General features: G+C 40.1%; 3 protein-coding genes across 8 annotated transcripts; 1 reads left to right on the plus strand and 2 right to left on the minus strand.

Moving 5' to 3' along the window:
* Positions 1-25,531: 25,531 nt before the first annotated feature.
* Positions 25,532-174,458, minus strand: TG (thyroglobulin). The gene is made up of 48 exons (XM_054273266.1): positions 174,395-174,458; positions 172,710-172,818; positions 171,732-171,829; positions 171,070-171,273; positions 170,687-170,846; positions 166,180-166,286; positions 164,928-165,071; positions 161,961-162,146; positions 155,938-157,002; positions 153,796-154,383; positions 152,336-152,578; positions 151,864-152,001; positions 151,214-151,291; positions 150,769-150,881; positions 149,792-149,903; positions 148,901-149,101; positions 144,979-145,188; positions 142,579-142,733; positions 141,928-142,084; positions 139,509-139,733; positions 134,574-134,723; positions 132,859-133,029; positions 129,774-129,896; positions 127,982-128,097; positions 127,237-127,345; positions 125,908-126,105; positions 123,851-124,018; positions 123,257-123,322; positions 122,475-122,555; positions 120,161-120,298; positions 118,856-119,032; positions 117,790-117,901; positions 117,231-117,310; positions 115,562-115,705; positions 112,782-112,847; positions 104,277-104,411; positions 103,247-103,411; positions 101,867-102,089; positions 98,668-98,761; positions 94,710-94,869; positions 89,897-90,096; positions 56,269-56,433; positions 55,319-55,486; positions 46,551-46,732; positions 42,345-42,452; positions 31,538-31,678; positions 30,554-30,744; positions 25,532-25,800 (listed from the first exon to the last, which is right to left on the minus strand). The coding sequence occupies exons 1-48, from the start codon at positions 174,456-174,458 to the stop codon at positions 25,688-25,690; spliced, it is 8,301 nt and encodes a 2,766-aa protein (XP_054129241.1). The 3' UTR covers positions 25,532-25,687.
* Positions 64,106-85,227, plus strand: SLA (Src like adaptor). Its single transcript, XM_054273396.1, has 8 exons — positions 64,106-64,264; positions 69,444-69,537; positions 75,466-75,565; positions 78,824-78,910; positions 80,264-80,367; positions 81,853-81,984; positions 83,903-84,035; positions 84,951-85,227. Exons 2-8 carry the CDS (start codon positions 69,477-69,479, stop codon positions 85,168-85,170), a joined length of 837 nt encoding a protein of 278 aa, XP_054129371.1. The 5' UTR covers positions 64,106-64,264; positions 69,444-69,476; the 3' UTR covers positions 85,171-85,227.
* A 4,785-nt stretch (positions 174,459-179,243) lies between the features above and the next one.
* PHF20L1 (PHD finger protein 20 like 1) lies at positions 179,244-236,001 on the minus strand. Of its 6 annotated transcripts, XM_054270009.1 has the most exons (23): positions 235,922-236,001; positions 234,810-234,915; positions 227,498-227,669; positions 227,266-227,350; positions 226,391-226,479; positions 223,831-223,893; positions 220,003-220,210; positions 219,222-219,353; positions 214,441-214,523; positions 210,440-210,692; positions 208,235-208,420; positions 207,822-208,028; positions 201,077-201,295; positions 200,824-200,880; positions 199,479-199,583; positions 195,233-195,397; positions 194,664-194,845; positions 192,653-192,752; positions 191,426-191,512; positions 190,253-190,448; positions 189,489-189,858; positions 185,779-185,941; positions 179,244-184,666 (listed from the first exon to the last, which is right to left on the minus strand). In XM_054270009.1, exons 2-23 carry the CDS (start codon positions 234,890-234,892, stop codon positions 184,524-184,526), a joined length of 3,348 nt encoding a protein of 1,115 aa, XP_054125984.1. In that variant the 5' UTR covers positions 234,893-234,915; positions 235,922-236,001; the 3' UTR covers positions 179,244-184,523. The 6 variants fall into 6 exon arrangements, with proteins under 6 accessions (XP_054125984.1, XP_054125992.1, XP_054126007.1 ...); XM_054270017.1 differs by lacking the exons at positions 201,077-201,295; positions 235,922-236,001 and adding an exon at positions 235,313-235,474; XM_054270032.1 differs by lacking the exons at positions 201,077-201,295; positions 207,822-208,028; positions 235,922-236,001 and adding an exon at positions 235,313-235,474.
* Positions 236,002-241,255: the final 5,254 nt, after the last annotated feature.

Consider the following 241,255-nt stretch of genomic DNA (forward strand, 5'->3'; position numbering starts at 1 on the left):
TTGAGTACATGTAGCAGAGCTGAATATCCCTGACATACTGCACATGCTGATCTGAGGTCAACTCTACATTATGTGACTGCCACATTCTCTTATTGTAAACAGGGGGGAAAAAAAGGACTTTTTGTATAAATGACTCTCATCTTTAGCAATTCCTTGCAGTATTTCCTTGCACTCACCCTACTAATCATGAGGTTAGGGAAATACTGCATGAAAGATGTGGTAATGACTTGAAACCCAGCACAAGCAGTAAAAAATTGCACTGCTTTAGGAAATATTGTCATTATCTTATAAATACAGCATATCTGCATAGTCTCTGTCTTAGCACATATGGACCGCGGAGAAGAAATTATATTACATCATCACATTACCATGTGCAGTTGGCCAGAATTCTGGGAGCTATTCCTTAACTTCAATGTCAGATAAGAGCAAAAAGGGGAAAAAAGCAAGTGACAGGTAGAGCTGCATCAAAATAGAATGTTCAATTTTTTAGAATAATTTTTCATCTGAGACAGTTTTACATTGGTAGAGATATAAACCCATCTTCCCCCGGTTTGGACAAAGTTTCTATGGAATGAAGTTCTTTGCGTGCAGTTTATTCATGTGTTGAAGTAATTTGCTTGGCTGTATCCTAAAATAGCAGACACATCAATTTTCCTTTACCATATGAAATAAGAGTAATTGCCAGACAGGCCAGAGCAATGCATTCAGTTTGGCCCTTTATGGTACTCATTTCAAACCCTCAGCAACAGGGAGGATCTGTAGGACAAATAAAAGTGTGTTCATGGCATCTGCCATGGTAGGAGGCTCACCTGAGCTGTCTGCTCTGCACTCACAGCCCCTTGAGCCAGGGGAGCTCATGGGCTAGGTTATCCACCCACACACGGGTGTGTACTGCTGAAAGTGTGTCACATTCATATTTTCTGAAAAATCCCTTCACCCAGGATTCTTCTCCTGGGAAGCTGAGAAGCCTCAGAGAAAGAGGAAAACAAATTCTTATCTCATTTGCTTCTTCTGTGTTTTGCTCACATGTGGAATGTGTTTGGAGATTGTTTACCAACAGGTGGTTGTTTTGTTGGTTTCATGTGAATTGTTTTGACTCATTGGCCAATCAGTGCCAAGCTGTGTCAGATTCTGGAAGGAGTCACGAGTTTTTTATTATTATCTTATTAGCCTTCTGTAAGTATCCCTTCTGTATTCTTTAGTATAGTTTAGTATAGCATTCTTTAATATAATATATTATCATAAAATAATAAATTAGCTTTCTGAGAACATGGAGTCAGATTCATCCTTCCTTTCTGCTATGGGGCACCCCACAAATACAATAAACATGAACCATTCCCTCAACCTCACATTACTGCTTGGCTGTTCATGGAACCACAGTCACAGAATCACAGAATAGTTTGGGTTGGAAGGCACCTCAGAGATCATCAATTCCAACCCCTCTGCTGTGGGCAGGGACATCTTCCACTGGACCACGTGGCTCAAAGTTTGACCACACGGGGAGCCTGGATTGGTTTGGGCACTTGGAGAGAAGTGCACTGTTTGATCTCAGAACCACTCACTGACTTCTGTAGGAATCTGCAGAAGTCATCCTTCCACCATGGAACTGAATGGTTTGGGGATTTGAATTTTTTTGTTTGTTTGATTTTTGTTTCCATGAGGAAATTTGCTGGGTGGTGGAAATGACTCATTGATGGATATGCAATGCCAGATACGTACATGGGAATCTGAGCTACCAGCCGGGTTGGACATGCTTTGATTTCTATCAATAAATGAAGAAAAACAGGTCAAAAAGAACAGAGAAAATTTGGAGAACTCATATATCTTGCTTCATAATCCTTTGTTAAAAACCAAGACATGCCTGTGGTACATATGAATGTGTTAAAAACCAAGATATGCCTATGATACACATATGAATGAAGTGGGCTCTGAAATCTCTGTACAGTAATATATAGATATGCATTATGCACTACCTGCTCAGAGCAGAGACATTTTTACAGGATTTAAGACCACCTTTCTGTGAATTGTAAGTCACAGAATATCACCCACTTGCCTGCAATCAGATCATGCTAGAAGATTACCTTGAAAAGCCTCCAGCCATGGCTGGAAACAGCGGGAGACTGAGCAGCCACTATTCCCCTTGCTGATGTGTTTCAGCAATCCAATCAGTCTGCCTTTGCAGGGACTGGATGATCTTACCTCAGCCCTAGGCTTGTCTCATGTTAACTGATAGTTTTGTATTCTGCACTGATAATTTTTGTATTCTCTTGGAATTTTCTCCATGCCTCCGAGAAGTATCTCACTCTTCTCACCTAGTAACTTACAGAAGACAATTTTTTAATAACTTACTTATTTCATTGTAAGATATTTTCTTGCTGTCTGATTGTTTTTTGGTTTTTTTTAATGGTGTTTCTCTGCTTCTGTGCAATTTTTCAGCATCCTTCTAAAAACAGAGTTATCAGGCCAAGATGTCGTACTCCGGTACACACTGCTGCTACAAAACCAGGTAGAAATCACATCCCTTCTCTTACTAACTTTCCTCCCCTGTGTAAGCCTGATGATGACATCAATGAAGTAATTTCCCCCATCATCACTCTTAAGGTTCAAATTTATCAGTGTATCCAATACCATCTTTAGGTCTGCTTTGGTTTGTGCTTCTAGGACTCAGCTGCCATCTTTATTCACTTGCATTTACTTTGAATGGCCCTAATTTACAAAATGTTTCATCACCTCTTTCTTACTGCATAAGCACAAGAAAAAATTAGGAGTCTGACAAGATTCATGCCTTTGGGAAGGTCAGGTTTCAACCCCAAAGCTGCTGATAAAAATTTGGGTTTGGACCAATCTCTGTGACATCCACTAAGAGATCAATTGCTTGATAAAATCTACTCACTAAAAAAAAGTAAATAAATTGATAACTGATCGCTAAGTGGTTCTTTAATCTATTAATACTTGTGCCTCAGTGTTGTACAGACCATATTTTATCATAGTTTATTTAGAAAATTATGTGCTACTAAAATCCTAAAATATCTAGAGCGTATTCAAGTTATGCAGTCTCCTTATTCAGTTTACTGCCATATACAAAGTATCAGTTTTGTTAAATAAGAGCCATTTTCATATTAAGATGTCATTAACAGTCATTAATTGCAGCCTTGAGCCTTATTGTTGATTTATGAACATGTCTCTTTTTAATACAAACAACATGTTGGCTCCAAGCCTATCTTTGCATTGTCTTGCTTGTCTCCAACAAACATTGGCAGAGAATGAACATTTTTCCAGCCATTTGTAGTTTCCCCGGCCTTGTGAGATTAAAAGGAAACATCAGGGAGCCAGACACGACACCAGCTTCACTTTAAGGTGCCCGAGTCCAAGTTATCCAGACCTGCTGTTGTTCCTTGCTCTCTGAGCCACTGCAGGCGCAGGAGGGGGTTTGTCATCCTCGTGTGATCTCAGTGTGTCTGTGTCACCCTTCAGCTCCAAATCAGACTGGAAGCATGCCACCTTCACTGTTACTGGCATTTGAGCTGTTCCTGATACACTCAGAAAACCCCTCCTTCCTCTTGCCTTTGGCCCTTCAAACCCTGATTAGTGTCCAACTTCTCTTATCAACCACTTAATCAGAGAGGAATCCCAAAACATATTCCCAACCTTTCCATTTGCAATATTGTTTTATTTTTTAATTGTTTTCACTTATTGCTTTTACTTGCCAATTGCATTTCTAGCTAACTAGCGTAGGTTTTTTTTTCTTTTCTGATGTTTCAACACCATTTCTATCAATAAAATCCAGCTGCTATCCCTGATGACTCTTGCTTTCCTTTCTTTTAGTGCATTTTTAATTGTGATACTTGAGTTTATGGGCAAACATCACTGTTTCCATTTCTGCTATGAGAAATGCTGAACAAGTGACAAAGAGAGTTTGAAACTTCAGGAGGAAACTCCCAGTATACAGACACATGGAGCATCCAAAAATAATAACTAAAAAATACAAATCAATACAAGCAATCTATTGGTGATTTTGTTAAAACATTTGCCAGAAGGCACCAGAGCAGTGCACAGGGTACTGGTTTGATTATTGGGATAATCAGGGACTGGCTGACCCTGACAACACCTGGTTGTGTGACCACTTTCAACTTTTTCTCTGCATTTGTCCTTTGGCAATGAACAGATAACATTAAATAAACTGTATAAATAATATCTGTGTTTATGAAGAGTTCAGTGAAGACTGCAGATGCAATCACAAATCTGATGTTCTTATCTGCTGAAGGCTTAACTAGCAATGAAAAGGTTTTTATCTGCATATTTCCCCTTGTTTGTTTGCTTTTTTAATATGCAGTTTCCCAGGAATTTGGGTCTTTTTACTGAAGGAAGAAAGCAGCTTTCTTTTCATACACTGCTGTTTGTTTACTTGGTTTTCTAATATGCTGCTCCCATGGATTTCTCCTTTTTTTGTGGCAAGGGAAGAATCCCACAATGTTTTTGCATCATTCTCCTCACTCAGCAGCAGCAGAGGCAGAGCTGCTCTGAAGCCTTGCAGGAAACCTCTGAGCCACAGCCTGCAGGTGTTGAGCAGTGCCGAGCCTGATGTGGTGGGCACAGGTGAGTCTACACAGAGATCTTGTCTTTTTTTTGCCTCCTGTTTTTATGTCTCTGTGCTCCTGTCAGTGGGGGTTTACTGACACAGAATATGTTGTGTAAAACATGAATATATGTGGCCACACATTCATTGTTAACAGGCTCACAGAATTTTCTTAAGAATCACCAGTGACAGAAAAATGCTGGCTTCATTACTAAAGTTTAGCTAAGGCAAATACATCTGGAATTCCACATAATAAATGAAAAAGGCAAATCTCTTAACCCTGGCCTTCCTTGCAGTGAAACTTTTAAGGCCAGCAGACAGAAAGGCTCTTCTTGCATTTCTCAGAAAGATTAGAACAGTACAGGAAGTCTGACAAATGTCTCTATAACTCTCCCTGCGCTATGACAAGGTTAAGTTAAATATTTGTGTTGCTCAAATTTGATGCTACATTGCCACTGAGGCTGCTGCTGAGCACGTTGTGATCCACCAGCTGTGAAGGCACTGCAGGAGTCACAGGGAGCAGAGGAGGCCACTGAAATCTGTGGAGGATTTCTTTGCAGATGATGGGATTGCTCCTGGCAGAGGATGCTCCTCTCCATAAAGCTATCACTGGCTGATCTTTCAAGGGCTGAGTGCCACCAGCTGTGATCTTCTACTCTGGAACACTTCATAGGAAACTACTAGAAAATGTGATTTCTTTAGTCATTCAAATTAATTACAGATTGAACATTTGTATAGGAGGTTTAAACTCATGGCTGTATTTCCTTACTGTCCTCAGAATGTTTTTTAATGGGTCTTGTTCTGAAGATGCTGGAAAATATGTCTTTATTGGAAATTATCTTGAGGAGTTGCAAACAACATGTTATCAACCTAAAATTCTGTGTTTGCCTCTCTGTTTTTGTTTTTTTGGTTTTTTTTGCTGAGGCCACTTACTAGTCCCACACTTAAGTTCTTGTTCTGATGATTTCAGCTTGAACAACGCAAAATATGAATGACACCAGCAAGAGCCACATCACCTATTGGCTGACCCCAATCCTGAGTGAGGTACTTGTCTGTTCCCACTCTCCCTTAGTGAATATTGGGGGATACCTTCCCTCTGTTAGACAACACCACCCAAAATATCCCTTCAAATCCAGTCCCCTGTTCATTCACTTTGACTTAACACTGATTGTAACTTGAACTTTCTTTTGGAGTGAATTGTCTCTCTCGAGAAACAAAACCTGTCATGGGGCACAATTCAGCAAAAAGGTCCTTCCCACAAAACAGGAACAGTAAATCTGCAATGTGCACAGCTCCAACCCTCACACCAGCCCTGCAGCATCCTCCCACAGGCATTCCTGTAAGGCAGGTCAGGATGGCCCATTCCATCAAACACCCCTGGTCCACACAGTGATCCACAAACAGCTTCAAGCAGCTGAAGCCGAACCAAAGCCCAGGAGCTGGCATTGATATCTCAGGGGCACAGAGCAGCTGATGCCAGGAAAACACCAGTGCCACTGCTGAGCACTGTGACAGCCAGAGAGTGCCAGCACTGAATGATGTGGGCACAAGGTTTCTGCACCATTTGTCTCTGGCTGGGCCCATATTCACCCTTGAATGTCTATAATAGAAATATTTAATACACCTGCAGCCTGAAATGTCCTTGCCCATGCAACTTATGAAGTCTTCCCATCTGAGCCTTCTGTGTCTACTTCTATAGGCCTAAGAGAGATGTAATCTTTTAATTCTTCATAGATTATTCATAGTAAACATTTTAAAAGTTGAAATAACCAAATAACATATTTTAATCCATGTCTAACACACTTGAATAACCCACTTGATCTTTCACTAAGCAGCCACCTCCAGTAGTAAAAAATATACCAGTGTCCATAAATGGTGAAAGAACCCTGGAACCCCCAACAGCCATCCAAACAACAAAAAAACTCTGGTTTTTTTACAATGTGTAATGGGAATGCTATTTGAGATGCATCATACTTTTTACACACTACAAGAAGCATCCTCTGTTACTTGAATCCCATCATTTCCCTTGGAAAAAGGTCATGGAAAAGAAACCCACAAACCTTATGTTTAAATAACATTGTAGGCCTGGCTGCAGCCCATGACTGTATTGAAAATGCCTAATTAAGGTTTCCAGTTTACCCCTAATTCCCTCCACAGTGCTCAAGTATTACAGGATGTGCCTCATGTTGTGCTCACAGTGAGATCCCTTAGGGACTGAAGAATCCCCCCACACCCAGGCAGTTTGGGTCAATCAGAAAGTATTTTATTAGCTCTGAGTGATCTTTAATGTTATTTGACTACTGCAGTCTGGGCAGTAGACTCCAGCTTTTACAACAACATTCAAATAATTCAAGGGCAGCCTAAATATGGCAATGTTATTAGCAGAGCTGTTAAAGATTACTGCTTGATTTTTTCCCTCTACCACTACAACATACAAAGATAAAGGACTAAACAAAGGTCTTATGAGACAGGACTTTCTTACAAGGTTTCTAGGGGACTTTGAAATATCACTTTGGTCCACATTTAGCCCAACTAACTTTGATTTGAGGCTACCTACATTGTCAGAGGATGAGAAAGACAGAGAAAGTAAAAAAGGAGTGAGAAGCTCATTATGCATTAATCAGGATTGCCCAGGTGTCCAGCCTTCTTTGAAAGTTGCAGGAACCTTGGCCAGCTGTTTTCCTGCTTGAGGATGTTCAGTCCAGGCAGTAAACTAAATAAAATATATTTGGGCATATGTGTCTAGGCAGCAGATCTGTAACTGGTAAACATTTCTCTTTGTGTAATGGGGAGCATTGCAAAAAATATTCCCTAGAGATCAAGAGACACTGTATCCAGAGTATCCCGGCTGCTCCAGTGCAGTCCTGTGAGCAGGACATGATGTGCATTTGATACTGGAACTCACACAGAGGGTACCCTTCTCCCTGGCCTGTGTGCATTACTTTCATAGGGTGTGAGCTCAGACCAGTTTAAATTGAAAGAAGGCAAACTTTCATTAGAAATTACAAAGAAACTCTTTCCTGTGAGGGTGGTGAGGCATGGCACAGGTTGTCCAGAGAAGCTGTGAATGCCCCAGGCCTGGAGGTGTTCAACACCAGGTTGGGCAGGGATTGAGCAACCTGGGCTAGTGAGACATGTCCTGCCCAAGGCAGGAGGGGTTGGAACAAGGAGATTTTTCTGTTGCCTTCCACCTCACACTGCTCTGGGACTCCAGGATGTCCAGCCTGACTCTGGCATTGCCCTGGTGAGCAGCACATCCCAGAAAAGCGCAGCAGAACAGCTGAAATTTTGCCCTTGCTGTTGTTGTTAGTGCCTGGTTCATCTGGCCTCATCCAAGATTATAATTCATCTACTGACATCCTGCTGCTCATTGTAAATTGGTATTTGCCACACACACACTTCTTTAAGAGCAACCCAAGTTTATAGCAAATTAAATACCATCTAAATGTAAAATGTTTGGATTTGTAAATTTGCTTTGCTGCTATTTTAGTTTTTATTGACAATTGTATTTGTTTTTACAGAGACAGTGTTTTTCTTTTCCCACGTCCTACAACATGACTAAGAGAGACACAGAGGATTAACCCTTCCACATCCATACCACTGAAACCCAAAGCACACCCAGCCAAGATGCTGAGCTGTAGACAGACTGCTCATGGGAAAACCACTGTACCTGTGAGGGCTCCCAAAACCAAGGGCATCTTTTTACAGAGTACACATTTTGCTAGAAATTTGTGCCTCTAGTGAACCCAGTGTAATAAACAATTATTATAACTGAGTTACAATTTCTTGGTTCTGGCAGCTTCCTCAGTGAGAGACTTTTCCTGCCACAGACCTACTGAGTCTAGAAACTAATTTCAATTTTGAAGCTAATTTCCATTTTGCAGGGGTCTGTAAGCTGTGTCTACATCAAGTGACAACCACATAGCCTGAGATATGCTTTGAACTGACTAGGACAAGGAGCAACACCCCAGAGCTTTAGTGTGAATTTGTTTTTGAGGCAGATAAGCCAGCCTACCCCTGGGCCATCAACAGGGTGCTACTCACACCTGGAGGGGAGAGCTGGGTGGCACGGGACAAAACTGGAACAGCTTTGGTGCTGGCAATTAACCTTTAGCTATGACCATGGCACAGTTTGGTCTATTCCCCTATTTTACCACTCCAGCTGCAGCCACACGAACAAGTCTGAATCCAGCCTGATGCTCCTAATCCTGATGAATGCCTGCAGGTTAGAATAAAAAACTCCAGAGGGTCATACTTTATTAAGGCCTCCTGTTATTCCATGGGGCAGTGTTATTTCATGGCAGTTGAGGCTCACATTTTTACAGGACATAAGACAAAGAGAGGTGGGTGTGCCAGGAATGGATGTGCTCATTCCCCCTCCGTATTTGCATCACAGATGTCTCTCTCACAAGACAAAAAGCTAAGACTGCAGCAGCACAGATAATTTATGTTCCCCTTCCACAGTTAACTTTCCTTCCATAATTACAAAATATTTCCTTCTCTTTCCTCCTTAAAAAAAATATAAATTAAAAAAATGAATGAAGTTGGTTGGGATGCTTGGTGGGATGATGGAATGTCTGTTACACTGAAATAGGGGACTGTGCTGGCTAAATGTTGATGTGTGGAGTGCAACTTTCATGTAAGTTGTCACCTTTAAATGTTCAGCATCTGCTCCTCACACAAGATGCCCTCTGTCCCTGCAGAGTGAATGCACAACAAAGATTGTGATGAAATATTTTGTGTTATGGGGTTTAGAATGTCTCTTCTCTTAGGGCAGGATGTAATAAAAAATTAACCTGTGGATGATTGGGAAGTGTTTAACAAGGGTGGGAAGGCAGGCAATGTTTTTTTACTCAGCTGAAGCCCCATGATGGCTAAAATAAGCTTGAAATGAAATACAGACTTGAAGTTCAAAAGTAGAACCTCTGTTGCCAGCTTGCAATTCTGACAAAGCTATGGGGGTTTACTGGAACCAAAGCAGCTCATGGCTTCCAAAATAAAGCACAAGCCCAGTCATGGGATGAGAGGTCCATCACAGACTGAAACCATGAAAGATCTAATCATCAGATGTGATGACAAGGGGAAACACCCAAGGGTCAATCTCTTTTTTTCTCATTATAAGACTAGCTAAGGGCAAACATTTTTTGTGCTCTTTTTATTTTTGTTTCTGGATCATTGCTTATAGGGAATAGGATGGAGAGTTTTTACATATGATTCTATGATTTATTGTTCTTGGAATTTGTACTTATTTAGACAAATGATTCATCTGTGATTAATTATATTTGCTTTAATGCCATAAACATGTTTTTCCAGAAGAGATTTTCTGTATTTCCTTTGTCTTCTTTACTGTGTAGTGAATATAATTTTTTCCTTAAAAAAACCTCTCCAGAATATCACAGCTCTATTGTAACATAACTATTGTTACTGAATATTTATTAATCACAAAAATTTGCTCAAGAACTAGGATTAAATCACCCTTAGCTAAATATCACATATAGGCAGGAAATAAAAGAAGATATGACTGCAATTGGTGTTGTTGTCCATGCTCCAAGTGCTGTTCTTTAATATCACAGTGTCTTTAATAACACAGTATCTCAGTCATGGCCTGGAGGATGAGCATCTTACTGTGAACAGATTCTTTTTCTGCTAGTTCTTCCCTAGTAATCCCAGTTCCATCACTGATTCAGAAACTACAGGACAAGGCATTAATATTGCTCCACACTCAGAATTTGCAGCTGTTTTCATTTACTTGCCACATTTCTACACCAGCAAATTTGCCTTTTCAACCAAACCATAAAGGTTAGAAATGTATTTTTGATTTAAAAAACCAGGCAAAGCCTTGCAAAATCACATGACCTTAAAGCTGTTTTTTGAAGGAAAACAAAAATTATGGGTGTTTGAATGATATCATTGTTCTTTCAGGTCTATTCTTACCAGTTTGACAATCTGGTCCTGCCACTCTTGATAAATATGGCATAGGATGGAGATCAAGGCAGAGTTCATCAATCTGGCTATATAAAAGTTAAGATGTTTGAGCTAGATAATTATCCTGTGTTGACATTCCAGAGTCACCAGAAGAAGACAGGGATTGGGAATTGAGCCAATTTATTTTAAACACTTATTTTAGTATGAGAAAATTTTCCCCTGGGATTGACTGAAGTGGGCATGTAGCTCACCATTTGGAAAACAGGCATAACAGATGCATAATCTAATTATTGTAGGTGACCCTAATTATATTTTATATGCCCTCAACAGAGCCCTCACAAGTTGTGGAATGCCTTTCAGCATAAAAATGTTCTGAGAAAATACCAACCTTTGCTAGAGGCCAGAGCAGACACCATACATGAAAGAGTGCTCCAAAATAGCATTGGAGTGGATATAAACAATGTGTGTCCTCTGTGCAAGGACAAATTCCACCATTTCATTCCTGTCTTTTTCCTGAATTTGGATGTCAAGGAACTCTGGGATCTAATAATGTTATTAAAATATTTCACTTATGAAATTAGCTCTTATAACACACATGGGTATCTTAAAAGAGTCCAGTGCTGGAGCAGTACTAGAAGGGCACTATATCCACCATGGAAACACCTCCTAAAATTGAGGATTGATTTTTTGCCTCATGCAGTACACATGCATGCCAACCTCTTTGTGTCGCAGACATCTTTTATGAAAAATCCTTTCCTTAGGATTTTTCCTCCTGAGAAGCTGAGAGGCCTCAGGAACAAAATGTAAACATTGATTATCTGCTGCTGTGGAATGCAACAGGTGCATCTGTGATTGGCCCATGTTGGTTGTTTCTAATTAATGGCCAATCACAGTCAGCTGGCTTGGACAGAGAGCCGAGCCACAAACCTCTGTTATCATTCTTTCCTGTTCTATTCTTAGCTAGCCTTCTGATGAAACCTTTTCTTCTATTCTTTTAGTATAGTTTTATTGTAATAAATATCATAAAATAATAAATCAAGCCTTCTGAAGCATGCAGTCAGATCCTCGTCTCTTCCCCAATCCGAAAACCCCTGTGAACACGGTCACATTTCTGGAAAACAGAAACCCACTGCAATCTTCACCACAATCTCCCCTGGTCTGATGCTGAGCTATAAATAGAATGTGTGCTTTCTTTCCTCATGCCAAGCCACAACAATACACAGTAATGGGTGCTTCCCATGTTATTCTTGGTGTGGGACAGACAGAGCCAGCTCAGAAGCACCATGGTGAAAAAGCACAGCCCTAATTGCCTTGAAATTGGGTCTAGAGGGAGCAGTTTCCTGTCTGAACCTGTTGTGCTAATTATAGTCCTGCAAAATGAGCATGAACTCTGACCCATGTTTGCAGGCAGAGCTCAAAGAGAGCCCTTGGCCAGCAGCAGTGTCCAGGCAGTGGATCCCAGAGCCCATGGATCTCCAGGAAAGCAGATCCTCCACTGACAGAGGAGAAAAAATGGATGGCTGGACAAAGAGATTATAAACTAAATCTGTAACATAAACAAAGTGGGTGGAAATTCAAGAGGAGTCAAGATGGCAAATGAGCCTTGTGAAAGTACATTTGTGTAACCACAACCTGGAAAATAAAGATTGTTTTATAATTGAGATGTGAAATTGAAGGGAGTCCAAGTTCAGGCTCTGGCTCTTGTAGGCACTTGTTTCATATTTTTCATCATGTCAGTGATTCTATGCTTCAGAGCTCAGAAAAAGCTTTGAAGAAGAAGTGCCAGGTGTCCTTCTCTTGCAAATGGGGAATTTGTAATTCCTCTCTACGTGTCTCATTTTTTTGCAGGAGCCCTTCCCCCTCCCCCTCACAAAGGATAGTTCAAAGATGCAGACATAGCTACAGACTTCACATTCATAACTTGTAAATAGAGATTGCCATAAAACTCTAGCTTCTGAAGGAAAGAAAATGTATGAAAAATAACTTTTAAAAGTCATTTAAATGTGTCCCAAGTTTAATTTCCTGGGGGTTTTTCAGCAATGGCAAAATGAGTTGAGCCTTCTTGGATCCTTGGTAATTATCAGGCATCCTGAAACCATAGTTTGCTTGATTATTTAGATCCCATAACTGAGATAACTGAGATTGTATATATGACATATGAATGGAAAGAATATTTTTTTTTAAATTTGAATGCAAAAAATAATATCTTATAGGGGCATGAATGAATGGAGTGTCTGTCAATCCATAAGAAATGTGTCTTTCCACATGGATCAGCAGTGGCATGTAAACCATCCTCAGCAAATTTTCCTGGAAAGGTGCAGCAGAGAAATAAATCATTGGACCTGTTCACTGGGACCTTGGGGAGTGGAAGCGCTTCTCATAGAGCCACAGAATCATATCTTGAGTTGGAAGGGACTCACAAGGGCCAATAAAGTCCTGGCCCTGCACAGAATATCCTGACAATCCCATCATGGGCCTGAGAACATTGTCCAAACATTTCCTGAACTCTGTCAGGTGTGGGGCTGTGAACACTTCCCTGGGGAGCCCATTCCAGGGCCCAACCACCCTCTGGGTAAAAACTCTTCCTGATATCCAACCTAAACTTCCCCTGGCTTTTCTTCAGGCCAGTCCCTCTGTCACTGCTCACCAGAGAGAAGAGATCAGAGTCTGCTCCTCTGCCTCCCCTCCTGAGGAAGGTGCAGGCTGCAATAAGGTCTCCCCTCAGACTCATTCAGGCTGAACAAACCAAGACCTCAGCTGCTCCTCCTGTGGCTTCCCCTCCAGATCCTTCACCATCCTCACAGCCCTTTGGATACTCTCTGAGCCCTATATCTTTCCTACACTGCAGCACCACAGGTCAATTAATCCACTGCAGTCAGTCACAAATCCCATTTAATTTTACTTCTACGCCTGGAAGAAGGCATTATAGACAAGGGTGCATGATTAGACATTAAGTGTTTAAGGACAGTAGGCTTTTCATTAAGAGCATTCAATTTCAAAAGTGTTGATGAGCCTCCTATACAAAATGCCTAAAACATCTATAGGATCATGCTTTAGTGATTAATTTTTTCAGACAGAAGTAGTGAATGGAACCTGTTAAATCAAAACAAGAGCCTGGCCTAAAGTTCTTTACTCTTTAGTAAGGAGGGCTGATGATTTTCTCTTCAGCCTCAAAAGGGTAATTGCTATTCAGTTCCAAAATTCTGTGCCCTGACAAATCTGAGCACAGTTTATCAATTCACCCAGCTAAATCCACCTGACAGCAGCAGGAGGCTCTGAAAGGTTTTGCAGCCAGGCTGGGATTATTGGTGTCTCGCCTGTTACCAGAGGTAACTGGGCACAGCCATCAGCACTGCTGACGTGATGACAAGGGGAAACATCCAACTGCTTTTTTTGCTAAAAGTTCCTCTGAACTTGGCTGTGTGAAAAACTGGAGTAAATGGAATGTTCAGCTTCCAGGTTTCCAGGTGATGTTAGTCACACTGGAATTAATAACACTTAGAAACAAAATGCCTTCTTGCAAAAATACAAAGTTAGCTCTGGAAGAAATTAAAATCTTTTCATTAATGCAGGCACTGAACATAATTGAGAATACATCTGTTTTTATCACATGAGAAGCCCACAAAGCATCCAGCACTTTCAGGATTAGGGAACAAAAGGAATATATGGCCACTGGCACGATGGAATTTCCATCACAGTAGACAAGAAACCCATGTTTTCACATCTCAACATGGAAGAAAAAATGAACACATGCCTTGGAATTATGACACTGTGGTTGAATTTCCAAGAAATCTTAGCAGCTGTGACTGAGCCAAATGCCTCAGGCCAGGAATCCTGATGTGAGCACATTAGATGAGGAGAGAGTGTTTGGGATGCTTGTGGCGAGGAACCTCCTCAGGCTGAGAGGTCAGAGGGGCTGCCCAGAGAGCAGGTCAGGCTGAGAGCAGGGTGCAACCAGGGCTCCTCTCCAAGGGACTGACACAGAAAACAGAGATTAACTACAGAAAACAACAACTCCTTGATGCATTCATAACTGGCTGATGTTTCTGAGCTCTAGGGTAGTCAGGTAATAGAGAATCTTCATTGGGAAGAAGAGACTCCAAAACTGATCTTCAAGAGAAAGCGTGAGCAGGAAATTTATCTTTCAGCTGTGTTTTCTGCAATTCCTTGCCCCTTTCTTAGCTCCTTGCATGTCTCAGACACTCAGATACCGCTCAAATGAAAAATGAATTTTCATATTAAAAAAAATACTAAGGTGAAAGAATCAAATCCTGATAAACATGTTACTTCATATTTTTATTCAATATGTATTCAAATCTCTGTCTTCAGGAGAGAGAAGAAAGGGGGAATTGAAGATAGGTAACATTTTGACTGGCATGTGCACAGTCCATACAGCAGATGGGACTGTTAGAATTTCATTTTGATAATTCATCCCAAAAGAGAGACAAACTGAAATGGGAAGTCTCCAGCCCACAGGAACATTTTAAAATCATGTGAGACTCCTAAAGCCAGATTGGGGTGTCTCACAAGAGTCCCTTAGTAGCTGCTAATGGATTATCAGATTTTTAGGCCATGAAAGAGCTGATCCATGAGGTGCATCAGCCCTGGAAGAAGCCCTCAGCCTGTGCCCTTGGCTGCTCTGTCTCCTGCAGGGGAACCTGCTGAGCTGGGGCACATCCTCAGCCAGCACCTGTGGGTGATCATCCCCTTCAAAAGGCTCCAGAACAACTTACTCCTGACATTTTGTAAATTATAGGGGAAAAAAGCAGGTGTTATTAGTAAATATTAGAAAATGTAGTTTTCTGTAGTTACTTCTTTCCATTATCTACAGTGGCTACAGCTCTATTGGTGAATTAAATAAAGGGGAACTTATCTCTGACCTCCTACCCTGAGAATCCTCTGTGCAAGACATGCAAATTCTCGTGTGTTTCCTGGCCCTGGATTGTCACCATCACTACACATCATCCCTCTTTTCAGAATGATCAGTTCTGAGAGACAATAAATAATATCAAGGAACACAGGAAGAGACAAGTTAAATGTCTTTTGGTCAGGACAAAACATCTCAAATTACTCTATGGATGAAGATCAGAAAGGATTGAAGTCACCCAGACATTTGGAGACGCCTGGCCCCAGACTGATGTTGATTTCTTGAGGGATGATGAAATGAGGGCCTTTGAGTAGTTTGCAAAAGCAAGTGATACAGGGACTCCTGTTTGCTGGACAGACATTTTTCCTCAGTCAAAAAGAAAAAAAAAAGAGAAACTCACATTTTCTATTGTGCTTTTTGGTCTTTGGAACTGAATACATAAAATACTCTGCTATTTCAAATTAATAGCCTGAAGACTGAAAATTTCTGCCTTGGTCTTTGTGGTGGAAGAGTGACTGTATCCTCCACAACAAAATCTCCCCAAACAGCCAAGGCCTTATGGAAGAATGAATATACTGCCATATCCTTCCTCTTTTTTCTCTTTTTGCATGTTTTTGCAGCAGTTGGTTCTATCAACACTTTATTTTTCTTCATTGAGGATCAACCTTTTATCCCAAAGGAACTCTGAATGGTAGCCTGAGCCTTTTCAGAGTTTTGAATGTTTGGATTCCTTCAGCAGAGAAGAAAAAATGAAAGAAAACTTCAGCTCTTCATCTGAAGGCTGTGTCTGACTCACCAGCTACTGGATGACAATTTGGAAAGTTTTAAATTCTCCTGACAGTTCTGGCCATTAATAACTGAGATGATACATGCTTTTTTGAGACTGCCAACAACCTTGTCTGTCCAGGCTTTTGTCACAACTCTGTTGATTGTTTTTATGTAACTTAACACATTCCTTTAATAAAGTTGTTCACAAGAAAACTCTGGAAGGTAATAAGAAAACCCACCAGGTCTCTGTGGAAGTATATTTGGCTCCAAAGCCCTTTTCAGCTCACCCCAGTACTGGTGCAGAACCTCCCAGTTCCTTCACTGGGGTTTTGCTGTGGATTTATGAATTTCTGTGATATCTGCAATTTCCACAGGCATAAACAAGTAGAGTGGTATTGTCTAGAGGAATGACAGAGAAACCTGGCACTGCTAAATGCTTTTAAAGTTCCCCTTCAGCTATGAATGGTACTCTGTACTTTGGGGATTTAAGGTAAGAGTCTTGATGCAGCTCTCAACATCACCAACTCATTTCTGAATTCATCATATTTGCTGCCTGTCTGCAGGGATTGACCCAGAGCTGTAATAAGAATTGATGTCCTTCGCATGCCACTGACTCCCCAGGTTCAGACCACAGCAGAAAGAGCAGTGCCCAGTGGTGGCTGCAGCCACTGGCAAAACAAATACGTGAGAGTAAATTAGATGGGCTGGCATTGTGAGAGATGAGGAGGTGATGATGCACAAGAGGAAGCTTTCAGAAAATCCTGTTTCTGGACTGTTAGCTGAGCATTTAAAAAGGTGTAAAGACTTCACAGTCATGGGGACCAATTAGCAATGTATTTTAGGAGGGTGACAACATATTGTGGGTATGTTGTATATAGTAGACGTACTGTGTCCTAACAGAGACTGACACACCATTCCTGCCTAAGAATTGCTGAAAATGGTCTGCACTGGGCTTTTGTTTAAGTTACTAGCAAGTAGCATGGAACATGCCTGTTGCACATTGCACAGCAAATATCTCATTATTCATATCTCCCTGTGTATTACACATAGCAATATTTCAGTTGCATTGGGTCTCTGGTTTGTCTCATGATGCACACCTCTGGAAGGAGACTTGCACAGACAAAGGGAACATTTTGTGTTCCACTGTTCACCCTGCTTAACCCTGGCCCTCCTTCTCCCCAGCAGCACCAGCTGATGCTCTGACACGTGCTCTGAGTGGGGACATCTGTGCCCCTCTCATTGTCCCTGCTCATCTCTGCTCCTTCTTGCAAAAAGTCAACACCCAGGTTAGTAACAAATATCATGATCTGATATTTGATGTTTTTAGCTCTTGTCCTGGTTCTGTCTGCACTGCAGCCCACAGGGTGTTGGGGGAAGATGGAATTTTACCCCAGCAGTTTCTAAATTAGCCATGGACCAGGCTCTGCCCTGCAGCACTCCCCTTTCTAAGGCTGGGCCTTGGTGGTCTTGCAGTGTCAGCAAGTTTTTGCTGTTCTCTGACCATTGCTATCATCAGGGAAGACAGATTTGAAGCCAGAGGGATTTTAGCTGTGGGTTTCAGTGGGAGAAGACCTCAGCTCTATTTGGCTTTCTGGCTTTTTTCAAAGTACTGAGAACTTGAGGCTGCTTCCAGGGCCAGACACTTTCTTGGCCAGTTGCAGGAAGTGTTCCTGATCTGGCTGCAGTACAAGTGGCCAGAATTTCACTTGGATAAATTGTTCTTGTTGGAAACAATGTCCCCAATGTATTAGGCAAAAAAAGGCTTTTCTTTTGATGTCAGCTGTTATGCAGGTTCTTTTATCTCAGCAGACTTTCATTCACAGACCTATTTACTGTGGTGGTTGAGTGAAAATGCTGAGTGGGAATTAAAGAAGTTGTGTCTCAGGCAGCACTGCACTGCAGTTTGAATTTATTATTTTTTCCTTTATGCTATTACCATTAGATTTTATCTACTACCCCTAAATGTTGCTCTTAGGGGCTGTGAATCATCTGCTTTCTGCAGAGTTCCACTCCTTTAATCAGCACTAAACTAAGTCCCCAAGCACCTTTTAACATTAAAACACCATATTATTTTAAATATTCTTCCTTCCTCTATTTTATTTTTTATTCACAGTCATCATGAAATGTTAGGCAAATCTCAGGAAAAGTGGAAGTAGAATAGATCTGAGCTCCCCACAGCAGAAGTACAACAAGCTCTGGTTGAAGGTGGGGGAGAAGCGTTGTCTGAAACCAATATAGACAGTGAGAAGAAATGGGATAGAGTGGAAATACATAATTAGGGATTAAAGAGAAAAGCAAAAGCAGCTGCAGAGGGCAAGAGTGGGCAGGAAGGAGGCTGAGTGCTGGCAAGCTGAGGCTCAGCAGCCCAGGGAGGGCTGTGGATATGGAGCAGGACTCTTCCAGGACAGCATTTCCTGTTGGCTCAGGAGCTGTGAGGAAACCAAAATCAGTTGGGGAGTGTGGATTTCTTGATATGCTTCTGTGCTGGCTAAAGCATCACCATTATAGATGAAAAGTGCCCCTTTTTTGGAGTTTCACAAGCAATAGGACTGCTTCTCCACTAGTGTAAACTGATTTGTGCAGAAGGACCTGTCTGGAATAACCACCCCAGTTCCAGTGTCCTCACAAACAAGACATTTTTCTCACACAAACCTGACCTATGGCAGCATCATGAGCAGGGTAGGAATGTGGTCTCCTCTAATTTACCTTTTTTGAGGGTAATTTCTTACACTGCTGAACCTTAAAATTTACCTGCCCTTCCACTCCAGCCCCATCCTGCAGCCCTCATGAGGTGACAGAAAAAGAGGATTCAAGCAAACAATAAAAGAAACACATGAAGATGTGTTTGGGGGCTTACATTGGAACAGCCAGCCTTTCATTGGTGCTGAAATGAAGCTAAAGCACTGTCACCAGCTTTGGGTCACTGACAGCTACACACAAAGGGGAGCAATGGGTCCTCCACCAGGACAGCCTGGTCAGCTGTAGAGAACTGCATGCAATGGAAAAGCATGAGAATAATAAAAGGAAAGGCAAATTTCACCCAAAATAAAAGGTGGTGGATTAAAGTAGCATGTTAGGTTTGTCTGGTCAGATCCCAAGCACCTGATCCCTGGGAATTACACTCAAAATTTATCTTTCTATTCTTCCATCAAGCTTCACTGATCTCCAGTCTGTGAGACAATGGCCTGACTGAGAGCTAAGCACAGCCCAAGGGATCTATTTTTAGCATGCTAAAATGTTCCAAAGAAGGTGATAAAAAAGGTGTAAATCTGCAACTGGACTCCAGGATGGAAGGCTGTGGGGAGGGGCTTGATGAAAAATGGCTTCTCAGAGAAAGTGCTCCTTTTGGAGCACTTGTGGCATCTTGGCAAAGGAATAATCCATTGCCTCATAAACACAGTCACCACTCTGAGTGCCACTGCTCTGAATCAGTGCAGCTTGCAGCCTCTGGCTCTGATGACATTTTTGACTTCAGCTGAAAGGCAGGCCCATGGCTTTGCTGCCAAATTCAAGAGCCTCAGCCCTTGGTGAGGCGTTTATTACCAGGCATGAAAGGAGCAAACTGCCATGGAAGTGATGTGAAGCAAACACCCTGTCAGAGTTTGTCTTCTCTCCTGCCAGCCAGCTGCTCTCTCTGAAAGCAGTCAGGCTTGTGATGGGGTTTTTGGCTGTGTTGGCTCTGCCAGAAACTGCTTTTCAGGATGTTTTAATAGACATGGGAGCCTGTCTCCTGAGAGTGCTGTCCCTGAGGAGTCCCTTGGGTGGGCATGCAGCCTTTGCATCATCGTGTCCAAGTGATTCAATCTTCATCTCAGCCACAAGTTCTGACAGCCCAGGAGGCTGCAGCAGAAGCTGTGAGAAAACAAAGCTTTGGAGCCGCAGAAACCAGGCTGTCAGGCACAACTCTGTCAGTTCTTGAAAGCTTCATTCCATACTCACATCTTGTAGGCGTTAGGGACAGTAATGAAGGGTGGGACTGCAGGTGTTTGGCTTAGCTAGCTCCCAGGGTGCTAAGTTAGGTGCCTAAACAGCTTTGTGAACTTGGAGAGAATGGGGAGATGAGACAGGGATCTCTTCAGAACATGGTGGGAAGGGACTGCTTCCTTTTGGGATGAAAGGAAGAGTCAGGTTGAAGTCCATCCTTCCCCTGTGGTGAACATTGCTGGAAACATCTCTACTACATCTGCCCAAGGGCTGTTGGTCACCACCCCAGGCTGATCTACACCCTGTGAAACAGGATCTGCCTTGTCTAACTGCCCTACACCTTACTCTCCTATAAGGTGGTATCTTGAATGAACAGCCATCAGGATTTTTTTCACTTTAGGCTGATTTGAGATGCTGAATTTAAATGGTGCTGCTTTGGCCTTTTCCTACAATAAACCAAGTAGTTGTTAATTATTTGAGTGATCTTTGACCTTAACATGGCCTTTACTTTAGAGCTGAATCTCCCAGGTAGCCAGCATGCAGCTATTGACTTTTGAATTGCCACTCCAAAGAGCAGCTATCAATTCATGGTTGTATTCCCTGTGTTTTAGGATGCAAGTACTGAGTAAACTCTTCAGAGCCAGAATAAATCCTTGCCTTACCTAGGTATCCTGTTTTTGAGGTATCCAATCAAAATCTTTTAAACAAGAGATTTTTCAGTGAAAAATCATTCTTCTATTATTTAAAATTGACATATCTCAGCAATTGTGATTGCATAATGTAGAAGAACATGAAGTCTCTTTGCTCTTGAACTTGGGCTCTCATTTCCCTTAAGCTGACACATGCAGAGCAGATCACTGCTATCAGTGGTATGTATAAAAAGATGCAGTAAACTGATTGTGACTCCTCTGAATTCTTTCCTGAATTTAAAACAGGGATATGTGAGGCCCTTTGGAGGTGTGCATTACTTTTCTGTGTGAGACAGTACCTGTGTGCTAATAATGGTCATGAAAATGCTGGCTGCCCCTGAAAACTGTCCACTGTCTTGTTTGGATGAAACAAAAATAAGCCAGCTTTTTGGTCTGTCTTGCTAAAGATCTCAGTCTGGACCAGGGAAGCTAAACAACAAGCTAAATTCTCCCCTTGTGGGTCAACGAACTGTTGCCAATTGCAACGGTGCTTTTGTCTGTGGCCATCCACTCTTCATGAAAGGGAAAAGGTTCCTCAATGAGCACTGACCATTGCACAGATGTTGGGTGGGGTTTCCAAAGCCATAATGGGAACCGGGCATCCAAATTCCCTACAGGTTAGTGGGATCTGACTTACAGAGTTCCTTAGTCAGCTTTGAAAAACAGCTGTAATGTTCAAAAATATCCACTCCCATCTGACTCCGACCAGAGGCCTAGAAAATACTGAAAGTTAGATTGACTTGTGCTCACCAGACTGCCTGTAGAGTGATTGTGTAAGAAGCAGGAAAGATAAACTCCTGAGGCATTGCCTCTCGTGCTGTGATAGCAGAATATATGAGGAATAACAACAGGAAGGAAAAGGAGGTCTCCTTAAAACAAGAAAATAATAACTTCTGTAATGATACAAAATCTATGCTGTGGAACACAGCATTCTCCACACCCAGTCATACACCAGCCTCTCAAAGAGTGAGTAGATTTGTCAGGAATCCTGATGCAAAACTGTGTTAATTGTCCTTGAGGGCACATGAGCTCTCAGCAGAAGGTCACTGAGTTTTAGCCAGTGCTGAATTCAAAGGGTCTTCCCTGTGCAGCTGGAAAACCAGGGGAAGGAGAAAACATCATCATGACCAAAGGCCATACTAGAGGATTCACATCTGCAGGAGTGGGAAGTAGCAACCCTCAGCTTTGGGCCAGATCAGCCTCATATAAAAACAGAAAAAAAATAGAAAAAGTTGAAAGCCCTGGCTATCACAATTCTGATTAAGCAAACTCTCTCACACCTGAAACTTAAATAAAATCCTAGCCAGGCCAGTGTCTGTGTTTCAAAGACCAAATGAGAACCATGTGGAGGATCTTCTGCTTTGTTTATTTTTTTTAAGCCTCACATAGGGAGAAGCAATGGTCCATAAATATCTAATTACTACTACATAAGCCACTGCTCCAGAGCAGTGCATTTGGAGCAAGTTAGAGAGAATGTGAGTCTTTATGTGATACATAACATTGACTATGATGCTGCTGTGGTGAAAGACTGAGTCCCTAATTTTAGCCAAGGGAATTATATGACGTGGGTAATAGCAGGATCACAACTGTGATGTTCCAGCTCTATGTGTCAAGTACGTATGCAAACAATCAACATTCCAGCATTGCCATTAAGTCAGCTGTTTTCTTTCCAACTCTGCATGGTAAAATATTTCTAATACTTCACATTTTTTCTCTGTTGCTTAATACCTCTTGTGTGAAAAAATCACACAAAATGCTGTAGGCTAGTTATTCAAGTATTAAAAGAAACATATACAAAAGGTTCTGATGACTTGTCTTTCAAAAAGTTCAGATTAAATAACTTAAATGGCATTAACTTGAGCTGTGTGTGTGCTCGTAGGAAGTTTTAAGAATGCTGCCCTTTTAAAATATTATAGCCATTTCCAGTAGGAAGGAGGAAAGCATGGCTCTAGTTGTGCTTCTGTGCATTGCTTCAGCACCAGATCACTGCAGTCTTTGGTATTTCAGTTTAGAGCTCAATGACCTAAATAGTCTGGGAATGTATTTTTCTTACTAGGAATTATATGTGGGAGCAGACTGGGCCTCTCAGTATCACCAAGGCTAAAGTTTCCTGACCTCTGTCAGTCAGTCCACATGTGTGCTTTTCTAATTAAACCTCCTGTTGGATTAGACCAGGATATTTCTAACAGTGTGGTTCCCCATAAGAAAGAGGAGTGAAGTCAGGAAGGTGATGAGACTCACAGCCAAAAAGACTGAATCACTCGTGCTGATGCAAAAGTTGACTTGGAATTCAAAGATGTTTGAGCTTAAGGATATGGGATGGAAGATGAGGAAATGTGGAATTACAGGAACACAAGGGATCATGGGACTGCATTTGTCAGCATCAAAATGTGCCTTGACAGAAGCAAGTTTAATGGAGCATGGAGAGTGAGCAGGACTAGTATAAGAGAAGAACACACTGCAGAGAACTGGGGAAGAATATATTCGTGTTTTTTTTAAAGGAGGAAACCAACACTGAGCTATAGAAAAGACACTTCTAGGAAACCTGGAGAGAGACAGAACAGTTGAAAGTGCTGCATCATTGTAACAGGGTGTGTGTGGGGCAGTCAGTCATGAAATAAAGTTGTTTTCCAAAAATCCACACTAAAGAGTCTCTTTTACCAAATTGGCAGTTGAGCTGGATATCTCAGGAGGGGTGACCAAAAAACCCAGTCAGACCTGTCCATCTACCAGTCCTACCAGATGGCCAAGCCTGTAATTAGGAGCCTACAAGGCTAAGTTGCTGCATTCCTACCTCAAAATGAAAACCTGTGGAAACCCATGGCACCAGGAATATTTCTCTGTCTGCTTTGGGGTGCCCTGGCCCCCAGGGGAGCCCTGACTTTGACCCTCATTGATGGAGAAAGTTTCCTAGACTTCAAGGTAGACTGGAATCCACAAAAATGTGAAATAGATTATAGAGAGCAGTGTAGGTGTATCACTTGATGAGAAATTGAGGTTTTGGGATTCTTAGTGTGTTGTGGATGGAAGCAAGATGGAGGGCACAGGGTGTTGTGCTGGGTTTCTTCTTCATGCTTCTTTTTCCTTCTTCTTCATAGGTTTGGGTAGCATTTTGTAATTGGACAGAAAACTCCCCATTGCAGCTCTTTGGGATCAGTTATTGGGTTAAAAGGGAAAATAATCTAGGTGTCCGTTCTTACTTGGATAGTTTAGTCTTAAAAGACCTTGTAACAAGAGATTGTTGGCCATTTTGTGCCTTCTACTGAAAAGCTGCTGAACTCACAGTAGGGAGACTGTTTTACTGATAAGAAATAATAAACACCTGAGTCCAAACACAAATTACTGTCTCAAGTACCTTCAATCCAGACCCAGAGAAACCAATGACTGGCACCCCCACAAAAATCTTTTCTCAAATTCCTGAGACATCTCTGGACTCAACGTGGAGCTGAATAGTGAGTGGGGAAAGATTATATATTTGTCTTTCATTAACATATGTCAATACTGAATCCTTTTAAATCTGTTCTCTGTTTACCAGTTCTAAGGGCAGCAGAATAATACTGGAGTTGCTGTGACCAACAATTAGTTCTCAAATAGGGCAAAAATAAACCCAGTCTTGCCCAAGGAATCAGAGCTGCTGTACCTATGGTTACTGCAAAGAAAGCATCCTCTGTTGAGATAGATGTTTAATATCTGGGCTTTTTAAAAAGCTCTTAAATAATTTTGGGTCTTTTGCGGGTTTTTTTTTTGTTTTTTATCCTTTAGAGTTAGCTTGTTTAGGTATAGCTAATTATGGAAAACAGAGTTTGATATTTGCTTTTTTATATTTAACCAGTTGCAAAGCTTCTTGATTATTCCAATGTTTTTACTGTTTATTGAACAGGATGCAGGTATAAGAACTAGGGATTTTACACAGTTTTTCTTCTATCTTGGTAAGACCTTAGGAACCTGGATACATGGCAGACAGCAGTAACAGCTCATGTGCTGTCAAAGGGCTCAAGCAGCAAACAAAACCTTTTGAGTTGAGTTGTTTTGCTAAATCATTTCAGCAGTGCACAAAAAATTTGTGTCCTACTGGGTAAACCTTGATTTTATTTTTTGTGAGGTCTCATGGACATGTGTGTGATATACTGTCAACTGAAGGCTGTCTGTTGCCAAATGATCCCAGCAATAAATTAACAGCCTAATCCAAAATACCTTCAGAGCCATTAGAGGTATCCAATGATTTTCCTTATGCTTCCAAAACTATTGGGTATCTCACCTTCTTCTTTAAAAAGATAGATGTCCCAGGGATGGCATGATCTAAGCTTTAATGAACATATTCTTTGCATTATCTCTTCTGTGTACTCTGCCTTATCCAAATAGTCTTCAAATAATTTCACAGGGGATCATGAATATAGCATGTGCATGACTTCATGTGAACACACTCAATGCATATATTTGATTCCCTTAATTGCTCTTCCTTCCTATTTTAGACTTCTTTAGTTTTCTACACATGCCAAACCAGGCTCTCTCTCCTATCAGCAGCTTGTGATGGGATGAGTAATAAAAAGGACAATACAGATGTGACATTTAACAAATCTGAGCCTCATCATTGAGGGGCTTCTAAGTATTTTAATATCTGTCCTTTTCTAGCTGGTGGCACCTAGAATATGCTGGCATTTGTGTAGTTGCAAGAAGTAAAGACCAAATGTATTTGTTTTGGTTTTGCAGTTTTTATTAGTACCTAATTTTTTTTTCAAATTACAGTCACTTTCCAGTTAAAACATTAGCTGTAGTGCTCATTTTGTGCCATATTAATAAATTTTCTTGAAAACTACTTTATTGAAAGGTCTAATGGACTTGTTGAGAAAGTTAACTAAAATAAGAGTTCATCTGGTATGAGATGGTTGTGTGGATGCACAAGTGTGTGACAAAGCCACCCCACAGCCCTATGATTCCCTATCTGCTGTAAGCCACCTCATCCCCCAGGGGCTGGCTCTCCAGGGAGGGAACTTCACTTGGAGCTTCACCAGAGCTGTTTCCTGCAGAGGGCTCTCCACCACTTGCACTTCCTGAAAGGACAATACAATTAAGATTAAAATAGGTGTCGTATCATTGAGGCAGCAAGCTGCAGGGTACACATTTTGTCGGTCACACCTAAAAACCTTTCATGCAGCTATAAATGTTCAGGAAACTGGTTTTTTTCAGTTGGCAATCCATTGCAAAATGCTTTAGAGTAATGGTAGATCACTTCATGGTAATTAAGTATTGTCCTTTAAATAACTGCAATTGGAATACATAATAGTTTTTTCTCCACTTATGAAAGGTTTTATTTTTCTATTATCTCCTGAAAATTCCTTGCCAGGTAGGAAGTGCGGGCAACATTAATTTTTTGTCTGTCTGTAATAAAAAAAGCCCCAAACACTCACCTGCAACAAATCTTTTCTTTGTTATCTTTTACCTCCTATGATTTCAGTTTTCAACCCTATTTCAATGATGCAGTTGCCTCAACACCACCAAGTTATGTCAAGAAAGTGCACTGAGGGTGTTATTTAATGCCTCATAGCCAAAGTGCTCTCATTGCTGCACAGATGTCCCTCATACTAAAGGAATGTTTTCTATTTGAGATTTCCAAAAATGAAGGTGTGACTAGAAAGGATAAAAGATGAATGCTAACAACAACATTCCTGATTCAGTTTTGATTCAAGTTTGAATTCTGAACACTCTTACTTTGTTTGGACTCTTGTTTGGCCTCCATGGCATCCCAGAGCTCATGGAGAAGGCTCCATCTTTGCTACCTATTGAATTTTCTACAGATAAAGTCCAATCTGGCCAACTCAGGCATGGAAAATATACCTAAAAGTCAAAATTTAGGCACATGAGTTAGGCAGACAAGGATTCACTGTGAGACACTAATGGCATCTCTTTCTCCCCAGCTGCAAGACTGTTGCAGAGGCACTTGCTTTAGGAGGATTGGTTCTGTTTAGATACCAGCTAGAGGAGCAAGAGATGCAGACTGGATCCAACTCCACCTGTTTGGGATGCAGTGAGAGGCCCCTCACAAAGGGACTCACTGTTAGGCACACACAGTCCACCACAATATGTAACAGGAATGTTAGCATCCAGACATCTGTCTGAATATATATAAACATTCTGGAGCTCCTGTTTTGAACTGAATTTCTAACTGAGTTTCAAGTTATTAACACATTCCCTGGAAAAAGCCATCCACAGCTCCTTTTTTCCACAACTGTCACTCTTCTTGTTTCTCAGTTTGATGTTTCCCATGGAAACCGTCATAATTCAAAATATAAAGCACATCTTTGAAATGCAACCATGGGAGCTCCAAACCTCTTCAAGCACCATCACTTTCATAATTCCCCTAGCAAACTGCTCCTCAAAATGCCAACTTTACAAACTAGTCTCAAACAAAACTTCAAGAGATTGTTAGTTCATTGGCAGTGAAACAGATTCCAAGTTCTCTCCATAGTTTGTAAAGGCACTGCCAGCAAACATTATGATGAATCATTGCATTTATTACATGGATTTTTAAAAACTATCTTCAAATACAACAACATACATTCCAACTGTGTGCCAGGGACAAATGATACATTCTGTCATTAAATATTTTGGTCTGATCACAAAACAAAACACAAACTTGGACAATTTTTTTACTAAATGGAAAGAAAATTACAGGTAACCGTTAAGATAAACAGCTTCTATATCCAGCAGTGAATAACCTAAAAGACATTTCAGATTCCTAATATGAGAGGTTTTATTCCAGAAGTTGAAATTTATGAGTTTAGCTTAAACCACAGCAAGGAATACCTCAGTTTTCTGTTGGACAGAGATATTGAGGTTTGAGCCTTTAGTCATCCCTGATTTGACATTTCCAAGTCAAGTCATTTCCCACAGCAGTATACAAAGGATTGAGAAAAATTTTTAAAATGCCAGTTCCAGCTATATTTTATGATCATTGGTTTGTCCAGTTCTTCTCCATTTTATTGAAATATATTGGGGATTTTTTTGCTTATAGATTCCAGATGGGATATGAAGCTGGAAAAATATTGATTTTAAGGAAAAGATGAGATGAACAAAACAGGATTCATCACACTGGGTGAGATTGCATCACACTAGTTCCTGTACACTTTTGTACTTAGGTGTGAAGACTGGAATGTTTTGTTATCCATGCTTCTTGCTGGCACACTTCTAAATTCCATCTACTTGTCATGAGGCCACAAATGGCAACTCACAACAACAATCCAAGAATGTTATAATGAACATTTATAATTTTTGAAAGGCAGAAAAGTGTTAGATTGGATCTCAGGGTAGCTGACAGACAAATAGATTCCCTCTTAGGAAGTAGAACAAGGTGCAACATCCAAAAATGGTTTGCAGCATTGTTCTCTCAAATCTAGTATTCAGCATATGCCAATGCCCCACAGGACAGCCTGACAGCACTCCAGGAGCAGAGGCTGGAGCAGCCAGGGAACAAGAGAGATGCAGGGCTTCAGTTCTGAAGGCAGGAACAGCAAACTGGGTGCAAGGACACACATCAACAAGGTAAAAAAATAATGTATAGGGACTCAATTCCTGCAGAATCTAATTTTTGGGAGCCATGAAAGTGATGAACTTGTACTGGTAGACTGACAGTGCTTTGGCATGAATTTCAGCACAATATCCTCTCAAAAATAAATTAAGGCTCAGCATCACCATCTGAGTTTTGCAGTCTTTCTAACTGAACTGATGAACACTATGAACCTTTTCTCATTAGGACCTGGGCTCACATTGTTATCAAGAGACTCACAGGGTGTGTCTCTGTAAGTTACCATCCCAGGCTAAGGGGTCTGTAGCAGAAATGGGTTTGATGTGATGTCTACTTAAATTGTATGAAAAAGCTTAGTATTCAAGAGAGAGAACAGATTAAAAATTACTGTCAAAGCAGTGTCAAGCCCACATTTCTGTGAGATGGAATTTAGCTTGGAATTTAGCTTAGATGGAATTTAGAAATCAGCTTTGTAACTGCATTACCATGGTGCTGAGGCCAAGCAAATACCGCCTTGGAGATCCAGCTGGGTGTACTCAGTTCTGCTTGAAGATTAACATGTACTTTTGACATGTACTTTTTAAACATTTTCTTGACAATCCATGCTCCAAAAATTTCACACTCTATGGCTTATTTTCAAATATTTTACTCAACCTTGTGAACTCTTCAAGTATGTTTTTCTCTTGCTCCCTGTATTTTTATGTTTAGCATGCAAGTATTTGGCTTTGGCTCTGGACAAGAGCAGGATGTTGAGCTAGACGGATCATTGGACTAACCCATACATGAATTTTGTGTTACTACACCAGTTTGGATAGTTTTAAATCTTGTCTATGTCAAAACCAATATGCCCTGGTGGATATTTTCCCACTTTTTGGGAATTTCCATAGGTGCTAGGAACAGTCTCTGTCCGTGGTGCTTGGTGAGCAGTCACTCTACCAGAGCTGTGACTTCAGCCCAGTCTGGCATTACACAGCCACAGTGCTGTGAGTTGAGGTTCAAAAACATCTAGGAATTATTGCCAGGACTGTTTAAACCTCAGAATAAAGCTGTGAAAATTAGCAATATCTCAATCAGCACAAAGCCATTGGAGAGATCAAAATATCCCCTCTGACCCTAAAAGACATTGAAGGATACCAGGAAACTGATGAAAAGGCTAACAAAATCTTTGCTCCACTTTGGAAGAAAGACCATGAGTCAAGATTGAGGTTATCTATTGAAGTAGATAATTGATGCTCTGTATTTGCATCACAACCACCACCTTGATGGTTCTGAGATGTTTTAGTTTTGAGTCACTCAAACATCAGCCTCAGCCCATCTGAGGTCTCCTGTCAGGCACAGATAGCCTGGGTAGCTCAGTGTCTTGGAAAGTACATTTTGTTCTCAGAAATTCAACAGCCCCCAAAGCAGAGCAAGCCTGAACTGTATTCACTGTGAAGATGAATCCTTAAGACATAAAAAACACATGCAAAACTTGCAGGCCTCCAAGAACAATTCAAAACATCTCTGCCTGCCAAAAAGGGATGGTTTTGTTTGGTTTGCTTGAGGCTATCCATATTTATTTACAAGATACACAGATATGAAGGGGAGTTTATTTACTAGCATAAATTCAGGACAGGCAGCAGATTGAAATCTAAGGAGAATTGGTTTTACTGTCCTGTCAGTTTTAAGGACAGTTTTACTGTCCTTACAGCAGTAAGAAAAAATTGAAGGGCTCTCATGGCTGCATTAAAATTTATGGCAAATATAAAAGGACACATGCAAGAGGCATAATCACCACAGCTATAAAAAAAGTCCAATAAACTAATCTAGTGAGAAGTCAAAGCATGCAGGAACCATAACAAGATATAAAGCCGCAGCTGCAATTTTGCAGTGGATGGAAATGATTTGTGCTCCTCCTAATCCATAGGAGTCTCAACATTTTCATGTTAGGTGTTTCCAGTATACAAAAGAGGCCTGTATAGACAGCCTTCCAGTTTACCCAGAGTCTATATTATGACTGTAAACAGGGAGCAAGCCCTCTATATGGCTTCACCACATCTTCTACCATCATAAGAATATTTCTCTAGCCAGTTAAAGTCCAGGACAATTAAACTTTATTACACATTATCTGCTATAAAGTAAATTTGTTTAGTGTTACATTCTTAACTACATACTCTGGACATTGCAAGATGTTTAATTTGCAAAAAGTGTTTTTCTACAGTGATGTAACAGCACTACAGTCAGATAAAAACATTTAGCAGAGAATTTAGGGTTTATTTAATGTCAGAAAACACTTTTCTCACCTGTGGATGCTTTCAGCCTTCTGATATAATCAGACCAAAAGGAACAGTCTGCTTTTTTCAGTCCTTTAAGAGTCGGCAAAGAAGCAGTGAATTCCTTGTAGTTATCACCATCATCACTTGACAGATACATTGGCCAGGCAGGCACCACCCCCAGCATCCTTCTCGAGAAACTGTGTGGGTAGTTTGGATTTCTAAGGGAGTGGGAGACATCATCATTAGAAAAAAATGACATGAACAGTAAAATGATAAGAAGATTGGCTAGGTCAGGGAAATGTGCATCCAGTCCCTCTGACCAGCACCAGCAGGGTTCAGATTCAGTCCAGACTGGTGAATCATTCATGGTGCCTTGTCTGACTGTACCTTTTTAGTCTGGTTCACCTCCTAAGAGCAGGTACACAGAACCTGTATAGACACAGGCTCATGAACACCCTCAACAGCCCTCAATCCCAGCCCAACCCAAGACACTGGAAAAAGCACATTAAGTCAGTGTTCCCACCTTTCCCACACTAGGTTTCCAGAGATACTCCTCATTCTCAAGCATGGGCACAGCACAGTAGCACAGAATTATGTTCACAGAGTAATTGGTAAAGGGTGCACTGTGTCTTCTTGTGCTTTCCCTTTTCTTATGGGAAAAATGGAACTCTTAGCCAAGAAGTTTAAGAATTGGGGTCCTAGAACTAATCTCTGAAGAAAACACCAAGGCCTTTGAAGCCTGCGTGTACTTTAGTAGGATTTGCAGCTGGTCAGTAGAGATAAAATCTCTATTGCTCCTGGCTAAGTCTCCTACTCTAAACCTTTGGTGGCTGCTCTGGTTGGTAACTTGGCCATGACTTTCCAACAGTGTGGACCAAATTCCACTGTAGGCTTACAAACTGTAGAGGGCATGGAGAATGATTAAGTGAGGGCAGGGTCTGGACTGACGACATTCCCTCTACTTCTCACTGTCTCCCCAGTCACAGCAATTCTTAAATGTTTCACACTTACCCAGAGTTTATGAAATTGGAGAGATACTGCATAATTTGCAAGGAAAGGCCCTTTTCTTCATCAGTAAATTGTGCTTCATACTTCGGGTAAAAGGGTAGACCAAACGCATACTGAACATCCAGCAGGAACTCCTGACCTGAGCTAAACCAAATATTTATAGAAAGGTAATTAAAACCATCATTTATTTATTTGTGGAAGAAAGAGAAATAAATTACTTCAGAGAATAAAGCAAAGTTGTAAATAATTAATGACCATTAATTAGAGTGTGGTGAGCTGTGGGACTTCTTCAATCCAAAACATAAATGAAGAGCAAGCAATAACAAGGAGAATTTTCCATTATGTTAGTGCAGGGTCATTAACATTTGCTACAAAAGGAAACTGTGGAAGGTGTTAGAGCACAACTTTTAAATTAAATGGGTGTATAAGGGAGAGTGATAGAGGGAGAAAGACACTTGGCTATTCCTTAAATGCCTCTTAAGTTCTGGACAGATTTTCATTAAAATTAAATTCAGAAAGTGGAAGCAAATGGTGACATGGATTCTGGCAGCCACAACGGAAGGTTAATTATGGCTTATTTCACAGACTTGGAATAAAATTCTGGCCTTTCTTAGCAGCAATTGGAGTTTTTCCATTGACTTCATTGTGGCCAGGATTCTGGATAAGAAAAGATGTAACAGGAGATGTTTATGAAGACTTCTCTTAGACATAGTTTTAATCTAATTTCTCTGCTGGCTGGGTGGTTTTGGTTCATACACTCTGTTCATCCCAAGTTTTATATGGCAGACAAATCAAAACAGCTTGAAATAATCTAATAAGATTTAAGAAAGAACAACTGCTGTGCAGTTCCACGTAGTACTTATAACTCATTATAAGGAATATTTCAACATTTCAGAGACAAGACTGGCCAGATAAGACTTGCAGGACCCTGCAAAGATTTCAACATTCTCAAGTCCTACAGAAAAACAGTGGCCAACTTCTACAAATAAAATTATAACTAAATATGTTCCACACATAGCTTTGAACTACAGCTCAAAGCTGTGGACCTGGCCTGGTCCAATTGCCTTTTCCATATCTCCACATTTGGACAATGGTCTTATTGACTTGGTTGAATGCTGTATGAGGCAGACAGCATCAGGGGACCTGGGACAAGGAACAGATGTCTGTGAGGCAAGAATAAACAAATCCCAGATCCACTCAACAAGATTTCATCTGCAGTGGCATTTGTCAAAAGGTAGCACAACAGAAACTATTTTATCTTTGGACATGAAATGCAGCAGCACTGGTGTGACCCTGATACTGCCCCCAATGGAACAAGGAATGCTCCACCACCATTATGGGCAGGTGGTCTAAAAGCAAGATGACTGCTTTACACTTTATGAGTGGTGGCACCAAAGCCTCTATTTTGAAAAGCACACAGCCCTCTAAATTAAATACATCTTGGGTTGTGTTTTCCTTAGTCTTATCATAATATCTCAGTAATACTTTGCATCTGGAAAGTGAATTATTCACAGATTATTCACCAAAAAAAATGTAGAACTGAAACAACATTAAAGCATATTTTTCTTTCCCAAATATTTATAGAAGGATTAAGCAAGATCATAGTTTAATAATTTTGCCTTAAAAATAATTTGCTTGGCCCAGTACATAACAGCAATTTCTCGTGTCAGTATTGCAGCAAAGGTAAGATATACTTAAAGAGGCAATTTTCTTGGCAAAGAAGAGTCACTTTTGATTAGATTAGAGAACATGAAATTAGTTGAGGTGCAATGAAGAGACAAATCTACCCATTTAGGGACTGCACAGCAGAGGTGAATTTAGCTGTGAAGCTAAAACAAGTAAGCTGGGACTGGGGGTTTCCCCCTAAATGGGATTTTGTTCTTAACCCTCATGTTTCTAGAGGTGAAAACTGTTAAGGTCACAGTCCAGACTAATTTCATAAATAGAGAAGTTTTAATTTGAAATTATTTGTATGACTGTACTTGGTTTGGTACAGAGACATAAAGTGGTACAAAACCCTACAATTTCACAATTTGTTTTCAATATTTCTGGTTGATGAGAAAGAAAACATAAGGATGAGAAAAAAACCTCTGAGGTTAAGAGGGAAAAGAAGCACATACATAAATGCACAGAAGAGCAGGAAAGACAACTGGGAACGTCTAGATGGCAGCTGGATGGGAAATATCAGGAGAATATTTCTGTCTCCTTCCTCAAACTCTGATCAGAGATTCATAGAATCATAATCATGGAATCACAGAAGCATAGAATAACAGGACTGTAGAATGATTTGGGTCAGAAGGACCAGAGGGAAGTGAAAAATGCCCAGAAATACCCAAACAAGGATTTTGGAGTCATGTAGGAACTCTGAACATACTTAAGGTAACACCAGGTAGTGACACTTTTCCGTGGAGAAGTGGAATGAGAGAAAGAAAGGAGAGACAAATAAATAAGTATTTATAGCTTTGCTGTTGGACACTGCCAGCTCTGAAGGCAGGTTTTTATTTTCTGAGCTGCTCCAAACTGCACTCCCAAGCATGTGCTCAACAGCAGCAGCTCTAAATGGAGATATGAAGGTCCCACAACTGTTGGACTTCAGAGGACAATCTGACAAAAGGGAGGACTGCAAAGACAGAGGCAAAAGGAGTTTTTAAGGAAACCAAATAGCAAATAACTTCCTCTACAGATGCTTTTTAAGATGTCAATATTTTTCAGATTCACAGCTCTTTTTATTTGGCAGACCAGTAAATTATGCCATGGGGAAGAGAGAAGCCAGATCCTACAATTTGTTCACACTAAAATGAGCTCTCCATGGGGAATTCTTACCTCACCTCAGAAGTGAAGTGCTGCTGGAGTCCAGTTTACAGAAAAATAGATGGTAAAATCAGAAACTTTGTGAGATTCATAACCAACAATTTAACAGCAGACCCTGAAATATCATTTGCTGGGAATTTTTATTATCCAGTGCCAAGCCATTTAATTGGAAGGTATAGGTTCTGAGAAAATTTTCCTTAAACCTAAGATGGATTTTCCATTTAAATTTTCAAGTAGGAAAGACAGAAAGAGATTACTCAGCCATCAGATACTTCACTTCTCTCTCTGCAGAGCTGTGGCTACTTTCACACACAAAGGACAGCTTCAACAGGGAAGATAAAAAGATGAGTAGATCAGAATTTAGAACAAAAATACCCCAGTTATGGTTGATTTGGTTTAAATTCTGGTTCCAAATCAAACAGACAATAGATATAAACCCCCATGTCCAAGAGCTGAAATTAAAATTTTTATCACAAGCTTTTGGCACAGAAAAAAAACCCAAGCCAAATCAACAACTAAAAAATAATACCAGACAAAAAAACACCCCAAAACAAAATGTCTCACCACCACCACTCCAATTCAGAAATCCTCAAAAACTTTGCCGAATGGAATTGTCATTACTGGCAATTCATAATGAGTCAAAACAGAATATGATCTGGCAGACTACCATGCTATGTTAGGACTGAATGCACAACTCAGAGCTGGGGCAGCAGGGACCTCACAGTGGGATCCATAGTAAATTAGGACATAGATCTCATTTTGAACCTTGTCCTTATTCTAGGTCTGGCTAATTATTTCATACTGGAAACTCATTTTGATGATTAATGATTTACTGTAGCCTAATATTTCTCCTTTTCCTTTCATTTAAAAATAGTCCTTACTCTCTGTTCCAATTAATATCAATTAATCTCAAAGGATTTTGAGTCATAGCTTCTATTCTTAGTTGCCTTAATGTAGATTTTGGTTCTATTTTAGACCTCCACACAAACACAGAAGCCAATGTAAATTAGCTCAAAATTCTAACGATATCCTATATGATACCAAAACACCAAACTTCCCACTGCTATTCAATCATTTAAATTTTAAAATAACAAGATAGATATAACTAGCTAGAGTTGAGCCAGAATTACCTGTGATCATCGAGAAATGCAGAAGAAATATTGTGCTCAAACTCAATCAGTCACCAAGTAAAGCAGATGTTGGCAATCTGTGAGATTGCTGAGATAATAAAACCATTTGTCCTTTAATGTAAACTTTTGTGAGAATAACTGCTTCTTCTAAGAATTCTGTGAAAGATTTTGTGTCAGAGAAGAGATCATGGCTTTCAGTTCCCAGCCTCACAATCAAGGCCCTGTTCTGTATCCCATTTGCAAGGACATGCCTACCACTGGGAAAGTAAAAATCCCCAACTCTTCAGTGTCACTTGGCTTTGCTGAGATCAGGTTATTTACATGCTGAGTGAGTTGAACAGCACAGGTGAAACCCAGACTCAAAGGCTGCTCATAAATCTCCTGCTGATTTGAGCTGAAATAGGATTTCATAACAACTCTGTCCCAGGAGAAGAGGATATGATTTACATAAAATGTTCTATTGCCTGCGTGCTCTGCTGCCCCCATACTGGTTTTTATTTTCAGCAAATGCATTTAAAAATATTTTTGTAAGAATCAGTGGAAATATTAAATGCACAATTAAAATTGCACCCATCTGCATTATTTTCACATTAATACCAGCAGATTTTTGCAGAGTATATTAGCATATCCAGTATCCTGAACAGGGATTGTCTTATCCATGTCATGGGAGAAGAGCAGCCTGCCAACCCTGCACTTTGCTTGAACTGAAATGTTCATTTTTATGCCAAGAAAAAATAATTTTAAAAATTATTTACAGCCACACATTTTATGAAAGGAAATGGTATGTGATTGCAGGGAGGAAAAAAATAATCAAAGGATAGCTGGATATTTATAGAAATTCAGTGAGCCAATATGAGGCCTGGTGTGACCTCAGCAGTTCTAGGGATGCATTTGGCTCATTGTGTCTCCTCTCATCATGAACTCCTGCCAAACAAATGGGGGAAAGGATGTGAAAAACAGATGAACATTTTGCTTTTTTCTTTTCAGGAAAATCAGGACATACGGAAAAAGCTTAACTCCTAACAGGATTGAACTGCCAAGTTTATCCACCTTTGTACCAAAAAAGCCCTATAGATACATGTGATTTGCAGAAGTATTCTAGAGTCTGCTGTGTCTTTTCCACTTGAATTACTCCCAACACACACAATGTTCCACTTTGCATTATAGCTGTGCCAATTAAAGAAAATAAAACTGAAATAGCAGACAGTAAATTCAAGAGCCTGAAAGCTCACACTAATTGAAAAAAAAATCATAGATCTTAAGGCAGGAAGAAAGAAAGCACTTTTATCAACTTGTCAGAATTCCTAAAGAACATAGATTACACAAATCTGTCAGGGAATTACTGTATTTAAAATCTAGTAATAGGCATGCTGACATTTGATCGGACTTTTGGGGGACAGAAATTCATGTGTCTGTTCAGTATGGCTACTCTTAAGTGGAATTAATGGCTGAATCTCCAGAAAAAGGTGATGTGTACACCTAAAGACCCAGAGAACCAAGGAGAACATGGTGCTCAACATGCATCCACTTTGTGCTTATCTTGTAGATTACATTTGATAGGAACTGCCACTGCAGCATATAGAGCTCCAAAATTGCTTTGTTTTTTTCTGAGTCTTTCAGCTGAATTTTGGTTCATTTAAAGATGTTTTCTGCTTTTTCTGAGCTGGCTACTTTGCCTTTGCATATTTATTGCTGATTTTCAAGATCTGGGAAATCTACTGAATTACAAAGGTCTCTAAACTACTTCACAGGAGGAAAAAACAAATTGTCCAGACCCCAAGACTTTAGAAGCAGAGAAACTTTGCAAAGAGTTGAGAATGGGATGATGTGGCTGTATCAGTGGGACAGTGTTTTCATAGCTGCAGCTGGCACAAAGCAATGGATAAGGCCAAAGGAATGAGAGGCACTTCCAAAACAACAGCTTTTAGGGGATGGCTGGGAGTAGAGACTGGGATAGAGAGCACAATGACAAGAGCTTGCTGTTGTTGCAGCAAGTGGACAAAGGCAATTGTGGTGCTTGCCCAGCTATGGAGCAACATGCATTTTGTAATTTATTTGCCTTCTGTTTTTAGATCATTTATTTGAAGCCCAGAGGCACTCTCCTGTCTGCCTGCACAGCACCCAGTTTAGACTGTGTCCCCAGCCTGTGGGGTGTTGGTATCACATCATCTCACATGGGAGAGCATCAAGTGGACAGCAAGTAGTGGATGGATGAAAGGACAAGAATATGATATCATTGTTGTGAAATGAAAAGAGTTGAAAAATCTCCTTTAATTAAAGAGATATTAAGTATAGCCAGAATTCCTGTTGCATCCATAATAAACAGAAACCAAAGAATACTTCACATAGTTGAATGGGCTTATACACAAACATTTTTTGTTTTATCAGTCAGGAGTTCTCGCCTTCAGTTACAGGAATCTTTAGAAGTGTCACCAAAACCCAGCCAACTATGTGAGCCTTGGCACACAGCAGCCTTTTAACAACTCACACTAACACACACCAGAGTGCATGGCCAGGAGGTGAAGACAGCCCTGACCAAAAAGACTCAAAAAAGGCAGCAGCTCATTAACATTGGGTTAATCTGCCCCACGCAAAATCAAGAAAAGCTTTAATGATGATTATTATGGTCATGTTAATGACTACAAGATAAAGCCTCATTAAGTCTCAGTTTGATGCTTTTCCATCCTGCTGCTGCTGATGATCAGCCCCTTTCAGTGGGCAGAGCACGGAATTTTAACCACCATCTTTAAGACAACATTTAGCACCACAATGTGACTTGGAAACTGTGCTAACATGGCAAGAGGTGCTTCTTCAATATAACACACAAAAATCAGCCAGAAACCTCTGGAAGGGTTAACAAGGCAAATCTTTGTACAGTTAATAATGTTATCCTTGTCAAAACATACTTCTCCTATCACACATTTCTTTACCATACCTAAAGCTATCCTCCAGTTCTCCCCACTAATCCCAGGCAGTGCTGAGCAGTCACATTCCTCCTACATTGTTTAGAATAAATGTTTACTCCAAGGCCTAAGTGTTCTCAAAGAGAGAGTGAGAAAATGGCAGCTGGGTCATGTATATATTTTTACCACAGATTATTAATGTGGGAGTTGGCTCCTCATTCAAATGGGAACTGAAGACTGAAGCAGACATGGTGTCATGCCAAGCTCAGGAGAATGCTACCACGTGGAAGGAGATATTATTTTGCTCTCTGCAAGATCCATTCATTTATGCAAAAACTGTCAGTTCATGGTTTTATGTGATTTTCCACATATGTCATAGGCATCAACGTAGAGCAGGCTTTTTAACCCTACTCTTGTATCTACACAAGCTTGAATGTATATGTGTATGAGTATACATTTGAGAAACATCCAGCTAAGAGACAAACTTTGGCTAATTTACTTTTACTGGCAGAAATTCCTCCCTGTTTAATAATTTTTTGTCCACTTTGCATCATTTTGGTTCAATCTGTCTTTGCTGGCTGACTTCTCCCTCCCTCTTGTTTATTTTGCTGTTAGTTATTAAGTGAAACAAAAGGAAATACCAGTACTTTTTTCATCCCTGCATTTTAACTCTCTTTTCTGTTACATTTTGGGAGACCCATAAAGTAGGAGAGAGGTGACAAAGTAAAAATTGAAGAACATGTTGCTATAGGGTGCCTTATCTAATTAGTGAATGGCTATTTTCCCAGACAGAATATTTTGTCCAAGAGTAAATAATCTTCCAGTGTTGTAATTATCTAAACATTATTTTAATGTAGTCTTTCCAATACCACTGTGAGGTAACCATTAGCAATTATTATAGATTATATATAATTATATTATCATCATATTTATGATACAGATTGCAAATACAAAGAGACAAGATCCATCTCCCATGTAAACTGACTTCTTAGGAATATTTTAGACACCAAAGTAAAAACTCTCATTATTTAATCTTTCTTGTTACCCTAAGGACATAACACTATAAAAATTCCCATTTTTAGAAGTGAAGGGTTATATCTCAGCAAACTGATTGAGAAATCATTATTCTGTCAAAAGCCTATGAGTGATAGGAATGTCTAATGAGGTTTTCCTCCAGCTACAAAGAATGAGGAGATCTTATTTAATGTGTGCACTCACAGAATGCCCTGTACACAACTACCATGTGAAAAAATCATACTTTGGCTATTGCATTCATTAACACAGAGAAATGGCTGTAACAGGGTTCTGCTATTCAGGCCTTTAACAGAATGCTTGCAGGGTTCAACTCTCACTTCTGCTGAGCAAGTTCACACCCACAAGTCCTGCCTTCCAGCCTAGGGTGTAGCTTATCTGGGAGTGCATGCCTCTGCTTTCCCCCCTAGGAGTCACAGTTTTCAAATAAGAACTTGAGAACTTTCAGGACTCTGTTCCAATGGTTACAGAAGTCTTGTGGAAGTTGGGGACATGATTGCCAGATCTTTCCCCAAGATTAGTTTATATATTCTACTCGAAAGCTGTTTCATGGATATCACTGGTTTTAGTCTGGTAAGATAAATTGCTGATAATATTCCCAAGAACTGGTTTTTTTGTTCCAGATTCTTGATGGTTTCCCATTTTTAGGAGTCACTCTCCCATTTGAAGCTCCTTCCCTCAATAGCATCAAAGCACTGTCGTGAGTGGGGCTGCAATGCACCTCCATTGCATGGAGGGGGAATGCTCCAGAGAGGGTGACATGGCAAAAATGGGATGAAGGATAAAGGAAAATTAGTTTAGGAATGAATGAATGAATGAATGAATGAATGAATGACAATATTTAAACAAAATACTTGCAGTGTATTCAGCAGAGGACCTCATGTGGGGTCCCTGGGGAAAATGAGGGTCTCGCTTCATAAATAGACACGTTGCAGTAACAAATGAGATCCTCTCATACATAGGCAAGCTGAATTCTGCAACTTCTGTTAAAGTGCTTGCTTTTCAAGCCTTTTTTTTCAGCATTTATTTTAATGTCACTCAAGGATAAATAAAGATGAAAGGAGTAAGGATGCCATGCAGCATATCAAGTTGGGCCATTTCTCCATGCAAGTGGCTTAACTTAAGGCAATTGAGCCTCTGCCTCACGTTCCTGCAAGGTTCAGACAGCATTCTGGCTTTGTTTGTTCTTTTAAAGAGGGTTATGTAAAACCAAACCAATAACTTTTGCACTACAGTTAAAGTAATTAGCCTAGAACACCACTGTCCACATAAATATAATTACAAAGTGTAGCTGCATGCTATGTAAACTACTGCTGCACAGAAGAGTGTGAGGAGAGCTAAATAACATCAGCACAAGAGAAATCTTAAATAGGGCTGGATAGAAGAGAAAATTCTTATCAATTCAAAATCACTGCCTCAAAGCCAGTGAGTCTAAGCTGTATAAGTACTATTTAATCTACTTACAAATAAGATCTAATCGTAGATGGCTGGGTCACTATCATTCTCCAAAGCAAGAAAAAACTTGCTCGCTCATTTGAGAACACATCTTTTCTTTTTGTGTGGCTGGATTTTTGGCATACCATAGCTCAGCCCTGTTTGGAGCCTTGTAAAAATCACTTATCTGGGCCCATCAGTAGCCAAATGGAACACTGTGAACATTCCCGCTGGAGCTGCCAGAGAAATAACGGCTCCCTGAGGATTAACTTCTCAGTTAAAAAGAAAGCAAGCCTGTGTTACCACAGCATAATGGCCTTCATCTGTAACCTAGATCTGGGCTGGCTTCTTTCAATTGCTTTTTCATTATGCTATCAGGAAGGGAAAAAACCCAGGCAGTTTGCAGGGAACTTCACAGGATCAAATGGTGCCAGTAGGAGTCCACCATCCCTCCCCTGAGCCCTTTTGGAGGAAGCCTGAGAACAAGGAAAAGGTCTCAAAAAGCCTTCCTGGAGAGAGGTGAGAGGCAGTCCAGGGGGCTGGGAACAAGCATGGCCTCCTCATAAGGAAATAGTATGAGGATAATCATCCCTGCGTGCTTTCCTGCCCTGGTGGGGGGATTCAAGGAACAGAAGGGGCGACTGTCGCTGTGGTTTCTGGTCACCAGGCCTGTGAGAGCAGGAGCCACTCTGGTGAGTCACAGGGCAGCCCAAAGTGCTGACCACTGCCTGTAAACATCAGCACCTCTTCTGTGAAAGGCTGGGTCTAAAATAAAGCCAGGGAAGGTCACCTGAAAGGCCTCTGCCTACCAGATTGTTCTGTGCCCAACAAGACATTGCATCTCCCACAGCCACTTAGGCCTTTCTGCCTAAAATATAATACAGCTTGTCCTGCTGACAATCTTTCAAGGAAGCTTCTAAAATGAAGGATGACACAGAGTCTGAGTCCACCAATGCTTGTGTGCAAAAATATTTTTCTTCCCATGAGAAAGTCTGTCTGCAGAACAGCAGTCACAGTGCTGGCACAGGAAGGAATAAATCCCTGAGCTCATCCACACTGAAGGCCAGTCAGTACACCTGGAGTACAACTGCACTGACCTCAATTGATTGAGGTTGAATTAATGTTGAGTAATTAGAAAATGACACCCCATTTATCTTGAGAGCCATGGACTCCTGATGACTTGGACCAAATTCTGATTCTTTGTGGGAGGTTTATCAGATGCAGAATAGGAATCTGAAAGGCCAGCTTTGGAACTGGTCAGGGTAAGTAAGCTGGAAAGGGGAAACTCAATTTAGACGTCTAATGGGAAGTGCCTCAGTTCAGAAAAAAACATTTCTGTAAAGGTAAAGAATTTATTAGAGACCAATCCCTCCTTTGCTCATCTGAACTGTTTATTTGACATACCTACATCTATTCATTCATTCCACAGCATGCCCAAGCAGTCAGCCCTGGTTTTACAGATTCTAAATCCAAGAAACAAAATAAAATCCATCTCCTTACCTGCTCTGTGTGGAGCTCTCAGGTACATGGTACATGAAGACATTTCCTTGAGAGGCAGCAGCCCAGTAGCTCGCCATGTTTATGATGGGACATGTGATAAACTGGTCACTGATAAAAAAGGGGGAGCAGAGGACAGACACAGTTGTGTAAAGGAATAAAGGGAAGAACCCTCACAAGCAACAAGTCTCTCTCTGTTTTGATAGTTTACTTCAGTTTTCCAAACCAGCTCATATCTCTCTCTTAAAATCGACTGAAGGAAACCACATTCACCTTCTACAAGACTATTTAGAATTCTCTAGAAGTGCTGTTTTATGGAGTGCTGAACAATGATAGCAAACTAACCAGATCTGACACATAAGAAATATCCTGGCAAAAAAAAAAAACCCAATCCCACTTTAGTCTAGTTTATAAGGGATCATGCTTATAGTAGTTTAAAGTTCTTTCCGGCACCTCTAGGTTGTGATGGCATCTAATAAGGAGTCTTATGTATTTCCTGGTTTAAGGATCAGTAATATAATTTCTGAATTTGTATCTGTGTGATTTCTTGGATAGAGTTTCCAGAACAGGAAGAGGTAAGAGACCACTTTTGAAGATAACCTCCAGGGCTCATCAATATGGAATTCCTGGTGCAATATGTCTGGGAGGGAAGGATTAACCAATAAAAGTGCAAGAGGAAGTCAAATGGTCAATTTAACACCAGGTCTAAAAGGGACAAGTGAAGCAAATGTGTCCAAACCTTCCTACCTTTCTTTGCCCCAAGAAGGGGGCTGGCAGGTGGGGTGAGCAGTAGCTGGAAGAAACATGAGTGGTTCAAGAGGGGCAGGAAGAGGAGACCTGACTACAATAAATCTCCCTGTGATTCCTCAAGGCAATATTATATAGACATGCACCCTCACTCCCTGTTCTTCCTGTGCCTGAGGACTCAGCACGTGCTTTGGGTGTTTATATACCTTTAGCTAGGTGAGTGCACACAAACATTTCTGCTGAGGAACTGGGAGGTTTCAATTCTCAGTTTAGTGAATCTGAAAAAGCAGCTTCTCCTTCAGATTTGGTAGGTTAAAAAAAACAAAACAAAAAACCACTGGTGCAAGAACAAACGGCATCAGAGAAGCATGAAAACATGTTGCTATTTTTAACTGGTATGGTTATGAAAGGCACAGTTTGGGTAGCTATCTTGGTTCAGCAGAGTTTATTTTAAGCTCATCTGTGAGACCACAAGCTTTGGGCTCACTGACCACAGGGCTCTTTGACAGTTATGGTTGACAACACCCAAATGAAACAAAAATTACTGCTCTTCATATGCCTACCAGCATGGGGCTTTAGAGTAGCAGATGGTCTTTGAAACCCAAGGAATCTGGGGAGAGTAACAGCTCTCAAGAAATGCTTTGAGTTACATTTCACCATTTAAAATGGATTCTCAGTTGGTTCTGTGGGCGGGAAAAAAGTCAGCTATTCTGAGGAAGTAGAAAAAAACCTAAATGCATAGTAACCACAAAAATGAAATGCCTGTCTCTTACAAGCATGGAATACCAGAGTTTTAAAAAGGAAAAAAAAAGGAAAGAAAATGAAAATTAAACTAATTTTACACTTGGGAAAAAATACCAGAAAATTGCAGCTAAAACAAATTTAAAAGTAGAATTATTTTAAAACCACAAAATCTGCACAAGGTATATAGTTTATAACAACCACTTATGTTGCTTTATCACACTTTGTAATCCTGTTAAAACTTTAGCAGTTAATTCCTTACATAAAACTCTTCTTGGCTTACACATCTATGCTGGTAGTAAGTTTTTTGTTATAAAGAAATAAAACCAAGTAGATAAAAAACCTGAAACCAAACCAACCAACCAACCAAACATCAAAAAACCAAAAATCCTGTTTTCTCCACCACATATGTGATGCTGATATAGCATCTCATATATCACCTATATGCTGATATAGGTGACTCTCATTCTGTACCTAATGTTTCACCTCACTTCCCGCTGTAGCTGGAGTAATTTCCAAAGTGTTTGAAGTAAAGTATTATCAGATGCCCTTGTCTCACTATTCATCCTTTTGCTTGGCCAGGAATAAACAATTCACTTCTTTTCTTGGCCAAGGTATTTGCCTCATATCATAAAGGAGCAGGTAATCCCTATACCCAGGAGCTGTTGAGCCTGCGGAGCTGCTGGTGTATCCCGTTCCCCTGCTGGAAATGTGTGGTGTATCCTATGTCCCTGCTGGAAATGTGTGGTGTATCCCATCCCTGCTGGACATGTGATGTGTATCCCACTCCTACTGGAAATGTGTGGTGTATCCCATCCCTGCTGGAAATGTGTTGTGTACCCTATGTCCCTGCTGGAAATGTGTGGTGTATCCCATCCCTGCTGGAAATGTGAGGTGTATCCTACTCCTGCTGGAAATGTGAGGTGTATCCCATTCCTGCCGGAAATATGTGGTGTGCCAGCCCTTGCAGCTTTGCAAAAGTCAATGTTTGCACCACACTGAGCTCTGGGCTGAATGCCAGTGATCAAATGTGACAGCCCTGTGTTATAACAGCTCCTTATAGAGGGTTCTCTGGGTGGGAAGAATGGTTAAAATGTAAATTGTATAGTGGTTTATTATGAATTAAAACATCATTGATCTAAAGAATATTCCCCCAGGGGTAACAGTGGTGATGGAAGGAGACTGAAGACAAGTCCTGTCTTTGATGCCCATGAACCACAGTGCATGTACTGCAGGCAATGGCCCCAGTGTCATGGTGATGGGAGGCCAATCCCTGGGAAAGGCTACAAAGGAGGACAAATGTGGCAAGATGTGTACGTTGATAAATGGCACAAAGCTCAGCCCACAACCCTCTGGCTTGTTTCCTCCATGACCTCAGTGCACCAGCACACCTGGACCACCCAGAAAGGACTGTCTTCTTTTTGAATCAGATGTTTCCCAGAGAATATTGACTCCTGCTCCTCTCTTGCTCCCTAAGGCTCTCCCAGAGCAACATTCTGCAGCTCTGATGGAGGAATAAAAGGAAAATCCTGTCTCTGAGATGTTGTGGATAGGCTCACAGTGGGACAGAAAACACTGAGAGTGCAGACACCAGGAGCCTATAGCTGTGATGTCTCAGTTCAGAACACAGGTGGAACATCTTGGACAGGCCCATTAGGATTCAAGTCACCAGTTTATAAGCTACATCACATTTGAAAAGTGAAGAGTTTTCACAATGAATCTGCTCATAAAGCAGAGACAAGAATAGGGAAATAATTTTTTGAATCATTTCTGGAAAATCTGTTCCACTTACACTTCCAGTCCCCGAATTTGCTGAGAGGCAGAAAACAGGAAGTTTTCAACTTCCACCTCCCAAAGGTTCACACAATGTTTCAATGCAAAGGATGGCATTTACTGCAGGCAAGTTGCTCATTCCTCTGCTGACATGCATGAGGTGATGGAGCCTGTGCAGAGCAGGGCAATGGGGTGGGGAAGGGGCTGGAGCACAAGTCTGATGAGGAGCAGCTGAAGGAGCTGGGGGTGTTCAGCCTGGAGAAAAAAAAGGCTCAAGGGGAAGAATTTTACTGTTCTTTACAACTACCTGAAATGAGGTTGTAGTGAGGTGATGATTACTTTCTTCTCCAAAGGAACAAGCAAGAGGAAATGGCTTCAAGTCATGCCTGACACTGTGAATAAATGCATTTTGCAGGCATAATTAAAAAAATATTATGAATAATTAAAATTAAAATTTTAAAAAAATTATGAATAATTAATAATTATTCATAATTAAAAAAATATTATTGTAATTTCTGAAGCCAAAGTTTTCAAATTTTACCATCAGGAAAAAGTATCTGGCTGTATAATTAGGAGACTGGGAATAAAAGGCAGACCATTAATTCTATTGTCACAGGAATGAGACAACTCAAGGAACTGTTGATGCCCAGTGTGCAAGCAACTCAGACATCTATGACATGAAAATGCAAAAAGAAGTATTAGTACTCTGAACTCAATATCCAGTTCTAGAATGACATGTCAAACTTTTCACAAGGCATAAAAATCAGTTCAATGTCTGTTTACCAATGACATTGGAAACGTCAGAGAAAATGAAATCACATTCCCCATTTTCTGTTCATTTACATAAGAATTTCTCAAGTTTTTCAGAATATAAATGCACACTTTAGATAAGCAAAACAAGTCTTGCTCAACTCCAATCACACAGTTGTTCTAGGATGACTTTCTTACCGGGTGGCGTTTTCCAATGCCCTGGAAAAGGAAGAATAATCATCAGTTGAGTGTTCCAGGGAGTAATACCACGTAGCTGCATCTTCAATGAACAAGTTGGACTCTTCTCCTCCTAGAGAATTTTGCAGAGCCTGATAAAAGGCTGTTTTGCTGTTGGCTCTTCCTTGACTTTCTTCAAATTTCTGAGAAAAAAGTGCATACATGGAATTCAGAAACAAAACCAAAAGATAAATTTTTTAGGAACAATGTAGGCTCAGATCTCCCTCTGCTGGAACAAGTCCTCTCTGCTGTGATCTCTGATTCCTAGGAGATTGAGTAGGGGACAGTCCTACTTTTGCTTTGTCACCAATGAGAAATATTGGCTTCCTCTGGACACACAATAGTACAGAAACCCTGATCTAGTAGGTCCAAATCATAGGTACCAAGTTGTGGCAATGGATCTCTACTAGTACAGAAATCCTGCTGGGTCTGACAGAAGGAGTTCCCAGGGACAATCCTCCACTGCAGGTCTGTCCAGTGCTGCCTTTCTGATGATCTCCATGAAGGAAAACTAGAGGGGAGAGAGGGAGTTACTGTTCTTTTCCTTTGAAAATTCCAGAAAGCAAACTTGTGTAGGCCATTTCATGGCTATGTCCCTCTGCCTCTTCTGGGAACACCTAGAAAGGAACATGACTGCTCCAAGTTCCATATTGAGGTCCCTTCTGGAATAATATCTGCCTTAGACCTGGAAGAGAAATTCCATTCCTTCAACTCCCAATGCAAGGAACAGCCATGATGTTCACACTTCATAACCCTTAAGGCCTTTTAGAGAAACCAACGGCGAAATGCCCTTTTTCCTGAGATCTGTGACCTTTCCTAACATAAAGGCAAGTTCCCCAGAGCAAAGTGCCCATGTCACAAGGACCACCTTCTGTGCCAAACTTCTGTACCCAAACATATTTTTACCAAAGCTAAAGACTGCTGGAATTTTTCAACACATCTTTCTTTCAGGAAATTTTTTATGTTATCCATTGAAAGTACTCCCTTTTTAAAAAAAAATATTTCAATTTCAGAAACAAAACAACTTCATGAAAAAAAAACCTACCCTGAACTTTTCTGTGCATCAAGTCAGTTCTAAAGGGGCACTACACAGGTGCCTATTGGCTGAAACTTGGATAAGAACCCCAGAGAAAAAGATCTAACAAACCACCTCTATTATTTTGGGCATATTATTGCATATTATTGGGCATTATTTGCATATTATTTGATGCAAACTAGGCCAGTGTCTGCCCAGTTTAGTTACTATAAATGCTTTACTTAATATATTATTTTGATGGCCCACAGCTGGTTTTCATCATGCTGCTAGAAGGTCTTTCCACAACCCTATACAGAAAGTACAGATGGAATTATACCTTTTCAGTAGAGTCACAGAAACTAAAGATGGAAAATAAGTTCCTATGTGCTGAGGGTGAAGTTTGTCCTTAGTATTCTAACACTCTGTGCATTTTGAATAAGTGACTCTGAGGGATTTGAAAACTCCACCAAGTATCCCAAGGTCCAGGAAGATCTTGGCAATTTGCCTTGTATTTTTAATAGATTCTTCTTTTGCTGGATTTTGGCCCATGCAATGTGAAAGAGTCATGTGGTGCCAGCTTCAGTAATACAGCTGTACTCCAAAAAGGATGGGGAGCTTGCTCCTGACACGTCACCTCATGTGCACAAATGCCACATATGAAACTGCACAGCATTCCTGCCTGCAAAATCATTCAGCTTAAAACCAGAAAGGGTACATATTCTTCTGCAGAAAAGAGAAATGTTCACTGAAGACCTGACTGCAAGTTCATTGAATTCAAAAGCAATTTCTCCATCACAGCTTTGGCACACATCACTTTGGGTTCCGACAAACCAGTAGAGGCATTGCATTGTTTAATTAAGAATCTCTCATTTGAAGACTGGGGTTACAGTTGTGTGTAAGAAAAAATACTTTTCTGTAGCAGAGCAAAGCCCAATCTCTTGTGTATGAATCAACCCATACAAGAAACTTTCATGAAGTGCTTTCATTTTGTTAGCTTTTTAAAAGGGATTTGTTAACTTGTTCTACTCTTGTCATAGATACTTAAACCAGAGAGAAACAAAGTGAAAAAACCTTAGGGTATTGATTATGTAATCTAGGAACTTATCCATCACTCTCTCATCAATGATCAAGTATCAAATAAAGGTTATGGTTGAAAATTACAGAGAAAGAGATGGACCATCATACGCCAATGTATGGTTAAGGTGACGAACTCCCTGCCAAATGTTTTTGTAAATGGCAAAAATTGGTGAAAATTAGGTTTCATCAATGATTTTTTGAAGTAAAAAAAAAATTAAAACCAAAATAATTTGATAGTTATTAAATACAGAAAGATCAGTTCAGGATAGGAAGTCCCTGAGCTGTAAAGTGCTAGAGGTTTAGGGAGCTTTTACCAGAAGTACCAGATTTGCTTACTCTAATCTTACAAGCAACCTCTTTTAACCACTGCTGAAAAGAGCATTTTGTGCTGAGCAGCCCTTTGATCTGACTCAGTGTGGTTGGCCTTGGGTTTTAATGTCAGAAGTCAAGGAGAAGAGGCAGAAGCCTGGCTTGGCTGGACAGGGATCTTCTCTTGGAAATAAGGCAAAAAAGAAAGGTATAGGTCCAGCTGAAGCAAGGTCAGGTGACATGGGAAGAATACAGAAATGCTGCTTGCCACTGTAGAGAGAGAATTCATTTGGCCAAAGCTCAAGTGGAGGTGAAACTGCCAGGAAATTGAGGGGCAATAAAAAGCTTTTTTTTCAAATATATTAATGAAAAAAGGCAGTGTAGAAACAACATGGACCCTTTCCTGAATAAAGATGGTCAGTTCTCCCAGAGGGACATGGACAAGGCAGAGATGTTCAATCCATTTTTTACCTCTGACTTCAACACTGATGATGGGCCATGAGGGCCTCAGTGCCCTGAGCTGGAACACCACGACTGTGAGAATGATGAACTCCCAGGTGACTCTGAAATTGTGTGGGATCTGTGCTCCAGATGGATCCCTACAACTCTACAGGGACTTGTAGGAATCTGTAGAGATCTGATGGGATTCAGCTGAGAATCCTAAGTGAGCTGGCTCATGTCATTCCAAAGCCTCTCTCAATGACTTTTGAGCAGTCTTGGGAATCAGGAGAGGCCCCAGCTGACTGGAAGTTGGTGAACAATGTCCCAGTTTTCAAGAAGGACAAGGAAGACCCAGGAAACTACAGGCCTGTCAATCTCACTTCAGTGCCTGGTGAAGTTATAGAGAAGATTATTCTATGAGGTATTGAAAAACACCTGAAAGACACCACTGCCATTGGTCTCAGTCAGCACAGTTTCATGAGGGGAAAGTCCTGCATATTAAACCTGATTTCCTTTCATGACAAGGCAACCCACTTTTCCATGATCAGGGAAAGCCAATAGATGTAATCTCTTTGGAATTCAGCAAAGCTTTTGATATTGTCTCTTACAAAATCCTTCTGGACAAAATGTCCAGCTTTCACCTGAGTAGCTGTGATACATGATTGGTGAACATCTGAATCACAGGTCAGGCACCAAAAGGGTGTGGGATGGGGTGAAGCAGCCTGGTGACTGGTCCCTAGTGGGGTTCCACAGGGTCCATCCTCAGCCCAGCTCTTTTCAGCACCTTCATTAATGACCTGGGCACAGAACTCAAAGGAAATTTGGCAATGACACTGAACTGCCAGGGCAAGGGAGAGGATTGTCCAGCTCTGCTCTGCACTGGGGCAGCCTCACCTCAAGGACTTTGTGCAGTTTTGGGCACCACAATATAAAAAAGACATTAAGCTTCTAGAGAGCAATAAAAGAAGGGTCACAAGGATGGTGAAGGGTCCGGAGGGGAAGGCATATGAGGAGCAGCTGAGGTCACTAGGTCTCTTCAACCTGGAGAAAAGGAGACTGAGGGGAGACCTCATTGCAGTTACAATTTCCTTGTGAGGGGAATGGACAGGCAGGCACTGATCTCTTCACTCTTGTGAAGAGTGACAGGACTCAAGGGAATGCCTGGAGTTGTGTCAGGGGAGGATTAGGTTAAATGTCAGGGAATGGTTCTTCACCCTGGGGATGGTTGGGCATTGGAACAGGATCCCTAGGGAAGTGGGCACAGCACTAAGCCTGTCTGATTTCAAGAAGTGTTTGCACAATGCTCTCAGGCACAAGGTGTGATTCTTGGGCTGTCCTGTGCAGGGACACAAGTTGGACTCAATGATCTGGAAGGATCCCTTCCAACTCGGTGTATTCCATGATTCTGTTCTACAATTCTATAAAACTACCTGTGCCTATGAATAGGTTTCAGTGGTCTTCAAAATGCCCTCAAAACTCTGCAATTTTTCAGTTTTCTCAGCAATAATTTTTAATATTGTGGAGCTGTCAAGCTGTTGACTCAGATGAAAGAGGGCTCAACAGGCAGAGATGAATGATAAACAGAACTAGCATTTGTAAGATGGCAAGAATTTTCAGCCCTCAAACAGCACTAAAAGAGCACAACCTGAAACAATTTCTCAAGCATTGCTTTGAGAAATTTGGCTACAGTATAATTTAAACATCTGACTTAAACATGATAGCCAAAACCAAAGTAATATGTTCAAAATAAAATTCATTAAACATGAAAAAGACAAAATATTTTAACTTCTCAGAAATTGATTCAATTCAACTGATTTTCCATGTCCAACATATGTTCCCATTAGAAAATAAATGACCAAAGAACAATTTTCAAATCATAGTAGGTACAACAGCTGCTACCAGATTAATAGAAACAGCTGCACATCATACAAAATAATTTACATTTTGCTAAACTTTAAAGAAGCATTGGGAATTGGCTCAGAGTTATAGACAAGTTTTCTAAGAAATTATTTAAGAAAATATTTAAAGGCAGCACATGCACTCCTTTCTACTCTTCTGATGATTCAAAAACATCATAAATATTGCCTAAATAATGAGTTAAATACTGCTTATTGTTCTTGTTGCTGCAGGATAGCTTATGGAACATATGAGTAGAACTGGCCCAGTGTTTTATTTAAAAAGAAATTGTAGCAGTAGGTAGATCAAATATTTACATCTTCTAAGGGTCAAAGTGTACTTTTTAACAAACTGACATGGCAATAATGCTAACAGTGTATGTACAGACCTCAGGCCTTAAATGGCTTTTGACAAACACTGTTACAAAAGATAGTGAAAGACCTGCCACCATTCAGCAGAGTCTTCCAAGATTTTTAACTAATTTCAATATGAAGTAAAGAGTTCAGCCCATTCTCCTCACTGATGGCATTTATGGAGACACTTCTCCCTGGTCATTACAACAAATATACACATATCTATCACCTGTTGTATATTGCTGAATACATTTTCCATAAAGAAATTAACTGACTGCAATAAATTGCAGGATGGTAGTTCTATTCTGCACAGATGTTTGCTTGCATGAGGTAAATAAACTAGATTTTTATCTACCCACTCCCTTATGTCCTGGATTTGAGTTCTGCATCCAACTAGATTGTACTAAGGAGGGAAAGAAAAAGAAAGGAAATACATGAAATACAACCTCAGTCTTTCAACTAAATCCTTGCAATGTGGAGATTACACATTGGTGCTTAACATATGGAGGACACAGAGTGGGCCTGACCTCCACATACTGACCTCCATAACATAAGTAGACAGAGATAAACAGAGACATAGAGAAGGCATGAGTGAATTCATAAATTTAAGACCATTAGGTCCTCCCACCTGACCATCACATATAGGACAGGGATAAAATTTTTGTCCAGTTGGGAATTGAAATCAGCATTTCTAGAGATTTCTGCTCAGCTGTCCTAATCTATGACTGCTCAAAGCGAATAATCCCTGAAGGTGTGCCATGGGAATTGCAGTGAATGGGTTCAGGCTTAACCACTCCATATGTCACATAATAGTGCATTATGGTACCACTTGCCATTCCCTTAACAAACTCTGCTTTGTTTCCCACTTAGTTTCAACCTTGTAATTGCTGCACTGGGGATGAGGAGGAAGTGCTCCAGGAAGTGATGAATCTGACTCAGTTCACAAGAATAAGCATTTCAGTGAATGTTATAAAATGGACATTTCATGAGCATACTCTCTGCTGCAAACATCACTGAGAGATCTCAGCCTTTAATTGTGAGCAAATCGAAGATAAATGTTTAGCTAGCGCATAAATGGTGCCTTCTGTCTTTCTGTTTCATTTTTCATAGTAAAGACCTTAATAGGCACAAGCACAGTGTTGCAGTGGGAGTAGAGAGACACCCAGAGCAACCCAAGGCCACTGAGATCCCAAGGAACAACATGGTGCCAACTGGATTTTCTGGTCTGGTTGCAGCCCAGAGTTTCACTCTCACTTCTATGGGAAGAGTGCAAAGAGTTTATAACACTTGCATGCAATTTCAGTCTAAGGTGATAAGATTTGCATTATGTCTCAAGCTTGCATCCAAATGGCTCAAAGTGTCTCCTTACCATTTACAGGATCAGTACTAAGAGAAATCAGGACTAAGAGAACAATTCCTTGACAGAATTGCCCAGCACAATTATTCACAGAAACTGGTGGAGCAAGCCAGTAGAGGTTAAATGTTTTTACCCCTCACTCTTTGCACTGTCTACACTGACATCAGCCATCCTAAAGATGGAAATTAGGACTTGGCCAATTCCATAGGCTTGCCAGAGCACCTTTAGCTGTGTTTGTCTACTGAAATAGGACTTTGCCAATTCCATAGGCTTGCCAGAGCACCTTTCAGCTGTGTTTGTCCACTGAAATACATCCAGAGATCTTCTCTGTGCAGAGCAGGAGCACAGCCATAGGTGAATTTTTACCCCAGGGAGGTTTGCTTCCCTCTTTTTAGAACAGATGAAATACTTAGGTTGTAGTTAAAGGCAAATTAGTAATTATGCTTTGGTTTCCCAAGTTCATTTCAGTGCTCTGTCCATCAGCTAAGCCTTCCCACACTCCTTAGTGTACCCATAAAACCAGCTTTGGCCATTCCTAGAGAGGTGCAAGTGAGATTTACCTCAAAGGAACCCTTAATATTAATTACGTAGATGACTGGGATACAGTGTGGATTGTCTCAAATCCTTCTTTGAGGTCTGTTGTGGAGAGAGGACATTTAGCACAGGTTAAAGATCTCTCATGACATTTATGACAGAGGAAATGGGGTACAGACTTCCAAGTAACAACCACCATCTGCACTAGATTTTGTCGCTGTAGCTAAATACGTCTGTGGCTTGTTCAGGACTTCATAATCAGATTGACAGCAACCATACATGGTCATGGCCAGCACACAGAAATGCTGCTGAGGACCTGGAGATTGCATCTTTATAAGTAGCTCAGTGATGGAAGGAGCATTACAGCTTCCCAACAATTAATACCCTAACTGTGTCGACAAGGGAGAAATCAGGAAACTTCAACCTTGCAGCAGGCCTTTAAGAAAACAACCCAGACAGGAATACAGACTGGTCAAAGCATTCATATTCCCCTAAGTCCTAAAAGCCTGAAGCCACAGGAAAACAGAAATAGAGAGAAATTTTAAAAAGCCATCAGTAGATATGATCCTTTCTTACAGTTGAGTTGCACCAACTTACTGAGTTCCCTTCCAATCCTATTTTCTGCAAGCCTTTAATTAAAAAAGATATTTCCAGTTTTATTTTTGGACAGGCAACATTTTTCTACTGAACTCTCAGTTGCAAGTGTTTTTCTTTTCATTTCAATCTGACAGTGGGATTTAGCACTTGTGCCCTTCATCAACACCATGATTTGTTGCAAAATTTTTAATACAACATGGAATTTCATCTCAATTTTGCAGACAACTGTCATATGCAGAAATAGTGGTAAAGGAAAGAATTTCACTTCCTTGTCTTCATCACAGGACTTATAATGAGGTCAATGAGGTTTATTCCACTCTCAGAGGGCCTTGATTATTATCTGCAGGCCTCCAGCATCACACTATGTCTTCTGTACCTTTCTCTTATGACTTTCTCTTGAAATTGATTCCGAAAAAGAAATGAAAAAAGAGCAAGAAATGTCTGACAGAGTGTAAACAAGTAATATGAACTTTAATTCAGGTAGGCCATTAATTCTGAATTAAATTGGTCTATGTACTATTGGCTACCAGCAAAGAGAAGCTGGAAATGGCATTTCAGTGCCTTCTAAGAGGTGAAGTATTGCAACACTCCTGTTTCAAGGTAGCAACAGACAGTATAGCATGGATGAAATTCTTTTCGTTTTCACCAGTTTCTGTCCGGAAACCTGAGACCACACATGAGGCCAGTGCTGCTCCTTATAACACCTAGTCCATACTCAGAATCATCTTTACAAGAAAATGTACTTCTAGGAGAGAAAAGGAAAAAAAGTTGCTAAAAAACCTCAAAATGCTGATTTAATCCTGCTGCACAGTGAAGAAATTTGTAGTTAAGATGCTTCCATCTTTGTGAGATACTACTGAGATTGAAATATAAATAGGATTTGAAAGACAGTAGGGTATAAATGCTAAATCACTTCTGGTCTCTTACCATTTTGTATCTCCCACAGAAATATTAATCAACACATATTATTATGTCATTAGTCATTCTGATCAAGAGTGGCTGGAGAAGGACAATGCATTTGCATATTTCTGTGGAGCATAATTCACAACTTGTAGAAATCAAAAAGCATCTCTCCAGGCTGCATGTGATTACAGTCATTACTGTAATCACAGTGATGCCATCAGCTCATTACCAGTGAGTGTCTTCCTACCTTAATTGCCTTGGCTCTGCTGATGAGACCATCTTGTTGAGCACTTCCAATGAGCAGATCTATTTTCCGAAGCCGAGGGCGCTGCAGGGCTTTAGCCAAAGGTTCCTGGAGGTAAATTCCATCCATCACTGGACCCCAGTACTGGAATGGGCCACTTATAGCCAGCAGCTACGTTGGCAAAAAAAAAAAAAACAACAAAAAAACCAAAAAACAAAGAGCAAGAATTGTGCAGTTAATTCAGCTTACCCTTTAAATTCTTTTTTATTTATGCTTAATTGAACTGATTGATTCCCTTCAAGTGAACAAGTGACCAGGTAATACAAGTGCAAACTCATCATTGGCAGGAAACAATGATTTTGCTGACAGTCACAGTAGGTGAAAAAAACTGAAGAGGCCAAGAGAAATGATGGTCTTATAGTCATAAAAATTTTTTTTTAAACTAGGGATTGACTCCATGCTGGTCCTCATTGGAAAATTTATTGCAGGTGGGTGTTTTAATTTGTGGGTAAAGGATCCATCTCTAGATTTATTTATACTGCAGATTTCACAAGCCTCCCACTTCAAACACTGAACACTGACATCCCATCCTGCTTCATTTTCTGCGTAAGTTCTGTTATTAAAGCTGCAGACATTTGACTCTGAGTGGAGTAACACCCAGGGGCAGGCTAGAGGGAACTGAAAGCAGGGAAAAAACAGTTTTTTAGATTTATTTCAGAAGACATGATTAAAGCAGTGCAAAAGGAATTTAGTATAAAGGAGAATCAAATTGTGATTATTCATAGCTCAGAGCTGGATGTCATGGACAACAACTTCCTTCCACCAAAAATAGTCCAGTTCCTCTTTCACAAGGATTCAGACTAAATTATTTTTTATGGTTTCTCTCTCACAGCTTTGTGTGAATGGAAAATTTTTGATTTCTTGCCAATAGCATTTGGTTTGCTATGTTGTACCTTAGTTTGAGCATCATTGAGGACACGGGCAGGCAACTGACGAAGGCAGGCTACAATTTCCTCACTGGTGGATGAAGGGCATCCCACATCTTCAGCCAGGGCTGCTGCTTGGGTCTGTGCCCTCCCGGTAGTAATTATGGATGCTGGAGAAAAAGCTGAGCCTCCCTAGAAAAAAATCCACAATATCAGTCAATATATGTTGTCAGAACACCTGGTTCCCTGGTGCAGGTAAAAAAGATGAGAAGAAAAATCTTTCCACCTGCAGAACGTAAAACCCTGGTATCTAAATTAAAGTAAGCAAGTTCTAAAGATCAAAGCAAAGGGGTGAAGGGTCAGTTAGGCTGCTTCCAGCTCTGCCACAGTTATTTTGGAAAAGCTCTAAGTATCTATATTATGTCTCTAACCAAATCACATCACAAATCTTTCTGAAAACCTTGGTGGAAGGAGAAATATTAAGACTGGAAAAGATATAAATTAGGTGATGTGAGGGAATGGAGACACCATCTTACAAGAGAAGACAAAATAGAGTTTTATCAAAGCTCTGAAAAACAAGAACAGAGAGCAGCTGTGATGTCCATAAAGAAGAGCTATTTCTACCTTGGGACTATGCTGGTACAAGGACAAATGAGCACTAAGTACTCCCACTGAGTGTAAATCAACTTCAGCTAGAAACCAAGGATAACTAGCACAGGGAGCAGTGAGGGTCTGGAGGTGCTATGAACTGAGGAAGTAGGAACAAAAGGAAACTGCAGAAGATTAACCAGAGCATGAAGATCAAAACCAGAGCACAGGCTCCAGTCTCTACCCCAGACTCCGTATTCTTGCTACAGCTGTGCCAACATAGCAAATGTTCTTCACAAGAAAGAATGGCACAATGTTTTTGAGTAAACATGAATACTAGTTGTTGCAAATGCAGATGAATTAGTTTAAATCTGATAAGATCTGACCTAGAACAGAAAGGTTGGAATAGCTCTGACATGGTTCCAATGACTAATTTCCAAACATTTGCATCAGTTTACTGATAATAGCTGCTAAAATTAGCTCTGTCCTCTATAACACCCCACAACCCAGATGCATGATATGATAGACCTCGATCTATTGAACTGGTTAACATACTTCTTACTGAATTTGCTCAAAGCATAACTACAAGTTAAAAAGAAACAAAAACCAATCGGCAAATCTTTAAATTGAAATTGTCTCAAACCTCTGAACCCAAAGAACTCTGTGAAGCCCTGGCCAGCACCCATGATATTTTTTTATACTTCAAAGAAGCAGAGCCATTGATACTAATGGGGTTCCATTGCTCACAACTGGAGAAATTGATTTCCAAAAATAGTGAGAAAAAGGTACTTTGGGTTTGAGAGTAGAGACAATCTTTTTAGTTCACTGCATGCAGAATTTCCAGTCATACTACCCTCCTAAAAGGTTTCTCTTCTTTTTTAACAGATCTGGAAAACAAGCACTGTTATTAGCCTAATGATTGAGATGAAAATGGTTGCAGACAAGCAAAGGAAAAACCTAATTTTCTAATCTGGGCCACTGTAACAGCCATCTTGAGTTTTAGAGAGTCAAAGAACTAGAGAAGAAGAAATAAGCACCACTTGGTGTTATTCCTCACTTCAGCACTCAATTTAGATGAGAACTCAAGTGAGCAATGGGCTTTATTCTCTCATAGGATTTGCAGTGGCCTATTTTGTGTTTGTAAGGCAAGATATTTGCCAGCTGCTGACTAGGTGCACTGACTCAGCTGGTCATGAGAGAGAAAAAAAAATATCTTTGATGAGAGTATCTTGTCTGTGGGTGGGTTCCCAGTACATGGAGTGAGAACCATGTATTTTTAACCTGGCCTTTGGAAGTACATGTTCATCAGAGCAATGATGAATGAGACTAGAAAGGGATAACACACCACATCAGCTTCACTCAGAAAAGGAACTTCCTTGCATTTCATGAGGAGTTAGGAATTATGAGCCCACTCAATACTGCAGAAAAATGAAACCCAGGACTGCACAATATTTACGTACTAATCTGGCAAACATATTCTTCCACATCAGATCTGAACATGCTCAGCATGCTTTATCAAGTATCCATTACCTCCAAATGGTATTAATTTAAAACAAAATAATAAAAAATTAAAGGATTTCAGTTCCCTAAACTCCAAAAGTCTCACAAATTTTGAAAGTGTCTGTTTCTGTGGAAATTCTGAAGTTGCCGTCTTAAAAGGCCAAGTTTGGTAGGGAAAGAGTACTGAAATCAGATGATATATGGAATCCAAAAATTCACTGGGACCAAGCAAAACATCCTTGTGTGTACTTGATTTTGAAAACATTTCCTCCTGGAGATTTTACAAGCTGTGCAAAGTTTCCCTGTCTCAGATATCTACAACCTGAAAGATTGCCCTGAGATCATGTACTGAGCAAAACAAAGACTGCAAAGGTTCTGAATAGAACTGTCCCCCAAGTTCTCTACTGCAGGGGCAGAACTAAAAGCTTGGGCAGGCAAATCTTCATGTCACAGCATGGGACATGTATGGGCTGGCAGTAGGTACAGTCAAAGCTCAATGAGTAAAACAAAACGCCCAAACTTCTGCAAATACATTTCTGAGGGGAGGAGAGCTTGATGGAGCCTCAATCTTGCTGTGGATATTTTCTCTTCTTTCTGTGAGTGGTTACAACAGGTTTATTTGCTCTTTTTGCTGTTAATTCTGTATACTTTTTCTTCCATTTTCCACCTAAATGCCACTTCCTCAGTTTGCTTTTTTTAGTAACAGCCATATCCAGGAATCAAGTCTTGCATCTGGGGTTTGAAAGAGACCAAATCTTTGGAGTTGGAAAGAGATGCGGAATCTATTACTTTTAACCATGTTTAATTTTTGCTAGGACTGGAAGCAGGGGATAGAGAAACACAAGGCATCATTCAAAGAGTATTTAGAAACAATACCATTATGTTTCCTTCCAAGGTGCATCCAAAATATGTTCCAGGCTTTAGAAACATGACTTCTCTTAGAGCAGAAGTTATGCAAGCAAAACTGTACCAGTTCTCTGCTTTACAAATGCACATCAAAATTCAGGGTCACTGTTTCTTCATTATTGTAAAAAAAAAACCTTCAGGAAAAAATAAGTGAGCATAGAAGCTGGTGTTGCCTAGAACTAATTTTCTTTCTTTTTTTGAGCTTGCAGTTTTCACATTAAACAGAAATCTTCCCTAAACACTGAATTCACATTATAGGTTTGGCTCAGGACAGAGAGAATAACAGAGCTTCACTTAGCAGTACCCTCTTTTCCTATAAAACTATAATTTATTTGTGTGATTAGTCCCAGAAACCAATAATGGAAGACTTGTGTAGTTTAAAAAATAGTACTACTTAGGCAGAAGCAGAAATAGTGGAGGGCCTGTTTGTTTCCATTACATGACACCCATATTACCATCAACATGACAGAATCATGAATCAGAAAACCAAAAATCATGAGATCAGCTCAAGAATAACAAACACTGTGTTCTTTTTGTTAGTCCTCTGGTTTTTAATTCTCCAAGAATTCTCCTGTACCCATGGACACAAGAGCTAAAAAATTCACTTTTAAAACTAACAAGTGAAATCTTTGCTGTTCCAGCAGAGTTGTTTATTGAAAGTGAACCTCTAAAAATGACATATACAATAAAATTGTAGTCAATAGTCACTTTGTCATCACTGGAGCATCATTTAGAAGTGATTTACAGGGAACTGAAGCCGCACACACTTCTTGTTTTAGCTGTCCTTGCAGACAAACCAACAACAAGGGGGAAGGGGTAGACTGAGGAAGTTCCATTGACATTTTTGACATCAACCCAGTTGAAAGGATTTGAAAGAAGAAGCAGTAGCAGCTGTTTTACACAACCCACAACAGCATCCTTACTCTGCTCTCCAAAATTCATAGGAATAGGAGGAATTTTACAGTGTTGAGCAATAGCACCTACTGGACAAGTGATGGCAATGAAAATGGGAGTCAAAGCCTTGGGTACTACTTAGTTCAGGGACCAGAAGCATTGACAGCATTTCTTAATTTCTCTTTTCAATATTAGAGGCTCAGATACACAGTAGAAATTCAGATACCAGGAAATGTTGCAGTTCACAATGGTGAGAAGCTGATGAATCAGTATTATATGAAGGTGAATTCTCACTTTGTTATCAGGCTGTGACCAGCTGAGCTGGGGCTGGTGCCTCTTGCAAACTTTTCTTTTGGGACATCAGAGCTCAAAAAACTTTCATTGGTGCTATCCTGGCCATCCCACTTCTTCCTCCACAAGCTCTTGCTGCTGTTCTGATGAGATGATTAAATAGAATATATGGACATCTGTTTGGTTTGTGTGCCCATGTTTTGGTAGTGAGGGACCCTAAATGAAATAATTGCAGTGTTGTGAGGAAGAGTGAGAATGGAAAATCCCAGATGGCCATAATCATGCTTTACTTCTCATTATTCTGTTCTGTTTAGTTGGTAATAAATTAAACTAATTAAAATAAATTAGTTTAATTTCCCTGTATGTGCTGGTAACCAGCAGGTGATTTCTCCCTGTACTTATCTTGACCCATGAGATTTTCACTTTATTTTCTCTCCTGTGCCAGCTGAGGAGGGCAGAGCAGGTTAGTGAGCAGCTGGTGTCCAGCCAGAGTCAACCCACCACAGTGCTATCACTGTACTCTGTACCTGCCTCACAACCTATCTGGAAAAGACAATTGCCATATAAGCTGCAGTGCTGAATGTCTTTTGATTCCTCATTTAGCTTGGAAGCTCGCTTCTGCAGAATGTTTCAAAAATTATTCAGAACACATCTAATGATTAGAAACTTCACGGGAACTAGATTTTATCACCCACACTCTGCAAACCCAAACGCAGCTTCCTCTCCTTACATCACGATCTCATGTTTTCTCCCAAACTGACTTGAAAATGAAATTCTTTCTTGTCCCCTCAACGCACGCACTCCCTGCAAGTGCAGGGGGTTTCTCTGATGGCTGCAGCCAGAGCAGGCTTTCTGTGTGCTCTGAACCATGCTCTAGGCAATGCAAACAGCAATTACAGTAACACCACCCAAAAATGAGATCAAAAGACATCTAATGCAAACAGTCAGAGCAAGGAAATGTCCTGAGAATTCTACTTTCCCAAAAGAGCCAGCTGCACAGCAATATTTTATTTGTTAAAAATAGGCACTCTCCAGGCTCAGATGCACACAGTTCCCAGCCAGAAGTATCTGTCAGACCATCTGGTTTGACCTCCAGGATAGCCAGGGCTCTTCCATTTCCTGACTGCTGAGCTCAAGTGCTTCCTATCCTTTAAAACATGGCTTGTGTTTGATCTTGCATGAAGCATTTAAGCTGGGCGCAGAGACACAGAGAAACAGATACCACAGCCTTCTCCTTGGTAGTTTGTGCTTAAGGATAATAACTTCATGGACAGGCAACAGAACCTTATTTCTGTTTGAGGGTGCCTTCAGTTTTAGTTGATGCCAGATTAAAGATACTATTTAAATCCTGTTTTTCCTTCCTGCAAAAATAAGCAAGCTGCAACTAAACAACCACTGACTCACTTTCCCAATGAGTTCAGGAGATTATTCTTTAACAGACTGGAATTAAACTATTTTCAGAATCAATTTGGACCCTATTTGCTTCTTTCTTTCAGGATTGTTTTTCAGTACCCTTCATTGTTTTTCCTTAGATAACCAATTCTGCATAGTGATCAGTGCTTACAGGATACCGAGGCTGCAGGGCTCTATGTGATGACATTAATGTAATTCTTCCAGGCTTTCATGAAGTCTGACTTCAGGAGCCTGGAGAAGTAGAAAGCTTTGGAAACAGCTCAGGGAGTCTCTGACACAGCTAAGAAGACATTTGGCAGACACCTGGCAAACACCAGCACAGGGAGTGTAACAGGGAATGGTCAGGTCAGTCCAGCAATGGAAGGGGGAACTGAGAAAGAAACATCTTTCCCTCCATAATTGTCTACTAGACTGTAATTTCCATATAAAAATGGGAGGAAGGCAAGGATTCTCTCTCTTATATCAAAAATAACACTTTGAAGAAGGAAAATTTCTTTCCTTTGCAAACCCCTCTTTGCTGACATCAGAGGCAGCCCTGCAAGGACAATGCTCCTCTCACAAGTGAGTCACAGAGTGCCTGTGTCAGGTTAGTGACTTGAATAACAGGATATGAATATTTCTAAGATGACATACAAAGTCCTACTTAATTCATACAAGCACTTTCTTCCATTTAGACATATACACTAATTATCAATTATCCTATTTGACACAAGGTATTAGCTAAATGCACAGAAAGGGTAAATCAGCTCTCATCCTTGCACAGGAGCAGCCAGCCACCAGCAACAGGCAGAAATGACAGGCAAATGGAGAATTCTATCTACCACCCTCCACTGCAAAGTCATCTGTTCCTCTACAAGCGCGATACAAACAGCGTCTGAGATTTACTGTGTTTCCAGCAGATCATGTTCTACCAAGCAAGTCCAACTTCTCCTTAAGTGTGACCAATCTCTCCTGCTAAGTCTGACACCTGTCCCATTCCCAAGTGCATCTTAGAATGGTAACTTTATTTCTTATAAAGGCACAAAGACTGTCAGAGGCAGCCTGAGGCTTAAGGTGGTAAGAAGAATTGGGAAAAGGCTCTGCCTATTCCCACCTGCAGACATCCCCTAATCCATGATATTTTAGTAATTCTAGACACACTGTTCATAAATTTAGTGAATGCCATTAATGGACATGCATGTCCCATCCTTGTGATTTGAAGAAAGCAAGATGGTCCTAAACAATAAAATATAACTGGCATGGGTAACCATGGAGCTGTGCTTTAGACTGATTAGCTTATCAAGCTCCCTTGTGCTTTCCTGACCCTTCAAACTGAAGACTGCTATTACAGCCCATCAAAGAGAAAGAATATTCTCCTGAAATTACCAAACTACCAAGTTTTTTGCACAGCTATGGGGATTTGATCAGTGTTTCCTGGTTTCAGTAATAGTTACACAACAGCTCCCACATAAGCACTTACTTGGAGCTGCTCTGGTGCAAAGTGGGAAATCTGCTAGGGCTTGCTGGGTTGTTTTGTTTTCTTTAGGTTTGTCAAGAGTTTTTTAACATTTTCCTGCATTATGTCAGGGAGTTTTTCAGATCCCATCTTGGTTATAACAGGAAAGGGCAAACCTTAATAAATCCTTTTGACTTCTATATTCATACCCACAGTACAACACTCTTCAGTGCATTTAGTCAGGTTATTCAACAGGCCAGTATCTTGGTTCCTCCATCTCAGACACTGAGATGAGGAAGGTCCTGAGGCTTCTACACTTTTTACAACAAATGCGAAAATGGACTTCACAGACTGGCTTTCAATCCATATTTCTTCATTGCTGATTTTAAGCCTCAAGTATTTGCAGACAGAGGTATTTGGTGTACAGAGTGAAGCATAAAGCAAAGGCTGCATTCCTATTCAGAGAGAAAAGATATTCCTAATAAGAGAGAAAAAAATGTTTTGTGCCTCTTCCTGCCTGTCAGAAAAAAAAAATAGTAAAACTGCATAAAAGAAAACAGTTGGGAAATAAGCATTACTGGATAAATAAATTCAGAAGAAGAAGAAAAGAAAATAAACCCTTTTTGTGTAAGTAATGCAAACTGGGGTTTTTTTCCCTCATTTTTTATATCTGCTGAAACCAACCCTGATGCAATACATTGAAAACCTCCCTGTTTTTCTCAGCCCATAGATAAAATGTGCCTTCAGTAGTGACTTGCAACAGGAACCTCATCTGTTGCAAACACTTTGAGCCTTCCTTATTTCTCAGAGAGGAAGTATGTGGCCTGTTTGGCAAATGCTGCTCTACATGACAGCGTGAACTTCACAACATTCTCATTCGACCGGCTGCTCCTCCACTTGATCAGCTAAACCTTGCTGGCAGCCTGAGAGCAGTGCTATGACTACGGCTTTTCTCAGGAACACTGCAACCTGGAATGCCATGCCCAGCATTTAAAGGTAATCACTGCTGTGATATATTTTACATTAGCTGCGTACGAGACCAAATGTTTCCATTTTATTTATATACAGGGGTGTTCTATTTCATTAACAATGACAGGATTCAGACCAGGGATTTCAAGTACCACCAAAGGCAGAAATAGAAGAGTCTGCCTTGATCCTTTTCATAAGGAGTGCTACTAAAGATAGACAGGACAAGGAGTATTTCTACTGAAACCTAAGAGTAAGACAGATGCTCAAAACCTTATGCTAAAGCAAACTGCATTTCACTGTAACCAAAATATGAGCCCACAGATTAGTGGGCTTTTTATTCAAAGTGTTAGAAGTGTGGATAGTGTGGTATTTCTGTGTTGTTTCATGTTTGCATGTGTCTCTGAATTACTTTGATGAGATTATTATGTTATTCTTTCTAAGTGCAAAGGTACAACTGCCTCAAAGCTGGAAGGATGTTCATTTTGATTAATGATAAATTAAGGAAAATACACCAAAAAATTTATACACTTTCTGAAATCTAAGTTGTTTTCCTTTTTCTTTTCACACATGAAAAATAACAGGATGCCAGTGCTTTCATTTTCAAGCTAAATGAGATTCAGACATTACCTGTGAACTTTATTGAGAATTAAATTTTAAGACCTTGGCAATATAGATGTGAATATCAGGAAAGGAAAATGAAATACGGTATAGCATCTCAGGAATGATAAATGTTCTAATTTTACTAGTCTATGGTATTCCTCGTAGGAGGGCTTTATTCATGTGCTTATCTTGCCTTTTTATTCCTCTTATTACTTCCATTTCTTTATATTAACTAATTCTCAATAATATTAAATATAGCTTTTTCAAAGTTCTCACCAAGGAGCATAATTTCACATGTTCCATGCTATTTAACTGCTGCAGAAGCACGTTTTCTCAGAGAACAAATTCTGCAAGAGGAAGTTATTGCTACATGTGCTGCACACAGGAACGGAAGGGGAAAATTGTACCACAGGTTTTGGGGTCACACGATGTAGGTCAGTGGGATTCCAGTCTTGACAGGTGAAGAATTCATATCTGCTGAGAGTTCTGATAAATAGGGCACAGACCAGGTCTGAGACTGCAGATATTTCCTCATGTTCCTTCTGGCAGCAAAGATCCCTAAGCCCCAACAGCTGTGTGTGCAAACAGCCCTGTGACCACCCTTCCCTGACATGATGTGCACAAGTGGAAAGGAGAGAGGAGGAAGGACCAGTGCTTGGAACACTGCAAATGTGATCTTAAAGTTAAAACCAAATTTTCATGCAAGCCTGAGGAGGTGGCTGGTGAGCAGGGGAGCTGCAGGTAGATTTCGGTTCCCAGCGGTCTTGGGGTAGATAAGACAGAGTGAATTTAGAGTCTAGCATTTCTCTTTAGTTCTTCCTACATCACCCTCAGTGAATTATTTCCTTTGGATCTGGCATAATTATCTGCTCCTGTGAAGGAAGGATGGCACCTCTACTTGTACCCCAAACTCTGTCATCAAGTTTAGATATAAGGAACAAAGTTTTTACAATGAGGACAGTGAAACACAGGTTGCCCAGAGAGGTGCTGGATGCCCCATCCTTGTAAACATTCAAAGCCAGGTTGGACAGGGCTCTGAGCAACCTGATCTAGTTGCAAATGTCCATGGAGAGAGAGCTGGACTAGGTGGCCTTTAAATCTCCCTTCCAACCCAAATTATTCTATGATTCAATAAGGTCAAGTGAGATGAAATGGCTGTAGCAAATTTGCTATTTCAGAAGATTATAATCTATAAAACTGTTACTGTTCTTCTATCGATTTCAATGAAAAGAATTGGTTCATGACATTTTTAAAGCTTCCAGTAAGTCTAGTTTTGCAGAGTGTCTCAAAGTTTCAGAAAACCACAAAAGAATTTATCATACAGCGATGGAATGGATTTGTAATGTGCAGACAATAACTCGAGAGCAAAGCACACCATTGTTTTAGAAATGTGGCTAATTTGTACATTCTTACTCCAGAAACTGTGATACTACTTTGTACATTCTTACTCTAGTGACATGCCATTGCTAGCAAACAAGTAGAAACACTTTTTGCCTCCCTATTTCAAACAAAATTTCCATGTCCCATTTTCAATATCTAAACATTGAGTCATACCTCAGAACATTCACTCCACCACCTTTGACTGGACTATGGGAACCTTTACTCTGTCCATATGCACAATGACAAATAGCATTAGTAGTAAAATCTAGTCTGATGTCTCTTTTTCCTTTTAGTCACTTTGGCTAAGTGAATTAACAGCAAGAGTCAGAGCTTTTAATTTTTTTGTTTTCACTGAGCACTCCTGCTCTGAATCTGAAGAGCATCTTGAACTCTCTGTCCCTTTGAGGACTTTATGCTACCATGGTAGTGACAATAAGAGAGCACAGAAAATGCAATGAGAAACGAAAAAGCGACACGTGAATGATGGCAAAGCCCGAGACATCACTGCTCCTCACTGCACTGAAAGCACTTTATAACCTTTGCATTTTCCACAAGCCAGATTATTCCACATCTAAAGCAGCAGCAGGGAGCTGACATTGTGCCCTGATGACCAGAGGTCCTTTGAGAACAATGCCTGGTATGGCAGAAGGAAACCAGGCTGTGCTCTGCAAAAATACAAAGTAGGAACTTCCCTGTTGTCCAGTATTTAATGCCTCAGTGGTTTAATTGCAAATGATGTATAAGCAACCCTGCAGAAACACTTCAGGTATTTCTAAAGCAGCATTTAGAGTTTAGATCCTTAAACATCATCTAGAAAAATCTAAGTGCCTTGGTGAAATGTGCCGTGCTTTTAGAAAGATTGAAAGCCTGAAGTAAAATTTTCAGAAGTTTTTCCACCACACAGAAATACTACATATCTCTTTCCAAAAAGATTCAGGCATACCTGAAATTAGGAGGAGGAAAAAGGCCACTGGTCACAAGCCTGACACTTGTAGGATGACTTGCTCTCCAAGCCTCAAATAACAAAACCCAGCATAAAATGGCATTTAGAGGTAGGACTTTTTTTTTCCCCCACACACTTTTGGGACACAAAATTCAAGCAATTCTCATCTAAATATCAACTGCATGTGTCAAAATTATAGATGGACATAAGATATTTATGCTGTCATTCTTGCCATCTACCTGGAATTGTCAACATTTTCGATAACTGCAGCTTAGATTCTATACACTGAGCAAGATTTGAGCCCCTCTTCTAAATTACTGCAAAAATGCATCTACCAGAGCACAGAGCTCAGCAGAGTTTATCAGCCCAGGTATTTATCTCACTCTCTTGGCTGACATTTTCAGCCCTGTTGAGCTCTCTATTGCTGTGCCCAGGAAATTTTTCTGGCTGATTTGAAGATGAGCCATGAACATCTATAATATCTGTAGCCAAAATACTGGCTGCACTACTCCTATGGGTTTACCTCTTGTTCTTTATGGGATACAAGTAAGAAAAATGTTCAACAACTTAAAATTGGGTCTTGCAGAAAAATACCCGTAATTAGATCAGAAAATTATGATCTTGAAAGCAGACATTGCCTGACAAAGTGAATTCTGGTTTCAGGTTTAGAAATTTAGGTGCATTTACATGCAGAAAGATTTTTTTGTTTTGCTTTCTATAAAGAGACCTATTTTTAAAACGTGAATACGCAAGTAGTTTATTTAAATTGAAGGGCGCTGTTTTATTCAGCTTCTAGACTTCTCCTATCAGGCAACACATTTTTGTTCTTGTGAAAGTAGGTTTCAGATGCTTGTCAGAAAGACACTGGCACAGCTGCACCCTCCAGATGTGCCACAAGCCAGTTTCTGAGTGCATAAAGTGAAGGGGCAATGTTCCATTTGGCCAATGAAATAGAGAATTCTAGCAAAGAGCCTTTGGGAACAGCACTAAGAAGCTTGGAAAGCAGATGAGGTGGAGTCAAACTGTGCACTACCATCTGTTCTAGCACTGAGCTCCTTGCATTTGGTAAGGGATGAATTTTCTTTCCTTTGAATGGCATTTTATTTTGTAGGATAAAATTCTGTCTTCCTAAACTGTCTGTAAGATGTTAAAAATTTACTGTATTAATCAACATACTGAAATTCTGCCAATCTTATTCTGAAAGACAATTAGCAATAAAGTCTTGCTGATGTCCGTGGTTCTACTTCTCAGGTTGGATATCTCTCCACCTGACCCTCATCAGGCTCTAGCATGTGTAAGTGAAGAGCAGCACACCAAAGTCAGTAATCATCTTTGAAATATTTAAGCTAGAAAAGGCCACAAGATGCAGAATACTCACACAATGCTGCTAGAGCTCCTGTTATCATTTTCACAGGGCAACGGACAGAAATACATTCTTAAAAAATAATTACCCATCAGCTGGTGGTATTTTTTCTTTAATGAATAGTTTTTAAATAGATATGGCTTTTTGTTTTCTGCCTCTGAAAATATACCATAGCATGAAACACCTTCCACATTCAAAATATTTATCCCTCTGTACTCTGTCAGAGAGAATTAGGATGGCTGCAGCAAAGCTGTGAGAAAGAACTGCTCTTCTCACACTATTTAGTACCACAATTGTCTGATACTGTTTCTTGCATATCCACCAAAACTTTTTAATGCAGGCATCTGAAGAATTTTCACTGGCTGGCTTTATGCAGGAGGACTGATTTGAAATCAAGCATTTTTTTAGGCAAGGTGTTACTTTAAAAAAAATTGCCCACATTTGCTGAGGGCAAAATTGCGTCAGAAAAAAGCCCAAACGTACCAAACTGTGTTCTTTGTGATCAGTAGTAAACTAGAAAAATATACACACAGTGCTGAAAACCAGGGACATAATTCTAATTAGATCCTTTGCAGCCTCAGTACCCTAAATGCTGAAAAAATATTTTGTATATGAAATGCCCATATGGGCACAGCTCTGCTGCTACTTCCTATTGTGCTGAGGTACTGGTAATGGAAACTTTTACTACATCATGTTCTTCTGAGCAACTTCCCTAGCTGCGGTTTTCTGCTATTCCCCTGATAAAAGCACCAAAGTGGTGAGAGTTTAGCAAGTATGTAAAACTCTTGCATGAATTTGACACCAGAGTTCTCAAAAGCAAAACTGTATGAAATTGGAGACGCCCAAACGAGGTCATTTCTCATTTGCTGGCACAGCAGGTGTTATTGTGATGTTAAATTTCAATGTCTGCTTTGATTTAGTTCCGAAGAACTCTGACGGAATTAGCAAGCACAATGGGAAATGCTGTGAAAGCTCCAAGAGCATCTGAGGAAACAAACACGCTGAGCCAAACGGGTAAGAGCTCATTTCACTCATTTCACTCATTTCATTCCTTCAGGAGAAAGAGCAGCTCGCGGTACGCGACAGACTCAGCCATGTGTCGCTCCTCAGCCGCCTGACAGGAGCAGGCGAGTGCATGGCTGCTGTGGCAGAAGGAGGGCATCCACCAGACACTGATTATATTTAGCTATGTTTTAGCTCATTTTCCAAGAAGCACTTTAATTAAAAACCCCAAATGTTAAACGTATTATTTGCTGGTGCTCCTTGAAAGATGTTCCTTCCAAATCAGAAAGCACCGAAACACCACTTCAGAAACCAGGAATGCTGTGTTTTAACATAATTGCATGTGATATTTTATACAAATTTATCCTTGAAATTTGGGGTTCCTTCATTTAAGGTTAAAAGCTTTAATGATGTATTGCATTGAACCTTATGTCCATCCACTGTCAGATAATTGCATTAGCAGTAGCACACAGCCAACCTGTCACCAGATTTATCCATAAAGGCTAGAGAGGAATACAAGTTACGCAGGGCAAGCTGCCAAAGGAGAATATAACACATCTGCCCTCTGCATCCACATGTGAATAAATCAGGTTGCAAATCCCTCCCTGCCACCTCTGTAGGCTGGTAGAGGTCATGCATTGGAGGGGGAAAGGAAGAGGGATTTGGTGATCAGCTACTACAAACTGTGAGTGAGTGGGTGGAGAGCCAGTAGTGCCTCAGCCCTCCTGGTGCACTAATACAGGCAGCTGGCACTAGAGCTGCAAGAAATCACTCCCCATAGCTGAAGAGGAGAAAGCAGTTGGTTTTTTTTTTCCTTTGTGTTTGGGGTGGGCTTTTTAAGTAGGTTTGTTTGTTTGTGTTTTGTTGTATTGTGATTTTGGTTTTTTTCCATCAAAGATTTTCCGATTGGGCTGCTCATTATTATAAGGATAGGGAATCAGCCTGGTTTGATTTTTGCTGCAAGGAAACCCAGCCCTGCTCTTAGTATGGTTATGAACTCACCGAGATGTGCAGCCTTGCAGCCCTAGATCCTAACATAGAACATAGCAGAGACCAAAAACTACTCAGCAAATTGCTAATTTTTTTTTCAATGTTTTTGGGGTTTTTTTTTTGTGAAGAAAAGTGCCTTATGCTGATATTCCCAACAACTGTTGACACAAATACCACATATGAACACCAAAACAGAGACATGCATTCACTCAAAGCAGGACCTTGGTGATGAGCAGGCCATAGCTGTGACCAAGTTTGTCCTAGCCCTGCATGTGCTAAAAGTCAGGATTTAGCAGGGCTAAAAACAACTGCAACCCTTTCTATAATGGAAATATAACATATCCCTAAAACACACCTCTGCAAACATTGATAGCACAGTGGTTACAATGGGGAAATATCTATTTAGGAATTCAGGACTCAGTCTACTGGAACTTTCCTACACATCTAGCACATCTACAAAGGGGTTGTTATCCTGCCTGAGCACCTGCTGCCACCCGGGGAGAGAACAAATCTCCTGTAGTTGCAGTGGCACCTGACAAGGCTGGAGGGATGTTTCAGACACTCTCACAGTTAAAATGGCACCAGACACCCATGTTTAATCATCCAAAGGCAGGGGGGTGTCACAAAAAAGATCAGTGATGGAACACCTCTCCTATGAGAAAAGGTTGAGAGAGTTAGGGTTATTCAGCCTGGAGAAGAGAAGGCTTCAGGAGATCTTGTTGCACTTCTCAATGTTTAAAGAGGGCTTATAAGAAAGATAGGGATGCACTTTTCAGTAGGGCTTACTGTGATACAACAAAGGATAATGGTTTTAAGCTAAGATAGGATAGATTTAGACTAGAGATAAGGAAAAAAAAATTCTTATAATAGGTGTGGTGCAATACTAGACCAGGTTGCCCACAATGGTTGTAGATGCCCCATCTCCAGGAACTTTCAAGGTCAGGATGGTTGGAGCTCTGAGCAACTTGATCCAGTTGAAGATGTCCCCACTCACTTCAGAGGGTTGGGCTAGATGACCTTTAAAGGTCCCTTCCAACTCAAACTACTCCATGACTCTAGGATTTATCAGCCTGAGTAGCTCTTTGGATCCATCCATCTCTTAGTCTGGATCAAACCAGTATCTTTCATAATGGCTTAGATGTTGCTAATGAAACTTGGGAATACAAACACCAGTACTGTCATCCAAATCCAATGAAAAAATGAACCTGGTACCAAAGTGTGTGTTGGGGTTCATCCAGTGGGTTTGTATCTGTTTGCCTTCCTGAGCAGATCAAACTCCAAATCATATCACAAACCAAAGATTTCCACCAGGCCAGGAACAGACTTCATTTAGCTGAGGTGAAGGATCCAATCCATGGACTTTCAATAGTTGAAATAGTTGTTAGGAGAAGTAGGTTTGTCACTGGCTCATTTCAGGGAGACTGAATAAAATGAAGGACTGAAACAGAAGGGAAAGAATGAAAGAGTTTCCAATAAAAAGGGGGAAGAAAATAGATAACTGCAGTCTGCAGACATGGTCTGCAGGGTTCACCAGACCCCTATGAGCCCCCTGTGTTCTGAAAGCAAAACCTTGTGCTTTGCTCAGCACCAGTGTGCCAGTCTTGGCCCTGAGAAAGGGAACAGTGTATAAGCTGCATTTCCCAAGCAGGATTTGGAACCCAAAGATAACTGCACCCCAAATGCTCACACACTGACAGGCATTCCTGACACAACCCAGGGACTGATGACAGAGTGAGCAGAGCAGCAAGGGGTCATCAAGGGTTGTGAGCCTCTCTCTGTCCTCTTTTGGGACCCTGAATCAAGGGTTAATCCTTTTGGGCTGCACCTGCACAAATCTCAGTTCCCAAGCTGGCTGGTTTAGATCTAGCTTGGGTACCAAAGTGTAACTCCACAGCCACAACTTGAGGTGCTGCACAGTTTCCCAGATGAGTGCCCTCCTTCCCCCTCTCTGGTGCAGCCCTGCCATAAATCATAATATTTCTGCTGGCCAGTAAAGCTGGATGATGCATGGAGCTGAACTCCAAAGAGTTCATTCCCACTCCAGATATGGACCATGTCAGTGCCCAGCACAGCAGATTTTTGAGGGCAATGACCTGGATCTGGATGCTCTGCCTATGCTCTAATAATGCTTCATTCTCCATTCCCAATGAATAATTTGAAGGATACAATATTCAGTCTCACACTATGCAAGACATGTGGGTGTGAAGACATCTAAAATTAGCATGTATTTCACATTCATTTCCTATTCCTAAAAAAACCACCCAGAATTAACACCTGATGCAGTGGAAACGGTTGTGCTTCGATCTTTCCACTCTAACTTTTGGGTTGTTCCATTGCAAATGTAACCTCCACTTGCCCTGTGGAGGAGAGTTGGTGTTAGATAAACTCAAGCAAATCTTTTTTCTTTTACATCTTGAAAGTGTGGGGAGATCATCAGATGAAATCTATTAGATCACTGTGAAATTTAGGAGTGGAGAAAGCGTGTAATTTGTTTCGTTCCTGTTTCCAGGCTTTTGTGTTTGTAAGGAGCTGGCATAGGTTCTGTGAAATGTTGTGCAGCGTGGTGGAGCATTTTGCATGACCAAAAAACCCAGTGAGGTTTGACTTTAATACCAATCAAAATGAAGAAAAGAAGGAGGGGGCTCACTCCTTTCATTTCACTTTAATATAACTTTATGTAATTCAAGAGGTAACATTTGCATGGATGTGGAAAATAACACTCTGATATATTCCTTCCTTTTCAGAACTAAAAATTACATGCAAAATTGAAACAAAAATTAATATAAATATGAAAGTGTAAGCAAAGTAAGACAGGTCTTGCTAGAGTAGACAAAAAGTCACCTTCCCCATAGTGCATAATGAAATGCAAATGACAGTGCACAAGGAAGGGGAGCAGAAAAGCACTTGTTTTCCACTCTTTCACCATGGAAGCAGAATATTTTTAAATAAACAGCATAATTTTTTTAAAAAGCAATGCTAAAGGCATTAAGCTAAAAATAACTATATTCAATGTAGCATTACATTATGTTTTATAACCTATAACGAGAAATTAAGTGATGGAACTTTATCCTCATTTTGCTATTATGCTCATTTGCTATTTTTAAAATGCATCTTCTGGCCCATATTTCTTCTAGTAGTCCTGGGTAAAGATTTTGTTTTGTCAAGAAAGACTCAGTGCCAATGCTTAGGTGTTATTAGCCTCAGGTAGTAAGTAGCTTCAGAGACAGGAAGGTGCCACTCAATCTTCTGTGCAGAACAAGGCAGCCATCAAAGACTTAGCACAGAATTTCTTCAATAGGGTTGAACTAAGTGCCTAACAAGTTATATTTGACTAATCACAGTGGTTGGCTGTGCTGAACTAGTCCTGTTTAATTCAGTGACACTAATCAACTAAGAAAATCATGGCAATGTCGATATTAAACACGCTCTCAAAATAATCATAAAATGGTTTAGGTTGGAAGGGATCTTAAAGATCATCTAATACCACTCTCACTGGCATTAGCAGGGATGCCATCCACTAGATGAAGTTGCTCAGACCCCATCCAACCTGGCCTTGAACGCTTCCAGGGATGGGGCATCCATAACTTCTCTGGGTATCCTGCTGAGTTTCTTTCCTTCATGTTTCTTTCAGCCTTTTACCATTATCTTTGTGAGTTGTTTCTAAGGCCCTGAGACACATAGCTAAAAACACAGAGCATTCATTCAGGTATTGCACCTAGCTTTCCCTCAAAAGCTGTCTTCCTTAAAGAGAACTTGGCAAAAAATCCATATTAAATGAGAAAAAAACTAACAGGATACAGAAGTGTTTCTATCTCTCTATCTAATTTCTTTCTGTCCTACCCTGAATTCACAACCATATTTGCACATGTTGGGCTGCACAGAGTGGGAAGAATGGAGATCAAACAACATCTGCAAATGTAGTGCTAGATGGTACTCCTAAGGACCAGGGTGCTGATCCTGGTGGAGGCAGAGGGAAGCTCTGTCTCCCTGTGAGACCATGGAGGGTACTGAGACGTGCAGAGGGGGAAACTGCTTCCAAGAGAAATGCAGACAGTGAATGGCACCATCCCTCTTGCCAGGACTTGTGACAAAGAGTTCAAAACACCCTGACACATTTCTGAACCTCCCAGCTGCCAGCATTTACCAAGCACCACAGATTCCAGCAGGATGAGGAGCATTTCACATTTGATGATCCCAGTCTTGTGTATAGTGCTCTACCCCTCAGAAACCCAGAAAACTCAGCATGTCCTACACAGGGTGCAAGTCCCAGATTCATCCCAGCTGATGTATAAGGTCTTCTCATCTGTTGGCTGACCTCAGCTCTGCAAATTGCCATTTTACAATGGTTTCATCTAAAACACCTCTGTGCCTGTTTTCTGTCACTGAAGTTCTTGCACATCTCCATGCAATGCTGAGAACAAAGTGTGCTGGCAGATCATTAAGCTCCTTTAAAAAGTTATGGAAATTGGCAATAATGGCTACACTTTCATTGACCCTGATCTAAACTACCATTGAAAACTATCAGTGGCGTAAAATTATGAAACAATTCAACATGCATCTTCCTTGTCTTAAATTTAATGATACAAAACTGTAGCTGGAGCCAATTAGAGACAGTGGCATTAATCAAACTGGGTTACTTCCTAATACTCTAAATAATTACTAATTTTTTAGTTTCAAGCTGAGTATGTCCTTTAAATATGGTAATTGCTAGAAAAAGTGGTCTAAATTTAGTTGCTTACAATTAACCACATGACTTTTCATTTCTAGTATCTTCAAAGTCCTCTTATAAATCTATAGGTTCTTCTTCAGCTCCTTGTTTATTAATTGACATTCAGAGACTTTTTCCCCATTTGACCTACTACATAAAATCTATAACACTTAAAGAAAAATCCATTTATGTCTCAGAGCACTACGTTTGTTTTAAGTGACCTTTTATTTCTTCTTTCACAGGTCAGGAGAGTGACTTCCTTGCTGTTCTCTATGACTATCCTTCAGCAGACATAAGTCAACCTATATTTCATGTAGGGGAAAAGCTACGTGTGCTATCAGAGTAAGTTGATCAATTTATTTCTAAATTAGGTTTTATTACAACTGAAGTAAAGCTCTGTTTTTATGCACCTGGCCCAAACTGGATGCAATTCAGCAAAATGAACTGAGTTCAGAATTTTCAGGGAAGGATGTTTAGCCATAGTGTAAATTTCCATGTAGTTTAAGAATTTGGGATTACATATTTTTTATACATTTATCTTAGGTTTCTCAAGCTGGATTCAGACTCTATTCTAAAATAAAACTCAGAACAATTTTCTTTGAAAAGCAATTGTAAGAAAGTATTCCCCAAATGTAATGGAAAACAGAGTAAGAGCCAAAATAGTTTGAATCACATAGAAAATGAAAATCACCCTGAATTTATTTATGTCAAGTGTGTCTATAATTTTCTCTCTCACCCTTTTTAACCTAACAACTCCATTATTATTATGTCTTAGAATTTCATCCCTATTTGAGGCAAATGTAAAAAAAAAACTTTTAAAAAGGGGAGGGGGTGTTTTTCTGTTTTTTAAACAATTCTGCATTTTCTTAGTGAGGGAAAAATGACAGATTTCTCAGTCAGTTCCACTCAAAAAATTTAGGAGCCCCAGAAGTACACAGGCTTTGGAGAACTAGTTCAGACTGACCTTAACCTTAGTGCAGTATTGCCAGACACAAGAATGAGCATGTGTACAAAAACCAGAAGAAAGCAGCCCTGATGTTCCCCTAGGCACAGCTTGCAGCAGCACACAGTGACCGCTTGGAAGTTACTCAGCCCCACAGCCACTACTTGCACTGCTAAAAATGAAATGAAAAGTTTCATTTTTGCAGCTGGTCCAGCAGATGGATTCAATGGGAGACCAGATAATTGATAGCAGAGGAATCCTTGGAGGACTTCTAAAATAATTTTTAAAACTCTCAACCAGATAGTGAAATGGCTGGAGGAGAGAAATACTCAAGAGAAGCATCACGGATGGCTGATGAATTCTCAGACTCTTCTCCAGGCCACCATGACCTGCAGTGGCCTTTGTCAGCCACAAGATACAGGCTTAGAGGGCCTTTGGTCTGACCCAGAATGGCTGCACTTATGTTCTGCTAACACAGTGCTTTCTCTTCCTCCACCCAAGACTCAGACAATACCACCAGATAAATCTTCTGCTGATGGAGAGCTCCTCTAAACCAGGGGGATTCTCTCTGCCTGCTTCTAGCAATGTAAACCTTGCTGCAGTTTGCAGAACATACATGACATGGTACAACAACTGCTTTAGCTTGGAAATTCCAGCTCAAAGCCTCAATCTCAGGTTTCATCAGCTACAGGCCCTCACACACCACAGGGCTGCCTATGCCCACATCAATGGGAATTATATGTGTGGCATATTATATGTACACATGTGCTGCAAAGCAAAATCTACTGCAGGAACAACTTCTAAAAGAATAGGCTTTGGCAGCAGAAGGTTTTGATATGTTTGTCTGTTGTGCAGTGAACAAGGGCTTCTCCTGATGGATAAATTACATCCAGAGCAAGCCTTGATGGGAACTTTCCTCTTATTTTGAATCATGAACTTGTTCACAGATAACAAGACAGTCCAAAGCTCTATGCAAACCACAGTGTCCTGATGAAGGACCTGCTCTCCCCTGCTGGGGTACATGCTGATGTCAGCCTCTTCCTCTTGCCTGAAGCCTCTTCCTGCTCATAAGCTGTAATTCTTTTTCCAAGATCATTCAAAGAACTAAAAGACAGTAAAAAAGGAGCTGTGACCAGAGCACAAGTGGTGAAGAGTCACCACAGAGGAGTCAGCACAAGCAGCAGCTTTTCAGTTGCTTTTATAACAGCAGCTTTTCAGCCTTCTACCAAAGTAATGATCTGTAGTGGCAATCAGCCCCAGCAATCCTGCCAGGAACAGGACACATGGCACCTCCATGGGAAATGCAATTCCTCACAGATATTTGTGACTGCTCTGGGTTGGCAGATTTATGTAAGCACCACTGGCACAGATTCTCACTCTCCACACTGGTCAGGCACCTTTCATTACCAGATGAACTGCATTTGGCTGGCAATAATCAAACCAAATGTCCTCCAAGACTGACCTCAATATACATAATTTCTGTAGCTCCTGCAGCAGGAGAGATGAGCTGCTTTGGGATTTTAAATCATCATAGGGATTTTTCAGGGTTAGTAATATTAAAGTTTGGGAGGAGAGAGATGACAAATCTCTCAGTTTTGAGTTTGGTTTTTTTTTCATATTGCAATTCTTAGTTCTGTCTAGGAGAATTCTGGGGAAAAAGGACTAAAATTCTTATAGATAAATTCATTTCATCTGGAAACCCAAATCCAAAACTTCCCCTTTTTCCCTCAGCACAGACATTCTAGACCATGGTCCCAGAAGCTATAACTCAAGACATTTAACCTAAGTGATTTCAACTCAGCTGTTCTGACACACACTGAGAGTCAGATCTGCAGTGTAGACATTATTTTGGGAGCATTTATATGAACATCCACAAAACCAGCATTTAAACAAGACACAATTCCCTGGATTCAAACTCCTAAAGTGAAGGTGCAAAGAACCCAAGAGTCATCAGGGTCATTGCACTAAAGAATTCTTGTACCAAGAATTTTCACAGGGATCCTTTGCAGCATCCCTGTGAAAATTCTTGGTACCCTTTGTTTCTGAAGGGATTCAAGAGTAAAAGCCAGAATTCAGTATAACAGCAATAACTTAAGACATAGTGGGGGAAATGGATATGCCTGCAGCTTCAGCTACAAGGTCTATTTGATTTGAGTCTGCTCTGCAGCTCATGGAAGACAACGAAAAGAGCAAACCACAAAGCAGGTTCAGTTGGACTCACAGCCTGTTCCCAAGCTGACAGGCTCCATTTCCCAGATCCTCTATCCTGGTGTTACAGGGCTGTTCAGACACAACACTCTCAGCTGTAAACTGAATATCTTGGACACCAGTACAAGTCTAGCTGTGGGAAGGCAGAGCACAGCATGGTTTAACCACGGAGTATTTATCCTTCTCCTTTCAACTGCAGAAAAATATTTTATTACTTACGTAATTTAAATGGAACAATGTAGCTCATTTCTGTGTCCACATTTAATTCTCAAGAAGGTTTAGAAATGGAACTACTCTAAATGAAACCAAACAGGGTTCCTTTCTGAATACACAGTTTCAGAAGCACACACAGAAGGTTGCAGGCTAATTTGTGTAACTTCACTAACTTCCAAATGATGAGAAGCTCTGAAAATACATCTGAAAATATCCCTTCTCTTGCTTTTACACAGTGAAGGAGGCTGGTGGAGAGTCCATTCCCTTACAACAGGTCGAGAAAATTATATTCCAGGAAAATATGTAGCAAAGGTTTATCATGGGTAAGTAAATGCATTTCTATAGTCTTTCATCACCAAATTTTTACATATCCTCCTCTGATTACTCTGAGTCATAGTCCAAATAATGCCAATAGTGACTTGGCAGACAGAAATTTTATTTATTGAGTCTAAAAGACATCTTTTGAAAACTGAGAACTTAAATCCACTTACAAATTTAGACTAAGTAAAAAGGAAAATCCTTCTTTTAAATGCTGGAAAGAGCCAAAACCACCTCAAATCACATATAAGATATTAAATATGCATCTGTTGCATGGACTGATCTCTAACTTAAAGACATTGATGAAGAGAGCCTATTTAGAATGGATTTTAATATTTACATAGAGTAAAATTTTAGCTAGGTTTGCTCATGGAAAACAGGCCAAAAAGAACAAATAGAAGTGCTAATAAGTCATTCAAGAATGTAAACTTTCTCACTGGATGAGCTAAGGAAATTTCAGACATTTCTTGTTGCCATAGACACCACTCAGGGGGAAAAAAAAAACCAACAACAAAAAGCCAAAAAACCCCATTAAAGCACAGACTGAAAAGCTTTCTGGCAAATGTTTTAATACCTGTTTAATTTTAAGGATATGAACTGTTAATGTCACTGTAAACTATGCAAGTGCTTCAAATTTAACATGCTTTTAACATCCTCCTGAAACAGCGATGCTTTCCCAAAGGCAGGGCACAGATGTGCGGTAATGGAAGCCACTGTCTGAAACTTCAGTGACAACAGGCTGGATCAAACACATAAGAACAGCTTAAAAATATAATTCCATTCTATTCCATAAGTCTAGAAGAGCTGAGCAAACCCAGGTGGATAGTGAGACACTGTGAGTGCTGTGGCAAAACACGGCACTGCACCAAGTTATGGTGGAAATTTGTAGGACTAATTCCACATTCCCTTATCCACAAATGGCTGGACTGTTCCCTAGAAGAAGCAAAATAATTCTAACTTATTTGGGGTTTATTTATGACACAATTTGGGTTTAACAAAAGTGGTTTAAATGAAAAAGAGAGATTTAACTAATGCCACAGACGTCATCAATATACCACATGAATCTGTACCCAGAAATACAGATCAAAGCAGCCCCAAAAGTTTTGTTTTCCCTAATAAGTCCAAATCTTATTACTTTCCTCTTAACCTCACAAAGGTTAATGGAACTCAAAACCAGCAAAATTTTCTCCATAAACTGGGGAAATATCCCTGAATATAGATGAGAGAATAACTATAGAAAGCCACAGTGTTATTTTTGCAGTCACTTTTCCTGGCTAATGCAGCACATTCACAGCCACATGCTGCTCACTGTTTCACTGGTGTCCAAATTTCAGAATTTGTTTTTTCCTGCTTCACAGCTGGTTATTTGAAGGGCTGGGAAGAGAAAAAGCAGAGGAACTTCTACAGCTGCCCAACACCAAGGTCGGCTCCTTCATGATCAGAGAGAGTGAAACTAGGAAAGGTGAGACAATACAGATATTTTCCCTCTTGATCTCAGGCAGAAACAGTTTTACAGTTCTTTAATTCACTCCCTGTCCTGCTTCATATGGATCAGACCAAAACCAGAAAAGGCATATAATGGGAAGGTGAAGGCACCCAGTGCAGTGTGCCAGCCTTTACCAGTCACCTGGAGCAGGGTTATTGATGGCCATGGAAAGTTCCACAGGAATCAGCACAAACAAGACACAGTTGTTTAAACACAATTATTTACTTTGGTTGCATGCAAACCTGATGAGACAGTGGGACTTTCAATGAAGGAAAAGTCACAATTTTGCCTTTGTCCACAAAGGATTGATTCAAGAAGGTGTAAAATGCACACCAAGTACTAGGGGCTGATGGATAAGTGTTTACTATATAAAAAAGGGAGGTCTTTTATTTATTTTTAAAAATGACTGGCCTTCAATTTTATTTTCTTTCTTTTTACATGGGAATTATACTATACCAACTTTATACTTTTATTTTCTTCAATGGGGACATAGAAACAGAATCATAGAATGTCCTGTCTTGGAAGGGACTTACAGGGATCACTGAGTTCTGCCCCTGGCCCTGCACAGGACCACTCCAAGAATACCACCATGTGCCTGAGAGCATTGTCCAAGCCCTTCTTGCACTCTGTCGGGCTGGTGCTGCGACCACTCCCCTGGGGAGATAGTTCCAGGGCCCAAAAATCCTCTGGGAGAAAAACCTTTTCCTGCTATTCAACCTAAACCTCCCCTGACACAACTTCAGACCACGGCCTCAGGTCCTGCCACTGGTCACCAGAGACAAGAGATCAGGGTCTGCCCCTCTGCTGCCCCTGCTGAGGATGCTGAACACATTTAGCAATAGGGGCTCCCCTTAGTCTGCTCTTCTTCAGATTGAACAAATCTCCCAAGTGCAACATGCTGTCTTCCTTTTCTGAAGCACCAGAACACATTCTAATATCATGATACTACAGATAAAAGGGAATGACACATCATCTCTTCTGACCTCTTGCATACCACAGGCCAATTACCTTCTTAACATCTATACTAAATTCAAAGAAATTTAGGATTGGTATTTAGTCCTTGCCAGTAAATGCTGCAGAACAGTTCTAAACAAAGAAACAGAAAAATCCAAGTGGTCATCTCCTGCCATGACTGCATTACCAGGTCTCAGCTACTGCTTTACTCAAAGCTGTACATAGAAGAGTACCAGCCTGGGAGTCTGATCTCCCTATTCAGTGGAGGGCAAACAACTCTGTGAAGGCCTATTTCCTTCATGGCATTTCAAAAGATCCCATGCCAAGGTCATGTTATATTTATGTATATCTATAAAGTATAATAAAAAATACAAGGGGGCCACTTAGGTTTTTTCAGCCATTTCTGAGATGTTTTGAGTAATGGCACCACATCTTACAGATGCTCTATTCTGCTACAGACACCCAAGCAGCCCTACTTTGGTGTAATTAGTTCTTCTCTCTCTCCAGGGTTATATTCCTTGTCAGTGAGGCACAGGCAGGTGAAACATTACAGGATCTTCCGCCTCCCCAATAACTGGTATTACATCTCTCCACGACAAACCTTCCAGTGCCTTGAAGACCTTGTCAATCACTACTCAGGTAAAAATGAGTGTAGAAAAAACAAATTTTCCACTGGCAACTGTAAAACTATCTATCAAATCCAGAACAAGAAGTTTTGCTTATGTCCAAGACTTGCAAATATTGCCACAAAACAAGGAATGGAAAAAGTTTTGGTTTATACATTTTACTTCATTTTTCATCCTAAATTAAAATATGCTGCCCTTAACAGTATAACTGAAATCAATACAAGAACTCAGCTAAATAAGGCCAGATGGGCTCTGTCTGCATTGGTGTTTTGTAGGATATTGTATAGTCATGCTAATAACACTGTTTGAACCAAACACCAGGGTCTAGGGGTTCTCTAAAGAATTTCCAATTGCAGTTTGGAGGTCAGCACAGGTCAGGGATGCCCAGACTCTCTATGAGCACAGCTAAAGCCAAAGTGTGAGCATACAAAAATGTTCAGCTGTACAGAAGCCATGTACCTGTAGATCTGGGTTCCAGAGACAGATTGCAACTCCTGGCTGACTCTGTTTGCCAACATGAAGATGTCTGCCATTCATTTATTTGCCATTTAGGCAGGCAGATAGCTTCAGGGCATGCAACACCAGGTTTCTATTCACATTTTCCTAAAGAACCATTACAGCACACAACCTTATCTGTAGTAGAAAATTTTCAGAAACATTGTAAGCTACTTCCCTATCACTTTAGCAGAAGTGCATGGCAGGAATTTATCAGCAGAGCTTATATCAAGAGGCTCAAGCTGTTAGCTCAATTGCAGAGTCAGTGACACTGTTACTAATGTCAGTCCAGTGGATGACACTTTTTCAATGACAGTTTTCCAGATTTATGGGAATTTACCCATATCAGAAAGGTATCAGAAAGGTACCTTGACAAACAATACAGTTAAGTGGCTGCAGTTACTATGCATCATAATGAGAGTGTTCTAAAATGAGGAAAGAAATTGCAAAGAACAAATTGCCTAAAAGTTACAAGAGAACAATAGATTCTGTTCTTTAACAAGCAATGGGTACTCTGTAATTTTAAAAGTGTGAAGATTCCATTCCTAAGTATTTCACAGGTAAAAGAAAAAGTATGATGGCCAAAGAGTACACTAAGGAGATTAGTGATTCACATTTAAAACAAGCAAATGAAACTTTCAAGTCCAATGACATAAAGATAGTAAGAATTTGGACAGTAGATACACGTGTATTTACATGTTAGCTAGTTGACACCTTTCACTATTTAGAAAGAAGGAAACAATTGTAGCCTAAAATCTGGGCTGGGGCAGAACCCAAAACTTGTAACAACTAACATTTTCACTTGGGTTATAGGTGTAAGAGGAGACATAGTTAGATTTAGGTCTCCTCCTTCCCTCACCATAAGAAGATACAAAATCTCACTCTGAAATAAGACTCAGAGTTGTAGAATACCAGCATTTAGTCATCATGTTCTCTATTTGGGCAGAAGAATATCTGTGATGTTACTAACGGAGCAAGAAGGTAGAGCACAGAAACATTGATTAAGGTAATCTGTGAACCCCAATTCATTCCACAGTCGTATTCCACAGAAGAGTGGGTGTGCACACAATCCAATCTGACCTTTTCTACCCTCAGTTTGCATGGTTGAGACAATAGGAAGCAAAGCAGAACTCACTGAAGGCTCAGAAAAAGTGGGTTTATTTTCTATTGTCACAACATTCTTTCTAGTCTTTGAGCAAGTCACATTGTCTTTCTGTGTCTCAGTTCCTCACTTGTACTGTATAAAATATGCCAAATGAAAAATTAAAAGGCAAAGGTATGAGGAAAGGAAAAATTAAGCCTGTGTTACTGTATCCTTACTGAGAACACAACTTTTGACTGCTGCTGCTGAGTCCAAAACTATTTATTTGAACATGCAACAGGGAAAGAAAACAGTAAGCAAAGATTAACTGTCTGTGTGTTCATTTTCTGTTCAGAAGTTGCTGATGGTCTCTGCTGTGTCCTTACAACACCCTGTCTCACCCAGTGCACTAACAACAACACTGAGATGAATCCAGTTCCTCCTGTGGTGATGAGGAATAAAAATTTCAACTGGAGAAACATTCACAGGTACCACATACAGCACAGGCTGCCAGAAACAACAGGGCTGCTCCCAGCCATGTGTATACTTGTGCTTGCAACACAGAACACATAGCTATTTATTTCCTTCTAAAGGAAATTAAAAAAGCAGTTTTAAAGTTTGGACAATCTGACATCAAGCTAACCCATGAAAACTGAATGCCCAGCTCTCTAACTGATAATCTAGGTTTTAACTTTGAAAGAAGTATTGTTAGCATTCAATAATTTTTCCTATCCAGCTATCCATGTGTTCAGTCCCTTTGGGACTCCTGAGTCCTTTCACCATGGGGGAGGAGTGAGAGCTGGGCCATAAAGCCCAGTGACATCCATCACTGCTGATCCACCCCTCTGATGTGCAGGGCAGAAGTGGCTCCCCTCTCTTCCCACACCCAGGGAACAGCACAGGTGTAATGAACACATCGTCCAAGAATAAACCCTTCCTGTTGTGTCTCTCTTGACACACAGCCCAATTCATGAGATTTCTAATATCACAACTGCCACAAGAGAAAGTAGGTCAGGTTTCAGAAGCTGGGGAAACAGCCACCCTCAGAAACAAAAGCACTTTTTACTTTTGAAGGGTAAATTTCCCTTCACTACTCTTCTTCACAAAACATTCATGTGCTTATGAAGGCAAGAAAATTTTGTGCAGTATTGAGGTCATTTTTCCGACAGATTAAGAAGAGAATATAGATGATACTTCCTTTTCAAGTGCCAAAAAATATTTATATATTACTGTTGTACTGTTTTTTCGAGAAATGCTAAGCAACAGAAATGCTCGGTGATTTATGAGGCAGAAATGTTTTTATACAACAAAAATAACATTATTAGGTTTAACAACTGTTAATATTATCCCAAGAGGCTCAGTCCAAGTAGCTGAAATGGTAACAAAATTCTGTTCTTTTAAAGGCTGGAGATGACTGAAGATACCAAAAGCACCCTGGCAGCAATAGATGACTCTTGCCTCAGCTATGGCCTGAGGGAAAGCATTGCTTCCTACCTCTCCCTAACTGAGGATGACAACACTTCTTTTGCAAGTGCCAGAAAGAAGAAATCCCAATCTCTCATATACACAGGGAACAAACATAAGAATGCCCTTCCCTTGCCACCTAGATACTATGATAACTAAATACAAGACAAGCAGGAAAGAGCCACAGACTGACGAGTTAGGACAGAAACCAGAGCATCCTGTCCTTCAACAGCTGGGAAATATAATCTGCTAAGCTGGTGACCAAACACCAGCAGTTCTTCTGCATTTCCTCTTCTGAAGACCTTCTCAAGGTGCTATCCCAGCCATGGCATATGCTGGGAATGTCCCCAGTGCACCAGAACTGGTTCACAAGCAGGATGAACTGATAGACTCAAAGTCAAAAGCCAAGTGGTGCAGGTGACTCTTCAGCATTGTACAGAGGTGACTGCAGAGGGAAGAACTAACTGCAGCTCAAGAACTTAAATTAAGTCTGACTCTAGTGTTCTCCACAAGGCTGAAAACCTGCTTTGCAGAACCTATGTACACTGAAAAAAGGAGCATTTTTCTTCTCAAGATAGACTTATCCATTGCCATTGAGAATGGATCAGAGAGACATCAATAACCCCAAGAAAGTATCTAACATCTAGCATCCAAGAAACACCTGATTATAGTGACTCCATACTTTTCTTTTAGGAGAGAAAATTAAAATCACTGACTTTACAAGAAGCATTTAACTCACTTGCTGGCAATGGCCTGCAGTTTCACAGAATAGTCACAAAGTTAAGAACAGGCCTAATTTACTGAGAAAAGTAGTTCCTACTCATACCTGAGATGGGAATTCAGGCATATCCAAACATGCAATTCAGCTGCTTATAGTAAAGCAGACAAACAGAGAACAAAGGGGGGTTTAATTGAAAAGTAAGATGTGATGATGCTGTGCCTAACTGCAAAGGTTGGCTTGCAAAGGTGTGACCTTTTATGTGTACAGGGAGATATTTTAACTTTGACTTCTGAAGTCAGCCACATATTTATGTATAATATTTATATTAATAGCAGCTTTAAAAATAATTAAACTAAGGAACAAATTGGTAACAGTGGATGTTAGAGATTTTTTCTCATTTCTTGTCTGACAAGAGTTATGTCAAAGAGAAATTACACTTCCCATCAAATCACTTAAGGATTAGAGGGTTTTCTAAATTTTTTTTTTTTTTTTTTTTTACTGGTATATACACTTTTCAAAGTCATAAAAGAGTACATAGCATTTTCACAGAATTCACAGAATGACTGGGTTGGAAGAGACCTTCAAGAGCATCAAGTTCAACCCATGCCCCAACACCTCAACTAAACCATGGCATTGAGTGCCACATCCAGGGATGGTGACTCCACCACCTCCCTGGGAAGGCCATTCCAGTACTTTTCTTCGAACCTGCTTGTGATTGCTTTCTAAACCAAGCAATCACTCTTGTTTGAGTGTGTAAAATGTGGCAACCTAGGCTGTCAAGCTGAGATAGTTTCAATCCAATCATTTGCACTAGCAAGGACGGTTCAGAGATCAAAATACTTCACATGTTTAAACATATTTCAGGACTTAAAGGATGAATATAATTTGGCTGGTAAACACTGAACTCCAAAAAGCAAAACACACTCAAGAACTCTAGGCATTTGTACAATCTAATTACTGTTACTGATAATCAATACATTATGGTGACTGCATTTTATCTATGAAATGTATATGGGGAGAATTTCAGATTTCTAAGTCATGACTTGTATTTATTCATTAAAATAATATTCAGTAGTTACTTTGTGCTCCTTTTAGAAAATGGGAAACCTGGTGTGCAACTAGTACAATCAGCCAGCCTTGCAATGCCAGTGCCAGAAGGTATCTTGGATGGAAGGTGACAAAAGAATCCCAGAGCCCAGACAATTGGCAGCACTCAGACACACTCTGTGAGAAGGGGATAAAACATTCTGACATTGACAGGTTCAACAATCCTGGACCAGTTCAGTGCGGAAAGGACCCCCAGACATCCTCTTCCCCACCAGGGTCACCTTGAGCCACTCGCCCAGGACCATGTCCAGGTGGCTTTGGAATACCTCCAGAGATGGAGACTCCTCAACCTCCCTGGGTGACCTATGAAGACACTCTGTCATCCCCATAGTAATGTTTTTGACATGATAAAGTGACGAAAACTAATTAAATGTGCCATAGGAATGGCTGGATTTCACAGATGGTTATGGGGAAATTCTGTGAGGTCTGGCCATTTTTACAGTTAATTGGAAGACATTTTGGGGACCTTTTGGGAAACACAAGCTTGCAAGGGATGACAGCCCCCAGGCGATTTTATACAAATCTGACATTACTTATGAAATGGTATCATACGAAAAAGTAACCAAGAGAGGTGGTTGGTTTGTCTGAGAGGGAATGAGACTGGTAACGGGAGAGAAGAATGAGATGGGAAAAGAGGGAAGAAAGGGGATCTAAAGAGTAGCTAATTACCAGGATCAGGGATATTTAGAGTCCATGTCAGAGAACTCTGCACCTGACTGCAGTAGAAGAGCAATAAACCTTCTCTCTGCACCACTGTCTGATCTGCTTCCATGGCCAGGAGGGACCTGGTGCGTTCCCTTGCACTGGGTGAAAGAAGGTTGGAAGCTGCCCTTGGCACCCACCAGGAATGCCTGGAGAGGACACCCAGCACAGCTGCCCTCTGCAGCCCCCTGACATCCATACCATTAATCCAGTCATCCACATCAACATTACCCTGGTAAATTAATTGAGTGATCAAAAAAATGAAGTCAAATGCCAGGCTAATGCTCTTAAGCCATTTAAAACAAGACCAGAATTACTGATAACACTTATTTCTAATCATACTACTGAAAGATGAAATAAATTCTAAAAAGTCCCTGTGATAGCTTTGCACTGATTTTGTTCAATCTGTTTTCAGATTGGTTCCAAGCAAAAGCTATTATAGGGTAGACACAGGAAATTCAAAAGCATTTTGCTATTTCAGGTGCACATTTTCTAGTAAAGAAAGTTCATGCACCACTCCTCTTTGCATGCTCAGGAACAGCATGGTTTTATCATGCATAACAAATACAGAAACAAGGAGCACAAAGCTGACTTTTGCAGAAGAGCTCTACTGAGGGATTTTCCCTCAGGAAATGTATACCTGGTATATATTCTCAGTTTCATGATTCTAATCTGTGTGCACCTCCTTTTTTACAGTAAAATTAAAAGTACTCAATGATTTTGGTGTCTTTGAACACAAACAAGACACATCCCTTTACAGGAGATGTAAGAGAAAAACCAACTTTGTCAACACTTAAAAAAAATCAAATATATTTTTAAGCTACAAGCTACTTCTATTGTTGCTTGCTTTTCATTTTTTCAGTGTATTACACAAGAAAACTAAATCCACTCTGAGGCTGTCAGGATAAATAATTAACACTACTCTGAAATCTGAAATTAACACTACTCTGAACTCAGTGGAGATGCTGGTTTTGCCAAGACAGTGGTCTGCACAGTCCCAGAAAAAAAAAATTATATAAACACTAGAGAAGTGGGAAGAATTGGTGCACCTGTCTGCTCATTGCACTTGACACTGTTTTCCATTAATCACTGTTCTGCTGTAGGAGGAAGAATGAGTTTAAAATTTTTTTATAAAAGAAAATACATAATAATACTTTCTAGAAGCAACAATAAGCAAAGAGGTCCTTACATTTCCCTTCTCTAAGTGGCTCAGCTGTTAAATTGCACTGTGTCCTGCCACAGTTTTCACCGGGTCCCATCCTCAGCCATGTCAGTAAAGGGTTTGTGACTTCAGAGTAGGAGGAAACTGAGATAAAAGTACTCTGGGTCTTCTAGCAAATTAAATTCCATGTCAAGAGTTGACTAAAAATTTAGGAACTGTGAGAGGAATTATCTGATAATGACAGAAAAAAAAACAATTAATAAGCAGCAATTTTCAAAAATTTCCTTTGCCTTCCTCACTAGAGTGATGCAATTAAAATAAACTTACTGAGCCACAGGGATGCAAAAGCAAGTTATGTTTCTTGAAGCCAGGACACAGTGAAGAACAATTAGGTACTGAATAAAGAGGTCATTATAATCAAGACAGCATTTTATTTAATTGGGCCCTCAGCTTCCTGAACCAAGAATTCTATTCCACTGCTCACTGTTCCAAGGCAGCACTGCTAGCAGAGCTCATTTTGTCCAAGTACCATTTCTGATGGATAGATAAACTTCCTCTGGTGATTAAGCCTCATTTCAGAGCACACTGTGGCTGTGAAGATAAATGGCAGTATTGATGCTGACAAAACTGGTATCAGAGTCCTGAGACTCAACACAGGAAAGGCTGTAAGGATATGGATCACTTGGAGTGACTGAGAAAATGGTCTAAGGTGACAGGAAACAAGCCCATCTGTAAACTGATTTTTACTCTCTGAAACTTGCTTTTTCTTTTAAATGAAATCTGTCTTAAGATCCGATAAAAAGACTGGATACTTTAACATGTGGGAGTTTGGCTCATCAGTTTCAGGGTCTAAAAGCTGCTGAGCAACATCAAATTTATGGAATGGAAAGTAAGCTGTTGTACCTCCAGGTTACGAAACAAGGTTATTTATATAACACACAAAAAACCACAGTGACGAAAACTGGATTCTTACTATGAGTAAACCAAACACCAAAGTGCATCTCTTGTACATCCTGGTGAAGCATCCAGCTCTTGGAGATAACAGTCACAGGTAAGATGAAAAATAACTACAGCAACAACAGCCCTGGCAGGGTATGGATGGAATAAAACCACCACCCACACACTGCAGCATCCTCATCTCTGCAGCAGCATCCTTTCCAGTGCAGGTGAGGCTGAAGCAGGAATGGACTCACCATCAGCAGCAGCCTCCTGAAGAGCTCTGTGCCCGCTGTGTCCGTCAGCAGGTGGGCGCTGGTGACATCGGCCCCGCCGCGCGCGGCGCCCACGGAGACGCGGCCGGGATCGCCCCCAAAGCTGGCAATGTTCTGCTGCAACCACCTCAGAGCTGCCAGCTGGTCCCAAAGGCCAGCATTCCCCCTGGCCTCAGCAGAGCCTGGTGAAGGAGACAAAATACGGGTGAAAAGAAAACTGTAAACATTGAAGTTTGGGGTAGATGCTACATTTTTTGCAGATCTTGCAGACGAAACTTGACAAAACTGATAACAGGGTTTAAAAGTCTGAGGTGGTCTCTTCCAAGGTAATCACTATATACAGTGAGTCCATTTCAGTTTTTACCACTCCACAGAGCAGCGGTGGGGGTGCTGCTTTGTCCCCGTGACAGAAGAATAACACATGAACTTCTAAGCTTCATTAGGACACATCATGGCAGAAGACTAATCCAGGCTCAAATATCCATCGATAGGGCTATCCATAGCCATAAGATTATTTTTCTACTTAAGTAGCTCAATCTTAAAATGAATTAAAAACAAGCAAAAGAAATCTGTGTGTTTGCCAAGTTCACAAGTTGGAAGGGATCTATAAGATTTACTGTTTTCCTGGACTACACCTGATTGCATTTTTCCTTCCTACATAACTCTTACACTTGTCCTGCCTGACCAATCATAAATCACAACATCTTGAATTTCTTTACACTCTTCCAGATATTATTTTAAAATTTATAATATTTCTGTCTATATTCTTTGAGATTGTCCTATGACTATCCAATACAAATCTGATAGATATATATATATAGTGAACATAAAAACAAATAATTAATCATGTGCTTCTCATGCTTAAATATGACCACCTCCTTTTCAACACCAGAAAGTGGTAACCTGATACTTTGACTAATAAGTAACTAATGCTGAAAGCATCTAATGATGCAAGAATATAGGTAAGCTTGATTTTATGTCAACAAAAGCAGAAATAAGTAATTCCTCCATGGTTTGTAAAAAAAGGAACAGAAAATTATTATTCACTGTCTGCTTCTTTTTAATCCACAATGAGCCATTCATTTTCAAAGTTTTAAAATTCTTCACAGTTAAAACTTGGAAAAAACCAAAAACCCCCAGGATAAAACAGAAAAGCTGTGAATAGAAACAGAGCTGAAACTATTTGTTTATTCCATTGCCAAGACCGAATAGTACAAGTTTAAAATAAGGGTAGGTTCAGAAACTAGTGAATTAAAATTAACAGGGAGTGGAATAAAAAGATGCTGCTTTGTGGACAGGTCTTGGGCAAGGAGCAGTTTAAGTGTGCATCCTGTAGTGAATTCCTGAGGTATCAAACACACCAGTTTGCACAGCAGAATAAACACAGAGAACAGAATAATGGTAACCTTGCAGATCTTAGAGGTGCCCACACTACAACGGCCATTGCTAGGAACAGCCTTTCAGTAGGACAGGCAAAAAGTGAAAAGCCCAAAAAGCCATGACCTGCAGCCATTGTTTCAGATGATCAGTCCAAGCCACACCAGGGAAGAAATGGAGGAAATATTTTCCCTGCTTAGTTTTTTTAGTTCTGTGATATGTGGTTTTGGGTTTTTCAGTTTGTTCTGCATACCATGACCAGTTCCCAGAGCTCTCAATCCAGCAATAAACCCACTCTTTAAAAAGGAAATCTCATTTTAAGGACTTGCTCCATCCCCATTGAGACTACTCCAAAGGAAGTGAAATCATAGAATCAGTCAGGTTGGAAGGGACCCTTAAACCATTGAGCCCAACTGTTAACCCAGCACTGTCAAGTTCACCACTAAACCATGTCCCCAAGTGCCACATCTACATAATTTTAAATATTTCCAGGGATGGTGACTGAACCACTGCTCTGGGAAGCCTGTTCCAATATTTTGGTGAAGAATCCCTTTGGTGAAGAAATTTTTATGTGCAGATCCATGTAAATGTTTTAGCCACACAATCTGCCTTGCTTTCACTATACTAAAGAAAAAGACCAAAAAGGGAAATATAACCAGTTCCTTTCTCCCTTGCAAAAACCACAACTGGGTTGTGAAATGTACAACACTGGAGAACAGATGCATGCATTGATGGACCTTCATAGGAGTTAGACTGAAAGAAACATGTCTGCCAGGAATCTTTTCCACTGCCTTTTTGTAGGAAAAGATCACATTCCTGAGGACCACAGGAAGCTGAAAAGAAACCAGAGTCCTCGTGTACTTCTTTCTGTTATTACTAAACAGAAGAAGAACAATAGTGCTAAATAAAAGCATGAAAATTGTTCTGGTTTGCATGACTTCATGGAATCTTTAAAGAATAAAACGTAAAAACATGACTGTCTTCTCCAAACTCTTGCCATCCATATCACTGGCAACTCACTTTAATTTTTTGGACACAAAGGAAGAAGTGAAGGCATTAGTAAGAATATGCATCACTTTTTGCAACATTAACGGGTGATAGCAAATTTAATTAAACATCTTTTATATTTAGAAGAAAGAGAGCTCTTTCACTTTTTGCAAAAGCCCTGCCACTGAGAGACCAGAAGAACTATAGAACTAACAAAAACTCCATACAAACAAAAGGAAATCTTCTGTTTTCACTACCCTTCAACTCCTTAAAAATCCACTTAACTCTTTCCTCTCTAGTTTTGTAATTTATAACAAATCAACTTGAGAGGATTCAGGATTTTGCTTGGTTGGACAATCAAACTAATATAACTCACAAGTTCATAACTTTTATTTCTAACTGTAGGGCCTTCTAACAGCCTTGCTGTGAAGCCCTAAGGGTGAACTCCTGCTCCCTTTGAAACCAATGGCAAAAGATCCAAAGGCCCAGGTGCACAAGACTGGAATGTTAATGGTGAATGACTTAAATAATCACCCATTTGTTGTCACAGCACCAAGCCTGACAGAGTTCAAGGTGTGTTTGGAGAACATTCTCAGGTGTATGGTGGGATCCCTGGGGTGTCCTGTGCAGGGCCAAGAGCTGCACTTCAATGATTCTTGTGAGTTTCAACTTCAGATATTTTGTGATTCTAGGACTGTACAATTTTCCCAAATCCACACCATGGACTTCTCAAAGAGGAAGAGGCCAGGAAAGACTGAAATTTTCTCTGACCACAGCTCCACAGTACAGAGAACAGGAGAAGGCCCCCAAAAATGTAATGAACCACCTCTATCTGAAGGTTTGCAGGAATGCCAACCAAGCCCATGTATTGACATTTTGGGACATGAAGGTAGAACCCTGTGAAACAGAGACCAAATAATTTTCCTAAATTATGCATCATCATATAAATACTGCTGTATCATATTCAGCCCAACCAGCATTTTCCACTTAGGAAGAAACCTAGGTGAGGTTCACAGGGCTGAAGGAGGGTGGTGTGGGCAGTGCTATATACTGGAAGCTCCCACAGCATATATCCACACTGCATTTGGCTCTAGACAAAATGAAATTATTCCATCACTTTCATAAATATTGGGTTTGCACTGATGTAAACAGTAATTTCTTTTTTTTCTCCAGATACACCTATGACCAAATTCTTATCTAAACAAGTAAGGATCTTGTAGTGACAGCTCTCTGCTTACAGAATGAAAGAGGCTTTGCTGTGAGTAAGCTTTGAACAAAACAGTAAACTCAGTAGGGAAAATTAACCAACAACTACAGCTATAACCTCAAACCAGGCAAAATCCACCCAATATCACTAGCAGTGAACACTCAAAAGGATCATGAGGCCAAGTATATAGGTCAGACACTTGCAAACATGGCAAATATGACATCCTAAAACTTATAAGTGTATTAAAATGCCCACTAAAGAGACCAAGGATTGCCACCAGACTGAGACAGAGCTCCACTTGCAGCTGTTGCATTTTCACTCAATTGCTCTCTACCTTAAGTTCCCCTGCCCCAGGCAGAAGTGAAAGATGGTAGAAAGAAAAGTGTTCCCTACTTGCTTAAAAAGGCAAGGCTAAAAAAAGGCAAAATGAAAAAAACAATCCCCAAGACCTGAAGGCACTACCCCAAAGATTTAGGGAGATTGAATGTGTGTTTTCATACTTCTTTATACAAGAAAAAATCCTGTTTGTATTGGGAATTTGTATAATTTTTAATGACAATTGGCATTAGGAGAGCAAAAAATTATTTGGAACAAGGGGAAGGGTGGCAACACAAAACATGCAAATGTTGAGTCACATCCAGGACAGTGCAGAATTAGATTAAATGTGGCAAGTCCTTCAGAGAAGTCAGACTGAATTGTTGGGGAACCAACCAACTACCTTTGTGCCTTACTTTCCATCCTCTCACATCCTTCTTACCATGAACCCACAGCTATCTGCCTCTGCCCCTTCCCCACTCTGACATGGGCACAAGAGATCATCAGCAACATTTCATGGATGGAACAGGTTGGGAGTTGGAATCATTGACAACTCTACCCACAATGATAGGCCACTGGAATTCACAAGAATTTTGGTACTAACCTATCTTCACATGCATCTGCAAAACTCAATATACAGAAGTTCATCTGCAAACACAAGTCTAGCCAGTGCTTTGATACAGATATTGGGTTTGGTTTGTTGCTCTCCCTGTTCCCCTAGCCTCTCCCTTTTCTGTTCAGATCAAGTCTCCACTACTTCTTGGCCATTTTTTTCCCCACAATAATTTATAAAAAAATCTGTGAAACATATAGGTTACTTGAGTTAAAAATAACTTGAAAAAATAAAAATCAGAACCAGAAGAGTCACAAAATGCATAATTGTGTTTGCCCTGGAAATCCATGACTTACCAGTGCTCAGGAAGCCAAAGACGCCGACCCGGTAGTTTGCCATGACGACAATGACGTTACCGATGGCAGCCAGGTATGACCCATCCAGAGTTGTCTTTCCCTCCTCAGCATTGTAACTTCCTCCATTGTGGAAGAACAGCAACACTGACATGTTTTGGACCTGCCATGACAATGAGCAGATTAATATTCCTGTTGTTTTGGTAGGTCACTGATGATAACACAAGCAGCTTCCTCATGAACATTATCTAAGCCATTTATAGCTCTTTAAGAGTGACCATAAAGAGGGAATATCTGCCTATCTGTCTGGAATTTAAAGGGTCTTGTCCACAATTGCCCACAAATTGTCTGCAATGATCTGTATATCACAAAGAGGGCACTATCTCCAGTATAAAATAGATCTAACAGTACCACAGTATTCCACCAGCCAACATCTCCTCTAGGCCAGCTCCTGCTGCCTTGGCCACTGAGCATGTGGTGTGCTTGTCTTTGCTTGAGCACATCTGCTTTACACAAACACGCAGGACAAGTTCAAACAAATGGGAAACAGGAGAAGGAAAAGGCCTGTTGGGTTGCTCCAGCTTGAGTAAGACTAACAGCTGTGCACAGCTGCTTCCTGCTCTCAAGTTTTCAGCACTCACACTGCCTAGGCTGAAAAATGTCACTTGATATTGATAATACTCCATGGTCCTTCAGTGCCCATGGAAATTTTCCCCTACCAGATACACAGAGGGATCCTACAGAGAGGACTTTGCAGAGGAGAGACCCACATCTCACAAAGTACAGATGGACCTAGCTCAAAAGAGCCCAGCAGAACTCCTGGGATGGCAAGGAGTGCCAATCTGCACCCATGTTAACACTCCTGGCAGAGCTATATGATTTTGCACAGAAACAGAAGATTTTTTACAAGGGCAGCACCAGGTATGGACCCTCTCTGCACACACAGCAGGGCTGCTGCTGCTGCATCAACAAGAAAAGGCAGAACAGCCCCAGGACACCTCAGCACTCACCAGCAGGTTACAGACACTCAATAGAAAGTTCCTTCAGTGAACAAAAGGGGGGAGGTTGGTTTGGTTTTCCCCTTTCCTGTAGCAGCATCAAAGTACATCTGGGGCTGGTTTTCCCTGCACCTAGAGGGCAATGGGCTCTGCTGCTCTTATTTTCTGGATGGAGCTTAGCTAAACACAGCAGTCCCATCTGTTCTGGCAAAGAAAGTCTACAGCAAAAACACAAATGGCTGTATGGGAGAAGCAGCAGAGCAGCGATGGCTGCAGCATCCTGCAAAATTACAAATATCTGTGTGCACTCCTCACTTATCTCTCTGATGAATCAGTTCAGGGGCTTCTTGTGAACATAACAATGTTGCCATGAAAACACAAGACATTACAAGCACTGGGACAGTTGTTTTCTCTCATGAACTTCTCTTGAACTGAAACTGCCTAACTTGCAGTGCCTTGTCCCTGGTTCCCATCCATTTCTGCACTGCATGCAACACAGAGGAGATGGGGGTGAAAAAAAATGAAATCATCTGTTCTCACATGGAAATTCATTGTGAAATACAACCACATCAAGTTCTGTCAGCTAAAATGGTATTAACAGTTATATTTAGCCTGCTCCATCTCCTCAGCTCAGCATGGTTAACCCTCAGGCTCATGCTAAGCATTTCCCACATGTCCACAGTCTCCACAGCACCATGACCTCCAGCTGCCCTGCAAATTGCATATTACCTAATTCTGAGTGACTTTACATAATAAAAAGTTTACAAAGGGCAAAGATGGGCAGTAAAATTTGGAAATGGCAAACCAAAGCCATTGACAACAGCTGCAACAGATATGGAGTAATTCAGGGAAGATTTAGCACTGGGACTGTGCACAGAGTCAAGTGTCTGGATGCAGCATTCCCATTTATTTTTCTGCACCAAGCAATGGGAAACCCAGCAGCTCCATCATGGTCTCATGGGGACAAGGAGCAGGGGCTTAGGTCCCACGTGCAAACCCTAATGGGGTAATGAAGTTCAGCAGCCACCAGGATGCTGCAGCTCAGCTGGAAATCTGAGAAGCTTCATAACATTCACAAGCATCTTCTCCATCACAGAATGCCAGAATGGTTAACCTTGGAAGGGAACACTCTTGGGGCCATCTGGTCCAACCTCCCTGCTCATCCTTCTGTAAAACACTTGATGAGCTACTTGACAGGGACAGATTTAAACTCCACCAAGACAGGAAAGCTTCAGTGCTTTTACTACTGTACAATATTGATCTGTAAAAAATTGAGTGCAATGGGGATGACACAATAAAGATGGGAATGTGCAGGAAATGGAGAAAGAAGAGAGAAGATTTCTCTTCCTATTTAATGGGGATTCTTAAGTCTTGATCTTACAATTAAATCCTTTCTAAATAAAGGCAAAGTACAGCTTTGCTGAGCTAGTGTGACAGGTGGTGATAATTATAGGTGGAAAAAAGTCAGAAGCACCAGTTTAACTGTGGTACATGTAGCTATGGAAGAAAAATTATGTCATTCAACTTCTTCAGTGCTTGACACTTTGAAAGTCCTTTGGTGACAGGCAGCAGTCCCTGCACTGTGCTCTTTTTGAGGCACAAAATGCTCCTGAATGACCTCTGCATTCACTGCTCTCTGTGCAAATATATTCCATATTTACTAGCTAATTTAACTTTTCACAGGCTGAAAATATATAACTTTCTATCTGCATGTGAGTAAAAAAAAGAACTTGCCACAAAAAGAGGAGGGAAAGTCAATGCCTTCTGTTCCCAGCTACTTCTGCAAAACCAGAAATTTTAGTTCTCTCCTGGACTAGACTTATGCATGTAAAACTGATTTTCTTGACTGGATCTACTTCTACCTTACAGCTTTACAGAAGACAGGAGAGATTCAGTTCACAGGACTGAGAAGGAGAATAGAAAAGCCTATTTAGTCTTTAAGTGGAAAATACAAGGTTTTCAAATAAAGTATCTTGAAAGCAGCTCTTAAGCATAGATGGCAAACTGCCTGAGACAGTGACCTGATGTTTTCAATAAGTGGTGACTGCACTCTAGGCAAAATGACAGCCTGATGCTGCAGGGAGAAGACAGACTGCTGGGCTCTCTGATGGTTAAAATGGGCCTGCAAGGGACTCTGTGCTGCTGTCAGATTGCTAAACCAGCTCTTTCCAGACATGCAGTATGACAGATTCATAAATTTCTATTACAACTACCACCACCTTCTGAAAATTGCCAGTACTGTGGAAAAAAAAAAAAAGTTCCTGTCTCTCGGTCCTCTCCTCAATGGGATTCACATGTTATTTAGTATCTTCATCCCAAGCCCACCAGGGGCTGGCCAATCATTTTAGCTTGGCTTTAACTTGCAGCTTTCTTTTATATCTGCTTAGAATGAGAAAATCAAGAACTTTCAAATGAAAATTCTTCACATTCTACCAGTGGCCCAGCCATTTTTGGAAACATCTATTTTTAACCTCTGTGAGCTGGCCACAAATCTAGCACTGCTTGCCACTGTCATTTCCCAACAGACTCCCACAGATGTCAACAGAGGAACAGTAAAGAGGAGGGTGAAAAAAACCATCAGCAGCCTCCTGTCTGCTGGTAAATGTTGATGTATTGTATTGCATTCTTGTCTCCTGGACAGATGGTCTGCTTGCAGGAGCACTGCCATCCCTGTCCTTGATTTCTCCTCCTCTGCTGTCACCTTCTGGTGTTGTGTTTCCCTCTCTGTCTCTCTCTCTCTTATTTCTGGCTTTTTAGTGTGCTGTCCTCCTAGTCACCCAACACAGCTCACACAAAGTAGGGAATACTCTTGTAACAGTAAAGACACCAGAGTGCCTAATTTAACTTTGCAGGCTTTGTGGACAACACAGGCAAAACAGCCACTCATGCCAATTAAAAGCACTTTGGAAAGAGACAATCTTCAGCTACAAAAAAATTTGATTTTAATTACATCTCATACTTACAGTGGTGTCAGGAACAAAGATGTGCAGATACAGGCAGTCTTCACTGACAGACTCTGGTGGGGCCTCCCCATCTCCTGGCTGCCAACATGCTGCCCTAGAGACACAGATTGAAAAAGTCCCAATAAGAAAGACTTTTACTCTTCTTCCACTGCTGCTACTTCCTTATATTTTGATGCATTAGGTTAATAAAACCTTTAAATGTGTAAATCTTGATCTCATTTAAAAATGTGCCCACCTATAAGTTAACAACAGCTATGTGGGTTTGTATGAATGCACATAATGCATTGAATTTGTGTGTATAGAACCATTCCTCAGAAACCCTGTCTCATTTTAAAAAACTAAAAATTGTGCTTTCAAAAAACCCACACTTTATATAAAGTACACAAAATTACCACCAGCTGTAAAGAGAGCAGGGCTGTGACTCACAGGCAGTCTCCCCTCATACCTACAAAATCCACTCTTTTGCTGAAATGCTGGATATTTATTTACATTTCTAATAATCTGTGGGCTACATACATTTTGATTTATTCCCCAGTGGTCTGTGGGCTACATTTCATTGTGTTTAATTTAATTTCTAATGGTCTGTGGGAAAATTTGGTAACTTCAAAATTTTAATGCATTTTAAAAATCTCTTTGTTCTAAGAGCATAGCAGGCCATTAACAGTGTCAATTAATGTTAAAAGTACCCTTCCAATAAGAATTCAGTAGCCAACCACATGGAGAAAATTATTTTCTGGCCACCATCTGAATGAGATTAATCTGCTCAAGCTTATCAACCTTGAATCAAGTGGAGGATTTTTGCTGTTCAGTGATAACCTACTTTGAAGCCAGTTCCTCTATTTCACGGCTTTATCCATAGCACATAATGAATTAGGAAAAAACTCACAATTTCTTAGTGAAGAAGCCAAAAGTGCTTCAGAAAATATGGTAATAGCCCAGAAAATTATTTCTAAATTATCATTTTTAATGCCCTTATAAAATTTTGTCCTAAAGGTGTAAAGAAATTATTAGAAAACTACAAGGAAAAGGACCAGACTTAATGGAATTCTACAAGTTTTTTTTTCCAAAGGGGAGATTCCTCTAGGATGGTGATGTCACTCAACAACTTTCACACTGACATAGTGGAGCACATCATCTCCAAAACAAAAAACTGCTGAAGCCACTTTTGGCAGAAAAAATACAAATTTCCAGGTAGGAAACCTGCCAGGAAAATAGGTATTACATTATTAATCATGCAGCTTTCCACAGGGCAGCAGAGATCACCTGTGACCAAGGCTTTTTTTTGTCCAGCTCTCAGGAGAAAGACTGCCACCTGCTGAAGACAGAAGCTGGAGACACCAATAGCTGGCTGCTGGTTTTGGTTGGGTTGGGTTGGTTTTTTTAAGTTTTTTAAGTCTTTTATCAAGTCCAAGCTGATGAATAAATATTTCTGTTCCATCAGTAATGGCACTGCGCTAATGTGAATTTCTTGTATATAAATATTTAGCATCAAAACAATATATAGAATCCTAAAAAAATCAACAATTTCTATACATAAAGGGAGGCCTCTCCAATTCCCCAAGTGTTAACTCAAATAACTGCCTTTTAAACTTTAAATTAATAATAGAAGATAATGGCCAAATTCTTCATTGGACTAAGCAAGAATTGTGGGTTCAAAAGACAGGAACAGATTGACAAAAGTCCCCAAATTGTTTTGAAAATCTCAGCCAGGTTGCTCACTGAAACCCTGGGTCTTCAAGGGGAGATCACAGAGGCAGGTGAGTCTAACTAAGCCCTACAAGACACCTCACTGTGGCTCAGGCACCAAGAGCTGTTGCTGTGTGTGCTAAAATAACACCGCTGAACACCTTGGGAAACAAAAAGTCACATCTCACCAGACCCCTGCACTCAAGGCTGTGGTTTCACAGCCCCACAGCTCAGGTGCATCCTGAAGGATGGGATAACCAAAGGCCAAATACACTTTCAAGTCCCCAGGTATTTGCCTTTAATAGGTTTTGGACAGAAGAGATTGATTTTCTGATCTCTAGGACACCACCAGGCAGAGAATTTCTTTATGAGGCCCACAGCTTCTGGTTACAGCAGTGTTGAAGTGCCCCTTTTGAATGAAATGTGTTCAAGTGTATGGCTCAGCAGGAGCAAAACTCTTTGTATAAATATAATAAATACCTGTATAAATACTATTCAGAGTGAAAATGGACTGACAGCAGACAGTTGGTGGGGAGTTATGAAGAGACTCAACAGAGTGTACAGGAATTTGCCTTTTTTCCTGAAGTGCTTGCATGCCTTAACATACAGATGAAAAAATTATTCTCTTAGCTAATCAAAGTTTCTATCTGTACTCTGTAGGTTGCTTTAGAGGAAAGGACATGAATATTGTTGTCATCACTCCAGCAGCTTTCCCAGCCCTGGCTGGACCTGCACTCCTGCATGTAGGAATCCATAAAATCAGAGGGTTTTGGGAAAGCTGCAAAAGCCAGGCCTCAGAGGCAGCAGAACTGTGATTAGAGCTAAGCAGTAGCCATAAGATTTGTCAGCAGAAAAATTATGTAAGAAGTAGAAAAGTAAGGCCAAATAGAACAATGGTCTGTGTATTAACGCTTGTCTAGAGTAACTCCCCAAGCTGCAGAAAAGTTATCTAGCAAGATATTAGGAAGTTCTAAGCTTAATACTGGAGCTAGAACCATTATTGTGCATCTAGAACTCATCCTCAGAAACCCTGCCTCATTTTAAAAAGCTTAAAACTTTAAAATGTTCTTTCAAAAAACCCACACTTTACATAAACGGCACAAAATTAGCACCAGCTGTAAAGAGAACAGGGCTGACGCTCACAGGCACAGTCTCTCCTGCACACCTACAAAATCCACTCTTTTGCTGAAATGCTGGTTATAAAATTTACTTAATAATAATAATTTATTTAAATTTCTAAGAATCTGTGCATTGTGTTTTAAGGTTTACAAGCAGGTATTGTGTTTGAAATAATCATTGTTTTAACTGAAGGTACATGTGATAATAGTGGTTAGATAGAACTACTGTCAATGTCCTTTTGCTTTGTGTGATTGGTCAAAAACCTTTTAAAGTGAGTTGTAACATTAAGTTCTCGCTCTGCTGCCTGGAATGTGAGCTGCTGCACCTTCCCCCTGTCACAGCCATGCAATGAGGCTGATGCTGGACAATGACTGCTGTGCTCAGGGTTCCTCACCGGGGCTCGGAGGCGTTCCAGGGCTCCGGCCAGGCCGGCGGCTCCGGGGCGCTGAAGCGCCGCTCGCCCAGGGGAGGGGCAGCGTAGGGGATGCCCAGGAACTGCCTGATGCTCCTCCATCCTGAGCCCACCTGGATCACCTGGGACTTGCCCAGCAGGTACCCCTGGGATGGGATGTACACTCTCGGGGTGGAATCCAATTCGGAAATGGGCTGGAGTAAATCTGTCAGAGGGTGAGCAGAGGAAAAATAATTTGTTTTTTCAAGTTAGGACCATTTCAGAAATTAAAATTAGTCCCATTTCCCATAGTTTTAAACTCTTACATTTAGAACTCTTATAACTCTGTTATGTTTAAAATTCTCTTCTTTAAATAAAACACAGATACATTTACCGTTTAATTTTACTGTTTTCCCATAAAACAGTTCATTAAAACACAAGAAGTCACACCTCCTGCTATTTTTCTCCTAAAACAATGCATTGGATAGACAGGAACAAAATTCAAAGTCATGGGACTAAAACCAAACCTGTAATGAACAATAAACACACAAGTCTACTTTTGAGTCTCAGTTTGTGATTTTTTTTACTTGGTAATGATAAACTGCTTTTTCTCTCATTGAGTTTCAACCTTGAAAGTTCTCATTGACTTCACAGAATTTCAGTGAAAAGGAAAATTTTCTTCCTTTCCCTCTTATTGTTGCCTGGGTTCTAATTACCCTTAATAAATAAAATAACCAGTATGACATAAAAAGAAAGCAGTCTCTTTAAAAATGAAGGGGAATAAACCCAACAAAACCTACACTTTCAAACAAGTATGTAACCAAACAACAGAACTGTTACTTATCTACACTGTCTACACAACTTCTTTTTCTCTCTAAATATTTTTCACTTATTTAAAACATTATTTCATCCTGTTTAGGGAGCAGGGATATCTGTTTGGTTTTCTTGTTTTCTCTAGAGATTGTCCTTAATACTTCCAATTGAGAGTGGCTTTTCAGCACTCCTTGTGTTATTCTCCAGGCTTAAAAGGAAGAGCATATCAAAGCATCTTCTGCAGATGAAAAGCTAAGAGTTGGACTTGCATTACTGTTGTTGTTTGGCTTCACTACTCTGCACTTTCAAAACATCTTTCATAAACAAGACTTCCTCTGTTATGCCTGCTTCAGCACCAGAGGGTAACACTATGATTTCATGCATTTTTAAAACAATATTTGGGGACATTTTTCCCATTCCCTTGGCTATAACTCCTCTGAAACAGCCAGGGACAAGTGTCTAGGAGACATCCATGTTTCTTTATGAGGTGAGGAATTCCTCAGTCCTCCATTCACAAGAATTGAGCACCACAGTTGAGGTCCTTCCTCCACAGCTCTGACCTGTCCTTACCTTGTCTCCTGTAGATGTAGGTAGCAGGTTCTTTAATTAAAACCCAGCAGCTGTGCCCTTGCAGGCCATGGGCACACATCTGAGTATCAGGGTAGAACATGCACCTTATGGCTGAAGGCTGGACCTCCAGTGTTACCACTGAACATGACTGGTTCTTTGAACAAGCTGTGAGGTGAAGCATGAAGAAAAAGAGCAGGTATAAAAATGTATTCTCACATTTTTCATGACAGTGTTATACTGTTCTTAAAAGAAAGATTTTACAACAGGTGAAGCAACAAGGATATGATGTAATTCAGAGTAATGGGACATAAATGTCCCCAAATGCCCAGAACATTCTCGAAAATAGCAAAAGGACAGAAGGTTGTATTGGCTTTAAAAAGGAATAATGCAGCAAAAGAATTAAAACTAGGTTTCAGAAAGAGAAAAACATCATCTAGTAAAGTGCTGATAGCCTCATCTGAACTCTAACAGTCCCCAGTGAGTAAGTGGGAACTTTCCCTTATTTCTACCACTCTGTGGCATTGAGGATTTCCCAGTCATGTGAAATTAAAGAACTCTTCTGTCTGGTCAGGCTGTAGAATAAAGCAATTCTCTTTGCTGTCACTACAGCTCAATCCCTGCTTCCTCCTAGCCCTCATTTAACCCTTCCTCTCACACCCCTGCCACAGGTTGCTTCAGGTGTTGGCAGGTGGGGTTAGCAAATGGCAGTGGTTCTACAGAAAAAGAAGACATGATTGCTTTAATTATTTGCTATAATATTCTCCCAGCTGTACAATGCCTGGAGAATTAAGAGATCTCTGTGCTCAAGAGGTGTCAAAATTACCTAATTACTGCATTATATTACAGCATTTATATCTATTGCATCTATCTCTAAACTACTTCAGACCCCCTCTCTCAGACTAGGAAACACTGGGATAGTCTTTAAAGACAAGTAAATCAGTGTATCTATGTCAGAAGTGGGAAAGCTGCTCTTGGTTTTCAGGCTCACAAGCCAGTATTTTCTGTAAAGCTGTGAATGACCATTCCTTACCAGATAGGCAAAAATCTCTGGCAGTGGAGAAGTCATTAGATATATCTCTGCTAACATGCACAGCTTCAAAGTGGGAGATGGATGAATCCAGGAGAACAGATGACATATTTAAGGGTTGCCATGCATCCATATACTCTGAAAAAAGAACCATAAAAGATAATATGACTAGAAGGAGAAGTAAAAATTTCAGAGGAACCTAATAAAGAGTTAAAAGCATTGGGGAGTTCCTCAATGTACAAGTGTAATTTTCCTTTGCATCAACCGAGAATAAATTACATATTTAAAGGCCTTTAATTGGCTTGAAGGTCCAATCCCATGTTCAGAGGTCAGATATTAACTGGTTTACAAAGGTAAACAAGGTTTGGTAAAGTAAGGTTAAAAAGTTTAGCAAAGAAACAGGCAAATCCAGAGCAGCTTTATCCAGTTTTGAAGTTAAATCCAACTGATTTAAACAAAAGGTTTCTGAACAGCTCTAATTACATTACAACAGGAAGAAATCCAAAAAATAGAGAAAAGTGAGGAAAGATACTGGTTTGAGTTTATTGTGCTTCAAAAATTATGAAGAAGACAAAAAAAAAAGTTAGTTTTAAATTTACCATGACAATAGCAATTTCTATCTTAAAATAGTACTTTTTATCTTAAAGCAATATATATACACAAATACATGTATATGTGTAAATATAATCATGTGTATTACATATATGTGTATTCCCATACATACATTTAACATCCATGCACTTGTGTGAGCCTGCAAATACACACACACATGCACTAACCCTGGTGTTCCTCAAGGACTGTCCTTCTGTCTCAAACTATATTTTAAAAAATACCACAAACATTCTTTTCTCATACACAAACAGATAAAGATATCTGAGAACTCTTAATTTTGCACACAGAAGACAAAACAGAAGGTTTGGGACAGAATGGGCCTTTAATTATTTTCGTTCCTTTCAGAAGTTCAATATGTTTTAAAAGCAAAAGGTCCTGCCTGCTGTGGCCACTGAGTCCTAAACAGTAGTTTGGTGTTGCTCCCTCCATGTAATTGTAGGGTGAGGAGAGAGCAGAGTCAGCTGCTCCTTTGCTATTCCTGGTGAGCAGATCTTGCCCTTGAGTTCATTCACCCACACAGACACAAAAGTCATGACCTGTCATTTCATTAAACATTTCTTTTGTTCTACTGAGAAATCAGTGACTGGCAAAGATGGCCAAAGTTTCCTTTCTCCCCCTCTCAGAAAGACAGTCTGACCACAGCTCTCAACATGAGTGAAGGTTAATGTGGTGTTGCACCGTGTCATGTTAACACCACAACCTTCCTGGAGTCACAGGGAGGGAAAGCCATCACCAGTGCTACACCAGGGGGGATCTGAATTAGTCAGGAGCAGTGACCCTGTAGTCACAGCTTTGCTTGTGTGACAGACTCACTGCACTGGATTTTTTTCTTCCCTTTAAGGACTGATTACTCAATTATTTTAGAGGAACAGAGTGATTTTAGTCATGTGGAAATTACTATTTTCTGTATTGTCAATGATTTCTCTTTTTAAAAACATCCAATATGAGCTGTTGTATAACCTATGCTAGAAAACTTCAGCCTCTACATTTAGAGTGACAGTTTGTGGCACTTGTTTAGAAAGATACTTAAAAATAGACATCAATTTTAAGTGATGGAGAATTAACCATTACATCCTCTTCAGAGATTTCTGCCTGCATTACTAGGTCCCCCAGGTCTTTCTTTTCTAGACTGAATCTTACACATTTATGTTTTCAGTTTGTGTTTTGTTTGTTTTTTCTGAGGAACAAGAAAAGATTTCTTTTATCAATATGAATCAAAGTTTGTTTTCACAAGAGCAATGTTGCCATCCTGTGCTGTCCACAGTACCAGCAGCTGAGGTCCTACTGCTGGAACAAGCAAAATCTCTCTAGGTTCAAACACAAAGCTGCAAATTACCAGCTGTGGTTCTTTCAAAAGAGAGCCTTGTCTGGATTCCACTGTGACACAGAAAGTCTGGGTGCACCAGTGGTTTTGGAAGATATTTCCACAGAGTCTCTTCCCTGACTCACCAAGTGACCTGGGGCAAGTCTCACCATCCTCATTTGCCTCCATTACCCACAGGCCAAACTTTCAGAAGGATCTTTGCTCTCTCAGGAAGGAAATTCAAAATTAACGCACAAAAACAAAATAAACTTTTTGGATTTTCACCTCTGGATTTGGATTTACACCTGAATTTTGTCTCCTATACCTAATTTCACAAGCTAAACTTTCTACTTCTGCATTAGAAATTTCTTTTGTCCCTTTATCTGGGATAAAGTCAAGTCCATACCTTTTATATACATATGAGGCACACTGGGCATTTGCAGCCTATGCTAGGCATGGAAGAGTGACCACTCATGATGTAAACATCCACAGCTCATACCTTCCTACCTAAACTGATTATTCATTGCCACAAATCTCACAGAAGTGACCCTTGCCATCTCCCACAGGGGAGGTTCTTTGGGTTGGGTTGGGATTTAGATTGTTTTGGATTTTTTTTCATCCTCCATCCTGGACAAAGCATTCATGATCTCAGGTCATAAATGCTGAGACTCCCAGTTTTTTTCTTTTCTCCTTTTACTGCCCAGCTGACTCCAGATGCAGAAACATTAATGATTATTTTAACAAAAGAGCAAAACTCTTTAACCCAGAGCCGTGCATAGCACCACTGTGGATGCTGACAGCCAGCAGTGAGCTGCTAAAGAGATTTTGGGTATTGGTTCTTCCTTTCTCCTGAAAGCAGATTTAGCAGCACCCACAACCATGACATCCACTTCATTCTGTGAGAAAACACAACTTTCCATGGCTGATCTCAACTTGCCTCATGCAGAAACTGCTCTCACCAGGCAGACCTGCAGCCTGGCCCTGTGCTCCTGGCAATGCACAGTGCACCTGATGGGCTGGAAGACATTTCTGGTTTATAAATAGGTTAAGAGCTGACCTTCCAACCCACATTTTGGCAAAGGCTTTCATTGGATAATTACAGCCCTCTGAATCCCTGTAACTCTTATTTCAAAATTATAGATGTCCCATATAGAGAGCCTCTCTCTTCCAGATGTTCTTGTTTGGGTAGGCAAGGTTTAAGACTGGATTTGCAAAAAGACTCACATTGGCCTTACTTTGCTCCCACTGCAGTCACAAGATCTCAAGACTGGAATAAATTTCCTGGCAAAGAGGTTATAAAATCCTTTACATAAAGTCAACAAAAGTTTCATCACTAGCTTCAGTGGAAGAAAAGAGGCATCAATTATGAGTTTGCTGCAAAATTTAACACTTGATTTGAGGAGACAGAGATACAGAAGTGCATTAAAATAACAAGTTAAATTTAAAAGAAAACTTGTGAAGTTGAGGAGGTCAATGTGAGGTTAAGGAGGTACATAAATCAGACCTCTGGGTTCAGTATGCCTGATTTATGTTTGAAAAACAAATTCTGATCTTAATTCTGAAATTTGTGAGCCATATTTAATAGCCCTGACTCAAAACCAAAACATGCTTACAGACTGAACTCAGTGCTTTATATTCCTGGTTTTCAGAGGTTTTTCCAACAGCTTGCTAACCTGTCTGTATACCAACAATCTTCAAAGCCAGCAAATCATCAACTCAGAGTAGACCTGCAGAAAATATACTCTTCCTAAAATAGAACTACTTCTTGTTTTTGTTGATACATTGAGATTTGTATAATTCGAAATGAATTCTTTTCTTTAAACTGCTGCATAATAACTGTAATCACACCTCAGACAAGTCTCAAAAATAACAACTGTGTATTTATGGCCTTTAGCAGGGAGCAATCTCGCTGTGTTCCTGTTAAATACAAGCATTCTGTCTCCTTTAGGGGTGCCAATTATAGCAAATGATATAGTAAGGGTATTAAAAATGTACTAGGTATTTATCCAGGTTTAAAATAAACAGTTTTCAAAAGGCTAAAATTTTCATATTTACAAACAATAAAAATCAAACTAAAGACCAAAGATAGAATAATTCCATGTCAGGGATCAAATTTGCTGTGTGGGAGCATGGTAAATCCGTTCCCAAAAACGGACAAAATAAGGTTTTGTTTCACACTAAGGATGTTTCTGACAAATACTCTACATTATGGGAAAACAGGAAGATAAATGATGCTATTAATCACCAAAGTCAGCTACACCAGTACTTGTACTGCCATCAGCATCTCTCTTGAGAATGGAAATACCCCATGGGCAGACATAGCTTGACGGGAAATTTACTCCCATGTTGGAATATCCTGTAGCCACTGCTCTGCTCAGTCCTGCCTCAAGGGAATGACTGTAAATCACTGGGGGACCATAGGAGGCAGCAACAGGAAGGGCCTAAGATCATTACATCCACATGCCTGGGTGGTTTCTCTGTCCATTACTTGATTTGCATGGAGTGGGAACAGAGCCCACATGATCTGTGTGTACTCCACAGGGCCATGCAGGAGCCACCCTGTAAGGGCTACTGCCTCCCAACAGCTGCCAAATCTAAGATAGATTGGTATGCTCTATTCAAAACTGAAGAAAAAAAATCATTAAAGTTTAGATAATTCCTGTATTCAATTAATAAATCTCATAACAAAGTCATAAGTCACCAAGGTTGTTCCTCCCACATACACAAGAGTGTTTTCAGGCTCTCCAGTGTGCTCTAAGCGCAAGTGTTCCTTCTAGAAATTCAGGTAATATGTCTCATGGATTGTTTTGCTTCTTTCACACTAATTTGCAAACACATAAAAATTTCCAAAACTCAAACCCCTTGTGCATAAACTGCTTAAACAACAGCATTGCATATTTGGAAAATAACAATAAAAATATATAATTAAAAACCCCATTTTCTTATCTCCCTAGCTTACAGCTAGCTGCAGGACATTCCATCTCAAACCTAATTATGAGACTTGGCTGTTTTCTCTTTATAAGACAGTCCAAGATGTTCACACAACTGAGCAGAGCTGTTTAAATACCAGCCTAAGTAAACCAAGACAGCAGGATGACATATGAGCATTTTCAGCATGGGCAGTCTTAAAATAACATCTGTTCTCCCATTGTTAAAGGTCACAGATTGTACCTGAAACTCCCCACAGATGGTTCCATGCTCAGTGTCATCACAGCACATGAACTTCTACAGGGGAAAAAATGCTCCAAACCTAACAAGCTGGACTTTCCCAGTCAGCTTAGGCTATCAATTTTTCAAGCATCACTTGTGAGATCACAGAAACTGTGTGGAAATCACAACAGACCAGCAGGAGCCTGCTCTGCTCCATGCAATAGATGCACAGAAGGAAATGGAAGTGTTCATTCAGTTAAAAATTAAAACCATGCACTGAGATAAACACACTACAACCTGGAGATGAGATGACTTGGAGACTTCAACCTTGCAGCAGAAAGGCTTTTGCAAAACGTGCTGAGGCAACAACAAATCAATGAGAATTCAGGTGAAAGCCATTGTGCACTTCACCTCCCTCCTGCTAGAGATCAGTGGGCTACAGGCACTACAGAGCACTAATTCCCTTTTTTCAAAGGCTAATGAATGTTAGAAACACAGTGTTGTTTGTAGGGGCAATAATTTGGGAAAAGCCCACTGGAGCCTCAGGCTTTTGAGAGAAATCACAGGGCTGCAATGGGCTGCTGGATGAACATTCTGGTACAAGACAAAGAACAAGAAGGACCCTGACCCTCTCCTTCTGCTATGGCTCTTCTAGTATTGGCCTTACATAGGGAATGGTCTTTTCTTGTATCTCCCTAGTGGCTCTAGGACAACACATGAAACAAAATTGCTCCTGAATATTATTTTTGTCATTGCAGATTCCAAGGTCCCGACATTTTATGGTGGTTACTGCTGAGGAACTTCCTCAAAAGCCCAGACAAGGGAAAAGAAGGAAAATAACTATCTCCCCCATCACCTTCAAATGTATTTGAGAGTGGCCTCAGAATGATATTAACCAGCTCCCTCTGCAATCCTGGATTTGTATGCCCAGCTTGGTCCCTGACCTCATCCTCCTTCTCAAAGGCTAAAATTTCCTTGCTGCAATCTCCCCCCTGGTCTGAATATCCTAAAGGCTGGAGCTGCCAGGAAAGACTGAAGTGAAAAGGCACCTTGTCCTTTTCCATCTCCTTTCTCATCAGGTCTCCTGCCCCGTTCAGCAGCCCCACATTTTCCCTACCCTGCCTTTTGCTATCCATGTACTTGTAAAAACCTGATGAGATCTTTCTGTTGTTTTATGGTCCTACAATGCCACCACCCTCTCTGTTGAGAAGAACAATGAGTAAAACAGGCAAACCATCTACTTCCCACCAGGCTGAAAATAAGTCTGCTTGTCTGGCTTTCTTTAAAGCACGTTGGGGCTGCAAACACCACAGATTTTTGAATGGAGCAGCATTGTAACTGCAAATGGGAGGAAGCAAAGTGCTGGGCACTCTGTCCTGAGCACCGCAAACTGGCTGATGCAGAAATCAGGCATTAACTTTCAATGAAATGTAAGCCCTAATAGAGCTCCAGTTAACTCAGGCTCTAGATCGGACATAACATGAATTCACAATCTCACAGAGCCTTCTGGCAAAGTACGCAAATTTAAGTATTTTTCTGATCTTTTGATGAATAATTTCTATTTTTCATATGTATAGATACACTTACATTCACACACACACATCTACTCATGGCAGTGCCCTTTAATCAGTGACATTTTCTCACATTCACCATCTGGCTACCACAGAGCAGCCACAGTAATTTTTTATCCCCATTATAAGCATTACCAAAATGTACAAAATTCAGTAAATGCTAGCTTTTGTGTGATGCCCAGCTCTAAAACAATTAGTCTTCTATAGCACATATTAATATAACATACAATCATAAATTGTTTGGAAACAATGTCTTTGAAAGTTTTCTAAAATCTCTGGCATCACAGCCCAGTTAATAATCTGACCAAAATAAGCAGTCTGTTACTTTTACTATCAAAATGAGGCAGAACAAGGACAGATGGTGTCCAGGTGCATTTTGAGTGGGTTGCTCCACTGGTGTCAGAGCCCCAAAGTGTCCAGGAAACCAGTGCTAATTTGACTTCCAGCCTTTTTGTGCTCTTTAATTGAGTGACATCTTCTAACCACTGTCAGTCCCCAGGACAACCGTCTAACCCAGAATCCTGCATCCTTGTGGGAAGCTCTGCTGGCTTGGGCTGTTTAACCAGAGATACCCATAGTTGCTCTGCATTTGGAAAGATGGCCTGGAAATGGATGTGTGTGATAGATCAGGGTTGTTACAAAGAATGAGCACCTCACTTGCTGGGGCTGTTGTTCTGGGCAGCCTTAGAGTCAAAAGCAAACAGCAGAAAGACCCAATTTCCTGATTTTCCTAAGTGCTGCTTAGGGCTGTGTTTTCCTAGATTTAAGCCAGCAAGAAAAACATAAAAGGAAAATGACAAAATTACTACTAAGCTTCTCTCTGGGAGGAAGAAAGCTTCAGTAAAGTTGTTTTCCAAATCCCAGGGGAAAAATATTCAGCATCCTTGGCAAAGGAGTTGAATTGCCCAACCTACAGGCCAGGCCTCCTCCACCACCTCCTCAAAGTGTTTCACACAAAAATTATTACTGCTTAACTACAAAGCAGTAGTTAAGCAGTAATAATAGAAGGAGTTTTCCTTCTATTACATTAAAATGATCATATAAAAATCACAAAGTTTTCTAAAAATAGACCAAACTTGATTATGACTTGTGATTATGGATATGATGAAAACAGAGATCATATAAATTCTGAACTGAGTATTGAAAATTCTTTGCAAATATCAAGTCCCCTGCATGCTTAGTTGAATAAAGTTTAAAGAAAGACAGATTCAATCAGATTAAATATTTGTTCAGATCAAAGGCAGAGGTGGAAGTGACTTCTCAGTTTCAGTATAACTGGAGGGTTAAATTGAGTTTTCTAATAAGCTATCAATTATTAGATAAGTCCATTCTCTTCCTTTCTGTTAGACACAGCATTTTTCACAGTGTATTTCTGGAAAGGACACTTCAGGGAAGCCTGCAGCTGCTGACAATTTGCATAGATTTTTAGGGGTCAGTAGACACAAAGCCCTGAAAGAGAGCAGCTAAGTTTCATTTACTAAGAAGATCCACCCACTTTTAAAATAACACATATGAGCACCACCAGATTTATTGTATCTGGAAAGTGAAGCAACATCCACACTCATAAATAACTTTTTTCATCAGTCCTGCCAAATATTTTGTCTCATGTGGCAGCAAGTGTGAAAAATTAGGTCAGCATTGTGGACATGACAGGTCTTTCTTTTAAATGATACACAATTAATGAAAATGAGTAAACATCTAAATGAGTGACCTCATGGGGAACATTTTCATTGTAGTGTGATTTTTCAGCAATATGAACAAGAAGAGGATCGGGGGGATTTTTACTACTCTCTTTATTTTTTCTTTTTTGGTGGGGGAAGGTGGGGGGAGATGTTTGGCTTTGGTTTTTGTTCAATTCATAAATACACTTACCACTTTCTGGCCTGAAAGGTAAATTAACAGGTGGACACAGGTTGGGAATGGTGCTCTTCAAGTCAGCTAAAAGCAGAAAACAATATAAATAATAAATAAATATTGAAAACAATAATACTTGAAGGTTTAAAATGCAATGATACTCAATATTTCCAGCATTACTTCTCAGACCTGGATGTTGAATCTTCTCCCCACAAACACCAAGAGTTTGGATGCAAGGCTGCTTTGCTATCTAATCCTTTTGAGCTTGTACATGAAACCAGATTTTCCTAAATTTCTGTATTTATAAACATTTCTAAAAATGCTTTTTGAGGTGCAGTTATGAACAACTCATTTCAGTATTTCTGTGTTTTTTTCTATGCCCCTCTCTGTATTTGGGTTTCCGCACCAGGAGAGAGACAAGATTCTCTCTGCTTCCAGCAAACTGAAATTTCTCAGAAATATGAATTATAAATAAAGCAGTTCCCAGCACAACATTTTCCAAACTGAAGTTCAAATAAGAATTCATCATACATAAAACCTCATATTCATTTCCATACAAAAACCTTCTCATTTGCTAATGCTTCCCATAAACATTTTGTAATCACAAATGATGAAAAATGAAGCTTTCCCTGTGCATTCATATTTTGTAGAACACTTTGGCTAGTCAAACCAGTTATAAATTCCCCACTAAGACATAATTAATGACCATCTCAACAGAAGATGAAGACAGATCAGATTTTCTGTTAACTTCTTCCAGTATGTATTTCCCATGCATGTAACTGATAAATGTTTCTAAAAACTCAGAGGTTTTCCCCTTCACAGCAGTGAAGGATTGGGAAAAGTCTTATCCAAAAAGTCTTTGAAATTCTGCTTTATGTTCCTTTTTGACAGCTGCAGCTCTGACTATACAAAATCAAATAGGGCATGAACAGGGCTGTGCAGCAGACAGATACACATCAACTTAGCCTGTTATGAAACACAGAGACAGAAGTGCCTTCCTCAAACCAAACTGTGGAATACAGCCACAGACCCTGCATCATGCTAATATCCTACTGCCTGGAGTAAATCACTCCTTCAAATTTGACTCATTTTCCTTTTTAGACTCAGAACCTTTTTGTTCCTTTTCCTGGTTCTCAGGCTCTCAACACACAGCAGAACTGATACAAATTTTTTTCTGTAAATATCTCCATTTGCATAAACATCTGTGCCCTGCTGGGTGGTATGGTGGAAACACATCTGTAGCTCCCTCAATGCATAAGGAAATGTCACTGTCTCTCTTAACATTCCCTACTTTGCATACACCAGGGCTCCTCTTCATCATCTCTCTGTCTGGCACGTGAGAAACAGCCTTTATTTTCTGTTGGTTCTTTGCCAACAAGGGGAAAACAATTCCAAGAAATGGAAATGTATCCAAACCTTTGCTGTCCTTCTTTGCTCCACCTTTCTTTGTTTCACTTTTAGCCCTGTCTGCATCTCAAGTCCCCCTGCCACCAGGATGCTGCCATTGCTTTATCAGGGTGTTTTTCCCTTCCTCTCAGTGCCAGACCCTCAGTCCACCCCTTCCCAGCTTCCAAAATGCTTCCATGCTGTCTCTACCCTTTAACAAGGGCTGTCCCACAAGAGGACATGATGGTTCTGTGGGCACAGGGACAGTGCAAGACTTTAAAAGCTCAACACTAAGTTCATATCAAGATTTATAACACTGAAGTTATAAAGTTATATGAAGTTCATAACACTGAGTGTGAATGAAGGTTTTATTTATCAACACTGTAAAATCAATGTATTGCCACAAAATCTGATCCATCTCTACACTGCTTTAACTGGATTATCTTTCTATCCCATTCCCTGGACAATATATATCCATGCTTTGTGCCTCCTACTCCTCTCAGCTATCAACCCTTCTCTACTCTGCAAGAACTAAGGGTATAATCCAGTATAAAAGCAGAAAAAAGCATTCCTTATTCAAAAATTTTTCCTGATTCTGTCAGCATCACCAGACCTGCCCCCATGGGGGCTCTCAGCTCTGGAGTTGTGTCTGTGTGACCAAGAAACAGGCTGTCCTCCCATAAAGGGAGACAAACTCAGGTGGGCAATTGTTGTCCTTATTCTTTCGGGCATGTGAAATCAGAGATTAACAAAGTAGAACTGTACCTGCCCAAAAGGAATGTGACAAATGAGAAACCCATTTAAAGTTTTCCACAAAGCAGTGAAGCTTTTGTTTCTCCACAGAAAACAAAATTCATCCTGATTAGGAGTGATTTTGATTCCTCCCCAGAAAACAACAAAACATCTCATAACTGCTCTTCTGTTTAAACACCTGATGGCTTCTTGCTGCTTGAAAAACACAGGTCTGCTTTGGAATTTGGTCTTGGTCCTTTCTTTACCAAAACAACCAGAAGGGAATTTTAAATTCTGTAGCAAATCCAAATCTTTTGAGGTTATGCATCCTTATGGATGGTAAAATCCTAAGCCCAGGAGTGAGAAACAAAGAATGATTTCCTGATCAGGACTGCACAGTGAGGCAAAATATATTTAAATTCTGACATTGGCCACAAGATTCTGACAGAATATAAGAAATTAAATTATGCATCTTTGATGTATCACTATTCCTTTTCTATTAAAATGGACATTAAATTCCACCTTTCTTTACTTTGCTCATACTTGTTTGCCATGTCTGCTTGAGGTCCTTGCAAATGGGTCCTACAGCTGGAAGCTGGAATTTTCACACATTGAAGCCAAATAATAAACTTCAATGTGCAGAAACCCATTAGAAAGGTCATGTGTCCTGCATCACTTACCAGGCTTTTGATACCAGCCAAATGGGTGTATTTTGACTTCAGCATCTGGTGAAGTGCAGTTTGAAATGTGCCAAGCACTTCTTGTTTCCTCAGCACAGGTCTGGATTCCAAGGCTGTTCAGAGTCACACACACAATCTTCCCACCTGCCAAGGATGCACATGGGTATAGAAATAAGGAGGAAAATGTTCCTTTTCTAGATAGTGTTGTGAGGAAAAAAAACACAGCATGGTTCCACTGAGTGTTAAGTGAAATTTAACTGACTTAGAAATCAAAGGAAGGAAATACCTGAAATGAGCCAAGTGATTGAAACTAGTGGTGAAAAATCCCACTGAATTCAGTGAGGGAAGGTGAGTACCAGCATTAAAATCCATTATAATCCAAATCACAGAGAATTTCACTGAGCAAAGGTCACAACTCTGAGCAAGGAGCCCTTCCATATTAATGCAATCAAAAATCTGCATGTATTTTGAAACATGTCCCCTACTTACATAAAGATAAAAATTCTTTCAAAGCTCTAGTGTAGATAATTTTGTTCCTGAAAACTATGGAGGGTTTGAAACACAGTTTCATTGAAGATTTCAGCTCATGTTAAAATCACTACTGAAAGTTCTCTTGAATAAATGAGTGCCAAGACTGGATGTCTGAAATGTCATAGATATTCAATATTAATCAGATAAAATAAAAATGGTTCCATTTTACATGTTGGGCACCTTAAATTTTTCTATTTATTTTAGAAGTATTTCAAGAAACTCAAAGTCATATTCAGTTAAGACGTCAAATTTCATATGATTATATGGAGGCATGAAAACTATCAACTATTTTTTATTTGCACATTAATTCTTATCTAAAACACACTGGATTAATTTTATAGGCCATTCACTTTTGACCAAGTGAAAATTTTGTCTGTTCAACAAAAAAAAAAAGGAATTAAAAATATGTCTTTCTGAAGTGTTTCAAATTCCAAAATGCATTATAAAAACAATGCTTTTAATGACCTCAGGGAGAGCTGATTAGCACATGACTCCACCAAAAACAAAGTTACACATTTCAGTGGCCTAAATCTGAATTTGTAATAACATATTAAAATTCATTTCATTGACTTTGAGCTGGGTGGTATTCAAATTCAAACACCAGCTGAAGATTTTTTCCTCAAGCAGAAGACTAAAATTTGGGACCAGAAAAGTTCAGACAGCCAAGGAAGCCAAAAAGCTAAACTGCCCCAGTATATCCACAGACATTATGTGCTTGCATGCACCTAATTTCAGTAATATTTAGGTTTCAGAGTCCTTTAAAAACTGAAAAACTGTCTTTAAAAACTGACATAACATAAAAGGGAAAAAAATCACTAAAAGAAATCAAGCAACAGTTTGGAAGAGAGGTTGATGAATGAGAAAAAAATGGAGTTTTATCAGCTTGAATTTTATGCTGTTGGAGTTCCAGCCTGTTAAGGACTTGTTCTCATGAAGTTTTCTTAATAATTTCTGAAATGTGGAATGTTTCATTGGGCTAAACTCTAGATATGGCTATGGTTACCCAAAAAGCTGCTGAAGAGAGGGGCATGAGATCTGAAAGGGCTTTTAAAGTGCACTTCAGAGCAAAAGAAGGGTAAAATCTGGATAACGCAGAAAGACTGAAGTTATTTTAGAAACAAAACCAGGGGGGAAGTACCTGTCAGCTGGGAGTCATTAAAAAAGCCAAATCCTGTGCAACAGGGGTCAGCATCACACCAACGCTCACACTCAAAAAACCTGGGAAAGGAAAAACATTATCCATGAGAACCTGTAGGGATGCCTTTCACAATAAGGCTGCAGAACCAGTATACACACACACTTCCATACATTTTCCATATGTAGATGAAATTATGCTTGATTAGTATACTTATTAGATTCATCTATTAATTTAGATAATTATTTTGATATCTGCCCTAAAAATATCAGCCTAAATTGATTTGGTATATCATTGTTAAGGGATTTAACAGGCCAACTGGTAATTAGTAGCATTATAAGTAAGAATTTTCATGTCTATAATTAATAATTATATAGATTATTATTTATAACTCAATTATAAATCTCCTTTAAACCATATGTTATCTTTTCTTCATTAAATACTCTCAAACAATGCAATTCTTCGATCAATACATCTGATTTCCCGTATCTGCATAACACAGCCTTGGAATTCCAGACATGGTTAAAATTCCAAGGAGAACAAAGGAACTTTCATGTCCTACCCATCTGAAACAGCTTTTCTGCTCATGTCAGTCTTATTCCTCACTGAGATTCCTGTTACTTTCTGGAATGGTACACGTGTGTAGAAGCTCTTCACAGAACTTTGAAGAGTCACTGGAAAGAAAAAAGAAAAACAAAATTGGAATAATCAGTTTAACTTTGTTGTATACAAAAACTGGCCAAGTAATCAAATGATAGGGGTCCAGTCTGTGCTTTTATGCTGAGCTCTCATTGATTAAAAGATAGTTTAATGCTATCACAGAAAATTCTGATTGTTAAGCCTGAAGATGAATAAAAAATGACTGGGTGAAGTCTCTGAAAGATTAGCAAATTACATTACCAAGGAAAGACTTCCAGCCAGGCCTTTTGTTGCTGAGACCTGTTGATGCTACTTCTTCCACAAGGCCTTAAACTGGGATACAGCTCCAGACTGGAAGACTCCAGTGTGCTCATGCATTATTCAGCCCCTGCTGCCCTTTGGGCTCCCCAAAATGACATGATTGAATAGCTCAGTTCAGTGGACCTTTACATTTGTCACAGCAAAATTACATGTTCCTGTGAAAACAGGCTTGTTTGTCCAGCTTTCTTTCATGTGCCCTATGAGAAAAACATTGAACTTCCCAAGTATCCAAAGAGCAAAGGTTAAAATTCACATCTATAGCTCTGCATTTGCTAAAAGATAGTTAAAGCAAAATAAGAATTACACTCAGTGCTTTCAGTTTTTGCATTATTTAGCTACTGTAGAAATTTTAATGGTAGATTGTGACATTCCAATGACATTCCTATTTCACCCATATAGAAAGGGCTAAAAACTGATATACAAATTTGAGATTTGGCCTCTCTGACTTGGGAATGGCTGAGGACAGAGTGAAATTCATGGTTGGTATCTTTCCATTCTGAATTGAAAATGAAAAACCCTATCCCAACCAGCCTGACCTTCCCTTGCACCATCACATCCCAAGACTCATTTATACATGCAGACTTTTTATCTCAGAACCAAGAGCCAAAAGACTGGCTTGCATTCCCAGGGTTAGAGCAGACATTATACATCCAAACATCAAAACTTGCCTATTTTATGGTACAGTGTCTGTGGCTGCCAGGGTAGCACAGTTGCACAGTTTCCTGGTATTTGGTTGATGCTGCTGTCACAAATCTGTGCCTCTGGATAGAGGGTACACACGAAGTATTTGTCTGTGGCACTTCGCAGATCTGCCATTCGACAGAACTCTTCCTCTTGAGCACAACCTGGGAAGCAAAGTCATGAGAAGTTACACACAAAAGGGTTCTTTTCCCTCTCTGCTCCCCTTCATGTTTTCAGAGCAAAGCTATCCATCAGAAAACAACTAAAAGGGAGAATTTCAATATTATCCTCCTAATCTGCAAATTAATTAATTTAATTAATGTAAAGTGCAAGAGAAAGAGGGACACATTCTGGCCCCAGTGGCACTGAAGAGCAAGTTTACCTGAAGAGCACAGTAAAGGAGCTCCAGCACAGCTACTTGGAGAGATAAATTCCCCAGCTGTTACAAGCATTACTCCAGTGCGTTGGTTCTCTATAATATTTTAATTAATAAATATATCTTTCTTTTTTAGTAAATCTGACATACAAATTGTATAATCATAAGAGAACTCTGCATCAGTCACGGTCTCTCACAAATAAAAAGGACAATAATGTCTACAATGTCTCAATAAGTTTTTCCAAAAATATTTCTGAAGCATTCAAGCATCACACAAAATTAAACATAACTTTCTTAGAATCAACTATTCAAGACATTTGCTCACAGCAATTTGTTCTGAAGTTTGTCCCAGGGTAAGAGCACACTTTCAGAAAAGAAGCAAAGCTGTCAAACCCATTTCTTAATTACCATGGCAATGGCTCCTATAACATGTGTGTCAATGCTTAATTTTAAACAGGAATAGCTCTACTGACTTCTTACAGGGATTGTGCACTGCTTAGTACTCTTAGTTCTGACTTCCTGGTAGAGCTAGAAACTCTTCTCCATTTACTGCATCAAAATATAATTTATCACTAACCCAAATTATCTGCATTTTACCTTCTTTTACCACTACTCCACCTCCCTGTTTGGAGTGGTACACTTCAAGAACAGCAGGGCATTGCCCAAGCTGTACCTTTTACCTTTCTTGCCCATGACAGGGGCACCGTGATGGTGAATTATGGGCACCCTTTCTGCCATGGCAGGCAAAGACTGTAAGGAATAAACAAACATTGACAATTCCCATTAAAATTTTAGAAGTTGTCTACAAAAAATACCCCAAAGTCTAAAGCTTTTACTCAATATTATTGTAACACCTGTTAAAAGACTTTATCTAGTTATTAACCCCTGCAGAATAGCAGTCCCCATGATGCCTTACGTGTGAGACACCACAGCAGAGCTTCCTCAGTTGAGTACTTCTGCCTGAAGATCCAATACTGCTGGTAAGGGAGGGAGTAGTTCTGGTCACTTTGTATCTGGCTGTTGTCCATTAGGTAGAAAAGATCCTTTGTGGAATCTGAGATACAAGCAAACAAAGAATCCCACAAAAAAATTAACTATCATCTGGAATTAATTAAATTTATTTATATATAAAATTCTGCATTTCTCAGTAAAATACAGCTGCAATCATTTTGTAGGGCTAGAATCCACCAAAGTCTGCTTTTAATAACAGAATTGTCCACCCACAGTGACTCTCCTGTAGGCAGTGTCTCCTCAGTGAGCTGCACTGTACAAAATAGCACTGCACTGTACAAAATAGACTGTTTCCAACACCCAAAAACTAGATGAGAATTCCTGCTCCTAGAAATTAGAGGGTTTGCTCTACTCTGTCATGTGACACAATATCCTAACAGTGAAGTATGAGGGTTCAGAGGATGTTTGTAATTCCTTAATTTATGTTTTGTTAATTCAGAATAGAGCAGTTTCCTTACATTCCCATGAGAATCTTTTACACCTCTCAGTCTAAAAAGTTTTCTTGACAAGCTTAATACCTATTTCAGTCATTTAGGCTCATTTCTCTGAATTTATGCTCCCACAGACCACATTAAATAACTAATTTCTGTCACCTGCTTGTGAACTTTAGGCATGTATGCAGTGATTTATATCTCCTGAGCTCCCTCTGAAACAATCAATCACAGCTATTTTCTTGTTCCCAAATTCATCCCCTTAAATAAGGGTCCAGTATTAAAAGAAATGGACACTCTTCACTGATCTCTTGAAAATTTCTTCATAAACACTTTCTTATTTATCAAATATCATCAGCAGATCTCATCCCCAGTTCCAACATTGTGAGACTTTGTGAGACTAAATCTCACATGCAGTGAAATATTCAGACAATAATGAAAACAAGAAGTAAAGCCATGCTGATGATTGCTGTTGAAGTGCAGAAGCACCTGCTGGCATGCTGAAAATGCACTGTAGTTTTGACTTTTCTATCAGAAACTAGAAAAGATATGTTACTTTGTGTTTTACAAATGATTATCAAGTGATAACAGCTCTGTAGACATTTTCACAGATGCATTCATGACTTCCTAGAAAAGGTAACCTATAATTCCTGTTACCCCTCAGGTCGTAACTTCAACCTTCAGTTTCTCTTGAACAGCTGGTGCCAAGACTAAGATTTAGGGAAGGAGGTAAAACCGCATTCCTTGCATAACTGCAGGTTTTAATGATATCATCAGCCCCAGCAAGGTAAATGGAGAACCCTGAGGGCTGCACTCATGCCTTGGCAGGTAAATGCAAGATAATTCAACCACTATAGTAAATGCATTTTTTTTTTCTCTTTCTTTTTAAATCTAAACTTAAAATACCCCTAACTGTATAGGAGCTCTGCTAGGTAAATGGGCATTTTTAGTTTTTTAATTAGTTTAGTTTACTTTCCTTTTAAATACCATGAGCAATTCACTTCCTTTTAGGATTTTGCACATATTAAATTATGTGCTCAGACACTCATCAAGGCTCATCAGCAAAGATTCTAATTCATTAAAAATGAATCAAGGTGCTCTCAGCAAACTCCACTGCTCACTTTCTCTTAGGATTATAGTGCTGAAGGCCCCAATGAACTCTAGTAACTTCCTACAAATTATTTTGGACCTATACATGACTTCATATAACAAAGAGCAAACCCTGGAATAACAAAGGAGCTAAGAGAACTTCACAGGTCCCTCACTGTCATCATGCATGGAAGAAACACTTGTGATTATGTTTCATCCTGGGTTTCTCTATGCCCTGTATTTACAATCATACTGCCAGTAGCAGTAAAGAAGCCCAGATATCCAGGCCAAGGATTTCATTCCCGGGCTTATGTGAAATTCTTTTTCTCAGTCAAATAGTATTTCCCATGACTCTTCAGCTCAGTAAATCTAAAAGAACAAGTTTCACACTGAACATTTTAACACCTTAATTTCCAGCCTATTCTGGCAAAGGTAAGAATCATAAAGCCAGGCCTACATGTTGAACATCTTTCTCAAAACCTGTATCAAGCATCCTGCTTCAGAGAAATCCTCTGGAATTTACAATACCCATACCATAATATATATATATATATATGTTCATTTTATATATATAGGTTCATATATATATATATGCACACACACACATATATATAGCAATATATGATATTTTCTGGTTGAATTCTGCACCCTGTCCCTGCTCTCTTCTGTTGCCTGCTCTGTCTGCTATTGCTCTAATACCTGATAACACCACATCATCCTTTGTCTCCAAGGCAGCAGCCTCACAGAGAGAGGTTTTCATCCGGGTGGCCACATCAGAGTCTGGAATGAAACAGGAATCAAAGAGCAGAGTAATTCCCTTTATCTTTCTTTCACAAGACAAAATAATCCTCAGCTCCCAAAACTGAACAAATAAATCAAGTGCACCACCTAGGAAAATTCCTTTGGCAGTTCCTCCAAATGTTGAATCAAGAATGAGTAAACCCATCTCTGCACAGCTCTGGGGAGCACCTAAACCCAAATGCATTGTTTGGATGAAAAAAGTAAACGCCGCATCCACAGCCACTCTGCATTCAGTCACAGCCCTCTGAAGGCTTTGTGCACTTATAAAGCACAAATTATTATTACAAATCATTTATGCAATTCCTGCCATGTACATGGTGAGATTCAGAAAGAAAAATATCCAATTATTCTGCTAATAAACATAACCCATGTAATTTGGCATAAAGTGCCAAATTATTATAGCATTGGAGACTGATGGGACAAAGGCAGGTGTCTTCATGATATTGTTTTCAAGGATACTAAAATTATCTCAGACACAAGATTTTACCCAAATTTCATGAAACTGGCAGTAGAAGAATTACTCCAGATTACACATCCCTGCCCAAATAGGCTTCTCAGTTGTGTCTTAATTTGGATAGCTTGCAATGAAGTGACAATGACATTTCCATAATAGAACTGACTTCTGCCACACCCTACAGTTCATCGTAAATATTTTTAAGAAATTCTGTGAGATAATTTACCTCTCCACAGGTAAATTTCCTGGTAGGTAGTGAAATTTCTTTCTGCCTCTTCCATCAACTGAGAAGCTAATAAAGAAAAAATTTTGTTAGAACAACTGTTTAAATTAAACATGTTTTTTCAATGCTCAGAAATTGCATAGAAAACACATCACTAAACTATGCATCACTTTGATAACAATATAAAAGTCTAAGGAAGAAGGTCACAGGTGTTATGGGGATAGTCTGGGTCTAGGGTGCCAAACTTTACTCAATTTCCTATCATTGCTTTTACCATGTAGGTCTGAACATCTCCCTTTTTATCTTTGCTACAGACTCTACCTTTCTTTCAGATTATTGGCTTGGATCTGCCTGAATTAAATGCTGTAGGTATTACAGAGTGATATATTAAACACAGTCTCAACTTTCATTAATATTCATGTGGCAAAATGTGAGAGGTTCATTTATCCATCAATACATCCAGCCAGAGAATTCTTATTCTCTTGTGATATGGACTTACTTGATAAAAGCATTGGAGGACAAGGGCAGGGTAGTGAATAAGACAGTGTCTATACAACAATTAAGGAGAACTGATGTAAATTGAGGTAAGTCACTTACATCCACTGAACACTTGTCCTCCCAGGGTGAAAGAAAACCTCTTCTCCTTCTCATTATAGCTCACACCTTTACATATCTCTCCCATGACTGAGGCTGATGTTGGACTCCATCCTTTGGCATTGCAGATCAGCACATCTGGGGAGCTCAGCAAACTGCACAGAATGGTATCTGGGGCAGGAAAAGACACAGCTGCATCACTGCACTGAGGCTTTGCACCTACCCAAGCCCCCCAGAACTTTCTCTAAGTTTCAAATGAACCAGCGTCACTGAGAGAGGTACCCTTCAGTATTAATACCAAAAAAAACCCAAAAAAACCCTAAATAAGCAAATTAGATTCATATGTTCAAATTTGAATGCTAAGGTTAGCTACTCATACCCAAATTAAACATTTATAGCCTGGTTTTTTAGGGATTTCAGGCACATACTCTTATCACCTAATAAAATATTACTATTTTCTGATAATATCCAACAAGGTTCTTAGCCCTTCATAGCACCACAGAGACACATCCAATCCTTTGATGGTCCTAAAATCTCAGGTTCTGAACCAAAAAAAAAGCACTTATATATTTTTATTGCAATGGTTTCCTGAACTGGTGCCTGATTTCAGCCATCCCAGGCCTGAGTCTCCCCAGCTTTGGGGACCAGTGTGTTTAAGGCCACAGGTTCTTGCATCAAAAATTACCATAAATTCTAGACAATACTCAGCTCTTGTTTTGCACTTGGTGTCACAGCTCAGGCATTTCTAAGGTTTTACAATGCCCTCTCTAGTTTGTTTTTATGGACTGGGTACACAAGATATTGAATATGTTACCTTTCTCTTCTTTTTCCTTTTTTTTTTTTTAAGTAAAATGTCAGTCCAAGTAATGCATTTACCTATGGAACTGATCCAAATCGTCACCCTAACCAAAGAGATATTCACCTACTAGACTCACAAGTAGAGAGAACCCAAAATTTGATTGTAAATGTATAGAGAAATGGATGTTACAAGACCATCTAGAATACTGTGATGAAAAAAGGAAAAAGAAAAAAGAGAGATGCCAAAACAGAGAATAATTTTCTGGAAATATTTTCTTGAAAACTTTCACAGATAATTTGTGACAGATTTTCACAGATTTTCTTAAATCTAGGATTAGTTTCCACTCCAAATTCTTGAAGTGCTTGTCATCTATCAGCCACTAGCATGTGCCTAGATTTCACAGAATCATAGAATATCCTGAGTTGGAAGAGACCCACAAGAATCATCAAGTCCACCTCCTGGATGTTGATAGAGCTTGTCTTTAAATCCTTGAGGCATGCCATTTAAAACTTCACATATCCTACAGGAAATGCATCTCCAGGAGGAAAGTGAGCTCAGTACTATGTGAGCTTGAAACTAAACTGCAAAAATTAGGCACTGGCATAAAGTCCTTGAACTTGTTGGCAAAAATCTGGTTGTGCCAAAGTCCCACCTCTGCCAGACTCCATCCATCCCACTACTACTTGCTCCCCTAGACAGACATCCACACCTGGGAGACTTTAGCATTTCTGTGTGCAATAATAGAACATAAATCTGTCAAGCATCCTTTTTTTCCTGCTCTTAGAAGGAAGCTGATTTTCATTTGCACCACAAAAACTCTGTCTGGAGGCACCTTCTCAGTTCCTGCATCAGCTGAAAGGCACCAACTTCTGGTAACCAAGTTGTCTATGTATGGAGAGAGGTGTCTTCAGAACAATTTGTCTCATCCAGATGGAGATGTCACACACACAGAGAACAGGCTGAGTTGGAAGAGACCCACAAGGATCCCTGAGTCCAATTCCTGGCCCTGCACAGAGTCCCACCATGCTCCCAAGAGCATTGCCCAAACACTGCTGGAACTCTGTCAGGCTTTTCCCTTCAAAATGCCCATTTTTGTTCCAAGAGCACGTTGCTACCTCAGGTCTTGGGCATTACTCAAACCTTCCCAACACCAAAGAAAAGTCAGTGATGTAGAGACAGGTATGGTGCAGAGGTGGGTGCACGGTGTCCAACAATGACTCCTGCTCATTCAGCACTGCTTTCCTGGGCAGGCAGGCAGTACCTGCATCCAGCAGGAGCTGGCTCAGGATGAACCCATCACAGCAGGAGTCCTGGCTGCACTCCTGCCTGCAGAGCAGCTGAGCATCAGTCAGGGATGTGCTGGCTGCTGGGAGCACGAGGGAGCGGTACACGCCCGACAGAACATTCTGGAAGCCAGTCCTCTCAAAGGCCTTCAGTCCAGAGGAGCTGAATTCTGGTCCTGGGGAGACACAAAGGGAAAGGAGCTCAAGGGGAGCTCAAGGAATATTTTTGAATTGCCTGCAGACAATTCAGTTTTAAAAGTCTTTTTCTGGGTTTTGAGTTTCAGAAGCAAGATAAGATCATCAAATGACATGGTGCCATTATTCCTGAGTAGCTGGTTGTAATGCACTGCCAGCAAAGAGCTCCTAAACTGATCTATGCCGTAAGGTTGATAATATTCCACCTTCAAGCACTCAGTTACACTGTTAGTAACACCCAGATCAAAATGAAACAAATTTATCCCATTTAAAAAGTAAAATGTGTCATTTGGCCAGCATGGCTGCATCTGCAATTAAGACTTCTTCTAAATAGGAGGGCATCATTCATAGAATTTTGGATCCAGAAAACTAGAATAGATCTGGCATTTAAAAGATTATACCAATCACGACTAGCTCAGGGGACTTGATTTATTTTCAGGTGAGACTTAGATCTTTTATTTTTTATTAACATTAATAAATAGTGCCTCAGAGGTTTGGATAGAAGTAAAAAGAACATGGTAAAACCAAAGAGTTTTGACTCAAACCCTGCAGCATTTGATTATCTTGCTTCCAGTTTGGCATGACAATTAAAGCTGGACACACAATGTCTGTGGTGCTGTCAGCTTCACTCAGGCCATAAATAAATAAATAAATTTTTTCTCATGCATTCATTAGTTCAGCTGAAATATTTTGGGATTCATGGAGAGCTGTTTACTTCTTGGCTGATGTATTACTAGAACAATATTCACATGCAAAAGTAAAGTGAAGTTAAATTATGTACAGGCTGGTCATTAATAATGCCTTATGTATTCAAATAACAAACTGCTTAGTTAAGAGAAGTCATAACAAAAATACACGGGATAGATTTTGAGTTTTTATGGGACTAGTTGCTGGCAAAAATCATCAAAATGGCTCACAAAAGTATTCCTAATTTCTAGGGATCAAGATATGAAAAAAAGATTTGTTGAAGTTTCTGGACTGTCACTAAATGTTGACCTCTTTAAAGTATTGTGTCTTCTTAAACAAAGATGCTCCCAAATTTAGTCCTGTACAGAAGCAACTACCATCTTGGACACAGAGTCAGAGTTAGGTGAGGGATTCACATCTGGTACCTCTCTTCAAAAAGGCCATCAGGGCATCTCCCTCTGGGTTCCTGACACGCAGAAAGCAGCTGAGGCCACTGATGCTGGTGGCAGCAGGGTTCCCCAGGACACCTTGCACCTGAGACAGAAAACAGGCAAGCAAAATAAATGCAACCTAATGGATTTCCTCTCCTAAAATACATTTTCTTTATTAAGAAACTAATGGGGAGCAATGAGCAACACAAAGGTTATCACAGCACAACTCCATGTGGACATTTTTTAGTCTTTCTCATACAGACAATTTTTACACAATCCAGCTGATATCTCATCTCCTCAATGCCACATTGCTGTTTAAAATAGTGACTAGGAAAATAGCACAGTGATAAAGAGCACACAGTTCAAACCCTGGGCTACAGGAAGGAACTCAGAAAGTAGGATTGTTTCAGGTGGCCTGATTACTGACCTGGCTACTTCTAGTTTGGACTATCCAGATTAACCCTCTTTTTAAACCAACCTGATATCCTATCTGCAGATGCTCAGCATGATTTAGGGAAAACAGTGCTGGGTGATGTTTCAAACACTGAGGTGTTCAGATGTCATTTTTGGAAACATCTGGGTGTAGCTGCTTTACCAGTTTGCAGGGATTCATCACTGCCATGGGGAAGAGCAATGTCCAAGGGGTCAGGTGACAACCTGCATTTCTTCTGTGATCTTTACTTACATTGGACACACAGCACTGTGATAAACATATATTTTTAAATATGATCATTCTTACCAATCCAGAGGTGGTGCAGTTGAAGTTGGCATCAGCAGCACTGTATAACTCACAGAGCACTTCAGTACCAGCAGGAGTTACAATTGCAAAGCCACAGGCATCTTCCCTCTCACAGCCTGAAAAACAGGAAGGAAATTTTAGGTTTCCAAGCACCTCACATGAAAATTTGCTACAAATTCCACAGTTTACTGCTACTTATGAAGATTTCCTTATGTCTATCATACATGAATTTAATTAGCCAAATGAACTTTAGTACTCAACTACTTTAGTAGAGAATTAAGGACTTTAAATTTAATTAAATTAATGCAGAAAGTTGTTCATTACCTGATGATATAAACAGCTGAGACAGGTCTGACCACACACCCAAATACTTAAAGTCTGCTGACAATTTTGCTTGAGGCAGGACTCTCATGAACCACTTTGCCAGCACATCACACCTGCCTGATACAGTAACCCCATGGCAAGGAGGTTGTGACAAATATCAGAGTGATAGGAAGGAGGGAAACCTCTAATTTCAAACTCTTCAATCATGCTGGCTGCCCCTGCAGCAATCCTCTGGCCTCTGTAAGGGAGAAAGAGCCATCCCTGGCCAGTTTAAGGGAGAAAAAGCCATCCCCTCCAGATTTAGGGGAAGATCCTTCTGCCCTTACACATTCACCATTAACTTAATGCCACAGCTCTGCTCCTAGCCCAGGTGAAACACTTTCCAAATCTTTAGTACAAAATCAACCACCTTAGATCAAAACATCAGCTGAAATGCAAGCTCAACTATCTCACCTTAGAGGGATAGATTAACCCTCCTCCCTGAATGAGAACTTCAGCAGTAATATTTTCTAGTTGTGCCACCATTTATTTACATAACTTACAAAGAAAACACAGCTATGAGATGGAACCAGATAGGTTGGCAGAGGGGCATGATTTCCTCCCCAGCTCTCTCAGTTCAGTGTCTTGCTTTTGAAGATATCAATTTTCAGGGGAAGGTGCAAGAAATCTTAAAATTATAGAGCCAGGATGAGGTCATGAAGGAAAATCATCCTAGTAATAAAAGGCTTCACATATTCAGTTCTCAGTATGAGAGGTGATTGCTCCAACTAGACCATAGCATATGACACACAGCCACTGATTTGTCAGAATTTTAGACATCTCTATTACTGCAGAGAGCTTTTATTTTGAACATGTCCCTCTGCCTCCTTTCATAGCCTGAGCTTTAGGAGACACAAGGTAAGACTGACTCAAAGCACCCTGAAAGCAGTTTGCTGATTCCTCTGGGTTCTAGGTGATTCTGAACTAACTTACACTAGATGCAATATAGTAGATAAGCTGCAAAAACTGGCAGAGGAATATCTCTGAACTCCTTATAATGCCCTTCTGATGTATGCAATGATGATTATTCCAATTTATGTGCCAATCAGATAATTTTTGAAGAGGTAAAAGCTGTCTTTTCATATGTTCTGAACACCTAATTCTTCTTTTGTCTACACATCTGCACAGTCTGATGAATGTTTCCTGGTTTAAATCTCAGTTCTCACTCATATTGCAAACTACATCAACTGGCTTTAAAGTCAGATGACTTGTCTGAAGTAGTGTGTAAAGTCAGAAGACTTCTTTCTGAAAGAAACATCAATCTCCTCCCTGAACCAAGGCCACCAAAAGTTGTAAATATCTTGCAGTTAATTAGTGAGAAACTGCAGAATATATATTTCATCCAGGAACTTAACTATAAACTCACATGAAAATATAATTATTTGCCACAATTATTAGTGTTGCCTCTACAGGCAACACTTTTTCTCACCTGAAATACATTGAAAATATGTGCTTTGCAGGTCTCCCCCAAATGACTGGGACTGAAGAATTTGAGCTTCTTCTGGTCCATAAATCAGGTTGGAGGCAGGAACTCTTTCAAATTTTCTGAGCACTAAAACAAAGACAACAAAAAACCCCAACCAAGTAGTATTATCAGTTTCCATGCTGCAAACAAAGACGTTAGGTAGAAATTAAGCTTGAAGAATTCTGTGGGGAAAGGGGTTTGCTCATTAAATGATGTACCATAACCTCACAGATAATTTGGGAGACAGATGGCGTGAGGGTAGAATTTCTGCTTTGGAATAAAAAGTTTCACAAGATGTTTTAAAAACCAGTTAGCCAGGAGTGGGTTGGGATTTTACTTTTCAGTGAGGCTTCTCTTCCAGCAGCAGACCTGCCATCTCTCATTACTTGTTCAGGGCATTGAACCAACTATTGAGTCAAAGGGGAAACAAACTTTCTCCAATCAGACACAGGAACAAGAGCCAGCTCCAGCAGCACTTGGTTAGGCAGGAAATCCAGAAACACAACAGCCTGATCTCAACTGTGGGAAATAGTAAAGGTAAGAAGATTTTCAGAAAGCTGGGAAAAGCAGGCATTAGAAACAGAAAGAGCAGAGAAATTAGAACTAGCTGCAGCTGCAAAGTCTGAAAGTAAAAAAAGTTACAATAGTACAGCAAGCAAGACATGAAACAATAGCTTGAGTTTTGGGCTTGGCTAAGATAAACCTTAAGAGTGCAGAAAAATATGCTTAGCAAGACAGTAGAAGGTTTTAAGCTTAAGAATGAAATATTGTGTATTGTTAATAGAAAGCAGACAAGCAAGCATTGTGTGAAGCAGGTGAACATGTGCTTTTAGTGATTGGCTAGAACAACTGTCTGCAAGCTTTAGCAATGGGCTATTGACTAGAAAGTTCTTAAAATGTTCTGTAACAAAGAAATCTTTGGCTGTTGCTAGCAGTAAGTGAGCTTTTGTCATTTTTCTATTGTCTCAGCCATGTAATGAGGCTGATGCTGCAATAAAAGCTCAAGGAATGTACCCCAGCAGTCCAGTTCTGTTTGTGAAAAGAGAAAACTTCCCAACACACCCACTGACTTCAGCCCCAAGACTATATGCAATCCAGTATGTCCTACATGCTGCTTTATTACTCCTCCACTCCACTTTTCACACCTGACTGTCACTTTACTGACTAAACCATTTACCTGCCCCCTCTGCACTGGACCTGCCCATGTGAGGAGTCTGACAAGCAGCACTGTTCACACACTGGGAAAAGCTCACGGGGTCTAGAGATGGAAACCCCAAAGGTCACTAAATGGGGTGAAAATCCAGGCTCCAGAAGGTTTGGCCCTGTCTGTGCCCTGCAGAGGGTTACAGGCTGGTGAGAGGACACACAGGGCCACCACCACCCTTCTGAGGCTGCTGCTACCTCTATTACCATGGGATTGGGCACAGTGTATCCACAGGTTGATGTACCAGTGCCACAGGCATATTTTCTGAAAAATCCTTTTGCTGGGATTTTTCTCCTGAGAAGTTGAGGCCTCAGAAATGAAATGCAAACAATAAATATCTGCTGCTGTGGAATGCAACAGGTGCATCTTTGATTGGTCTCATGTGGTTGTTTTTAATTAATGGCCAATCACAGTCCAGCTGGCTCAGACTCTGGTCAGTCACAAGATTTTATTATCATTCCTTTCTATTCTTTTCTAACCTTCTGATGAAATTCTTTCTTCTATTATTTTAGTGTAGTTTTAATATATCATTTTCTTTTAATAAAATATATATAATAAAATAATAAATCAGCCTTCTGAAACATGGAGTCAAGATTCTCATCCCTTCCCTCATCCTGGGACCCCTGTGAACATCACCACACACCAGCACATTTGAGAGAGCACAGCTCACCCTGCCCATGGCAGGGGCTTGGAAGTAGAGGATCTTTAAGATCCCTTCCAACCCAAGCCATTCTGTGACTCCATGACACATTGTTGCTGTGTTTATAAAGAGTCATAAATGAATTTTCAACAGTCATAAATATTTGTGGTGACATCTTCTAGCATGACCCACAAAACCAAGCACAACTATCTACAACTGCTACATCCTGCACAGAGTCAGAAATACCCAAGCAGAAAGGGTCATGGTAACAGGAGAATTAAGATCCTGAGTCCTCTCTGCAGAGAAACATCCTAACAACCCAATGATTGAGAGCAACAGAGGCTTTCACCTCATGTTCATAACTGTGATCAGTCTCTGAGTATGCTCAGAGGAAAAAAAGTTATTTTAACTGAAGATAATTTTGCAACCTCTTCACAGCTGAGGACTTTACTTTTCACACTCCTTCCACTGATCACACTTATCATAAGACATTGCCTAATTCAAAGCACACCATGACATCAGTTTCTAAACAGAATATTCCATTAAATTTAATACCAATCATATGATGAGCAAATAAAAATTCTGGGAAAAAGCTTTGAGGCTGGGAGGTGTAATTAGACCTTACTGCAGGCAGTCTGGGGACTGTTTGATACATGACTTTCTTTGTTTTTTCAAGTTTTTCGTCCTTGAAAACCAGCATTTTGCAGCTGTATTCAGGCAGAAGTAACCTCTTCCAGCCTGCTAGGATGTGTTCCCCAAGTCAGATACCTTACAGCAGGGGCCCAGAGGGTAATGTTATGTTGCGGCTCTGAGGTCATTGCTGAAAATATTCTATTTCCCATGAATACCCAGTTGAGGGATAATTTTACAAAGAAATTAATAATTCTGCTTCTTTCTCATTAGCCCTCTCATTACTCCTTTGGGTTTTCAAGCAGAGAGCACAAGGTCAACAAACATCAAAAGCTGGCAGCCATCTGAGAGTGCAGGAAACCTGCTTCTCTCTCTTCCCTTACCAGAAATACCTTCCCCAGTGTAGTCAAGAAATGCAAAACTAAGGAGGAATGTGGCTTAAGGCAGAGGCCACAAGTATGAGAAAGTGAATAACTATGGGACAGTGAATCCCCATAAGCTTTGGAGTGCTCTTCATAATGAAGCTTCACCTCTGAGGGGTCAAAGCATATCCAAAATATCCTTCTGCCACTTACCCAAGCACTGCTCATCTGTCAGGACATCCTCTGTTTCAGTCCAGCCCAGGGCTGCCCCAGAGCTGTCCACACAGAAGGATTTCTTGGTGGCAGGGTCCTGCTGGGAAGGTCTGTACTGGCCACCTCCATCACACTGCAGGACCTGCTCTCTGCTCTGGCACGGGGTGACACCTGGTGAAAGGGAGCAGAAGGGAAAAAGGCTCTTTGATAATGCTGACACTGAGTTTCACAGAGCTCAGAAGCTGGACAGGACCTCTGGAAGTTGTAAGGTCAGAGGCCCCTGCCCAGGCAGGGCCACCTGGAGCTGGCTGTGCAGAACGCTGTCCAGATGGATTTCACCCATCTCCAAGGACTCCACAGCCTCCCTGGGCAACCTGGGAGTGACATCTTGGTTGTCCTCACAGCAAAAAACATTTTCTGATGTTCAGAGGGAACCTCCTGTGCAGTCACTGGTCCTGCCAATGCAGTAGGACAATGTTTCAGAGCTGTGGGACAAAAGTCTCCTGAGCACAGCAGAGACTTGACTGAAAATTAAGCTGAGATTTGCACAGTATTTGCACACTCTGAAGCATGGTAGTCTCACTGCTTTGTTGCTACTTCAATTTGTGTTTCAAACATTTTTTGATTCTCTGTCATGCATCAAATCTCTGTTGCTGTATTTCCAGTACTGTAAGGCAAAGTGAGGAGAAGGAGCTGTACTTTGATCCAGGTTTGCTGCAGTGGATCTGTGGAATGCTGTGAGCAATGAGAAGAGCTATCACACCAATAAATTCAGAAAAATCCTTCAGACTCTGCAAGGAGACAGCAGGGACTGAAAGAAAGGAGGGAGGTAATGTGTAACCTGGCCTTTTGGAGAGGGCTGGAGCTGAGGTGCAGCACAAAGGTAAAGTGGAAAGGTAAAAGGTAAAAACCAGACAGGGAACAGGATTAGTAAAAAAAATTGCAAATGGAAATTTTTAAACCCCAAGGAGCAAACTCTTAAAGACACAAGTCCAATACCTACCCAGGGAGCACATATGGAAAAGAATAATGACAACCATAGGCAAAAGCTAATTGATATCGGGGTACATTACAATAAAAATGGGAGGTTTATCCCACTTAAGAGAACAAAGAGGCTGAAAGAGAACAAAGTAGACAATATACTCAATGACACTTCCCAAGAAGCCCATTCTTATTACTCTTATTTATATCTTATTTAATATAATTCTGTAGACAAAACTGAATTTGTGCCTAATAACTGATTTTCTGTACAGAACTGCATGAAAAAACCAAATCATTTAAGCTGAATTCATCAGCTTGAGTGAACATTTCAATAGTTGCTTTGTGAGAAGTGCTTGTATTTGAAGGGGAAAGAACTACACAAAACAAGACTATTTTAGTGTTCATGGAAATGACAATAAATGAACTTCATAAGAAGCTTCTTACTGATACTGAACACCCAGATATCATTCCTGAGGACAATGAACATGTCTAGAGGAACCACAACATCCTGGATGAGACTGACCACTTGTTTCTCATGCATTTTTGGTCAAAAAACCAGACAGTTTGTACTTTGTAAAATGCTTTTGAATGTATGCAGAAGGGATCATATCCATCCAAAAACCCTCAGAGGGAGGATTAATTTTTTTTTAAAAAACCTTAGAGATGAATAAAAAAAATCATTAGATATTTGAAGCCAGAAAATAAAGGATATGGAAAAAATGAGTCCAACTTACAGTGATCAGCAGTGATTGCTCCATAGGAGTTGGTAGTTTTGCCCACAGGACACTTGATACAGAAGGAATGTCCTGTCTGATACTGATAGTAGCCAAGAGGGCAGGGAATGCATTCATTGTTCTGGAAATAACTGCCTGGAGGACAAACAACTGCAAAGAGAACAATCACCTTATTACTCCTTTGGAATTCAACCACTTCTGGCATTAGCGCACACATGTGGGTGTATATATATACATATATTAAAAATACATAAATACAAATATAAATATAAATATATATAAATATAAATATAAATATAAAATGCATAATGTATATATATATATATAATGCTGATAGATTTGCCATAGGCTTCAAGCTCTTCCTATATGTATTTCTAAGTGGTAGAACAAAGTAAACACCCTTTAAGTGATCATTAAACTCTTCATGACAGGAAGATAGGCTGTGATATGTTTTCTCAGATCACCCAAAATCTCTTCTTGAATTAGAGCACATGAAGCTCTTTGGAAATGCCAAGTCCAGGGCTGATTCCCAGCTGTCAAATCCATTTGTAATAAGATAATGCAGGTGAATGAGTTGTGAAAAAAAACAAAGGAAGACAAGCTACAAAAAGGGTAACTTTTAATACTACAAACAGAAACAGGAAGGTTCTGAGGAGCAGAAACTCCAAAACCATCATACAGAAATCTACCATATGGTAACACTTTTATTCAGAATTCCTGGTAAAGAAATTTTTGTTAAGCACTTCCAAACTAAACAGTAAGGGCTGGATTAAAAGCCACTAGCTGTGCACATGACAACCCAAACACAAAACAAAAAGGTGCTCTCAATGATGTTCTTAGTCTTTATCTATATAATTTTCAAAATAATCAGGAGCAATATTTCCAGCTGACCTGTTGCATATTACAGAGAAAATTCTTTGTCTTCTGGGATGTCATGGAATACTGTCTTTCCCTCCAGAGCATTCAAATGAACATTAAAGCAGAAGAGTCACAGACATATTTGCAGGACAATACCCCTGCTTGTTATTTCACAGCTGCTTCCCAGATGTAGATTTCCTTCAAAACACTATCAAATGTATATTTTGGGACTTTGACAAGGTGCAAAACTTTATTTCTGCTCTTGCCCTGCATGCTGACAGAAGTTTAAGCTTCCATGAGAGAGAAACAGCAATGGAATATTGGCCATTCTCACTACAACCCATGTGATGAATTGCTGTTCTGGCCAACACACCAGAATGTAAATGAATTTAACTCATGGGACCACCTCAATTATAATAGACTAAAAAGACAGCTAGTAGGAAAATTGTCATATCTTCCTTCATCATCTGTAAATAATCCAGTGGGAAGGTCTGGGAGGATTCAACTGTGAGACTGAAATTTTCCTCCTAGTATGAATCAAGGCAATTACTCAGGGTAAAACGCATATATAAAATCAATTACAGAATGAAAAAAAATCCTGGATGAGTCAGAATTCTCCTTTCAAAAACCCATCATCTAATACACAAGTGTCTGATATGTTTTAAAGACAATTTCCAACACATGCAAAAAGCGTAATACTCATTGAACAACCAGAGAAATTACAGTGAAATGAGAAATTCACACCTAAATTGAAGACAAAATGCAATGAATGAAGAGGCTAATTAAGCAATTAAAGTTTAAAAAGAAACAAATTAAGCTTTTCAAAGCATTCTACTTTTCTTTTGTAGTTTTAGTCACAAGGTGAAAGAAACATCTGTGTTTCTTATCACATTTTGAGCAGGAAAAAATTGCCTTTCATTTCACATGTTGGACTGACAAAAGAGCACAAAGAACAGTAAAAATGTTGGTGCAGAATCACATTTTCTAGACTCTTTAACTCTTGGAGGGACTTATCAGTTCAGCTACAGGCCATGTTGATACAGTCATACACGTAGGTTCAGTTTGACCCTACAAGTGAGACAAGCCACTATATTGTACTTCTTTCAAGAATGGAAATTAATACATTTTAACAATATAAGAAACTAGAGAACAACTTTCAACAAAAATACCAGAGCTAAGTTTTACCAGTGGGATCAAAGCCTAAACAGGAAAACAATTAAAATATATATTAAAAACAAACAAACAAATAAAAAACCCAAACAAACAAAAAATGCAAATAAATAAATAAATAAATAAATAATTTAATCCCTTGCTCCCACACATGCAATTTGGATCCTGGTCTCACTTCTAACTGGACTTGGGCTTCTGTGTACCAGGCGAACAAGCTGCAAAATCCAGGCTGAGGAGCAGCTCACTGAAGTGGTTACACAGAAGTGATTTCACAAAAGCCTCAGCTCTCACTGCACTGAGCAACTTCAAATCTGTCCCAGCTGATCATTGCCCAATGCTGCCCTGCTCCTGCTTTCCTCCAGGGATACTGGAAAACCGTGGAATATCAGATTCTTGATATAAATTGTTAGAAATAAGTCTCAAGCAGTCAATCAGCTATAAATCTAGCCCTTTCATTTGGGTTATATTATGTTTAAAGCAAATCTAATAGAATCATGGAGCATTTTAAATAAAAAAAGCCTGCATAAAAATGGTTCTTAAATAAAAAGGTTTAATAAAAAGGTTTTTAATAAATGGTTTTTAAATGAAAAGAACCAGCAGAAGACAAAGCTAATTTACAAACAGCCTTTAGGTTTTTTCCTGAAATAAATGGGGGAGAAGGGTTATGCTCCTAAAGTCTCCCTGGACAGTTTCTAACTCTCTAAGTTTTAAGTCATACATTAGCAAAAGAAACTGTTAAAATTTAGCTAAAATAATATTGTTATCCCCAACTCTTAAAGAATCATATTCATAGATACCTGTGACATAACATAACTAAGTGTAAGGCTGAGACTAAGAAAAAATGTCATATAAGAAAAACTAACATATGATAAATATTACCCATTTGACAGGCAGGAGAACATGAAACAACACAACAATAGATGCAAGGAAGATGTAAGGAAAATACAACAGACAAAGAGGCAGATCTGTGTAAGTTGCATTTCCATATATTAATGAATATATTAAGTTTATTGAGAGCACCAGAAACCTGTTGCTACTGAGCTTCCTGAAGGAAAAGCAATGACGCCAACAATGAAATAAAACCAAACAAATCAAAAGGATCAGGATCTGAAAACACAATTTGTATTTCAAGAACAAGCCTTAACAGTAAAGAGAACAGACTAAAGAATCTCTGCCACCCTCACACAATTTTTTTTTCTGTAGTCACAGGTGATGCTTCTTACTAATTGTCACTATTATTAGTGAGGAAACAGGCCCAGACAGGATGGATGAGCAGTATATATCCATATATGTGTATATATATATATTATATCCATACATATATATATATATATATTAGAAGAATCAGAACCTGAATTCCAAGTTCCCTGTTCAGAATAAAATACTCAGTCCTGCAACACAAACCAGTGCCCAGCAGCAGGTACACTATGACAGCTTAGAATATGAAATCTCTGTCAAAGGCTGGAGAGGAAACTGTCTCCTTTCCACGTATCTATGATCTCTATTTTACTGAGTGACATTTTCCACAGCTAGCTGGTTCAAATATGTATGAATTAACTCACAAGGCAAGTTAATTCGCTGCTTCCTAGAGGCCTTTATGCCTGGCACGCAGGACTTGGCAGAAAGATCCAATTCTTTGTAAGTTCTGCTCTAGGTGATGGATTCTACTTAAAAAATGATAGCTTTAAGCAATACAACACTATATCTTGTTAGGTAGCTGCAAGTTGCTATGGACTCTGTACTCAGCAGGAATTTTTTTTTTTTTTTTTTTTTTTTTTTTTTTTTTTTTTATGTGTTTAAATAACCCAGATCTGAAGTGTTTCAGACTGTGGAGAGGAATTGAACCTCCAGACAATTTACCATTAAACGTCCAGGCTGGAAACTGCAGCAGTTCAAAAGTGTTCAGCACTTGATTACCTTACCCAGGCATAGTAAACTCTGAACTTAGAAACACCACACCAAGCAGGGAGATAAGTTTTTTTCACATATTCTGATGTACTTCATAGCAATCAAGTGATGAATATCTGAAAACATCTCCATTAGAAAACTTATCCCAAACCTGCTTCTGTTATCTTATATCTACAAGTGGTACCTCTCTCCTCTGTTCCCTAGATAAAAAAAAGCTAGAGATAGTGAATAAATCCAAAAGTGGCATAAATGAGACATGGACTCATTGAGGACAACTGGCCAACAAGAAAAACCAGGATCTGAAGGAGGGTTGGTGTTGATAGAAGCAAGAGTGGGGCTGGTAAGGCAAGGCACTTTGGCAGCATGGCTTGGTACCAAGAACAGGTTGGCACAGCCACAGGGAGCTGTGGAAAAGGCTGGTTTGGCAGCCCTAAACAGGATGCTGGCAGAAAGGCAGCCTGTTCCAGGGAAGCAGACTAAACAGAAGGAAAAAAGAAGAAAAGAGGGCAGAAGTGCAGTTAGGTCTGGGTGTTGGCCAGAACCAAGGAAAGCTTCCATCTGAGCTGGCTAGACTTGGCCCAGGAATTCACAATATCAGGACTTTTGGCATTTCTGCCTCTAGGTTTCTATTCCAGGTAATGGATCATTATCTGAAGCTCTGGCTACATTATCTTTGTGAAATCCTCTTATTAAGGATCATGTGCATTACAGAATGACCTTCTATTACCAGACAGATGTAAAATGTTACAAAAATCTAAAAAAATGTTTACAAAACTCTCTACACAATGTCAGTGCCATGATGCATATTTCCAAATCATTGGTTCAACAAAAGGAATGAACAGTAAGCAAAGCACTAAATCCCATCTCTCCCATTCACATTGGTGCCTCACACCTTTCAAACATGAACCTTAAACACAAGTTCACTGATGACTTTCTCATTTCAGCTTTATACTGATTCCTGACTACATCTAAGAAAGGAAAGCTAAAAATGAGACCTACCACATCCTTGTGAATTAGGGCCTGCTATCCCAGGAGATGAAATTCTTCTAAACCCGCTTCTACATCCGAGCTGCACATGGGGAGACAGATCAAACTCTTCATCCCGGGGAAAATCAATGACAGAATCTGCTAGGAACTGCTTGGAATCCAAATGCAGCAGAAAAACACCATCTTTAATCTCTTTTATAAATGCTCCAATGAGATTTTCCCCAACAATTGCATTTTCTAAAGAGGGGGAAAAAAAATACAACAAAATAGCATGAAAGACATTTCCATAGTACAGGAATGGATAACCACACAGAAACTGATAGGTTGAAGTTAAAAACAGGCAGATGCAGAAATACAAGGATGCTAACAAACACCATAATTAATCTGTACAGCATCTATAAAATTACAGTCTTACTTTACTCTGTTTAAATACACCCAAACTCACCTCGAACAGAAGGCCCCAAAGCTGCCTTAGCAGGTACTGGAAGTTGGAATTTAATGGGACATGATGGTGCCATGGCCATACAAAGAGAGCAGGTTCTGCTCTGTCTCTTCTAAAACCACACAATCATTCCCTCAAAAAGCTACTTTTGTACTACAGGGAATTTTTAGAGTGGAGAAGGTCAAAAAGGTAATTCTCTCAAAGAGGAACACTTTCAAAAGAAAAGTCAAATATAAAACCAAACACATTTATATTTTGATTCACTTTCTGCAAACTGCTTGAATATTCACAGGGGCAATGAAACATTAGATAAGATATAATTCAGATCAGATAAAATTTAGATTAGACATTAGGAAGAAGTTTTTTACAGTGATGGTGGCGAAATATTTGATCTCAAGTTTCCCAGAGAGTGGATGCCCCACCCCTGGAAATGTGCAAGGTCAGATTGGAAGGGACTCTGTGGAACTTGACTGAGTTGAAGATGCCCCTGCCCATGGCAGAGGTGTTGGACTAGATGACCTTTAAAGGTCCCTTCCAAGCCAAACCATTCTATCATTCTGTGTTTTGTGATTCCCTTAGAATATGGAACAACTGGATGGATGTAAACAATATCAAACTGTAGAGCCAGGAGCTACAGGACCACTGCTGCTGCCATCTGTGTCCTGAAGGATTTTGATTCAGTTATGTTCAAGCAAAATTGCTGCAGGACACATATATCCAAGCCCCAAAGTTAGAAGGAAGAACACATGCAGACAGAGTTACTTCTTTTTAGTGCTGGGAACACCATTCCAAAGCAGTAAAACTGGAGACAAGGTCACACAGAATCACCAAGGTTGGCAGAGACTTTCAAGGTAATCTAGTCCAACCACCAACCCAGCAGCACCATAATCACCCCTAAATGACATCCTCAAGTGACACATCCAGATACCCCTTGAGCATTGGCAGAGACTGGCAGAGACAGTGACTCCACCACTTGCCTGGCCAGCTTGTTCTAATGCCTGACCATTCTCACAATTAAAAAAAGTTCTAATATCTAATCTGAACCTCCCCTGGGACTACCTGAGCCCATTTCCTCTTGTCCTGTCACTTGAGACCTGGGAAAAGGGAATGACTCCCACCTCCTTTCAGGCAGCTGTAGAAAGCAACACTATCTCCCCTTTTCTCCAGGCTAAACAGCACCAGTTCCCTCAACTGCTCCACATCAGAGTTGAGCTCCAGACCCTTCCCCAGCTCCATTGCCCTTCTCTGGAAACATTCTAGAACCTCAACATCCTTTTTGAAGTGAGGGGTCCAAAAATGAACACAGGATTCGAGGTGTGGCCTCACCTGTGCTGAGTATGGAGGTCAATCACTGCCCTGGTCCTGCTGGCCACATTATTCTTGATACAGGCCACTGTCCTTGATATGCCCACAGAAGGAATTTGAACTTGGGAGATATTTTTAATATATTTTATATTGAAGGAAAATACTGACTGCTTTGAAAGAAGTTCCTTACACCACCCCTTACTCTTATGGAAACCACAGCAAACATCTGCCAGACAGGGGTCTCCTTATAGGATAAGGATCATTCTTTAGTGTCAAAGGTAATGCAACTAATAGAAGAAGAGGGAAAATGGGAAAAAAAAAGAAAAAATAACTTGGAAGAAATGACTTGAGTTTTTGACAATGTGTGAATTGTGTTTCTCTGAATACAATGAATATAAACACTTTTCCACCACTGAGGACTTTTCCAATAGAAATTAACATCTGGGACAGTTCAGCTCATGCCTGATAAAGTAATTTGCAATCCTAGTTAAGGCAGCTGCAGTCCTATCTGAAAGAAACATTCAATTATAGCTTCTTTCCACTGTGTGGTCACAGCCTGAGAAGGGAAATACATCAACACCAAAAGCTCAAAAACACAACACCAGCATTATAAAGACAGGGAAGCAAAATGATTAAAAGCAAATCAGGTTTAATCCACAGAAAAATCAGAGAAAGAAAAATTACCAATATCATGTAAATCAGGGAGAGAAGCTGTGGGGATGTTTTCCAGCTGAGCCCTCCACGTGATGTTCACTCCCAGGCGATCCTTGCTCAGGCACTCAACATAGACAGTGGAATCATCACACATGGAAACTGAGCCAGTTGTTCCAAATGCATTCACCTTGAATTCAGAATTAAGTGAAATCACAGTTAGACAACCTGAGAACTTTCTTATTCTTGCCTTGCCCTATTCATTTGCAATGTACTATACTGGAAGTAACCCTGTGAAAAGGGGCTGTAAAAACCAAAGCAAGAAAATATAATTTTACCAAGGCATATACTTGCTGTAAAAATAGTCAAAATATTCTCTTCCACTGAAACAGTTTTTTAACAAATATTGGACTGGTGTGACATGACTTTTATGGCTGGAACTAAACTGATCTGATGATGTGGTGTGAGACTAAACCTATTTTCCCCCTCACCCACATGAGAGTTCTGCCAATCCTAACAGATTTCATGGTATATTCCATTCTTCCACATTTCTCAAACAGGCAAAGGTCTATGTTGTGTTTCACCTTTTTTATTATTTTTTTTTTTTAATGCAACACAAAACCTAACCAAAGAAAACCAAAACAAACCAAACAAACAAAGTCCACCATCAGGAATTTAAATTACCTGGAGGTGACATAAACCACGAGCCTTCAATTCATCTAAAATAAATATCTGGAATGCCTGGAGTAATCCAGAGTAGTCAGAACTACATGTTTTCTCAGGAGGCAGGCGTAGTTGAAAGTGTGTTTGAGCTTGGACCGTCTGAAATAACTGGAGCTCTAAAAATGAAGTAGAGAGGGCATGTAGTAACCTCACTAATGAGGAACCTGACCTTCACAGTTACTTTGAGAAAAGACAACATTGATTTGACATTCTCACTTTGCATCAAAAACATCTCCCCACTTTTAGATGAAAGCAGTAGAGCTGTCAGTAGAAAATAACAAAGCAGCAAGACACAAGCTTGATAAATATAAATGTTGTGCATTAGAGAAAAAACCAAGTGATACACTTAGATAATAATGAAGAGCTATTTTACACTGGAGCACTAGCTCACAAAAGGATAAGGACAATCTGGATCATTACTGATAATTTTTCTTGAGCCTTAGTAAATAGGAAGTTCCAGAGAACCGCATGAAAGCTGACATTATGCCAATACTTAGAAAAGAAACAGAAAGACAAGAATTATTGACCTGTTGATCTTCTCTTCCATGCAATCATGAAAACACTTCAATTAAAAAAGTAATAAAATGGTGAAAGCAATTAATACTAATGTAAATGAGCCTTGGAAAGCCAGCTTGTGAAACTAACTGGGAGTAAGTTTTAGGAGAGAGTAAATTTGCAGAATAATGGCATTGCCATGGAGCTTTCTGAATTTTTGATAGACAAGAGCTTTCTGAATTTTTGATAGAAGACCCAAGTGATGCTAATCACACAAATTGATGACAAATCTGTGAGCTCATCGGTCAGAAAATCAAAATCTATTTAATCAATTTTTAGCAAGAAAAAAATGTAAATTTCTTGTCTCCCCTGGAGTAACACTGATCCCAGAGCCCATTGAGGGTTTGTTATCTCAAGTTCAGCACAACAGTCATGCTGTCATTCCACCTCCAAGTGGAACTGGCTCTTATCCCAGCAGGCTGGACAAGCAGCAGAGCTCTCCCTCATTCAGCTCCTCTGCAGGCCCTCCCTGCATCACATACAGGTGTCACTGCTGGAGCACAGCTCCTCATCTCTCACCCCAAAAATGAGCATGAGAAAGCCTGGAGAGCTTCCAAGGAAAATGGCAGATGGACAAACCCCTGCTTCTTCCTGCAAGGTACAAAGCCCTCTCTCTGCTCAGTGTCTCAGAGAGTATTTAAAGAGCTGATTTAACCACAGTCTCTAGATGTATACATAAAGAACAGGAAACATGATTTTTGAGAGTGAGGGTAATTATCCATTGGGACAAATTACTAAGTGTTGTGGTGAATTCTCCATTATTGTGAAGTTTGTTCAAACACCTTCTCATGTGTCGGGAATTTCTTCTTTCTCCTTAAAACCATGCTCTATTCCAAACACAAATTGCTGGGTTAAGTCCTTGGTTTACACTAAACTTTATAGCAGATTGCCACACACTCCCCTCTGTCCCTACAAAGTTAGCCCACTGCCATCAGACAAACATGGAAGTTATTTCATAACATGCTACAGAAACCTCACAAACACCATCACAAACAGACAAAAGTTTCAGTCTGAAATTGAAAGATTAAAAATGGTGCATTTGGAATAGAAGAGTTTAACCCATTCTGAAGACTGATTAATGGGTGTAACCTATTCTGGAAGTGAAAAGTAGCTGCAAATTTGGCAGGAGGACCTGCATTTCTCAAAGTTCAGCACTGCTACAAATTGCCATTTCGATCAGAATGTATGTCTTTTTAAAATAATTGAAAAGGCCAACACTAATATCCAATTACATGAGCTCTAAATGGACATCCAATTCTTCCAAGATTTAAAGTGCTATTTTTTTCTTGAAATCAAAATGTTTTGAAAAATATCAGAAGTCATCCAAAAAATACAACAATAATCCTTAAAAACAGACTTCTGCAAAAAAGATGCAGAAGTAACAGTGACTTGATTATGCAAATAAACAGTTGAGTTCTGCCAAATTCAAACATCTGGCACTCATCTGTTCTTCCAGGGCTAAGTAGTTCCATCAGAATCACTTATGGTGCCAGCATCTTTTAACTAACAAGAAAAATCTGCATATAGATTGAATAGCTATTTATAGCTCTATTACTACAGGCAAGAGGGACAGTTTCTGGCACAGGGGCCAGCCAAGAGCCAGAGGTGAAGATGGCAGAAGACAGAACACATCTCCTGCACCTCAGCTTAGCCACTCCCCTATAACTTATGGTTGTTATTCACATGGTAGTTGTGTGATAAAAGCTGATTTTTGCACTGTTTACACTGCTCTGAGCCCTCCCCAGGCCCCAGCAGATCAAACCAGAGCAGAGCAGAGCAGATCAGAACAGACCAGATCAGACATACTCTGGCAGGCCTGGAGCAGAGGGGCAGCCGAGACCCAGCGCCGCTGCCGCGCGTCACACTGGGATGAGGTGCTGGGGGTGGCACTGTGGAAGCCCTGGCGACACAGGAGCTGGCACTGCTGGATGCCTGGAGCTTCCCCAGGGATGTTTTCACAAAGTACAGCCCCATTGGCAACTGCTGAGGCACCAAATGGCAGAGCACACTGCGGACCTGCAGGCACGGGAGAAAGGGGAAATGTGTTAGGGGCTATGATGACTTTTAGGACAAAGTCCATAAATCCCTCACATGCACAGATTCAAACCTAGACAGCACCCTGTGCCCTTCCCACTCATCAGCTTTGACCTGGTTTGAGGGCAGCTTGGTTCAGTTTACTGAAGCTGATGGAAAGACACACATTGACTGTGATGGGTAATGCATCAGGCCCAGAAAGGGACATGCGTGGTTTCTAGGAACAGATACATTATGAACAGTCATGAATAAATTTCAGCAGGGTGAGAAGGAGATTTCTAACCAACAGCAGAACAAACTTTACAGAAGATATCTATATAACCAACAGTAGAATAAACCTTTATAGAAGATATCTAGGGGAAACAGGCAGGGCCAAATAAACCTCAGCTCCCCCTAGACTGAAGTTTGAAAGGTTTGAGATCAGGAACTCATGACTGTGGTGTCCACAGCAGCAGCAAGATGTTTGTAGTGACCAGTAGGGCAGAATATACATTTTATATATATATCTATATATAAACAGTAGTATACAGCTCTAGAATTGGAGCAGTTTTCCCTATCAACTCACTCAGTATGAGTGCAGTCATTCAAACCCTGCTAGCCCACTGTAACAGACTAATTACAGTGATAATTAATTTTTACTAATCAGTACAATTCAACAACTTCACTCGATATTAGCCAATTACCAACTTAATTACTAAATATGTACAGTAATAGTTAAACACTTGTTAGTTCCAGAACTACAAAACCTAAGAAGAAAAAAACTTCCTCACTTATAAATAAATACAAAGAAAAAGATGTTATCATGTCATACAATTCACTTGCTTGGTGTATATATAGATCATTTTCCAAATTACAATGCTCAGATCAGACCTAAATTTCCTGATCGTTGAAGGGAGGCAAACACTGATGATGGTGCAGGTCTGAGCATCCTCCCTCTCCCCTGGATGGAGATTAAGTCCATAACTAAGCAGCCACTTCATTTAAAGTATAAAAACCTTGCATAAAACTTTCAGCTAAAGTATTAAAACATTGCAGGATGAATCTGGGATCCAATGTGTGCAGTACATCTTTGTTTTCCAACTCTGAGCATGTCAATGCCAACAAGAAAAGCTTTCATATCTGCCTCTCTGAATTGCCAAATGCATATTTTTATCCAAGTCTCCTTCATAGCAACTTTTTTGCAGCAACTCTGTAAATGGGGCCACTGCATTCCTTCTCTTCACTCATTTACTCTGTAGCCAGACTCTCTCAGTAAAGGTGGAAACCTGGAATCCTTGCTTAACAAACTTCTAATAAATCTCCCAAGGTTTTAGGACCAGAAGGCCTCTCTGTAAAAGAGACAGTAATACTCATCCTGGCTGTTAAATTACAATAATATAATCTTTATATAGAGTATGTAAAAATCAGTCTGTGGTTTCTTAATTGTTCTAACATGTTTCTTTGTCCAGCAAGTCATATCCAGTCTCAGCTGAACGGGGCTACAATCTCCTACTGCCTGTTCCATTGAGATTTGGTGTGTGAGCCAGGGAAATACCCAGCCCCCAAAGCAGAAGTGATCAATGGTTTCCTGGTGTGGTTCAAAGGTTTCAATTCACCATCAGTAACTTGCTCATCTATCCCTCTACAGATTAAACTTCATTTTTACTAAGCCTCTACCATTTTGTCATTGTCCTAAATCTTGGTCCTGTAGAAGTGAATCAGAATCCAGCTGAATACTGACACTTCTTTCATAAGTGCTTACAAAGATTTTCACAAGGAAATTAACAGCTCCAGGACCTTCTCTGGAAACCTCTCTCCTCTGTCTCTACTCAGAGTTATGGGAAGTGGGCATGAGGATGGGAGATGCAAGAGGATTGCTGGGTACTTGGCATTGTCTCTCCAGTGCATCCCAGCTAGAAGAAGCTGGATTCTACCTCTGATGGAAGTGATTAAACTAATGAAAACCTCCTGGCATGTACTGGACACTCTGAGTTATTATTTTCTGTTTACAGCTGTCTGTTCTGATGCTGGAGGAGAAATTTATCATATTTTCCCACCACAACAGCTTATTTTACTGAAAGGCAAGCTCTCCAGAGTAGCAGTATAGTACTCTTTTTTCCTGAACAATTATTAGTAATTCCCAGGACTAGAGGCATAAGGCTGGGCAGACTGAGGAGAAAACTAATCTTTGATTCTTTTTTTTTACACAATAACTAAGTCGTGTATCATGAAAAGTTCCATCGCTCTTTCAAAATCCAGGGAAACCATTAAAGATTATTTCAATCTTTATGCAGAAAAAAAATTAATAGCTTTCAGTAAAACCAGGTTTCCATTATATTTTCAAAGCAGTTCTCCTTCTCAGTTCAGTATTTTTAAGAAAGGTCATTAGTCACTATTATTTTCTATAGGAAAAGTACAGGATGGCAGCAGGATTGTATTTATGGTCATCTCTGCTTCTCTGAAGAGCTAAAAACCTGCCTTGGATGGCTACATTCAGGTGACTACACCACCCTACTTTGGAGCTTATCTCCTCAGAGCTCAGTTGGCATTTTCAAACAACATCACAAGCATGGGGCAGAAACACCCATGGGGTTTCCTGGCTTCTCATAAAATCCCATCCTCAGAACTCTCTATTGATAGAAGAGAGCGCAAATTAAATTATTTCCAAGTTGGCTGAGCATTTACCTAGTTGATAAAAACCTTGCAGGCAATTGGTTTGACACATTCAGGTATTTTGCAATAGAACTGTAGAATCATTAAGTTTGGAAATGACCTGTATGATCATTGAGTCCAGCAACTAACCTAGCACTGTCAGCTCCACCACTAAACCATGTCCTCAAGTGTCACATCTTCCATTTGGTTAGTGAGAACAGGCCTGTGTTGATCTTTATACAGCAGAATCACAAAAGGAAAATCAAGCAGACTACGTGGTCGTGTTTCCCTAATTTTTTTTTCAACCCTTCTCCCCCCAAACCAACAAAAAACCTGAAAACAGCAGTGTCCTGCAGACAACTGTTGAAGGTTTTCTTTTTACATCTCTACGTCCCACTAATCATTACATTTTGGAGCATAGCCTTGTAGAAAGTTTAATTAATTTTGCTTCACTTCAGTGATGGGAAAAAGCATAAAGGACATTGCAAATTAAATTTATCCAAATGTCTCCCATTTGGATGTCTCACTGGAAACCATGAGTGAATTCCAGTGCTTCACAGCTCTGGTAATTCAGGAAATACTCTGTGAATATGCAATGTTTTGGCACATCTTTTACACAATTCTGGTTACAAGCCAAGAGCCAGAATGGCAGAAGCATACATTTTTCAAATTTTATTTTAGTCAGCTGAATGGGTTTTAATCCCAGAGCCAGCTCACACTGGAGCAGGTTCAAGTTTGCAGCAAGCTTTTCAGATTGGCCTTATAGCTGGGTTTCATAGCTCAAATGGTTTGATTCAACCAATTTTATGAATTACAAAAAGTCAAGGATCCATTCCATACTCCTTCTTCCCCTCACAAAGCACCTGAAGAAAATCAGACAGCATGCCCTGGCAGGTCTGAAATCTGCTGTAAAACAAAGATAAGCATGTTGCTTGAGAAAAAAATCTCTAAAGGTCTGAAGAAATAAGATTAAATTCAACTAGGGAGTGGAAAAATTTAGGACCTGAGTTAAATTCCAGGCCTGGATTTGCTCACATGTGAAATGCCTGAAGCAGGAACTCACTTGCACATTCTGGTTGTGCCCCATTCACTCGTGTCCCTGGCACCTCCTCTCCATTGCCAAAGACACACCAGCAGCTCTCCTGCTCCTGGCTGCACTGCACAGGGGAGAAACTCCCCCTGTCCCCCTCACACTGGGGGATGTCTCCTCTGGCAGCTTCTCGGGAAACCACTCTGGACTTCAGCAGGTTACAGAAACTGGGACCTGCAAAGAGAGAGATTCTTTGCAAGATACACAATAGAAGACAACAAAGTGACCTAGAGACTTTACCAGAAGTGCTTCCAGCCTGTTTTGTTAGTAGCAAGAAAGAAGAGTGACCACAAAAACAAATAATTTGTTTCATTATAGAAGTGGGGAATTTACTTCTACTAGAAAAGAAAACCCATGTTTTTTTCTAAAGATTTAAGTGCAAATGATACTCTTTTAGAAAAACAGTTGGGAAAATGCTGTTATTTATTTTTCATTTATATATATATATAGGGGTTTTTTACAAATGTGATGGTGTATCATTTAGCGGCTCCTACTTAGGAAACAAAAAAAATCAAGTTAGAAAAGTTAAGCTTTTCATAAAAATTTTTGATCAAGGTAATTTTAAATTTGATATGATAATTTACATTTTTAAATAGTTAAAATGGTGTTAAGAAATTAAAGATTAAAAAATGCATAGAATTTCATTCATAAGTTTGCATAGACTGCTTTATTTTTGGTGTTAGAAAAGTAAAGGGTAACAATCCTCAGATACCCTTTCAATGTTGCTGTGCTTTGTATGTACCCCCCTATCACTGAGGAATTCAACTATGAGCCTCCCATGTTCCACAGGCAGCATTCTGAAAAGGAAAGTGCATATGCTGCAAAGCATGAGGGATCACAGGCAGGGGGCAAAACATTACTCACACTCAGGATTGCCATCCAAGTCTTTGTTGCCACGCTGGAATATTTCTCCTGACACAGGATCCACACACCAAATATCTGTGTCAGATCTCTGCAGCACAGTGTATTCTCCTGTCTAAAAAGAATTAAGGAGCCGTCATTGCAGAGAAATGTGTTTTAATACAGACACACCAAAATCCATACCCCAAAGATTGGTTAAAATGCTTTATTATATTTACACTTGTCCATTATTAAAACATATTGAAAAGAAACACAAAAACACAAAATATGGCCTAACTAATTTAATAGATAGACAAGTCCCTGAGAGAATCAAGAATCATTTAAGTTGGAAAAGACCTCTAAGATCACTGAGTCCAACCATTAAGCAGGATGTAGACTAGAAGTCCACTGAGATAAAGTTCTGCTAAAATCCTAGCTTGAAATGTTTTCAGAAGATGTGTAGATGCGGTGCTTCAAGATATGATTCAGTGATGAGCTCAGCAATGCTGGGGCAATAGTTGGACTTGATCTTTGCAGTCTTTTCCAACCTAAATGATTATGTGATTCCATACGATAATGACTCTATTACATGACATGTCTATTCCTTGCTTGTCTCTCTCCTGCTCACTGCCACATTTTGAGAGCATCCTGGTTTTTTGGGACATGTGCACCCAGCTCCCCCTCACATTGTCATGCTCTCACAGCTCAGGAGGAAAGAGCCCCCCAAATCTCAGTCAATTAAGATGTGCCTTTGAAGCACAGCCCTGCAGAGCCAGCCTGTGGGAGGGAAGTGTGGGCAGGCACAGAACTTCCTATCCCCAGTCTCCACCTCAAAGTTATTTAAATTCTGCCTTCTGCAGGGCAACACCAGCTGTTAGTTTGTCCTACCCTCTTCTTTCAGGGTAATAGAAATGCACAAGGGGTACATAAGGAGCATGGACAGAAAGTGCGTGTGCATGGTGTAAGTACAACTGCTTCCTCCCTCAGTCATGTGAAATCACCTCAAGGCAGCTGGGGATAAACAGATCAGCTGGAGAGGTGTCAAGCTTTGCACTGCTCTGTCTCCAGCTGGAAATGAGGCCATTGGCTCGAGATCGCTGACATGAAGTGCGGCCTGTCAGAGGGAAAACATTTTTTAAATAAAATCAATTTTCAGACCTAAGCAAGAGAAAGAGTTACATCACCAGCTCCCTCACACATCTGCATTAGGCACTGCTACAGTCTCAGGCAGGGCCACCAACAGTAGAGGGTCCACTCTCAAATCATGCAAGCCAAAATCACACACAATGAAATTTAATGAATTAGCAAAATAAGAATATAATTATTTTTACTTTTCTTGGAATGGCTAGAAGCAAGTCTTACTTCATGCATATTAGAATTCCCAATAAATATTAAAATTTGCAAGAACAGGTCAAGACAAATATTTAGGAAGAAAATCCAACTGACATTTGGGAAGTTCTGATGAACGTGAGACCAAGGAATCCATGACATAGCGACCTCTCTCATCCACACACCAGCAGTGACCTGGGCAGGGAAGAAGAGTAGCTTTATTTTAGATGTGGTACTGCTGTGTGCTTTGTTTTATTCTAGGAAGATTTTCACCCTCAGCAGCTCTATAGAAAGGAGTCAGCAAATCCAAGCACAGCTATCCAGGGGTAAGTAGACCACACCTGAGAGCAGTGGTACAAATGGAAATGTAGCAGCTCTGGTGACACTCCCCCACTGCGGCCCTATCACCTCCTCCCAGAAATTTTTGGCATTGTCCACAAACTTGCTGAGGGTGTGCTCCATCTCATCATCCTGGTCATGAGTGAAGGCATTAGGCAATACCAGCCCCTGGACCAACCCCCAGTGAACACAACTAGCAGCAAGCAACTGAATATCTCCTCATTTTTGAGCCCCAATGAGCTTCCACTTGATTCCAGCCAATTTGTATACGTCCTGTAGACCACATCACCTTCCTCCAGTCTGACTACTACTGGTTTTCTATCTTTTAATTAGAATTCTTAGGTTTTTGTTTTGTTTTGTTTTGTTTGGGTTGTTTGGAGCTTTTCTTTGTTTAGAAAGCCCAGAGTGTCTTGCTAGGAATTGCTCACCTGTGCTCTCATAGCACTGAGTTGGCTCCCAGTTTCCCAGGCCATCACACTGAGGGATGTAAGGGAAAAATCCCAGCTGTGCTGCTTCCCCAGCAGAACTCTTTGAAGTAAAATGGCTCTGCCAGTAGAAGCGCAGGACTATAGAAGAGAAGCAAAAGAAAGCTCTAGTGCCCATACAGGATATATAAAATGCACACATTTGCAAAAATCTGAATGTTTCCTGTACTTCAGAAGACAAATTAATAAATGTTTTAAGTACACAGAGTAAGTGCCCAGATTTTATATTTGCATTGTGTCATACATATGAGACAACTGAAATCAGTTCTTGGGGGACAGCTCAATGACCCTGATTAATGCCACCTGCTGAGTCCCACCTGCTTTTCAGCAAAGTTGCATTTGACATCAAGTGCTCTTGCACAGATTCTGGGCATGATCCCATTCAGCTCAGCCCTCCTCTCCCTCCCTGACCCACCTGACCATGCAGCCAGCTGCAGAGCAGAGTCAGTGCCTGACAGCAGCTTCTGGGAGATCTCTGCCCCCAGCCCTTGGGGCCCAGCGGAGCGCAGGAGGTCCCTGTCCGAGAGCTGGATCCCCTTGGCCAGCAGGAAGCTCTCTCCAAAGGCAAACTGGGACCCATTTGAGGCCAGGATGAGCTGCTCTGCCTCCTCCATAAATTTCATGGCTTCCTGCTTCACACCTTCACATATACCAGGGCCTGTATAAAAAAGTATATATTAATGAAGAGTATATTAATGACATTCATCTAAATCCAGTAAACATTTGCATGTGAAAACTAACTGGTCCTTAATTAGCATTGCCTGTTTCCCTCTGAAATCAGTGTTGAATTGCATAATGAAACAAGCAAAGGAGACTTCCAGTGTTCAGCTGTTTAACAGCAAAAGTCTTAGAGTGCCATAAGTCACACAAACATTCTCCATGTCCTGGGCCAAAAGCTTGATGTTTTTACATCCTTATTGGTTACAAACTGAGTTAATACATCTCTACAGAACATCCACTCAGTTGCTGCAATTAAAAAATGTGGATAATCACAAGTGAGAGTCAGAAAGGAAAATGAAGGTCTATCCTTTGGGTCTGGAGTGGCAGCTGGCACTTGGCCTGTCCTCTCCACACATCTACTGACCCAGAAAGGGCAATTCAATGCACCAAACCAGATCCATGAAAGCTGCTCCTCCAAAATAACTCTGTTAATCTGCTTCATCCCTTTATTCCCCACTTGTCCACAGAACTGGAATCTCCACCAGTTCATTGTCCTGTCTCTTCTTCACAGCTAGAAAAAACTGTGTGATGAGAACAATTTCAGTGATGGCATTTATAATATAGGTCACCTGCTGGAGTAACTCCAAAGAGAGCCAGCACCTTTGGAGGAGCTGTCGAGACAGAGAGCTTACTGAACTTCAGTGCTGGCCTCACTCTCCTCCTAGTGACTTCTTGGGGATATCTGTTACTCTTGACCACTGTTACTCTAATAAGAAACAGTAAAGAAAATCCCTCTTGCTTCATTTTGAAGCACTCTTGAAAGTAATTTACATTACAGTGTAAATCCTGGTTTTCCCATAGAACTCTTCACACATTCTAATATCCTTTACCACCTGGATAAGTATCTTCTGCAAAAGCATTATATGTCCTAACTCCAAATTATAAAACCTACTCGAACTTGATATGGAACTTTATTTTTCCTTATTTCCAAAGCTCAGCCATCACTTATTTACTGGAAAAAAGTCACCCTACTTCTGACATCCCTGGAAAAGAGTCACCCTACTTCTGACATCCAATGATAATGGCAGTGCTGATGATCTTTCTGACAAGTTATTGTTGGCTACTTTACAGCAATTGAAAGGATTTCCCTCTCTTGTGGCATAACATAAAAGACCAGAAAACACTCTTACTTACATGCCAGAAATTGTTACTTACATGTTGGAACCTGGTTCACTCCTGCCTTTGCTCCTTCCAGCTCTCTTCCTTTGCTGTCAACACACCAACAATCACGAAGTTCAAAGTGGCCTAAAGGAGCACTGAAGTCAGTGTAGGGTCCTGGGTAGTAGCTGAGCTGGTCAGTCAGAAGCTGCCAGAATATATATGGGTCCAGCAAAATGTTCTCTGATGCACTGGTCACGTTTCCCTTCAGCACCTGAGGTGGGAGATCCGTGAAGGAGGAATACATGGAGAACGTGGGGAAGACATTCTGGTGCCCAGCTTCATACAAAGCTTTAACAAAAGCTGGAAAGTCTCCAGAGGATGCCTCTTTATACCCAGCTATTATGTCCAATAGGTCAGGAACAGGCAGGGGCTTGCCCTCATTGTTCTCTGCAATCCACCTTTGGTACCACTCGAAGGCTTGCTCTGGAGGGCCACTGCACTGCACCTGCCTCCAGCCACCCTCATCATCACACTGAGGGAGGTGAAGGCTGGACAGCTGGGGCACAGCTCTTGGATCTGACAACAGCAGCTTCACAGCCCTGAGGAACTCCTGACCAGCTGTGACTTGGCAAGCACTTGGGCCTGGGAAAAGAAAAACATGCACATCCTCTGAATGCACTGAAGATATACAATAGCCCTATACTCTAGTACAATAAACACCACTACTAAAAATTGGTCACTCAGCCCAATAATAACAGCATTCCTCGCCTGTTAATAAGAGGGCTTAGCAATATTAAGGTCCCATGCTGAAGCAGGGTAAGATTTCCAAAGGGATGTGAGCCCTCCAAGATGAATACAGATATGTTATTTTAAAATCTGTGGGTACATTAGGTACTTGTAGTTCTTACTGGGGGGCCAGGTGTCACTAAATGCCTTCCTGAATATGTTTACATAGATCAAGTATTTTCAGACATACATGGTAATCTTGTTACCTATTATTCAGCCAGTCAATGCAAAAGCAACCATCTGAATAGTGGGATAATTTTATTTCCCCTTGGACTGAACCCGAATCTTAATACTGTGTGTCCTTTCTTCCCACGCTCTACTGAACATTGCTGCTGAATAAAACAAAAACATCCCTCAAAATACTGGAGTGAGTTTGGTTTGGAAGCCTTTTCTGCCATCTCCAGAGACAAATTTCACTTTGCCACCAAGCAGCTCTGCAGATCCAGCCACCCATGGGAGCTCATCTTTTTTTGAGCACCAGAGAATTCTGAACCTTCTTATTTTGGATTGCACGACAGATGGGTAGTTAGATATAAATCCCCTCTCAGTTCAGATTATTACAACAAACTCCCTACTACTTCTGCAAACTTCTATTCAAAGGAGCTCCCCCATTATGCACGACCCTCAACTGCTGGTCACTGCTATTTCTCCCAAAATGAGAAGCAAGCTCTCCGCTTGGTCTATTCTCCCTGTTGATGTTTTGTTGTCAGTTCACAGAAACTTGAAAAACAAATATTCACTGCCTTTGTACTTCCTTCTTTCTTCATATCCCATTAAAAAAGAGCAAGGAGAGGCAGTTCATAGTCTATCAACCTGATGTCAGAAGTCATTTTGCAGCTCACCTTTTTGGCCTGACTTTGTGACTTATGAAAAACCTACCAGCCATTAAATCCCTCTCCTATGTTTGGAGTCCTGTGATATCTTATCAATTTGAGGATATATTCTTGAGCTAAAAAGACTTCATCAAGTTCATAGTTCAAGGCACTGAAAATCTTAAATTCTTATGAAAAGATGAGCCAGTAACTGTGCCCAGGTGCCTTGGTCTGGAAGTAAAAGGGCTTTTTCTCCAGGCAGGGTAACATTCAGTTCCATGGATGGTCCAGGTCTCCTGGGCATCATGGATGTTACACATTCCAGCTCCACTGAGGTAGAGACATGCCAATGGCACGTTCAGTAACCAGGCAAGACGTCAGGCTCCTCTGCTTTGAGTGTGCCTACCCTAGACCCTGACCACCTTTAGGACTGGGGATATCAAGGCTGACACACACTAATCAGATGCCTTACTTTTCTGTGAGGAGACATTTGCAGAAAACATCAATTTATTTCCAGATGTAATCAGATATGAAGAAAGAACCATTGAATTCCAATAAAAAAGAAAGCATCTTTAAATTCCCAGTCCCTAAGACTTACATTGCATTGGATTTCCAGCCTTCCCCTTTATTCCTGGAATAGTCTTGCCATCCAAATCAACACAGAAGCAATTTGTTCCAAAACACTGGAGTGGCAGAAAGTCTCCATCCTCAGTACAAGAGGGGATAAAGAGATCTGATCCTGCAGGCAGGCTTTGCTTCAGGTTTCTCAGATTTCTCCTTTGCTTCTCACACTCAGTGGGGCACCTTGGGCGTTTGCCTCGACGTCTTGAGCCTGGAACCTCCTTACCCAAAGTGTCCAAACACCAGCACTCTCCTGCATAGCACTGAACCTCCTCATACCTCCCCTCCTTGGTGCATGTTGGAACAAACATGTCCCTTGGCTCCTCACCACAGCCTCTGGATCCCAGTGCTAGTTTCACCACTTCACCTAAATCTTCAGCAACACTTTCGGGGACAGAAATTACTTGTTGAAGAAAAGTAAAGAACTCTGGTAGTTCCAGGAGAGAAGAAAGGAATTTCATCCGATTCTGATTGTCCTGCAGAGTTACTGTGCGGCCAAAGCTGCTCACGAGAGGTTTACTCAAAATGGAGCTCCCCTTTGATACCTCCAGTGAAAATGCCTCAGCTGACTCCAGAGGGCCTTGGCCATTACCCATCTCTGACAGATCATCCTGTGGGAAAAACTGGCCAATGCTGTACTTCCCACTAGTGCCAAGCACCCCTGTGAAGTTAAACTGGATCAAGTTCTTCAAGAACCTTCCTCCAAAGAGGTTTTCTTGGAAACGCTTTGGATTGGCCGTAAACTGCAGTGCCACTCGAGCCAGCTCCCGGGATGGGAACATCCCTGTGACAGTTTCACTGAGGGTGGTTTCTAGATCAGGAGTCTGGCTGGCAAAGGGGCTTTGTGCAAGTGGGGATGACAATCCAGAGTCCAGAAATAGCTCCTTGAAAGAGGGAGGGCAGGGCCTTGAAAAGCCATCAGTTTTGTCTGACTGCTTATCTGGTGTGGAGAACAAACCAGACTGACTGAAGGAGCCAGCAGGGCCATAGAGGAGCCTCGACAAGGCCCGTCGCCGCTCGGAGATGCACGATTGCTCCTCACCTAGAGAAAGATTTAAAAAAGAAAAGGTACATTTTGGAACCTCCAGAACCTGTAATTCTAATGCTCTCTTTCAAGCAGCTGGGGCAAAAGTATAGATTAACCTGCTTCTCGACTATGCATCATGCACATTGTTAAGGAATTTGAAATGTCAGTGCCTATGGTCTACAAATAAAATTCTCCAGTCAAGACCCCAAATTCCTTCCCCACTGCTCAGTTCTCTGCTCTGTGGAGTTTTACTGGTTCTGTTGCTTCCCGATGTAAATGCTCATCCCTGTTCCCATGGCAGAAAGAATGAAAAATGTCTTTTCCAAATATTTTAGTACTCTAGTAGGATGCCTGATCTTAATGAAAAACTCCAGTGATCCAGGTGAAATGTGGGAACCTAAGAAGGAGAAATAGATTGTGGAAGAACACAAAGTTATTTTAAACAAAATCCACCAATGAGGAATTTATGGAAGTTTCCTTACTAGACCTTCAGTTTCATAGTGAGGGGTTTATTGCAAGAGGTTTGAAAATGAATTGTTAAAATTAGAGAAATAGAGTGCTAAGGACCAGGTGGCATTAATGAATGAGCTCTAAGGGAAAAAAATGACAGAATTAAAAAAAAAAAAAAGTCTAATGACAGCATATTGAGGATATCAACAGTGGCCCTGGGCACCCATATCCTGGGCTAAGCTGTGTCAGAGGTGTAGCTGCATCCAGCCCCACCTGTGCACTGATACACAGGGAGAAACAGCTCCAAGTCAGGATGCAACACATCACTGAAGAAGGACAAAGCTTAGGGCTCAAAAGGCAGCAAACAAGGAAAGACTTGATAAATATAAAGACAGACAAATTCAGATAAATCAAGAGCAGACAGACAGCATGGTTATGGCACTGACTGGATGTCTGGAATGCACACAGCAGCTTAACTCACATGCCACACAGTTACCTGTCCTTGGAAAGTAGAATTATAGAGAAGGGAGGCAAAAGTAGCAGAACTATAGAGAAGGGGAGACAAAAATATTTTGAGGACAGAACAGCTTTTCCAGTATGAGAGAACATTCAGCCTGGACAAAAAAAATATGAAAAAAGGTTTATAAAGAACAGGATTCTCCACATCATTCACAATAGACAATTATTATTCAGTATTTCTCACAGTACAAAGAAGTCCAGATGTAGAGCACATAATTATGATATTGAAATTTATTGCCAGAGAGTGCTAGGAAGGATAAAAGGTTAGAGGGCAATTAGGCAAATCCCTGGAAGATAACTCCATAGGGGAGGGCTGAAAACAATGATCTTGACTCAGCCTCCAGTTTGGGACATCTCCCACATGCAGGAGGATATTTGGAAGTTATTTCTAACATTTTCCATGTTTCTCAGTCTTTCTTACTCAGCACCACTGCTGTCCCTGTAGAGGACAAGATGGATAAGCAGCTTTAGTCTGCTTCAGTACCAGCTCCCCTGGGCTCCCCACTCCATCTCCATTTGTTCCACAACCAAGCAATATGATAAAGCAGTCACACATCCTGTTAACAATAAGGATAAAAGCTGGAAATCTATAAAGCTGTTAAAAAGCTAAGCAAGTAATCTGATGTTCTGTGATTGACATCTTTCTCACTCCTGCTCTTGCACCCTTGTCGTGCTCTGCAGCTCCTGACAGGAGCTGAGGGCCCCTTCCCAGAAGTTCCTTTGTAAAAGAACTTGCTGTAGGATGGGCCCCTTCTGTGTTCAGTGTTGGCTCTTGGTGGTTGGAGGGATGAAGAACATTCCTCAGAGGGCCAATAATTTAGTGTAAGCCACAATTCCACAAGAACAGTAATATGAAACAAATGTAGGATCACGGGTCATAAACACTCTCCCCTCCTGCCCACTGCTGAATCAAATCAAAACAGAGGAAGAAAGAATAAACACCAAAGCACTGCTGGCGTGAATCTACTGCAGAAGGTCTGAAGAGAAGCACGTCCCCATCAGGGCTGCCTGGTGCTCTGACTCTTCCAGTGTTAACACTGCTGAGTGTGAGAGCCAAAGACATTAAACAATCACAGAATCATTAAGGTTGGAAAACTTAATTGAGTCCAACCATTAACCCAGCACTGCCAGGCCCACCACTAAACTGTGGCCCTAACTATCACATCAACATGGGTTTTGAACACAAAATAGAGGAGAACTGGAGACACACACAAGGCATGTAGTTGTCTGAAGATTTCAGCCATAACCTCATGAAATACCTTCTCAGGAGTTAATCTGTGAAACCTCTGCAGAAATTTTTTCCCTGCTTAAATTTCCTGAGTCTGCCAATAAAAGCAGCAAGCAGCCTGAAGTCATTGCCCCCCTTTCTTCACCCCCCCTCAAAAAAAAAAAAAAATTATCAGGAGGGCTCAGCAAAGCATACTCAAAAAGAAAACAACTACCCTCAGCATATGGCAAGGCCTCTCAGAGGTTCCCTTGTAATATCCTTGGTGATCAGCCTTGAAGGCACACTGAAGTTTTCATTTCACAGCAAGCCTGTGTGTGCCCAGAGCGCTCTGAGCACTTGGAGCTGTGACACCTAGGGCAGATTCCTCCTTTTTCAGCTGCGTGGGAAGCTGTGTGTGTCTCACAGACACAGCAACTGCCTTCCCCCAAGGCAGCCCCCATGCTAAGACCCTGTGCCCCAGCCCTCCAGCACAATCCTGAATATTTAGGTAATGCACTTCAGAGCAAAGGTCTTTAACTTTCCTCCTCCCCACCGGCCCCTGGACATTTCTGCTGTCATTTCCATTTGGGGCACAGATTTGATGGTGAATTCTCTGTGGAATCTCTCAAAGCCCTAACCTATACACCTTTTCTGAATTGTTTGGTGGGGAGTTTTCTACAGGATTTGGCAGCTTTCATAGCAAAACATATAGTGACAGAGTTGGAAAAAAAAAAACCAGTCAGAATGGGAGATGAAATTCCACAGCATTTCACAAAAAGAAGGAGGAAAAACACAAAATCACCATCACTTGCACAGATATTGTCACTTTACACTTCAGTTCCTGGAGTCCAGTGAAAATGCCTGAGCTGACTCCAGAGGGCCTTGGCCATTATCCATCTCTGACAGATCCTCCTGTGGGAAAAACTGGCCAATGCTGTACTTCCCACTAGTGCCAAGCACCCCTGTGAAGTTAAACTGGATCAAGGTCTTCAAGAACCTTCCTCCAAAGAGGTTTTCTTGGAAACTCTTTGGATTGGCAGTAAATTACAGTGCCACTCGAGCCTGGATGGGAACATCACCGTGATGGGTTCACTGAGGGTGGCTTTAGATCAGGAGTCTGGCTGGCAAATGGGCTTTGTGCAAGTGGGGATGATATCCAGATATCAGAGCTGCAAAGAAAAGCCTTGCTGCATGCAAAACTAAAAGATCACAACATAAAATAAAAGCAGTATGATATTTAATAATTTTTTAGAATGTGACTCTTAGCCCTGGGGAGGTTTCAGGATCTTTGACCACCAGAATCTGTCAGAGCCGAGAAAGGAGCTGGTCTGCTCTGTTCCCATCTAAAGATGTAATGAATAAGAAATCACCCATTTATCAAAAGTTACAGCATTGATAAAGTTAAACCCACTGTTACCAGTCCTTATTGTTACCTTGTTGATAATCAATTACTTGTTGCTCATGCCCTGTTAATCGCCTGTTGGAAATCCCTCTCCATTAGGTCAGGTTTTCACCCCTGCTACTTCCTAGAAAATGGCACCCAGGACTGTGAGGAGGAAGTGACATCAGAGTTTGTACGCAAAAGTAGGAATACTTTGCCAAGTTCAGCAAAGAAAACCCCTGGAACAACGAGCCACCACAGAACTGAACAACCTAAGTGACATCTAAGGAGGGAGGACCTCAGAGCTTGAATTGGGGTACAGAAATCCTGCCACACCCATGAGGATGGAATCCCTGGCTCTGCTGGCGTGTGAAGCGGACAAAGCTGTGCACCTCCTCCTCCTCCTCTGTGCCACTCCGGAAAGCAGCGGTGGTGTGAGCGCGACCTGTTGCGCCCCCAGCAGAGCTGATCACTCTTAATAAAGGCATTAAAAAGGAGAAAAATCTCCTGCCCTTTATTTATTTCAAAAGACACTGAGAGATTTTTCCTTTGGCCAATCTCGTAGGTGTTATGAGTAGAACAGCTGCCCAATATTTTAAAAGGTTGCAGAGTTCACAGGTTGGGCTAGTTGCTGCCAGGGTGGAGTTCTAACTGTTATTGTAATCACCTGTTGTTTTTGTTAACTACTTGTTGTTGATGGTTAATAATTCCAGCTTTTGTCAAGTGACACCATGCTGCTTCCTGGAAGATGGGACCCAGATGGTGAAGAGGAAGGGACATTGAGTTGATATACAAATGACCTCAGAACCAGCATGCAATGGGAAAAGCCCCACACCAAACCTAGCCAAAAACCCCTAAAAACGAGCCAACATAAAATTGACAAATCAAAGTGATGTCTAGACATGAGGAGCAGAATCTAGTATCTGCTAACCCCTCATCCTAAACAAAAGATGTCACCTAGACAGAGCTCCTCAAATGTTCAACCAAAAAGCAGGGAATCCCCTGAGTCTCTCATGAGGACGGAACCCCTAGCTCTGCCCACAGACCAGTGGACAAAGCTTCATCTTCCTCCTCCTCCATGCCATTCCTGGGAGCAGCAGCCCTGTGAGCACGGACCCATTGGTTCTCCCCACCAGGGCTGATCGCTTTTAATAAAGGCTTCAAAACGAAGAAAGGTCTCCTGCCCGTGTTTATTTCAGTACATACCACAGGCTGGGGGCTGTGGTGTCTACTGAAATACATACCACGTACCTGGCCCCTCCTGGCTGCGGCTGTCTGAGCACCAGCACGGGCCCCACGGGTGGCACTGCCGGGCCGCATAGGCCCCGCTGGCCACGCAGGATGGCACCAGGGGCTGCTGGAATTGCAGTGCTAAACACACTGAGAGATTTTTCCTTTGGCCAGTCTTGTACATACCACAGGCTGGGGGCTGGTCTCGTCGCCGTGTGCCCGGCACCTCCTGGCCCTGGCTGTCCGAGCACCAGCACGAGCCTTGCTGGTGACACTGCTGGGCCGCGTAGGCCCCGCTGGCCATGCAGGATGGCACCAGGGGCTCCTGGAATCGCAGCGCTGCCGAGCGCTCAGCCTCACACCTCGAGGGGCCTGCAGGGAAAACAGCAAGCGGTAAGCAGGGAAAGTTCAACGTTTCAGAGCCACCTCTGTTTGATCCTGTTGTTTGCCTGTTTTGGTGCTGGAACCCAAGAAATTCCTCTGGCTGCCCTGGAGGATTTGAGACCCTGACAGGGGGCTCAGAGACCTTGGCACAGAGCCCAAGACCCCTGTGCCTTTGATCTTGACCCATGGAAAAACAATTAGCAACCTTTGTATGAAAAATTACAAGTCAAGAAAGTTTAAGTAGAATAATAGATAGTTTGTCATGGGGTGAAAAGTAGATTTTTGAGGTTTTTAGAATGGGGGCTCAGGGTCCCAAGATGGAGGAATTTGGGCGTTCCTTGTCCTTTTTCCTTCTTCTTCCTAGCCTCCATCTTCTGGGTGATGTTGGCATTTTTAGATTGGTTTCAAGTAGAAACTCACTGTCTAACATAGGTGATAGGTATTGGGAAGTTATGGTAAATAATGTACACGTAGTTTTTAGTATAAAAGATAACACTGTCTCTGAGGCAGTCAGAGTGCCTCTGTCTGACCTGCTGAGCAGATCTCAGCAGGCCAGAGAAAGAATTTTATAGATAAAAAACAATAAACAGCCTCGAGAACGAGAACTGAAGAGTTCTGACTCCATCTTCAACCACCAGGCTGGGAAAAGAGACTTTCTAATGTATCACGAGGTCACTCTGACCAGCAGAGATTGCGAGATTTGGGAGAAAAAAAAAATGAGGAAAAACAATTTAACTTCCTGATCACTTCCAGTGATGCATCAAGTACTGGCTCAAAATGAGAATTCTCCTTCCTCTTTTCCCATGAAGAATTTGCCCCACAGTTTTCCACTGTAGGTACTAATTTCTATGGAGGGGCTTGACAGCTGGCTTGCAAGCAAAGCTGAGTTAAGAGAAGAAATAACAATTGATGATTTTCGAGTGTATCCATAGCAAGGAAGAAGACAAGGCTTTCAGCATGGAAATAGATGAGAAAAGATACATGGAAATCTTTGTAAGCTAAACTACATGCATATGCAGATGTGTATATATGCTTTATTAAATTTCTGTAAAACTTTTGCCAATTATATTGGCATTAATTGCTTTGCACCAATGAATATAATAAGTTATTGTGATGTAGTTAGTGACTTAAGATCACACTTTGTTAAAAGTATATAAGCAGGAGAACAAGCAGAATAAAAAACTTTTCTCTTCTTAGACCCTGATCACATGTGTATGCCATGTCCAACCTAACGGTGACAATTTCTGAAAACTAAACAGAAGATAAAGCCTCAACACATTTTTTAGCCATGGTTGCAAGGAGGCAGAGCAGGAATATTTCTCCCAGGGAACCATGCTGTAGGCTGGGGGAGCTCTAGCCCTTTGTGCAAAAGAAAAGTTGGTCAACAGAGACACATGTACAGCCTGGGAACCTGATTTGAAGGCAAAGTTCAGTGTTTCTGAAGAGAATGAGGCATTGCCCCTGCAAACAGATCTGCACCTGACTGTGGAAATTTGGGCTGAGAACTTTTCCATTTCCCTCTGCAGGGATCTGAAGACCCTATTCCTGTCAAACTGGCCTTAAAGGCAAAGAGGGCAAAAATCCAGCAAGTAAATTTTCTGGGGTATGATCTCTCCAATACAAGACTTCACCCTCTGAACAGAAATTTTGCTTGTTTATATTAATCTGCAATCCTACAGCCTAAACATTTCTCACCTTCAAGAAGTTTCCAGCTACACCCAGCTACCTGAGTGAGGCAGCGGGAGCACCATGTCAGAGCAACCTGCTCATCCAGGGGACTCTGACAACTTTCCCAGTTTGAGTGGATTTGGTGAAAGCTTCCTAAGTCACCAGAGCATCCCCCTCGGTGGCTGATGAATGAGGTCACATCTCCATCTTGTGGCTGGTACAGCTTCATCTGTAATGACAGCTGCTGCAGCCCCAGACACAGCCAGAGCTAAGCCAGAACCACTGTGCAGTGCAGAGGGAAGATGCCTTCAAAACTCCCCAGAAGGATCAGCTTGTCCCAAAGCCAGAAAAATTGTGTGACTACACAGCCAAAAGACTGACATTATATCTGCTTCATATTTCTGGTGATGCAACTCCTTAGCAAGAGTCAGAAAGCAATGTCAGAGGAGTTTGGGAATTTGGATGGGAGGATGGAGTATTGCACAGGAGATTCAAACTCTTCTCAGTTTGCATTGGGCTCTGGTCTAGGAGGGAGGAGGTACCTGACCTCCTGTTCTGCAGAGTTCTTTGCCTGTAGGTGGAGAAACTCTCCCCCCACATGCCTGCCCTGACCTAGGGCAGATGCAAAAGTTCAGCCTTGCTGGCCAAGGCTCTACAAACTTTTGTGTGGCCTCCTGGGAATGGAGTGTGTTGTGGTCAGTGTAAAATCCTTCCTGTTTCTGAGTGTACCAACATCAATTACGGAGCATTTTCTTAGGCTTTTAATTTAATAAATCAATAAATCCATCTCCATAATCTCAGAGGAAGAGATATGGAGAGTTCATGGGATTTCAAAGAATGTGATCAGCAGGAATGTGGGAAAGCATTGATCAGAGGACAGGAGCAATCTGCTGGCAAAGAATGCACAGTGCAGAGGATAAAAGCCATCTGCAATTCGGGGACCTTGATTCTTGCATTGCAATTGATTCTTGCATTAGAACTGTGATATTAAATGTTTTTAGAGCAAAAAACTCCTACAACAACTCTCCCCAACAGCAGCTGTCACATAAAAGCTCCAGAACTGCCATCTGATTTACAGGGCATCTCCTGGGTGCTACTTACACCTGAACTTGCCAGAGGTGGCCAGCTGGACCCCCAGGAATCTCCTCTGCAGGATCCGATGGATGCTGCTCTCTGTGAACGTGCGGGCAGGCTCCGGGCCCGAGAACACCGTGTCGTAAACTTCATCCAGCAGCAGCTCCAGGCCTGGGAAAGACAGACTTTTATCACAGGGAGAGCTTTTAAGACAGAAATCATCCTTACCCCAGAAGAGCAAAGCTGGGAGGAAAAATAAATCCAGTTCTCTAAACAAGTCAAATGTGAAGTCGGCATAACTCTGTTAACCCCACATAACCCTAATGCACCACACCCTGCACCCAGTGCTGGGTGCCCAGGCACCACCTTTATTCCTTGACATCTATCAAAACAAGCAGGAGAAACATCCCATACCTGGCTATAGGCTGTGGTTTTGTTAGGTTTAGCCTACAGTACAGAAATTGATGGAATTTTGGAAATAGATATTACTAAAACCAACTACAAGTCGTTCTGGTTGCATATTAAAAACCAAGACATTCAGTAGTTTCTCTGAGTGCACAGATTTTTTGAGAACTTGTTTTTTTTTCTGGGAATTAAATGTTGAAGTTCTTGTCTATCATGTAAATTTCAAGCTATTGTGCTTTGTATTTTTCCCCTTTAAAAAAAAATTGAAAATTAAAACCACCGTATCTAAGGAAGGCCTGGAAATTCTCAACCTCATCATTCCTCCTTGCTGAAAAAAAGAACATTCTTTCTTCTAAAGCATCCCATCAACTATTAACATGCCTAAATCCTGAGGTTATGAGAGAAGAGGATGGCCCTGCCCATTGTAGACAGATTGGACTAGATGTTCTTTAAAGGTCTTTTCCAACCCAAACAATTGTAGATTTTACCTAAGCAAGAAGAAACGAGTTCATTCTTCAGGCCCTTTATATTCCCCTGGATTTGCTAATAGGACATATCATATATGACACAGCTTCCTAGTGTGGGCAGAAAGTGGACATTCAGAAATCCCATTCCACATCCCAAAGAGGACAGGATTAGCTTCCAGGCACCAACTCCACTCATTGCTGACTGAAGTTCTGCTCAAAAGAGTGGGATTTCATTAGTGAGCACCAGCCCTTCCCATGGGCATCACACCTGTCACATTGTTCTCACTCCTTGTAAGAGTGAAATTGAACTTCCAAATGAATCTGAAGACTGACAGTTGTTATTTGTCCTTTCCCTTGGGAATTCAACAACCCCCAGGTCAGAGGATGAGCTGCTGGAAGGCACTCACCTGTGTCTGCCAACTCCCTCCCCAGGCTGTCCACGCAGTAACAATATCCCGAGATCTCTGGGAATGCTTCCCTCACCGAGCTGAGTTTTTGGAAAGCCCTTGGGAGCCTGGAATAAAAAGTAGGGTGCTGTAGAAGAGCCCAGGGAGGCCCATCAACCACAACAAAGAATCAGCTGTTTCCTTCCTGATTTCATAGGAGAAGGATGACTGCAGAGCACAAAGCCAGTACAAAAGCTTTGGTCTCCTTTTGGCAACCAGGCTCTTACAAGATCAGAGTGCTGTTTCAGCAGGATTGCAACTCTCCTAAATGCCATTTTTCTAAGAAAACAGTGGATAATCTCCCTTCAAACAAATTTCTGAGCCCTCCTAAGCACGTACCCAGCATCTAACTCACTTTCAATTCTATTCTCATCTTTGAAAGCCTGTCAAAGAGTGTAAAATAGATGGGCGTTGGCCTAATGTTACTACAACAGCCATTCATTAGCTCCTTCCACAAATCTGCATGAGATGGCAGAATGCCTAAAAAACCAGGTTGCTTCCCTTTCCTTACATGCCACGTACAATTTCTGCACTGAATTAAGTACAAAAGCTGATAAAAGCCTCACTAATATCTTTCATTTTCAAGGCATGGCTCAACAGATTAAGGAGAAGGTGAAAGGGATTTTAATATGAAACAAGAATCACTTTAGCTTCTGGAGATCAAAGAGATGGTTTCCAGTGTAATATTCTAGGAATGACAACAGCCAGATTCCAGCAAAGCAATTATTTAAGAAAGAAACTTAATAGGGTCTAAGTTGTAAAAACCATAATAAAGGTGGTCTTAACTGACAGACATCCTAGGGTTTCTCCAAGCAAAAGATAAGTTTCAAGTTCTAGTGTCAAAGTGCCAAGTTCTAAAACAATCATATTATTTTATGGACACATCCCTTTACCCTGAAATACTATAAAGGTGTGGTGATCCAGCTGCATGTGGCTTATTTGGAAAAACCCAGCAACAAGGAAGTGGGATTTTCTGCTCACCACCTCCAGAGAGTTACACAAATTAGGTTTTTACCAAGATGGCCACTCAGCAATAAGAATATTTGTGGATTAAGCACTGATTAACTGGGGAAAAGCAGTTCACAGCCTCCCTGTGAAACTGTGACCAGGCTCGATTCAGTGCCACACTCCAGCAGCCTCAGGAATGCTCCAGAATGTGCAGCCTGAGAGCAGCAGTGAAATGCTTGTCTGGCTCAGAGCTGGTGCTCAGCTGAGCAGAGCAAGGGTCTTTGCCACCTCCAAGACTTTGCCTGAATTATAGAACATTCTGGGTTGGAAGGAACCTTGAAGACCATCTAATTCCAACCCCCCTGCCATGGGCAGAGGCTGCTTCCACCAAACCAAGCTGCTCAGGGTCCCTTCCAGCCTTGGCCTCCAACACTCCTAAGGATGGGGCATCCACATTTTCTGTAGGCAACCTGTGCCAGTGCCTCAGCACTCACAGGAAAGAATTTCTTCCTCATATCTAAATCTAAACCTACCCTCTTTCAGCCCAAAGCCTTTCCTCTTTGTTCTAACACTACTGTACTTGTTAAAAGTCCTTCTCCACCTCTCTTGTAGCCCCCTTTAGGTGCTGTAAAGTCCCTTGAGAGCCTTCTCTTCTCCAGGGTGGAATCTCAGCCTGTCTTCACAGGAGAGGGGACTCCTGGGAGCTCCACCACCTCCTGTCAGGAGAGATGAAGATGTTTCTGCTTCCACAGGACATCAAAGCACAGCCTTGGGAATGCCCAAAGCAACAGCAGCTCTGTCAGAGGAAGGGGCTGTAACCTCAGGGTTGTCCCAGCAGTGCTCCTGTCCTGCCTCAGAATTTGTACATCCCTCTGCAGTGCTGCTTTGCTCTGGCACCCACATCTACAAATTAAAAGTCCACTGACTCCCTCCACTTTAGATTTTCAAAACCTGCTGACACTTGGCATGCTGATAGAGATCAAAATGTCATACTTCAGGGCACAGAGGGACTTCTGTCAGCATGAAAACAACACAATTTAAGGTATAAACACATAAATAGCATACACCTATAGTGTTCAATGTGAACATGGGCATAAACAGCTGGGGTATTTTAACACCTCTCAGCTGCCCTGGATTATCATGCACTGTCCACCGCCCAGTCAGAAATAAGATCATTTTCTGTACTGCTCATGTCCTTGGAGCTCATCAGCTCAGCATCTCAACCTCTGAGTGACACAGGATTCAATGAAAAAACTTTGCATCCTGATTTTTTTCATTTTCAACATTTAAAAGTCACACATACTGCTTTATATAGGGCAGATGTGTAGTCACATCTTGTCATTCTGGTTATTTTTGTTCCAAGTTGAGAGTAAAACTCAATAAATTACAAACAGATATAAATTAGGCCCACACAAACAAGAGGGCAAAATTTTTCTCACCTTATGTGGAAAACCCAATTCTTACCACATTTTTTATTTTCTCAGACTCTTTAACCACAGCCATCAAGATGAGTAGCATTAACACAGAATTCCTCATATTTCAGAGCCAGTCCAAACCAACTGTGATAATATTTAACTTATGGATAAATTTCTAGTGTTTCTATATTTTTCAACAAGAATGCTCACACTTAAAAATACAGGGAAATAAATAAATGTGAAGTTGTTGGCCTTCAAAATTTAAGTCTCTGCTCTTGGCTTCCAGCAAAGACAACTCATTATTGATTGTAGCAAGAAAGTAAATAAAAATCTTCCTTGACTTTTGATTTTTTTATAATTCCCATCAATCTGCTACAGGGTGTTCTATATGGCTGCCTATCCAGGGAGGACCTGGACCCAGTCCATGCAGAAAAGGCAACAGGAGCCAAGCCCTCCAGGTGAGGCAGGAAATTTGGGCTCACCTTTCTTTGTGGAAGTGTTCTATTTGGGAAAAGTATCAGCTCTAAACTTTTGAATTTTGCCATTTGTGTGTTTGGGAGAGGTGGTTTAACATACTGGCTTATTCTGGAATATTTATGAAGGTCTAGGGAAACTGTTTGGAAAAAGAGGTAGGATGATATGTCTACATTTTAAAAATCAGTGTATGAAACCGAAGAAAGTTTCTCCACTGGTTCCATATAAACATAAAATATGGGTTAAAATCCCTGTTCAGCTACAGCCCTTTGCTGTGGAACTCATCCCTTCAATTACACATTCTGCCCTGGTTTGGGGAAGGAATAATAACATTTCAGGCAGGAGTAGTGTGAAAATAAATATATTAATGACCTGAAATACCCAGATATGATGGCAGTAGGTAAAGCCAATGCCATAATTAGAAGGTAGACAGCTGGGACTGAAATGATCCTGCTGTGATTAATTACATTACACGGACAGAAAATAAATCCAATCTTGCAGGTCTTTGCAAGCAAATCTCCCAGTGGGAGGAAAAAAAATGTCAATTTAAAGCATTGATTTCTCCACTGCAGTTGCTTTTTAGCATTTCAACACCAACAAACAAAAGAGCCATATTATTTTGCTCTCACCAAAATAATCTCTCCTGAAGCTCTGACAAATTTGCACTGTGCATTCAGACCTGTCTTTCAGTTTTACTTAAATTTTAAAAAAAGAAACCCCTCCACACAGCAAAGCTGACATTTACAATAAAACACCTTTGCTGCTACAGAGCCAAGTCACACTGAGATGTTATGTTTAGTGCTCTGCCCTCCACCAGGGAAACTGGTGCTGACTGAGGAGCCAAGTCAGTGGCACTTCACGAGACACTGAAAGGTTTCTCTGGAGAGTCTGAACATCTCTGAACAACCAAAACAAACTCCTCTCCCATCAGCTCCCCTTGCCCATCCCTGTGTCTCCATCACAGTGTTAGTTCCCAGCTCCTCCACAGGACAGGGAGCTTCCCACTCCCATAGACAAGGATTTGATCAGAAGCGTTCCCCAACCCTCTGCAAGCACCTGAAGCCTGCTGTGCACCAGCACAGCTGTTCATCATTTTCATCACTTGCTGTTTCACCCATGTGAGCAGCCCTGGCACTGCCTAATATTTAGACAGGTAAGAGGTTCTCATCATCAGATGGAACATCATCTTTGCATGTTATCACTTGTCCACCTGCTCTCATCTCTCATATGGAATTGTCTTTCCTACCTCATATATACATCCAAATTCCTCTGCTCCTTCTACATTTATCTCCTTTGTTGCTGTCTGCCTGTCTCAAAAGCAGCCCTGGCTATTTCCAACTACAGATCACAATGTGGTATCCAGTGCTGTGTGAGGACACACCAATTAGACTGCAGGGATGGAATATATATATATATATATATATATATATATATATTTTAATCAGCAGCTTTAAGTCAGAAGAAAAGAAGAAAAAGGTTCTTTCACTTGGTCCATTCTTTAACAGAAAACATCATAATGTGCAGTTACAGAATAAGGGCTCCATGTAGCAAAAATCACAAAAAAGCAGTCAGATGGTGCCTTGAAGGGGTACGCAGGATTGCATTCTTGGTTCAGAAGCCTGAGCTCTTACCTGTTGTAACTATGAACAAGATCAAAAACACTCATGTCTGTTGTGTTGACAAACTTGCACTGGACAGGCAGAAACTCTCCATCTGCTGAGCACTGTGGTGGGCTCTTCTCCCCAAATCCGTGCAGGATGCGACGGTCTCGGATCTCACAGTTCCCTGGACCTAATGAGGAAGAGAGGGAATGTTTATTTGTGTATTAATTTCCCCCAAACAGCTGAATGGTCACCCTGTTGTTTAAAAGGGGGTTACATTGAGCAGGGACACTGAGGTGCATCATCTTGTTTTTATGAAGAGCAGGGAGTTGGACTCAATAATCTTATTGTTCCCTATTCACACCAAACCTTTCAAACCCACAAACCCCATCATTTTGCTGAATATCGCTTACATCGTGCTGGCGTTCCTCTTTGCCTGGTGCCATAAATCTCCATTCCCTCTGGATCTACACACCAGCACTGTCCCAGCTCTGTGTCACACTGCACCTGGTCGAAAGCCCCTGAGTCCAGGCACTGGGGGATGTAGGAGATGCTGCTGCCATTGATGTATCGGCTCACCAAGATCCTCTGCTTTTGCAGCTGGCAAAAGGACAAGCCTGTGGTACCAGAGAGGGGCACTGTTAGAGGAAGGTTCTTGTTGGGCACTGAGTCTTTTATGGAGGCAACATCTGAGTTTTCTCAGAATTGCAAGTTCTAAGTCTGCCACCCAGGTGGCATGAGGGCATTGATGGACTTGAGGTTATGAAAATGGGTATAGAGAAGTCCACCACAGATGGGGTTGAAGCTCTCCAACTCAAAAGCAATTACACTAAATCAATCTTTCATTCACAATTTGTCTTACTGGGACCTTCATAAATACAGACATTGAGGTGTATCAGATTTCCATGACAAGCCTTGAAGAAACTCCAGAACTTCCAATAGAAGACCTAGCAAATTACCATAAACTAGAGTCCATTGAAGTCTGTGGCTAGCCTTTTCTTGATTTCAGCAATTCAAATGCAGATTTAAATGGTTCTTTACCCAATCCAAGCAAAGACAGAAACTTTTTACTTACAAGATATGGGATATCCATTCTGTTTGCTGCCAGGAACCTCAACACCATTCTCATCTACACACCAACAGGAAAGACCATTCCTAGTGCACTGGACTGTCCTGAAGAAGATCACAAGTAACATTTTATTTTGTGTGTGCAGAATCCTCAGTCAGTACCAGACATGAAAAAAAAAAAAAATGAACAAACCATAAAGTAAGGCAAACCACATCAAATGCTTCAAAACCACAAACAATGAAACTGGCAAGAGCTGCATTTCTGGTGACTGATCAGTGGGAACTCTTAATTCCAGTAATTCTCTGAACTCCTCAGGAATTGCAGATACATGAATTGAAGTCATTGAGGAAGCAAGCAAATTGTACAGAACCCTAATTGTCATTATCTGAAATTCACCAAACACTTTGAGACAGTTTCAAAGTCAAATCTAGAATGATCACAGCTACCACCAGTGCCAAAATAAAGATAATAGTAGAGAAATTAGAATCTGTACTCAGCCTCAGTTTTAACTTGTTAGCTTCTTGCACCTTCAAGCAACATGCTGCTCGCTAAATCACTGTTCTCTGTGTGCTTTTTAGGTCCTTCACTGCCTTTAGAAGGAAACCTGACTGTGCCACTGACCATGGTGGATAAGTTCTCAGTCACTTGGCTGAGTTGTGCCAGCTGGCGCACACATTCACCCATGAGCATGTGTAGGAAGACAGCAAACTGCATCACATTGTAAACTGACCACAAAAGTATTTGCAAACAATGATGCCAAAATCAGCCTGTTAATATTAGATAGACATCTTTACTCAGAGATTATTTCCCATAACAAGGAACTCATTTGGGAGAGGCTGGATCTGCAACATGCCTCAGTGAAGTCTCCTGCACCACTCATCCTCCAGTCCACTGTTGCAGTGGCTCTTCCAGACAGGCTAAAACTCTCGTTAGCAATGAAAGGTCACCTCATATGGCAGCACATTAATAGCAGGGATGAATTACCTGAACTGGCCATCCTCTGAGCACTGAGGAACGTAGGCTTCTCCTGCTGAAAAAGCCTGTTCCCTCTGAAGCTCACATGGACGCAAGGGCTGGGAGTCAGTCTGGTACTCTGAAAACAGCAAGGAGATAAACACCTAAGGGTGGTCTCACCACAAACCCACTCTTACCAAACCCCTGATAGTGCCAGTGCTGCAGGGGAGCAGGTTCAGGGCTCCTCCATGGCTGTTTTCCCATTGCTCCCATGTGTATTTCCATGTGAGACAGCACAGGGAGGTACTGAACAAACCACTGCTCTGCCAGCTGCAGCATGAGCACATGGTGGAGCTGACCATGAAACCCTTTGCCAGGCCTGTGTTTAGTTAGTCTCAGCTCTGTTCTGCACTGGCCTGGCTATAATTTTTTGGAACTTGAGGTTCTTTACTTATTTGTGTCCATGACCACAAAAGAGCCCTTTGCATAACCACACACACCACTATTAAATTTTCTGAGTAATTATCCTTTACTGAAGCTAAGTCACTCATAATTTCACCAAAAGGAGAGGTATTTCTTCTTAATCTCATAAAAGATTAAAAAAAAAATCAATTTCTAGCGCAACATCAGACTTCATAATAGGAGCACTCTCAATTTTCAATGGGACAAATGATCAACTACTGAATCCACCTAGCAAATTTTCAATGCATTCAAAGCTGCACTAGCTGCTATTTAAGATGTAGAATGTAGAATGATGAAATTCAATACGGTTTTTTTTGCAGAGCAGATTAGTTGATCTGACACTTTCCACACCCTTTAAAAACTGATGAATGTCATGCTCTTAATACCACAGATTAGTTTATAAAAATACAGCAAACAAACCCACAGCAATTTAGTCCAAATGTTTGCTTAAGCCAGTATTTGGTCTGAGCATGATCATACACTGTAGTGCAAATTCATCACAAGTATCCTGAATGCTTTTCAGCCTGAAATAATTTGCAACTCACGGAACTTCTGCAGCTGCAGACTGTTCCTGTGCTTCTAATGCTTCTCAATCACATCTGTTTCTTGAGTTTTTACAGTGTCCCCTTAAAACCATGTGAAAATTTTCATGAGATTGCAAAATTTCAGGTGATCTCATCTATAGACAATGTCACATAGGCAAAGCTCCCCCTTTTCACCTCAAACATCAGCTGCTCTGGGATGCGTGGAGATCCCTTTGTACAGTGCTAGAGAGGGTCTACCAAGACATCTGAGTTAAATGACTAATTAATTCAGTGATTCAAATCACTGGTTGTGCAGGGCTATCAAACTCAGGCCAAAGAACTGGGGGCAGAACTCAGACTATTCAATATCTTTAGGTTCAAGCCTAAATTAGACAATGGCACCAACAAGTAGAAGATATGATTGAGGAACTTCACAGTCCTGCAGCAGCACCTTTTCTTACCCTGTTCATTCTCTAGCCCTTGAGAAAACAGTTTTTTCCCACCTAAAATTCAGGTGTGCAAACTCAGGTAAGCCTAAACACTTAAAGATCCTGATAGTTTAGTATTCAACCAGGAGCCCAGCCTTAGTTTGTACAGCACACAAGAACTTGCTAAATTTTCAGAGTGCAAGATTCAAGACCATTATATATTTCATCAGGACAACACGCAAAGCAGCACAAAGATAGTCACCCTTGGACACAGGCAGAGGAGAAGGACAAGTGTACTTACCAAATATATTGGCTGTTGCTATGCTAATAAAACAAAAGAGGGTGCAAAATGGGAAGGAGCCCATCTTGCAATGGGGGAGCCCCATCCCCTTCTGTCCTGAGGCAGCTCTGTGCACCCCACAGAGCCTTTGCTGCCCTTTTATAGCACCCATCATGGGGATGGGCTCACTTCAGTGCTGCTGGCTGGGCACAGAATTGGGTGAGTGACGCACACGAGGCTTCTGAGCAAACCCAAGAGGGCCCTTGAGCTGGAGCTGCCCTCCCTCAGGCCCCTCTCATCCCCGCTCCAGGGAGCACAGCTGAGACAAGGGGCTGCAGGCACAGCGGGTGGCAGGGCCTCAGTCATTCCAACAAGTAAATTGGGGATATTGGAGTGACCCTGGGCAGAGTCCTGACCCTCACCTGCCCCAGGGTGCAGCCAGGCTCTGTGCTCCCTAGGGAATTGCACATTTTTGTATTCCCAGAGAGCTGAGCCTGCTGAGGGACAGACCAAAGTGAGATCTCTGGGTGCTGCACATTAGGAGTGAATATAACTCATAATGTGGTTTTTTACTAAGTGAAAAACAGGATGGATGCACTCACTGGCTAAAGTGAATTAAGGATCAGAGTCAATCACATTCTATCTTTTGTTGTCACTCCCACTTGCACCATGCACTTTAACACAGCCTGACAGGCACAGCTTCACTCCTTGGGCTTCATCCTCCAGCTGTAAGATCAGTATGACCATGAAGCTTCTTAAGTTAAGCTTTTTGGTACTAATTACATGCAAGATCCTCAACATAAAACATATGAGAAATATTTCCTTGGTTCCAGAATTTCATTTGTTAATTCGCCACCTCTTGTAACTGTGAGTCAGCATTTACTTGCACCAGGAATTATGAGTACTCACCCTCACTTGTAACAAATGTGGTTGGATAAATAAGCCCCAAAACATTACTTAAATAATAACAGCACATATTTGAAGCTGGATTTAACTTGATTTCAAGAAAAAGTGAGAGCAGCATTCCTGTTTGTGATTCATGGGTACTAGACAGCCTAGAAACAACTCCTCTGATACTCTCCCACAGACACAGATCATGACAGCAGTGATCCAAGCATCCTTCTGTGCTGGCTGTAGACCACTGCCATGCCACAGTGTCTGATGGATATGGTAAATATGATCTCCAAGAGCAGCACAAGCTTGCTTTAGCATGACTAGGCTTTTAAAAATAAGTGGGACTGTATTAAGTCTAGAATAGGTTGCTTGAACATAAATTCCAAAGTCAACTGTCTACAGAAAGATCAAGGGAAAAAATGATGAACATGTCCAGCATAGATGACAGACCAAAAAAAGGCAACACTTAGAGGCATAAAGATGACAAATTCTGTAAGAATTTGTAAGAGTCCTGATCAAGTGGGCACAGAAAGAAACTGAATTTATGGATTAGTACAGCATTTGTAGGGAAACGTGCATGAAGAGCGAAAGAATCAGACTAAATAACCACTATTAACACCAGCATGGCTAAATCAGGAAAGAAGAAAAGTTTGACCACAACATAAATTTCTGACCCAAGGGAGCTTCAAGAGCCTCAGGTCTGTGAGCCCCACAGAGTGGGGCAGACACAGGAGAGCAGCAAGAGAGAGCCCAGCCCAGTGCCACAGTCAGGCTCTGCAGGGGCAGCAGCTCCGTGCTGGCAGTCCTGTGATGTGTCCAAGCCACTGAAACATCTCCAGAGTGTGTTGGGGTCTCTGTGTGATACTGATTTAGCCCAGTTTTCTAAAGCTGTTAGAAAAGTGTCACTCAGGTTCCTTGCACAGCAAATGGGGAAAGGAGCTTATTAAGGTCACTACTCACTTTCCTTCTTTATTCTTTGCTATAAAAGACTGATAATGGTGGAGGGCAGACAGGAAAGCACAAAGTATCAAAGGACTATTATTATCAGAAAGAAACACAAACTCACAATATCTATGCATTGCTGATTCCCAAGATGATGTTTATTTCCTTTAGAAACACTCAAAAAACAACCTATTAACTACTCAAGCTGGGAAGAACAGCCAAGTCTTAAAAGTCTCTTAAAAAACTAAATGAGAAAAGGAATTTTGGCAATTGGCATCACTCAAACCACTTCTAGATGTGCGTCAAACCAAGGTGGGCATCTTGGTACATGAACCTTCAAGCGGATACAAGAGCCCATGGATTAAAATGGAAAAAAAAAAGTTGTTTACAAAGCAATGTGTGGAATTCACATTCATCAGAGAAAAAGAGGCCCTTGTCTATCTATGGCTGATCAAATACAAAGCAAGAAAAGCCTTGCATAACCTTCAGTGAAAGGACAATGGTATTGACCTCTATTTTTAGCACCTGAGAAAAGATGGAGTAACATCTTAAATTAGCTCACCAATGAAGAGCAGAAAAGAAATGGAAAAGGTCCCTGTGGCCAATATGGCCTTCAACTATCATGTCTTCAAAATCATTGCTCTAGTGCTGGAAATGAGGGGTTTGTTTTGTTGAACCTACTGGCAAAAGCTACTCAATCTATACTACAAACTAAACTGGTGGGGCAAAGATAAAGGTCAGTAGGATGAGACACTGAAATCACAAACCTCAAAGAAGAAAAAGACATTTATTCATTGTTCCAGTTTTGCATACACTTTCTTAGCAGAAGAGACAGTTTGTGCAACTGCAATTTCACATAATGAAAGGCCCAGGGATAAAAGATTCATGTATATGAATACACAGACATCTGTACTCACAGAAAAGTTACTCTTACCCCAATCAAATTTGAGCCTGAAAAGTCAACCTCAGTTTAAAAAAAGAACCAGAAGGAGCTTCCCAAAGGAGGCAGCAAATTGAAAGCAAAAGTGTTAAGAAAACATTGTGAAATTATGCTTATATCAACCAATTCAATAATTTCAAAGAATAATTTTTTCATCTGTGTTAAATAAAGCACCAATGTTGGACAATTATCTCACACATTTTAAGAAAGCTACATTAAAAAAGGTTAACACCATTTGTTACACTTAGAGAACTAAAGAGCACATTTCTTTCCAAGACCTTGTGAAGCACTAATCTGTATCATCATTGATTAAGACCTCATGTGATGCAAAATTAAAAGACTACAAGATGACAGCCCCAGGAAATGCACTTTTCAGTGTATTCACTTTATATGTGATATATTCTTCAAATTTAAAGAACAATAGGGAAGTTTCAGTCATTCCCATGCTAAACTTGGCTAGATCAGAAAAGTGGGCACAGGACTTGTCAAATCTTAAATTATAACTTACCATTTGGACAATTGCCTTTGGTGACAGAACCTAAAGAAGCCCATGTAAGAATATTTGAATTTGCATTTGTCCCTGCAGGAATTGACCATTTCTAGGACAAATAAAATGCTTTTTTTTCCTTACTTATTTAATGAAAATAACAGTTTTCCTCTATCCAATAATACCACAGTGATTCCAGGTAGAAAAATAGGTATTTTATTCTCTCAACACCAGGAATGCAGATTGGTTTGAAACCCCAAGTAGGAGCCAGGTCTGCAACCACAGTGACACACAGGATTTGCAACTTGAATCAATTCAGTATTTGACAAAAAAAAAAAGCTGAAAAGCTGAGGCAGTGAGAAAAGTCCCCACCAGTCACAGAAGGACAGCAACAGGGTGCCAAACGCTTGGTGTTGGTGGGACAAAACTGCTTTGGGTCTTTTCAATAATGCAATATCTAATCTTCTCTGAACTGAAGGCAACGGTGTAGAGCCAGTGGAGTCAGAAAGGAAGTTCAAGGACAAACACAGCTCCTGCCACACAACAAAGCTATGAATTCCACAAGCCACCAATGAAAAATATGGATTAAACTTGAGGAACTCATCTCTGTCAAGTGACCGATAAAACTAATGGACTAAAAAATTAATTTTGGTAAAGGAACCCTGTTTGCCAGAAGTGAAAGACATATTCAGGAAAAAGGCAATTTGCACAGATATTCCATGATATGTTTGTACAGATCTGATATCCTCTTTCTACTGCAGACAAGACTCTGGGCTGGCCAGATGTTTGGTCTGACTCAGAAAAACTTCTTCAGAAAGTCTGCTAATTCAAAAAAGTGTTTCTGTATGTTGCTCCAAGCCTGAATCTGGTCTTGTATCTTGTTTGAGAGCCTGCTTTCAGACTGTCCCTTCAACAATGATTAAAATGTTTCAGAATTAAAATTTTTAAGTTCATGATTTATTATCGTATCTGCTTTTTCTGTGAATGAAAATTTTTTTTCTATGTCAGTAACTTACTGAGATTCTGCCCAATTTAATTCACCTGCCGCTTATCCTATGTGCCCTTGTCCACAGGATGTCTAAGAGAAGAACTTGCTCAGCATTGTTGGCTCATTTGTTTTCTACCACAGTAATGTCTTGAACAACTTGTGGATGATATTAAAATAAATTACTAGAAGCAAATTAAAGTTCCTTTGTAAAGATATTGTACAAAGGCACATGTCTGCCCACAAGAAGAGATGCCATCACTGTGAATACATTGTTGAAAGACATTGACTGTAAAGAATAAAGTGCATTGCAAAACTCAGCCCCTGAAATTGTTAAAATATCAAAAGAGTCCAAGAACAGAAATATCTTCTAATTACTTTGCCATATGCATTAAGTAATTCAGTACTGTGAATAATTTACTGATTGTATCATTTGCCTACAGGCTAAAATACAACTAAAGATTCCCTCAAGCCTTGTAATGTAGAAAGGTATCAATGGCTACATATAACCTGAGGACTACAGGCTAAACATGCAACTGAAGGTTCCCTAATGCTTTAAAACACATGCAAACAATCACTAGCTCACCAGAAGAGAAGTCCATGGAAAGGGAGCCCAGGCATGTAACAATCTCAACAGACCTTTATTGTGAGTATTAGAATGCAGTCAACATTATTGCTATTATAAAAAACAAATCACAGAAGGAAGTATTTTGCTTCTCTCACAGAAGATTTAATCATAGTGCAGTGCTGCCTCTCTCAGAGTCTTTAGTGACAATACACTGATGCACGTGGCTACAGCTGAACACAGGAGGCTTGGCCAGTTTTCAGGAAAGGAAGACAGCTGTTTGAAGCAAACGGCAATTGAACCAGCTTTAGTTATCCCACCCACAGAGTAAGGGAAGGGAACTTTTGTCCTGAATGATTTTTCATGCTAGTTCATTTTCTCCATGTGGTCTCCAATTTTTCATTTGGGTTGTTCAGGCTGGTGCAGAATGGCTGCCAAATGCACAGTCTGCACTCGGTGCAGTGTATTTTCACCATCGTTACATGCTCTGTATTTGTTTTCCATATACAAACAGATATACACATAGTGTATAAAATTTATTGCTAAAGACAGACCCCCACACCCAGTGCCCAGGACATAACAAAGTATAACAGAAACCATTACTGAAGCATTTCAAACAGCCTCTGCAAAATCCTCACCTAAAGCCATATGCAATCAGTACAACTGAAAAAAATTGTGAGCTAATAAAATGTGAGAATAGCAATGGGTATTTCAAAAGTGATTAAGCCTCTGACTTTAATAAGCACTCCTAAATTAAGGTGCATATACTGAAACATTTTTAAGCAGTAGAGCAAAAACCTACAGTTCCAGTGTTCTAAACAATCCTGCTTGCAAATGAATGGCATCATTGCACACACCCCCTTTACACACCAGCACCTCCTCAGAGCTACTAACAGGGCAAAGGCAGCTGGGACAGCCTGACTGCTCTTTCGGCAGAGTCCTGCCCATCCTCCACTTGCTGATTTTTACACCAAGCTCCAGTTCAGTTCAGGATCTGTTTTGTGCCTTTAGAGTTCCAGTGAAGAAAAATGGTTACAGCTTCCCTTTAAATACACAGGAAAAATAGTGTGGTTTACAACATCAAATACTTTTATAATTTGACTGTAATGTTTGAATGACTCCTTTGCATCCCAACCCTCGGTTTGGTAAGGAGTGCTGGAGCCCAGCAGTGCCAGAGGGGTTTTGCTGTTATATTAATTCAAGTCTAGTTAAGTTAGAAGCCAGATGGGAGTAGAGGAAGGTCACCAATTGCACAAGACAGAAGAGGCTTACTTAAGAAAGGCATCAAAAACACCTGGAGATTTTGATTATAGTGCACACACCCCAACTGTACACAAGTCCCAGGGTGCTCTGGAGGCTGTGGACAGAAGAGCCAAAGAGGCCTTTCCCCATGACTGCTTCCCACAGCAGCCAGGAAGAACTGGCCATGAGAACAAAGGAGTGACACCCTCCAGGCACCTCAGAAGCCAGAGTGCAGAAAGCTGAAGAATGAAAGGACAAAAAGATGCAAGCTGCAGAATGAACAGATGAGCACATGTAGAAGCTCAGAGATAAAATTAAGAGAGACAGGTGGCTGTCAGCCATACAAGATTACTGCACCCATGGAAGAACAGCTTCAATTCTTTGCCACCCAGCAGATACAGGAAATCTATCAGAAAATTGCAACCCATCTTTTTTGTCTATTTGAGAGAAAATGACAGGCTTCTACCACTGTAAACCACTCCACAGCTGAACAAAGATCTATGCATCTAAGGCCAGAATATCCAAAACATGGGCACTATGCAACCTACAGCTACCCAGGGAAAGGGTTAACAGGAAGCATATTCCAACCCATTCCCTGCAATATGACCTGAAGTACATCCATTTTGTAACCAATGGCAGCCCCATCATGTCATACCAGATCACAGCACCCACACCACATCACATTTATGACTACAGGACTGCTCTCCTGCCATCACTGCAACTGAAACACAATTCCTGATGTAGATGCCTCTGGTATGGTCACAAGTAGGAGCAGGCTTTGAAATGAAATCACCCTGATACCTCCATTAAAAAAACAAACAGGCAAACTCCTAACTAAACCTCAGACAAAAAGCTGGGCATTCAAAGGCTCCACAAGTTTGCCATTTAGCTCTTAAAATCACAAGAGGCTTCTGTAAAATGGCATTTCCCTTTTGTCTATTACTATTTAAAACTCCTATTCGGTAACAGAAGGCTTCAAATTTAAACATTTTGCCTTTCTGAGCACAAGTATCAAACAGTCTTTACATTGCCATCTTTTTCCTCAGAGAGGGTCTGTCCCCTTCATCCAAACAATGCAGTCACAATTCACACCCCAATAAATGATGTTGCAAATAGACTGAGTGTACATCCCTGGCTTCTTTAGAGAGGAAGCAGGAAGACAGATGGAAAAATATGCCTACAGGAATAAGATTCTCTTGATAAGGCCAGCTAGGAAGAAATACTGGTAAGAGCCAGATCATACTGGGGTTGACTGGTACATGAGCAAAGCAATCAACTGTAGGCTACATTCTGTGCAAAACACAGCATTTTTATGGCACTTGACTTGTGTTTAAAAGAAAAACCTCAAAAGCATCCCAAACCTTTGAATACTTGAGAAACTGGGGTCAGAAACTAATGTCCACATGTTACATACAGACCAGCACCACAACTTGAGAAAGCAAATTGAGACAAGTTTGTGAAACATTGGAGCAGGATACGATGTATCATACATAGCACGCCCACAGGGACACTGAGATTGTATTTCTTAGACGATATGAATGATTGCAGGAGAGTTTTTATAATACACGACTACACAATGAACATAAAAAAATACTGAACAGATTGTTTTTGTAAGCACAGTCCATCCTGAACAAGGCAGGATCTTGAGGGGTAAAATTACATATTTGTGTAAATTAAGAGGCCATTACACATACAAACAGAAGACACATTAAAGCTGCAAGGGCAACTTCAACTTTGACCTTAGGATTTCCTTTTCAGGATACCATTCCTCCATCTCTGTAGTAAGAATAAAACCTCTGTCCTCCCCCCTGAACTTTCCAAGTCCACCTCCACCTTCAGTAACATTTACAATTATATTACATCACACATATGCACACACATTGCATAATATTGCTACAGTGTATGCTGTATAAATTCTGTAAATACACTCCACTTTGTTTCAAAGTAATTCATCTGGATTTACACTTCTCTTATACAGTACACACAGTACCACATTCAAGGATATGCAGCAAGTGAATAGTCTATAAAAATGTCTCACATATCCAAAAGCAAGTAGGTCACTCAACTATTCTTGTTTGAAGCAGTTATTTAAGCATCATCTATATAACACAGAGTATTTATAAACAGTTGCTATAAAATATCAACAACTCCACAGCTCTAATGTTCTTTCTGCATAATGGAGTTGCCAACCATTCCATAATTCCATGTTTTCATGCATCTCTGTGATGTCTCCTACAAGCTTGATGTGGGAAGACTTTTTAAGTAGCAACCACTGTAACAGGGGTTTACATTTTGCTTTGGCCATCAAGAGTGATAACTCACTTCAGCTATGACAGACAGAGAGGAAAGGTCAGGGTAGGTTTACTTTAGCAATGAACCAGCCACGCTGCTCTCTTTCTCAATAATGGTTTTATCATGAAAGTTCAATGCACTGGTTGCAAAGTCTTTCCCAGATAATCCATCTTTGGCACATTTTTCAGTATGCATCCTTAAAAGGCATTCCAAGATTTTTGATGGTCTGTACATAATAACAATCACTTCTTTTTTAAATTTGTATGTAGATCAGGAAGAAAAGTGGAAAATGTAGAGTATGCAGAATAGTTTTAATAAACAGTTTTACATACAGTACCTTACATATAGAACAGTGTGTTTGCAAATTTAAATAATTTTTGAATGTACAGTGGCTTGTACTCTTATCAAAAGGTAAATTCAAGTTTACTGTCTATCGGTTCTAAAATGCATTTATACAGATAACTAGAACTGATAAACAGACATGAGGCATAAAATGTTCAAGTATCTTAATGTCCTCAGTTAAATAGCCTCCTTTTAACAGTCATATTTTACAAATTTCAAAACCTGTACATACATTATTTTCAATTTTAGAAACTGCTTGTTAAAAGGTAATATGAACCACCAGTTCTTGTAGTTTATAGTAATAAAACTAGACATGTGTAGGTAGAAATGTGCATGGCATGTATATATGTACACATAGCTATGCACATATACATACACACACAGACACAGATGTAGCACTGGGTACAGCGGCAACTTATCAGCACAGGAAAAGTCCTGGGCTCAAAATCCAGCAAGAGCTAATAGAGCAAGGAGGTTGCCTTTGGTTTCATGACATTTCATTCACTGAAGCTGAAAAATTTTGTAAAAACAGCTTGGATAAGGTATCTTGTGATTTTTGCCTCTAATGGTTCAGAATTTCCACAGCCACAGACAGTTTTGCTGCTCTTGTCATTCTTCATCCCCACTGAGGATGGTGAAGTTTTCAGAGGGCCAACATCAGAACAGAGCTACCCAGGACAAAAATTGTACCTTGATTCCTGAACACTGCTATAGAACATAAAAAAATATAAAGTAGATACAATTTTGGATGGACTGCTGGCACCGAGTTGGACTTTGGAAAAAACCTTCGCCTAAGTCATAATTAAACTCTCATCCCAGTGATTTTAATATTATTTGGCACATCTGACCACTATTTCCCACTTCTGTTTTAAAGGAGCCTAGAGGTGCTGTTCTAGGGATTTCTATTTAAAAAAATACCTTAAAAGGGAGACCATGACAAGTAATTTTTTTCAAAAATCAAAGCTAATAGGTTTGTTTTCCTGAACACTCGTAAGAGAAAGAAATAATCTAAAAACCTTCCTTGTAGAGAAGATACAGCTCTCTCTGTATCTATCTTTCACTAGCAAGATAAGAGGATTGCATTTTTAGTCAGCTGAATTCTGCTAATTTAGAAATGCTTGCCAAGGGATTCAAAATAGTAGCACTGCTCTTCGAAGAGTTTTTGTTTGTTGAATTTTCTTGTATCTGGGGATTTATTGTTCAACATGTTAAAATCCTGAGAAATTGACATTTCTAAGTATATTACATATAATTTTGAAGCCCAGACATTGAATATTCATATTTTCAGTAAAACAGATTCCTGACTCTAAACTTCCTCTCCTCTTTCTAAAGCTTCAGCCTATTAATGTAATCAGCAAAGAACCAGATAAATGCTCAGCTTTTTGCTGTCTTCCTGTCAGTCTTGTGGCTAATAAAATTCATTGTAAAGAACCTATTTTTACTTCTATATTCTTCCTTTTGTCATACAGAGCAAAGTGTTGCTATTTGCTGTACTTTTCCCATGTCGATCAAGAGCTGTTTGATGCGTCGCTTGAGCTGAGGCAATCTGGCCAGAGGATCTGGTGGTTCCAGTTCTCCAGTGAAATCAAGCCAGCTTTCTAAAACTACAGAAGGGAAAGGAAGAAGTTGATTAGAGTAACTCTTTGAGAAACAGTTTGCATAAAAATTAAACTTTTCTTTCTTGCTTTGTCTTTCAAAAAAAGGGAAAATACACTGAGGCTGTGAATTTTATTTAACAGATGAAATTTTGTTAGGGAAACACCAACTAATCCCACATTTCTTTCTCTTGAGCAATCTAAACTCCTAATTTGATTGTTGCTGTAAGAAGGTATGTGGGAGTAAATTTTACCCTTGGTTCACAATTTACCCTCTCCACACATAAAGGCACCTTCAGTTCATGGTCTACTCTGACAGTTCTGAAACAGAAAATGCAACCCTTAAACACAAGGTTTGCTTCTGCCACTTTAACAGGCTCCAGTGGACAAGGTCCAGATTACAGAATGGTTTTCCAATTTTCAACAAATGTTTTCAAGGAATTTCTCTGCTTGTAGAAACAGAGAAGGGAAAAGGTCAACCCTATTAGCTTTAAAACACTGAATCTAGCAAAACCAGGGATACTGGAAGTGAAACTGCAAATAGAAATAAGACAACTTTATTTGTTAAAAGACTATTTAAGGAGTCATAGGATTAGGCTACAAACTCCCTTTATTACTAGTTTCTATGACTGGCAAGTCACAGACACTTATGTGCTACAATATTCTCATACAATATAATTTCATTCAAGTTCTCCCATGAAGACTGAATTGTCTTCATGAAACCACTTGCTTACTAACAAAAAAAAACCCCCAAAGTTGAAGACACAATAAACACCTTCTTTTTCCCCTACATATTGTCAATTACTAGAGCAATCAGGCAAAAACCATTCCAGGTGTAGAAAAAGCCATCAACTCTAAGATTCATATCTGGACAAAGACTAGACAAGTGATCTAAGCTTTCTGAAGTCTGAGCCTGAGTACTTAATCTACTTTACTGGCATTGAAAACTTGAAGAAGGGAGTGGGGAGATCAAGGATACAAGCTCTGCTTATAGTTCTGGGACCCAAATTTGAACAGAATACTTAAAAATCCATCCTCAGGGCCTCAGATCACTTTGGACACATTAGTTAAGAGAGATGCTGCTACAGGTACATTAACAAGTAATCTGGCAATGCAGTTACCATCAACTTCTTTTTCAATCAGGTCCATTCTGCTGGTGACTTCATTCTGTACATTCTCTATATGGGTGAGGAGATTTAGCTGCCATTGAAGATGTGTGTCCACTTGTTCTTCTGAGCCTTTTCTTTCATTACAAACAAACACAGTGTTTCCTTCAGCAGAATTCTTCATAGGAGCAACAGAAAGAAAAAAATTGCCATTTAAGATTTTTTTTTTCTTTGTTTTAATTTCTGGTGTTGATTTCAACATTTGAGTCACACGATAAACTCTGCTGGCTTAGAATTGTACTTCTGTACACACAACAAAAAGCTTACTCAGAAAGCCACATACTATGACACATCAATAGACTAAAATAATAAAATGCAGATTCCACATAAGTAAGCATCTCTACCTTTTGCCTCATTTCCCTAACACTGAAGTTTATCAGTTCAAATACTTTCTTCAATACAGTAAAACAGACTGTACTTCTGTGCCCTTTTTCCATAAATAGCAACTTAAACCATAAAGTGCTGAACTGCATGGGTCTACTGCCACCAAAAATGAACAAAATCCTAAGGTTTATTTCCATGGAAAACTCTCTACAATGCAGAAGTATCTAAGATGTCAACAGTCACTACTTTGCACAAATAAGGTGGACATCCTATTTCACAGAATCCCAGAATGAGTCAGCTTGGAAGGGACCACAGTGGATCACCTGGTCCCAGAGGGTCATCCCAGAGCACATGGCACAGGATCGTGTCCAGATGGTTCTGGAGTATCTCCAGTGAGGGAAGACAGTTCACATCCTCTCTGAGCAATCTGTTCTGTTTGCTGATTAAGACAAAAACCTTCTCTTCCCACCTGCTATTACCCCACCTACCTTCCAGGCACAAGTCTGGGGTAGAACTGAACATGTCTGGGGACAGTTATAGTAACATGTGGAGTTATGCAAACACAGTATCTGAGGAAGATTGACTTCTGCAATATAATCGCACCTTCACAGCATGCCAGAGATAATACACAAGCTCCTAATCTTTCTGTATTTGATGTTTCAGCTACTGAGTGGCAGTAGATCAGATTTAATGAGTTAAAAATACTCAGCATCTCAGGTAATTAGGAGGATTAACAGATTCCATTTTATATCCACTATGACTTCATACCCAATGAAGTTCTTTCACTACTGAAGATTTTATTTTAAGGACTAGAATGCCAAATAGATGTGTTCACCCAGCGTCAGTTCATGTCAAATGCCAGAGCAAAGAATGACTTTAATTGTAATAATACACCTCTCTGAAGAGCTCAGCTGATTTTCCACATAAGATAAAAATGGTGTTAGGTCTGTTATTAAATTTTTTTTTCTCCAGTCAAGTAAAGGAAGAGTGAGAAGAGAGGTAAAGAAGAAAATAGGAACTGAAGGATTTTAAGTTACAACTTAAGCAAAAAAAACCAAAGACTTAAAATCAATTAAAAAACACCAACAAAACAAATAAAACTCTGTCTGACCTGCAGGCAACCTTATTAGCAACTCAGATGGGACAAGTGTTGTTAATATTCCTAATGTTCAATAAAGGAGTTAAAATTATGTATCAGATATAGATTTTATTTGAAAGGTATGAGAGTTTTGATGCCTTTATGATATTTAAACTCCCTTCACTGAAGGCATCAGGTTTGCTTCCACAGTGTTTTCAGTAATCAAACTTTTTGTAATCTTATGAAAAATATTTCCAATACAAGTAAGAAATTATCTATTCCTTACAATTTTCAGACCCTCTTCAAAACTACAGGAATGCCATTTTTCCCTTACTGCAAAAGGATCCAAGTCCATAATTCTAAAAGCAAAATCATCTTTCAGCCTGCTTCAGCAAGATAGAGAAAATTCCAAAGCTAAGGAACTGAATATCTAAGTAACATCATAAATGTTGGTTTGTTTTTTTCCCTTCTAATGACCTCTATTCAAATGGCTCCTTGAAAAAACAAAAACACAAAATCCAACAGGTTCTCCTCTAAGCTATGAGATCAATGTAGGTAATCAGGCAGGGATGGCAGGAGAAGAGTTAAGGATACAACTTGTGGACAAAAAATACAGGAGGTTCAGGTGGGGAAGTCCTGTGCTTTCAGAAGCAAAACCAAGGAAACTAAATACAATTTTAAAGATAATGCATAGCCCAAAAAGGGACTTGAAAACAGTTGATCCAAACACTGTTTGTAAGAGAAATGGAAATATGTAGCAGAACTGCATATTAGGGTAAGAAAAAACAGTATGGAAAACCAGAATATGAAAAGGCTCTGAAGAATGCTAGAAAGGAAAATTCAAAGCCCGAGTCAAACTTCGACAAGGAAAGGAGAAAAGGCACCTTAGAGAGATGTCAGATGATTTCAAAATGGTCCTTCAATGTCAGTTTTAAGGTAAGTACAGAGTACAGACACGTTTATGGAGAAACCAAGGAGAGCTTTTCCATGCCAATCATGTTTGGGCAGAAGACTTTATTTTAGTATCAAGGCTGACTACTGGAAAGGTGATCAAGGTGTCCCCAAAGGAAAGAACACTCTTAAACCAAGAAGAGATCTGTTGGGGCCAGTGCCAAACAGAGAGCACTCAGCTTTTGAGATATATTCCTGAATCTCTGAAGGAAATACTAGTCTTGTTTAACTGCTCATGTATATTTTCCTTTAATTCTAAATACCTTTATACTATTTATACTGTTTACAGTGACAATTTAAACTACTGTTGGAAGGCAAGAGTATTTGACACTGCTGCATGTCTCCTTACTAGAAATCTGAATATAGTTGTGCGGTGTAGCAAATTTAGCATAGAAAAAGGTATTTTTAATTAGAATGAGCCTAAAATTCCCCATTCAGACTATACAGCTTACATGCCACATTTAGAACTAAAATTAAAAAGAAAAAAGATGCATCATACTCATTTCTTCCACACCAGAAACTGTACTTCTAAAGGGGGATGAGTTGGATGATTTATCCTCATACAGCTGGTATTGCAGGAAACAGAAAGGTTTGGTTCTCTTTGGTTTTTGCTCTGAGAACTGTTCACAAAAACCAGATTAACAAGTTCCAGATCTTTTCCACCAAATAATGGATTCAAACCATTAGTGTAAAAATGAGAAAGAGATGTTTAAACAGCAAAATATAATCCTGACTAAAAATGTTTCATTAGAAGAAATATGCAATACAGAAGACTGAAAAGCAGTTGTACATGAGGTGAAATTAGTTGGTCAGTAAATCATTACAAGTGAAAGACATCCTAGGTAGCACTGCTATTAAAAGAAGAATATAGTACAATAAAAAACACTCTTAAAGAAGCCTTGGTTTAAAAAGCAACAACCAAAACCCCCTAACACATGTAGATAACCAAACTGAGAGAAAAAGGGAAACCTGTCCCATTCTCCTCACCTTGTAAAAACCATGAAAATTCTGTTCCAAGACCTTGCATTTTAAGAATGGGGTTTTCTTTCAAAACATTGGATTGAGAATGATTTTTTAGCATAGGCAATACCTTAAACCATACCTTCTATTTCATACACCAGCTGAAATGAACATACTTCACCTGGAACAATTTCAGTGATCCAAGTTTGCTTCTAGTGACTTCTGCTGACTTATTTGATAAGTATGTTGACTTACAGCAACAAAGATTTTTAAATACCTGTATGTACTTCAGTTTTATCAGACTGAACATACTTTTCCAAATAAAATTTCCCAGATGAAGAATGATACTTACCTGCTCATTCATGCCACCATCTTTAAAAGAATATTGTAAACAGTTTTTATTCTCTGTGTGATATTCCTGATCTTCCTCAAAGCTACTTGTGTCTTCATCATCTGAGCTCATAGGGTCAGTGACTGCTTTGTAGTCATGACTAAAACTCTGTGGTTTTTGGTAGCTGTGCTCACTTGTGATGTATGTTTCTTCCATCTTCTGGGGTATACTGGGTGGCTCTTTATGGTTTTGACTATGACATGTCCTTTCAGCTGGATTAACAGCATCCTGCAAAGTCACTAACTTTTTCTCTACCCCAACAGTTCTTTGTTCTTGTTCTTTTCTCATCCCTGAATAAGCCCAGAGATGAAGGTCTGGGTGATGCTTATTTCTGCAATGAAGGGGAGGAAAAAAAGCAAGTTATAGAGAACTTAGTGCACTTAGAGGACTGAACTATTAAGCATCCAATTCTCCTAGATATTAACTACCATTATCAAACAAGAAGTACTCCTAGGTAATTAATCAATTTAAGATAAATCTAGAATGTCTCTTTAACACAAAATGTGCCCAAAAAATCACCAATAATCCCAATAGACCAGATCTGCTTGGGTGCTGAACACCTAACTCCTGCTGAAGCTGAGGGTACTGCACATCTTGCACTTAAATTACTTAAAATATTATACAAGAAAGAACTTCAATGTAACAGAAAAATGCAAATGGAATAATGGTAGTCTTTGCTACCTGAATATATACATCTGGAAAATAAAGCCTGGAGTGATACCTACTTCAGTATCCCAATCTTCAGCTGGAGTCCATGCAGTATTTCAGTTACCCCATAGACATCTGCCAGTAGATGATGTGTTGACACAATCTTTTTGGCATTAAGATGAGAGTAGTTCTCTTTCAAAAATGATAATCCACACATGTGTCCATTGTTTAGCCAGTCTTTGTCATAGAGATATTTGGCACTCCACCTCTGTCCTGGGGTAAGCAATAAAGAAATTGAGGGACATCTAAAGGCTCAGCAGAAATATGCTTACAACTAGTGTTGTATTTATGTCCTGTACTTGCCTAAATATCTCCTCACACCCATGAAAGGATGACTCAGGATTTTGCTATTAATATATAAAAAATTTAGTTTTTGTGGATTAAGAAAAAAGTCAAAACTTACGAGAAAGAAAATCAGCCTGAAACCTCAAGACCCCTCTAAATGGCATTTGAAGTTAAAATCTAATCACCTTTGCAATCAAACTATGTGATATTAAGATCTATGCTGTTATCAAAATAAAAATCACAAAAAAAAATTACATTGACATTTTATTTATCTAAGTAGTTCAACTTACTTTCAAAAAAAAAAAAAAAAAGAAAGCCTAAGTTACCAAGAGAAATATTAGAGTGGATTTTATATGGACATGTCCAAAACACCCAGGTTGTTTCTAAAAGACAAACGTTTTGCTTCAATATTTAAGTCAATATCTATTTATTACATATTATTATTGCCAGTGTTTAAAGTACATGCTGGCTCACTCTATTTATTAGAAGCCAAGCAAAGGCTTCAGGAAAAGCAGATATTTCAAAGTTATCTGACAGCAGAGCTCTTACACTCCCTTTGAGGTGCCTTTCACCAGACTTGTAGAGAGGGTATTGATGTATGTGGGCCTCAGGTCTCCCCTGCTGTGTCTTAACCCAACCAGCAGGAATGAGGATTTAGCTAAAGCTTCTACAGTAGCTAAATAACTACTAAAAATCCCAAATAAATAAAAAAAAACCAAAAAAAACCCATAACAAAACAAAACCAAAATGCCCACCCAAAACTAGAAATGCATAATGCTAATTATTGCAATGTTATTGTTTACAACAAGGCACCCAGACAGACTGACAATATCTTACAGTGGATTTCAAATCATAACTATCATCATAGACAGAACAAAGAATGGGTTGATGGAAGCCCTTCATACCTTTCAGGAGAATACCCTGTCTATCTCCTTTTTGCCCATTATCCCAATACACTTTAAAATACTGACATTGAGAATGACTTTTTTCTCCTGACATAGAAAGAAAAGAAGTAATGGTTAGGAAGGGAGAGAAGATAAAAATTAGGGACACAGACTCTGCATAGCAGGGGAAAACGAAGTACCTAACACAGTGCAGGGAAAGGGCACAAGACAAATTAGCTGGGTTTAGTAAGAAAAAGCTGGGCTGCTCAAAGAGACACCACACAGAACTATCAGACAAGACTCTCTACCACCAGTTTTGATTCACACTGGGACATATGGAACCAGCTCTACTTTCCTAATATTTCATCTCAGAAATAGGTAATAAAATCTCTTCAATTTTCATCTTCCACTTCTTAAATTTAGAATGACAGTAAATTTAAGGTTGTAGTCTCATTGCCCTTTTGAAACAGCTGGAGTGCTGGATATTTCACCAGAAGACAGGTATGTGCATTTGTATCAATTGTCAGAAGAAAATAAAAAGAACTTACTTCCAAATTCTTAAGCTTTTCTCCATATAATTGGTAAGAAAAATGGGTTTATCACAGAAGAATTTTTAAATCAACATCTTCCTAATCAAATGTATTCAGTTTAAAAGTAAAGTTTTCCTAGTTCGTATGAATTTGACCTATCTGCAATTCAACATATGCTGTTTGTGCACTATTGTTTACTATAAGATGGAATAGATTTTCTGTATTTTAAATATTTAGTTCCACACTTTTACACAGTTCTGGGCTAATGTAAACATTATAAAATTGCAATTACTATGAAATGCCATTCACAGCATGTTTGAATGTACTGTGGTACTGAGTCCTTTTCCTCTAAGATAATATTTCAATGAACAAATGTGATTCCAAGTATTGGCAAAACAGATCCCTGAACAAAAATTATTTCTTTAGAAAGGTTTTTCAGACTACACTGACATAAAAAACTGCTAAGGTTTGGGGGAAATTAACTTTCAACAAGTAAAACAATGGTAACTGAGTTAATGGATAAGATTTAGCATAGCTGACCATGATGTTACTAACACAAAAGTAAGTTTCTGCTCAGAGCCAAACTTAGAATCACTTGCCCCAAAGAAGCACCACACGTAACACAAAACAGACAAAGCTTGAACAATTTAAGCAAATTCATAACATCTTTGCTCAAAAATCCCAAGCAGGGCTGCAGATAAAGGGGCTTTATCCATACCTGGTGGATCTCTGCAGATGTAACAGATGTACTGCTCTGGAATGCTGTCCTCCAACAGTCCCATGCATACACTGTGCTGCCAACACAAGCATTCTTCACACTGACATCAGAAAAAAAACACAACAAAAGCAAAAACTAAAACTGAGACAAGTAAATGCAAAAACCCAGAGGCTACTTCTTGAATCATCAAAATGCAGAGAACAGCACTTTAATTTAAATAGCTGGCTTGAGCAAGATTATTTTAGTTGGGCAATTTGTATTTGGGTAGACATCAAGCTAAAAAAGAGCTCTAGATCTGAAAGCTACCTCAACCACAAACTTCAGACTGGAGGAAAAAAAAAAAAAAAGAAACTGAAGATGGAATATTAAATAGTATTTTATTGCAACATTCAGTATTTTAGCACCTACATATTTAGTAGTGAAACATAAGACAAGAGGATAATATTATAGTAAAGTAGAAAGATAATGTAATACATTACAGCATAACAGTGAAAAGTAGAAAACTCTTCAGTTTAATTATTTATATTTACAAAGCATCTCTCCAGTGCGCTAGAAAGATGTGCTTTTAATATCGCACCAATGGAAAATCTAAAAGAAAAAGAAAATTAAGAGAAAATGAAAGAGGAGAAACGAGAGAATAGGAGAGCAAAATAGAAGTGATAAGACATGAGAGTCTAGAAACAGCAAACTAGCTGCTCTCAGTGAGACAAGCATGAAGAGGAAAAATCAGGCTGCCATTGGACTTCAAAAACAGGCAGGAAACTGCCTCTTATAAAGACACTTCCCTTTCTCAACTCTGTGCTTGCCAGTGTTTTAAATATCTGCTGGCTCACTGCTGAAAATCTCTCTTCTTTGCTTTGACATGCCTTTGAGCATGAACCTGTTCAAGACACTGAAATTACCTTTTCCCCTGTCACTACAGCTACCGTGTTCCCTCCTGTCTCAGAAGATTTTTACACCAGTCCATTTTCCACATTGTTACCACAGCTGAACTGCTCAGTTCCTCCAACACAGCACAGCCTTTTAGTCTGCTCCCCAAGACAGCCTGTGTGCCCTTCATTTCCAGGGCTCTGTCAGTTCCAGAACAGTGAGTCCACTAACACATGACAGGCCATCTTGTTTCCTTTAAATCTTGACTAAAGAGCTCCATACTGTCAACTGGAAATGTACCACAGCAGTAGTTGAATACAAACCTGATTTTGAATGGGGGTAAAAACCACAGAAGGTTCATGACCTTTTTAAAGTTGTTGACAACTCAGTTCTTCCTTACTGCTTTTTGCATCTGATTTAATCACTGCATTATAAATTGCTTGAGGAAAAATACTTGAAATTACTCATAGATGGGAAATTCTCTCCTAACTGGAGTACAAAGTAATAAGCAGCAGTTGCAATCTATCAGGAGTTGCAATCTGTCAACACCTGAATGCTGTGCAGACATGGAATACTCTTCTTCCCTTTTATCTATACCAAGTTAAGATGTAAATTCTCAGCAGTTTCTAAAACCTGGTAGTCATACCCAGTGTGAGAAGTGCTGTTCTAAAGATGAAACACACCTCACAGTACTGACAGTATTTAGTGTCTGCACAGGAGACACACTGCACACAGAGGAGGGACATTTACAGTAAGCAGAGAGGTTTCTACAAGTGGTACTGCAAAGCACAAGGGCCAAGCCAGGAGGGCTTGTAAAATCTGGATGGTCTGGGGAACAGAAGCAGAATGGTTTGTGTGTGGCCGAGGAAACTTTATTCCAAATTTATCAGCAGGCTATAAAGAAAAAGGTTACCCAGCAATTTGTCCTATGTATCAAATTGCTGGAGAAACCCCATCCTAGAGAAACAGCTCTGCATCCACTGAACAGAGCCAAACCAAGTGCAGAACAAAGAAATATTTTGTTCTTGCTCACTTAAGTACAGCTCTCTACATAATTCCAGTCTGTGACACATCAAAAGGGCACCTTCACAAGCAAAACATTCACACGGAAAATGTAACTCCACACATCAAACTTCTTTACCTGAATCATAAAGCCATTTTCTTCATCAAGTTCACAAATGCATCTAACAATTTCATTGATAGCATCATCTTCATCCTGAGACTCTTCAAAGTTAGTTGAATCAAAATCCTGATTGTATTCATCACCACTAAGTAACAAACTCTCTGTGGAAGAATCATCCAAGAACTCCACATCTGAAAGGTCTAATAGAAATAAATACACGTGAAACTGTGCGGAGAGACATAATAATTGAAAGAAATACAGGGAGCTTCGACAGGTAAAAATCTTAATCTGCACTAGCAAAAAAAATCACACTCAAACACACTGCTGATACATGAGATTTCAAGATGAATTCTGCAAAGTGCCTTTAACATGCTCTCCTCAGATGCAGAGTAGCAACACTTACCCAAAGCAAGTACCATGTAGAACAGCTTGAGGAGTGCAAGCATTTTGATTTAAATAGATGAAGGATAAATCAGTCACCACATTTATAGCTACAATCCCAAACATAAACCAAATTATTTCCTTTGAAATTCCCTTTCTTAACAAATTAAACCTACAAACTGAAATTTGCTGTTCATTCCACCTACTTTCTCCACTAAGGTCCACAGACAGGATGGCTCTGGGGTACTGGTACGAGGTGTTCTTCTCTGAGAACATGCTGCGCAGCGTCAGGGAGCTGCCCGAGGAGCGCGTCAGGGGAGAGGAGCACCTGTCCAGGAACTCCACAGAGCTGTCTTCATAATCTGAGTAATCTGAAACATTGAAAGAAAAGAAGTCACTCTTACAAAAAGTAAAATTTATAACAAATGTAAAAAAAAATAAAATTGTGTATAGATTTTACTGCAGCATTATGGTGACAAGCAAAGATTATCAATGCTGAGGTATCAGGATGACGAAACTGTAAGTAAGAAATGGCAAAAGCTCTCTGTAACATTTTATTAAAAAGTTTCCAGTAAGAAACATAATCAAGTTTGATAGATAAGCATCACCATTTGTAACTCTGACACCTCTGAATGTACAGAGGGGTAATTTTTCCTAGAATATTATGCAGTCTTCTTTCTTCCACAATTCATGCTGCACCATCTGCTATCCTTAGAGATGCTGCTGGTGACTCTCTCCTTTGCCTTAAGGCTGCTTGCAGCACTACCAGCATTGCTACCTAGAAGCAACCACAGATGACCCTGCCAGCTTAAGTGATAAAAGCTTGTCTGCACCTCTGCAGAGGAGCACAGGGAGCCCAAAGAAAATTGTCTTTGGATGTTTCCAGGCCCATGTCAGGAGGCATCAATGGGCCAACAGGTCCTGGGATGGGCTAGGGAGCATCCCAGAAGAGCATACCTACACAGGCCCAGAGGAGGAGGATGAGCAGGAAAACAACAAACACCCCATGGCCAAGCCCCTCTCAGACTTTCCCAGCAGTGCCATGACCTCCATTGCATGAAACCCATCAGGATGTGTTACCCACAGCAGCTCTCTGGATCATCTCCTGGACTAAGGGCAGCTACAGCCCAGGGGTTGCCAATGGAGGACACTATGGGATATGGGGGAAAATAATTTTGGGTTTATGAACGACTTACTATGAAATGTTTAGGGAAGAAAATAAGGGTGGGGGAAATGGATGGACTGAAGTGATTTGGGGAAAACAATTATGGGCAGAACACGGGAATAAGAGGACAAAAAACGCCACAAATGCATAAAGTCTTGTGGTCAGTACATTTCCCTGGCCATGCCCTGCATCCAGCCTGTGCTGGCAGAGGTTTTAAGGCTCCCTCCTTGGAGCCATTGTCTGGATATAAACCTCGGCAACCAGGACAAGGGGGTTGGACCACTGCACCTCCAGAGGTCTCTTCCAACCTAAACTATTCTGTAACTTTTATTAAACCTCATTTCCATCTCTTACCTGGGGAAGGGGCTCTCCATTCAGGGTTCAAGTACCTGCTCTGTGTGCCAGCAAATGGAGCAGCCCTGCAGGTCAAAGGGTGGTGCCAGCACTCAGAGACTGCAGTGACAACAGTGCCAGCCCCACGCCAGGGGTCTCTGGTCACAGAGGCCCATGAGCTCAGGCTGCAGCACCTGCAGCCAGTCCAAGTGTCTGACTGCTTGCACGGACCAAGCTGGACCAGCTGATGAGCAGGTGGGAGCAAGGGTCAGTGGGTCTGCAAGGGCCAGCTCTGGGTGGGAGTGGCTCTCTAAGCAGGAAAGCTGGGATGGAGGGCTCTGCGGAGTCCTGGCCAACACTGGGAGCGTGTGAGAATGCACATGGAAGTGAGACTGTCTGTACTGCAGTGGGGCTGCTGCCCCATGAGCTCATACCTGCAGGCACAGAAATTGGAAAGACTGGGATCCAGAGGAGCTCCTGGGCAGTGTCTGAGCCCACCTGCTGCAGAAATCCCCACTGTACTTACACACGTCTGTATTATCTTCCTGCTCAGCCAGAGAGAGGAGCAGGGTGAGGCTGTCACAGCACACACACAAGCACAGACATCATGTGCTTCTGCCTTCTGGTCACACAAGGGTACTGACATTTATCTTGATAACCAGCACTGTATCTTTTCCTCTAACAAACTACTTGCAACACTCTCAAGAAACACATTATAAACACATCTGGCTGTCCCTAATCATAATGACTGGAGAGACTGTCCTAGGAAAGTCATGTAATTGCAAATCATTGAACAGTTAGGGCTGGAAGGGACCTTAAAGATCATCCTGTTCCCCCTCACCTTCCAGCAGACTAGGTTTTTCAGAGGGCCATCCACCTGGCCTTCAACACTTCCCAGGACGGGACATCCACAACTTCCCTGGGCAACCCATTCCAGGGGCTCAGCAACCCCAAAGAAAAGAATTTCTTCTGAATATCCAATCTAAACTAATCTAGATCTACCCTCTTTCAGTTTAAAACTGCTACCCCTTGCCCTACAACCACACTCCCTATTCAGGAGCCCCTCCCAATCCTTTCTGGGGTCTCCTGTAAATACTAGAAGTCTGTTATAAGGTCTTTCCCCAGCATTCTCTTTTGTATAAGAGAGCCTAAACAGGCTCTCAGCCTCTACTCACAGGGGAAGTTTTCCACCTCTCTGATCATCATTGTGCCCTTCCTCTGGACCCACCCAAGCATGGCTTCAATCAGTAATTAGGAGTAACTACCCATTTACTACTCTGAAAAATTAGTACTTCAAATATAAGCAAGTGATCAGATTACTGCACTTCCATCCTTCTGCAGGAAGTATTCCTGCTCCCACCTATCACTACAGCTTTCCTGCTGAGGGTTCCATAATATCCTTCTCTCCTACATCACCTTCCATGAAGCCACGTTCCTCTTTACTGTCTCTGTCCAAAGCATCTCCAGCATTTCCCAAGTGTATTCACTGTAGTCAGCTCAAGGAGCAGCAGAGTTGATTACTTCATGCTGCATGGCTTTCAACCTCACTGCAACAGAGCAGCAGCAATAACAGGCACTGCTAATTCCTGCTACACATGGGCTTTATGCAATCACAAGTCATGCACACACCTAGAGTACAAAACCAGTCTTTGCTGGGGTTTCTGTTTTGTCTTAAAGCCTTGTCCAAAGCTTACCTGGGGTACACAATGTACCTGCTCCCACTTCTTCATTTGAAACAAAAGGAGAATGCCTCACACCTTTACACTTTTATCCACACCTGGAGTAAAGTGACCTAGTCCTGGAGAGTCCTGTTTCTTTTGGCAGATGGGCTTTTTCAGGGTCAGACACTGGAGTTAGAATTTACTGGAGTATTTCAAATTTTTTCCCCAGTTAAAAAAAGTCCAAATGGAAAACGTTTGGACTGTGAAACCCAGACTTTCACAAGATGAATTTTTAAAGAATAAAACATTCAGGTTTTACCCAAATTGTTTTTTGCATCTGGATTTAAGATTTCTATTTGTTGAGACATTGGGCATATTTCCTTCTCATATTTACAAACACTGGATAAGACTCCTAGAAACTGGAACCTAATTGTGGTACCTCCGCCAAGCTTCTAAGTTTCAAGACAAGCTGGCAAAAAGACCAAAGGAATAAAAAGATGAAAAAAAGAAAGAGAAAACCCCAGCCCACAACAGACCCCCTTATGACCACAAGAAGATAAAACCAAAGAACAATACTGGACACACACCTAGCATTTATCAGTATCTTCTTGCAAATACTTAGATACCTTCTCAGTGCAAGTAATAAGCTCCCAATGATTTTTAAGTAGAATAAGAAATTAAAGTTTATAGCTTAAAATTATATTACTGCAATATAAGGATGATGAAGTACACAAAACCTACAATATTGCAATTCACACTAAAGCATTGAATGATCGGGAAGCATTTTCATGTTGTAGCACAAATTTTGGACAGAGAAACACATAATCCACAAAATATAATCCCCACTGGTCAAGGCAACAGACAAGGCTGTTATAACAGAGACACCAACCTCAGCTGAGAAGGGTTAACTGTTAAAGAGGGGGTGCATTGCATACAGCAAACCACTGAAATGTAGCAACAAACTTGACACTAGAATGATTTTACTGTCCAAGCAAAATAGGTATGACATGTCTACAGAGCTTTAAAAGAAGAATTTAAAGAGAAGAAAACAACAAGCATAGAGGGGAAAAAACCTCTGTGAAATATGTGTGTCTATCACATAGAGAGAGACAGGCTATAAATGCAAGAAAAAAAAGAAGTCCCAAGTGTCCTTTTCATATTTAAGGCTAAAAATTACTCTTGGAACATTTCTAAAATTTTACATTCATATTGTTTACAAACAAATTTTGCTATCTAATGATAGAAATACACTGGGTGGTTTTACTTATGTTAAAACCATATAAATTGACTTACCATGCTGTTTTGATTTCTTCTTTTTTTTCTTCTTCTTTTTCTGTTTTGGTTTATGATCTTTTTCCTTCTTTTCCTTTTTCTCCTTTTCTTTTTCTTTCCTTTTACCTGAAATAAAAATTAAACAATTTAAAGCAGTTTAGCCTAAACAAGGTATTCAAAATCAAGTGCTCTAGTTGTTTAGGCAGATCAAAATGATTCAGTTAATTTACTTGATGTCTTGGACAAACCTCTTATTAATTGCTGGTAAAATAGTTCAAAGAATCTCATTTGACAAATAATATTTTATCATTTAAGTATTTCCAAGTAAGATATTCAGGCAGAAAAAATACAGCAAAGTACACAAAATATGTAACATCACATAAATAGCTTATAGCTTCTATTTTACTTACAGTTCATAACAAAAACATTTGGGCAAGAGAAAAAGCTTTCACAAGGGCAAAATTCCCAATTATAAAGGTTACATTGTCCTAGAAACACATATTAGGCCTACAGAAAGACATTTGAAGGAAATTTCAGTATCAGAGTGCTGCTGTCAGCAGTCTGCACTATACAGTGGCATCCTCACAGAAAACTGATTCTGACTCGAATTTGACACATTTTTTATGCTGCAGTTCACTTTCAACCACTGCTGGTATATACAAGGACAAGCACTTTGAAAGATTTTTTTCATCCTGTTAATTCTCCCTAGACAAAATACATCCCACATTTTCACTCCACAATAACTTTTTAAGTTATCAGCAGGGAGAAAAAGAACAAGGAAATTAGCTTGTTACAAAAAATAAGCCTGAAACCCAGGATTGTTTCCTGCACACACACTGGAGCATTCTTATCTTCCTGGGGAACACAGAGACAAAGCTTTTACCTCCTGGAAAAACAAAGCAGAATCACTTCTCAATTTTTGCCAGTCCTTAATAACTTATTTTATTTTGAACACAGGATAAAAACAGAGTCCTCTTAATCTGTATTTTATTTCATGAATTGCCAAATGTTTTGCCAGTAACCCTTGTTTGTTGTTCTCATCTCAAATCTGACAGTACAATGAAGTAGCCAGTATTACTAATTCCACTAAGAAAAAACCCAAATGAAAAACCAAAGGCAGTGGGCCTTTCATAGATACTTTAGGATCCTTCAAACTCCTTGCTATGGACACTTTCATTTTATCTTATAAATTATTCTTCTGTTATAGACCTGTCATATGCATAACATTCTTTTTAGGACTTAAACAAACAAAAACTGCAGCTGGGCCCAGGAAATATTTTATGTTTTTACATTTGCTCTTCAGAGACAGGAAGTGTTAGAGAATTTTAATTTTTTTTTTGTAAAAATAATATTGCTTTCTACATACCATATGCTGAAGAACTTTTCTCTTCCAGTTTTCCTTTCCTTTCCATTCTAGCTGCACCTGCAAATTGAAGAATGTAACACATAAGGCCAATGTCTGGCTGATGACCTAATTTCTTGTAAAAGTCATTAGACTGTAAAAAATCGTCACAGCACACAATATTAAGAAACATACAGACAAAACAATTATTTTTAATGTCATTTTACAATTATTTATATTGTCTAAAGCACTGGAAACAAAAAGTGTTGTAGTTTACCAACTTCTGAATGCTTGTCCTTCTCAATCACGTTCTTTAATATTTTCTCCTTCAGACTCTCAAAACATTTCTCCTTTATGGGCACAGAGCACTGTATCTCTGTCCCTTCAGAGCTCACTGATGTGGAAGACCTCTTTTTTTTACTATTCCCTTTGGGTAACTTGAGACTATTGGTTAAAGGCATTTCCAGATGCAAGGCATGTACATGGGACGAGGGTGCTGAAAACAAGAAGATGGATTTACTGGGCATCCCAGAAGGATTGCAGCCAGCCAGGGCTGGGTCAGATCATGAAATGTCAATATTGCTCATACACATTCAACAGGTCATTACTGCACATGAATCCTAGATCTTAGTCTTACATACAAGACAATACATGCCACAGAAGATTTCTTCCTATATTTTGGAATTTGCATTCTCTTTTAAACTATCTGTACTGGTTAAAAGGTACTTTTGCTGACACTTTTAAGACTTTTTGTTTCCTTTTTTTTGTCACTGTAATAGGAACCCATGACAAGAGTAATAGTTAAAGGTGCTGACACTGTCAGTATCATTTAACTTAATGCTCCATTATGTTAACAAAGAAATTAGGCTCTGGTACAATATTTGTAGTCCCTATGTATAAAACAATTCTGCTCATTGAATTTTTCATCGATTTTAATAATATTTAAATAATTCACTTTCTTTCATTAATCCACATTTAAATAACATGTAAAAGTACCACGACTTGTCAGAATTTGGCATCAGATACTGACAATTCTCATCTTGTATTATTTAGAAAAGCATATTCAGTGAAATATTTAGTTGTTATTTTAGCCCTTTATCTGATGCAAGTTAGGAAGTAATAAACTGTGAACAAAACAAAACTGAAATTGCAATTTTCACTGCTAATATTTATAATCATTTTAAAACAACCAAACTAGAATAAAAAATTTTTATAAAGAATATTATTGAAGTAATTCAAATTTCTGTGCCCCTAAATATTGCTAGAGCTTCAAGATTCATCAAAATGTAATTAGGAAAGTCTAATTTTCATCAGATCCTTGGTCCATTTTAGGACCATGCCAAGGACATATTGTACAAAACTGCAGCGCTGTGAATTCACAAAGGGCTCAGGTTTTTCTGTGCCAGATGTAAAATCCTGGAGGCACCAGTTACCTTTGGTATCTCTCAACAGAAGAGCCCAACAAAAGCATAAGCATGTAAAACAACAAAAGTCCTGAAAAATACCAGCTATTGCCCAAGATATTCAACAAGACAAAATATGGAGCTGATTTGGAATGCATTAAATAAGCAGCATTAAGATAATTTAGTAAATTTATCAGTCATAGAAAGATTCTGAGGAAAAGGCAAGAACATATCAAGCCTTCCCAACAGGGACAGACCAACACAAATCTGCTGAGATAGAACACAGCTCAACCAACACCTGCTCCCACTGCTGAGCCTTCCAAGGAACAGCACCACAATGCCACTAGCTGGAAAGCTGAAGGGCCAGCAAGAACAATGGAAATTGGTGCATCACCTCCCACAGCACACAGCACTTTTCAATGCCAGGTGTCCCCAGCTGCAGGACAGCTCTGGGCTGTGTAACCCAGGCAGCAGCAGCTGCTCAGCTCTGTGGGCTGGCTCCTGCCACACAGCACGAGCTGCACAGCCACACCTGGGGCCACCTGAGTCTTTCCATTCACCTAAGACCACACTCCTTTTAACACCGATTCAGGCTCTTGCCTATGTCTGTATTTCCTTTGGCTTACTGGAATACTTATCACTGACACAAAACACTATCCAAATTATTCCTTTCTTAGGTTTCCTAATTACCATTTGTCTCTGTTACAGGACTGAACTGCTGTGCCATCTGTAGAGCAATAAGTATATTTTAGCACACTAGTAAAAGCAAAAAGTGACACTTTCCCACATCATCATGCTATCAACGTCTTGTCTCATTTCTAAAAAGAGCTCAAAAGGATCACCCAAATGCACGCAATTCATTTAGGTCACTGCCATTTTGATGAAAAGATGTGAGAACACTCCATCCAAACAATCTCAAGAGAAATTTAGTCTCAATGTTAGATGAATTAGTATTTAAACTTTATTATTGAGAAGAAATCCTGACCTGACATCCAAATATTATTTAATACCAACAGTCACAACACAACAAATTTCGGTATCTCAATAATTTTCAACGCAAGCACATCTGACAAAGTGATTAGTAACTGCTTGAGGGAACACTTATACTGGGCAGAAATCTCTCCAGTCAAGCAAATTCCCATCTTACTGTCAGAACTCCCCAAACTGCCCTTCTATAGTAACTTAAAAACAGAAACTGCTATTATGCCTGTATACATTGCAATGTTATTCCTGGCTTTTACTTTTCTTCATTGAAAATAATTTTAGATAGAGAATCTTAAATTCTCAAATCCTACATAAAGTGTGAAAGCTTGCAAAGTCTGCTATTCAACTGTGCAATCACTATGCCTTACACATAACCACAAAACTGGACAGGGTGGTCAGTCAGAAGGGCAAGCAACAAATACAATCAGGAAATATAAGTTCCTGCCTTTTTTATTTTTAACTGCTACTTTTAATTGCAATTTATTCCACTTAAGGAGTCTAGCCAGCCACCTCCCACACAGTGAGAGTGGGAGCCCTGCAGTTAACACTCGGCAGAGAAAAAGACGACCAGAGATTAGACTTGCTAAACTACTGATTCTGTCACCATTCCAGAATCAATTTTATCACTAGAAGACTAATTTCAGATTAAAAAGAAATGCAAAGCACAGCATTCCCAGTCCAGTTTATAACATGCTTCCAGTTCTACTTCTCCTGTTACAGAACAGAGAAGTGACACAAGCCCCCTCATGCAAGGACAGGATGTTGTGCCACAAGTAAAACAGCACAGCTGGGCTTGCAGTGGTACTGCTTATTGCAATTCATCAAGCTCAAATGAACTGTAGCAATCTGAGGCAATTAATTTTGTTGACTGGCATTCTATTTCATGGCTTTCCATGTTTAAAATAATATCATAAATATCATTATCTGCATTAATAAACAACTTAAATAATATTGCAATAGAAATATCAATCATGCTGGTCATGTTTAATTTAGTGCTTCAAATTTCCAGGGCATAGGATAGATTTTATATCTAAATAGACTTTTAATTGCATACCACAGATTAACACTGGAGCCTGCCCAAAATGATGTCTTTAGGAAGGATAAGTTGATGAAACAGTTCTTGCTTGCCTCATGACCAGATCAAACTGGGAACTTCAGGGCAGATATCAGAATGGCAGGCATTCAAATTAGGGAGTAAATTTATTGTTAATAGATGGTTGAAGTAAAATAAACAACCACAAAGTAACATGATGAGAAAGTAACAAGATGAACAACAGTTCATCCCTCTTAAGAGCAAGGCAAACCAGAAACACTGGCAACAGTTTTTAAAAAGTGATCAATCTCATTTTCCAAAAATTTTGTACATCAGCTGTTTCTTGTTCCTGCTGCAGTAAACTGTTACCAAGGAAATTATAAAAGCATGCAATGTTTTTTTCCTTTTAGTCTTAAATTCAAATTTCTTCCATATAGTTAACCTAATGTTACCCTACCAGCAAAATCATCTATTGGTGTTAGAACAGAAAATAACAGCTAGTGATAATATTGTTATATCAGCATTACAAATATTGCATTGTTAGATTAGAAAGTGTAACAATATTTTCCTTTTATTTAAACTTCAAAACCCAGATTGCTTGCTGAAATTATGTTTGCTCAATATTTAACAGTTAAAGTAACATAAATGGTGCAGTTACAGAAGCCAAGAGAAAAGATCACAAATTTAAAGAGAAGCACAACTACAGAAAGACCTGAACTTCATATATTCACAATGGCAAAACTACTGTGCTTTGCAAGTATTCTGATTGACTGTAGATTTAAAATCTCTGAAATGCTAAAGTGATCAAATGCCAGTTATCTGCATTTTAAGTAATTTAGCAAATGAAAGCAAAGATTTTCAGTCATGTGTGTGCAGCATCAGGTGATCACAAGCAGGACCTCACAACAGTTTAGTAAAGCAGTACCTCAGTTCAATAACTAACGGGCAGGGTACAGGTCTCTACCAAAGTGCAGAGTACTTCCATGGAACCTTTGGATTGAAGGAATTATCACAGAGCTTTTGTTTTGTCTCTACAAAATGTTAAGGTGTTAATTTTTGCAATGATTTTGAAATCTATGTGCTAATAGTGTGAGTTGCCATTTATGCACCTGCACTTCAGTGCACCCAGTCTCTCTCCTCTGAAAACACCATGTCAGTACCTTCTGAATAAAGCCACTAAAATGCATAATTCTTAACAGCACCAAATTATTTTTTCAATTGACTCAACTGATAGCCTCCATCAGAAATCACAGTGTGCAACATCACAAATCTCAGGCTTAAACCAGCTCAGCTCTGCTACAGCAGGGTCAGGGATCAGACCAGGCTGTTCCAGGCTAAACACCATCATGAGGTATCTCAAACTATTCACAGTTATCTACTTCAATGGTTACAAAAACAGCAGGTCTAACTTAGGTGCACTTAACACAATCTGTAGTGATGTCAAAATCTAGAACTCCAAATATGTCCAGACTGTGTTAATAACATCTTAGCAGCAAAAATACCATAAACAGATGGAGATTTATAATAGTTCTTTCAGATCAAAAAACCACAATTACAGAATAGTTTGGATTTTACACCAGAGTTCTCAATTTGTAATGGATATATATAGACAATATATACATTTAAACAATGCACTGACAGAGGCAGATAGCTCCAAAACCTGTGATGAAATCTGAATGAATGAATTAAAGATATCAAACAGCTTAGTTTAGTCTCTCAGGCCAAAAGTTGCTATTCAAGAAGCTTTTGGGCTACATACTGCAACTTACTGAAAACTTCTAACATTTGGATAAAAAGTCAGTATGAAAGCTCAAGACACAGTTCCATTTATTGCATGATGGAAAACTGTAATACATGAAAATTAAGAACAAAACACAAGATCCTGGAAGGCAAAACTCATAAGGCAAGAAATGTAGCTGGCAAGTCAGTTTCTTTAGAGATCTTAAAATCATACAGATAAGAAAAAAAGGCTCACTAAGCTTATATACAGTATAAACTCTATCCTCTGGTAGAGGTTGCAAGCACTTCCAGCTTCAGACTATGGCCTCAAGCAGTAACTACAGACAATTTTATCCTGGAAATCTTCCCTGACACAAATCATGTGGTCATGTCACATAATTCTGAGTCATTAAATAAAGGTGGCTCTAAATGAAATTTAATCTTTCTTTTATTGCTTCACCTGTGGCCAAGACCAGACCCAGCTAAACAAACATGTCCAAAGTGCACTCCTGAGCGCTGGGTTTAGAGCCAGATCACTCTGCCCCCAGCCAGGCCCTTGACAGGAGCAGGCAACTTCCAGCATTAACAACTAGACATAAAATGAGCTAGAAAACATAACAGAAAAGCCAGAAATTAAATCTGTAGTAACTGAAAAGAGTTTTACCAAACAGGAAACAGATGACTGTTGGAAGCTGTTGATTTCTTTTATGATCCTGTTCAATGAGTGGGCAAATACAAAACTCCCAAAAGCACTTCTCTTAGTGGCACAAGACATGACATAAAAAGGACTTTTATAGAAGTAATTTTCCCAGGAATCTGTAATTCTGCTGCTATGCCATCTATCAAGGGCAAATGAAGACTGTCACATGGTTTCACTCAAGTAATTAAGTAGTATTTTAATATTTTAAAAAGCTTAAATGGTGGCTCACTAGAGATACCCATAACCCTTATTTTGACAAATCAGTTTAAGAGATTCATAGATTAATAGACCAAGATTCAGTTTAACTGTCATAACTCTATCTTTTAAGGTCATGCTGTCCTCCCTTACTATCAATCACATTTATCAAAAACTTTCTGAGCATAATATAATAATTTGATTTTTTTCTCCTCCTTACTTTTCTGAACAATTTTCTCATGAAACGGAACAAAAAAAGGCTTTAAAAGAATTCTTTGTTGGCAGCCAGTTAAAAATGGTATGATACCCACAAATGAGTTTTATAGAAAATTATATGAACACCTAGCATACAATGGATGAAAACATCCCACTGTTAGGGTCTGCAAAGCACTGTGTAAATCCTTCCCCCAATCTCTTGGTTATCTCTATCCAAGTGTTTCATGTAAAGCACAGTAGTCAGTAAACTCTTAAATGGGAGAGGCAGCCCAGAGCTGCAGCACTGGGCTCTGTGCTGAGGGTGACCAAGTCTATATAAAAGTTTGAGGGTTTTTCAGAAATATTTCTAAGTAACATGTTGTAGCAAGTGAAGGACAGAATTTCCACGGCAAAGAGACACGAAGCAGAGGAATGCTGACTGTTTTTGAGAATACCACTGTTTTAAAGCTGAAGCCACCAATTAGTATGTTAGTAAAGACTTCACTTCGATAATTATTTTTACAACTTTTAGCAATAGCAAAAATATTTTTGAGGTACTGCTCACTACATTCCACAATCTCACATTCTCCTTAAATCGTGTTAGAAGTGCCAAAGCAGCTCTAAGCCAGTGAAGACAAAGAATATGCAGATGAGTTGAGTCCAGAAGAGAGGCAGATTTTTGAGTGTGCAGAAAAGAAAATAAAAAGCATCCCCTCTTTCTGTGGGATTGAATACACACACATTTGAACCCTACAGCTATAAATCTCTCTGGTTGTACACTGAATCTCTTTACCTGACGCTGTTGTAGCTACTCTTCCATCAGTTACTGCTTTGGAAGGAAGATATGCAATCATCTGAATATCTTCCTTGTCTTTACTGGAATATTCATTACGGAAAGTGGATTCTGCAGATAATGGTGCTGTAACCTCCGAACTACGGCTTAAATCAAGAGGGAGACATGGTCCACGCTTCTCAAGTGACACATGAGCAACATCAGGTACTACACAAAAGAAAAAATGTCATATTAAAAAAGACACATGGGTCCAACAATCAACAGTCTGGATTGCAGCGTTACATAACATAGGAACAGCAAGCAGCTTTAGCCACAGCAGTTCAAAATATCCCATTAGCTGAAAACCATGAAAGGTCTAACTTTTATGATTCAATTTCTCTTGGGCAGTTCTTTATTAGATTAAGATACATTACCCTCCAATTTTGATGACTGTTGGCTTTGACCACTGATGGAGAACACTTTTCCATCAGTAACTGAAGAGGGAGAAGAAACTTTTTCTACAGAATCATCAGGCAAGGAGCAAGTGGCTAAACGCTGTGATCTTCTTCTCCGTTGGCTATGTTTGTAGGATCTAGGGGAATTCACTGGCTGTGATGGACCTAAAAAGAGATCTTTCAATGTTCATGAAGCAGAGAGATACACCATCATCTTACCGCAGCATTTGAGAACTAAAGATGGGGAGTGCTTTCAATAGCTCTTATTTGCAAAGCTGGTAATCAAGCCAAACTGGCAAAAGTAATTACAGAACTGTGACTACCAGGAGCAAATTAAGATTTATGCTCAAGACATGATTCTGGGTTTTGCTTATTATAAATTACTAGGGTACCTACTTCCCCACTATAAAGGTTGTTGTTTTGTGTATTTACAGTAAGCAACCCTCCCCATAAAACCCAGGCAGCAGGTTACTTATAATGGAAGGGGCGCAATAGGATTTAACAATAAACATAACAAATTATTACAGTTAAAGATCTAAAAAGTCATGGATAGTGTTAACATACAACTTAAAAAAAAGATTGAAAACAGTGTTTAATTTTATATCCCACCTCTTGCCTTCTGATAACCTGATATCAATACCCCAACTGAAAAACTGTAACACACACTGCCAATGTGTGGCACAGTAAAAAGGCTCCAGAACTTTATACTTAAAAAAACCCAAACAAATGGGGGAGGAGGAGATATAGGTTAATATAGGCCTGATTCATTAAAAACAAAAAACCCACATTCCCCTACCTCTCTTCAACATTACCCAGTTCCACAAAAATTTACCTTAGAAAACCATTTGAGTTACTATTACACTCTCTCCTTTTTGTAAGCAGTTTTTAGAGTCAGATATACAGATTTAAAAATTAACACACAGCAAAACTAACTTTCCTAACTAACTAACTAACTAGAGGTAGAAAAAAGTTGGAAGCCAAAGATTAAAGACAACACTAACAAGATTCAAGCTACTAAGTAACCAAGTTTGAAATTAGCTGTTTTTAAAAAATATTGCTATAGAGAAATCCAACTTAATCCAAAATAAAAGCATGCTTCAGGAAAGCTACTTACCATTGCTCTAGGGGTGGGGATGGAAGGCGTATTACAATATAGATGACTGTTAACATTTTGTGGGGACAAAATACAATTTTTACCAATGTGTCCTGAATAAAGAAGGCTGAATTTGCACTCCTCCCTCTGCCACTCATTAAAAGTTATCTAAGAGCAAAGATTAAAAAGAAACTTATCTCATAAGTGAAAATACAAAATCAAGGTTGAGGGGAACACATGATGCAGGCTGAGTCTTCCATCCTCAATCTCTATACTCAAGTGAAAAAAAAATGTAGCTTTTAACTTATTGAAACCTGCATTTATGTTAACCTTTGGCCTCAGCATTTAATATTATTTAGGCAAAGAATCTGGCACTAAGCAAGACTAAAAACCTAATGTAATTTCAAAAAAAAATCATAGAAATACCTTAATATTCACAAAAAATAGCATATTCAAGCATGCAGCATAAAGCTTTCCCTATTCTTCTGAAAAACAGCATTTTCATGCTTGGCAAATCAGTTACACAGGTTAAGAAGCTGAACACCCATGGAATTTTTCTGAGACAAGGAAACACAATATTTAACATTTCTCCACCACGGATCTTGAACCCATCTTCTCTTTCACATCATGTTTGGAGGAAATATCACATAAGGTGACGAATGCCACAGCCAAGAGGTACAGAACATCAGCCTGCTGAAGGTGAAGGTTCTCAGAGGAGGAAAGGTCCACACCAAAGTGTACGTCTTTTCTTTTTAATGAATCAGGCCCTTTGCAGAAGGGAGGTTTGATTTTTCCTGTATCACTGTTAATGCTAGTGTGGAGATTTAAGCTAGAGGGAAAGCCAACCCTTAAAAGCCATGACTCTATAAATATCAATATAGTATTTAAATGTATTATTTCTGATAGAATATTTCAAATGCCTTATTATGTGACTTGACTTTTAAATAGTGAGCTACCCCTAATTCTCCCACTTGGACATTTTATTTAAAGCAGATTCATTTTTAAAAGCAATAGCCATTTACAACCAAAGAAAATTTCTGTATATCTCTTAGAAGTAGTAACGGAATTTTTTTTAAAATGTCTGTGCTCACTAGTTTTATTTATCACAGCAGAAGGAAGCTGAGAGACCAGCGTCAAATCCTCGACTTGTATTAATTCTGGGGAAAGTGGTGATTTAGGGGGCTTTATACACCCGGAAGAATCTCCAGATTCTTGTTTGCATTTCTTGCTGCGAGCCTTTCCTGAAGACAAAGTTGAGGATAACAGTGCAGGTTTCTGAATGTTGGCAGAACTGCTAATATCAGCTTCATTTTTTTTCTGACTTTGTGGTTTAGGTGAAATCTCCTGAATAAATAATAAAAAATTGATACTTTTATTTCAGTTTCTTCGTTGTAGTTCTTGTATTCTATTTTGATCTTTTTAAAAACAATTTTAGTACTCAAACACATAATAAAGCAACATTATTTTAAGTACAAATGAAAACTATTTAAAATGCATCACATTAAATTTTGCTTTTTTTTAAAGGAGCACTACCAATTTTTTTCAGCATTCAGAATACTCAAGTCTTACTATTTGAAATACCTGAAAATAAAACATTTTTCCTCTATTCCCAATTTAAAAATGAAAGAAAGTATTTTTAGTTTTCTCTTTCACCTTCCCTGTCAGTGCAGCCTCCAAGCAGAACCTGGAGAGCATCTGTTCCCAGCCAGAACACACACACTGATGCACCACCACAGAGCATCTCAGGCTGGAAGGGACCCAGAAGGATCCTCAAGTCGTCCTCCCTGCTCCTCACAGGGCTGCCTGCTGCTGAATCATGACTGGGAGCGTTGTCCAGACACTCCTTGAACTCTGGCACTGCTGTGAGCAAACAATCCTTCCTCAAGAGGATTGCAGTCCTAAACAAAGTTGCCAAGATTTTCCCTACACACTCATTTCCCCAACCAGAGGCAAAAAAACAAAAGAAAAAAAAACCCAACAAAAAAAAACCACCATGGTTTTTCCTGGTTCCTCAGGAAAAACTACATTTAACAAGAAATTTGTATTTTTGAGAAACTGAAAAAGTTGATAATGCTCCTTTAAGGAATGTCTGAAAGAATGAGACATTTCCAATACTGAGCACACTCTCACACAACCCCTTTCAGTGCTGGGAGTCTGGATTTCACCACATTCTATGTTTGTGCAAACATGAAGAAATCACAGCTTCTAGCACCACAGGGTTGGACAGATTGCTAACTGTCAGGGGAAAACTGGCAGATGAAGAGTTAAAACAGTTTTTGAAGGAAAAGAAGTCAACATATAACACATCTTTCCAAATTCCTCAATTTTCATCCTTCTTAACACACAGTACTATTTTTAGACCATTAGCATGCATTGACAGACATTAGCACTTCAAATTTTTCACTGGAAGTTCCTCCTACATTACCAAAACTGTGCATGTGTTACAACTTGCCTAATAAGGCAAAATCTGAATATAATTTCTTAGACCTGTCTCCCTTCTCATCCCAGTTACAGCACACAGCATAGTAGCATCTAATAAAACCATAACTAACAAAGCAGAGAGGTACTTCTAGAACATGTGCACTACTTTATCCAAACTAGAAACATGGTGATTTGAGGGTATTATTGAGATTTGTTATAAATTGCAGTTTTATTTTCCACTAGAACTTTCCATGTTCCAATGGAGGAAAACAAAACAAAACAAAAAAGTAAAATAAAACCCCACAAGTGCACATTCTATGTCTGTAAAATTGTGCCTCTGAATGCTACATGAATGGCTCGCTGGGAGTATCCTGTAAAGATGCAGTGCAAAACATCCCACTCAGCAGACATCAGTTCTACCTTGCATAACTCCATTACACACATACTAAGTGCAGTTTATTCATTTAAATAAAATATTCCATGAATTGTAGAGTATACCTATGCTGGTTATGAGAGGTATTACCAGAAATTAATTAGAGTCGTAACTTGTAAATAAACAATTTTATTGTTCATCTTCACAGATGTGAAAGACATACTACAGCATCCATTACTTTCAAATTACAAAGTTATTTAAACAAGATTAAAAAAATTAAATTAAGATTTTGATAAGGTGCTTAACCTCTTAACAGGACAAATTAACATTAAAAACCTTAATGAATTAATGTTATCCATCTACTCAGGTCTTGGTCAAAAGGAAATATAACATGACATACCCTAATACAATTAAATAAACTACTGTATCTGCAACTAATTGTCTGAAGTTTTGGGTTTAAGACAACTGTAAACTAAAAATGTATAAATATAAACAAAAACTTGCATCAACAGAGTCAGTTTTCGGCTATTGGCCTGAATATTTCTACCATATTCTGCATTACATTATTAAAAAAGCCTACAAGATATTTTATCCATTCAATTTTATAGCAGTAGCAGACAAAGCCTCTAAGGAATGTCAGCTTCACTATCAGAAAACCTTTTGGGGAGGGTTATAACTCGGCCATTTTAATTTCACTTTCCACAGGAACTCAGGGAAAAAAGCTTTAAGCTCAAAAAACACCCTCCCCACAGTCAATCGTTTAAATGTTTGTGAGGTTTCTGGTTTTAGTTATACAGAAAAGAATAGGACAATTTGGGATTTTAGATGCCTCTTTAAAAGAGCTTAACTATTATTTCCAAAAAAATGAGGTTTTTCAGACCATTAGCATGTAAACAATGACAGAGACATCTTGTTTTTTATAGCTGATCAATAAAACAGGAACAGCCGAGTTACTAAGTCTGAGAAATAACAAAAAGGTTATAGTAAATATGCACTGCAGTTTATACTGTTGCATACACAGTCTATGTAAACCACAAAGTCCCATTCACCGCAATGGGATTCTGCATGGCAAGATTTACATTGTAATGATTCTCCCAAAAACAACATGCTGTAAGCCATTTCACAGTTTTTTGCACATTGAAAATATCACACACAGTAGCAAGAAAATCATAGCATCTTTAATATGCAAAAATTTGAGAAATGGAATGTCATGTCAGTACACTGTAAACCTTTATGCAAAATATCGGTCAATGCATCGGCACCACAGTGGCTCCACCAGCCCTGACAGTGACAGCATCAAAAACAGAAAATCAGGTTCCATTGACTCTCATCCAATGCAGCATCAATGGAAAAACCAGAGCAATGCAATTAATATATCAGCTCTAAAGAACCAGTACAACCAAAATATCAAATCAGGTTTGGGGTAGGGAATGTTCATAGAGTGTGCCGGGGTTAAAGAACAGAAGTGCTCGTTAAAGAATTGCAGGCAGCAAGGCTACTTTGTTCAAATGCTGCTGTTAAAGAATGAAAATGAATACAAAAAAGCTGTATTAAAGATACATTAAGGCTCTGATTTAAATAATTGGAAAACAAAGATGTCCTGAATCAAAACTACTGTTCATCCTTAGCTTGCTTTACCATGCTCAGGCATTCAGCCCTTTTAAAATGCAAGATAATGCACAACTCGGAGTCAAGCAATGCCTGAACACAGTGCAACAAGCCAAAGACAAAATGGCAGCCTCCAGATCCCGCCAATAAGCAGGTTTAAAAATCAGACCCTTAACATTATTTAAAAGTTTCTTTTTTGTATTTATTAAAATACACACTCTTGCAAAATGTATGGCTCATTGAGCAGTTCATAAAACACATACAAGCCTACAACACCAAATTGTTACAATATAAAAGAAACTTCTTTTAAAAGAAGTTCTAAGTGATGTCAAAAACCCTGTTTCAAACACAAATCAAATTTGTGTAAGGGCCTGTTTCTAAGCCAGTCATCATTCCAGCTATAAAACTGGACCTTGGGACACTGGTCTCCTCGTATTTGTTGCACAGAGACTTTATTTTGTTTTCTGTTAGTTTTCTAACACAAAAGCTCATTATTGAAATTCAAGTTAACACTGTGTTTAGAGACAATTAAATTCCATACTTCTGGCTCTGCCAGAAATGTAAACATAAGATAAATTTTCAGTTCCCTGTTATATCTGAAGGGGAAAATTTTTATGTTGTAGGTACTATATCTCCATGGCACACTCCAGTGGGAACTTTGCAAAAGAATCAAACTCTACCATTTCATACCTGCTCCAGGACTGGAGCTGTTTCTTTGTTGCCTTCCTTTTTTTCAGCACCATCTGCAACAACGGCTTTGGATGCCAATAAACCTTAGGAGAAAAGGTGCAGATATTTTTAGTTAGAAGTACCTTGCAACAAGAGTTCCTAGAGAAAGAAGAAAAATATTGAGACAAAAAATATGAACTGCACAAATCTACAACATAAGCTTTTCTGAAATGGCTCTACACAAAGCTGAACACTTTGAATTAGAAAAAACAAAAAACTAAAGGACATCCCAACAATGGCATGCTTACATAAGAAGCATTTCTTTGGCATATTTACTGACAAGAAGAAAATCAAATTATCAATTCTAAAAGCCTTGCCATTCTTCCAAAGCCCAAGCACTTGAGCTTTAAAACCAAACATATGATATATAAGTTAATTTTGAAAACAGAATTATTTACAAAACTTCTCTCTCTCCATTCCAGTCTTTCAGAAATTCACATCAGAATTTGTATTACCACTTCTTAGTTATAACATAAGCAAACCTTTCTAAGCCATAATACAACCAGGCATTTAATTTCCAAACAAATATCCTCAGCAGTGGAGTTCCCAAATTACCTCAATAAAATGACCATATTGGGAGCAAATAATATATTAGAATATGTAACTTCATTCACCAATTTATGTAAATTACTACAAAAAAATCTGTATAGACAAGGGGAATATAGATACAAGGAAGCTTTCTGTCAGTGAAATATGGCAATAGCTTCAGTTGTACCTCACAAAGTAACTTTAATTGCCTAACAATGCAGAAACACAAGTAGTTCTACACCATTAAAATACAGAACTGATAAAACCTAAAAAACAAATCTGAATAAAAATTTCTATTATAATCTCTAGGAATGTCAATATTAGGAGTGAGGAGTTCAAGTCCTCAACATTAACTTGACTAATTCAGAGGGAATTGCTATTGCATTCCGTAAAAATTAGATATGGCCAGAATTAATTTAAGGTTTACAATGTCCAAGGAATTATAAATTAGCGAAGCCTGGGCTCTCAGGAATTGTTCAAGACATTAAACCAAACAAAAAAATTTCAGCATTCAACAATAAACACCAAGTGCTTTATCTCATTTACTATTTGTGTTAGATTAAGCTATGCTTTAGTCTAGGTAACTGAAAAGCAGAAACTTATTTAGTCCTATTAGATAAAAATGAGATTATCAGGTAAGATTTTAATTCTGCATTAGACTACATAAAAGATTTATGTTTTAGGGACTTAAATTAACATTTAAATCAAGTTGTAAAAAGTGCAGTGTTCTTTATCTTTGCAACCATGCATTCATATCAAAAAGTGTAAAATCGTTTTCAAAGTCAAGTGAAGTTGAATTTTAAATACAAAAAAAAAAAAAACAAGCTTCAGTTTATGAGGAAGTGTTTGTGGTCCTGTAAGGCACAGGTTGCCCAGAGAAGAGTGCCCCATCCCTAGGGGAGTTCAAGGCCAGTCTGGATGGGGCTTAGGGAAAGCTGGTCTAGTGGATAATGTTGAATTAGATGACCTTTAAATTCTCTTCCAACCCAGACCGTTCTGTGATTCTCAGATTCTCTGATTTTTAGTTTTAGCTAGATGATTCCTGCTCAGAAATTCAAGCTAGTAAATCAATCCAGAGTCAGATCCGTCACTACATAATCCTTATGATTTCCTTTTTCTCTACACCATGAAGTATTTTTCTAACCAGGCACCATGCTTGTAGGACAAAGCATCTTCACCAGCTACTGCAAACCAGGACTACAGGCTCACCACCCTGTCTGTAAGAGCACCTAAGAAAGCAAAAGCAGGGAGTGGCACAGTGGCCAGGAATGTTTTGTTCTGCAAGTTCACTGTAGTTATACCTGGTTTTAGGTACCAACATGCCAAAAGACATGGAAGCAAACATTCCAACAGGGGCAAAAACTGATTGGAAGATGACATTAATATGTGCTTAGAAGGGGATGTTCTTCACCTTTGGGAAATGTAACTGCTACCAGTGCTAGCAGCAAAAGAAAGGACAAAGGAAGGAACTTTAGTTGAATGGTGAGCAAAGAGCACCTGATGCAGCTGTGGGCCTTGTGGCAGACAAGAAAATCCTTCTCCATCAAATGCTGAAACCGAGGAAACAGTTCCCTTCACACAGCCTCCTGCAATAGTGTCTTGCACTGTTTCCCCAATACAGCCATAAAATCCTGGTAAATGTTGTCCTAACAGCTACAATTCTTATATCATTTTGTAGTCACTCCAATGGGCACACCACCATTATTCCCAGTCTTCCCTCAAATCTAAAAGCTTCTAGTGCTGGAGACAAAAATGTCACAATGCAATGTACAATACACTGTATATACAAGCATTTAATGCATAGGAAATAAACGTGATAAGGATTAGCAGCCACATTTTCAAAATGTACTGGTATAAAAGACTTACTATGGTATGAACTGCAGAAATGTGTTAATTTGTGAACAGATACATGAAGTATCTACAAGGCAAGACAACTTTCTTCTTGCAGTTAAAGGATTAATACATTTTCACTGAAAGGTAACACATCCTCTGCTAGCCAAGTATGTCTTGTGGAGACAGACACACTGTTTTTAAAATGGTAACAGAGTCAACGGTTTCAAAATCATGTTGAGTTTGTATGAACCTGTGTCACTAGTATGATTCTCATAATGCTCCTGAGGTAATAAGAATCTATCCACAAGCACAGGCAAATATAATTTCTAAAGGTAAAGGTTTTTCAGCTGGTTTTGGTATCTATTGCTACTAACTGCTATTGGAAAGAAATTAACAGGGTTCCATCAATATCCATCTCCAGTCTCTACATCTTCTACTACTACCGCTCATGGCAGCAATTAAATTGAAACTTAACTGAAAATGTATGTAGCATGGGAATGGAAAAAGAAATGGGGCTGATAAATTTGACATCCATTAACAAAACCTGGAACCAAAGAAGGAGTCTTCCAGGAATGACAATCCTGGAGGCAGAAGATGGGTTCTTCTAAATACTGCTTCCTTTGTACAAAAGGAACAGATCCTTTTCATCCTTTTTTGGATGAAAAGCTGGGCATGAGCTGCCAACACTCTTCTGGGCTGCATCAAAATCACTGTGGGCAGCAGGATGAGAGAGGTGATTCTGCCCCACATGCCCTGCTGTGTCCAGCTCGGGGGTCCCTGCACAGGAAGGACAGGGACCAGCTGGGGTGAGTCCAGGGGAGGGACCCAGAGATGGTCAGAGGGCTGCAGCACCTCTCCTGTGACAAAAGGCTGAGGGAATTGGGACTGCACAGCTTGGAGAAGGCTCCAGGCTCCAGGGAGACCTTACAGACCAGTACCTAAAGAGGGTCTAAAGAGAGCTGAAGGAGGACATTAATTTAGAGGGGCATGTTGTGATGGGAAGGGAATAGATTCAAACCTGAAGAGAGTAAATTTAGATTAGACAGGAGGAGGAAATTCATTCCTAAGAGGGTGGTGAGGCACAGATTGCCCAGAGAAGCTGTGGATGCCCAATCCTTGGAAGTGTTCAAGGCCAGGCTGGATGGGGCTTTGAACAATCAGATCTAGTGGAAGGTGTCCCTGCTTATGGCAGCAAGGTTTGAAGTAGGTGAACTTTAAGGTCCCTTCCAAACCAAACCATTCTGTGATTTATAGCATTTTAATTTTACTGATTGAGAGACTGAAACAGAACCACTCTCATAAGAAGACTGACTAAACATCCTCCACTCCAGACCAATGAAAGGCTGGATAAGCCAAAACAAGTATGAAAAAACTCTCACTATGCAGTTTAGTAAATTAGGTTATTTTTGTTTTACAGAAACAAGTAAGAATTTTTATCTAGTTCCAAAAAAAACCCAACAAAAAAGCCCCTCTCATTTGTAGCACAGAAAAGTTTACCAGCCTTCACATGAAATACTATTGAGTAGAATAACGAGTGGAAGGAATTTCTATCTTAGAGGGTGTCCAAGGGCTCCTCTGTAAGGGAGACACTTCACAACTTTCTTCAACCCAACTTTTGAAATGCATCTGATACTTTCCCAGCACAGGTATGAACATAAGACTTTGTCCTAAATACTGACAGGATCAAAGCCAGCAACACAAATTTCTTACTTGGAGGACTATAAATTGAAATAATTTTTTCACAGGTAAGTTAATTTCTATTAAATTCTGGAATAAATACATTTTTCAGCTTTTAAAGATAAGACAATTATTTCATTTCCTGTTGTATAGAATGTATTCTGTAGTAATATCCCTGTTCTCCATTAATATCTTTATTAATAGATAGGGAATGAACGCTTAGGAAAAAAAAAATCACATCTTTATAACTTCAGTTTGTAGGGATGTTTATTTCTAAATGAGAAACTCTTTTTAGCAACAATTTCACTTCAGGAAAAAATATTTTCTGTTTCTCCACAGCTAACCGTAGCTTTAATTTATAGTATGCGATTCATGACATACTTAAGAAGTTGTATAAACCCAAAACCACCCAATAATGAAGAAAACTGTATAGCTAGAGGTAAATATGCTCAAGAAATTCATCAATTCAGGATGGTTACTATACTAAAAATCTAAAAAGACCAAGCACAGTCTGTGACCAATTCATGAACCAGGTAAATTTTACCATTCATGAATTCCTTTAAAATTCTAAACAAGTAGTGTCTGCAGTGACCATCTGCCTCATGAATGTGCTTTATGCAATCCCCTTCAGCACCTTCTTTACAAGCATGAATATTTCACTACATGAAAAAGGAACAAAATCAACAACAAAAAAAGTCTTTTACCAGTGATCTTGTTTAGGCGAGCTCTCTTTGCCTGAAATGAGTTGCCTAGATTACTTTTCCTCTTGTGTGATAACGTGCTCTCTGCCTGCACAAAGGCCATCTTTGGGACATCCACTACAGGAAATCCTACTTCTAAACACAAGAAAAACCTCATTAACTCACATTTCATAAATGCATAGCACCCAAAATACTTAAATATTTCGGAACTGCTAATAGAATACAGTAGTAAAGAAATTTTAAATGTTTATAAAAAAGGAAAATGATACATTCTGAAGATCTAGAATTACATATTTAAGCAATAAATGGCAATTATCGAAAATTTTCTACTTTTTCTGAATATTATGAGAAATAAGCACTAAATACTTTAAAGGAACAAATCTTATCAACTCAGATACAGTTTCAAACACCCCTGAATATGGATGTATCATGCATATTGGAGGGTTTTAGTTTTTTTTAAAACAAGATAAAGGATTATCTCACAGGGAAGAGAAGATCCAGGAACATCAACCAAATTGTACAATGAAATCATTAATAAAAAGCTACGTTCTACTCTTGATGAAGTTAGTTAGAAGTTTAGCACAAGCAGTAAATGCTGACTGAACTAGATTTATCTGATAAATATAGTTTCTGAACCATTACCATTATGTATCAGAAGATTATCATAACAGCAAATGTGACATCTTCCCCTAAAAATATTGGTTATTACTTAACTGCAAAATTAGCAACAGGAGTTCAACAATACAGAAAAAAACAATTTTGTGTTTATAGAATGTGCTTTTACCAAATGTGTCACTAGATGTAGGCTCCTCTTCCTTTTTTTGGACTTCCTGCATGATTGTAGAGGTTGAGGTTTCTTCCTTTTTTGAAGGGACTTTTAGCCATTTTCTGTCCTCTTTATCTTTATTGCTGTTTGCACTGGTTCTAGGTTTACTTCCTGCTTTGTTCTTGGCTGCTGCAGCAGCAGCAGCTTTGACCAAAGCTATCCAATCCTCCAAAAAGGAAAAAATGGTGAGTAAGTATTATAAAGTGCCTAAAACTCAAACAGAAAATACTTGCAAACCCAGAGAACTTTATTTAGAAATATTCAAAGGAAATTCAATTTATTTTTATGGTTACTACTCAAAGGGTGGTAAAATTGACCTTCCCAAATTTCCAAATAAACTTGAAGCATTATCAGTATGCCACGTGGATAAAAAGGAAAAAAAAATCTTCCAAAAAACCACTGTATTTAGAAATCTGGCTGTACACATTCCCTGTTAAATTACTTTTTATGTCATTGCTTTAGAAAACCCAGGAGCTCCCAGTCCCAGAAGACTGACATTTTTCTTACCCTTCTGGCTCTGAAACACACAATTCCATACTTGTTGACCTATTATGCAAAGCTACAACTGCCTCAAAGCAGAGCCCAGCTGCATGGAATTCCTCCTGAACTAAACTGATAAACCAGGGATAACTCCTAGCTCATTACACCTTTGTTTCCAGAGCAACTACAGACTCTTTTACTCTTTTTGTATTACCTATTACAGGTTTCACTCACTAACTTCAATGAAGTACTCTATAATATGACTGAATTTCACCATCTATATTTAAGGTAATTAAGTGTCATTTTGCATAATTGCTTATTTGTACCATATAGAAACATTCAAGGGGTGAACAATACATCCCACTCTAATCTACTTTTTGACATTTAGACCAAGTCAAGCCACCCCACAAGGCAATAGAGAGAACTTCCTAGGCTGAGCCAAGCTCTTTCCACTAGTTTAGAGCAATGAGACTCCAGCCTTATGTCTCCTGAATGTCAGGGTTCAATCTGACTGCCAAAATTGTAACTTGATCCTTTTGACTGAAGTATTTTTTTGAACCTTCTATAACACTGAGGTACAAAATTCTTCCATGGAGAAGTTATGTACAATACAGAAGGCAGCAGAAATGATCAACCAGTCAGAATAAAGCATCTGAGTGCTCTGAATTATAAATACTACCACATTAAAAAAAAAATGAAAAAGACTTTTTGTCTAGTTACCCAGGAGTGCTTTACAAATAGTACTTGTTTTTTCCCAACTGCATACAGACTATTTCATTCTGGAATATCTCCTTGTTGTTCTGTTATCATACAAGATACCTAAAGTAGCTTGATTTTACAGATCTTGTCCCAATGCAACCTTTTCACCACTCATTACATATTATAAACCTTTCAAGTTTCTGTTCTGTTGAGGGTTTCTTTGCCTTCTTTGACATATGAGGAAATCATAACACCAATACAGAGTTAATTCTCCTTGCATCATGCTTTTCCTTTTCTATAGTTCAATACTTTCAGATCACTGCTTTACATGGGTTATGCTTCTTCTTTGCACCAACTTATGTACTTCGAAACAGCAACAGTTTTGATTCCTCTAAGATAAAAGTGTTCCATGTCCACACTGTCAGTGCAAGTTGCAGACACTCAACACTTTTTTAGCCAGCAGCAAAGTTTGGAAGCACTTTGGTAATGCTCACACAACAGGCAACTACTGAGGCCACTTGGTGACATGCCAGCACAAAGGAGCGTGTCTAAGTGCCAGCTGCATAGTCAGGCAAAGCACACAAACCTCTCTTTTGGGCAGCCAAAATGAGCACACCTACCAGCTCCAGTCCATCCAGAGCCTTGCCCATCCAGCAGGACAAAGAAAAGACTGAGCTATTTGTGGTGGTGAGGAATTAGGAGATCTAAGAGTAGAAGTCTTACACTGTACCCTGGCTAAGGGATGAAGAGATCAGTAACATGGCTGGAGATGAGATCTTATGATAAAAGCGGGAAGGGGAAGTAGTGCAGCCTGCATGAAAACAGCTTCTAAAGAGCACCCTAATTTTCAGTCAAGCTAAGCACCCTGGAATCACAAGCTTTGAGAAGATACCAAGCTTCAAAAGACAATACTGAACCAAGCATCCTGGTCTAAGTGCAGCTGGTGCCACATGGAAAGGAGTTCTGTGGTTTTCTTTGTATTTCATTTCACTGTTTGGATATTGTTCTTACAACATGGAGCTTACAGTAGCAGGACACATAACAATGAAGCAAACAAAGGTGGAACACTCAGAAACCAGAGAAGAGACACATTCATTATGGTGACAGTTATACTTTTTTCCAAGATTAACATGTAAATTTAAACTCAGTGAGGAAAACCTTAAGTAGTTGGGATGGACGAGATTATGACAAGAGATTCCTTCCAACTTAAAACAATTTTGTGATTCTGAATTGTTCAGAAACGCTGTGAGTCCGTTTTCGTTTTGGCTCTGGAGTAAACATACAGGCACTAAAGTGACACAGTTAATGCCTGCTTTTTAACCTTGAATTATTGCTGAGTGCTCAGCAGCACAGCTCCTGACATGTGAGAATTATTTAGCACCTAAAATGGTAAGGTGACTATATTTCTTTTGTAGAGCACAGGAATTCCTCCTTCAAAATTATACATTTGTGTCTTTTTCAGAATTTTTACCAAGAAATTAACAAAACAGTAGAAGAATAATAGTGGGATCCTGAAGCATGATAAATTCTGAAATCTTCCTCAGGCTAATAGTATGTTATCTATTCTATCAAACATAATAGCAGGACACGAAATATCATAGATATTGCAGAAACTAGCTAGAAATTTTAACAGTAGGACAATTTCCCAGATCATACAAAGCCAAGGACCCAAATATGAACACATTTGAAATTAACAGAGTAAAAGCAAAATCCTTCTAAGAGAAGTTTTCCCTACTTTTCTTTCATTTCCTGACATTGTCTCTCTATTGGAAGTAGTGTGTAACTGAACCAGCTACTCTGCATCATCCAGCCTGATATCCCACTTCGCTCAGTACCTCACCTCAGTGATCTTCTCATTTACATATGTAACTTTAAAAAAATATAACATAAAATACATCCAAAATGTGTATTTCCTTCTTTTTCTTTCTTACTAAAATTCAGCTTTCCAGTAAGCTGAGAAAATTGACAGGAGAATAGTAATAACCCACAGCAGTTAGAAAACAAAGCATTACTTTATGACTACTGAGGAAAACTGTCATTATGCTAATTAGAGTCACTAAATCAAAACACAGGAAACTGCACGATCAAGAAATACATAAGCAGAAATTACTTAACAGCCTTACACATCAATTGGCTAAAAAACTTGCATTTTAAAATATTCCTTGTGTAACCATAATCCTGCAAGAGTGGGAAGGCAAAACCAGAAGAATTTGCAAAATCCAACCCTTGCGTCAGCAGCAGAATTCACACATCCATCGCTCTCCCTCCACCTGCCTACAACCACCACCTTTTTGCTTCTCCACAGTACTAAAGATTCAGCTGCTTTTTCCTCTTCTGTCACACCATAACTTCCAACTCCCACACGTTCATACATTCACATACATAAAACATGAATCTATAGACTGGCTGATTCCACATCAAGCCTGGATTCCTTACCCTCACCTTTCAATTCTACAGTCTGCCCTACCTACATCTCGGCTCACATTGTCTCCTGTCACATCTTCTTTTTTCCTCTGGCCCATTCGCAAATCCATGCTTTTTCCTCAGCTTCCTCTTCCTGTGTGCCAAGTCCCCTCCCTCTCCTTCAAATCCCTCCTCAAAACTCACTTCTTTTGGTTCGATTTCCGTCACTAATCTCAGCTCCGGCGCTATCTGCTCCCTCTCGCGCGCCTGATTACATCGAAGATAAAACAAAAAACATGAAACAGAAAAAGTAAGTTATCCAAACACTTCATATGTGCTCTCACAAGGGCAGTCTCAATATCCCTTTTTCCCCTCTCTGTACTATGTTAGTGACAGATCTGTGCGATTTTGAATAATTTGTGCTTATCTGAACCACAGCTGAGCCTCGAGACTCATTGAGGCTGAGGCTCATTGTCACTGAGACAAATATTTTTCACACTTTAAAAATTTTGCCTTTCCATCCTCATTGCTGAATTTTATTAAAACACACATCTGTTGCAACTCAGAAATAATTTGAGTGCTACAGCATCTACAGTCTTTTCCTTCAAGTCACACTAAGCTCAAATCAAAGTATTAACTAATCTCTATCTCCTTCAAGTAATTTGAATTCTGCATGCTTAGCACACACCTTCCACGAAGATCTTAAAATTTCTTAGACTTACTGATGCACTAGAACTTGAACTTTCTTAAGCTTACACTCATCTCTGGAAATGTATATTTTAGTTTGGATATGCAGAAAATACAAGTTATAAGTTTAAATGAGGCATGAAGTGCTGCATCTGACAACTCTATTTAATTTTTCCAATCAGTTTACACTCTTGCAATTTTTGTAACCTATACATAAATTTTAGTAAATATTTTCTTACAAAACACATAATGCAAAAGAACAAAAACATCCATGGGAGTTTGAGGCTTAAGCAAAGCTCAGCCTCAGATAATTGATTTTCAACCAAATCTTAGATCATGTTTTTCTGAAATAACACAAAAACACTTTAAAAAATGAACATTTTTCCATTGCATTATATGCAAAAGAAGTTGCAAGAAAAATTATATCTTGCCTTTAAAAGCTACAGACTTTGATGCTTATTTCTTATTTTGCAGGATTAAATGCTACAACTAGTATCAATAAGCATTACAGAAAGCAGAGTTGGAGGTGTTCTTGTATCCAGACAACTTAAAATTCTAAATCCATCTCAAAGTGTAAATTTGTGCCCCCAATTCCTTCTCAAGATTTCATTGAAGCAGCCTACATTCAACCCCCGAGATGCGTAAGTGGCACCATAACTCTCAACTACTCAGAAAAATTAGAAATAACAGATGAGCTGGACTGCCACCAAACAAAGTCTGGACAACATAATGGCTGTGAAGTAATGGATTTACTTTTTTTTTTTTTTTTTTTTTTAAAGCTGAGATTGCCTGTGGCCTAAGGAGTAGTAACTCAAGATTAGATACAACATTGCTCCCCAGGAAAAGCACAGGACAGAATCAGGGAGTTCTTTCCACTGCCACAAAAGGCTTATTTCTTTTTGGTCACAATCACATTACCCAAGTTTTGCTTTTTGTAAGGAAAAAGGAACACTCAAGCTTCCTAAGTTACTGCCATACTGACAGTATTCCTTGAAATACTACACAGTGGTTCTACAGAGTTACTGTAAGACTGCAGCAAGAAGCCAGGGTTAGTGTGACTATAGATTTCAGCTTAATCTCCTTCAGGAAACATCTTTTAAATAATGCAGTGGTGTCTGCACTAAGTTCCAGTGTCCCTTGCATAGTGGATCAACCCTACCATACAGCTACCTTTACCCTGGAGGCCAGGATGTGGAGATGCTTTCGAGCCAATCCAATTATCCATCTGCCCTGGCCACAATATGGACGGCTACAATGGTAATTCTGAAATATTTGAAGTCTACAAAGTTAGGAGTATTCTGAAGAAAACTAAGAGCAAAGACCAGCTTTCATGGATTTTGTCTCAAATAGTTTCAGTGGAGTAATTTCTCATTAAATATTAAACACAGTTACCATGCAAAATAAATGCAATGGCATTTGAACTGAAAGCATGTAAGAGTTTTCAATGATGTTCCTCTTTCACAAGTAAAGAGGCCTAGTGACTAAATCATGTTTCTACTTCATAGCCTTCCTCAGCTTCCATTCAGCATCTCTTCTTTAACAGCAACTGGACATTATAAGAGACAAGAAATAATTAACTGTCTGATTGCCCCAAAGTTCTGATACAGGGGGAATAACCCCAAAGTCATGTTTGTAGGAACACATGGGCAAAAAGCTCTCACAGTGGCAAACAAAAGACATGGGCAGAGGGTGGGGAATAAATAAAATTAAAAAAAAAAATCAGCAGCACAGACTGCTGACAAGCTAAAGCTTTTTTCCTGAAAAGACAACAGAGGGAAAAGTCACTGGTTTTGTAAACTCTGTAAGACAAGGCTTTGTGAAGAGATTAGTTGGCAATGGAGTGTCCAGCAGCCAGACATTTCAGTGAGGCAAGGCCACTTGAGCAGCACACTCTGAGGCACCATCCATAAACTGGTGAAGCAAGGCAGTGCAGGGCCTAGAGAAAGACTAATTTCAATCTAGTTGTGCTACTGACACTTCTACTGTCTCATGATATAAAAAACAAACAAACAAAACAATGAAAACCCAAACAACTACACAAAACCTAACAAAGCAAAATTGCTTTAAGCATCCTTACCTGCCCTTTTGCATCCTCTGGCATAGATTTGATATGCATCCTTTTAAGACATCGAATGACACCATCATAGAATTGCACTGTGAATGTTCCTAGAAATGATTGATGGAATCACTATGAGTAGTTAAAAAATAAACACATTTTGTAATTAAGAAAGCTTTATGTTTTGCATGTTATTTTGCATGACAAGAGTAACCAGGTGTTACCACTAGTCAGGATCAAGAGAGGTACAAAAAGCCATAAATGATGGCCTCAATAAAACCCTGCTTTGATACTGTTACTCTGTGTCCAGCTGGGCAAATTCAAGTATGTTTCAGCTACTGAGTCACTACATTATTATTTCAATGAATTATGAGCAGTAATATTTAAGATGCTACACCAGGGAAACAGTTCAATTCACATCCAAGTCCTCATTTGCTCTAAACTACAGTAAAAATATCAACTTTGTATGTTCATTAGAAATATCACCACTGTGAAGTATTTAATCTGTGCCCTTACTTTCCTATTTCCATTGTTTTTCTTCAATAAAGAGAACTAAGACAATTTTGAAAATTTTAATAGAACATTAACTCAAATCAAAAATAGCACAAAATTGTCCTCAGACTGTGCACAGGAGCTTTTGATCACTGAAACAGTAAAAATATTTTTAAAAGCATTTTGTCTTCTAGGAGAAGACAAAAAAGAAGTTTTCAAATTTGACACAGATAAAAGACAAACATTTTACTAAATTTGATATATAAAAACATTTATAAAAACATTTTCACTTAATATTGGGGCAGAGAGGAAAACCTCATAGCCATATCACTTTTTAAAGCAGACTAAATCCACAGCACAGCATTTTCAAGCAGGCCTTACCAATGGAGCATTGCAATACATACCCTCTTTATTAATTGCTTCAATCTTTGCAGGGTAATATCGACAGTCTGTCCAACGAGCTAGGACTTCTTCTCCCGGTTTAAAATCCTATTTTAAACAAAATTAGTAATTAATATTTAAATAATTTAGATTTTTTTTCCCTAAAAATCAAGTATTATGTGCTAGAGAGATTTAATGTAGAAAACAAGTAGAGCAGTTTACAAAAGTCTAAGACAAAATAAATGTACCACTTACAACAAATTCCTCATCATCCTTCAGCCCCTCTTTCCTCAAAGCTGGTCTCTCCAAAGGTCTCAGCCTGTTGCTGTCCCAGTAAATCCACTCATCATAGCGATGGCTCCAGCGCTCAAAATGCACCAACATCTTCCCCTCCTCATAATCTATCTTCTCAATTCGAGATGGATACCTGAGTGTTAAACACAACTGCTAAGTCTCAAAGGTTTCTGTCTTGGTTTAGATACAATAGTGCCTACATGACCTTCCAGAAAGTTGTATTAACACTCTGTACTGAAAAATCTCTAAGTCTGAGAAAGGCTAAGTAACTGAAATGGTTGGATAACATTTAGTTCGAGAATCTATAAACAACATTGAAAATTAGAATCGGGCAGAATTCAGCTCCTTCTGCCCTTCAAAGAAGTATTGAAACAGATTCAAAAGTGCACAGAATCTCCTAAAAAATAAAAAAAGTTAATTACATCATTGATTTTTTATCAGCATTTATATTAGGGCTGCTCTAAAGTTAACAATGTGTATGGAAAAGAAAGACCACAGGAAAAGGACAGCTGCCTTTAACAACCTGTTTTTCAAACCAAGTACTACTGTGAGCCAATAGTAAAACAGCAGAGCTTGAGCAACCAATTTCCAATCCTACAGCAAATTCTTTAGCTAGAAAGGCAACTGACATATGTAGGGAACCTGTCAACATCATCAATTTTGAATATAATCCCTCCTGAAAAAATACTGATTGTCCTCTTAAAGGAGTCTTTATCACTATGTTCTGACTAAAATATAAGTTATCAGAAGTACAGGCTTTCCTTATTTCTTACTAACTGGACATTAAAACAAAACATGTCAATCTCAATTTGCTCTTTCTTTTCTCCTGTCCTACTTCTTCAACTGCCATGGTGTATACAGCTTCCCAACATTTAAATATTTCAGGAGCTACTGATTAAGAAAATCTCTCTGATTTTCTAGGTTGCTACTGCAGCCACATTTCACCCTCACACCAGAATTCAGACACTCCAAGCTCTTGTGGCATTTCTCTCATCCATAGATTTCAGAAACACTAAATATTTTTATATCTGTTCTTTAAGACCCCATCTCTTTCTCTCGCTGAACTTCCAAAACAACCCACAAAGTCTTAGTCTAAAACTGAAGCCTCTCATTTGCAACTCCCCTAATAAAATCTTTTTCAAGTCTTTCGAAGAAACAAGATCAGCCTCTCTTCCCCATCTAAAGTAGACTGACAACAACAATCTAACAAGAAAGGTGAAACTGATGATTTACTGCATTAAAACAGAATGTAAAACTCTTGGGTCAAACCTGTATCCCAGCAGCAACATTCTGGTTTAACTCTGAACAAGGGTTCAAGAAAATAAGTCAGCCATGAAATGGTTTTCCTAAGTCCTGCCTCTGGTTATACTTTCTTTATAAGTCCATATGTTGCTACACTTAGAAATTTTATTATAAAAAAATTTAGTATAAATTTTCTAGGTTTTTTTCATCTTCCAGTTTCAGACTGGAACTTGACACGAAACACCAGAACAAGCAGGAAGAGGAGCGAAGCAGAGGAAAAAGTTAAGTTACTGTTACAACAGCAAGTGTGTGAGAAACAATGTAACCTAAAGGAGTTCCAAGCAGAAGGACGACACAGAAATTTACCAGAGGGAAAGGAGGAAAACCACCAGAAAAGCAAAGGAGAGAAAGTTCACTTTGCAGCAATCAGAAATGGAAGCCAAGAACAGTGCTGCCCTTTCCAGTACAGTTTGAAATTTTAGGTTTATTGCATGCCAGCCACCAGTGATGCAAAACTATGGTTGTTTCACAAAATTCAGGGCCAAGCAGCTGAAAGAGAATTCTCCTTTTCCTACACGTCTCCAATGCAAACACTCTGCTCCCACTATGGCACATCCCTGCAGCAGCTCCCCTGCTATGGCCAAGAGCTTCCTCTGGTCAGCAGCAGCCAAGGCACCACTCCAAGCACTCTGTGAGACAACAACAGGAGGGACAAAATGGGAAAATCCAGCACTGACATGGAAAGAGCAAACCACATAAGAGGGGAAAGTAAAATGCAGAGCACGCTTTAGAGACAAATATTTTTAAATTAAGATAATTATAAGGAAAATTCAGCAAGCCAAGAATCAAGATATTAATATATATACAAAATCAAAAGATAAAAAGTTAGCATCAGTTAATAAAAGAAGAGGTGCAAAATGTTAATTCTCATTAGAGATCACTGTAGATGAGACAAGAAGCTCAAGGTATTTACAGGTTAATTTCTCTTTGCTAAATATGATTTCTGCTACCACCATCTTTCTAAAAATCCATGATATGTCCTTAGAGATGGAACTGCCCAAGCCGTATGCAATTGGTTATTAGGTAACCCAAACACAACTCTGTATTTAGCAACAAACTATTATCCTCAATATCCACTAAACTTAGCCACACATTGTGCCACAAATATGCACCAACAGTAATATTTCACAATACTGATCCCACAGTAGAAAAGACCAGAACATATGGACTGCAGAACTTACTCTTGTAAATTATCCCCTGCACAAAAAGATCTTCCTGGTGATTTTGTATTTTTACTGAAAAGAATCAATTTCATGAATTAAAAATATTAATATGAAGATGATTACATCTCTCAGACTTCAGAACTTGTATGTGGAAGTTCCTTCCATCACAAAGTTACAATTAAGCATTTGAAGAAATACTGCAAAGGGAGACACAAATATCATTCTTTACAGTACCAAAGAATAATAATATCTAAAGGCCAAAACAACTTTCCAGTCAGGTTAATTCCCCCAGCAACTAAGCCACATTAAGTCATCACAATGAAACTGATATACAGCTGGATCTCACAACACTTCATCAGCACAAACCAGAAAAACACACTCTAAAATTTGAGGCAAGAGTCTTCACTTTTCAAAAAAAAGAAAAAAAAAAAGACTCAGACCAGCACACTGAAATTCAATAATCAAGGAGTTTCTTTTATGGGAAGAAACAATATTCGGCACATTTTGGGTGTGCTTTTTCAAAAACAGCTGGAAAGAGCATGTAATAATCACAAGTGAAGTTTCATCCAAATTTCAGGGGGGTTTGCTCTTCCTTTTCCAAGATGGAACAAGAGAACTGCTGGTAGCTGAATTTACCTGCCCAGTTTACACATTGCATGCCCTCCATTCTCAGGTTCCAATCTTGGCAGTTCCAACCCATTAGAATTATGCAATATTTTTGGAAAGCCTCAGAATTTGATATGGCTTAAAAATGAATACTACAAAGCCCTGGTAAGGCAACAACAGTGTTCTAACATATATACAATAAAAAAAATAAATTGAAAACTTCCCACTTCGCTTCTTTACAGTGTAAAAAAAACCACTGAACATTTTTCCACTGCACTCAACACACATTAACAACCACACAGACAGCACTTTTTTTACATCATCCTTTTAATCTTTCAAAAGTGACCAAAAAGTAGCGAATTGCCTTGTGAAATGGGACAATAGGCATTTCAGACTGTAAAAGAGAATACAATATTACTAAATTTGCCCAAGATTGTACCTACAAAATCTACAAACACACTCATACTTCCTGCCTGTGCAACACTGGTTTGGTTTAAAAAGTGCTTCCTTCTACCTCACAGAGGATATAAAACCAAATACCCTCCATACTGATTTCTCACAAATAGTGTTCTAGAGTCTGCAAAACCTGCAAACACCTCTTTCTAGGTCCCCACATTTATTATACATATATTGTATTAAATATAAAGCAGACTTCACTTCCCTTTCCAACACCTGCCAGGTAACCCAGTCAACTGAAATCCAAAGCAAGGAGTGTACCAAGAAGAGTTCTCAAATTCCTTCAGAGAAAAGACTTCCTCCATACTGGAGCAGGGGTGGAAATTGATCCAGATAATCAAATACACCAAGAGGTAGAGCTGTTGTTCCAACAACTAACCTATTTTAGAGGGCTGTTTCCATTCTAGAAAGCAGGGCCATCTATCTGTACTTCATCACCTAACTTAAGAGTTGAGATTGAGCATATTAATAAAGACTATCAGAAAAACAACAGGGTTTTTTCAAATCAGTATCTGCTGCTTACAGGACAACCAGTAGAGAGTTACAGCCAAAAAACCCACACAAAAATATTACAAAAAGGAAGAGATGCATCTTTAAATACATCAGCTTTGCAGGGACAGTGTCCTACTTGCGGGAGCTGACAGCTCAAGAACTGCCTTACACACAGACATGCACTCGCAGGCAAGGGCAGCTCCACTGCTTTTTCACTTGCTCTGTCAGCAAAGAGAGGCAGTAGAGGGTGCATGCACATGTATTAGTTTTTGTATGAGATCACAGGAGAATTCAAACTGAAAGCAACCTCAGAAAGCCTCCAGTCCAACCTCCCACTCAAAGCAGGGTCAGCTATGGCAACAGGCCAGGTTTTCCAGTGTTTTATCCATCCCAGTCTTGAAAAACTCCCATGCTGGACACTCCACAAACTTCAGGCAACCTGATCCACTGCTTGACTGTCCCAACAGGAAAAAGATTCTCCTTAACCTAGTCTGAATATCTCATTTCAGTTTGTGCCTGTTGTCTTGGTTGTTTTGTTCTCTAACTACCTGGAGGGTTTGGCTAAGGCTGGTTGATGACAGCCCTGTAGGTACTGGAAGGCTGACAGTGGGATTTCTGAAGCCTTCTCCAAGCTAAAGAAGTCATTTCCTCACTCTCTCTTTATAGGTCATACATTCCTCCAGCCCCTGATCATTTCACACACTTAATAATTTTCTATTTTGTAATTTTCAATGCCATCTCATTTATTATCTGCTGACAGATGATCAGTTTTGATTAGAGCTGCAGTTCACGGCTTGCTTCAGTGGATTTAAATGGAACAAGTGGTACAAGTTCTTTATGCAAGATGATCCCCTGCAACAGCATAACTGCTGTGCTTGATAAAGGAGCAATACAGCAAAACTAAACATGCTCATTGACAGCCTGTCTTGTCTTTGCTGACCAGTCTGACCAGGCTTTCTTCTACTCTGTCACAGTACAGGACAGATGACACCAGTGATCCAAACACCCTCTGCAAAAACTTCATTTAAAAGTACAGGGCTTTAAAGCAATAAGTAGTTAAGGTACATTGATGACATCTCAAAAGTTTACAGAACATAAATGAAACACCAGATGCCAGGAGTTCAATTTCAGCAACTACTACACAGGTGAAAATTAAAGACCTGCAAAAGTACCTCAAAAAACAAAAACATATTTTATTGTATTTCTTCTTACAGCCTCTAGAAGCCTTTCTTGATTAACATTTTAACTAGTCATGACCATCAGATGACAGCAAGCTTTCAGAAAAATGGAGAAAAAATTGAAATCCTTTTAAAGGCTATTTCTCAGCAAGTGTGCTCAATTTGTCACTTGTAGAAAGACTGAGCTAAGCAATAGCAATGCTCTTCAATTTGGCTTTTGTTAAAATATAATAAAGAGATTTCATGTAAGTTCAGCAAGTTTATTTTCTTTGAAGTATGTATTTCTGCATGCAAATGAGCAGAATGCATAGAGATCATATATAGCAAGAATTTTAAAAACATCCACCACTCCCTTATGCAACAGAAAGCCAACTAAAAAAAATCCCATAGACTATCATTACAACCCCTGACACCCTAATAATAGCACAACAGTGGATTTTCTGTCACAAGATATTTGGGTTTGTATTATTAGTTCATTTTGTATTACTAGTTCACTTGAAATGCAGTCAAGTTTTCATTGTTGCTGTAACTGCTGAATTTTGATATTAACTTTCTTCTGTATATGGCAGCACAGAAGTTTACAGGTATTTAAACTTGACCTGGGTCTACCTGGTGTACAGATAATAAATCAAATCCTGGAAAGTTCAGGATAAATTCTATTCTTCCTGAAAACACCCAGCAACTCAGCTGCAGAGCTTGTGACATGGCCATGCCTGACAATCCAAACCTAGACAAGAACTCCAGCACTGACATGCAACCCTTCCCTGGAAAAAGCTGGGCAGGTCTGACACAAACATACACTGGATACTCAGTAATATTTTTTTTTATATTATTAAGCTATATTTACATACTAATTTTTGTTATCTTATTACATAACCAACTATCTCTAGTCACAGAATATGCTATAAAAAAGTTTTATTGATCTATTTTGGATGTTTTCCTTATCCTGCCATTCAGTGTGCTGAAAACCCAGTCTACAGCAACAGGTAAGAACAAGAACAGTTCTACAAACCAAGTCCTTTAGAGTCCATTTATTAAGACAAACACTTTTCCTATAATTAAAATCAAAGCTCTACAAATAAAAAGTTTGACCCAACTTTGTATACAGAGCACATAACACTGGAGCAGACATGTCAATAACACACAGACTTAGCTCGCAATCACTTGGAGTCACCAGGATCAGATATTGACAGGAACATGCTGAACTCTCCAGGAATGCAACAGAAAAGCAGCTACACACCTCTGCATTTCCCAGCCCTAATAAATCAGAGAGCAGCTAAGAAAAAACTTCTAAGTAGAAGCATCAACTACTTCAGTCACCTACTCTAACAAAACCAGGGATTTTTCAAACTCAACTAGCATGGCCAGCACACATCAACAGATCAGCCCACTTGCTTTAATAAAATTTTTACTAGCAACTTTTTTCATCAGAACAGCTCCTTTCACAATGCACATGATGTGCAGCATAGTCCTTGTGCCCACAATTTTAATTTTATAGTCTTTGAATTCACAATAGGCCTGGCTAGTTGGGAGTCACAGTTTTAAGCACTTAATTCCTCCAGCTGTTTAATAAAAACACAACTGCATCTGCCTATCCCATGAACTCCAATTCAGGATGTGGGTTTGGTTTTTTTTTTAGAATCAGTTTTGTGGACCTGTCAAGTGTGACAAGTGAACACAAAACAACTCCCCTTGCATGCCTTCAAATGAAGACAAAAGAAGTCTTTGATCATGAAGTTTGCCTCATTGACACACCAATCACCTCGGCCATGACACTGAATTCCACACTGCTCCTGAATTCCACACTGCTCCAGAAAGGCTCTTTGCTCCCTACAGCTGCACAAGCCACCAAGAGCACAAACACAAACCCACAGGAAAGTTTAGCTTGAGATTTCTGAAGTGAAAATATTTTCCTGAAAGCTAAAACTTTCATCAGACTTAGGTGGAAATTCATAAAGTTCACATGTGGAAATTGACAAATAATAGATGTGCTGTTTTTTATAGTCAATTATCAAAGCACACAAACAACACAAAATAATTATGCTCTCAGCAAACACCACCCAATGTCTTCCATACCATTTCTGCAAATAGTCCAGTGCCTCCAAACGAGCACCAATCTCAAATGTGATTCCAGGACGATTTGGAGGCTTTTTACTCATCTTGATATTGTCTTTTTCACCACCTTGGAAGAAAGGAAAAAAGTTGCATTAAAACACATTATGCTGTTTAAAATGTGTCATTGACAACAAATATATTCCAGAGGGTGAAAAGATGCAAAATTTTGATCCTGACTTTGTATTAACTGCTTAGCTTACACAAATACAGGCAGGGCCCAAAAAAAAAAAAAAAAAGTCGCAAAAACCCCTTCATACATACTTTTATTCAGATTTCTTTCCCTTCAAAAATATCTGTCATCAACCTTAACTCAAAAAATAATAAGAAAAAACCATAGTGCTCATCTCTGGAACTCTACTAGACTGTAATTCCTTCACATAATTTTTAAGCAAAATTTTAATTTACCTATAGTTAACATGTGTGCTCTCCTCGGGTGAAGAAAAGGGAAACTAAGAAGAACTTACCTTATCAAGAACAGATAAACATGGCCTAAAGGACAAGTAAGATTAAATGAGCACAAACAAAAAATAAACAAAACCTCATCTTGAGTATTTCTATGCACTCATAGTCGCATTCATAGCACAGAGTTTCAGTCACAGCTGGCTTCTAATTTTATTTTGCAGTTCAGTCACTATCAAAAAGGAAAAAAACCACCAAAAACCTCTCTGTGCAAGTGCTGTCGCTATCACCGCCACTTTCCGCGGTGCCCCCTGCACCAGCCCAAGCCCCCTTGCCGAGCGGCAGTGCCGGGATGCGGGCTCGGAGCCTGCCAGCCCCGCACTGCGGGGGGAGCGGCACCGGCCCCCGTTCCGCAGCGGGGCTCCCCTGCGAGCTCCGCCAGCGCCGAGAGCGGCCAAGGGCGAGCGGGGCCGGGAGCGGCGGGGCCGCGGCCGCAGCGCTCGGCACCGCCGGGGAGGCCCCGCCGGACCCCCGGCCGCGGGCGGGGCCCGGCGCGAGCAGAACCGCGGGCGCCGCCCCGCCAGGCCCGGCCGGGGTGCGGGAGCCGCCGGAGCCCCGCCGCCCGCGCTCCCCCCGCATTCCCTCCTCGCTTCCCCCGCGGTGCCAGCCCTTACCGCCCGCTCGGCTCGCTCGGGGCCCGGCGCGGCTGCCGCGGGCTGTCCGGCACGGCCGCCCCTCACCGCCCCATCCTGCCCGCGCCCCGCGCGCGTCACCGCTGCGCGACGCGCCCCGCCCCCGGCACGTGACTGCGCAGGGGCGGGGGGCGAGCCAGACAAAGAGCGGCGGCCGCGGCCCGGGACAGCGAAACCGGCACGGCGACACTGCCTCACACCGACAGTGCTTTACACTGCCACACACCGCCACGCAAACAGCGGGGAGCGGAGGGAAAGGAAATGTTTAATCAAGGCACTGGGGCATTTCTCGCCTTGGCAAAGGCTGGGGGAGTTGGGGCTGCTCAGCCCCAGAGGTAGGCGGCTGACGGGGAACCTCGTCCAGCAGTGTCTGAGGGAGGGATCAAGAACACGGATCAGGCTCAGCTCGGTGGTGCCGAGTACAAGAGGGAACGGGCACAATGCACAGGGAGTTTCAGCTGAATAGGAAGAACTTTAGTGTACAGTGACCCTGCACTGAAACATTGTCTAAAGAGGTGTGGAGTCTCTGCACTAATTCAGGTGGACACAATCCTGTGCAATGTGTTCTAGAATGACCCTGCTTAAGCAAGAGGGTTGGACCGAATGACCCACTGCTGTCCCTTCCAGTCTGACCTGTTCTGTCACTCTGATAGGGAGAAAAAGACTCAGGGCAGTCACTGAGAAGGTCCCGGAGGTGCCACAGCCCCAGCCAAGCAGCAGCCTGACAGTGGCCTGTTTTTGCCTCTTTTTTACCCATGAAATCCCCTTCATCTGACCCACAGATTTTCTTGCTGTTATTCATCCCAGCCTCCCCCCATGCTGCTGAGGGCTGGGTGGGTGCTTGGCAGCTGGTGAACAGCCCACTGCTGTCCCTGTGACACCCAGTGTTGTGGTGGCTGCTGTATTGCTTATCGCTGTGTTCTGCTCTGCCTGAGGGACCTGTGATAAAGGCAATGACCATGAGCCAAGTCTGGCATTTGGCCCCTGCATTGCTGCCATCCCAGTCCTCAGAGAACAATCTCATGGAGTCTTTCCTTCTATTCTTCTCCAGGACAGATGTTCCTAAGCTTGTAATGGCGAGATCAGCAGCATCATCACATCCCCCTGGATGTGATCAGTAAAATAAATGTCAAGTTTCCAGCAATTAATAAAAAGGCATAGTGTATTTCTGGAAACTGCACATTTTGGATCACAGCTTGTCAGTCCTTTCCATTAAGTGACCTTTAAGAACTTTTCTGAGTCTATTGAGTTTGTGTGGCAAGATTTTGGTAGTGGAGAGCTTCTGTGAGAAGCTGCCAGAAGCTTTCCCCATGTCCACCAGAGCCAAAGCCAACTGGGTCTAAGACAGAGCCACCCCTGGCCAATGCTCAGGCTATCAGTGACAGTGCTTTGCCTTGGATGGTAACTGGTGAGTGATCTCAGGAGTGATCTTTAGGACTGACCTCTCCTCTTGCCCTAGAAGCCTTTTGTTGTATTTACTCTCCCCTGTCCATTTGGGAAGGGCAGTGACAGAGTGGCTTTGGTGAGCACCTGGTGTCCAGACAAGGTCCCTAACAGCAGCAGGACAGACAGGACAGTTTGTGTGGTAGCCCTTGGACCTGTCCAGAGAGTGCCAGCTGTGAGAAACCTGCTCTTTGCTCACCTGGAGCCTCTGGCAGAAAACACCTGGAAAGACCCAAGGTTGACCTCTGGGATTGTGGAGCTGAGGGCATCAAGGGTCTGAGATGTACCAGATGTTCATAGGAAGGGGCACCTCTACACATAATGCAACTGAAGGTACATGGAATGAGGGGGTAGGATTGATCACACAGTGGGTTCTGAGGAACTCCCAGTGCCCCTGAATGCTGAAAGGGGTCACCATTGAGCCAGGAGGCAGAGATTTCAGAGCATCATCTGAGGAGGTGGCTCAAGCCTGAAAGTATAATAAAGAGCAGAAAGTGAAAGGCAATATGCTCTGTTTGCCAATGCTTCCTCTTGTGTTGTGCAAAATCATCTGATGTGGAAAGCTGCTGGGTGGAGCACAAGTCATGGACCAAATTAATTGATTGCACGTGTAGGGATGTTTGGGGGATGTCCCACAGACTAAGGGAATGACATCTGTGCATGTGTCACTGGACAAGGAGGGGATCATGATTGATAGTGATGTTGATATCACACCAATGTGGTGGCTGCTGCTGAATAACACTTCCACAGTGTCAGGGCTCACTTTTTTTCCCCACTCATCTTCCCCAGCAAGCAGGCAAGGGGTGGGCAAGAGACTGGGAGGGGCAGAACTATAACAGTTGATCTAAACTGGCCAAAGGGATATTCCATGCCATAAAACATTGACCTCAGCAAGAAAATATGGGGCAGAAGAAGAAGACTGTTGGGACATTTTCTTCCAGGGTGACCATTGCTGGGAGATGGAGGGGTATGGGTCTGCTGGTGGGAAGTGCTGAGTGCTCCCCTTTGAATTGCCTGGGGTTTTTTTGGGGTTGGGTTTTCTGGTTTAGGGGTTTTGCTTTCCTTCATTTATTAGACTGTCCTCATGGAGATCTGCAAACATTTCTGGGGGTGCTGTTGACAGTGACTGAACATGAGCCAACAGTGTGCCAAGGAGAACAACAGCATCCTGGCTTGTTTCAGAAACAGTGTGGCCAGCAGGACTGGGGAATGAGATTGTCCCTCTGTACTGAGCACTGGTGAGGCTGTATCTTGAATCCTGTGTTCAGCTTTGGGCCCCTCACTGCAAGAAAGACATTGAGGGGCTGGAATATGTCCAGAGAGTGGCAACAGAGCTGGGGAAGGGTCTGGAGCACAAGTCTGAGGAGGAGCAGCTGAGGGAGCTGGGGGTGCTCAGCCTGGAGAAAAGGAGGCTCAGGGAGGACCTTGTCACTCTACAACTCCCTGGAAGGAGGCTGTAGCCAGGTGGGGTTGGTCTTTTCCCCAGGCAACAAGTGATAGGAAAAGGCCTCAAGGTGTGCCAGAGGATGTTTAGATGGGATATTAGGAAAACATTTTTTTATGGAAAGAGTGGTCAGGCATTGGAACAGGCTGCACAGGGAAGTGGTGGAATCACCATTCCTCAAAGTGCTCGAAAACAAACGTGGATGTGGCAGTGGGAGGCATGGGTTAGTGGTGAACTAACCAGCAGTTCAGTTGTCCAGCAGCTCAGTTGACTTAGAGTTCTTTTCCAACCTTAATGATTCCATGATTCTCACTTTTGTTCTTCCCATTCTCTTCCCTATGCCACTGCTGGGGGAATGAGCGAGTGGCTGTGTGGGCGTTTGGCTGCTCTTCAAGGTCAATCCATCTGCTTCATTTAGTCCCCAGGAGGCTGCCTCCCACTTGAGGAGTCTTTATAGACATAATGTTCAGTAGGATATTTTAGAGTATTTGCTATGATATTTTTTTCCTCCCTAGATTTTCCCTTGTTACCATTTTCTGGAAGGTGGTAACAAACAGAAGAGACTGAAGGAAGAAGAAGGCTTGAAGAAAAACAAAGGAAGCAAAATAAGAAAACAAAGAGGGAAGGGAAGGGAAGGGAAGGGAAGGGAAGGGAAGGGAAGGGAAGGGAAGGGAAGGGAAGGGAAGGGAAGATTCCGGGAAGGGAAGGGAAGGGAAGGGAAGGGAAGGGAAGGGAAGGGAAGGGAAGGGAAGGGAAGGGAAGGGAAGGGAAGGAGTTTTTTTTCTTTTTTTTAGTAAAAATGTTGCCATTGTATTCATTTGAATTCTCTAGCTCTTACTACTGTTGGTGTAGTTTTGATGCAATCTGTTGTTTACAGGGTTTGCCACAGGATAGTGAAAGTTGTTGTGTAAGGAATGAGCTCTTTTTGAATGGCAAAGAATGTGCAGCATCAGGATAGTTGGAAAAGTGGAGTTGCTTCTGTCCAAGGAGAGGGAAAGGGGGAAGATAAAAGGCCATGAGGATGGAGCTGGGCACATGGGAGTCACTGAATCATGCTCTTCACCGCTGAAGGCTGAGTTATGCCATGGTGTGGGATGGGCTCAGTGCAGTGTGTAGCACCCCATTTCTTTGCTGCTGAGGCTGTTGAGAGCGAGGCAGAGCTGGCAGGAGGTGGCAGAGGCACAGCAAGCCCCTTGTATTAATATGGACTAAAAGCACATCTGCAAACACAGAACAGCACAGGAGGACAGGCCCATATAATCCCCAGCCCTGGCAGCTCTCAGGAGCAATCAGCCCATCAAGGGCCCATTTCCTCAAGCTCAGAGGAGCACAAGGACAAATGGCAGGTGGGAACCAAACTAAAGCCTTGGAGGAAGGGACACCTGATGCGGGGTGCCATGTGTGACTCCTACCACACTGCCTTCAGAACAGCAGAAGTCCATGTGTGGTCCAGCAGCACAGGGCAGCATTTCCTTGCACTATTATCAAAACATTTGGGAGAACAAGGAGCCCCAGTCACTGTCCCCATTTCTTTGCTACCATTCTGTGTATACCCATCCCTGCCCTGCTGGAGCCCACAGGCACCCACAGCCCCTGCTGGCCCTGATTTGCCCCTCCCAGTGCCTCCCTAGCTCTGCCCATGGCCCAGGACCCCATTTTAGCTACACTATTCCATCATAAACCAGCAAGGAACAATTTAGGCCAAGACATTTTGTATATTCTTTTAGCTCAAAACCATATCTGATATATAGTTTTGTCTCCTAGGAAAACAAGGCCTACATGGCTGCATTGCCTGTCTGCCTTCCATTTTCCCTTTCTTCATTTACTCCTAAAACTTCTATCTTTCTTCAAGCTTGACACAGAGAGACACACATCACATTATTTAAACTTTTCTGTTAAAATGCTCAACTGGACAGGGGAGGGTCACTGAGTCAACCTCTCCATGATGGAAAGACTCGGTGATTATTTTCCTTCAGACACCAGAGCATGACAAGACAGAGATGCAGGAAAAGAGATTTCACTATTTGTGCTCCTCACACAATTTGGTGTTTAATCTTGTCACGAAGCATGTCTTCAGCTTCGTCATGAATATACAGGCCATAAATTGGAAACCAAACTGGATGGGAGATTTTCTATTGCCAGTCAGTGACTCACTGAGACTCGGAGAGGGGGAGAGAGGATTTCATAATCAGCTGAGCATGAGCTCATGATGTGCTGTTGATGCTGAAAAGACTAATGCAGTCTTTGCAAAGCACATGCACATGGAAACACGGAGTAGGAGTAGAGAGGTGACATTATCGCTGCACTTGGCACCAATACGTTGTTATTAAAATAACTGGCTGTTCAGAGAACCCATCCAAAAATGGGAAGGGTTCAGGAAAGGTCTGGGAAAATGATCAAACACCTGGGAAAAGAACGATATTATGTGA

This window comes from Melozone crissalis, unplaced genomic scaffold (assembly GCF_028551555.1).
Source record: "Melozone crissalis strain CALT ecotype California unplaced genomic scaffold, PUWL_Pcris_2 ptg000002l_1, whole genome shotgun sequence".
NCBI classification, from domain to species: domain Eukaryota; kingdom Metazoa; phylum Chordata; class Aves; order Passeriformes; family Passerellidae; genus Melozone; species Melozone crissalis.

Excerpts from the sequence above, each read along its gene's own strand:
- PHF20L1 (XM_054270009.1), bottom strand. The coding sequence starts at position 234,892 with ATGAGTAAAAAGCCTCCAAATCGTCCTGGAATCACATTTGAGATTGGT. Across the intron at positions 201,296-207,821 it reads AGTAGCTACAACAGCGTCAG|CACCCTCGTCCCATGTACAT; the intron begins GTAAAGAGATTC and ends TCTTGTTTTCAG. Across the intron at positions 185,942-189,488 it reads ATGGTGGCATGAATGAGCAG|AATTCTGCTGAAGGAAACAC; the intron begins GTAAGTATCATT and ends GCTCCTATGAAG.
- SLA (XM_054273396.1), top strand. The coding sequence starts at position 69,477 with ATGGGAAATGCTGTGAAAGCTCCAAGAGCATCTGAGGAAACAAACACG. Across the intron at positions 75,566-78,823 it reads AAGCTACGTGTGCTATCAGA|TGAAGGAGGCTGGTGGAGAG; the intron begins GTAAGTTGATCA and ends GCTTTTACACAG. Across the intron at positions 84,036-84,950 it reads AACTGGAGAAACATTCACAG|GCTGGAGATGACTGAAGATA; the intron begins GTACCACATACA and ends GTTCTTTTAAAG.
- TG (XM_054273266.1), bottom strand. The coding sequence starts at position 174,458 with ATGGGCTCCTTCCCATTTTGCACCCTCTTTTGTTTTATTAGCATAGCA. Across the intron at positions 142,085-142,578 it reads GTGGTTTATGTCACCTCCAG|GTGAATGCATTTGGAACAAC; the intron begins GTAATTTAAATT and ends TCTGAATTCAAG. Across the intron at positions 25,801-30,553 it reads AAGGCTGAAAGCATCCACAG|GAAGTGCAAGTGGTGGAGAG; the intron begins GTGAGAAAAGTG and ends TTGTCCTTTCAG.